This window comes from Podarcis muralis, chromosome 4, assembly GCF_964188315.1.
Source record: "Podarcis muralis chromosome 4, rPodMur119.hap1.1, whole genome shotgun sequence".
NCBI classification, from domain to species: Eukaryota; Metazoa; Chordata; class Lepidosauria; order Squamata; family Lacertidae; genus Podarcis; species Podarcis muralis.
In genome coordinates this window covers 49,669,492-49,957,849 of record NC_135658.1, presented here as the reverse complement: position 1 = coordinate 49,957,849, position 288,358 = coordinate 49,669,492, and the positions used below count along the sequence as shown (strand labels likewise).

At 39.5% G+C, this 288,358-nt stretch overlaps 1 protein-coding gene across 3 annotated transcripts; it reads right to left on the bottom strand.

Annotated features, from left to right (window-relative positions):
- Positions 1-49,911: 49,911 nt before the first annotated feature.
- Positions 49,912-247,287, bottom strand: NCAM2 (neural cell adhesion molecule 2). Of its 3 annotated transcripts, XM_028726953.2 has the most exons (18): positions 246,661-247,045; positions 153,264-153,338; positions 149,259-149,465; positions 148,498-148,641; positions 146,068-146,205; positions 143,695-143,812; positions 140,203-140,363; positions 138,090-138,235; positions 124,598-124,748; positions 110,737-110,924; positions 109,408-109,504; positions 105,270-105,443; positions 97,616-97,735; positions 95,076-95,197; positions 91,382-91,562; positions 58,845-59,049; positions 57,100-57,219; positions 49,912-55,211 (listed from the first exon to the last, which is right to left on the bottom strand). In XM_028726953.2, exons 1-18 carry the CDS (start codon positions 246,710-246,712, stop codon positions 55,100-55,102), a joined length of 2,511 nt encoding a protein of 836 aa, XP_028582786.2. In that variant the 5' UTR covers positions 246,713-247,045; the 3' UTR covers positions 49,912-55,099. The 3 variants fall into 3 exon arrangements, with proteins under 3 accessions (XP_028582786.2, XP_028582787.2, XP_028582788.2); XM_028726954.2 differs by lacking the exons at positions 49,912-55,211; positions 57,100-57,219; positions 58,845-59,049 and adding an exon at positions 67,402-74,770 and having other exon boundaries at positions 246,661-247,287; XM_028726955.2 differs by lacking the exons at positions 49,912-55,211; positions 57,100-57,219; positions 58,845-59,049 and adding an exon at positions 67,402-74,767 and having other exon boundaries at positions 246,661-247,286.
- Positions 247,288-288,358: the final 41,071 nt, after the last annotated feature.

Genomic DNA, 288,358 nt, shown 5'->3' with positions numbered 1-288,358 from the left:
TATTATTATTGGTCGTAGTTATGCTAGATTTTGTCTTCTGCAACTGCATTTAGATTTGTTATTGATGACCAAAAGGGTCACCAAATTAGGGTACATTGATCCAGTCATGTGACTCTTGAAGCTGTATTGGGGAAATGAAGGAAGAACAGGAGGCTACAGGATCCCAGTAAAAGAGGGCACTGAAACTGTGAAGAGGTGTCAAGGGAATAGGAAAGTATGAAAAACTGCAAGCTATTTTCCTTTGTTGTCTGAAAGGACAGTAAAGCCTTTTAAAAAAGAAAAAAAGCTTGCAGTATACATCAGAGCATGTCTACATTTTTATTTTTTTGGGGTTTGTATTTAATGAGCATATATTTGAGAGATCATATAATGGGAAGTAAACAAAATCAATCTCATAATAATTTATCATGCAGCTGACCACACCCATAACCAAACAAGTATTGCTTTAGGATTTTAAGAATGCTCTCTGCTGCTGAGACTTGTACAATATTTATAAGGCTCAAAACCCATTCAGATGTTCATCCATTCCTATGCAATGTTTGCTACAACCTTCATCAATAAAGAACATCCAGGTCAAATTAATATGCCGTAGTAAAAATTCCTGTTGATTAAAAATGTAGTTCCCTCTTTCCATTTTCTCTCAAAATGCCAAAGAATATAAAATATTTTGCATATTCATGTTATTCCAGTGACATTGTATACAGAATTCAGAGATAGTGTATTTCATCAACAAGTGAAAAATGTTGCCTTAACATGACATTTGTGAAGATTTTCACATTTGGTATTATTACAACTGTCATTTCTAAGCTCTGATAATGAGCCCTGATTATATGGTGTATAAAACAAAACAAAACATATTTTCCTAGCCTCAAGTAGTCTATTATCCTGAATGAGAAATGCACATTCAGAGCGGGAGGGGGAAATAATAATAATTTTTCACTAAATGTGCCCCTCAAGGAATTTGATCTTATCTTCCTTGCTAATAAAGAGCAGCTATGATATTAAAGCAGAAATTCATCTACATTTTCTCAAGGCTATTGCAATCACTGGTTGAAGAATTTTGCATTTGGAAATAACCGTTAGAGTTTGGGTGTTCATTCCTGATTAAAATTTATTGTCTATAATTTTCTATTTATTTTTATTGATGCTTCATTTGGTAGAAACAAATCATTTAAGGTCATGCTGCGACTTTTCTTTGATAGCATTTTGAGTATGCTTTTATGCAGAAGTGCTTGGTCTGATCTTATAAAGTCTCTTCAGCTCTCTCACTCTCTCTGTTTGCATTTGTTTCAGGCAAACAGGATGTAACTATCAGCTCCTGTTCTTGTTGTTAAGAATGACTGGTCTGGTATCTCAACAGTATTGAGGGGGTATTTTGGAAACTCACTGATGACCCATATGCTTATTCTGTTGAACAGTTACAGGTAGGTAGCCGTGTTGGTCTGCAGTGGTTGAAGCAAAACAAAAAAAAATTTCTTCCAGTAGCACCTTAGAGACCAACTAAGTTTGTCTCTAAACAAACTTAGTTGGTCTCTAAGGTGCTACTGGAAGGGTGTTTTTTTTATTCTGTTTAACAGAGCACAGAAATATTATATAATTCCTTGAACACATATATGTTTTCTACCCAGCAACAGGGTAGGAAACACTTGAACATATGCAGAGAAAAAAATAGATTTGTATTGGAGCAGATAGTAAGTTCATACCCAAATTCTTGTTTTTGAATTAGCATGGCACACTGATATTTTCAGTGCATTCCCAGTATCACCTACAGATTTGGAAAAGTTCTACTGAAATAGCAGTTTTGTGATGGGCTAGTTTAGGAACACACAAATGCAAAGACCCTCAGTGTTAGGGCATCTGCTTTTCATGCAGACCATCCAAGATTCAGTCCCTTCAATGGGATGCTACTCACCTCCTACTTATAGGCCAATACTGCAGCTGCATCCCTGGGGTCAAATGTCACTCTGCAAGACATGGGGGTAAATACATCAACACACATTCAATCCACTTCAACTGATTCAAAATACGTCCAGATTACTGGCTCAGGCTGCTTTTAGAACTCACATAGATGCTTTTCTAAAACAGCTGTGATGGCTCCCAGTTCATTTCCACACCCAGCTGAAGGTGCTGATGCTAGTGTTTAAAGTCCCAAATTACTTAGGCTCCCTGCAGACCCTCTCAAGTGTTAAGATCAGCAGAGGGAGCCCTCTTGGTAGAGCCACTGCCCTCAGAATTTCACTGTGGGGCTGGGGGATGGTTTTCTCTGTGACAGCACTTAAATTGTGGAATTCCTTCCCCCAATAAGTTCATCTGTCACCTTCACTATACAGCTTATAGCAAATTCTGAAGACTTATATTTACCCTAACCTTTAAGACTTGAGATGTGTGTTTTCAGAACCCATGCTATTTTTATGATGATGAGCTGGACAAGCATACTGGCAAAACAGCTACAGCAATGGCTCACCTCTCCAAAATGGTACTGGAGAATGTGATGCTAATGTCCAATCCCAAGACGAAGGTCTATCAGGCTTGTGTGTTGAGCATGCTGCTTTATGGGAGCGAGTAGTTGTGGGCAACTTACACCTGCCAGAAGCAACTCCTCAGTGCCTTCAGCATGCGCTGCATCAGGAAGATTTGGGGCATCAGATGATAGGACAGAGTCTCAAACAAAGATTTGCGTTCCCAGGCCCACATTCCCAGCATGTTCACACTCCTGCTCAGTGACATCTGCACTGGCTTGATCATGTCCACAGTTTAGAAGATGGCAGGATCCCCAAGGACCCTGTTAGCAGACCAGCTCTGCATGACAAAGATGCCTGCAAGCATAACATGAAGGCTGGCAACGTTAACCCCACTGTGTGGGAATCTCTTGCAGATGACCACAGTGCCTGGAGACAATCAGTCAGGTTGTGTATCCATAGCAGAGACCAGAGGAAGAATGACTGCTGGGAGCAGCATGGAAATAAAAAAATGCCATTGTACACCTGCATCAGCACAACCAGACACCTTCATCTGCCCTAGCTGCAACAAAACATGTCTTTCCCATATTGGTCTCCATAACCATAGCAGGCACTGTAACACTCAGACAGTTTGCCTGCACCTCTGAAGGCAAACTCTTCCACTGTTTCCCAAGACAGACAGTTGCCAAACAAACAAACAAACTGTTTTTAACTTCTGAATTTTAAATTGTAACCTATCTGGGGACCAGCTGGTGAAGAGCAGGGTAATCACCATAGCAACAACTTGTGAGCAAGCATTATGAACTAGTCCTTTGTTACATGTGCAAAGGGTAACAACAACAACTTGCTCCAGCAGCACATATACTTTTTGGTTTTGTAGTCATCCCCACAATCCATGGCCCCATATGTTTTTATATGAGAACATAATTCCATATGTTCATTTGGCTTTAATTCTAGAGAAGTAACACATTTGACTGGCAAACCACTTAATATAGAATATATCTGAAGATTGAAGAAGACAGGCATAGTATATATTAAATATGTACTGGCCAACATTCAGCATGCTACATTACTCAGTTTATTCACTCCAAGATTTAACTCACATGACTACCTCCACAGAATATTTCTAACCTTGGCACATTTCCCAGGACCTTATATTTTGGAAAGAGATTTAAGTTAAGTTGTTAATTCTGCGCTGAATAAATCCTCCTGTCTCAAGAGAAATGTATAAGATCGTTAAAATAATCCATCCTTTTCTACCAAAATTGAGGTTAATTGATCTATAGAGAGTCTTAAAGAATCTACCTTTCTACTCTCTTCTATAATCCACCAAGGGATAGTTCAGTTTTGGGAGGCCTTCAGTATTCTATCCTTTCAAGAACACCAAAGCTTCCACACACACACAGACACCCCTCAGAATAACAAAGATGTCTACTTTAAGGAAAGTTGTTTAAAATTAAAATATTTATAATGAAAGACTCAAGCAAGTGCATATTCATAGTTATATTAGAACAAAGTGCTATGACTTCCATATATGGCAGTCATGTGTCCTACTTTACAGGGCACAGCCCTCTATTTGGAGTCCTAAAAAACTATTCAGGCCAAGTCCAGTTTAAAAGAACAAGTGGGAAAGCAGCGGCCTTGAAATTGCCCATCAACAGACTGTGCAGGCACACAAGTCACCTGCCATCGTCTTCCTCACTATGTCTTGTATTTGTATTTAAATTAAATGTATTAGTTCTAAATATTCATGGATGCATATATAAATGTGCACATGCCATTTTATCATATCTGTGCCTCCTTTTCTGATTATACATTTCTCCTTCTGCTTTTTGGTATTGTGTAAGTGGCCACCTTACTTTCGGGTTGGGTTATGGTTCAGCAGAAGTCAAAGGGTTCAAGTTCCATTCAGTTCAATAGGAGACAAAAGTATCTCATAGAAATTAAAGGAATTTAAGATTTCTTAACATTTTTTGGATTGTGCTCTTATAGTGCAGGAACAAGCACTTGAGGTGTACATCCCAAAACTGAAGTGAAGATAAAAGCTTCCAGATCATTTCAGTTGATCAGCAGATCAAGATACAGATCCATGAAGATCTTATTCACCACATGTGTGATCAGTTGTAAGGTGAGCTGGCCGTTGCACAATTGAAAACAACCATAGGACAACCCTTATTTCCCAATGATGGCATAAACAAGCTTTCTGCCTACATAATGGCTTCACATTAGGACATAAATATTCCAAATACTTTCAGTTTCTTCTTGGCACTGTGCTTCCCAGAGAAGGGGGGGGGGGGGAGAGAAGGGAACAAACAACAAAAGATAATGAAACTTAGTGCATATAAATATGCGCTAAAATCTTAACAGACAAGGTTAACGCTTTGGGGCATCCAATCTATCTTTTAAATATGCATTGTCAGACAAGCCTGAGACAGTACCAAAATATGTTTCCTTCACAGTAAATCTCCATCAGGATTGCCATTATTGATCAGTACAGTCAGTAACTGAATCTATCCATGGGATTCAACACTATCTGTCTTCATATTATATAGCCCCTTCCTCCTGCCAGAGCCCATTAAACTGTCACCTCTGGACTTTACATCATTTTTATTTGAGGGCCCTAGTGAAAGTTTGCAGCCCTTACTTGTCTTTAAAAATATAGCATTGCTCTGAAGTATGGCATCCTAAAAATTCCATTTCACATCCCTTGCTTTGTCTCTTGTTATCTTTTGTGGGGAAAGAAGGGCAAATTTAATAGGTTTTAAACAGCATGATATCACAAAGACCAAGCAATAGAAATATTTAAATTAGACATTTGATATATAATTCCTCAGACCCCCATCAAATGTCGTTGAGCTTTTGTTGCACACTTCTGCTTAGAGAAGTATGTGAGTCACGTTTGTTTTGTTAAGGTGCTCGCTTTGATGTGCAAATAAATGACAAAGTTCAGATAAGAAAATTCAATATGTTTGCTGTGTATTTTAGGTCTTTGACGGAAACAGATGAGGTTCAGTCACACTGGGGAGGGGAGGTGGAGTTGGTCCCAGAAAATGTCGTCAGGAAAAATTTGAATTGTATTTAATAATTGCTGGAAAATATATTTTAGTGGGATATGAGTACAATCAAAGCCTGTACATGAAGGGGTGAAGAAGAAGAAATCTGTTTCCATAATTCTGAAGTGGAAACGTTTGTACATCTAGTGCCTTAATATGAAACAGTTTTGTTGATTTCAGATGAACACACTTCCACTTTTAATATATTAGAATGAAAGAAAAGCACATTGCAATCAATGACATTTACTTACAAGGAAATGGTTTCAAAGCAAGGTCTTATTACAAAAATAAAAGCTGACTATTGATGATCAACTGCTTGATGAGGAAAACTAGCTGCCTGACAGAAAAGAATCTGGATTAGGAATCATCATCTTCATACATCTGTGAGCAGATCGATCATTAAACAAGGGTTGGTGAACCTTTGAGCCTCCAGATGTTGAATTTCAGCTCTCAGCAGCCTCAGCCAGCACAACCACTATTTAAGTTATAGTGCAAGATATTTGGGGCTACAATTTCCACAATATTGGTAATCACTGTACTAAAAGCTGAAAATATACATATGCCTATAAGAACATAAAAGGAACTCTGCCGGGTAAGACCAAAGAGAGGCCAGCCAAATATAAAGATGCTTAGTACATACGTATCTGTTTGTATATGTTGGTAATGTTATGAGATAATGAACATCAACTATATGTCTCTCAGGGCACTCAGAGGCTTACCCCATTTCAGGATGCACCTGGGTACTTCCTACTCTTCTGTCCATGCCCCAAACAACTACAATTTCTGTTATACAAATATTATTGGTCCCATCAGAGCTGTGGAGAAAGCTTTGGAATTGCAATACCAGGACAAAATGCAAGATGAAGAACAACTAAAGTAAGGGGACAAAAGCATCCAGCTCAGAATGTTCTGATCCACATTTATTGTCCCATATATTAGATACCTATTTTCTTAATTTAAATGTTATCCCATAAATCAGGGTGCTAAACATTCTCCCCCAAACCAGCATGCGTCACAGGATCCAAGCCTGTGCTTCATTTGAGTAGCTAAAACCTGCTCGCCCTTGCCCTAAAACTAGAAGTAGAATATGTGTCCTTTTCTCACTCCACAGATGTGCTGGAGTGAAATAATTCAAAACAGCTTGAGCTGCGCACATTGCCAACTACTGAAAACCAACTGTGCATTTCCATTTCGTAGAACGATGCCTGCTCCTGGCTTGATCACGCTAAGCCTCCTTAGGCGACCTAGTGCAGCATCACTTTGAGCACAACAGTGGCATCAAACAATGGAAGTAATTCTCAATTCGATTTATTCTCATGCCTCCCAAAATGAAAACAAATGTGAAATTAGAGAGAAGCAGTAATCTTCAACCACATGTCGCTGTGTAATTCGCAAGGAGGCAACTGTCATCTCAGGAACACATCAGCTGTTGTTTGTAATACAGAGGCAAGGAAAAATATGTGAGGAAGGCAAAATGCCAGATACTATTACTACTTTGTGCCTATGGCTACTAAAATGCACTGGATATTTTGACCCAGTGCAACTGGGACAGATCTAGATATACCAGCTAAAATACTGCGCAGCATCAGAAAATAAGTATCATTTTAAAAGTTATATTGTTCCTATACATGAAGAAGGAGTAAGTTATCTGATTCCACATAGTCTAGCATTTTAGAACTGAAATTGCATACTTTGGGTTCAACTGAAGTCAAATACTGCCATCACAGTTGCACATGACAAGGAGCTGGAAAAATGGGCCCCTAATCAGCATATATTTCTCTATAGCTAATAAAAGTGCATATGGTGCTACAATGCAATCACATTTTTAAACAATAATTATCCAATCTGTTTTCCATTTGTTCAACTTTGTAAGACATCAAAACAAACTTCCTTGAATATTCACAGTCCAATTATAGAAAAGCCTGAAGAGATGTTGAGCAACACTGAAGCGCATGAAATGGCTGCCATAAAGAGAAGGGGGGAAGGATGAAGTAAGATAATGGCCATCATTGCAAACTTTAACTTGCAATGTAAATTAGGGGTGAAGCCAGACTGACATTGAATTGTGGGAAGGGGTGGCGGCTCGAACACACATTCTCTGTTCTGGAAATAAGCGCCTCAGATGCCTTTCAGATACTGAAATTAGCATATAGGGCCTGGGGGCTGGAAGACAAAATTACAATTGTAGGCTCTGCTTTCACATGATACACATGATCATCTGAAATGTCCTCTGCACATAAGCCTTTGTACATAGAGAGCTGCTTCTGTGAAATCAGTAATCCTAGAAAAACAAGATTCTAGATGGCAGACTCGGAGGGTTCTGCGCAGGGGCTTTCTTCAGACCTTCATATCAATGCATGTAGCTTAGGGTGGAATCTGTTTTTGCTGCAATTCCACTCCCCACTCCACATGTATTCAGTGGATGTTTTAAAAGGAAATTCCAGTGCAGAAGACAGGAAGGATTTCTGATATCTGATATCAACGTTCTGACTATCTATGTATCAATCAAACTAACTAACTAAGTAACTAACAAACAAATAAACTAAGAACAATTGAATATTTTTTGCCTCTGACAGTACTTTTAACATGTAATGTCTACCGTTTCCCTATGATACTATTAACTCTGATGCTAACCACAGCAATATTAATATTGTGAAATGATAGCAGCAAATACAGTAATTTTCCAATGACAATAATTTCCCTATTGTCGCTGAATCATTTTCCAAATGTTAGTAACTATGGGTAACTGTGAAACTTAAGTGAAACCAGATGCATGGAGACGGGTAGCATGGCAAAGTAGAACCTCTTGATAGTTGCCCCAAGATGAGAAATGCACATGTCTGGAGAGGTGCTTCCTGTATTAGAGGTCGTATGCTGCTGCATACTGTCAGGAGTGTGTGCAGAAGCCAGGCCCTGTGACGGGCCTGGAAGGGCAAGGCGTGGGCACACAGGTGAGGCTTGACAGAAGACCCGTAGTACCTGGTGGCAAGGACCAGGAGGGGTATATAAAACCAGCGTTCCCCTCTGGCTCTTTGCCACAGCAACACGGTCCAGTATAACCTGAAGGAGCGTCTCCACCCCCAACGTTTTGCCTGGACACTGAGGTCCAGCACCGAGGGCCTTCTGGCGGTTCCCTCGCTGTGAGAAGCCATGTTACAGAGAACCAGGCAGAGGGCCTTCTCGGTAGTGGCACCTGTCCTGTGGAATGCCCTCCCACCAGATGTCAAAGAGAAAAACAACTACCAGACTTTTAGAAGACATCTGAAGGCAGCCCTGTTTAGGGAAGCTTTTAATGTTTAATAGGTTATTGTATTTTAATATTCTGTTGGAAGCTGCCCAGAGTGGCTGGGGAAACCCAGCCAGATGGGCGGGGTATAAATAATAAATAAATAAATAAATAATAATAATAATAATAATAATAATAATAATAATAATAATTATTATTATTATTATTATTATTATTAACACACTACCCACCTAGCTGTGCTTCGGCTTCCTGACTCCTGGTTTCTTGACCTCAGACTCTTGGCTTCCTGACTCGTGGTTTCCTGATCCGTGGACTCTTGGCTTCCTAACCCCTGGACTGCTGATTCCTGCTTTCCGACCTCTACCCCCGTCCTGACGTACCAAGCCGGGAATCCGACTGCCTGTAACCCGTACCATGACACATACCAGTTGCTGGAAAACACTTGTAGGAGAGGGTGGTTGTGCTCACAACCCCCTTGCCGCATCTGTTTGCATCCTGTGGGAATCAGAATTCTAGACTCCACAGACCTTTGTTCTAAACCAGAGGATAAAACTGGAACCTGCCAGAGGTCCCTACAGACTGATGCCATATGATCCTAATGACTCATACCTATCATGAGATTATCTTCTGTGATTTGCACCAGTTGTGACTTGGAAATGTTTTTAAAGCATTCACACTGTTTAATGCCTAATAATATGCAGTTCACATATCTTTTTAGAAATACAGAAAATAACTGGAGGGTAAAAATAAGTCATCATTTGAATCCCACATTGTTATTGGTTTTCCCCCCCCAAAAAATTAAATCATATATTCCCCTCCCCCCAAAAAACCCCAAGTTCATCAAATCAATGTTCTTTTGGGCAAGGCCCAAGAGACATTTAGGACTATCTAATATAGGTCATAGCTGCTGACTCTATTTCAAGCTGACAGCAGCATATATCACTACAATGCTTGATGTAGTAATTTGCAGGACTGCATTGTTTGGGGAAAGCAGCAGCATTTGGGTACAATCCTGATAAATGGTTCAAGCACATACTGTAGTCCTATAGAGGCTACCTCATTTCTCAAAGGAAATGTGTGGATGAAAATTGAAGAAAGAACTTTCACATAATGGGATTTAGATTGATCCATTAGATTTATTTCTCTGGAAAGGTTTTATTTCAACTCATTATACATCTTGCAGTGGATTTCCCTGGCTTCAGTGTTAAATGTAAATTTCTGACATTTAACAATGGAGCAGTGAAAGAATTGAGGAACCTCAATTTACAAACAAGCATAAGGTCTTGGCCTGATTTATTTCGGGCCTATTAAAAATATGAAAAGTCAGCATCTGTCCTGCATACTCTCGGAACCTACCCAAGGTCTTAAAAACTTGGGTGGGGGGGTATTTTCTTAAAGAACTCATTGATTTGCTATGATTTTTCTATAGAATAAACAATGTTACTAAAATATCCCCCCTCTGCTTATATTTTCAGCAGTACTTATTTAGGCTTTGATGATGCCTCTTAGAAAAGCACACTGATAAAAATATTCATCAGTAAGATTGGGCTGCTGAAGTTACTTGCTCTGAAGTAGTGGAACAGAACTCATTAGGATTTTCAATTTTTCCTGGAAATGACATTGGAAGTTTGCATGATAAATTTTGGTGTTAAATCAATAAGGCTGCCAGAGGTTGTGCAATGCTGAATAGTATAAATTAGGAATTCATTTTATTTCCCAGGCTCGTTAAATGGCATGCTAACACTAATAAAACATTTGAGAGTTAATATTTTCTAGTACACATGGGTTCCTCCAATTTCCCTTTGCCATTTCACTTGCATACTAGTGCAAGATTTTCATTATGTCAGGCTCCCACTTGAATACTCCAGACCCCTATGCACAGCCATTTTGAATATCAGATTGTGTCTGGAAAAGATAGAAGGGCGGTAAAAGAAGAGATTCCTTGGAAGTACTGCCTCCCCCTGAAAAGGCTCTGAAGAGACATGTAATTAATTCACCAGAGGTAACAAGTTCATTTTTCCATTGCCATTCTTTTTGCTACAATACCCCATCATCGTGACATAGATATATATTGGTGAAGCATATGGCTCTGGAAAGCAGAGTTCAAGATTAAAAGCATTTAATCAGGTCATGTCTGCATGTATGTGTACACATGTGCACACAACCAGGAAAAAAATGCCAATACTAACATTCTTTGGGGATTCAGTTGCCTCATCCATCATTGCCACATGCCTAAAATATACAATGGTATGTCAGTTTTCAAACATAATCTGTTCTGGAAGTCCGTTCAGGTTCTAAAACATTCAAAAATCAAAAACTGAAAGCAGAAACCTCAAAACGGAAGCCACGTTTCCCGTTTGACTTCCAAGGCATGTTTGAAAACAGAGGCATTTACTTCTAGGTTTGGGGCGTTCAGGTTCTGAAATGTTCAACTACGGAGGCATTCGAAAACCGAGGTACCAGTGTATACATGTTCCATACCAAATTATCATCAGTAACTCTCATTTGTGGTCCTTCTGTATCAGTAAAGGCTAAGCAGCCTGCCCAATAGTTGTCAGTATCTGGATGTCTACTATACCTTCATTATCATTTGCTTCTGAGTAAAGTACTATATTTTGTTTGCCAGACTTTACTATGTTCATTGTGTTTTATGCATCCTACCCACTTCTAAAAGGCCACAGATAGTTGAAGGCCAAAGAACCGGTGATAGAGGAGTTTTTGCCTAGGGAAAGCATGCCAAAAGCAGGAAGCCACTGCAGAAATGACCCATTCTTGTGTTGCCACCTTCTGGACCTCTCATGGACAGGGAACATGAAGAAAGGCCTCAGATGATGAGCTCATGGTCTGGGTTGGATCATATGGGGAACACATGTCACACATTCACGTATTATAGTCTCCAAATGTTTTAAGTATAGAAACAAACACACCATGTGAAAAAAGCTTGTTGTCTTGCGGTTACAGTGGTTACAAAATGTTACATTGAAAGCTCGAAAGTTCAAAATACAAAGTTGCAGTCTATTCACAAGATGGAGACAACACACCCTAATGTGAAATTTGGTGAAAAGTGACATGTAGATGAAGTAAAATTGTAGCTAGATTTTTGTGTTCTTCCTGGGCAGCTGCAGAGAAGGTCAGAAAGATACAGGCATATCATCCAGTTTCATCATGCATATTTCTGCACATAAATAATAAGCATATGCAGTGAGATATTTTAGTTTTGTAGATACTTTCCCAACATTCCTTCAAAATGAAATGGAGAATTAAGCCAGGCATTATCTGAAGTAAATGATGCCAGGATTGTAAAGTTCTAAATTCTGAAGTAGCCTTCCAATATCAAATGCATGCTCAAGAAACTGCATATCTATATAATTTCACATTCCTCACACAACTATCTGAAAGATTTATTGTGGAGTCATCATTAAACACATCTCCAGAGAGCTATATAAAATAATCATAATATTAGCAGTGGCTCAGTGTGAAGTATCACACATGAAATCTGCCAAGAGTCTCACAGAAGCTGGCTCAAATTAATTTAGGGTTATCTTAAATATATTTCACAGCAGAAGTCACTTTCGAGCAGCTTGGCTAAAAAGCTGTTCTTACGTGTCAACTTATTATAATTATCTTGCCTATAAAATGAAAGCTATCTTCACAGTGATACAACTTGATGAATAGGTTTATTTGACCAAACCTTTGAAAACCATGTGTTTTTCAAGGAGTCTCTTCATGAATGTTAATAATCATGTTAGCATCATTAGCAGCATCAAGGTATTTTATATTTGACTGGTAGCCATTCATGATGTTATATAAGTAGACGAAAACTTGCTTAGCTCCCAACGTTTTGGTATCCAAAATTAAATTTTATAATAACCATTCACCTACCAACTAGTAACTTTCCATGATAGGCAAGTGGTAATCTACAATCTTCCTATGGAATCCTATGGGGGGAAATAGGAGTCTCCTAACAACTCTTAGTACCATTAACAATGATTCCCAGGATGATTTGGGGAAGCCATGACAGTTAAATTCTGCTTTAAATGTAAAGTGCAGATGGGGGCACATTTGGAAGCATTTCCATAATGGGGGAACCTGTGTTGTCAGAGTTGTGAATTGTGAGGAGCTTTCTAAATGCTTTGAGTAAAACACACTTGGAAACTTCCTTCAGACAAGCTCAAGACAGGAAGGTGTGAAATGGAACTAATAATAATAATAATAATAATAATTTATTATTTGTACCCCACCCATCTGGCTGGGTTTCCCCAGCCACTATGGGCGGCTTCCATAGAAACCAAAAATACAGTAAAATATCACAGATTAAAAACTTCCCTGAACAGGGCTGCCTTAAGATGTCTTCTGAATGTCAGGTAGTTATTTATTGCTTTGACATCTGATGGGAGGGCGTTCCACATGGTGGGCGCCACTACCGAGAAGGCCCTCTGCCTGGTTCCCTGTAGCTTTGCTTCTCGCAATGAGGGACCCGCCAGAAGGCCCTCGGCGCTGGACTTCAGCGTCCGGGCAGAATGATGGGGGTGGAGACGCTCCTTCAGGTATACTGGGCCGAGGCCGTTTAGGGCTTTAAAGGTCAACACCAGCACTTTGAATTGTGCTCGGAAATGTACTGGGAGCCAATGTAGGTCTTTCAAGACCGGTGTTATGTGGTCTCGGCGGCCGCCCCCAGTCACCAGTCTAGCTGCCGCATTCTGGATTAGTTGTAGTTTCTGAGTCACCTTCAAAGGTAGCCCCACGTAGAGCGCATTGCAGTAGTCCAAGCAGGAGATAACTAGAGCATGCACCACTCTGGTGAGACAGTCTGCGGGCAGGTAGGGTCTCAGCCTACGTACCAGGTGGAGTTGGTAGACAGCTGCCCTGGATACAGAATTGACCTGCGCCTCCATGGACAGCTGTGAGTCCTAAATGACTCCCAGGCTGCGCACCTGGTCCTTCAGGGGCACAGTTACCCTATTCAGGACCAGGGAGTCCTCCACACCAGCCCACCCCCTGTCCCCCAAAAACAGTACTTCTGTCTTGTCAGGATTCAACTTCAATCCATTAGCCGCCATCCATCCTCCAACCGCCTCCAGGCACTCACACAGGACCTTCACTGCCTTCACTGGTTCTGATTTGAAAGAGAGGTAGAGCTGGGTATCATCTGCATATTGATGGACACCCAGTCCAAACCCCCTAATGATCTCTCCCAGCGGCTTCATATAGATGAAGCAATGACCATTGACTTGCATTGACTTGCATGAGTGCTTCTATTCCCGCCTGACTTTTGGCTCTTGGGAATTCAGGCTGCCTGCCTGAAGGAGGCTACAGAAAGAGAAGACTCAACCAGTCAATGGTCAGTTTTTTGTTAAACAAATACTGAATTGACTTGAATGCAGATGAATAAATTGATTACCAATGCAGCCAAGCTAATATTTGGAAGAAGCAAACTCACTATTACAACAAAGGGAAAGGATGGGCAGGAAGGGGATAGCAGGGGTCAGAGACTAGGCTGACACATAAAAAACTGATGTGTCAGAGCAAATATTAGTAATCATAGATATATTGCAAACATAAATACAAATCATGCAAAAACATTACCATATTTTAATAATGAAATATCCTTTCAGGCCTGAACAATTATAAATAGTCAACAATTAACTTTGCATACATCATTGCCATTATGCTGAAAACAGAATCTAAATTATACATGGGGAAAAGAGATAGTTTCAATTAACCCATAGCCTTTTAACAAATTTCCCAGGGAAACTAGTTCAAAAGCCAGTGTCAACAGAGAAATGCATTAATGTACTAAACTGTTTACAGAAGAAACCATTTTCGTGCTCCTAAAAGGTTTATGAGATCGAATATCTCATTTGTAATAATTCTCCACAAGGTCTAAACCAATAAAAAAATCAATAATGAATGAAAGACTATCAACAGCCATTCCATTATCTATAATATATAAAATAAGGAAGAGAGCAGTTGTGTTTTAATTTTATTTTCATAAGATAGGAAAACATTGGATGGGATCCAAATATGTCTAACATAAAGCAGAAAAGTTTATGCATGCTCAAATTGTGTGAATTCCTCTCAGTGTGCAGGCCTCCACAACCTCATGCCATTCTGAAGCAGATTTTGGAGGGGCGGGGGGGGGGGCACTCACATTGCACAAGTGTTAGACCTAACCCATGACCAGTATGAGTGTCATTAAATATAAATTTTATCAAGATTCCTTACGTCAAAAAAATTATCTTATTCACAAAATTTACACACAGTCTCCCATTTGAGTTTGTTCCTTTAAAAATGGGTAATTTAACACTTGGAGACAACAGCAAAACTTGACCTCCCAGTGGGAAAGCTCATGGCAATTTACCTCCTTTCTTTCCTTCCTTAGGCTAATAGGATATTTAGACCAATAACAACATTCTTTAACATAAGAACTTCCCTATCCTCAAACATCTCCCTTAAGCGCTGACAATGCTTCTTGCTTGGAGGGTGGAGAGAAATGTGTGGCAGGGAAGAATCTAGCCTACAGCGCGAAGGTACAATTCACACTTTTTGTTCTGCTCACTTTTGCCTCTGGCCTTACACACCTCTGTCATGTGGCCCCCAGAAAATTGCCCTGAAGGAAATGTGACACTTGGAATGAAAAAGTATCCCTACTCCTGCCATAATCCCTACACGTCTGTACATGTACAGATTACTACACAAAGGCGGCCAACTGGTCTCCACTCCAATATTCTTTTCCTGACCCTGTCCTTGCTGCTCTGCCCTGCGCAAACTTAGAGAAGGGACCACATTAAACCCTTGTGCTGTGAATGTGTTGTGAATCCCTACTTCCAAGGTTGCTGCAGAATAATGCATTTGATCGGCTATAATTATAATTACAGCCTAAAAACTACCTATACTAGATATACCTCCTTAGATCATAGCATAGGAAGCCTTATGACAGATGGTTCTCATATTCCTTCTTTCCGTAGTTCTGTGTACGTTTTATATGAAACCTTGTGCCTATTAACTTTTTAATGATTCATTTTTTAAGAAAGGTCAACCCTAAGAACCCTAAGTAGATGACTGAGTAAAACTGGAGTACATTTAAAATTTTTGGGCATGTTTTATAAATCAATCAAAACTTCTAGGGGAAAAATAAAACCTATTCAATCTTCCTGTAAGGCATAATGCAAAACCACTGCTTGCAGCTGAATGAACCCATTAACTTGCTGCATTGGTAATTTTTGGAAGAAGTAGCCAGCCTAACCATTTCCCTTGAAGCAAAATAAAACCTACAACAGGCATAATATCCCTAGTGTCTCAGATACTCTTCTTTGCATTCCTCTTTCCACATAGTGTATCTGTCTGAGAGATAGCAAAGTAAAGGGCTTTCAAAGTTATGTAAAATGTGGTTTTATAATTCACCCTGAACTCATAGTGAATATTTGATGAAATGAGATCTTGCTTCATTTAACCTGTTTAATTACATTCTCCACTGTTAACACTCAATTCTCAGATCTTCCCCAAAAATGTCACTGTGAACTATAGTTAAACAGTGACCAGCAAACTTTGTTGCTGCTGCTTAAAGTCTAATCCTACCACAGGGGTCAACAATATGGTACCCTTCAGATATTGCTGGCCTGCAATTCCCATCAGCCCCAGCCAACATGGCCTATAGTCAGGGACAATGGGAGTTGTAGTCAGTGGCAAAGCTGCATGCTCCGCTACCAGGGGCAGAGAGCAGGCAGTGGCGTGGCTGGTGCCCCTGGGGGCATGGCATATATCCCGGGGGCATTGCACACTGCCCGCAGGGGTGTGACGCGCATCCCAGGTGTTATGTTGTGGGTGAACATATCAGATGACACAGTGATTCTTCAAACAGCTCTTGTTTATTCACAGGCCAGGACAGAACTGAACTGAAGGGTTCAGTCAGCCTGCTTATATAGAGCTCCAGTACAATGTGACTGTAACAATTTTCTAAAACTATCCAATCACTGAACGTCCCTTTCGATCCTTCATTTGCATAACTATCTACAGTATCCCCCTGCTGGCCCAGGGTGAGAACTTCAGTACATAACACCAGGGATGTGGTACACCACCCGCGAGGGCGTGGCGCACATTCTGGGGGCGTGGCGCGCAGTCTGTGGGGGTGTGGCGCCCAACGCATAGGAGGTGTGCGGCACATGTCCTGGGGGGCCACCACAATGACACCCTACCGGAATAGTGAAGCCAGGCTATATCTTGACTCCTGCCCATCTGCAGGGAGTTTATCTAAGGGTAAACCACCAGTAGAGGGAGCACTATGACTTAGGTACATCAAATGGGGCACCCTGAGGGGTCCCTGTTGGGGTCATGCCATGGCCTTAGCCCACATCCGGGCATCAGACAGAATCCACACTCCCGGATCCCATTAACAGGATACCCTTAATGAGGAGGTGCAGGCGGACGCTACAAACTCCTCTCGATCCAAACAAAGGCTTACCCAATGCATAACCTCACAAAGTGGTGATGATTGCTACAAGGCAGGTGAAAACCACAGCCACACCTATTGCTGGTGCTGATTGGTCAGCGGGGTCACCCTGTTCCCTGCCCAGCACCAGAGATGTGGCCCAGATGTCAACAAGGGGGGCGCCAATCTCCACTCCCGCTGGATCACTGCAGGAGCCCCAATGCCTGACTGTAACACTGCCCACCAGAAAAGGTGAGCGGACTTGCTTTGCTTCTAGTTCACATCACTGCTACCTTTGCTTCAAATGCTGGGTTTCTCTATTGAGAAAGGGACCCCCTACCTGTTTGCCATCTCGCACCAAGTCCCTTAATCCCCCTTAATGGCTCATCACCTCACCAGGAGGCTAGCCTAGCCATTCTACAAATTAGAAGTCTTGGTTAAATTCTAACATTTGCTGGATTCATGGATTGGAGGGGTCTGGAGCACATTTTAACAGTCCAAAGTCAGAACATTACTGAAGCATTGGCTCATTGAATGATCGTACGGTCCCAGCATGGCATACTTTTGCCATCAAGCGTGTTTTAAGAGCAAGTTCCAAAAATGGGCTGATCACAACCCATAACATTGTCTGGGATTTTATTAAGAAATCAGAATAATAAGAAGGATAATAAGAATACCTTAATTGTCATTGTACAACCTGTGTACAACAAAATTACACGAGCCTCCCCCCCCCAAACACTCAATCTCTTATTGAACAACACACCACCTCGCAAGTCAATTTTGCTATGTTATTTTCCATTCAACAGCCTAACAGCCCACAGATAGAAGCTATTTTTTAGCCTATTGGTACGGCTGATTATACTTCTGTATCTCCTGCCCTAGGGTAGAAGATTAAAGAGGTGATGGCCAGGGTGTGAGTCATCCTTGAGAATTTTTCTCGCTCTCCTAAGGCAACGATCCCTTGCGATGTCGCCTAGCAGACTCAAGAGACAGCCCATGATATTCTGTGCTGTATTCTCCACCCTCTGTAGAGACTTTCTGTCCATGGCTGTCAGGCCAGCATACCACACTCTAATACAATATGAAAGGGCACTTTCTATTGTGGACCGGTAAAAGGAGTTCATCAATTGTTGTTTAACATTATTCTTTCGCAAGACGCTGAGGAAATGGAGTCTCTGTTGGGCCTTTCTGATCACCTGTGTTGATTTTCCAAGTATATATATTAAAAGTATATATACAATTAATATATATTTTAAAAACACAATAAATGTGCATTGCCAACCACTTAATTTTTGTTCTGTGCTGTTATAAGTGGAGGAGCCCTGTCCCCTTTTTCATCTGTCATCTTACACTGCCCTCTCCCCTCAAACTTTCCAAGCTAATGTAAACCCATCACCTTTATATTTTTCCTTGCAAGGTTGTCAGAATGTTCCAAAGCACATGGTGTCTTGCCCACTCACTTGCTGGCTCCATGTGCCACTCAAGACACAGCAGAAGACAAAAAAAGAGGGTACTTTAAGGCAAAAGCATCATCTAGATTATGACTCACACAACCTTCTTGGTTTAGTACTGTCAAAATAGCTTAGTCTGCGATCAGGAATCAATCACAATTGCCCCTGACTTGGCAGTGTCTATGTGGCAGCACCTTGTTGTAAAACAGCTGAATTTCACTGAGGTTTTTGACCCCCTTTTCCTGGCAAGCATTCTTTGCTCTGCATCCTCTAGTTTTACACTAGAGTTTTCCTGCTCTGGGTAACACTCTCCATCAATGTTAATGAATATTTTTACAACATCACTTCCACAGAAGTGCTCCAATCCATTAAATTAGACAAGTGAGACTTTTACCATCATCTCGAAGAAGAGATGCTTCAGCTGTTTCTAAGGCTTATGCTCGCATGATGAAGCCTATGTTCACAATAAATCTGAAGTGAAAATATGTACGCAGAAAAATGTTTTGGAGTAAAAATTCAAACAGAAGAGATAGGGTGTGTAGGCAGTATGTTGTGAGTACACACATCAAAGTATCACATGATTTGTTTGATATTTTTCTACCAAAAATATAATAAGTCTTGCTGATGAAATTTATACACATTTTGTGGTTCTACCCAATGGCCAGAAGTGCTGATAATCTCAAACACTGCACCAATAAAATCAAGATTCTGCTACTTACCTAATTTACATTATGTGCATCTGTCTACATTTCTCACGACTATTCTTTTTTTACTGGAGGTGCAATTTGGAGGCAGGGGTGTCCTTTCATATATTATATCATATTAATATACTGTTCTTCCTCTCAGTGGAGCCCATAGTGGTGCACAACCTTATTAAATGTGCATAATGAAACAGGCACATTAAAACATTTTAAGAACCTTATGTCAAAACCAAATGAAAATAATACAGCAGCCATACCTCTCCATTGTCAGATCCCAGCAGGATCCCAGTGACTCATAATATGGTATAAGCAAAGAGCACAACTGTAGATTGCAATTAGGGAGAGTTTTTGATCAGTGTCATCTTGATATGGATTACCCTCTGAACAGTTTCAAGGTCTCAGGCATACCTGGGTAGCATCTCAGAAAAGAACTATTGAAATATTGCTGGGTTTAGGTGAACAGCTGTGGTAGGGACAGGTTTGCTTTAAAAGCAAAAAGAGTGTGTGTTTAGCGGGAGAAATTTGGTGCTGTTCATATTTTAATGTGAACGTACCTAATTCACATTTCCCAAACAGGATGTGAATCAAAACACAGCTATCCTTCAAATTTGCAGTCCTCTGAATTTCACAATGCAGCTCTCCAAAACTATATCCATGGAAGGTGTGCATAAAATAACATATACCAGACAAAATAGCATGCAAAAATGCATTATATCATATAATTGTTTGCAAAACTGTATATATTGGGCAAAACATCCACAAAATGTTCATTTAAAAGAAATGAAATGCTGCAAACTGATGTAGAAGATGTGGAGAACTAAACTTAAGATAGGAAAAATGCAAAATTGAGATAAACCAAAACTGACAGATTCATCTATCCCTAGTGTTTAATTTGAATGTTCTTCCATTTCAAAGTTATACGTGGAGATCCCAGTTTGAACCAACTCCCATTTACCTTTGAGAGGCCAGAGAATAATTTCCAACCTTGTTTCCATGGGCACAAAAATGATACAGCGTCTTTGACATCTTGAATTCATGCACGCTGATTTGCAGTCTGCTCATTAGTCCCATATGTGAAGCGTGCTGCTGCTGTTTTCATTGTTGTTACACAGGCATCCATTGCTTGCCTTTTCCAGCAAAAAATAATCTGAGACTAAAGCAGAAAAACAATGAAGACAACCAAGTACCTGTGGGAGGAAAAGACATGATAAGATTGCTCAGCAATTTGCCCTTTCATCATCTTCTCTCCTGGGTTTCCCCAGCATCATACTGAACTGAAAAGAGAATGTATGCGCTGAGAAGCGAGGTGTTTTCCATGTGCTATGTTTTTCCACTTTAAATTTCCATTAATTCATTCTGATTGTTAGAAAGAAATGGCAGAATAATTTAGTGAGCAAGCTGCGCTTGACCAATGTGTACAGGCTGGGTAGCAATTTCCTCACCTCTTCTAGCCCTTCAAGTCTTCATCATGCTTTATGGAAATTGCTGCTCAGTTGCAAAAGGATGTGTCTTAACAGCAACTCAGTGGGAGCTCTAGACCAGGTGGAATACCACCCTCTCTATGCTTGAATGACTCTCTGTGTGAGAAAGTCATTAATCAGGATGGTGATGGGAGTTAAGGGGGCACTTAATGTCTGACACCTGCTCAGATGAGTCTTGCGTTCAGAGTGTTTATATCCGGAGACCTTTTGAGGAGGTTAACAGAAGTAGCAAAAAGCAATTATGTTAATTTCAGCTTCAGCTGGGTGAAAAGTTTTGCTTGTCAAGTAGAAAGGCAAACATTTCTTTGCTATAAACTGTTTGTGAAAAAGAAAATTGGATACTCTAGCTGTAGTCCATGCCAACTCCTTACTGGCTCATTTAGAGCAAGGAGGGAAAGCTTAGTGTTAGGCTTTATATTATTCACAGTTGCATGAGTTTTAACACTGTATTTACCAGCATAATTGGACCAAAAATCACAGTATTGCAATGTAACACATCACCGTGGCAACTTTAAGGTCTGTTAACGCATATACAGAATTAACATTCATTAATGAAATTGACACCATGGAATTTGGCCTCAACTAATACTTGGAATGGCAGAAAGTAAATATCCCCTTTTAGATGAAATTTTACACTATTAATTTTGCTGCAGCCTAGGGTTAACCAACGGTGCCCTCCTGACATGGTTGGACTCCAAGTCCATTTAGCCCCAGCTAGAATAGCCAATCGAAGTGCATCATGGGAGCTGCAGTCCAGCAATATCTGGAGAGCATCATATTGGCTTCCATGCTATACACTAGGCACCCCAAACTCGGCCCTCCAGATGTTCTGGGACTACAATTCCCATCATCCCTGACCACTGTCTTTTAGCTAGGGATGATGGGAGTTGTAGTCCCAAAACATCTGGAGAGCCGAGTTTGGGGCTGCCTGCTATACACCATTCATCACCAGTTGGGAGAATTGATGAGAGTTGCTCATTGTACATTTCAGAGTTTTCTTGGATAATTATTGGTAAGGGGGAGGGGAAATCACCCATACAAGGAAATGCTCTTGAACATTAAGTCATAATCAACATATCTCAAGATGTTGTTGTTGTTGTTGTTAAAAGCAGACATGTGTGCAAGCACGCACGTGTAGAAGATTTGGACTGAGCTATGACATATTGGTTTGGTGCTTTACCACTTTCCCTGTGCCATTTCCTCAAGTTAACACACAAGCACATGCACACACCCACACCCAAATTCCTGTTGGATGTGGAGAAGAAAAACAAGAGATATGCAGTATGCTTAACGGCAAGTTTGGGAGGGATTGAAATAACTGAAGGGATTAAAAACCCCTCCATTAGTACCATAGCCAAATTGTCTGCTCCCAGTGGCTGATTTCAACAAAAGGAAGGTATGAAGCAGGGAGTCTGCTCTAAATATATGTCTCCATTGTTCTAAATCTCATGTGGAGCCTATGTGTACACAGCAGGCTCCCCAGGTCCCAACATCTTCTCCAGTGTGTAGACCTGGGTAATAGGAATATGTTGAAGACATGATGGGGACATGATTGGAGAAATGGGACCAGGCATTTGGGGTCTCCCTCTCTTTTGAGGGATCGAATGCTGAGCAGGACTTGATTTGAAACTGAATGTGTACCATAATGTAAGTTCTGAAGGCAACAAAATCATTAACATTCCTGACATTTCACTTATATTGTAGAGTTTAACTTTAGTGGTAAAATATATGTTTAACTTTCTCTGCAGCTCATAAGCAGCTTCTAGTGATGACTCATTTCCCCATATGGTTTTCAATGAAAGAATGGAATCAAGCAGATCCTTGAATAAAATTCCCTGAAGAAGCAGTCAGGTCAGCAAACACACAGGAAATAAAGCTTGCTGAAAACGGGAAGTTCTCTGGAAATGAAATCAATAAGTCTGAATAGAATGGTGACATTTTTCATACAGAAGCTAACATAAGGGGGGAACTCTGCTTTGAAGTGACAGACACAGATGTAGCATCTGTTGACATATATTGATATACTTTGGTTAGTTTTCATTATTTCCTGGGATTTATTTCAATGAGTTGTCAGAAGTAACATCTAGAATTTTAAAATCCAATTTAAAAAGGAACCTGTAAGAGTTTCACATTTCTTCTGTGATTGGGTACTTTTGCAAAGGGGGGAGCTGATGCTATACAATGTGTTGTTGTTGTTGTTGTTGTTGTTGTTGTCGTCGTCATCGTCGTCGTCATCATCATCTTAATATTTTTAAAATCTCTAAGCGGTCACACTATGTACAATATAAAAATAATATCCATTCAAAAAAAACCAACAACAACCCCTTAAAACCAATACAACAATATAGCAGACCATGCGGTCCTGAACTGTACCAGTACCGGCTTCAAGGGAAAGTAGGAAAGTTGGTATATTCTATATACACACTTTACACTATTATAAGCATTTTTGTACCTATTACTTTTCTTGATAACCGCACTGCAAAATTTGGAGAAGGGTGAATTTCAAAGGGTGGGTGTGTTCCTATATTGTTTCTAAAAATATGGATTAGGTAGATTTATCTGAAAGTGTGCACTGACTAGAGTTCTTCCCCCATCCCTAGTTGTGATTTGTTACTCTAACATGTTTCACGTCACTAATTCATTTTCACATGCTCATATGAAGGTGAAGTGTGCCCCTCATATTAAAGTGTTGTAGTATTCAGAATTCATAACTACCATTATTTGAGGATTTCTGATTTCATTTCCAGAGTACCATTAACAGGACTTTATTTTTCAGAACTTTTCTTCTTTTAATTGCTGGATAGTCTGCACTCTACAGCTTATAATGTACCTAAATTGTATTTTTGTAAAGCTACTTGGTGAGAGCAATGTATTTACACTTCCAACTGCACAGCTGTTTTTTCCTTCTGAATGTTCATGCCTGGATCTTTTAATAAAAAATCCCTGCAGAATAAAACACTCCTGCAACAATTCTTTTGTAATGGTTTTGTTTGTCTTAAAAATAGAATGGAAATGTTATTTTTGTCTGAAATGATTGTAAAGTAAAATGACACCTATAACTGTGACTGTTTTAGAGCTCCTTTCTGATTAGGGTAAGCTGAATTTGAACAATTTCTAGCATCTATACCAATACAAACAACGATCAGTGCAAGTATTCTCTGAGACTTCACCAAATATTACAATTCTGGCAATACAAAGGGTTTGACTTTCTTATATACTAACAGCAGACTCGGTTTTCCAGTGTGAAGCTTTATGTAATCAAAAGAGCTCCGTCTACTCACAAGAAGGAACTTGGCGTAAGTTGCAAAAGAAAATGAAAAATCCTTAGGGAGAAAACCCTAAATATGGTGGAGGATGAGAACAGCTCAATGCAGCCTGAGCATGTTTAGTGACCATGTAATGATGCCAGAGTGTGCATGGACAAATGGAAAACTTGAGGTGTAGGGAGAGAGGAAGAGGGAGAGGGAATGAAGAACAAAGAATATCCTAGAAAGGGACATGGTTTCCTGGAACCCAGAACAAGGACAATTCACATAACAACATTTTGTTGAAGATTGTACTTCTTCTAAGAAACACTTGGTCATTTATAGCATAATTCTCTAACACCTTTCCCTGAATCAGCTCTTCTTGCAGCAGCTTCTTGTGAATGCTGGGGTGGGGACAGAATGGAAAGTACTTATTGTCATTGTCCTATTTCCTTTCTCCTGTCCATAGTGCAGGAATGCCCCTTCAGATGCCAGTAATGCAATAACACTGTAAAGCATCACATATCTAATAAAGGGAAATGACTTATGGACATTACTATTACATTATTACTATTACATTACTATTGTGTCTGACATGTTGCAAAACAGATACACAGACAAGCACACAAACCACCACTCTGGAGTGGCCAAAAGTTGGCCTACCACCTGTCACCAAGCACACAGAAACTATTGGTTGACATACAGCTCACTGCTTCACAGACATTCCTGGATCAGTACCATTACATTTGTTCCTCAAAGTCTGCTATAACTGAAAACCCATTTGCAAGGAATATGAGAGAGATAATTGGCAATAAACAGCCTCTGCATCAAACAGAACAAACAGAGCAAATACTGGGGAGGACATAAATGTGGATGAAAAATAAGTAGACATCAAGAGTCAGATGGTGTGACCTTTCTAGAATCATGCAGAAGGCAAATGGCCAAGCTCAGGTCCACCCATTAGACAACTCAGGCTTTAGTTCAGATAGATATTTCAAGATGTTAATTCAATACAAATAAAATTCCTCAGAGTTATCCTATTAAAAAACACACACCTTCAGTTGGGAAGATTGAGTGCCAGCTGCGTCAATTTCTCTATAAGAAGGTGGGAGAGCTGCATTAGAATCCCATTAAAACTTTTTTTTTCCATCTTAAAACTGATCTTTCCATCAATCTGTTCATGGGTAAGTGGTAATTTTTAATTCCTCCCTAGTAGATGGTGAGTGTACAGGTGTTATTTTGTGTGCAAATCTCTGTTGCCTGCCAAAATGGGATCAGAAAAGCACAAATCATGTCTAATATCACCTAAAAGGCATATCTGAACTCATTTTTACATACCTTTGAAGTATATGTGCTGAGCTTTGATGTCACATAACAGCTGCTCGTTTACCCACATCCCAATTCTACCCCCACCTCAATTAAGTTTTGTATTGATTTTCAGGATATTTATAACACTTCAAAGAGCATTTTTTTTAAAAAAAAATGTCTTGAAGGAATACTATTTACTGGTATGAAATTAGAGAGGGACAGTTTTCCTAAAGCCTTTCTTCAACAAAATCTGACCCCTTCACATGCATAGCTAAATAAGACAGTGTGGTGTGGTGGAGTTGGCAGATAAAGCATTACATCCAAAATATTCCATTCAGAGATTTTGATTTAGCATGGCATCTGAAAACTAGCAAAACATTCTGGCTGCATATAAATGGACTAAAGTTACAGCTCTGTCAGCACCCAAGTGCTAAAATGTCACAGGTTATCAAAATGGTGAAGTTAACATCATACATGCAAATAAGGAGGGGGGGAGTATCTTCAATGGGTTAGTCTTTGTTCTTAAATTAAGATGCAGAAGTATGCAATGCCTCCCACTATTTAATAATTATGAATTACCCATTCATGAGAGTTCTGCTATCATCCTTTCCATTAGCAATGCATGGGGGTAGTTACTGATCCCTACACAGCACTATCTAGCAAGAAGAGGGAAATCTCAGCATGCCTGAAGGAGGAGGAGATTTAAGAATCAAATTTAAGAGTCAAATTTGGGAGTGGTTGTTGAGTCTTGCAGAACCAGAAGAGCACAGGGGCCCAGATACTCAGGTTCCCAAAAAAGGCTCCCCACACTACTAGGTTGATTAACGAATGACATGTTAAGCTATTTATAATGTGGACCACTAGAAAGCACACAAGTATAAAATATTCTCCAGTGATACTTAATGTTTTCATTATTCTTTTAAAAAGCAGCAGTGTTTGCTGACCCATCAGCATTTCCACCCAAAGCTCTTTAAGGAACACTGGAAGTTAATCATAGTCCTTGCTTATTAAGGTAGTCAGCAGCAATCACATTTAGCTTTCCTTTGGGCTACCAAATACAGCACCTAATTGTTGTTCCTGTGAAAATGACTGACACTAATTATATATCATCACTTCTGGGAGGACATATGCCCTTCAACTGCCTCCTATTTGATACACACAGAATTGTCCTTGTTCTGATGGCTGCAATTTAGGAAATAGAAAACATAGTCAGCCATTAAATATCAGGTGGGGATCCTCATTCCCTTTGATTTGAAAGGTGCCGACACACACATGGTTCATTTATGCTTTCCAGAGGCATACACCTTCCTAAACTGTTCTGCTATTTATGCCTGTCAGATAATAAACATACCAACAGGGACCTATGGAGTCAGGACCTATAGACCTGATTAGTCATTATCCTCAACAACCAAGAAGGACTGGAGGAACCAGAACCAGCTATCAGGCAGAAATCAAGCGGCAAACAAAGGCAGGAGAACCAAGAGAAAAGTACTTATCACGATCAGGCAGATGTTTAGAGTCTAGAGGTGGCAAAGCAGGAGAAAAGTTAGGAAGCACTGACATTTCTAGAAAAAGCTACTCTGTAGGATAAGTTGCTCAGACTGAGGGACCTTATCTGACCCATCTGCACCAGGCACCCACAGGGTCAAAGCAGGACCATGGATAGCTCCAAGTTAGCAACTTACTGTAACCAAGGACAAAACTCAACTGATACAGGTACCTCTCCATTTGTGTGCAATCAGCACATGTATTACTGCTAACACACACACAATTTTCAGCACTGCAAGGGGGTGAGGGCAGAACAGGGTGGGACGGGCTTACTGCTAACATGTACAGTGCCTCAGAATGTAAGCCCTGTGTAAATGGGGACTTGCCTGTACTTTAACAATTCTCTCATTAGCTCATTTCCCCCAAGTTCTATCCTCTTGGCCTCAATACAATGGCACTTAGTGGAGCAAACCCTAGCCTGCAGACATGAAATGATGTTGGAAGCTATTCTATGCTGCTGACCATGACTCTGAATACCATTTACTCACAAGAGGAGAGAGCAACAGCTTAATCATTATTTTATACCCTTCCCTCTGCCCAGATCCTTCAACAATTTGACAAACAATTGGACATCTGGTAAAATCATAGTATTGGATGAACTAAAGGTATAATAAATAATAATAATTATTATTACTGCTTGTTTGTTTGTTTGTATGCCACCCATCTGACTGGGTTGCCCCAGCCACTCTGATGTTTTAATTTGTTGGAAGTTGCCCAAACAATGTAAAACATCAAACCTTCCTAAATTAGAGCCAGTCGCCAATACTTGACATAATTGTGTCACACCTTACATGGAAATCAGACCCACAAGCTACAGTTTCATGGAAGGAAAATATATGTGATTGTACCAGTGTCGTGTTGGCCCTATGTCTAAAAATGCAATGCTATTATAAGATTAAATATATGAGAAAATATTTAATGCAAATAGATTGAATGACTTTTTAATGATTAGCTATTAAATATTTAAGCACAATCTTGCAGCATTTTGGTTTTTTATTATTCTCAGTGTGATCTTCAAAACATAATAGAAATTTCTAGGTAAGAAGGTGATTATGCATAATAACTAGTAAGTGTTTCTCCTCATAATGCTGGAAATAATTTTATTATTGCTAGGCACTTAAGTAAAATAGCAAGCTTAAGAAATGAATGTTTTCTTGGTACTCCAACTTGGAATGTAATTTGGATGTGCTATTTATTCTATTGTGTTTCACAGCAGCAATTACTACTGCCAAATTATATAATGGAAGATTGATCTACCCATAGGATGTGCTGCAGTCATCTTCATGGTGTTAAATAGGTTCACAGTGTCTTCCATTGCACCCGTATGTGGTTCTATGGCAGAAGGCACACCATATAAAAAAACCTACCCATTTCCAACTCCCCAGAAATATTGCTCTTCATATATAAACACTTTTAAAAATTCACTGAGTGTTTCAGTTAAAGTAGGGCATCCAAATTCTTTTCAAATTTTACTTTAGGTTGAATGCAGAGATATCTAGGACTGTCAATCCCACTCCTTGATAATTGTTCCAGTTGCTCTTCCCCTTAATAAGAACCCCCCATACTTTCTTAGGCACACTGTTGCTAGCAACATCAGAGGCTTACCAAGCAATCTTATAAATACTGACCTTTGAGTCCCATTCAATGGGGCTTACTTCTGAATGGACACCTATAGAATTGTCCTGCTAATTGGTGTGTTTAGAGTGTTAGTTACAAGTTAGCCTATATTTAAAATTCTCTTTCGACCCCCATCAAGGATCAAAGTTGTATAAAGTACTAGTAGTGTTTGTTATTTTAAGAACATGCTCTACATTTTCAGTTGGTCCCGTGCCCTTGATGGTTTGACAGCTATACTATAAATCAAGGAAATTCAGACTAAAAGCTTTGCTGTTTAGTCGTTTAGTCGTGTCCGACTCTTTGTGACCCCATGGACCAGAGCATGCCAGGCACTCCTGTCTTCCAGTTTGGTCAGACTCATGTTTGTGACTTAAAGCTAGCCTTGTTCTAATAAGTTTTCAGTGCCTGCCTGGTAAAGTTTAGAACAATTATAGACCCAAAAGTAGCACCACGAAAGTAAAATGGAACTGAATTAGTTTGCATATAAAACAGCATCTTGATAATAAGGGGAGGCGACTATAATTCTTTACATAAGGCAGTATCCAGCCAAATGTAAGCACTTTAAAGCCCCATGGAGTTAAACAAGAGAAATTTAGGAATGTTCTTAAACCTACAGGCCTATCCATGCTTATCTAGGAAAACCCACTGAACACAGTGAAACTTATATCTTGCTCTACATGCAATGGATTGTACTCTAATGCTCCTGTTGAAATCTAAGGCCTATAGATTGTTCTGTAGATACATGGGCATTAAATGCATTCCTGTGTTTTTTTAAGGCAATGAAGACAGATTAACATTTTTTTTCCTAAAATAACCCTAGAGATAGTTTAAGAGTAATGCTTGTTAGCAAATCCCGTCCTCCAGCAACAACTGACTGCAATGAAAGTCCACAAATGGAAAATCAGTTCAACTCATGGATCACACTTGCTGAATTATGTCAAAGGACATTAGAGGTCAAATGGGGCCTGCAATAAACTGTTACAGTTCTCAAGATTCTAAGCTATTCCGTATTATCTCTCTCTGCTTTTCCACATATGGTAGACTCAACAATTGGGGGAAAATTTTGTACTATGAGGGTCCATCAAACCTCCTGATTCCTCACTCTTGAGTGTGGGTGGAGACATTTTGGCTTACATCAGCAATGACATCCACAAAAACAGGGGGGGGGGCGGTTTAGTAGAGAATTCTATTGAATGTAATATCTCTGCTTAGGATTTGCTTGACTACAGAGATAACTAGAAACTTAAAAAACAAATAAAAAAAGTCACCACATCATTTTACCAAATACACATGCAGGCCAGGAACTGGCATGCTAAATTTTAATTAGATGATCCAGTTGCCTAAACCTACAGGAAACTAATTTTATAAAAGAAGCGTAGAATGTCTGCAAAGGCATGCCCTCCTTATAAGTGATCTGTGAACATGAATTTTTTTTTCTCTCGGCAGCCTTATTATAGAAAGTTCCAATTAATGTCTTACAATTTCCATAAACAATCATATTAAACCCTGCTTGCCATGCTAAAATCACAAGTGTTTTCCCCCTTTAGGCGATAGATGATCTTAGCACTTGAACCTGCCATATTTCTATTAGACAAGAAATAAACCTCATGCATAACATTGTTGAGTTTTTAATTGAATTTCTTTATTGAAGACAATATTGTACAGATGTTCTGTACCGTCCCTGAGCATGTCTTTTTGCCATTTTTTCTGCTTTTTAAAAGCCAAAACAATGTACATTGTTATAGATGCTTGAAGACAGGAAACATTCACTATACCCATACATATGGTAAAGATTTCTGTGGCAGTGGATTTTTAGCTTGAACATTTTTTATGGATCTAAAATGCTTCTTTGATTGATTGATTGATTGATTGACTGTTTGTCTCAAAGTGACTTACTGTAAAAAAAAACCAACAACAACCCAAAACATACAATGTATAAGATTGAAAACAAAGATTAAAGCATCAGGAAGAAGAAAAAATAGAACAACATTCATAGTGCAAAGGACTCCTGAAATACAACCATTTTAAATCTCTGGACCACAGAGAAAAGCTCATTGCATTGATAAATTAACATGTGGCACATTTACCTGCTTATCCTTCTGCTGTGTGGACTACTCTGCTTGGGCTCAAGATAAGACGAGCCTGTATCAGCTTCAGATGGGCCGAAGCTGGTCAAAATCTCACAACTAGATGGGTACGTGCTCTAACAAGTGCTTGATCAGCTTCAGAGTTAGTTTTATAGCACTTATGCTCTAGCCTTCTCTTGAATTACCCCACTGCATTGGAGTGATCATGCTGACATACCCTCCAACATTTCTCTGATGAAAATAGGGATGTCCCATTCCATAATGATCATTTTACTATTTATACCCCACACGTCTTACTGGGTTCCCCTAGCCACTCTGGGAAGCTTCCGACATATATAAAAACATAATGAAACATTAAACATTAAAAAACTTCCCTACACAGGATTGCCTCAGGAGTCAGATAACTCCATACCCTCCAACATTTCTTCAATGAAAATAGGGACATCCCAGGGAAAAGTGGGACATTATGGGATCAAATCAGAAACTGGGCCTGCTTTTCTAAATCAGGAATGTTCCTGGAAAATAGGGACACTTGGAGCGCCTGTGCTGATAATCCTCCTCATGTTGTCATTCCACAGTGAAATGAGTGCCTATGTTCACCAAAACCCTCCTTTCAGTAACCTTCTCAAGAGGCATACTAAAATTATAAATAAACACTAAAAACAAGTTACATTGAAAAAATATGTAGTTACATTAGTCCAAAAACAAGTTAAATGGAAAAATATGTAGTTACGTTAGTCCCACAAATAGCCCAAAGCAGGAGCTGAATGAGGCCTTCTTCTGTTAAATTTAAACGGTAATTATTTTTGTCACAGATTGCTATAATGCTCACCTCACAATGCCCAGTCCCCATATAACCCATGTTATTTCCTATTTAAACCTACAGACAAAACAAACCCAAAATCTTCCAGGATAAGCAAGTTTGAAATAGGCAGATCTCTGGCTGAGCTGGAAGAATCTGGGCTCAGCTGGGCCTATGCCAGCTGAAGTGCCTCAGCTGGAAATATACCAGTTTAGCTGGTGGTCAGTCACTTCAGTTGAAGCTAGCTGGAGTTGGACCAGCATAACTTCCGAGAAAGGGTGTGGTGGTGGACAGGCGAGGGCAGAGGCAGACTCACATATATCCCAAACTGCTTTCAGCATAAGAGGGTAACATACACTGTCTTAAATTAGGCTAGTGTAACTTCTACTGGTTTCCTTTAGTTAGGATTACTCTGCCAATGGATCTCTGGAAGCAGCAACCACTCAGCACAAAAGTATGTATTTTATCACAAAGCTTCTTATGGCTTCCTTCCTACCCACCCTCCTGCAATCAAATTAAGCAATAAAAACTGTGTTTTAAAGGTCACAAATTACTAGGAATTATATATCTGGCGTTTGGTCAAGTTTCAAAATGTGTTTACTTTACAGCACTTTCCCTACATTCCCTTCCTGAAATCTTTCCTCGTCATTTTAATTATTGGCTCTAACCACTGTCTGTACTAGACATCAGAATTTACATATAAAGTGCAGCCCCCAGAGCTCTCATAGAGCATGTCCTGATCAAAGCATTTATTTTGCTATTGATTCCAATGTGAAATGACTTGACAACTCTGCTCTCAGTAGGTAAGCATTTGATGCTGTTTCGAATCATATGTATTCAGTCCCCTCGAGCAATACTAGACTAGTCACAAATTTCATTTGCCCAAGTCCTGATCTTATTGAGTGTGGCAGGTATAGAATAAGTGACCCAAGGTGAAATGATTGAGAATGAGGGAGGAAATTGTTTTGGTGTTTTCCCCTGAAACACTTGCATACATTTTTTTTTTTAAGGTCGTCCCATCCATCACAGCAAAGTTCCCTATACTGTTCTGGAAGATTTTGTAGTGGAATGGGTAAATTTGTTTGATTTTAAAGGTAAGGTAAAGGTACCCCTGCCCGTACGGGCCAGTCTTGACAGACTCTAGGGTTGTGCGCCCATCTCACTTAAGAGGCCGGGGGCCAGCGCTGTCCGCAGACACTTCCGGGTCACATGGCCAGCGTGACAAGCTGCATCTGGCGAGCCAGCGCAGCACACAGAAACGCTGTTTACCTTCCCGCCAGTAAGCGGTCCCTATTTACTTGCACTCGGGGGTGCTTTCGAACTGATAGGTTGGCAGGCGCTGGGACCGAGCAACGGGAGCGCACCCCGCCGCGGGGATTCGAACCGCCGACCTTTCGATCAGCAAGCCCTAGGCGCTGAGGCTTTTACCCACAGCGCCACCCACGTCCCTGATTTTAAAGGTACTGTATAACAAAAAAAATTCAAAGTAGAATGATAAAGTATTTTTAATGTAAGGCCAAGAATGGAGGGTGCGAAGACATGTTCTGAGTCACACAAAATGGCACCTGCTTCTCCTAAAGTAGTGGTTTTGGTAGGCATGGAGATGAACTTAAAGGAGCAATTACACCTAGCTTACTTTTCTTAAAGCAGTATTAATTGAACTGTGGAATGTAAAAACTTGGCCTTTTGGTAACTCGGTATTTTTCATTGTTCTCATTCGTCAGCTCAATCTTGCATATGAAAATATATAATAGCAGTGTTCAGTAGAAGTACATTTCAGTCTCCTAGGGCAATCGCTGCTGGTCTGAAATTCAGTATTCTCTAACAGAGATTTCAAAGACAGAGTTCTGTTCTCTGAATTTTCTTTTGTTTAAAATTATAATTTTTTTCTTTCTTTCAAGATGTCATTCATTAGAGTTCTTTACAAGTCATTGTTACAAGAAGGAGGTAGGGCAGTTTACATGAGACCAGTGACCTCTCTGCATGCTCAAAAACCTGAATTTTACTAGTGGCAAGATAAGGCGAAGTGATAAGTGTGATGGAAAGAGCCTCATTCTGGACACATCCCATCACTAGTGTGGAAGGGAAAGAGCATCAAATACAGTCTCAACCACAGTTAAGTGACTGCAGAAGTGCATAAGCAACAGCACATTTTTGCACTAAAAATGTCACCCAAAAAACAGTGCAGTAGTGCTGTAAAAGGTATGTTTGGACAAGCCCTAGATCTGGGCAGTGGTAATTAAGGGTCTAAAATAGCCATACTTTTTCAAAGCAACAAAATAAAATTGAAGTAAAAATGTTCCTGACATGTGCTAATGGCAATGTTCATTTCATTCCATCTTTTTAAAGAGATTGTTGTCAGTCTGTTACAAAAAGTGAAACACTCCTTAAGAAAAAGTTTCAAGGGAGTGAATCAGACTTAATGATAGTTTGCTTTTCAAAAGTTTTGTCCACAGACTGATTGCACTTCCAAATGTGAACACTGTCAGATCATCAACTTTACTTTCAATCTCCATAAAACTCACCTTGCAGAGTGCTACTGGAGTCTTTACATCTGTGCCACCAGTTTTTGAGGGCTAAAAAACATACAAAAAGAACTGAGATTTTTCCACAGCTTATGGCAAGGCGCCATCACACAAAATCTGTTTTATGAAGATTAGAAAGTAAGGTAAGCAGCTTTTACAGGGGGGAAAGTGTGTTGATTGGTGCTTACTTATTTTTCTTTATGCAGGTACTTTATCATCAACATGATGAAGGTGCTGCTGGCATTTAAGGGGAAATGATGATGTACGCAGCATTGTGCATTCAGTATGATAAAACGAAAACAGCATTGGCTCTTTTAAAGTAATCTGAAGCTTGCTACATTAGTTTTAACAGCCATTTGGAGTCCCAGAGCAGTTCTTATCTTTCTTGTTATTCCTATCCCAAAGCCTTAGAAACTCTCACTAGTCCAGAACCCAAGCACTCCTGTCCCTTTCTGAGTAGTGGCTCCACTATATTATCCCTGTATATAAAGTACTACAGTCCCTTTGAAGAATCCAGTGTGGCAGAGACTTTATGCAGTAGGTTGCATATGACAGAGTTGTTCCCTGCATGAATTGCTCATTTGCAGATAGCTTCCTCTATAGTGGCCAGCTTTGATCTGGGGTTTGCATGGAGACCAGGCCTCCTGGATGGCCTTCCATGTTGATTGTCATTATGCAAGGCAATGTTTACAACAGGCTTGGGAAACCTGTGTTCCTCCAAGTGTTGATGCCCCGTGACCCCCAGCCAGCATGACCAGTGGTCCAAAATGATGGCAGCTGTAGTACAGTGATATGTGGAAGGTCACAAGTTTCCCATGCCTGGTTTACGAGATCAGGGGAATCTGAACTTTGAGTGATATCCATATTGAAACTTCACTGTACCTCAGTTCAGTTTCTGTCTTTAAAAGCAAAGACCATCCAAAATCTAACTGTGTCTTGAGTAAATACCATAATATGAGAATCAGGCCTAAGGCTACCTTTTACCATATACATCAATGTTCATTATATATTTATAGTCAGATCCAAATAATGGATCATCAATATATATTTAATGGTAACCACTGGCCTCCTGATTTATGTCTAATAGTCAATAGTATAAAAAATGCTCCAAAAATTGGTCTTAAAGCTGAAAATAAGTTGGTTTGTCCTTGTAAACTGCCTTGATGAGAAACCAAGTGGGAATGGCTTCAGCCACAGGAGACCAGTGGGTGAACTCAACCTTTCAGAGAAAGATCAATAATAAAAATAATATCCATTCCTACATATATTGCACATCCTCTAGCTTCTTTTAAACAGGATACTGCTTCAATAGAGTGCAATCCAATGCTGTAGGTGTGGGGTTTTTCAGAGGACATTTTCAAGCTATGTTCTGGGGTATCTGAGTGTTGCTTGGCAGCTTGTCAATGAAACTTCTCATCTGGCTCATGACAATGTGGTTCATGTGTACAAGCAAACAGAATAAGCTTACTTATTCAGCAGTTCAAACCATTTCTACCTAAGAAGTAAACCCTGTTGAATTTGATGTGGGGTTTGCAGCCTTGGCCAATCAGCCACTGGGCCCATCACCTCCTGGCAAATAGAAGGGGAAGAAATGAAGGCAGTGAGAGATTTTACTTTGTTGGGCTCCATGATCACTGCTGATGGTGACAGCAGCCACGGAATTAAAAGACGCCTGCTTCTTGGGAGAAAAGCAATGACAAACGTAGACAGCATCTTAAAAAGTAGAGACATCACCTTGCCAACAAAGGTCCGTATAGTTAAAGCTATGGTTTTCCCAGTAGTGATGTATGGAAGTGAGAGCTGGACCATAAAGAAGGCTGATCGCCGAAGAATTGATGCTTTTGAATTATGGTGCTGGAGGAGACTCTTGAGAGTCCCATGGACTGCAAGAAGATCAAACCTATCCATTTTGAAGGAAATCAGCCCTGAGTGCTCACTGGAAGGACAGATCCTGAAGCTGAGACTCCAATACTTTGGCCACCTCATGAGAAGAGAAGAATCCCTGGAAAAGACCCTGATGTTGGGAAAGAAGGGGACGACAGAGGACGAGATGGTTGGATAGTGTTCTTGAAGCTACCAGCATGAGTTTGACCAAACTGCAGGAGGCAGTGGAGGACAGGAGTGCCTGGTGTGCTCTGGTCCATGGGGTCATGAAGAGTCAGACACGACTAAACGACTAAACAACAACAACAACAATACTCTGCCAGAGATAGGGTCACCTATGACTGAGTAATTATGCACAGGATTGCTGTCTTAGAATATAACATATATTTAATATTTTAATAGAATTGACCTTATTATGCCTTCAATATTAGTGTCATGATGTGTGTTTTTTAACAGCAGGATTTTTATTTACAGTAGCAAGAGGCCAGTTTACAGATTTTTCATATATACACTTTTTTAATAATAAAAAGCCTTCTGCTTTTCGTTGCCTTTTTCAGTTTTTTTAAATGTTAAAAATGTTGTGGTTGAAAAAAAAGAATGATATGTGTGGCTGGGTCTACTGCTGCGCCTTTCTAATGAGAATTATTCAACATATAGTAGGGAAAGTTGTACACTGGTAGTATGTCAAGGGGGAGATGTGCTTTCTATATATGTTAGAGGACTTGAAATTTCATGCAGATAGATTTACGTTCTGTGTTAGACCCTTGGCATAAGAAAACACATACACACAAATGCTGAAACAAATGAGCCTTTTATATCACAAAAAGAGTGAGGTCTTTAATAAGAAAAGCAAATGGACTAACAAAATTGTAAACATCATTGAACAGCCCTAGGTAAAGGGGAAGGTGGTTGTGAAGTGGCATTTAGGTTTCATTGCAGAAAGGAGATATCTAACTGGCTGGAAAAGCTGCGTATGAATACATTTCAAACAAAACATTTCCACTGTTATGGTTTGTATTAATATTAAATAAATGTGCCAAGGAAGGAAGGAAGAAGGAGGGAGGGAAGAAAGGGGCAGGCTGCAGAAAAGAATAGCTGTGTATTTATCCCTGGCAGATATTTATCTGAATACAGGAGGGATACAAATATGTAGTAAACCTTGTGCCCAGGAGTCTCCATACCTGCAGAAGCCTCTCAGAGTTTTGTACATTGAATCTATGCATATTCAACTGTAAGCACTGAAAATCTTCTTCAAGACTAGGAATCCTGATAAGGTCAGATTCCCAATCAGATGCATGTAATTGCATCCAGTGAAAATGACAGGGAGCCCCTCTTCAACTTTCATGCTTAATATATAAAGGTTTGAGAGGAGACTGCAGCTAAGTAAACAACAGGGGAAGGCTTGAGTGCATGCTTCAATCTTCAGTATGATCCCTTGTGTGCTCAGGACAACACCAGCAAGTACTCTAGTGCCCTTTCCAATCGGAGATGATGGCACCAAAATATATGTTCAGTTATCCACAGCGAGAAATGTTGTTCTCAACTTAGAGTGCTATTTTTTCCAGAGCTCAGAACTAAAGGTGAGAGATGTGTTTGGATTGATCACAGCATGATGCCTTTATATTTTCCTGCTGCTGCAAAAAGTTTTATCTATCTTCACGAAAATATATTAACTGACATGCCACTAGGATCTAGCACGTAATGCATTAAAAAAGAGAGTTTTGTTGGACCACACTTGCCAACAATAATAGGCTTAAAATTAGGTTAATCAGCTCAATGTTTCATTTGAATTTAAAATTTTAATTACCTTGTGCAGTTTCATTACTGCAGGGTGAAAAGGGTGGAAGGGAGGGAGCTGTGTCATTTGCAAATGTTAAAAAGCCAAGATATTAGAATGCTTAGGTTGAAATGACTCCAAGTTTATCAGCAAGAGGAGTAATAATCTCTATCACATATGAGACCAAAAGAAGAATTTGTATTTTGTATGCGGTCATCCATATGTTCTCTACTACTATTCACGGTGAACCACATTCACTCTTGGCCAATTTTGAGGGCCAGTATGTCATTTGTACACTTCTGCATTCACAAATAGGCACATAGGCCCCTCAGCTAATCTGTGCAGGTCAGCCGAGGAAAAGGTTATAGCCCCTCTCTGCTCACCAGATTATCAAACTGATGCCCATGAAGGGGCACTGGGCACTACCAATCCCCACGCTCTATTTTTTTATTCTTCATTTAGCACCTGCTGCTATAATTTGGGTAGGGAAATATTGTTTTATCAGGTCCTTGAAAAGGAAGCTAGCTGCCCCTTCTTTAAAAGCTTCTTGACTTGCCTTTTCCCTACACTAAAATGCCCTAATGCTGAAAGCTTTCCTCATAGGGGGTTTTCTCCAATCCCTTCATGATTTTCTTTGCCCTTTTCTGAACCTTTCCCAACTCTACAATATACTTTTTAAGATGAGGTGAGCTGAACTATATGCAGCATTCCAAATGTTCACACCAAAGATTTATATAAATGGCACTATGATAACAGTAGTTTTTGGCTATAAGCTGCATTTGTTTGACTTTTTTTTTTTTTTAGGATGTTCGTAGCTTTGTTTTCAGTTCCTTTCTTAATGATCCCAAGTAGTGAATTCACCCTTTACACAGCTGCCACACACTGGGTCTAGCTATCCTCTATGACAGGCTTCCTCAACCTTGGCCCTCCAGATGTTTTTGGGCTACAACTCACATGATCCCTAGCTAGCAGGACCAGTGGTCAGGGATGCTGGGAATTGTAGTCTCAAAACATCTGGTGGGCCAAGGTTATGGAAGCCTGCTCTATGATGTCAAAGCCATGTTCTTGGTCAGTCACTGCCAGTTCAGACCCTATTAGCATATACAGTGTGTGAAATTAAGATTTAGCCCTAAGTCTTATTGTTTCAAGGACAGACATCTAAGAACTTCTTGGAATGCTCACCTTTACATGAATGTGTATTGTTTAAAAGTTACAACTACCTTGTCAAGAATGGGTGAGAGGAGGCATTGAGAATAATTTTATTGAATACAAACTAGTAATTGTAGGGATCAGTCCATTTTATATGAACCAATAATCTATTTTAGCTTCTCTTTTGCCCTTTTCAAACATGCCCATCTTAGATAAGGTCTAATTTATTTTCCCAGCCTTTTATAATTGCTTTATTTTTACTATCTTCTCTGGGGGTATATCGTTCTGGAAATTAGAAATGTCTTCTTCATCCTTTCTGTGATATCTTGAATGATTCAATTTCATATAATTAGGTTTTAAACACCATGTCTTTAGTGAAATTTCTTCGATTCGGCAGAAGCAGCCTCTTTTGTAAGTCAACCTGTGCTTCCAAGATGTATTAAAGATGCTTGATGTTCATTCATCGCCCTGAGTTAACAAAAAGACTTAGTGCAATATGCAAACTGTAAAATAATAAGGATGCTCTTAAAGCTGGATAACTTTATAGATTCCACCCGCCCCCTGCCAAAACCAGACATCTCCACACTTAGGGGATAATAGCTGATGGAGAAACAGACCTCATCCAAAAACCACAATCAAGCTTTGAGATCCATAAAACACATTTGTTTGTTCCTTAGTTATATATAACTCATTGAAAGTCAGGATCACTTACATTTCCTTCAGAGGAAAAAAAAAATCAATTCAAAGTCATTAATTCATTTACTCTGCTATATCAACACAATTTGCCAAACACCAGACACTATATTAAATGCTTTCTTAATCTTTATTGTTGTTGTTATTACAATGTGGCATTTTCCTCTCCAAAGAGGTTTGCTTATATAGTAGTACTGATACTGTTCCAACTCTGCTTATCATACGATTATTTATTAAATTTATAGCCCCCTCCCTCTCCGTCCTTTCTCCAGAAGGAGACCAGGGCAGAGAAGCATACAAAAGATAGAACAATGAAAATGTTTAAACCAGTTCCAGAACAGACAGACTAGGGAAGATGATATAGTGAACATTGGCATAATCTTGAGAATATAGATTCTGGCTAATTGTAAGTATTGGCACCAGGTAAACCAAATCAATCTCCACTCAAATTTTGCTTTCCAAAGGATCACCTGGGGCAATTAATGTAAAAAATTCCCAGCCATCAAGTGCCATAAGTCAAAATGCATGTTTCTGAAGCAGAAGCTGCCTCTGCATGCAGAGCCTTATCACACATTGTAGAACACTGTATAATCAGTACTTGACTGGCAATGCCTAGCTGTTATATTTATGTATTTCATGCAGTTGTGTTCATATGTGTGCTAAGAATTATGGCTACCTAATTATCTTAAGGCTTTGCAATGGAGCAAGCTGTATATTTAAACAAATGAAGAATACTGTGACTGTTATGAAAGGTAACTACAATCCCCTGAGATTATTTCACATGGAAAGCTCAAGGCAAGGAATGTATCAGTTTTAGACGAATCTATTCTATCTGAAAAGAATTAGCTTTGGGATAGATTTTTGAAGGCATTTACATTCACCGTTTTGACATTCCACTCCCTCAACCTTTTCACTAGAGAATGAATAACATGACACCCTAACTTTAATACCTTTTTTAAAAAGAAAAGAAAAAAGACGGTCCTGTGATTTAAATAGGGGTTATTTTCAGGTAAGAATGCATTGGATTGCAACCTTAGGCTGTAATGTAGCACATAGACTGCTTAAATCTTACTGTAGTCAATGTGATTTAAGTGGCTTAACAGGGTGCACAATTTTTCAGCTGGCAAGTTCCAAAGGACAGAAAAGCAAATTTGGAAACTCCAGGGATCAAAGCAGTCAATCCACACTATTACTACATGAACTAAGGAAATAAGGCAGGCAGGCAGTCTGCCTGCCTGCCTTATGGGAGAAGGAAGGCAGAATGAGAGAAGAACATCAGGAGAATTTTTGGCAAATCTCAAACAACAGATGTGTCTGGGATTCAGAGCTGTCTCAGGGACAATTGCTAACATACGGATGGACAGAGGGAAATGTGGATTAAAATATAAATAAATAATATGCTGAGTGGAGTGCAGTGACCCAGGAGAGAGAAAACAACAAGACATTCTATTTAGAAGGAGCAGATGATCAGGCTGGCTGATCAGGAAATTAAGCTGTTGGGAATGATGGCTAGATTCCGAGTGCTGCTAGCCATGTCAACACATTGTTCCTGGTGTGGATGGGCTCCGGTCCAGATCTTGATCATTCCTGCAGCATTTGCTCCTGTGGTAAGCAGTGAAAAGGGCTCAAATCAGCAACATCTGCTTGGATCATTGAACACCTTGTTTGCTAAAGGCTTGAAGGGGCAAAGCCTATGGTAGCTCATCTGTTCTTTCATTGTCATAATTGGGAAAGCAATATTGGATTTCACAGCACACAAAGAAAACAAGAACAGCAAGAGTTGTAAAAACATAGCCCTCTTCATAAGGGCCAGTGTTTGTGTCGTTTAGCTTCAGAAAGAAAATGAAGTAATGTAAAGATAGGATCCTGTAAAAGTTCATCTGAAAGTTTTAAATGACTGCTTCTACATTTGTACCTAGAATAAGCGTACATTTTCCTACAACATTCCTGTAAGCATTTAATGTAGAGGTGGATGAATCTCCCAATTTTAGTATCTCCCAATTTCTATTTTTTCTAATCTGAATTTTTTTGTGGGGGGAAAGTTCATATGGAAATCCATACATTTATTTTGTGTGTGTGTCTGCATTTCGCCTTATATCTTTATTTTGGCAGCCATTTTCTATAATATAATGCTTTTTTGTACATTTTGTGCTGTACTCTTATATTAAGATATGCTTCTTGGTATGCATATTTTGGCTGAAAAACTGAATCACAAAATTTGGATAATGATAGTTTCAAAAGACAGCCGTGCTCTGAAAGAGTGAATTGGGTGGGTTCAAATAAAAATGTGAATTTAACTAATATCTCCTCCATCCCTAATGTAATCAATTTTACTAAATGGGTCTGGGTGGCAGGATCTCATCTTGCATATACTATGGGAACTGCACGTGGTCTATTTCTGAAATTTGTACAAAGTCTCATGGGCTCACACCTCTGAAATGTTTTCCCAAGGGAGACTCATGCAATACCTATATTCATGTCACTTATTTTCCCAGGCTTTGTTGTTTTGTTGTTGTTTAGTCGTTTAGTCGTGTTCGACTCTTCGTGACCCCATGGACCAGAGCACGCCAGGCACTCTGTCTTCCACTGCCTCCCGCAGTTTGGTCAACCTCATGCTGGTAGCTTTGAGAACACTGTCCAACCATCTCATCCTCTGTTGTCCCCTTCTCCTTGTGCCCGCCATCTTTCCCAACATCAGGGTCTTTTCAAAGTATTGGAGCCTCAGCTTCAGGATCTGTCCTTCCAGTGAGCACTCAGGGCTAATTTCCTTAAGAATAGATAGGTTTGATCCCAGGCTTTAAAACATCTGAAACAGATGGGAGTACTGTGTTTAATTCTGTGCTTTCGGGCTTCCAGCAGATAGGTTTTTCTTCTGTTCTTGTTATAATAATAATAATTTATTATTTATACTCCACCCATCTGGCTGAGTTTCCCCAGCCACTCTGGGCTGCTCCCAATCAAGTATTAAAAACAATACAGCATTAAATATTAAAATTTTCCCTAAACAGGGCTGCCTTCAGATGTCTTTTAAAGATAGGATAGCTGCTTATTTCCTTCACATCTGAAGGGAGGGTGTTCCACAGGGTGGGCACCTCTACTGAGAAGGCCCTCTGTCTGGTTCCCCGTAACCTCACTTCTCACAATGAGGGAACCGTCAGAAGGCCCTTGGCGCTGGATCTCAGTGTCCGGGCTGAACGATGGGGGTGGAGATGCTCCTTCAGGTATACAGGACTGAGGCCGTTTAGGGCTTTAAAGGTCAGCACCAACACTTTGAATTGTGCTCGGAAACGTACTGGGAGCCAATGCAGATCTCTCAGGACTGGTGTTATGTGGGCCTGGCGGTCCCTCCCAGTCACCAGTCTAGCTGCCGCATTCTGGGTTAATTGCAGTTTCTGGGTCACCTTCAAAGGTAGCTGCACATAGAGCGCATTGCAGTAGTCCAAGCGAGAGATAACTAGAGCATGCACCACTCTGGCGAGACAGTCTGCGGGCAGGTAGGGTCTCAGCCTGTGTACCAGGTGGAGCTGGTAGACATCCGCCCTGGACACAGAATTAACCTGCACCTCCATGGACAGCTGTGAGTCCAAAATGACTCCCAGGCTGCGCACCTGGTCCTTCAGGGGCACATTTACCCCATTCAGGACCAGGGAATCCCCCACCCCCGCCCACCCCCTGTCCCCCCAAAACAGTACTTCTGTCTTGTTGTTGTTGTTACTGCTGACAATGATTTCAATGCATGGTTCCCTGAAGGAACCATTGTGCTGTGACAGTGCAGAATGCAAATTCTGAAAGTGAAAATAAATAAATAACTGCATTAACACACACAAAGAAGTTATTATTAGGTCTATTTTTATAGAAAAAGAGGTGCCATTACTCACCATGGACGCCTCCCTTGTTCCCTTATAATGGCAATGGTGCCCACCTGAGAGGAGCTGCAACAGAGTTTCCGTGAGTTCTGACTGTAAAAAACCCCTGGCTATTATTGAAAGACACTCTCTTCTTGGCAGTTAGAGACAGGTTGCAAACATTTACATAGGCCACATAAAGGGATGAATCTAACTAAGTCATTGTGAGAGCAATGGGACTTCTTATGCAACCCCCCCCCCCCGCACATTTTCTGTACCTTTCCCAAATCTGCTATGAAGCGTTGTGGGGAGTATATTTGGGGCGAAAGGGCTAGGAAGTTCCACTACACAAGCAGAAATTATACTGCTTATGCAATGACCTTGCTGGATACAACCAAGATGTTTGTTACCACTGAAGAAAGATGCTGTTGCCAGACAAATCTCTCTCCTGTTGGGAATTGGTCACCTATCCAAACATTCTATGTCAAGAGGCGAGCGATTTATTTCCCTATTTTGTGGAAGGTGGCAACAATTAATAATTTACCCTAAACTCTCAGGCAAGTTAGGAGAGGTAAATGGCATTATTATTATCTCCTGTTACATCATGAATTAGTTGGAAATCCTATATATAGCCTTCTTCCTTCTTCCAGGCTTTTCTCCACATTTGGACCAGCTTCCCACATACAGTGGTACCTCAGGTTACATACGCTTCAGGTTACAGACTCCGCTAACCCAGAAATAGTGCTTCAGGGTAAGAACTTTGCTTCAGGATGAGAACAGAAATCGTGCGGCGGTGGCACAGTGGCAGTGGGAGGCCCCATTAGCTAAAGTGGTGCTTCAGGTTAAGAACAGTTTCAGGTTAAGTACGGACCTCCAGAACGAATTAAGTACTTAACCCGAGGTGCCACTGTACTTCATTTGAGTAGACTCCCAAACTCAGATGTTCAACAGATACATGCAGATGATGTGAAATGTTAACCATATTAACTTCTTAAGCACTGATCTTGAATGTCCAATGCTTGCAATACTTGTCACATTATTTGTGAGCAAGCTACAAGCCAAGAATTATTTTCAGAAGCAATTTGCTATAGGTTTCCGTATTCTAAGCACTCAATCATAAAACAGGGAGAACATTCACCAGATGAATTATTCATTGCTGTTTAGTCACCCAGTCTCACTCTAAGAACAGATGGCATTTCACTTCTTTTTCATGTTTCGGCTTTGATATGTACATGCAACATTTTAAACACCTCAGAAGGCCTTTTTTCCGATTTCTATGAAAGTGCAAAATCCCATACCACTTCCATGTGTGGATTTTCTAAAAGCAACAGCCACCCAAGATGCAGAAAAACCAATTTATTATTATGTGTATAATTAAAATTGACTACTACACTTGTTTATTTTTAGAAAGAAATAGGAAATTATAAAATAACGGCAGCAGAGTTTAGATGCAGATCTTGATGCAGCTCCCATACACAACTGGCAGCCCTGGATAGGAATGTGCAACCTTCCAAAAACCAGGTCACTGAAGCCTGGATGAGATGGACACCAGAATCTTCATCTGGGTGTCCATCTCCATCTACACTGAACTGCTTTCATGCATACCAGGTCTGAATGGGCCAATGTATGCTACAGACTCAATGCACTCAGCTCTATCCAATTTACTCCAAATAATATTGGGGTTATATGTTATGTATGCACATATGCATATATTCATTCAATTTATCAACTCTCCTGAGAGTGATGTGCAAAACATTTCATTGTGGTCGTGCGCCTGTCATTAATGTTGGCTGTATATTTTAAAAGTATTTTTTGGCTTGTATTTGTGCTATAAACATGATGGTGGGGAAAAATGCTGTCTAAATGCAGCCTGACTTATGTTCATTAATTTTAATGGGGTTACTCTGAATAGTGCTAACATGAATACAAGTCAAGGTCTTTATCGTTATCTTGGTGGTTCCGCTGTGGTACATCACCAAGAGGTACAATGAAAACTTATGCCATATTCTGATGGTTTCTCAGAAAAAGCGAGATACATAATTCAAAACAATCAAGTACTTTCTTAACCTTTAGACAAGTAAGGCAGGGATACAAATTTACTTAGCTTAGTCATATGCCTCTAAGAACAATTCTCTATTGTTGGAAGAGATTTAAGCAACTTAAATCACATAACTCTGATTTTAATGGTAATTTGTACATGTTTTTAAGCCTGTTCTTTGCGTGCTGAGGTCCCCAAGACACCCTTCCCAATAACTCATACATCACACATTATTTTTGTTTAAGGTTTTTGGCATAATTTTGGCCACAACTTTATTATCATACAAAATGTGAGTGGTTGCTTAGGCATTGGTTATGACTAGCTGCCCCCCCCCCCCCCCGCCTTGGGGGACAGCACTGACTCCCGTGAGTCAGTGCGGAGGAACAAGATCAGGGTCAGCTGGAGCTGCGACACAGACCCTCAGCTACTCCCCGCATGCTCCTTGAAGCTTACGCGGCCCGCACCCTGCACCAAGGGTTTGGACGAAGGGGATGGTAAGCTTCAGAATTCCTTTAACGGAATACCCGTGCAGCAGCAGCATTGGAGGGGCAGGCACAGCCAATCCATACCCCTCCACCAACCAATTTAACCAATGCCTAACCGCCAACCTTACAAGTTGTGATGATTTGCTACGTAGTAGGCAAAACCCAATTGGCACACACTAATCAGCCAAAAGGAAAAATTCTTACTAGGCCCCCGCACCAATGCGGACGACCCCATGACAGGCAATAGCAAGGTCAGAGCGAAGCCCAATCAAGGGAGGGCGGGCGGGAGATCCGGTGTCCACAGCGAAAGAGAAAGGAACAAGCTGTGGCCCTAGCTTAAATAATCTCTGATCCCACCCCTAAAATTGGCAACATCAATTTTACCCCAGCAACTCCATCCACCAATCTGGTTTGAGCCCTTGAGCCTAACTTGCCTGACAACCCAGAGGGTGTCTTGCTCGGCCCCATCCGCAACCCGTACTCTCCTTTAGTGAGAACACGCTTTGTAAATCAACCTGAGACCACTCACTGAAGGGTGGACTATAACTACAAATCATAAATAACATTAAGAATAATAGAGGTGCCTCTATTAGGCCTGTAAAATAATACTCATTCCTTTGCATTTATGGGGGGTACACAAGCTGAATTATCATATAATCATTAGGTATTGGTTCTGTTCTCTTTGAATCCACAGAGATACATTTTAAGTTTGTTGGCAAAGATCTTCAAGTAGGCAAAATATTCTGATGAACAGCATTTGTTTCTAGCATATTATTATTTTCTAATTATGGCACATCTGTGTTTATTCATATGCAAGTATGGGTTTTCTGGCTGGATAAATGATGAAACAGAAGATGCATTTTTATGTCTTGCAACACATTAACCAGGAAAATACATTTCATGTAATTCAGTGACATGGTCGCTATTAAATTCTGTGTAATTGCAAACCACTATGCAACCTAAGCACATATTAACACTGAGCCCATACACATAAATACAAAAAATGTATTTATTGCCATTCCTATGAGGGGGAAAGCAGGTTTAAAATGAAAATTCACACAATATGACACACATTCACATAAGTAAAACTAAGGCGATATCAAGAGTGCTTTTACTAAATTGCTCCAATTTACTTTCAATTTTTCCAACACTGCAAATTCTGCCTAAATTATTTCCACTCCAGTGGATTTTTCCTTTTAAATACGATTGTGGCCTGGTTCCCACATCACATTAAACCACAGTTTAATGTGTAACCATGGTTTAATGTGAAATAGCAGCATGATTATGTATGAAAGCTAATAGCTTCATAATAACACATTATAGGCCTATTCAGATGTTATTCCCCCATGCATAGGGCTACTGTGTGGAAGGAAGTGGGGTTGCACTACCAATCTCACAATGCCTGCCATCCGCCACTGGTTCCACACCTTCTAATAAGGAAGTATTCTCCCTTGATGTGAACATGCATACACAGAGCCCAAGAATTCTTCAGGAGAACCCAGGACAAAATAGGAACTTGAGAATGGAACCTGAGATAAATTGCAATTTTGGTTATTAGGTGTGAAATACTTACAACGCAATCTCTTGATGTAGAGGAGAAGCAAGCTGTGAGGGATAACTATCAATGAAAGTCCTTTTGGCAAGCATAGATCAATAAATAATGAAACTTTATACTAAATTAGTTTTTACAGAAGCATATATGAAGGTGTGAGATGAGGCAACTTTCTGAATCTAAGCAGGTGAAGGTGCGACCAGTGCCTGAATTTGAGGTCACCAGGAATCCTGATATGTACAATACTGGAGAAAACATGGGGTATAAAGGCATTGGATACATTAAAAATAAAATGTGGGGAAATGAAATAAGGGTTCCAAATCTCTTCTCCAAAACTCCATATTTTGATATAAACGACAAATGTTAATGTTCCATTACTTACCAAATTGTCATAATGTGTCAAAGCATCAACACCAGCAATGTTCTGCATTATTATTATTTAAGAGTTGGTCATTTTTTTCTTCTCATCCTTTGTAATGCCTTTGTGTAGTTTTGTTCTTCCTTAGTTTTATTTAAACTGCCTTTAGTTCTCTCATCTTACGCATCATACTTATTGGATTTTCATTAATGTTTCTCTTTCCTTTGTTGACTCAAAGCTTTTGGTTCCTCAAGCTTCTCCTTGAGGCCCTTTGATCTGTGTTCTTTATCTTTGGCCACTGGGTTTTCTTATTAACAATCATGTGTGCTGAAGATATTGTCGTTCATAGATTCATTTAAATGTGTGAAATTGGAAGTGGGCCCAGAGAGTGTGATCTCTTTCATTGCTACGCCAGGTGTTCTTTCCCCAATATGAAGGTGTGAACAGTTCTTTTGACAAATGCTTATCTTTAATCTCTGATTTCTCTGTGTCCTCTTCTTCATGGCCTCCTTTCTTTTTTTGTCGCTTGTCAAATTGTATTTCTATCTCTGTTTTTTCCACCTTTCGGCTTTTTCTGTATTGGCTCCCTTTATGAAACACATTTACCATTCAAAATTCATTCATCTAATTCTGTTCCTCTTAAAAGAAAAACAAACAAACAAAAACCAACATGCATACTGAGACTCAGTTATTCCAGTTACTCATTATTTTGGCACTCTCCCTACCAGTACATAGAGTTTTTGTTTGTTTGTTTGCTCTAAATTAGTTTGTAAGTTAATTGGCCTGGCTAGGAATAGCAAGTGAGCCACATTATGTTCCTCAACACTGCTGATCTTTTCTCTTTTTCACCAAAAGTCCCAGACCAAGCTAGTGACGAAAGATAACTGCTGGAAATTAGGTCTCAGTTCTGCTTCACAATACTGCTGTGGCAGAATCTTAGGTGTCAGGAGCTCTGCAAAAGTAGTTTCCAAGACTTTAACATCCATAGATCAGAAAACAATATTGTTCAGGTTCCGGGAATTCTAGAGGAGTGGATTTGAAATTTTTCACCCTGCGGATCAACTTTTAAACTGCTGCAGACCACTGAAATACTCCCTCCCCCCGCCCCCTATCAGGCCTGCCATAATCATTATCATCACCAAAAAGGGGCTAGAAGGGTGCCAGGAGAAAACTGGAATGAAATGCCATCCTTTGGTATAAAATAATCAAATAGCGAAGAAAGTGTATCAGTGAAAATACACGCATGCAACTCCTTATTGTGCTAGAATATTAATCTAACATTAATACTTAAAATGTTATGTGAAACTTCATTTAGAGACTGTGACAGTTCACTGACAATCTATTTATCAGTCAAGGATATTGCATATGCCAAACACTGCAGAAGCTCAGAAACATATGGGAGAGTTTCTGAGACTTTCAAATGTTCATATATATGAAGCATACCATATTTTTATATTCTATGTATTAGAATGGCATCATTTTTTACAGATTGTATCAGCCAAGATAAATAATAACTGATTTAATGTCTATTTATGGTGCAACCTGATGCACGTCTACTCAGAACCCCATTAAGGAAGTGCTTATAATAGTAAAGGACCCAATGCACGCCATCGTGAATGTCCTTTAATTACATGCTATTCATTGAAATAGCTTTTTATATCTTTGTTTCCAAGAGATGATTCTGCAGTTCTTTATACACTTTTCTCAATCTATGCAAGAAATATTTTATTCTCTTGGAAACTATTCCAAACACCATTTTTTTTTTTAAAGCATAGGCACGTAGTTGACTATGCAAATTAACACAGGTTCTTCATCCTTACCTGCCAATGGAGCTCTGCTTGCAGTTATTAGGTGGAATTGTTTTTAATGCTAGCAACAGTGTATTTGTAGAACTAAAGACTGATTATTATTTTTGTGATCCAAACTATCTCACTGACAATAGCAGTGTACTTGAAGGCTTTCCCATAAGTGCTATACCAAAACATCATCATATGTTGTAGTGCAGAAGGAATATACTATTTTTCTCATTTTTGATAGCATGTCGTTTTTGTTTTAAAATGTCTTCTGGAAAACTTTCTCTGGAAACAAAATTTGGAATAGTGAAGGTTTTTAAGTAAATGCTCTCCCAAATCAACTTATTCCTGGCAGAGAGACAGAAATGGAAAGTGAAGCATTTCATTAAAGTAAAAGTCTCTTTACTATTAATATACAAATGGTGAAGAGTGACAAATAATTGATATAACTGTAATCCATACTTTCAATATCTTTCATAAATACAAAACTTCAGCATTGCAGTATCTTTTTTTTTTACAGTTTAGAATATATATATACAGCATTTCATAGGGACATAAAATTCTGAAACGATGAACAAACGCACCCCAGTTGTAGGTAACGCAACAGTACAGTAAGTGGATCAGATGGCAGATACCATATGGAATGTTGAAACAAAAGAAATGTTGATGAACAAAAACTGTTAAGTCTTAATTTTACTGTACACAGAATCCAAAATACCTACTAAATGTTCATTTTTTTGCAGGATAACTATCCTTGTCAAAGTAGGCTATATATCTGGAGGCTTAAAATGCTCTGTCTCTTTTTTATTATCCACTTATGTACATTCAGAGGCTGTTGTGATGATGGCAACTGAATTAAACTGCATGATTAAGAAAGTAACTCAAAGGCCCCAGGGGAGGGGAGCAGGTGGCTACAGAGTGCAGTGGTTCCCAATCTACAAGGGTTGGGTAAGTCCTGCCATTGAAGGCTCCTCATGGCAGTGGCAGAAAGCTCCACTGCTGTTGCTCCTCTGCATTCAGACTTCCAGTGGCAGTAGAGAGTGAAAAGGGGTACGCTGTGAACATGTCAGGAGGGACTGGGGGAAGTCTTAGATCAGCAAGATCCAAATCCCTCCTATGCCCCTGAAGAAGGAAATGAATATTCAAAACTGACTAAAGAAAAATAGAAAAAAACCATTCCCCTGACCTTCTGCCTTGTACACACAATATGGCAGGGCTTAGGCTTCCACAGACTACTCCCTGCCTCCACCTAGGATTGTTCTGCCTGAGATCTCTTTCTGAGAACAAGTCTCCTTACAGTTTCCATTCAAAACAAGCATAGGTTTTTATGTTATTGTCCATCTATTTGTTGCTCTCTGTTGGCTGCACCACCACTTCAGCATTGCCTTCATGGGGCCTGTGGCTGTCCTATCCTTTCCCCCATCTTTTCCTGTTTTGGTCACCTCTCTTTTTACTGCCCTACTGCGATCACGTGGAATCAGTGGGGCTTCACATTGATAAACTTCAATTGTTTTGTGCCCATCCACACCACACAACCCAGGACAGGTCTACAAGAAAATCTTAAATACAAGCAGAATGGAAATCACAATGCCTTTTTAAAGAGAATTTTTAACTAACAAACTGTAATTGGCCCAAAGACAGCTCTGAAGCTTCCCAGCTGCATCAGTAAATTGATCAGGTCTTCAAAATCTAAATGCAGGTTACACTTATACATGAATGGTGGAAATGTTGCAAATTCTGTGGCCAGAAGTCGCTCTATCTGGTGAGTGTAATATTACATAGCAATGAAGTTATCGTGTGTAAAAGAATCATCTCACGTGTGGCTACTGACCAGGGTTCTGAAAAAGAAGCATATCTAACTGAATTCCTAAACAGATTCAGGGGACCATTGCAGTAATTTTGTCAAAGATACTAAGTTTTCCTTATAAGACTAGCAGCCAGTGATTTTAACTGATGCTTGGACCTGATGTCCACTCCCTGCATAGAAATGATTGAACTGCATGCTGCAATAAGAGTTCTTGGTCAATAATTTATTGTGACAATGCAAGCAGAGGCAGTGAATTCAATATGAGCTTCGGCAACACTCCTAATAGTTTTATGATCCACTGAAAATTGAGGGATAGTATGTTGCAGATCCTCCCCCCCCACACCTTTTTAGGAAAAAAAGAGAACAGAATTAAATGTTAAGAGTTAAGAATATTAACACAGAAGGCTATTTATTGATAAGATTGCTCTAATAAGCCTTTGCTATGATGATTTAGTTAAAGAAGGCAATAATTGAAATGGGGCTTTTGTTTCTCTCATTGCTTTTGTGGGAGATAGCAGTGTCTGTTTTGTTTTAATCTTCTTCAAAAGAGCTCTCATTCTCTCTCCCTTAAAGGAAAGTTGAAGAGAGACGTCTGAAAACCCATAACTACATTTAGCAACATACTGAACAAATACAAACAAAATGGCTACTTTGCAAGTCTTAGGTGGGTTTGGGTTTTTCATGGTGCCACTGAATAACATGATGGCCCAGGTGTATTTCCATATGCAAGAATGTAAGCAAGTCTGAGGCTCTGTATTCAACAAAACTAGGGATCTATAGATGCATGACTGGAGGTGGGTGTTGTTTTTTGCTTGACTAAAACAGAGTGACATCCTACCCGCTCTGTTACTTACCGTGCTAAGCAACAGGGGAAAATGACTCACAGTTTGGCACTTAAATGAACTTATTTCACAATCATTAGACAAATAATTGATTTCTAATACACAGTTCAAGGCTTGGCAATATTTAGTGGGATTTGTCATATGATTACATATTGTCTGTCTCAGTAATTGTTTTATTGTGGACTATTGCTGTATATTTCTGTAGATAGAAACTAGACCTCACACACACACCTGTGAGCTGCTTATGAAGGACAGTTACAATCTTGCATCACCCTACAAGGTGGTATTGGTTTATTATTATTGATCTAGCACTCGAGTTACCAGATATTCCTATATACTAATAGAAAATTCATTCTCTGAGTGTCAGTCCAAGAAGGAGGTAGGTGGTGGGCAGGGCGGGATTAATGGAGGAAGGAGAAAGTTATATACTATCTCATTGATGACTGAGGAATGAATGGCCATTGGGGGAAGGATGGAAAACTTGGGGAGGGGGTGAGTATCCTAGAAAGGGGCACTCTCCACACCACAATATTTCAAATGTTTCAAAAGGAGAAGTTGGAACAATGGATTCTAGTTGATAGAAAGCTAAAGCACTGGTATGTGCTATAAAATAAAGCATTAAATATGAAATTAACTACAATCATTTTGTAGTTGATTTTCACATGTATTGCATTGTTCTGAAATTTAAGAGAATTCCCTATTTAACTCTTAATTGTGGAATTCTATCATGTTGATTTCATTATGCTATTTTTGTATTCGATGTTTGAAGATAGGTTGCAAAGATGTTGTCAATCACCTGGAGATTTTATTTTTTTGGTAAAACATGAACACTATATAAACTGTCTAAATAAAGCAAAAAGTATTCAAAGTAGTTTAGAAAAACTATATTTGTCTTCAAATAAAGAAAAAACTGGCTCTGACATATGGCACCACATTATCAGACTGTAGGACCATTAATATTTAGCAGTTCTAGCATGATGACACAGGAAGCCAGTAAACATGTTATGAAAATTTCTAATCAAATATATATATATTTATATCCATTCCATATATTTCAATAGTGTATGCCAGAGAAGGTGAATGCTTTATCAGGCCATTAGTGGATGGAAACCTTGAGCCCAGCAGTGCAGACCTATCCTACCATGAGCCCTTGCTGGGAGCTGCAAGAATCGTCAGGACATGGAGGTGGGGTAGCACTTCCATATCTCTGCCCAACATATCTCTGCACCCCTCCCATAACACCTTCAGCCTTTTGCTCCCTTGTTTGCCACTCAACAACAGCAGTTGCATAATGCATTCCTCCCATGCAGGACTACTGTTCCATATATTTATTAACAGCAACGATTTAAGGGGGACCTGGGAGCCAAATGAATATACTGCAGCTGATGGCAATTTTACCAAGGGTCAAAAAAAAAAAAGCACAGTTTTTATTTGTTATTTTATTTCAATAGCAAGTTACACATCTGTAGAGGCCAACCAAAATTTAACTGTTGAAGGGTATGATCCACAAATTGTTCTATTGCCATCACAGCTATCCAGTACAACAAGGCATGCCTAGGGTTTGGAGACTGCAGTTCAACATTCTATTTTTATTTGGATTTAAATGCATTTTAAGGTTGTCTGCTTAGTTCATTCCCAAGCAAGGGAAGATATTGCCGGGGGAAATTATGTATAGAATTCTATGAGAACAGAAACAGCATTTTAAAAGTCAACTGGTTTCTTGGATATATTTTCCTCTATTGTTTAAATGCAGCTCACACAACCTCAGTCTTAGCTTTCTAATCACCTGTCCTTTGACATTCCTCCTAAGACCCACCTAAGACCCCTCCTAAGGCATTCCTCCTAAGACCCCTTCCATTGCTTTTATTTTATTTTTGTGTAGTTGGTTTATTAAATTGGTGGTGGAAGTGAAAATTACACAGGGCGTGGCCAAGCCTAGAGAAGTTTTTTTGATCTTGGGTTTGAGTTTACGTGAATAACTTTTAAAATATATATTAGAACAAATATGATTATTGTTGTAGTAAACGAATGAAAGCAGAAATGTGCATATTATGTTTCTTTATAAATACATTGAGGCAACTCAGTTGAGCTTGTATTTATTGTTGTAAGACTTGCTTTGAAGCTGAGTGCTATGGTCATAAGTCAGGATTCTTATTTTCACAACAAAATAAGTTTCGACATTTTTAGCTTACACATGATCTTCCAAACATAAATACAAAGTATCTGAAGCACTGAAATTTCTGTGGACTTTTGATAGTTAGGATGTGATCGATGTCTTCATCAAAATAGTTCACAACTTTTGTTAAAATCTGTACATCAAACCTACAAACCCTTCATTGTCTGGTGTGAAGTGCAGGGTTAACAGCATAAGGAGGTTGTCTACTCTGTGTCAAAGATCAGCTGCAGTCAAGTCACTATTTAGCTTTGCCAGCCACATATATCTAATTTCTAATGGAGCCTAATATTATATCTATATATATATAATTTGTTTATATATATATTCTTTTAAAGGCAACCAAAATCTTTTAAAATTTCAAGTACAAACAAATATAAATGTATATGGCACTTTCTCTCAGGGTTTAATTTCCATTGTAAGTGGTACGGCTGTCAGGTGTGCAGTCTGTGGCTAAGGGGGTTTCTTGAATTTTTATAAATAGATTTCTTCAGTGATAAAATAAATTACAATATTTATATTGGCTGATTTGCCAAACTGAGACCACGGGACTGATGTCATCCAGGACTACAGACTAAAACTATTGAAATAAAGTGAAAACGGACAGTCAACAGAAGTCATTTGAACTACTTCTGAGAATTATTCCATCTTAAGTTGCCCAAGAAACTAAGGTCAGCTGTAAAGTTTTGGTCACAGATTTATTTGAATCCAAATGCCTTTTATTCCCCTCTAGACAGCTGTAGTTGTTGTATTATGCTTTGCTATCATCTTCTTTTGACTGGATGATGTCATTAGAAACTTTGATTTCTATAGTATCTGAATTTAAAACTTCTTTTCCATTTTCTTCCTTTAATGGCAGTTTCCTGTGAGAAAGTAAGGAAAAACCAAAATATTACATTGTAAATTCATGGGTGATTTTTTTTGGGGGGGACGGGGTTAGATCATTTTTCTCTTATTCAGATTTTGTTGAGAGCACTACACCGCTGCAGTGGCAAATCTTTAAGTTTCTCTATGCGTCTCTTCCTCCCCACACCACCTTCCACCACTGTTAACAATGTGCAACACTGCCAAAAAATAATTGTTCATACAATTGCATCAAGTTTCATTTTGTGAAGTATTTTACTGATGCCCATGTGTTGTTGTCTTTCATGCTCAATAGAAGCTTTTCTTCTGGTAGAAATACGTTTAGTTGTGTTTTTAACATTGTTGTAAATCACTTGGAGACTTTCCCATAAAAAAATGATTAACAAATCTAAGAAATACTACTACTAGCAGGCAGGGTCCCCCAATGCAAATTGGGAATGGGGGGGCCCAACAATTTAAAGCTTCTCCTTCTCTCTCCGGGGTCCCAAACCAGATCAGGCATTCCCACACCTGCCATTTGCATTTGATTGATTTCAAAGGGATGTCCATTTAACCAGCTACATTTGGATTGGGACAAATATCTTCAAGAACAAGCAGTTGCTAGAAAATATGTATTATATGATGGAAGGAGCATCGAGATGATATGTTGTAAGGTACACTAAGATTACTTTTCCCCATAGTTCTGGGAGGAAAGTTGTTGTTGTTAGTGCACAACCTACAGCCTATACACTATGGAGATGGTAGTGTGATCTGGACCTAGGTCACAGACCCACTTACATGGGTTCAGCGATGAGTCATCCCTTCTGCTCATTCAGTTCTTAGTAGCAGGCAACACAAGGCCTGACCTTTTTAGCTAGCAGCTATTGTTCTTAGGGGACGCGGGTGGCGCTGTGGGTAAAACCTCAGCGCCTAGGACTTGCTGATCGCATGGTCGGCGGTTCGAATCCCCGCAGCGGGGTGAGCTCCCATCTTTTGGTCCCAGCTCCTGCCCACCTAGCAGTTCGAAAGCACCCTTAAGTGCAAGTAGATAAATAGGTACCGCTTTCTAGCGGGAAGGTAAACGGTGTTTCCGTGTGCTGCACTGGTGCTGGCTCGCCAGAGCAGCTTCGTCACGCTGGCCACGTGACCCGGAAGTGTCTCCGGACAGTGCTGGCCCCCGGCCTCTTAAGTGAGATGGGCGCACAACCCTAGAGTCAGACACGACTGACCCGTATGGGCAGGGGTACCTTTACCTATTGTTCTTAGAGAATGCTAATTCTGTAACGCAGCAGACTACAGTTGAGACTTTCCTGTTGATGTCAAAAATTACAGTGCTCCAGAGGCAGGGGTCAAGGCAGCGAGCAACCACAGCACCTGCTTGAGCTAGTTTCTGATGCTCAACACTAAGCTGAGGGTCAACCACAGAGTTCCTGTTTGATAGCCCCAATTTATAAAAATTAGAACACCAGTCTGCTGCAACTAAAGTGTAAGTTGATTAATAGGAAGAAACACAAGGCTTGAGAGAAACACGTCCATAGAAGGACTGCACCAGGGTGCCAACTTGAGTAAACTAGGGTGGGGCAGGTAAACCCTGCTCCATATAATCGATCAAATGACATGGTGCATGCACATCATTTGAAGGGCAATACCCATCAACTTAGGGGGTGGTCCCCTCAAGTATTTTATTGGAGGGGGTGAAGACCCCCTTGACCCCTAGGAGTTGGTTCCTGTGCTACAGGCCAATCAGGGGAGTGCAATGGGGATGGGCAGGGTACAGTAGGAAATCACATATGTGTATATAATGTGCTTTAGAACTTATACCTCTCGTCCAGTCTTGGGAGATTAATCTGCTGGACATTCACTTTTGAATGTACAGGGTGTGAAGTTATTAAAATGTGGACTACATACTCTGGTTCTGTTAATGGTGTTGTTTCATTGGGTTCATTTACTGGACTTCCATCTTCGTGATTGGTAATTCTTTCATCCTCTGTTCTCATTTCAACTATCGGCTCTTTTGATCCGTCTTTCCTAAAGAACATTGAAAGATTCTTAGCCTCACTTCCTTTGTGATAAAAATATGTTGCATTTTATTAATTGTCAGTATTCTGCTTTCAGAATCATGGAAGAAAAGCAAAAGGCAACTATAATTAATACTGATAAAAATATTTCAACATTTATTACACCCATCATTGTTACCTCATACGTTATCATACATTGTAACCTCAAACTAATATGCAAAAATAAATGTTATATCTAAATAATAATTTGAGAGTACCAAATTGGATTTTTCAAAAACTAACATTGAGGCTAGCAAACTATCTGATCCATTCAGCATGACAAATGATAGTAGCCATATTATAGTTTCAACTTATATAGATTAATTAATACGCTTTTCTGAATAAAAGAAGAAAAACTAATGCCTTTCTCATGGAAACTGATGGTAAGATTTTCAGAGCTGTCACGATATGCTTGCATAGACTTGCCAATTTCATTAATGTGTTATGTTGGAAAACCCTTTTCCTTTTCATCAAAGTAGCATAGAATGTGTGGGGCAGGGAATGAAATCATTTTTGAGTGCTGCTTATATATAAGGACTTTTAACTCCCATTGCTTAAAAATATGGGAAACTGATCAGCATCTACCTAACTCTCTCACTGAAAGCCACCAACAAAACATGAATGTGCTTAATTTTGGCTGAATGGGATTTGTTATGTCTTCAGTCTCAATACTGACTGAAAGCAGGTTTCCAGGGTTTTTAGACAATGGTCCTTCCAAGCAGTTCCTGGAGATTCCAGGGATTAAAGCTTAGATATTTTGCATGTTCTCTACCACTGAACTACAGCCCCTTCCAACACTGAAACCTCAGCACAAATGTCTATTTTAAAAAACTATTTAAAAAAATGGTAAAGTGTAATGTGTAATTCTGCCTTTCCTTGGCAATATGGCCCATCAATAAAAATGCATAGGAGCAGGCTGTACAGCTGCGTTCCTAAGCACATGTATTAAGGAAGAAGCATTGGGTTTTCTTAATATTGATGTGGTCAATGGTGCTACTCAGAGGCGTATGTTTGTAATTATAACCTGCATGGCAGCACATCTGTGAGCTCTTGCCAATTCAACACACCTGCAGTCTCTTAACAATTTAACTAATTAGCGGGGGGGAGTTTACCTGCTGCACCGAATGCAGTGATGTGATAGGGTAATTGATTATTTTGAAAACTGCATTTAAGTTGATCAAATGCTTTGTATGATACTGGCTGGAGTGAAGTGGTGAGAAGGGTTGCTTTGCAGCTGTTTGATTACTATTTAAAAATAAAAGATAAGCAAAGATATTGCGGGCAAGTTATTATTCCATCGCCCCAGTCGCTGCTTTAACTCAGTTGGTGAAGAAAGTCCAACAGAAAGTCCAATTGGACTGACCTGCAAGGACTGGAGCAGCATGTCTGGAGTTAAAGAACACAATTTGTGCCAGTCACCTGTTGGCACACCATTGAAATAGTGCAGCGGGCCATAAAGAAGCTGTAGTTAAATGACACAGTGAATAAGCTTTCTCAGCCTTGGAGATCCAAGGTTGTTCTGTGAATGGCAGTTCGTGACAGATTCACAATTCACATATGCTTGTCCTTTGGCTAAATGTTGCGACTAATACTCACAGATATGCAGCCTTCCCCTCCTCTAGCTCTTTACTCTTCCCACTGGAGCCACTCTTCTTTCCACAGATCCTTCTGGTGATGCACATCAGCAATCCACATTGCCGTACAAAGAAGCAGCTGACATCAGTCACGACAAGGATTAATAAAAGGGCAGCTACACCCAGTCCAATGACTGCACCGAGTCCAAGTCCATTAAAAAGTGTGTCTTGAAAATAAACAAAATAGACAAAGGCAATCTGGTTAATCTACTGTGATGCATTCACAAAGGGGAGAGCTTATATGTCTTGATGGCAGGCCTACTTTTGCACATTAAAGGCCTTAAAGTACTTCAGACTTTTCTAGCAAAACAATTTTCTTCTACTGCAATGCAGTATGCATTGTGCCTGCTGGCTTTAAAGCGTGGTAGTTACATGCAAACTAGGAAGAGTGTTCTGACAGGTAATTTAGCTACAGAATTCAATGGCTGATCATGTACTTTGGAGATAATCAAACATTATAGCTCAAAAGGGGTGTTATTTTTAGAACATGCATTATTTGATTGATGGTTTGTCAGATCCCATCATTCCACTGTTGAACGAAACAGAAAGGTTATATGTAAATACTTTTTTAAAATGCTACGGTTAGTACAAATAGACACTTTTCAAAGTTAATTGTGCAGCTATTAGTTCACACTTGATGAACTCCAAATATATTTTTGTACTTATTCCAGTGTAAACACACAGAACTTCATTAAGTTTACTCTGGAGTTGAAGCAGAATAAAAATTGGTTGAAAACGTTTATCCAGGCTACACGTTCATACAATTGGCATTTGGCAGACAAAATCATTTGTGAGGGATAGGGGACCTTATCTGAAGGTAATAAAGAAATATACAAATGTAGTTTTAAAACTATTAATTTCAAAAATCAACACTGTCAATCTTTATTCAAGTAAATTATTTTACATAACTTTCCTATCCAATCCAAGTGCATTATAGTAGACAGAGATCATCTAAGCCTACAAAACAAAATATTGAATTGCATAATTGCATGTGACTGGCTGGTTGTGTCATGCCTTTGCAGCTCTACTAAGACCTGGCATTATTAGGAACATAGGAAGCTGTGTTGCCTTGAACCACACCATTGGTCCATCTAGCTCACAACTGTCTACACCTAGGATGGGGAACCTGTTGCTGGACTCCACCACCTATCACCCTTGAACACTGGCCATGCTGACACTGAAAGGGATCCAACTTCATGTGGAAGGCCACAGCTTTCCATCTCTGGTGTACACTGACCACCAGCAGCTGGAGATGTGGGATTTAACGGGAACCTTTTCACATGTGCTTTGCTATTGGTTACAGTCCTGACATCTCCTTAGCAACTGTAACAATGCCACCCTCTTTTCTGCAGTAGTAATAGCTCTGATATCTGTGCTCAAAGATATATCTGGGCCTTGAATGTCAAAAAATGCCAGGGTGGGCTGTTGTCATATGGCCTTTACTCAGCCTTTAGTAAGAATGGACATGGATAGTGGTGGTGAAGAATAGAGAATTGACAGATATACATTAATAAAATTTGTCTATTTGTTATATCTCATCTTTTTTGTTCTATTTGTTAAGCACTTGAAGCTGGAAAGTTGACTGCTATATTCTAGACATCAAATAGCAAGTATGATCTGAAAGCCTTATATAGACCAGAGCCCCAATACATGCAGCACTATTAAAACAAATTTCAAATAGTGCAAATCTGTTACTACCAAAAAGGATGCTGACACAACTAGAAAGGAAAAAAGTAGGACTAGTACCGTAATTAAGAGTGGGAGTGGAGCATGTGCTCTTGTACTTAGGAGAGGACTAAGCTTGAGGTCGGGCACTGCTATTGGGAAGTGGCTACAGATTATGAGTTTGCAGTTGCAGATATGCAGACATGAAATTCTGTGAGATTAGGGGGGGGGGGAGAGACCTCTGGATATGAGGGAAATATAAATTCCTGATTATAGAGAGGCTTCAGAGAGTGTTTAGTTTAACATATTTAAAAGGCCCCTTCAGATCTTCACACTGAGGTCTGAAATGAAGCCAGCATGCACAAAGGGATGCTTGGGGGGCCAGGGTTTCCATGCCCCCTCCCCAGTTGAAGCCCTCAGATGTTTACTCAAATACCTGAAACAGGGCTTACACTATTTTAAATTGTTCATCCACTGAAAGCTTTGGGCAGGCAAAAACAGTAACAATGTCATAAGTAGATCTTCTTACGTGTAGAACAATATTTGCAATGTATCATCTAACATTAGAGAGGCTGTTGTTTTTGTTTTTGCAGTGAGAAATCTAGCTTGATAAAAACAGTCTTCCCTTCTGAATCCATGCTGAAGCAAAGAGAGCACAAGCCTTTTCACCTTCACCCATTTCTTGTTTTCTTTTTAACCCCTACAGCTGAAAGGCCCTCTGCATACATCATGCTAGCATACTCAATGGTTACCCTGGGCTATAGGTTGCTGATGTGTTAATAGTGGATGTATCTATGCACCATGGACTACAAGAAGATCAAACCTATCCATTCTGAAGGAATCAACCCTGAGTGCTCACTGCAAGGACAGATCCTGAAGCTTAGGCTCTAATACTTTGGCCACCTCATGAGAAGAGAAGAATCCCTGGATAAACCCTGATGTTGGGAAAGATTGAGGGCACAAGGAGAAGGGGATGACAGAGGATGAGATGGTTGGACAGTGTTCTCGAAGCTACCAGCATGAGTTTGACAAAACTGCAGGAGGCAGTGGAAGACAGAAGTGCCTGGCGTGCTCTGGTCCATGGGGTCACAAAGAGTTGGACACAACTAAATGACTAAACAACATCTATGCACCAACTCTTCACAACTGTAGCTGGGCCATGTGAAGGTTTGCACGTTTAGTGCTTTGTCTTACATTGCATTTCACAAAACATGGGAAATGGAACTTAGTGATTAAAAGCTACTGGACACCCCAATTCTTTCAGCAGCAGCAATAATAAATAATCTCTTTAATATATGATTGCATAGGTTGTGTTTGGTGAATTGTACATCTTAACCCCATAGAATCTCCTTTGGTTGAAGGATGGTACAATTGTCCCACAATGCTGCACATAGAAAAATTCACAGTAGCTTTGGGAGGTCCTGCTTAGGCCAAATATCTGAAGAAATATTGAGGCAAGAAATGAAAATCGAGGGGAAATGATCAGGCCAGTAATGATGCACATTACTTATTTCTTATCCCTCCAGGCTCAGTCATTAATTATATGACTCATAAGACAGTTTAGAGGAGTTTAATGAAATTAGGACAATTTTCTTTCTTTCTTTATGTATAACATAGGAGCAGTGAGGCACCACAGCCAAGATAACAACTGGGAACTATTATAAACATATAGAATAATTTTGCAATACCAGGACACTGTTCACTGGCTTATATGCAATTTCAGAAGGTCTAAGGGCAATAGTCACAAATTTTGATTAATGATGCTGACTGTCTCACTAAAAAGACTGGCTACTTTTGCGTTCCATTTCAGATTACTGGGTAACCTAACCCCAGTTTGAACTGCTGTTCCTAATTCAAAAGAAAATAATTTGTCAATCTTATCTTTAGTTGGTGAAATTCGTCCAAGCTTTCTTACAAATTTATTTATTAGCTAATTATTTTTAATGCCCTTTATCAGCTATGATCCCAGGGTGATAATTTAAAACCAATACAAAATGCAACTAATACAATGCAGCAAGAGGACAACCTTTGGCTTAGTAAGCATGTTACAAAAAGCCAAACCATGGCTTAATGTAAACAAGCATGCACATGGCTGCCTCACTCCATGAATCCTGCTGCTGATGTGCAGCTCTGAGCTAAACCCTGTGGTGCTTGATCTGTAATGGTAGATTCACATATGCTATAGTCATATGTTGGTGAACATTAATGTGTCCAGCAGCTCTGGGTATAATAGATAAATTGTTCGTTGATGTAATTTACTGCTGCACAGCTTAAAGCAGATGTTTGAAATCTTCAGATATTTGTGCCAAATATTTGTCTTGAGGTAGCTTTGTGAAACTGAGACTCAGGCTTAATTTTAGTCAAACCTGGAATCTATTCCACTAGCTCAATGACCTTTTTAATGCCAGGGGAGGGAGCAAAACGAATACAGTTTGGAAAAGGGAGAAAAATGAAATTGAGAAATAGTATGGGAAGAGGCCCCTTAATTCCCCCATCCCATTTCCCTGGTCCAAGTGGCTGCATTGCCAAACAACTGGTGTTAATACTTTGGTTTTAACTTACAATCTGTCGAAGAGTGAATGGTCATTTATGATTAAGTTTTTGGAACCCAAATTCCATACAAGTGTGCTGAATTTATGTGGATTTCACTTCAAAATCTGAATGAAATGGCCTTTAGGTATGTTCTCGGCCCCCACTTTCTAGCCTGTCTCTCAGAATTGCCTTGGGTTAAAACGGAAATCATGCCAAATCCCAAGTTTCCCCCTACAAACACTACGTCACATCTCACACTATCAGCAAAAACAGCTTTGTCTCCTTCTCCCTGTGGGATAATTTTGTGGACAGAGCTCTGCCCACCAATAAATCTAAAGCCTACCATCTTTTCTTGCAATGCTGATGGATTTCAGGCAGTGAGCTTAACATTACTGTTAGGCTTTTCTTTCTGTGCAAATGATTATTGTTTGTACAGAACTGAGTCACAAGACTATCGTAGGATAAATCCTCTATAAGCAGAGAGCTGCAGAGACTGCAAGGCATTGATTGTATCCAACAGTCCATGAGTGGCATTCTACTTGCACAGTAGATCTTCCCCTTCTCCCATCCCTGCTTCAGAAGGTCCCCAAACCCTCTACAGAAGGTTCTGAGGGTGTATAAGAAGGGGGCTGCTGGAGATAGGGAAGGAGAAGAGGAGAAATTTCCATTTCATAAGTGGGAGCCTGCTACATGAGGGTGGCAGCGTTGGATAAAACCCTAAATTTGTGCATCCCTAGTGTGCAAGTCTGGCAGGTAGAATCCTCCCACTACATAAATGGGTGAACAAGACTTGATTAAGTAATGCCATCCATTACAACTATGGTCTGATCATGTGCTTTCAACTCGCTCTTTGGTGAGTTCCTAAAACTATAAAGCCCCATTTAATCATCTTGCTCCTGCTGAGAATAGCACATCCCTTTATTCTTTCACTTTAAGTTCTTGGTTGTTTTTTTTATTATGTGATGTTTTAATTTATTAATTAATTGAGTGGAGCAATTAATAGTTCTAATCCCATTAGCAACAGAACTGATTAGAATTTCATGGTTGAAGGAGACAAGAAGTGATCTGATTCACGAAGGGATATAAGCAAGAAAGGAGACAACCTCAACAGGTGCTAAACTTAATTAGCCTAAGAAGCAGCACAACAAACATTATCTTCAAGTTGCCCCTAATGAGCAGTTTATATCCAAAATGCATTGAGATGCATTTCTTCATGTTACATTGTTTCATGACACTTGCAGAGATTATTTTCTCTCTTGTTTCTTTGTTGTCCCCCCCAATCCACCAAAGAAACTCACATACAAGCTTCTGCATTGGGTCTGTTCTTTGGGATGCAACCCCTTAATTACGACAAATAGCTGGGGAAGGGAGAAGTCCTTACTTCCAGCCCTCTTGGAAATCCTGATCACATAATTGGAGACAGATTCTGAGACCCAACTCTCAACTAAAGATGTCCAGTGTGCAAAAAGCAAAATAAACCAAAGCAGACTTTCCCCCTCCCATAAAAAAGCTCAGATTTTTATTTTTCTCTCCCCCTAAGGGGGGATTAGCAACTTTGTAGAATTTTCTCCACCACTTTCTTGTGGTGATCACCATCATAGAACTAGAGCTACTGTTACATAAATTGCTACAGAAAAAATGAAAGCCTTTGCAGAAAGCAGAATAAGGAGAGATGGTTTTGCAAAGCAATGCAGTTACGAAGCAAACATACATCAAATTGTAAAGAAAGGAAATAAAATATTGAATTTTATGGGCAACACTCTGTGTAATGGAAATCTCAAATCTCAATTGATCATACTTAATTCTAGTGAATTGAGCGTCGGCAATTTGCAATTGAGAATTCAACATTTTGCAAGCTAGTCACAGATTTTAAAATAGTGGGCTGTATAAAATTTGCTAATTTGGATCCTGTGTTTAGTTTGATTGACATTTGTCAAAAATGTACTGGTTCCACAATTCTATCACTTTCAAATATGACTAGCTTTTCATAAATGAAAATAGCATGCCTTATCTATGGTCCTGTCAAGTTAACTATAATTTTTTTTTGCCATCACTACACCAGGTTCAATAAGAGTTTCTCAAAAACTTTTGAATGGGTTATCACTCCCAACCCTTTTAATTATAAATATGTTATCTATGACAGAGGGTTTTGTTCTGAAAATATTCCATCCAAGCAGAATCAGATAAATGAGATGACATGTGAAAATTAGTATCCGCAGGTAGTACCCATCAATATATAGCAGAGGTAGCCAACATGGCTTCTTCTATATGTAATTAGAATAAAACTTCCAACATCTCTGATCATTGGCCATGCTGGTGAGGTTGATGGGAGTTCTAATAACATCAGTAGGACGCCACAAAGCTGTATTTTAAAGTACAGCATTTTAAAAATGATTCTGATTACCTGTGGTTGCAGGAAACTAGCTGCATGTGACAACTTGGGGCTCAGGTGGGCAGTGCATCCAACCAGTTCAATACTTCAGGAAGCCATGTAAATTATGTGGAGCACTCATTACCTGCACTGGTCTATTCTGCTGTTTTAGCTTAGAAAAAGAGGGCCTTAATGTAATCTGTTGTAATATTTACCTGCATGGGAATAAAGGTTTGTATCCAATGCTAGTATTACTCAGAATAAGCTCATTGAAATGCATTTGTTAGTGGTGTTCATTAGTTTGAATGTGTCTACTCTGAGTCGAACTAGCATTGCCTACAGCCCATAATTACTAATTTTAAAAGATGCTGAAATCACCATGACATTCGTTTCAAAGGATGGTTCAGTAAATGGGAATGGAATACAAACAATATTTCTTACTGGTCCCAGTTTATTTCAATTTGAAATAGTAGATATCGAAGACCAAGCTTTGGAAGGTGAAAGTATTACCAACAAAATCTCAGGGTGGTGACTCTATATAGCTTGTCAGACACTGTGCCCTCCTTGGGTTACAAGTAGGATTTTCTTTTTTTAATATGATTAATAAATTATCAGAGTAAAAATTAATTAAACAGTGTTTAATTAAACATGTGTTATTTTCCTCTGCACATCTATATGTTGGAATCAGAATAGGAAAAGGGAATCTTCACCCTTGGGACTGAATCCAGCTCTCCTGGCATAATAGGGCCTTGGGATTGTTCCCAGGCCACACCCTCTCTCCCTAGACCATGTCCCTGCTCTGTGCCTTCCTTGGGTTGTTTTGCTTAAACTCTGAAAATGCATCTTGATTTCCTATATGCAGGATGGGAAAATGTCTATGTGAAGAGAGGGCCCCTGTCTTTCACGTGGCTGCTGCAGTCTACCAAGGGCAAGAGTCACCTCCATTGCTCCACCCACTTTTGTTTCTGGCCCTGCCCACAGCTGACATGCAGTCCACATAAGTTTCCTTGTGAAAAAATGTGATTCTTGGACTGAAAGGTATGGAATCTTACTGGAGGAGCACCATATGCTGTTCACCCCCACTCCCATGATGCTTCAAGGCAGGTCTCTGACTTAAGACGGAACAGGTATACACAAGTTTAATAAGGAAGCAGGCACTTGTGCAGCTCTTTTGAAAATGCTACCAAAATCACAGGCCTGAAATTCTTATGTTGTATGGCATAGCACCTTTCCTCCTAGCTGCTGCCATGTGTACAGCCAAGTTTGAACTGATGTATATATGTCACACTCCCACAATACTATTGTACTAGGGCTGTATCCCAGATTTGACCAAATCTCAAGCCAAGTCAACCTGATTCAGGTGGGTCTCAGCTTTGGTTGATTTGAAGTTGAGGCCTAAGGATAACTGATAGATTATTTTTATTGTTAATAGGAGCTGACAATTTTGCTTGGTTTTTTAAATGTTATACTCAGACACACACATACACATACATGCGCGCGCGCGCACACACACACACACACACACACACACACACAATCTGAACACTATTATGTTTTACTGAAAGATCTTCATGATAAGCTAGGTTCTATGTCCATTGTAAAGAAGCAGTATGCCTCTGAATAGCAGTTTCTAGGCATTACAAATGGATTAAGGTCATGCTTGTGGGTTTCCCATAGGCTTCTGGCTAGTCACTGTGAGAATCAGATGCTGAACTAGACTGTTCTTATAGCTGCATTACATTTGGTAGGGTTCAGAATAAGAAGCAATAACCACAATGCGATGATTGTGTTTTCTTCAATATTTTACTGATAAGACAATACTGTCCTTTGACTTTAAAAAAAAGGGGGGGGGGGAATCCTGAGAAGAATGTTATACAATTAACTGTGATGTGGAAACGTGTGAATTAGAACAACAGTATCTTTATATATAATTAAAGAAACTACTGCTAAATGAATGTTACATCACTTTTCTTTATTACAAAAATGGCGTAAAGATTACATAAAACAAAATGGACATTAAACAAGTAATGAAAGACGTGCATAAGGTTACAAATGTTTTTGACATTACACTTGGGAAGATTTTGTGGGACATTACACTTACAATGCACACACTTGTTTTAAGGAAAAGATATGATGCATGACAGTAACCATCAGTGTGTACTAAAAGCCATTGAGACAGAATGTCAATGAGACATGAATGAATGAATAAAGAGTTACACAGTGCTTCATAAACTACTTTAAAACTATATATTTCTACATTTGGAAAGAGTTTTGTTTTTAAATAGCATTCCAGAGAAGATATTTAGTATGGACAGTTTCTCTCTCACACCCACACCCCTACACCCCACACCCACACCTAAAATCATGGCTTATTGGGAATGAGAAGCAGTAACCCATGAACTTTAAAACCACAGTTCCCCATTACATCTGACCTTGGGGAACTGTGGTTTGTTCTAACCAAAGCTAGTTAAAGCAAACTAGGATCAAACTCTGGTTTGAACCAGGCTAGACTAGCTTAAGCCAGCTGTTGGGAACCTTTGGTGCTCCAACGTTGCTGAAATACAACTCCCATCATCCATTACCACTGACCATACTTGCTGGTGCTGTTGGGAGCTGTAGTACAGAAACATCTTGAAAGCCAGAGGTTCCTCACATCTGCTTTAAGTGAACTAGACATATGCTGGATATGCTTGATTTATCTTTCACGTGTTACAATTCAAATATGATTAGTAACCAAAAGAAAATAAGAAAATAACGTTAAGACCAACTTTATATCAAATAAAAACAATTATTTTACAACCGGCAAATATACATTCCTGTAATTTGATTACTGAAATAAAGAGTTTACATTAATGGACAGCAACATGTTTTTGTATCCAGAGCTTTAATGCTAAGTAGATGTCTTTTAAGGATTATGAAATACAAGAACAAATAAAATGCTAACCGATTCTAAGATCGATATACAATGCTCAATTTATTTCAATGTGTCTACTCTGGGCATGGCTGAAGCTGGATATCACACACAGTTTTGAACTTTGTGAATTAGTGGGTGCTTTAGTGAGGGTAGCTGTACTGCTGCCTAGAGATTCGGCTTTAGATGATGCCCTGCTTGTCACACCTTTAAATTCTTAGAGAATTGGTGTGGCCCTCTAATAAAAAACCCCATAAAAATATGTTGCAATAATTAGAGAAATATGTTATTACTCACTCACATAGTACTTACTATTTAGTTAAATGCCTGTAAAAGGATCAGATTGGCGTAATAGTCTCTGGACTCACACCATCTCTTTCCCCTTTCCCCAACCTATTTCTGCTTCCTTTGCTTCACAGCTCAGACTCTGTTTCATGGCTCTCCCTCCCTCATTCAGCAGCCCTGTGCTGAAGTTTCTGCCCTTCATCTGAGCACTCAGGTGTTTAACTTCCCATTCCACAGTCACAGCATCCCATCACCTTCTCCCTACTCACTCCTCACCAATATTTTTCAGTGTTGAGATAGGTCAGAGCTGGATCAGGAGCTGTGAATATGATCCTGCCCCTTATTTTGCCCACAGGGAAAGCCTCACTGAAAGATGACAAGAGAAGGTGTAGGGACTCTTCATCCCAGGGGTGCCCAATGGCACCTGCAACATAACATGACATTGCGGTGTCATGATGTCATGTTAATCAGTGCGCTGCAGCAGAGCTTCTGAGGCCTGGCAGGGCCTCGGACGCCTCAGAGATGATGCCCAAGGCCTCCCACGATCTCCAACGAGACTTCTGGTTTGTACTGAAAGTGCCGTCAGAAGGCCTGGTTGGGCCTCCAGCGCGACTTTGGGTAGAAACCAGAGGTCACATCGGAGCCCGCAGTGTGGGTACCAAGCACCCAGAAAAAAGTTGTGGATGCCGGGGCATCTAGGTCACCCAATGCTTGGCACCTACGCTTCACTTACATTCAGTCTGAATGCCTGAAAGTCATGAATGCCTTTGCCATGGTCAATGTAAAGGGCAGTACAGCTGATTCTACCCCAAACCCACCCACTGAAGTGTTCCAAATAAGATCGCTCGCATGTTTCCAGTGTTGTCTCTTTGGTAAGAAAGAGGTAGCCTGCTGCTGCCTTGCTTCCAGATATTTTTTGAGAGTCCACTTCCCTGATGTAACTGAGAAGCTATGTCATAGTAGCAAGACAGTAGGGAGATATATAGACCTAAACCATCTAGAACAACCAATTGTTGCTACTCATTAGTGCCCATATAGACTAATAGCTGTAATAAGGGGGGCGGGCAATGCAGATGACACACATTTGGTAGCAATCCCCTCTGTTTCTCTATACATCCTATAGTATGCTTTCTATATGTTCCATTTATATATGGTACTTCACTACTTCAGCAGGCATGGCTCTTTATTGCTTGTATGGAGACATGCAATTTCAAGCTCTTATTAGAATCAACAATGCTATGGGCAGCCTTATTGCTGACCGATTAGACAAATTATATGGGAAAATTTATTTATTCATTTATTAAAATATTTCTAGAGCATTATTCATACACAGCAGTAAGGCAGTATACAAAAAAGCAGAATTACAATAAAATTACAATAAAAAACAAATTGGCATTAGAAGCCAGCAGAACACTCAAAATAATAATAATGCATTTTCAGCTAGTGCCAACATTGCATTAATATATATGCTTCCTGCAACTCACAGGGAAGGTGGTTTCACAGGGAGGGTGACACTTGAACAGACCCTCTCTCTGTGAGTTGTGGAACAACCTAATATGTTTCTGAACATCGGTATAAGATATAGCCCAAGTGGTTCCTTCCAGATGTGACCATTGGCCACATGCTGGCTGGGGCTGGGGCTGATGAAAGTTGCAGGCAACATCTGGAAGGCACTACAATGGCCACCCCTCCTTAAAAAATCCCAGTCCTATTTTAAGTTCTATTGTTATATTTCTATAGGATCCATAGTAGGTTTACATTAACAAGACGTGCAGATCGTAGAAGGAAAGGATGCTAACTAACATCAACATCTAGTATCTAAATGATTATTTGCTTATTAATTTTGACAGGCCAGTCAAACTGACAGGCTTCAATTCATCAAGATGTTTAGGCTTATGCATATTTAAAGCATATACACTAGCAGAGAGGATATGCACATGGTTAAGTATTTTTAGGACATCTGCCTAATGCAGATTACCAACATATTACTAAAGGTTTTAGGAGTGAAGAAAGTTATATAAAACAACATATCAAGTGTAGCTCATTAAGGTTTTGAAGTTGCAAAACAGTTGCTAGGTATTATTTGCTAAATTATAAATTGGCTAGTGAAGTTCCCAATATGAATGATATGTTGAATGATACCCATAAAAATAATGTGAAATAGAACATTTACTTTCCTAAATACAATACATAAGTGGATATCACTGACCATTGAGAAGTTTCAATCTTATGTTCTGTATTTGAAACACAGATTGAATGATAAGTTTATTACTATCCTACAATTTTCATGTAATCTATTTTTGCCTTTAGAAAAAAATGTATTCCCTGGTATATTAAAAACATAACAAAATTATTAGACCTACCTACCTGTATAGTAGTTGCTTAATCATGAGACCTATTAGATGCCCAAAGGTAAGTAGTGTAAATTGTCTGGCTATATAAAATGTCTGACTATTTAATATGTAAAAATGATTAATTTGAAGAAATAACTAATTTTCTTTATAGAAATCTATGGTTGATGCAAGAAAGACTGAATAACTGAGCAAATCTCTCAGTGGGCAAAATTAAAATTTTATATAGGAAACCAGTCAGAGATGTCCTTTTTCCCTGTTCTTGAATACCAGCATGCTACGTTAAGTAAAAGATACATATGAAATAAAAATAAATAATCAGACTAGTAAGATATCACCATTGTCATAGGATATCATGTATCTCTTATAATATTATGTTTTTCAGAACTGAAAACATCACCCCAGTAGCTCTCTGGGGAACCTTTGGACCTGCAGATGTTGCTAAACAGCATATCCCATCAGCCCTAGCAAACATGGACAATGGCCAGGGATTATGAGAGCTGTAGTTGTAGAATCTAGAGAGCCAAAGATTTCCCAAACCTGCATTAGAGAAGCATTTTGATTTGCTATTAACCATGATAACTCAGAAAAGTATATTACTTTAACAACTAAGGGCAAGGGGAGAGTAAATCAAAGTTCCCATTTGTGTGGACTAAAAAATATCGGAGACACTTGGAGCTAATCCTACATCTGATCACTTGCTCATGTTCTGAGAGGAGAGAGCTATCGATGGCTACTAGTCATGATGGCTATGTTCTGCCTCCATAGTTGGAGGCAGCATTGCTTCTGGGTACCAGTTGCTGGAAACCACTGGAGGGGAGAGGGCTCTTGTTCTCAAACCCTGCTTGCTGGTTTCCCAGAGGCAAATGGTTTGCCACTGTGAGGCAGATGCTGGACTTGATGGACCATTGGCCTGATCCAGCAGGCTCTTCTCATGTTATATTTATGTGTAATTAAACTACTTTGTGTGGGGTGTGTGTGTGGGTGTGTGGGTGTTTGTATGTGTTAAGAAGTTATAATTGTGGATATAATGGAGCATACTCTATTCCTACCAAAGATGATTAAATGAACCAAGATTTCCACCTCCAATGTTCTGAAGAGGTTGCATTAAGTATGAATGTTGAATGTGTAAGTTTATGTCTAGAGTCAATGAATAGAACAAACACCATTAGATGTACAACTGGATAAGTGTTTAATGTTTCGTGTATCTGTTTAAAAACCAATAAAAATTGTGTGGGGGGGGGAGTTATAAATATGGATGGGGTGTGGTTTATCTTGGGCAGCACTTCCAAAAATTATCTGTTTCAAGCAATGTCAATTATTTAATTATCCCAATACATTAATGAAATGGCAAACTAAAATAAATACTTTAATGAGGCTAAACAAGAGCTACATCCTACATTGTTGCCTTAAGGGGGATAGACGGTCATATTGCTGATTATTTGTATGCTTGTCAGTTGAAGGATTTATCAGGAAGCATCATGGCAAGAAATGGAACAATTTGAGTCCTTCATGTATTAGAAGTTTGGAAATAATAACTGATATACAGTAAGGGTAAAATGGAAGGGGAGAATCATATCCTCAGAACAGTCCACTAGCTGCTTCCAGATGTAATCCAAATTTCATAAAGTAACATTTCAGAGGTGGAAAGCTCTAAGCAGGCATGAATTTACTGATACCTTTAAGAAGTGAAGATATGAAAGCTGACTAATGCAATTCTGTTCCCTGTTGATTTCCATATTTGAAAAATATTACACAGAGTCTGAAAATGTGTTTTTCACACTGTTTTAGAGAAAGAAATTCCTTTGGTGGAGAGGAGGTGCAAATCTTGCTTTATACCTTTTTTAGGTAAATGAGAGCATAGCATAGCATAGCATACCATAATTGCTACATAATAAAATGGGAAGTAATTTCCAGAGTGCTGAATCCACATGGGGAAAGTGCTGCTTTTCCAAGGGTAATAGAAAATTTCCTCCAGCAATAGGAACAGATGTGACACAGGTGAAATGAGGCATATTGATATCTCAGTTCTGATGCTGTCGAGTGACATAACTACAGAAACTATACAATAAGACCTGTGGCCTTGGGGTTATTATTTAAAGTTAGATTTTAAATTTCACATAGAGATACTGAATAGTATGAAACAGAATCCAATGATGAATTTTATTAGAGGATTGTTATATGGTAGTTTAAAATCATCAGGTATTATAATTATTTATCTGGGATCTTTACTTCAATATGTATTTCTAGATATATGTTTTAGTGGGTTATTCCTTTATATTAGCTGAACATTTATATGTATTTATATGAAAGAATGTGTTTTACCCTTAATACATAAAAATAAAGGCCTTTCCCTATAAATTAATCCCTGTCATTCCAATAATTTACATACCAATAAGGCCAGTGATATAAAATATTGTCTATTACTGTGTTAATGGAATTATCACCAATATCTAATCTGGTGGATGTATTGAAAAGTAACAACATTTAATGTAAAATTATTAACTGTCTCATATGGGAATGATTATTATTTTTTTGTAAAGAAGTATTAGTTAAGGCAGGAATGGCTGCATTTTACCTACAATAAATAGTATATTTTACTCTCAGTCTTGGGACGGTATTCTGAGAGAGGTTTTAGTTGTCTGAAGAATTGTGATAGGAAGGAAAAATAGAAAAGGATTGCCTGGGGAACTTACAAAGCCTATAGAGGTACGAAATGGCTGCTTGTTTGTTTTTGAATATATATATACATATAAATCTAAACTATGTTAAAATATATATTAGGCAAAAACGCTCCGGCCTGAAGTTCTGCATGCATTCCAATATGCTTCTGCAGGTTTCCCCATGGACTTTAATGTCAGAAATAACATTGTACAGGGATGTATAAACAGGCTCTCCCTAACAGCACAGTGAATGGAAAAACACAGGTAGGGACAGTAAAACTCTTTATGGGTATTTAAGAGGTCCCAACTATATTTAATAGTCCTTAGAAAGGGCTGAACTTCAACACTTTGCTTTAAAAACCAAAAACAAACAATGTCATAAGAAATAACAAAGAGCATATAAATACATCTTAATAAAGGCACAGCAATATGCATAGTGGCATATATGAAACCAAAGTATTCTAATAGACTATTCAAGTCATGTGATAAAATTGAACTACAGGTCAACCCATGGGCCAATGAATAACTATGCTTGTGGTTGTTGCTGTTGTTGTTTTGCAAAGAAACATAATTGAGACAGAATGGCAACATTTTACTCCAAACCATGCTACAAGTAGCTAATCATGTTGTGTGTTTGCCATAAGATTGAAACTGTTTCCACAAGTGATGCTGAGAATCTATCATTTTGAACTGATTCTACTTCTATACCATGAAGATTCTACATTCAAATTGCATATGCATGAAATACAAAAGATGATTTAAGCATCACTTCTGAAAACTTTCTTAGGGTTTCCCCAATGAAAAAAAGCCACTCGTAAGGAACATTCATTCATGCATAGTTTCTTCAGTTGCTTTCATGTTGATGTAATATAACAAATATTTTAAAGGAGCTCCAGAAAGTCCAATAGTATCCAGGTCTGTTATTTCCCCTTAAATAGGAAGTTCACAGAAAGAAAGAAAAACCTCGTACAATGTTCGCCACCATGGTTCACCACCAATATGAAAACGTGCACAATAGACTTATGACTATAAGGAAAACAAAGCCAGCAGCATTCAGCTGCCGTGACTGGCATCCATTTCCACCTTTACGGGCTTCGCAGCAGGTATCTGCTTTGATGAAGATTGATATAAAAATCAGAAGTGTAAGAAAAAAATTGACAAAAATGAAAAAAATATTATAAAATGTGAAAAAAGAAAATTAAAAGGAAACAGTGATAGTGAGAAAGAAAAAAGAGAAAAAATAATTAATGCAATATTTATACAATGTCAAAGACATTTACTTAAACCAATTACTTTAAAATGTTGAAAATGTAGGTAAATGAAGGGCCCTTTTTAAAAAACGTGAAACAAATATCATCTGAAGTAGGAGGAATTACTAGGTTAAGATACTGAATATACTTTCAGTAAAAGTGCACCATAGGAGCCCTAGGACAACAATATGAATTTCAGGTGGAACCACACCACTGCTAATCCCATTTTAGTTCTTCTACTGATATTATTAGACAAGCCAAGATGACATGTTACCACAATATTGCTGATCAGTGTACTACTCAGATGCATCAGAACCCAGTCAAAATCTGATTTTGCAAGATTGCAATGGAACAAAATGGCCTCCCATTCACCAACATTTAATACCTTGCCAAGGTGCAGGCAATAAATTATGAGTCATTATGTTGCCTTCAGCTGATCTGCAGTACATACTAGTTAGATACAGCTCTTTCTGTTCCATTACTTTGGAAGTACTGAGAGGCTATGCAATTTTCATCTTTTAAAGTGTTGGTAGAAATCCTATTGAAGTGGCTGAGCTATAAATCAGTTTGGCATATCTTGCTACACTGTGCAGGTTCTGCATGCAATGTATATGGATGGTGGTGGCATGTATGAAGCCCAAAGCTCTATCACATGAATGACCTTATCTGATTGGTAATAGCAAAATACCATTTATCCATTCATGTTATGTAAGAAATAAGTTGCACTGGGAAATAAAAAATGTTATTCAGGTTCAGCGCAGGGCCACAGAAATCTATGGGCATATGTAACTCAAGTCCATTAATTCCAGTGGGTCTATCCTGATTATGAATTAGATGGATGTAATCCATCTTCCTCCCAATGAAGTACCTCAGTTCTAGCCATGTCTACTCAGAAATAACTCTTATTGAATCAAATGAAGCTTATTCTCAAGTATGTAGGGTTATGATTGCAGCCTAAGTGTCTTTGAAACCTCCAGTCTTTGATCAAAGAGCAGAATTGGGGAAGAACAAATGGGGGGGGGTGAATCTTTCTCTTCCTGTGCCCTACAAATCACCAGCAGAGCAGAAATGGTGGGTGAGTGGGAGTATATATTAGTTCTGGATTTTTTTGTCTTTTAAACAGTTTCACAATGAGAGAGAAATAATTACATCAGATCCAGGACTGGGTTTGCTCCAGTTCTGGGAGTATGATGGGGACAGTTTCATGCGCAAACATAAATGTTCCCATCACAATTTTTGACATTAATGCTCCAGTGTTGGAGAGAAACTGGCTGTGAACTTTTCCACAACAACATACAGTAGAGGAAGCCTCTGATTTCATACCTCCTTCTCCAAGGGAGATCCAATAGATCCAACACTCCTATCATTATAAGCATATATAGCAAATGCAGCTAATAGACTTTTCTACGCCTCTATCCTACAGGACTTTAAATGTAAGATTTCTAAGCAATTCATGTTGGGTTTCTGACTTTCTGCTGCTCTTTCTGGCCAATAGCCATGACTCACCTTAGCCCTCTCACATTCCATTGGAAAATTACTCCAGATGCCTCTCGATCAGCACATAAGCTTCTGAGGCATCAGCCTATTTTTATGCTGGGGAGGGTGACATGCTGCTCAGAAGAGGTATGCATTTCCCAGCAGGCATGCTCCACTTAGCCTGACCTAGACTACTTTCCCCAACTAGTTTTTTTTTTCCCATTAGAAAGAAATATTGGAAGCTGTTGTGATACAGACAGGACATCTCTATAAGAAGGGCTTGGAGATAATAGCCTGCTAGATCAGGCCAATTGCCCATCTAGTCTAGCATCCTGTTATCACAGTGCCAACCAGATGCCTGTGGCAAACCAGTGAGCAGAACATGAGCACAAGAGCACTCTCTTGTGGTTTCCAGCAACTGGTATTTGGAAGCATTGCTGCCTCCAACTGTGGAGGCAGAGCATAGCCATTATAGCTGGAAGCCATGGATAGCCCTCTCCTCCATGACTTCACCTAATCATCTTTTAAAGACATCCAAGTTGCTCGCCGTCAATGCCTCCTGGGGGAAAGAGTTCCATAGCTTGACTAGCCAGCTACTATGACTCCCAGATTTCACCCCTGCTCTGTCACTTCCATTTCATTTTTTTTTTAAATATTTTATTAAATTTTCTTTCCAATAGTCAAAGATTTACAAAATAAAGAGTAAAGAATGAAGATAAGAAAAAGAAAAAATACATAGAAACCAACTTTCCATAATATTTTAACCGTTCCAACCGGACTTCCCCACATCTTCCGAATCCTGCGTTCTTTGCAATTAAAACATCAGCAATTTGTTACCTTATTTCATGTCTTACTGTATCTTTCAAGTACTATGTTTCTAAATTCAAAATACTGTATCTCAGATATTTATACCTTAAAAATAAACATAGTATGGTTACTTCATGTTGTCCACCTCATCTTTCTTATAACTTATTTTCCAATTCACCTATTCAAGTTGCTGAAGCAAAAGTTTCCTAATCGTACACATTCTTAACATTCATACAACTTATAATGTTTTTGCAAATAGTCCTTAATTTTTTTCGAGTCCTCCTCCATTATTTCCTCTCCCAAATCTCGGATTCTGCCAGTCATTTCAGCCAGTTCCATGTAGTCCATCTGTCACTTCCATTTCAGACCCCTCAAATTAAGATTTTTTGGGGGGTCCAACATGCACCACTTTACACTTGTTTATATTGCATAGCATTTGCAATTTTACTGCTCATTCACTCACTTTGGAGAGGTCCTTTATTCAAATTCTCTTTTTTGTTTTTGACAACCCTGAACAATTTAGTGTCAGCAGCAAACTTAGCCACCTCACTGCTGACTCCTAACTCTAGATCTCTAGGATCTCTCAGCTGGTTGAGCAAAGGCACTTTCTAGACATCTCTCAGACGACAGCAACTAGGAGCAACATTGCACAACCCAACAGCATTGATCAGGTCTCTGTTTCTGAGACAGTAGATGCCACATCTGAGAAATGGGAAGAAATGGCTACTGCACAGAGTTCTCTTGCTTTGAAATGTCCTCTACTTTTGAACCGAGGCGGTGCTTTCCAAATTATTTAAGAATGTGAGCAGCTTAATATGGAGGGTTTGAAATAAAGGAGCACAAAAAGGAAAGATAGCAGTGTTGGTCCATAAGGAAAATTACACACTCCACAGTAGGGCAATAATTTTATTAGGTCAAGAAAAATATCACAAAATCGTGTCAAATTTAATAATTGTGTGATTTTCTCCTAATAAACACATTTTTCTATGCAGTACATGTTTTTGCAGTGAATTTATCCTAATATAATCCATTTTGTATGTAAGCCTCACCAATATATTCGTTTTTATGCACAATTGTTCCTAACAAATTCATTTTTAATTAGTTGGAGAACTGAGGTGAAAAAGTCAGATAAGGGCGAATTTCAAAGAATAGTCGTGTCTCCATTCCCATAGCATTTCAGAAACATGTTTGTTTCTGAGTTTGATAAATTCACCTTTAAATGTGAACTGAATTCTCCAAACCCATTCCTAGAAAGAACCCTATAATTTACCCACTTATAGTTCTTACAGAGCATACTGGTGTGGCAATGTGACTACTGCACTGTAGATGCTGTAACATGTTGAGTGGTAATAGGACAGAGAGGAAGAAGCAGAGCTGAGTGTCAAGATTTCTTTCCCATAGAACCCTACAGGGTGGACTCAGAGACCCACAATGGTTTCTTACTCCAGGTTCTGCTTGGCAGGTTCTAATCACAGTATCCCTTTTTTGATAAACAACCCTTACAGTATAACCTGTTTTCTTTGGTGCACCACTGAAGTTTACACTCAGACTTCCTCCCTTGGGTATCTCTCTTTCACAGCTCTTCATCTCACAATTATCTCAATGTGCCTATGCTGGCAAAAGATGTCTAGAGTTTATCATTCATCTGTACTGGATCATGGAAGCCTCAATTGTTTCTACAATTCAGCTGGGCTGTGCAAAGAACAGTAACATGACTGAAGCTGTGTATATGTTACCATTGGTGTTTGAAGATGAGTATTACATGATGTTAGCCACAATTGATATGTAACTTGTATTTTCTTGAAAAATACTCTTTAAAAAAATAAAACTATTAAAGCTTTTTCATAATGCAACAAATTAAAAGAAACTAATCTGAATAAAAACAAAAACAGAGAGAGGAAGAAAAAGAGAAAACACCAAATGAAAACAAAAAAGAATGGAAGAAAATGAAAAAAGAAGAAAAATATAAAGGAATTTTGATTTTCTGTCAGTTACATAAAATAAATAATTCAAAATAGACATTCTAGAATGACATCCAACTGATCTACTTTCTGTGTGAAAAGGAAAATGAATTAATTTGAGACATTTGGGTCAGAAGATTGGGGGGGGGATGCCTATCTTCTGACCCAAATGTCTCAAATTAATTCATTTTCCTTTTCACACAAAAAGTTTAACAATGGTTCTCTAATTCTTGATATTAATAAAAGTCTGAAATGGTTTTTATCCAATCAAACGTATCAACTTCTTCTCCAATAACTTCAACTACCATTCTTCCATATTAAACAATAATAACTCTTTCCATATTTGTCCACATAAGACTCTTTCTGTTGTGATCATATATTAAACTAATATTCCATAGTTCTTTACTTATGATGTATTCATCAATTCACACCCAGTTCAGTTTCTTCCATTTCCTGTTGAATTTGCCATGGTTCTGCATCTTGATTTTTAAAAATTACCCTTCTGTTTACACTTCATTCTACTCCATCAGGACTCCAGCATTTGGCTGTTTCATTTCTCTAAACTCCTGTGTGAAGGGTTTCTTCTATTTCACCAACCACTGCCTCCAACTCTACAATTTCACCCTCCTTTTCTGGCAATCTTTTATCCATATTGTTCTCTGAAGTCTCTGTGTCATATTCAATTCTGCTTTCCATTTCATCCTTCTCTGGTCTGCTTTCATTCACCATTTCATCAATCTTAGCTCTAATCACTTTTATTTGCTCATCAAACATTTCCTGAAGGATGCCAACAGTCAATGGAATGTCCAACAATGTATTTGCAAAACTGAATGTTCTTGATCTTATTAACAACTCAGTCTCATTACATCTGCCATTTTCACCTTAAGTTCTTAAAGGCACTACCTCTTATCAAAACATATTCCTTTCCCATGGAGGAGGTATGAAGTGGCAAAATTACTATCGATTTCAAGGCAACACTTTCATCAATAAAACAGAGAATTAAAATAAGATTTATCAGCACTCAGGTCTCCCGTGTCCTTTTAAAACTTTATTGGTTCAAACAATTAGAGCATGTTTTTTTTCTTCCTGCCTTGAATGAACAACTCTTCTTAAGGCCACAAAGTAGATCACATGCCAGATTAAATTTCCACTGGCAAACAGAAATCTTTCTCAGTCATAAAATATAACTGCCTCGGAGATTGTTAGAAAAAGGGATGCTTTTCAGGCTCATACCCATCAGGCCTCTTACATGGCTTTTGGGCAAAATGTTGATTCCTCTACTCATAAGTTGCCCATCCTTGTTCAGGTGCCCAGGAGCTGACAGTTTCTCAGTCACCTTTTCAATGGCCTTTTCAGAGTATCAGACGTTAATCCCCTGTTCACTCTTATCTCTAGATTACTTCTGGAGCCACAGCTGTCTCTTGAGGCTCAGGTGGCCTTGCTAGCATGGTTTAGCTTCTGTTAGGTTTGGCCAGTAACCCAGCTGCACCTTTACCTGGACAAGGATAGCTTAGCTTCTGTTGGCCAAAAAACAAAACAAAAGCTCAAAAAAGCTCAAAAACTTTTCTGTTTTTGAAACATGGCAACCCTGGGACAGGACTTTTCTGTGGTAGCTCCCCATTTGTAGAACGTTCTCCCAGGGAGGCTCAACTGGCAGCTTCATAATATATCCTTTCATGCCAGGCAAAAACTTTTCAAACAGGCTTTTGGCTGATAATACTCTATGACTTTTTAAATGTGTTTGTGGGAAAGGCATTATTGGTCTGTTTTTATTATCAGTTTTGTTTTATTATGTATTCTTCTGTTCTCATTTCGTATGTTTGTGTTGTGGACCACTGTGTAATCTTCAGATGAAGGGCAGTATACAAATTTAATTATTATTAATAATATTTTTACTGAATCTATATTGAATCCTCATCGTATCACAAACATTCTGCCCCATGATGTAGAGAACATATCTGTGTCCTTGGGTACACTCTTTGGATCTTAGACTATGTACTTAAAACTAGGAGAATATCAATCTTAGAAGTTTCTACATGGTCAATGCTGAATTCCAGCCAAAAGAGTCTATACTGATATAATATGATATGATATGATATGATATGATATGATATGATATGATGATATGATATGATAGCCAACTTATATCTAAAGGGCAATCACATCAATGATGGAGGAAGCTTGTTTTCTGTTTCTCCAGAGGTAGGATCTGGACTCATAGATTCAAATTATATGAGATGAGTTTCTGTCTGAACATTAGGAAGAACTTTCTGGTAGTAAAAGCTGTTCAACACTGCAATGGACTCTATTGGGAAGTTGTGTACTCTCCTTCACTGGAGGTTTTTTAAATAAAGGTTAGATGACCAGCTGTCAGGGATTTTTAGATCTATGATTCCTGTATTGCAGGGGATTGGAATAGATAACTCTGTGTCACTACCAACTATAATTCTTTGATTCTATGCCAGGCAGGGCTGCCAAGAGGTGGATACAGAAGGTACTGATTTACAAGACCTGCAGTCAGCAGGGGTCCTGGACTCTGAGATTCCATTTAAAAAGGAGGTGCTAGACATCCCAGAAGGGAAGATATGAAGCAAACATGGAGGCAAATTTCTAAGCGATTTCTGTGAGATGACATGTCAGTCTGGCTGCTCACATCTTTCAGTGATTATAGTCAACGAGTGAAGTCAGAGCTGTGACTGATTAGTGAGTTGTTTGGACACCAAGCAATAGGAACACCTGTGTTCCTAAAGAACTGTTGCTTTCACCCCCTGCCTCCTTCTGTCTAATTTTCTAGTCCCTGAAGACTCACTCCACAGTTCTAAAGACCTCATTTCCCCATGCATTCTGGCATCCTTCCTTTCTTCTTAAGCAACTTTTCTGTGGTTGTTCATCTGAAAATAGGCACTGCCTTGAAGTTATTTTGTGCAAGTTATTTAAACAAATTTTCTTTTTTTAAAAAATGAAAGACATTAGAAGGAAAAGCAAAACAGGAGAGGAGAAATCACAGAGTCTAGGGGAAAGTTACTATGTAAGCACACTAGAAATATATTGATATATGGGGTTTAATGCAAAATACAGAAGAACAGTCTTATCATAATTTTACCATAACTTATGATAAATGGAATAGAACCAAGTATATAATATATGCATAATTTGTTTACAAACTAAAATTACACAAAATATTTGGGAAGATCATATTTACAAGCATTTTATGATGGTTCTAGATTGCAGAAAAGAAGTGCATAAAATGCAGGTCCACTTGTTGTTGGGCAAATTCATTCTTCAGTCTTATAGCTACTTCAGCCCACATTTGAGAACAATGCCATAATAGCTTTAATTATGTAAAGGTAAATTACTTAGGGCAGTAATACAAAGTGATGTGTTCTCTTACTTTTTTTTCCTGAAGAGCTAATTAATGTTCAAAAAGTGCTGAAGTTGCAAAAATATCATAATTTAATTGCAATTTGGGTAACACAGCTGACACTGATGTTGATGATGATGGTGGTGGTGGTGATGGTGACGAAACAGATTTACATTTTGCTTGGTGCAGAAAACTATCTGCCCCTGGGTATAACATTCCCAGCAGCTATTTTTACCAGTGCAGGAAATGCAAAAAAAATGGTTGCACTTACCCCAAATTGTTGTTCATTAATCAGGTCCTCTATGCAGTCACACACATAGAACCACACATATACAAGTCACAGATTCTAGAGCTCTAAGCAGCCCCAAAGGTGCCTGGGTCCCCTTTTGACTGATGGGTTTTGACCTAGTGGACATGTGCTGATAGGCAGGTTGAGCACCTCTCTCCTCACTACTCAGTTCCTTCCTGACAACCAAGACCCTTTACAGGGACAAAGGCAGAAATCACGTGTGCCATTTGATATTACCACCCCCCCAAAAAATAAAAGCTACAGATATGGGCATTCTTCTTTTCTACTTTTTATCCATGTTCATTCCCACATAGGGACAACTGATGACCTAGGCAAAGTCGTGAGTGTTTTCAGGAATAAAAAGCCTGAAAGGCTGTTTTTCACAAAACTGCAGTCAATCTTTGTTCAAACATCCTGGGAATAATGCTTGAGATATAGTTCACACAGTAGCTTTGCACAGATCTGGAATATGGTCCACTGGAATGTGCCAATATGAGTAGAATCCCATATCTTGATGAAAATAATAATAATAAAATTGAGATGTAGAGGATCATATCATCATGCTCCATTACACTTTGGAATTCTGACTGTTATATTTATTGGAATTTCTCTTCGTGAAAGTATCCACTTTAAATTGCCCTTCGGTTTACCGTAGTTGTACATCAGCTGTTCCACCAAAACATGGCAGATAGCATACAAAGGACTAACATAATTTGGTCCAGAATCTCCAGAATGGGCTCCATCTTTGTTATCTTGTGGTCTGCTAGGGCAAGGACTTGCCAAGATAAATCTAAAACAGAAAGGAGCATAGAACCCATTGTCATTTGTTCTAAAAGTTTAGAGCTAAAATGCCCAGCAGAGTTTGATTCCCCCTTTATTCCATCATAGTCTGGCTTTCTTTCCTTTGGACATGAATCTGCTGGGCAATCAACTGTTTTGTTCTGGAAGACAGTCAACTGAGTCATTTTGAGAGCATCTCTAAATCCTGAAGTCATTTCTGGGGTGCTCACACAAGACGTTGTGTGATTTTAACTGCCTCAGCTACTTTCAGTTTCCAGTGAAGATTCATTTTGTAATTCCTATTTACCTGGCACAAGGCCATGTAAACTTGAGAAATAATATAACTCTTTTAAGAAAGAATTCCTGTAACTACAGAGGAGATGTCAGTAGTACATCGCTATAGAGTGAGTCTTTACTACTCACTTCCCTAATTCCCATTTACTCTTGTTGGCCTATAAGCGTTTTATCTGTGAGTCATCAGAGTGTCAGTCCCTTCATGAAATGTGTGCAGCTCACTGCATTGTTAGCGCAGCTATTCTTTGTAATATGGAAAGACCAGCTGGCTCAGGAAATTCCAAATCAGCATCATCTGTTCAGCCACAGAAATGTTCTAGCAAATAACTGGAGATCTTGTTGATCCAGTCTGCAGATGCACCAAATGCTAGGGTGTTCATCTTTGGCCCTGTTTACTTTGAAGTTTTATCTCTGAAGCAGACAGTATCACTTGTTTTCAGCAAAAGACACTCCTGGGTCTATTTGTCAAATGAACATTTTTGCTTCTCTTTCTTTCACGTTCTTTAAGGCGACATTGCCATGAGTTTTCAGTAGGGTGTCATTAATTGTATGGCACCATCCTTCATCCCATTTGCTACTGTACTGAGAATAAGCCATACTCCAGGGGTGTACATAGGTCAGTAATGCTTTAAACAAATCTCCATACAACATATACTTCCTTCATCAATTATTTCACTGTGTGGCTCTTTCAATTACACACAGTTCTGGGTTATGCGGGCAACTTGTGCTGCAGTTAATCAGTTTAAATTCAGCACTGGGAAACTGAGGCCAATTATTACTGACTTTATTTGGTATGCTATATTTTGAGAATGTTAACTACAACACAGCCACCACTGAGGAGATGCATGTGGCATGTAGTGAATAGATATATTGGGGTACAGTAAATGTAATTATTAAGTGCATCTTGGAATTTCAAGTCAAGCCATCCCTTCCTTTGTGGCATTGGGTGAGAATTTAGTGCCTGCTCTTGTAATCAAGCACCTTCCAAAATTATCCCATCTGCAATTCCTGTAGTCTCTCACCCAGAGATCACAGCTACATTTATTTTCTAGCTTTCTCATATGACTGCTTCCTCTAGAATTCTCAATGAACAATCCTCTTTTCCATTTCCACTTTGATTTCCTGTTTATTGTTTTGTATGCTAGAGGGAGTGATTTGACAAGTAATCCTGCATGGGCCTGCAGCTCAGGTTCAGAGATCTTACCAGCTTTCAATATAGAGTTTAAATTTCCAGAAATAACATCTAAAATATGCATTTACCTGTCATGCAGGTGCAACATTTAACTCTACATTTGCATTTTTATCATTTGTTTTGTCCTAAAATGTGGTATAAGGAGTTTGTGATCTGCTTAATTCTGGGCAGTTTGCACAGATATAGTTATAAAATAAGATTCCCAGCAACTATTTGTTGATTTCTGTGTATCTTGTTTGTGCCGCAGTCAGATTTATTTAGAAGATTTGCACACCATCTCTTAATCAGGTTTCAAAAAGTGGCTTATAACAGGCTACATAAATTAAAACAAAAAACCAGGAACCCTTGTTCCTTAGGCTAACACAGAGGCCAGCACTCTTCTGATAGCTAGACACAAGATGATCTTTGACTTCCTGTGATGTTCTTCCTAGGAGAGTGAAGGAGCAGCATCTCATTGGTCTTTGTTTCTTTGGTTGATGAGAGGACATAATGGTATTCCCTTTGCTTCTGCATTCCCAGTTTCATATTCGTATGTCAGCCATTGTCAAAATAGATTTGTGTATCTGCAGACTGTGCTCCTTGCTCAGATGATAATACATCCAACTGATATTTTGACACACATCCCGGAATCATAGTGCTGCTTTTGTGGTAAATTATATGTGTATTTCACCCAATAATTTAACTTTCCCAGAAAATGCTGTACTTCTTTGTTTGACTAAAGCAATGGCATCAGTTCAGGACCCTGAACTTTCCTCTTGTTCATTTCAATCCCTTTGGTGGAGAGGAAATCTTCTACAAAAGTCAACTCAGTAATGGCAAGAACACTTTTTATCAATTCAGTTATATAGTTTCAGTTCAGGTAATTAGTAATTGAATTAATAGGGGTCTCATTGGCTCTTTCATCCTGAATAGTGAATTAATTACACTTTCAGGTGAATTTAGCATTTTGGCTTGTGCTTTTACTGTTTTTTGTTATCCTGCAGATTTTGAGAGTTTTTTACAGAATCAAGACTTGCTCATGAGAAAGCTTCTCTTGTGACATATTGGCTGCATTTACACATTAATGTTAAACAGTGGTTTAGCATTATGAGGATGAGCTACAGTAAGCAATGAACTCATGTACACTCAGGTCCAGGAGTACATCCCCAGGAAATTGTTTGTTAGGTGAATGTTTGCATAGCAAGCTGATGATTTCCATTATTTCTTATGGGAAGATTAATAAATCATGACTTGTCCGATCTCCCTCGTACCCTCCCTCCTTCCCTCCCTCCCTCCCTCCCTGGCAAAAGACAAAAAAAGTAAGGAAGTGGGCAAACTTCGACTGTTCAGATATCTGAATCAGCTGCTGGTGTAATGAGGTTTGGGTATCATTCTTTGTGTTCAGATAACTGAGATTTCAGATAATGAGCATTCTGATTTACTCCCTTCCCCTGGTGGGGTCTTGAGGGGTTTGGAAGCTTTTGCTTCTGTTTTACATTATCTTAGTGTTGCATCCCAAGCCTAAAATGTGGTAAACTAAATATGGTTTATTGAAACAAGCCTGCTCCGTAACAAATAATTTGAAGTTGGTTTGTTTCTATGATAGTTTGTTTTAAAAAAAGGTGCATTTATTTATTAAATTTGTACACTGCCTTTCATCCATAGATCTCAGGGTGGTTAATAGCATAAAAATACAAAATAAAAACACAAAATACATAATAAAAACAAGAACGAAACAATAACCCCGCTCTCCCCAACACCTCCCACAAACACATTTTAAAAGATATAGGGTGGTTGAAGAGAAATGTTTTTGCCTGGCCCTGGCTCCTAAAGGGGTGTGTGTGTGTGTGTGTGTGTGTGTGTGTGTGTGTGTGATGTTTTTATTAAAGGTTTCTTGGTTTACAAAAGTATGTGCAATGTCTCTTTTTTCAACTTACATTTTCTACAGATCAGTTTCATTTGTTGAGACATTAGTGTTACATTTAAAGGTGTATAATTAAGGAGCCCTTAATTATAGAGAACAGAGTCAAAAATTAAGCCAGCTCTTAATACAGTTGTCATGTATTGGATTATAATAAATAATTGATATTTAAATGGGTCTTTTCTTCAGCTTAAATTCTTCAAACTACTGTAAGCACTGAATATTGATATCATTCATGGGATCAAGTACCGTGCAAGAATTTGAACTTTTCCTCCACCAGTTACTGTTGTAAAAAGTTTGTTCCAGCCTTGATAAGGCACTATGTTCATGTGTGGCCCTAGGACAATCACCCTCTCATTCTAATCTATCTCAAAGGTGTGTTTTGAGGATAAAATAGGGAGGGTGTCATAGGAGCCAACTCCTAGGGGCTGAGGTCCCTTCAGCCTCCCCTAAAGTATTTGAGGGGGCTATCCCCCTCCCCCAAGCGGATGGGCACTACCATTCAAATGGTGTGTGCTGTGTATTTTTATCAATTATGTAGAGTGGGGCTTACCTGCCCCCCCATATTTTATTCACATTGGCCCCCTTGCAGGGCATGTACACCACCCTGCACTTGTTGGGTGAAAGGTGGGGTGAACATGTAATAAATAACAAGTACCATACATATTATATGTTTCCTCTCTTTCTGTGCCAACAAACAAAGATAGATTTTATTCATCTTATTTCCTACACAGTTTTCACTGATGCTATAGACATTTCTATACAGCAATCTCTCCCCTACCCATTCCCGCAGTGTTACAAAACACTTCAGGCCTTAAATTCTGCTAGGGGCCACCAGAGTGATATTTCAAACCTGTTTTTACTTTCATATTTTAGCCTTGGGAGAAGTGCATAATAGTTGAGTGTCCTTCTTAGCATATGCCAAGTGAATTTCCTGTTGCAGCGAGAATAATCAGACTACACACATCAAGGCTCAGGGTGCACTTTCGGGAGTACTTCAGATCTAACATGTTTCTTTCTATTTTAAATTTAATTTTATTCTGTAAGTAAATCTATATGAATAAACTGAAAGCTCTTTTCTATAGTGATGAGATTTGGAAGCAGGTAGCAGTATTGTAACAGGCTTGTACCCTAGAATATCTTGAAATTAGGTACTGAATCCACCTTACCATTACAGAAAACTATGAAGCAAGAAAGAAACTCTAGTTGCAAAAGTAAACAGAAGTGTTTCACACATTTCCTATGGGGGGTTGCAGAAAAGAATATATCAGTGTTGTGTTTATTCAAGCTTCAAAATATGAACATATTGTTATACTTAAAACAAAAATAAATGTTTTTAACCTCCAGGTGAACCTTTCAAGTTCATAAGGCTGTCGCTGTGAGTAATTAATGAAAATATAAAGGAATGGTTTAACTTGATGAACACTGACATTTTTTGCAAGTATATAGCACAACATGATCACATTAAATAGATTATCCATCATCTCTGCCTATGACAAAATGGGTTTGGTCAGGAAGAGTGAAGATGCTTCAGCACACATGATGGCACTTTGTTTGAAAGGGTATGCAAGACATTCCAGTCAGGGACATAAAAGGTCATAATATTTGTGGAATCTGAAAACAGTCCTAAATGCAATGACTGATGGGTGCGCTTCCATGAAATAATTGGCTTAAGTCCATAGTCAAGAAAATATTGCTATGTAAAGCTGAAGGGTTGTGACTGGAAACAGCAGCTATTCATCCCAAACATCAACAAATAAATTCTGCCTCGCTGATAAACACAGTCTTAATATGCTGAGAATTATTGTACATAAGTTAAACTCTAGGGAGAACTGAGATATGTCTAGAAGCTTTCAATTTTATCTAAAAATAATCAATGTGGATTCCTAAGATAGCAATTGTCTTGATGATGGTTGAATCAAGTAATCAACTTCTACATTCAAATCACCCGATAATATTAGTTTTAGTTTCCTACCAATTTGCTCTGGATACCAAACTGATATTGATATAATTGTGAGACCTAGAAAGTAATTGAGGATGGCAGAAATCCTTCTCAATGGAGTTATATTTGATACCAAATGTGTCATAATGGCCACGTTTGGATGCTTGATCAAGGCTTTATAAGCAATAATGATACCCAGCCTTATTTTCCTGGTTTGTTAGCTCAGGCATAGTTCCTTAGTTCAGGTGTAAAATGGAATGCTGGATTAACGCAAGCCAAAAAGTTCACACTGCTGGATAATGGGAACAGTGTAGGGATGAGAGCGTAGCCAGATCATTCATGCATGGCTTTATTAAAACATTGTTTACAAAGTCCTGGATGATTATGCAAACATGGCAAATGTCCATCTTCCCACCCATTGTCTTGCCCTTTCCCTTTCAACTTTTATTTTAATGAATTTTTTTAAAAAATGATTCTGTAGAAATAATCCATTAATCACAGAGACCTATCTCATTTAGGCTTGTAATTTATTTTCTGCAAGGTTTCAGATCTTGCACAATTTCTTTTGTGATTCTGAATAAAAATTATCTGCTTTTTATTATGCACTAGGCACAAGGGAGCAGGTGCACATGAAGAAATAACCAGACTGAAACCGTGTATGGGGTAAACAAATCCACAACAAGCCTACAGGAACATTGGGGTTTGGCAAGGCATGATCAGTGGGGGGAGACAACAGAGGTCACCACCACCCTTTTAAGATTCAAATGCAGATCAGGAAAGATACACTCTTCCATCAGGTCTGTTTCCAGGCCCTACCCAGCAAGATTTTGCAATCTGATTTTCACATCATTAATAGAATTCAATTTTTATAATTCCTTCCAAGTTTGAAAATTCATTTGAATAGTTCGTGAAAATGTGATTGCATTCTAACTAATAGCCACACAGGAATTACCTAGTGGCCTATAGCTAAAAGAAACTTTTGACAAAATTTCACAGGGAACCGAACACTCAAGTCAGAAGTCAGGCAAACAAGGCACCATTAATATTCTTCAGATTTCTAATTAAAGTACCTATTGGTAACTTTTGGATAACCTGATCCCAAACAGTCATGGAAAAGAACAGGGATAGGGAAGCTGTGGCTTCTTGGATTTTGTCAGACACCAAACTCTCATCAGCCCTGTGTTTAGACATGAAGTCCAACAACATCTGGATGGCCACAAGTCCACCTCTTCTGGTATGGAAACTTGTGCCATGGCAGCTGCAGAATGACCAGCATCATATGCTATACAAGTGGGGCAGATGTCACCTGACTAACGTGCTTTCAAAAATGCCTAGCATGCTCTATTCTACACTATGATCCCAGGGAGGCATTGCCACTCCACCAGACTTTAATATTCCAGGCAACAATTTGCTAGCAACTGCACCATCATCTCCTTTAATGTCACCCTTTAGGAGCCTGTTGTTTGATGCATGCAGTACCATGCAGAGACTTCTTCTAAGTGCTACTGCAACAAAACCAATTACTGCTAGGTGGATGCAACTACCAAACTGTAGACCGTAAAATTGCAGAGATATGGTAAGTGATTTCTTTTGAAATAGCGACCTGTTAGCATATGTCAGCGCATAAAATCAACAGAATATTGTAAACCTTGTAGCTGGTGATTTTGCTAGTAATAAGGAAATAGTCATACCAGTAATAAGCAACTGTGTGCCATTTGAGATATACCATTTGTAGTGCTATAACTGTTCTTTGTTCTGATGATTTTGGCAGCAAAATTGTAGCGGACCGCCCACACTAGCTGTCACATGTTGCTGCTTTTTGGGAGGCTGGTTGCTTCTTTCCCCACTGCCCATACCAATGGTGGGATGGGTTCAGACTGAGAAAAAAATCTGTGCCTGTAATCAGACCCCTTCCTTTACCTTGTGCCTGAAACCAGTGTAAGAGTTATGAGACAGACCTCTTGCATCCACACCTGATGTTCTGGAATTCTGTTTGTGAGGGAGATTAGGCAGTAGGAACTCTCTGAGTTTTTGGTCTTGGCTATGGACAACCTCCTGTCAAAAAAGGCCAAGGAGGTTAAAGAAGTACAAAGCTAAAGTGGCTTAAATCCCACACTATGAACAGTACCTAGAATGCATGGAACTGCACAAAACACCACACAATGGTGTTCCACACAATGAAAAGATTGCAGAAGAATTCCAGATCTTTCACAAATGTCAGAAATTTCGCTGCAGAAGAAAAAGTGGTTTGATGACTGCTGTGCTTTGGAATAGTGATGAAATATCGCTGCCATGTGGAAGCATGTAGAAAAATAAAGATAAAAGCCCCACCAGTTATAACGCTACAAACGGTATATCTGGCAGGGCCAGAAATGTTGAAGATGTTTAGAAAATATAGAAAACCAATTCTCCACTAATGTTAAAATAAGAGCAGAAGTAACTGTTAGTAGTATGTTAGAATTAACTTACCTGTAATTATATTGGGCTTTGGTGGCATGATGAATTCATATACAGCTGGTTCTGAATATCCCAGTCTGTTGGTTGCAGTAATTTGCACTTCATAGACCATTGTCCACTGCAACGGTTCTAGAATAATTTGGTCTTTATTACCTTGAAACTTTTTCACTTCCCATTGGTCTTCCTTATCTTTCTGTAAAAATGCAAAGAACAGTCTAAATTGTGATGAATTTAGTCCTTAAACTGAGTACAGTTGAAAGCAAGTCCCAAACTACAACATCAGTCATCTAATATATGACTGTACTTTCCTATTAAGCATATAAAAAGCAACTGACCAGGAGCTGCTGGTATGGAGAAGTGGTGTTGTGCTGTCCCCTTTCAGACACTAGTTACTGCTTCTTGCTGAGACAGTGTAGGAGTTACGTAGGGTTTGGCTAGGCTCTGTGGATGTACTTGTAGGGGTTTTGGATTGGCTGCACTGATGCACCCACACAGCCCGGACCTCAGTGCTACCCTGCACCTTCTATAAGTGGTAGCAACTCTGCAATGACTTTGCTGTTGGGAGGGCTCAGCACTGCCCCTCCATACTGCATGTTCCTGGTATAGCCCTGGAAAGCCTCCTTTTCTGGAAGCTACCTTACTTGGAAGTGAGGGTTGGAGGGAGAAGCAGCAGCCCTAGCCGGAGAAGGGATGGGGGGAGGATTTCACACTATATTGGGCAACCTTTTGGTCTGCATCCCCAAGCCTTTCAATCCATGCACAGAGGTTCATCTTTCTCCTTGTGCAAAACCAGTTCTCCTTCCCATTTTTAGGTTGTGTGTGGGTGGCTTTTGAGGTTGCCTACAAAACAGGAACCCTTTCTCATATCTGTCTGAAATCTGGCAAGTCTAATATCTTGTTTAATTCCAAATAGATGGAAAAAGCAGAAGATACAGATAGTATAATAGCAGCTGGTCTTCCAATGAAAACAGTTGGAAACAAATGAAATAATAATGAGAAGAACTAATGAATAACAAAACATATGAGGTTTTAGTAACAAAAATGAATGTAATAATTAAACAAACAAATTCTTGCCCATCCCTATAATCTAGAGTTCACTGGTACAACACTCTGAGGAAATATAAAGCAGAGAAAGGCTTGGGGAAAGTAGTAACAATTATTTCCTCTGTAGTAAACCACTACTATGGCACAGCATTACTCTCAACAAAGCATTTAAAGCAATAGCTTCTTTCTAAAGTAGCATTATATTGGATGAAATTATATTGTGTGTGTGTGTGTGTGTGTGTGTGTGAGAGAGAGAGAGAGAGAGAGAGAGAGAGAGAGAGAGAGAGAGAGAGATCTGGGAAACAGTTATAACTGTCAGAAAACAGAAGCAGACTGGAGCTCCTCAGGGCCTCTGCTACATAAAAGACAGTTAAGCCTTTTCTTGATCCAGTTGCCTATAGGTAGCAGCAGGTAGCAGTGAGAAGAAAAGTCTTATACTTCCCCCATTTACTTGTATCTATTAGGGATGAGAAATAAATTTGATTTTGCACCCGTATTAATGAGAAAATACCTTAATCACACTTACAAAAAGGTATGTGAACCAAAACACAGCTATCCTTCAAAACCAGGACTTCCCTGAATTTTGTGATGTTCTCCAACCAAATAAATAAAGGTAAAGGACCCCTGGACAGTTAAGTCCAGTCAAAGGCGACTATGGGGCGAAGTGCTCATCTCGCTTCAGGCCAAGGGAGCCTGCGTTTGTCCTAGGACAGGCATGGCCAAACTTGGCCCTCCAGCTGTTTTGGGACTACAACTCCCATCATTCCTAGCCAACAGGACCAGTGGTCAGGGATGAAGGGAACTGTAGTCCCAAAACAGCTGGAGGGTCAAGTTTGGCCATGCCTGTCTTAGGAAGTGGGTGGCACTGTGGTCTAAACCACTGAGCCTCTTGGGCTTGCTGATTGGAAGGTCAGCAATTTGAATCCGTGCAATGGGGTGAGCTCCTGTTGCTCTGTCCCAGCTTCTGCCAACCTAGCAGTTTTAAAGCAAATCGATGCAAGTAAATAGGTACTGCTGTGGCAGAAAGATGAATGGTGTTTCTGTGTGCTCTGGCTTCCATCCCGGTGTTCCATTGCACCAGAAGCGGTTTAGTCATGCTAGGCACATGACCTGGAAAGCTAACTGTGGACCAACACTGGCACTCTTGGCCTGAAGCGAGATAAGTGCTGAACCCCACAGTCACCTTTGAGTGGGGTCCTTTACCTTTACCTCCAACCAAATAATGTATACAAAGCACATGTATTGAATAAAGTGTGCATGAAGTGCATATATTAGAAAATGTAAGATACAAAAATGCATCATAGAAGGGAAAGCTGCACAAAAATGCGCATATCCATTGAAACTGCATACAAAAATGTGGATATTAAGAGAATTTCACAACTTTTCATGAAGGTTTTTAAATACATGAAGAAAGAAATTCAAATGAATTTATTAGAACAGAAAGAATGTCAATCAAGGTCAACTACAATTAAAACATACTTTTCACTGTAAAAAAGCCCATTTTTAATGAGAAACTAGCGTCACAATTTTCTTTCAAGAGCAATTAATGTAAGCTGGAAAATACATTATTAAATAAAATCATTTGAATACCACAGGAAAACACCATCAAGCAAGGGTTGAACTACATGGCCTACAAGATATCCTCCATCTTAGTTCATTTATTCATGTTTTATGGAAATGCTCCCATGTTTAAAACTTTTGGAATTGAGCATTTTCCATTATAGCTGCAATTACAAGCCAACCCGTTTTTCCAAATCCTGCCTTAACTCTATTATCTTTGGACATAGAGTTAGATTCCACCCTGCACCATAGAGAACTAGTAGGCTTCTTACTGCCCGCAGCACACTTAGTGATAGCTCAACAATGGAAGAACCAGACAGAAATACCCCTGAACATTTGGGGAAATAATGTATTGCATATAGCAATGTGGGAGTGTCTCACTAGACCAGGCATAGGCAAACTCGTCCCTCCAGATGTTTTGGGACTACAACTCCCATCATCCCTGACCACAGGTCCTGTTAGCTAGGGATGATGAGAGTTGTAGTCCCAAAACATCTGGAGTGCCGAGTTTGCCTATGGCTGCACTAGACACAGGACAGCAATTAAAGACATCAAGAAAAGAGACACCTTTCAAGAAACGTGGACCCATTACTTTAACTATTTTAATTACCAAAATCAAGACCTTGCTAGACCAACAACTCAATATTCTCAGTGGAGAGAGTATGCTAAGTGATATGTTTGAATGTTATATGTGTAAGTTTATGTCTAGAGTCAATGGATAAAACAAACACCATTAGATGTACTGCTGGATAAATGTTTAATGGTTGTTGTATTTGTATTTGTTTAACAACCAATAAAAAATGTGTGTGTGTGTTTTAAAGTGTGCATAGGATTGCAGCATACACATCCTTTCAACACACTAGTAACTGCCCCAATGTGAAATCTGCAATGGAAGTCTGAGGTTCTTGCTTGTAGATACTGTCGAAACATATTCCAGGGGGGAAGTTTTATAAATTTGCTGCAACAAGAATAAAAAAGAACCTTGTGGCAACTTTAGCAAAAACAGTCTGGGGAAAGACCTTGTGTGCTTGTAGCTTTATTTTAAAAGTTCAAAAGAAAAATCCTAACATAAGCATATTCTTGAGATTAATAAAATACTTACACTTCTGTATTTTACAATATATTCCAAAATAGGTGCTCCTCCATCATCTTGCTTTGTTATGCTAAGTTTAAAGCTTTTCCCACTGCCTGGTTGTCCATGAATAGCTGGAGGGCTTGGCTCACCTAAAATACAAGATGAAAAGAGATATGCAATAATTCTATGATGTAATTGTTGCATTTTATTTATATGTGTATTTTTAGGTTGCTCTCATGTTATTTTACAGATGTGAGATGATCTCAGTCAAATGAAGAAAATGCACAATTTTATTGGGAAGCTGGTCTTAAGCACCACTTACAGATATCACTGAAACAGTAATTTCACATAAGGGAGTATTTACAATTAATGAAAACATTGTATTATATTTTGTTTGAAAAATATAACTTTAACAACATATCTTTCCAAAGATTGACTGGGTTACAAAAAGACCACCCAGGGTACAATCCATTCCTGAATCTTACATGGGTAAAATTCCATGTGTAGGGGGGTAAACCAGTGCAAGATCTGTCTCGCCACTCCTGGCTGACTCATGGCTATGGCTGCATTAGCATTATCTACGCACCATACAGCAAATCACACAATGCTCTCCTTCTAAAATCTCTGGCCTGTGAGTTACCAAGCTCTGTTTATGCAATTTATTACAAAAACACAGACTAGAAAGCAACCATATATTTTCTGTTGCAGGACAGGTTGAGGAAATTGAAGCAGTGGAAAAAGGGACAGCTTGCTTGTACAAGCTGTTGCACAGCTAAGCCAATTGTACTTTTAATGCCTTGAGAGGAGAGAGATGTAAATTAGGAAACCGTGTTGCTTTTCCTTTTGTTCTCTCGTGTGTTTCCAACCAGAAGCATTTGTGCCCCACTCCCCATGGTCCCCTATCTGAACTATGTGAACAGATTAGAAATCTCCATATGTTCATAGGAAAAGGAAATGATTAATAAAAATTGCTCTCCTCACTGGTATGCTGCAATAGAAAAGGTAATTGAATTTCATTTTATTTATGGAATATTACTTTCCCACAGCTTGGAAAAGTCTTTAGAGAACTTAGGTTTCAGCAGATACCCATTAGTTACGTGAATGGTATGTACCTGTAATGGATATATTGTGTATATTTGGCAGAAGTGGTAAAGAGAGTTTTGTTTACTTTATGTGTATCCCAGAATGAAACTGTTTTCCTGCTATGTATCCCAGTGCACCAGATGGTAGGCACAGGATATAGCAAAACATAACTCACAGATGGTATGGGCTCATGGTCCACACACCATGGATTTAAAACACATTTAATATACTGTTACAGGGATGCGGGTGGCGCTGTGGGTAAAAGCCTCAGCGCCTAGGGCTTGCCGATCGAAAGGTTGGCGGTTCGAATCCCCACGGCGGGGTGCACTCCCGTTGTTCGGTCCCAGCGCCTGCCAACCTAGCAGTTCGAAAGCACCCCCGGGTGCAAGTAGATAAATAGGGACCGCTTACTGGCGGGAAGGTAAACGGCGTTTCCGTGTGCTGCGCTGGCTCGCCAGATGCAGCTTTGTCACGCTGGCCATGTGACCCGGAAAGTGTCTCCGGACAGCGCTGGCCCCCGGCCTCTTAAGTGAGATGGGCGCACAACCCTAGAGTCTGTCAAGACTGGCCCATACGGGCAGGGGTACCTTTACCTTTTAATATACTGTTACAGGTTTCTGGGTGCCCAATACCCTCTAGATTCCTGGGTGCTGGGGTTTAATCAGTGTGCTGAGAATTAAGGTGAGCTAACAGTGCAAAGGGACGTGGGTGGCACTGTGGTCTAAACCACTGAGCCTAGGGCTTGCCGATCGGAAGATTGGCGGTTCGAATCCCCATGACAGGGTGAGCTCCTGTTGCTAGGTCCCAGCTCCTGCCAACCTAGCAGTTCGAAAGCACGTCAAAGTGCAAGTAGATAAATAGGCACTGCTCCGGTGGGAAGGTCAATGGTGTTTCTGTGCACTGCTCTGGTTTTGCCAGAAGCGGCTTAGTCATGCTGGCCACATGACCTGGAAAAACTGTCTGCGGACAAACGTCGGCTCCCTCGGCCAGTAAAGTGAGATGAGCGCCGCAACCCCAGAGTCATTCACGACTGGACTTAACAGTGCAACTTAACAGTTACCTTTTTTAACAGTGCAAAATGACAAGCTAAGCTTCTTTTCCAGTCCAGGATATTGCCTGGGGGAATTAGTTAAGGAGTACAATGATGCTGATGACCGGTCATCAACACATCAAAAGAAGATCCTTGGTCTGGGGAAATGGAGGTTTCCAGGGATAGCAGTGGGTGTGATGACCCACTGGAAAGAAAAGTCCCCCTTTAAAAACCAATGTTTGGGGGAAGGGGAGGCATGGAACATCTTGGAGGGCTGGCCAACACAGAAGGGGGAAGTGTTGTTTTCTGCAAGTGCTGTAAATGCTGCTGGGAAACAGAATGAGGAAATGGGCAGAATGGGTGAAAGAATCAGCAGCAAATATGCATCCAAAGTATCACCTAAACTTGATTTTTCAACCAATATAATTCATTAAAGAGGAAGGAGATTACTTACGAACTGGCAATGTTTGAAATATCTCAATTTTGCTATATTCTCCTTGCCCTTTTCCATTTACAGCAGCAACCTTCATTTCATATGTTGTATTAGGTTCCAGGTTGCTGAGAATAACGGTTGCTAAAAAAGAAGAAGAAAAACTTTGCTTAGAAACACACACATGAAATAGGATATAGCATTTTGTAACATTGCTGCTTCAGTTACTTCAAAAGCATTTCACAAATTTTATACTGAGAAGTTAGACAAATATATTTTTATATTTAAGTGGGAATATTAAGTTCTTCGCCAATAGGCAAATATGTTTTCTGCTTTACACAAGAATGCTGCTATGATAGTGCAATCAGCTTTGGTGTTATTAGTGATCAAATGATAAAAATACATAACAATGAACATGTAACTATCTATGTTCCACTAGATTTGTGATCACAAGTATACTGCAGGATGAGGGAACTCAGCACATCTAAGTAAACATAAAAATTCCATGAGCACATGTTCAGACAATCACACCATGTCACTATCTCAATCAGTGTTGTATAGTGAAGGAGAGTGTGGTTGTCCTGGAAAACTGCAAGCCTGAATCCAATATAGAAATATATTTTAATCAACAGAATAAAAGTATAAGTTATAATGTTCAATAGATAGCATGGGGGAGGGGGAGATGATGACAATTTTCAGCACAAAACAAGAGTCAGGTAATTTCTACTATATGAGTTGTGACTTTTTACAGAATACTTTTGATAGGCTGAAAGCCTTATCAAGTGTTTCAGGGAAATAAAATAATGTTGTTGTCTGATTGTTGTCAGGTTTTTTTAAAAAAACAAAAACAAAAACACAAAAACACTTCAACTAAATTGTGTATGGATGTGTAGTTCTTCTAGCAAGCAAAAATAATTTTTGAAGCATGCCATCTTTTCTCCCCTTCCCTTTCTTTAAAGACACTATATTAATTTTCATGCAGGAACTGTCTCACTAACCCAATTACCTCAGTTTGCAATACTCAAATAACAACTCAATTCATAAATTGTGAGTCAAGAATCACATTATAAATGTCACAAAATAGCTGAAATGCCAAGTTGCACTTTCATAATAAACAATTTGTATGCTAAAGGTTAAGACATATATGATAATTAAGTATTGCATTATACTTTCTTTTAAATCAATTTGAAACCTTAGGAGGTTGCAGCAACAAATAATGGGAGCTTCACATTTTCCTATCAAAAAAATGTTTAGTTTCTCTGAAATGAAGCAGCAATGTTTTAAATTGGGATGAAGTGGTCTAAGTGGTGAGTCCTGGGAACAGCTGGCTTTATAGCCAGAGAGCAGACCTTAGAGCAAGTTGTCCCTCCAGTCTGCTCCCCAAGCAGCCAGCATGGCCAGTGAAGGAGGAAGTGATGTCCTCCCCTGGCCATGCAGGGACCAGAAGATCAGACTGCCCCAGCCAATGGCTGCCAGACCACAATTGCTGCTCCTCACCAGGCTGGCAGTAAGAGGTCCTTCTGTATGAAGGTGAAATTCTGATCTGTCCGGAATTTTAGAAGCAAAATTCCTTTAGGATTTTTGGTTGCCTTATCTACCTACCTTTCCGTGTCCCTACAGCTAAGCTCAGTAACTACTGAAGTGCATGCTGAACCATGGCCCTTCTTTATTGAATCTGGTTATGCAAGCCAGTTTTCACATTCAACTTCTACCCCTTTTAAAAGTCTAGCGAAGCAACATTTAACATCAGAAAAGAAGGATGTGGAAAATAGGGAAGAAGTGGAGAAGGAGGAGAAGAAATCTTTCTACCTTACATTAAGTAATGAGAATAGCCACCTTCCCCATGCAGAAACAGCAAGTGGAAAGATATCCCATGGTTCTACTACATACCCTACTGCAGTAACACCAAGTTCTGTACCATTCCTTGCCAGATCCACATACCCAATCAAGTTGCAAAATAGTCCCCATAATGTAGGGTTGCCATATTTTAAAGAGCAAAAAAGAGGACACATTTGCCGACTACTTTTAACTATGGATCTTATGAAGACTCTCATTGTAAATATCCCTACTTTATGTAGACTATAGAAGCTGTGAAATATTTCTACGTTCTGTAATTTTCAACAACAAAATAAGAATATTCAGTAATTTGCTTATTTAAATAATTACCCTCTATTTTTGCTGTATTTATTGTAACAATGAACTGCAACTGTTTGGCTGAAGAGAAAAGGGAAAAACAATTCTCCCCAACACTTCAGTTAAAATTGCTACAGTGGTTACAGAAAGAGGCTGCTTCCCTTACTTGTGGCTATTTGTGGCATGAAAACAAGGGATCTGAGGGGAAACAACTGTTATGGCCAGGGCTATAACAAAGGGGTTAAATTATATCCCAACAATCAGGCTGCCACACTTGCTCATATAATCAAGAAAAACAAACAAAACAACCTCCCACATAGCAGACACACTCACACTAACCGTGACTGAAAAAGGGACAATGAACTTAAAAGAGGGAGCCCCAGACAGACTGTACTTCACAGTGAAAACTATAACAACAACAACAACAACAACAACAACAACGCCCCTCCCATTTATACAATAATTCATAAGATATTAAAAGCTTCCATAAACAGGGCTGCCTTCAGATGTCTTCTAAAAGTCGGATAGTTGTTTATTTCTTTGACATCTGATGGGTGGGTGTTCCAAAGGGCAGGCGCCACTACCGAGAAGGCCCTCTGCCTGGTTCCCTGTAACTTTGCTTCTTGCAGTGAGGGAACCGCCAGAAGGCCCTCGTAGCTGGACCTCAGTATCTGGGCAGAACAATGGGAGTGGAGACGCTCCTTCAGGTATACAGGACAGAGGCCGTTTAGGGTTTTAAAGGTTGGCACCAATTGTGCTTGGAAACGTACTGGGAGCCAATGTAGGTCTTTCAAGACTGGTGTTATGAGGTCTCGGCGGCCACTACCTGTCACCAGTCTAGCTGCTGCATTCTGGATTAGTTGTAGTTTCCGGGTCACCTTCAAAGGTAGTCCCATATTGAGCGCATTGCGGTAGTCCAAGCGGGAGATAACTAGAGCATGCACCACTCTGATGAGACAGTCCTGCAGGAAGGTAGGGTCTCAGCCTGTGTACCAGATGGGGCTCGCTCATCCTCACACTCGTGCCCAGTTAGAAAAACTAATATTCACACCCACTTATCCCAAACACCTGCACACTGCTGGTAACAGCAAACAAGATTAAGTTGAAACCCAGGGCTGCCACTTGCAGCATACCAACACTGAATCATCCACGGGCAGTCACATACCCTTGAGCTCACCCCAGGAAGCCCTGCAGGATTCCTTAATAGCAACACCTGGTCCCCTTTAAAGGGGAAACACACACACACACACACACACACACACACACCCCAAGGAAAGTGTGCCTGCAGGAAGCCAAGCAGAATGTCTAACAGCAAAACTCCCTCTTCCCCAGCAGTTCCACATGTGCACACACACAAACACACTGGAGTCTCCCTCTCACAGGCAGGCAAGCAAGGATTATGGAAAAGACCCTTGAGCCTTGAGCCAAACACACACACTCACACAGGCAGGGTAAAGAGGACCAGTACTCTTCTAACACGTTCACTCACCACTACGGACTTCAACTCCCAAACTCTCCCCACTCCTGACGTTTTGCCTGATTTTAAAAACCTGCCCAGACAGACACTTTAAGCTACAAAAAGAGGGCAGGTCTGGGAAAGACAGACAGATGGCAACCATACCATAATGGACACACATCCCAGAGTTTGATTGTAATATACACAAGATACAATAGCAGAGCTATTTTGCTAGAGGAATATGAAAACCAAAATAAGTAAATAAAATGGATTCAATTTGGCATTTGCTCCTCCCCACTATAATATCTTCTGAGCAGAGTTCTTAGGCAGGAGCGTACCTATGGGTTGATTAAGCTGTCCTGCACCCTTGGTGCTGGTATAAAATCATACGTCTCCACCCTTGTTAGGAGTGGCTAGGACCCCATCTGGATTCACTCTGGGTTGCTGCTCTGCTGCTCAAGCCATGGGGGGGGGGATACAGCTGCTAGCCATGGGCACACCTTTGCCAGGTACACCTCTGTTCTCAGGGAATGCTTCTGCTGGCCAAATGTGACTGTGGCCAACTCCCCCTCTCCTATATCTATCTGCCAGTACTACTTCCAATACTATTCCAGAGGGTCTTCCAGAATAGTCTGGCCCTCCACTGAGTTGGTAGCCTTTCAAAGACAAAATAAGTCTTGGAGTCCACAGAATATAAAGGCTGGATCCAACCCACTCAAACCTCGAAATGTTGTCAACCACAGGCCATGGAATGAGGTGGCAGGATCCTTAATGAAACATTAAATTGTTCATTTTTGTTATATCTGCACATTTTCTCCCCATTGTTCAGTGGCATTTCTTCAGCCCAATTAAATGCACCAACCAATACTTTACACATTTAGTTCCGTAAGAGCCAGAAAATAGAACAAAACATTGTTCATTCTGAAGCTACTAAACACTATGTATGATGGACTTTGTATGAATGGGTTTTAATTAGTATGTTCTACGCCCTGTGTTATTTTATTCAGCAGCTTTGTTTGGTCCAGTAAAAGAAAAGAAAAGAAAGAATGTTATCATATGAAGGACCAGTTCCAAAACAGTCTGTGAAGTACTGCAGTTATAATTAAATGCATGCTATATAAATAGATGTGTAACAAGTAGAAAGCTTAAAATTTTACATCTGTTTTCAGAAGTTCAGCCTCTGGGTAGAGAAAGTGAGATTATTCATTACAATGAACGTTAATGCTGCCATCACATAACCATTAGAAATCACATTGTTAATTTCTTCATTTTACTAGTTCTTTTAGGATATGTGTATCATTTCTGACACCACTAATTCTCAGTCTTTCAGATTCCATTTAAAGTTCCTATGTTGTAATAAAATAAAGTCAAAATGTAGCACCACACAAATACAGCATATCATAAGAAAATAGTATGTCTGAGGGACACACTAAACTGAGATACAGTGGTACCTCGGGTTAAGTACTTAATTCATTCTGGAGGTCCGTTCTTAACCTGAAACTGTTCTTAACCTGAAGCACCACTTTAGCTAATGGGGCTTCTTGCTGCCGCCGAGCCAGCAGAGCACGATTTCTGTTCTCATCCTGAAGCAAAGTTCTTAACCTGAAGCACTATTTCTGCGTTAGTGGAGTCTGTAACCTGAAGCGTATGTAACCTGAAGCGTACGTAACTTGAGGTACCACTGAATTGATAAAACACACACATTGTGGCTTGGGTAATAAACAACTTATTATGCTGAACAACCTCAAATGCTATTCGAGTGAACTGTCTCCAAACTACTTGAATATATGGTGTGAGCCTATAGTCTGATTTAATCAAGAAACTGGGAGTGTAAAATTCTACGCAAGTATCCACTATGCATGTAGAGTTACCTTTATTTTTAGTATTAAAAATGTTTTCAATAACAAAAAGAAATTTGAAATGGATGTAACAGATATGCCACAGTTATCAAATAATGCATACTCTACAAATACAAATATTTGTGCAGTGTCATACTTCTAATATTGCCCATTTTTTACCCAGCAATTATAAAAGTTTTAAATTCTTGCATTAATTTATAGCATTAATTATGTTAATAAATGGCTTTCCCCAGTCATTTTTTTCTTTGCAGGTATAGATATTAATTTCCCATGCTTTGCCTAAATAATTTTCATGGCCACTAATAAAAACATTACAGGCATTATAATTCTTCCAATGTCTTTAGCTATCTCAAAACAGAGACAGGCTAATACAGGGAGATACAGTCCTTCAGACTGTCTGGACCTTGCCTAAATATGTATAGCCACTATATATTAAACACACAAACATACCCAAAACTACCACCAATTTTATTAATAATCTAATCATGTAATCCTGCACCCATTTAATCAGTAACAAACCCCATTAAACTCCCACATGTAGAATTATGCTGCTAGAGTACTTAATATAAAAACAAACAAACGCCATAGGAAAGCTGAGCCAATATTTCTCTTGGCTCATGAATTTTAAAGTGTGCTTGATATATTTCTTTATATAAAATTCCATAAAATGTATATCCACTTGGAGAGGACATTTGTATTTGTGTTCACTTGACTTCCCTCCCTCTGTCATTTTCTTGTCCAGGTAATGCAACTTCAGGTACGCAAGAGTTAAGTGTGGCACCCCCCCCCAAAAAAATTCACATATACTCTTATGGGGTGGGAATTGGCAATGACTAACCAGAAAATATATATTGGGGTCATAGCTGTCAACTTACAGATTTGAAAATAAGGGACCAGCAGCCTCGAAAATAAGGGATCAGCAGCCAAAATAAGGGATTTTAGTCAACCAGCTGAAATATTGAAGATAAAAGGGACCAGATAATTTTGGAGAGCAGCGCCGGTTTTTAACCCTTCGTTTGCAGAGGTTGCTGCTCAAGACACCAGCTGATGAAACACTGCAACTACAAGCAGCAACCACTTTTCGCACAAAACCAAGTCCAAGCTACAAAGATGCTGCTGCAGTTCTGTCTCTTTTCTCTCATGTTCCATCTGCAGCTCTCAGTTCCATCAGGCGGGGCGGGAGGAAGGGGGGGGGAATAGCGCCCAACGTAAACCCACAGATCAGACCATCTATGATAGTCTACCACTACAAATCTATGGGAGAAGTGCTTGCGGTCCTTCCTCCGCTTTCCCCCTCTATGGTTAGCCCTTGGAACACCTGCCCGCGCCTCCTCCTCCTCCTCCTTTCTCTGAACTGCTTTCTCTATGGTTGCCCTCACTCTCCTCTCATGGCTCCTCTGCAATTCATAGGCCGCACCAGGTTGTCCATCTCATCCAGGTCCTTCGGCGGCGCAGCCGCAGTACGGCCTAGTGGCAGCAGCAGCAGAGGGGAGGCCCCAGGCAGAGACGCCCAGTTCAGCGGCCGTGAGGAGGATGGTGGCGGAAGGGCCCGAGGCTCCCGCCAGTCCCGGCGGGGAGGGGCTCCTGGGGGCCAAGGCTGGTGAGAGGAGGCTGGAGGGGGGTGGGCCGGGCAGCCAAGCAACACAGTTGGAGCCTCCCTCCTCCCTGGCCAGGGATGGAGAGGAGCTGCTTCCTTTGAAACCTTTGAAATTTAAGGGACATCATCAATAAAGGACAGCAGTGGGACATGGCGCTGGGATAAGGGAGTTTCCCGCCACATAAGGGACGGTTGCCAGCTATGATTGGGTCATAATGAAACTGTCATCCTAGTGTGTTGTAGTTGTGAAAGGAAAATTCTGCTAGGAAAGAAATTGAAAGTAGTGTGGCTATATGTTGAATAATGTGTTTTAGTCACCATACCTTAGGATTTTGTAGATCTGAAAATGCTTGAGAAAAGTCAAGGGGCTGGAATAACTCTGCTATGAAGAACATCTTGCTTGATGACAGCATAGTAAATCTTAGTGGTTTAATTTTGAAACCTTATTACACACAAAAATTACCACAACTATTTAAAGATGACTATATGTGTTCATTATCCAAAACATGTTAGTTCCCCATTAGAGAATGTGCTCTCCCATGTAATACCATGGACAGAAATGAGCATTTAACAAGTATTTTCCTTTTATATTCATATTATGAATTATCCCCGTTTTTCCCATTGCAGACTCACTCTGAACTCCATGGGAAAGAACGACTTTCCATGTTTCCGAAGAGACTTCTTTGACATCCACTTGATAATGATGGATTGGGACTCCCCCATGTGAATCTGGTTTATTGAAAGAGACTTTTGCAACCGTCTGTGAGATCTCTATAATTTTTACTCCATGTGGACTGGATGGTACATCTAGGGAAGTGTAAGAGATAAGTAACTAGAAATTATATTCCTTATCAATAAAAACATAATACTGTGTTCAGCATCTTGAGAAGAACATATTATAAAATATGTACTGCTGTGTCTTAAAATGTCAAAACCACATTGCAGAAACATTAAATGATATTCTGTAGCTAATGTAACAGCAATAAAAGAGTTACATGGTTTCAGCTTGTTTATGGTAGCATGTTAAGTTTGTGCTCACGTGACTTTACCTCTGTCATTTTCCTGTCCATGTAATGCAATATAATAATAATAATAATAATAATAATAATAATAATAATAATAATAATAATATTATTTATACCCTGCTCATCTGGCTGGGTTTCCCCAGCCACTCTGGGCGGCTTCCAACCGAATATTAAAAACAATACTGCATCAGACATTAAAAACTTCCCTAAACAAGGCCGCCTTTAGTTGTCTTTTAAAAGTAAAATAGTTGTTTTTTGCCTTGATATCTGCTGGGAGGGTGTTCCACAGGGCAGGCACCACTACCGAGAAGGCCCTCTGCCTGGTTCCCTGTAACCTCACTTCTTGCAGTGAGGGAACCACCAGAAGGCCCTCAGCACTGGACCTCAGTGTCCGGGCTGGATGATGGGGGTGGAAACGCTCCTTCGGGTATACAGGACCGAGGCCGTTTAGGGCTTTAAAGCTCAGCACCAACACATTGAATTGTGCTCGGAAATGTACTGGGAGCACAATTCCCCATCTAATTCCATGCCAACTCTAACCATCCTAGATACGGATGGATGACGAATTCATTTAAAATGGATCTGTACATAGTTGGTGGTTCCAACCTGACGAATCTCTGCACACATCAGACTTCTCTTGCATCAAGTGCCAGCTTATATCTGAGCCAACGATGCCTTGTCAGTTTTGTTTTGTTTTTAAAGAAAAGGTTAATTGCAAAGGTTATATGCAAATCTGAATGAAAAAGGTATATTATATATATGCCACATATAGAAGAGTCAAATATTAGGGTGCAGTAAAGTTCACCACCTCATGTGACCAGATGCTACAGATGATTGCAATAGGTTATTCTTAAACTGCATTGTTAAAGAAACAAGTAATTCATCTCCTGACTCAGTTTTACTTGCTGTTAATTAACCTTTAGAGTCCTAAACAGCCTAAGACAAAGCCACTGTAATGACTTGCTTTGCCCACATGAAACAACCCAAGCTTCAAGATCAGAATCAGACGCCCTGCTGTCTGGACCATTATCAGCTAAGACCTGATTGAAGTGTGCCTGGGAAAGGACTTCTTCTCTTCTGTATTTAGATGGCTTATAAAAACATTTTTATTGCAAGATGAGCTTGATGACCAACAGAGCAATCCAAAGCCCTGCTGGGCTCATGCTACCAGGACAGGGGGGTGGCTTATCTTTCTCCTCCTTTTTGCATTCTCTTTATTCTCCTTCTTTTTCTTCTTCCTTCTGTAGTTCTCCACCCCGTGGATTTTCTTCCCATTGGGAGCACAAAATAATTAAGCCAGCTTGGGGAGGGAGGAGGAAGGTTGGATAAACAGGATTCAAAACATTCTTCAACACACACCCTGTTGTGTTTTCTCAGCCATTAGGTAACTGATGATGGAGAAGTAACAGCAGTTGGTTCTTTCCTTAGCCCAGTCACTGGAAGGACACTGAACTGCCTTTCCAGGGACCATAAAAGTGACCAGAGTCTATGTCGTTTATTTGTTTGATGCTGGTTTTTAACGTTGCTATTCAATTGAACTGGATAGGAATAATCTACCAAATATATATTTTCCCCTGCAACTTTTTTTCAGCATTCTGGTTCATTAAATCATAAACCTTAACAATATACATCAGGAAAGTGAAATAAGGTTGCTGATTTTTTTCTTCACTGGCCTTTATAGTGGCCTTAACAAAATGGGGGTTTTCATATACAGGGCTTAATATATTTTCAAAGAATTGCTGTAGTACAGAATAAACGTTAAACAAATCACATGCTATGGCTGAAAGATGCTAATGTATTCTTAAAACTGCCATCCTTCCCCTTAACACAAAACTGTTATATTAACAGGTATAAATATACATTTCTAGGGGGTGCAGTGCTTGTGAAATATTTGCTTGGCAAACAGTTTTTCTTTGCTTTGAGTAAATTTATTGAGCTGCATAACCCATTATTTCTTCAGACAAAAATGTTCTGCAGCAAAAATCCCCCAACTCTTTGTCTTGTAAACTTCTCTTTTAAAGAATGTATTAAGGGCTGTTCTCATAAAACTTATAAAAGAAATGTTAATTGCTTATGAAGGAGGCACAGTGACATTTAGCCAGCATAATCAACCTTTAAGAATTGCAGAACAATTAGAGCAAATGAAGTCAGAGAGAAAGCTACGTACATAATCACCACCTTGCAACTATCTGGCTTTGTAATGAGATTTGTGTCTTTGATCCACATTCTTCACTGGAGTAAATTACTATCATTCCAGTCATGCCTAGTCTGCACCAGAAGACACCTAGATTTATGTGCTGTGGTGTAAAATGTGGCTAAAATAAGTCACAGTATGTCAAAAGCGGGCTAGAATATTTCTTTATAGGCATGTAAACCCACTGCAATAGTGGGTTGTGCATCTCACTCATCCAGCACCATTTGCCCTGAATTACTGATGGTGAGTAAACATGCTTAGGATTGCAGCGTTAAGGGCCCTCACTGCTACAGTTTGAGAATTTCTGGTCTAACCATGTGTAACCATTATTGTACTAGGTATATAAAACTTTACTGTGAAATGCTGAGCTTGGGTTGGCAGGCTCTGATGCAGCAGCAGCAGGAGGAGAAACAGAGGGAGCCTGAATGCTGGGAACCTGTCAGAAGAAAAGGGAATCTTGCCTTTCCACCCCAACGTCTGTTGCTTGGAAACAGGGAACAGGGATGTCACCTAGAACCAGATGCCATGTCTGGAGACTGGAGCTGACCCACCCACCCTCTCGTAGCACACACTTGCAATCTGAACATTCCTGTGAGACGAGTGAACATGTCATACCTCATCTTGGTGGGCAGAGAGTAGAAACTTCTTGAGACATTTCTGTTGCTTCCACCTAGTTCTCAGCTTTTTGCCTTGCACTTGAACTCCTGAACTCTTGTGTCTGCTGCTGAGCCTTTACCATAATTTGCCTGAATAAACATATCTTTCTTGCTTAAAAGTAAGAGCCCTTATTTGCATATTTTGGGGTGGGAGCCTGGACAGTAGCAGTTATTGATGTTTTTGAGGGTGGGAACAGAAATTTTAATTATGCCTATTGTTGCTAACCATTTTGCTTTCTCATTGCCAAAAGAGCAGGGCATATATGTAGTAAAATAAACAAATAAGTATTTGAAATAAGTTATAAAGAAGAAGGCCTTCAGTGATATTCCCTCTTTTTCCTCTTCATATCCCACAGAGGCCTGTAAGGCTTGCTCTCATTCACTTCTCTCTGCCTATCTCTAAATCACACACACTGTTCAAAAAGCTTAATAATTTCATTTATTCAGGCAAGTGTCTCTAGCTTAATCATTGTATGCTCTCAAGAAACACTTCGCCAATCAGATTTTAGGGCCAATTATATGATCCAGTGTTGTTATGGTTTAAAAATTATATGTTTCCACTATTCATAAGCTATATTGAGATTTTCACTTCTACACATTAAGTAGGCTTATACATTCTTAAGTATATTATTTATCCATTTTTCATTAAAGTATTGCTTCTCATGAGCTACCCTGAAGCAGTTTACAATATGTAATATATATACAAAAAAATAGTTTAAACAAATGCATATATAATTTTTTTTAAAAAAACAAACCACAAATTTATGCATGCACACACACTTTCAAACAACAGCGCACGTAGCCTAAATTAAAGTCAGTACAAGCTGGGATAAGTATCTCCATTCAGAAAGTTTGTTGAAATAATATTTAAAAAAACAACAAATATTTTTACTTACCAGCTAAAGCTAATATATATTCTTGATATCGTGTTCCTATTCTATTGGTGGCTGTGCAGTTGTACCGTCCAAAATCATTGTCAGATGTAGGAGCAAACTTTAGGGTCACAACAGGGGAGGGGGGAAATAGATAAATACAAATGTGTATCAGTCTGCATGTAAAAACAAAACAATATAATATTTAAGCAATTTATTATTATCTAGTTTTTATCCCCCCCCCAAAATAATAATAATAAAAATAATAATAATTGTGAATCTAGTTACATATCCATCTAGCAACTGGAAATGGTTAAGCATAAATATCCACTGCCATTGGATGGTCATCTGTCATGGATGTTTAGTTGATATTCCTACACTGCTGGGAGTTGTACTAGATGTACCATGGGCTCCCTTTAAACTCTACAATACTAAGATTCTGTGATTAACATCAATACTGTACAAGGTTTGAGAAGGAGCTTCCATTCTGGGGGCTTGATCCTGCCAACAGCAAGCACAGAATCTAGCTGTAAATGATGTCACATAGCTTACTTGCTAAAATCTGATCTGTTGTCCTTCTGTCCACTGTACAAGTTACTTTTGATTTGAGGTAGCCAATGTTGTGCCCTATGGATGCTGTTGGACTGCAATTCCTATCATCCCTCACCATGGACCATGCTGGTTGGGGCTGATGGGAGTTGGAGGGTACCATGCTGGGCAATAATGTTGGAAAGAAACACTGCTCTAGAGCATAATTTCACCAAGTTTAGGGGCTCAGCTGCATAAACCTTGCTGGTATGCACAAGACAGGTGAGGAAGGAGGGCTGTAATGAATCTTGTCTGAGTCCTCTGCGACAATAACACTGGAACTGCACTTGGAGAGGCTCAATCCTATGCCTGTTTATTCTGAAGTCCTTTTGAGTTCATTGGTGCTTACTTGGGATAAGTGTATATAGGATTGCTTACATACACACACACACACACACACACACACACACACACACATAACACTAGGAAAAAATTGACAAATTCAAGTATAGAATAACAAACCATATCAAATTATTATTATTATTATTATTATTATTATTATTATTATTATTAATAATAATAATAATAATAATAATAATAATAAATAATAATAATAATAAAAGAAAGATGCCAAATCCCGCAGGGCCCTGATCTCTTGTGGGAGATTGTTCCGACAGGCCAGGGCCACAGCCGAAAAGGGAATGTAAAAGGGAAGGGTGAAGAATCCCTCATCAGAAAATAATCTTAGTCACAACTGTAGAAGCAAAGATATTATGATTTTTTTAAAACAGTATTTAAGTTACTAACACAGGTTCAAGGTCTTACCTCTAGTATCAGTTTGCTTCCAGCACTGTGTGTCTTTAGATGAGTTGAGTTTCTTACAGGTAAAAGTAGTTTTCCTTGTCTCCATTGAATAGATGCTGATGGATTAGATAGAACATCACAACTTATATTGATGGGATTTCCTTCCCAGGAATAATATGTTGTCTGATTTGAAACAAAGACTGGAGCATCTGCAAAAAGAGAGAGGACATATTGTAAAAGTGTGTTCTTGCTTTCTTTTCAGTCAACCCAACGCTATACAAGATCCTATAGAGATTTCAATGACCAGTTATATCAGTGTGTAATATATAAAGAACTACTCCGTAATAATTTCTGAAATATTATTAGCACACTTCCTATTCTATTTTGTTCTCATGAACAAAATACTTGGCTTTATACTGCACTTTTAAATACATTGTGTGAGTGGGGCACTGATTACAGAAATTAACTTTACATATTAGTCAAAATTAAACATAATTAAGCCTATCCCAAATGCTCAACACACTATATAGATGCACAATGCAAGATCAACTGGAAAACAAATCAAGCTACTTGGAGAAACAAGATATAGTTTGTTTGCTAATCTGTGAGAAGATTAGTTGTTTGTTGAACAAATCGTGGTTAAAGCAAATCATGACTTAGTGAACATGCTTGACTGCATTTTTAGCATTGCTTGTGTTAAAACTCAATGGCAAGTAGCTATTAAAATTATTTTTTAGAAATTATTTTCAAAAAAAAACCCCAACCTAAAATCTGATTTAAACTTAATTCTCACATAGCTACATGATGTGAGCTACACATGGCACATAGCAAACAGGATGAAATCCCCCCTTTTCCTCATTAAATACAGTTTCAGGGTGGAAAAATTGTCCCTAAGCTATTCTCATCAAAAACACTGAAAACAAAGAACTGGTTACTTCACCACTGCTAAAAATTGTCACCTGAAACATCTCACCATGTCATATCATGCCTTCACTTCACCTTCCCTTGATTACAGGAACATGATCAGATTTCTATGTGACTGCTGCATAATACCTCAAATGAAATCAGCCAGAGTGACCATATGTGGCATTCATAAACAGAGGCTACAGAATATGCACTGAAGAAGCTACAGAAGAAGGTCAATGCCAGGGGACAACATCATTAGGCACTCACTGACCCAGCTAATTACCTTTGCTGCTGCAGGCTGTTCATCCTTCTGATCACGCAAGAATCAATAAAGAACACGGAGAGAAACTGTGAGAATTGGGCCCAGAGGAAAACAGCACACTACTGGACCATAGTGTGGAGCTGGGCCAAATTAAGGAAGGGGGCTCTATGAGAATGCTCATGGCTCCCCATCTTCATTTGGATGGCCACCACAAATTGAAAGTTGAAAATACGACTTTAAAATAGTGGCTTTAAAGTTGAAGATGAATGGGTTTGCAAACGGTGTGACATGAGATAAGATCCATCCAAATCAGGTAGATTCATTTTAAAAGGATTAAAACAAAAAATAATGCCCAAGGAATCACTGAATCAACAGCTTATATGACAGAACACAGTTTACTGGAAGCACCAAGCTTGGCAGCAAATTGAATTACTTTGACTTTGACACATGAAGCACTAGTATGACAGTTAAATTGCAGTGCTGTCAATGGTATCTGATACGACCCATAATTCAAAATGAAGCCAATAAGTTCAAATGAGAAGAAGTGTGTGCTATACTACTGGTAAATTAGGCCCATATCAAGAACATATATAGTATTTGATAGAATCATAATAAATTATAACTTGAGTTATAATTCTCAAGGCACAGAACCACTAAGCACCTTTCATTTCTAAGAGTTTAGTATCTTCATAGTACTGTATCAGGAATAAATGTATCTGAAAGTCTATAAGGCTTTCCTGCCTATTTGTTTAATAATTTTATTATTATTCCACTTGGATGGAATCAGGCAGAGATACTAAGAAGTAAAAGGTGCAACGGGGAACAGTAAAACACAGCCACTTAATTCTTAGAAATGCAAAACAGAACTGTGTAAGCACAGTGTTTGTGCTATCTGGAGTGTTTGTGCTAAACTCGAGGAAGTAAAACTGCAGTGGAAACTTTTCGGCTGGAAACCAGATCATGTTCTGGCTAACTGGTAATCAAATATTGGAGCATTTCATCATTTAATTGGGATAGCACACCTACATAAAGTGGGTAGTTTCTGCAATAACAGTTCCTTGTATTTAGCAAACCTATGCAGCTCTCAGCAATCCGAGCCTGCAAAGTGGATCAGGATATTTTTTTACAGTATGTATTTTTCAACAAATTTTCTGCCCAGGTGTTTTGCTCTGCTGATGTTAAGCTGAAATAATGGCATAGACTGTTCAAACAATATGTAACACCTCTGTGAATCCTCAGAAATTTGTATGCATACTTGATGAAGGTCATATTGCAACATGAAACTTAGAGTGTTTAATATATATTAAAGAAAGCACCAAATCTATATTTAATAAATTTATACCACTGGATGTCTTATATAAGTCATATAGAACACAATATGAAAGCACATATATGCTGCTGTTGTCTTTGTCCATGGAGTTTTCTTGGCAGGGATACTGGAGTGGCTTGCCGGTTCCTCCTCCAGGTGGATCACGTTTGGTCAAAACTCTCCACTATGACCTGTTCATCTTGGGTGCCCTGCTTGGCATAGTTCATAGCTTCTCTGAGTTCTTCAAGCCCCTTCGCCACAGCAAGGCACCAACTACTGGTGCTGAAGAAACTGAAATTGACCAATTCTATGAAGACTTACAACACCTTATTGAAGTGACACCAAAGAAGGATGTTCTTCTCATTATAGGGGATTGGAATGCTAAAGTAGGGAATCAAGAGATAAAAGGAACAACTGGCAAGTTTGGCCTTGGAGTTCAAAACGAAGCAGGGCAAAGGCTAATAGAGTTCTGCCAAGAGAACAAGCTGGTCATCACAAACACGCTTTTCCAACAACACAAGAGACGACTCTACACATGGACATCACCAGATGGGCAGCATTGAAATCAGATTGATTATATTCTCTGCAGCCAAAGATGGAGAAGCTCTATACAGTCAGCAAAAACAAGACCTGGAGCTGACTGTGGCTCAGATCATCAGCTTCTTATAGCAAAATTCAAGCTTAAACTGAAGAAAGTAGGAAAAACCACTGGGCCGGTAAGATACAATCTAAATCAAATCCCTTATGAATACACAGTGGAAGTGAGGAACAGGTTTAAGGATTTAGATTTGGTGGACAGAGTGCCTGAAGATCTATGGATGGAGGCTCGCAACATTATACAGGAGGCAGCAACTAAAACCATCCCAATGAAAAGAAAATGCAAGAAAGCAAAGTGGCTGTCCAACGAGGCCTTACAAATAGCAGGGGAGAGAAGGCAAGCAAAATGCGAGGGAGATAGAGAAAGATACAGGAAATTGATTGCAGATTTCCAAAAAATAGCAAGGAGAGACAAGAAGGCCTTCTTAAACAAGCAATGCAAAGAATTAGAGGAAAACAACAGAATGGGAAGAACCAAAGATCTGTTCAAGAAAATTGGAGATATGAAAGGAACATTTTGTTCAAAGATTACCATAATAAAGGACAAAAGTGGTAAGGACCTAACAGAAGCAGAAGACATCAAGAAGAGGTGGCAAGAATACACAGAGGAATTATACCAGAAAGATATGGATGTCTCGTACACCCCAGGTAGTGTGGTTGCTGACCTTGAGCCAGATATCCTGGAGAGTGAAGTCAAATGGGCCTTAGAAAGCACTGCAAATAACAAGGCCAGTGGAAGTGATGGTATTCCAGCTGAACTATTTAAAATTCTTAAAGATGATGCTGTTAAGGTGCTACACTCAATATGCCAGCAAGTTTGGAAAACTCAGCAGTGGCCAGAGGATTGGAAATCAATCTACATCCCAATTCCAAAGAAGGGCAGTGCCAAAGAATGCTCCAACTACTGCACAATTGCACTCATTTCACACGCTAGCAAGGTTATGCTTAAAATTCTACAAGGAAGACTCAAGCAGTATGTGGACCGAGAACTCCCAGAAGTGCAAGCTGGATTTAGAAGAGGCAGAGGAACCAGAGATCAAATTGCAGGCATGCGCTGGATTATGGAGAAAGCTAGAGAGTTCCAGAAAGACATCTACTTCTGCTTCATTGACTATGCAAAAGCCTTTGACTGTGTCGACCACAGCAAACTATGGCAAGTTCTTAAAGAAATGGGAGTGCCTGATCATCTCATCTGTCTCCTGAGAAATCTCTATGTGGGTCAAGAAGCTACAGTTAGAACTGGATATGGAACAACTGATTGGTTCAAAATTGGGAAAGGAGTACGACAAGGCTGTATTTTGTCTCCCTGTTTATTTAACTTATATGGAGAATTCATCATGCGAAAGGCTGGGCTGGATGAATCCCAAGCCGGAATTAAGATTGCTGGAAGAAATATCAACAACCTCAGATATGCAGATGACACAACCTTGATGGCAGAAAATGAGGAGGAATTAAAGAACCTTTTATTGAGGGTGAAAGAGGAGAGCGCAAAATATGGTCTGAAGCTCAACATCAAAAAAACAAAGATCATGGCCACTGGTCCCATCACCTCCTGGCAAATAGAAGGGGAAGAAATGGAGGCAGTGAGAGATTTTACTTTCTTGGGCTCCATGATCACTGCAGATGGTGACAGCAGCCATGAAATTAAGAGACGCCTGCTTCTTGGGAGAAAAGCAATGACAAACCTAGACAGCATATTAAAAAGTAGAGACATCACCTTGCCAACAAAGGTCCGTATAGTAAAAGCTATGGTTTTCCCAGTAGTGATGTATGGAAGTGAGAGCTGGACCATAAAGAAGGCTGATTGCCGAAGAATTGATGCTTTTGAATTATGGTGCTGGAGGAGACTCTGGAGAGTCCCATGGACTGCAAGAAGATCAAACGTATCCATTCTTAAGGAAATCAGCCCTTAGTGCTCACTGGAAGGACAGATCGTGAAGCTGAGGCTCCAATACTTTGGCCACCTCATGAGAAGTGAAGACTCCCTGGAAAAGACCCTGATATTGGGAAAGATTGAGGGCACAAGGAGAAGGGGACTACAGAGGACGAGATGGTTGGACAGTGTTCTCGAAGCCACAAACATGAGCCTGACCAAACTGCGGGAGGCAGTGGAAGACAGGAGTGCCTGGCGTGCTCTGGTCCATGGGGTCACGAAGAGTCGGACACGACTAAACAACTAAACAACAACATATGCTGCTGTTTAAAAAAATACAACAAGAAACAAAATGCAGGATAAAAGCAGCAATTAAAACATTTCTGGAAAGAGAGAATAAAACACAGTAAAAATAGAAAGGTCTTTGTTCCAGAAAGACAACATAGTTCTTTGAAGAGGATCTCATAAATAAGGCTCATCAACTGACAAGACCCTATTCCCATTGCCACCTGCTTTACGTGAGACAGCAGGAACTCTGGACCTCAGGCTGTGTTAGAAGCATCTCTTCAGCTACCCAGGTCAGAAACCATTTGGGACTTTAAAAGTAAACAACAGCATTTTCTGACCAAAAATGAACCCGGAGCCAGTGCAACAGCACCAGTAAGGTATGACCCCACCATTCAGGTCTAGTTAGCAGATGAGTAGCTAACTAACTAGCTAACAGTTTCCTGACAAAGGTAGCTCCAAATGCAACACATTGCAATAGTCTAATTTGGGGGTTGCCACCCCATGGATGAGTGAGGCTCGCTATTTCTAGCCAAGCAGAGTCACAGCTAATGTGCCATCAAAAGATATTATGAGCTGTGGAAGCATGGTTCCAGTGACAAAGCTGGATCAAGAAGCACCCCCAAATTGTGAACTCCTTGAGAGGAATAGCAACATCATGTAGAACAGGTTAAACATTCATTGGACAACAAATTGCCCATCAACTGGAGATTCCCGATCTCCATCTACTTTATTACAGACTTAATATGTTCACGTCCACACCAGACTCAGGTGTAAAGCATACCGATGAAACCAAACATCAAACCTGTGGGTGATGTCACTCAGTGGCCTCAGGTAGATGTTGAGATGCATATGGAAAAAGATGGAACACTGTGGGACTACATAGCATACTGGGCTGAACAGCAGTCCCATAGCACCACCTTCTGGAAACAGCCTTCTAGATAGGAATGGAATGACAACAGAATTGCAATCCACCTGGGGCCCCTGTTCATTCCAGAATTTACACAGAACTAGACCTACAGCAGTCCTCCTAATTTATTACTATAAACAATGTCCCCAAATTCAGGCACATTTGACCCCAGTACTGGAATGGCCCAGTCAGGTTTTCTAATGAAGGAGGGTTAAAGAAGCTACAAGGAAAGTGTTCAATACTGCTGAATATAAAATAAGTCATTCTCCCCATTCCTTTCAGAGGAGGGAAAAACTCTCTTAGGCCATTATTACATCGATGAGAAGTGGCTTTGCATAAAATCAATACAGAAATTATGCAGAGCAGCAAACCCTTGGCTGGAAACTGTCTCCATACATTTGAATATTTCCATTATGTTTAATGCCTCAGAAACTGTTAGGAGAATACTGGGTAATATATCACTTGTCACATCCAGCAGGTAATTCAATTAATGATTTCTTAGATCCAACCCTAGTGTATGTTCAGAGTTGTATCCAAAATTAGATATGGAAATTTACCTGATTCAGCATGTGCACCTAGGGAGCTATGATGGCCAGGCATAAACCTGCTTGTTAAACAGATGGCCAAAGGTTTTCAAAATTTAGTGTATTTCCCTTCTCCAGAAGGGTGGGGGTGGGGTGGGAGTAAACTATGTGGCTTATTTATGCAATGTTCACCTTTTACTCCCAAGCAGCTAGCTTTTTGGCTCAATGTAAAATAACTTTTTTTGGGGGGGGGCGGGGGAATCTTTCACCTCTGACCTTCTAATTTGCTAATCCCTTTGAATAACTGGTTTTATTGGATTGTTTTACTTTGCAACTGAATATGTTTATCTGCCACTGATGCTTGTGTTTAGCATTTCAAACCTTTAAGGCAGACATTTCATCTGGTTTTTATATCTGGTTTTATAGCTGTGCTTTTGTATCTTATCACTGAACTGTCAGGAAAGATGAGATATAAATCTGGTAAGTAAATAAATAAATATAATCTAGGTGGTTCACAGGATAAAAACACAGGATGAAACACAAAATTCATAATCAATACAAGAACAAGAAGAAAACAAGCCAATAACCCTGCTTCCCCTTTTGATTCAACAGATGCCCATGCTAATGGAAGAAGAGGGGAAGTGATTTATTTTTTAAAACCATTCCTCCCCCTCTCCCAGTTTCCAGTTCTCCCTTGAAAACTGGTTACAGAGTTGTGACATCCCCCCACTCTCGGAACAATGGCATTGGGGGATGCAGGGAAGATAGGCAAAAATGTCTCTCTTCCTTTTCCTTTAGCAGACACATCCACTAGATCAAAAGTGCTTTCTTTAGGACAAAATTCAGTTCCTTTTGCATCCTCTAATCTATGAATGCTGGTCCTGCTCATGATCCTTATTCATATGCATAGCCCTCTCACAGAAGAATTATTATTTATTATTTATTTTAGTATTGTACCCTAGAACCAAGTTTTCTGGGCGGCTTACTACAATAATAAAAGGAAACTAAAAATAAAACAAGCTGCATGCACATAACAGCACTCAGGAACGCGCATGCTGAGTGAGGCTCCACAAGGAGCAAGCTCTATTTTCTCATAACTTGTGATTCAAGGACCCAATCGCCGCTTGGGGAATAAAGACAAATGGACACAGAATGTAAGGTTAAAGGGGAAGAAAAGGCCACAACTTTATTGATTACAGCATGTGAGAAGGTATTGGCTTAGGCACTGGACCACGAAAGATTTGACTCCACCCACTCGGAGAGGGGTGAGTCTGAAGAGGGGTTAACCACCAGTCGGGGGAGCCTGTTGATGCTAATATAAGCTCTCCCCTGATGTCACCACACAGGCATCGGACAGGATCCACGACCGCCGGATTCCTTTAATGGACTTGAGGCGAAAAGTAAGTGCAATGAGGCAGAATGGCTGGCACGGCTGCATTTTGAGCAGCAAACCACGCCCCCACCGAGCCTCCCGGTTGGGTGCCCAACCGGGGGCATGGCGCGCCAGCCATGAAGATAGGGCAGGGGGCAAAACGCCCCCTGCATGACGCCTGAATCATCTCCCGCTCACAACACCTCCCCTCCGGAAGGAGGAGAGGCCTTCTTACAAATTTAGAAACATAGGAAGCTGTCTTAAAACAAATACAACTTTTGATCCATCTAACTCAGTATATCTACAGTGACTGGCAGAGATTCTTCAGAATTACAACTGCTATACACATCCCAGTCTTGCTTGGAGACGTTAGGGATCGAACCTGGGACCTTCTGCATGCAAAGAAGGTGGTTTGTTTCTGAGCCTCAGCCATTCCCCTATGGAACCCTTGAAAACAACTCTTTCAAAAAACTATTAAAATAGCACTTTGCTCTGCAAACAGTCAGTTTATGCCTTTTGCAGGCTGTTAAACTTCTATGCGGTGGAAGAAGTCTTCAAAGAATTTGAATAAATTTTAAGATTACAGTGTGTATTCAAGAAACATCATGCATTTTTAGACCAGTTTCTTAAGATATATTTTTTATGTATGTATGTAAACATTTTCACAGTTGAATTGGGCAGAATCTATGCAATAATTACCTTAGGCAGACAAATTATAATGGGACAATTGTATTAGTTTGTTGCAGTAAAAACAACAGTCCTGTGGCACCTTAAAGACTAACAGATTTAGTGAAGCATAAGCATATGTCATAACAAATCTGCTTGTTTTTAAGGTGCCACAAGACTCTTTTTCATTTATACAGATGGTGAGATTTCTTAGAAAGTAAACACACCTCAGCAGATCCCAACTCTCTAAATCGATGAAAAAGAATTTCCTGTTGCTTCAGTGCTAATATATGTAGCAAATACATGTTTGTCATCTTCTGAAAGTGATGCTGCCTTGTTTCCTAAACATATTATGTGTTGGCTCCAAGCTTCACCTTCTGTAAGTCTCCTTCCAGCCACTGAATACATTTTTTATGGGTTCCTATGATCTTCAGAGACCTAAGTAGCCTTTTCACTTCAGAGAAATCTTTATTCTCTGTGGGATCTCTCATGGCAGTCTTTGAAGGCAGCAACTGCCCAGTACAGGAAAATACTGGTTTATTCTAGTGTGTTTGTAACTGTTCATTTCTGCTGAGACAGCAGCAGATGTCATGGGTTTCTGTTTTCCGTGTGTTCGATGTCAAGGCCACAGTGAGCCAGAAAGATATATCTGAGCTCAGTGAACTGCCTGCTCAGTCTTACTTTCACTTTTCTTTTCTTCTCTTCACATCCTCTGAGTTTCTATATATTTATTCTTGAAGTTGGTTTTTGTTTTGTTTTTGCAACTAAGCCAGAAATCATTAGTAAAAGTTCTATTTGCTAATGAGCTTTGACTGCTCATGATTTTTTTGGAATCAAACGCATCCAACAGGCTTCTGTAATTGTTCTATCCAACAAGACAAGAAGCACCTTCGGATTTAAGGCCAAATCTTGGCAGGAACCTTATTATGGGGCCTTGAATGTTATCATTAGATCTTCTCAATAAAGGTGTATATTTTACACCATCACTCTTCCTCAACCTCTTCTGCCCAATCCCTTACCAAAGGGATTAACAGCCTGATGCTTTCTTATTCTTAGCTTTTCTTCCAGTGTTGCTCCCATCTCCATGCAGCTCTGTGTGCCACCTTCTATACTGTTCTGGGGGGTTTCTAACCCTCTGGGAGAATGTGGGAAGTGGCAATTGGGTCTGCAGGAAGATGTGGAATCAGCAAACATCAACTTCCCCATCCGCCATTAGGAGGAAAGTCTGAATCCAGCCCCAATGCTTTTAAAATGGAATATTCTGTGGAAATTGTAAAGTTGCCCACAAGCAAATTCAAATAACTAATTTTGGAGCAGCTTCCCTGAATATTCAACAAGGTTTCTCTAAATCTACTCTAGAATATTATGTCTCTGTTTGGGGGATCTTACTGAGTGTATGAGGTTGCGTAACAACTGCAGTCATTCCTAATCTAACCAGTGTTTCTCAAGCTTTTTCAATATGGCCTCCAAACTGAATATCAGGCTGCATTCAGACATCATACAAACCAGAATTTATTGTGACATTGGTGCACCACCATGAAACTTGGGTATGCATGCTCCTCATGCCATCTCCTCTTACAGCATGATTACAAGCTGGAATTAATAAACTTTCACTTCCATTTTTTATTAACCACCTCTTGTGCTATCTGAACAGGCAAACTGATCAAGGTGGGTTGTTTCAAACATTAATCATAGTTTGTCACAGCAAGTTGTAGTGAGGAGGGGGGGCAGAAGCAAAAGCTTTCAAACTCCTCTTCACAGCTGCACAAGGACGAGCAAGTGGGGAGCATGTAAGTGCAAAGCTATCTGAAGTGCATTTACATCATAGTAATCTATGATTTAATATATGGATAAACACAGCAAGGATCGTCTTTTAAACCAACCACTGAGAAACTGTGTTAAGGTGGAGGAGGAGAAAAACACAGAACAAAATTTAGACAAAACAGAATGTTGTTAGCAAAGAATCCAGACACTGAGGGGGAAATGACTTTTCCTGCTCTTTCTTGCCCTGTCAGATCATGTGCACAAAAAGGGTAGGAATGCTCAATGACTTGGCATTGCTACTGGAAAAAGAAACACATGCCCACAGCCAGATGGACCTTTTATCAACTATATATTATAAGCTCCCTCTTCTATGATATGAATTTCACTTTATCATGCAAGGTTTTTTTTAATAGCTTCAGTAGCCGAATATATGAGAAATAAGCTAGGAAATAAGCTGGATGTCAACTGAGAAGGTTCACAGCTACACCTTCCAAAGATGGAAACAGATTCAAGCAGTTTTGCAAAAATTGTAGCAGCTGCTGGCAATTTTCCAGGCCCATTTTTAAAGGCTTCACAATCTTTGAATAACATAGCTTAGACAGCACTTCTACATATATGAGCAGAGATGTCAAATCAGAGGTAAGGTCCTACTTTTAGATATAACAGCTTTAAATATCATGACAGCAGAGCAAGATCTTCCCAACAGAAGCTCAGGATATAGAATAAGCTCCAGTATGACAATGGTTTTTGCTAATGTTAAGAAAACATTGGAAAGCACACACCTTCAGGCTAAAGCTTTGGAATCTGAATATATTAATAATACAAGGCATTGCCTGTGCCACCACAACTACAACACATTAATCGTTTAAAGTTGCAAGGATTTCCCTCTTCAATTGGCCATATCTTCAAGCATTCTTTATTTTTCACCATGTTCTTTGCTTTTCCATACAAGTTTAACTTCAATTTAGTTCATTGGATATATATTTTTTAAAAAATAAAAAAATCCCACAAGGTTTTATACAAGGCTCTTCATTTCCTTTCTTCAGATTCTTAAACTGCTTCATTACCACAATTTTATATAATTGTTCCTTCCTTTGATTAGTTTCAAGAATCAATTCGGTTTAAGAACTGATAGTTTTTGCCTTGCATGTGTTTTCCCATTACAAAGTTTTTGCAACAACCAGATGACCGTCTCATTTTCCTGCTATACTTGTGAACACTTAATGTAAATCACATGGTATGTGAAATAAATCATATGAATATTAATGCATTTGATTTCACTTGCCCCAGTTTTTTTTCTACCCAGGAATTATATTACTCACCATTGTCATATTCACTTGCAGTTTTCTGAAATTTCTCCTTTTTCTGAATTAACTTGAAAAAGCAGTTACCCTTTATTCATTAAATCATTGTATTTCAGAACCTTCATTTCTGCCTCAAAGGTCAATGTATGTCATAACTGCTTTTATATGCTTTTTGGTGACTCCTACTTAAGTAGTTTATTTGCTCAATGACATCATTAAGATATATCACTGCAATAAAGTTCACATGCTGACAGAAAAATCAGTTCCAAATGAGTAAATGCCAAATCCATTTTTCAGTTTAAACCCCAGCATGCCATCTTTAAATAGTACTATTTTGAAGTTGTTTATAAGTAATGCCAAACCAGTTTCAAGACAATCTAAAAAGTAGGTTTTAAAATGAGTTTAAAGTTATAAAATGAGTGGAGTTAAAGATGCTTACTATGAGATAAAGAAAAAGAAAAATAAGAAAAATTGCTGACAAATAGATCAGCTCATAAATGAGTTGCTTTTGTTTTTCTTTTGAAAAAGAAATTTTCTATGAAGAAAATTGCTGTATACAAAACCATTCAATACTTCTGTGAAGTTAAAGAAAGCAGTGTTCTGAACTCTCTGAGCACAATCTAGATAATTTACAGGAGTTTTTGGTCCCACTGAAATCTAGAGGACTTCGAAGTACTTAATCTTTGGCTATATCATGACAGATTTTGTACTATGTGGATTTGTCATAGTTAATATGGGTGTCACTAAAATAAGTTAGCATTATACCAAATTGCACAGTGATGAGTTCAGAAACAGAAGTGATTCCCTGAGTTCACTAAATAAAAAAGACCAAAGTCAAGAACTAAAACAAGTTATTTCATGCTTCAGGCCAGGAATATTGAACTGAACTCAGTTGGACAACACACACAAGCTCCCGAGTTACAGCACCCTCGTGCTCAAAGGCTTGCACAGCGCTTTAAAGGCCTAACACAAACATTCATTTGAAAATTCAAAAAGGGATTGAATGAAAAGCTTAAACACACTTATTCACAACACCAGCCCAATGGAATTTACGTAGCTTCCATCCTTTTGAAGACCCCACAAAACTCCAGCTTCCAGGGCAGCTTTTAAGGAGCTGAACCGTGAATGGCAAACTGCCAAAGGAGAAGCATGTCTGCTTTGCCTAGTACCTGTCAAGTGCCCAGCCTGCGATGGGCATCCTCAGCTCCAGGAATGTGGCCATGCCTCTCACCCTCAGAGCCTCTTTCTTCCCACCCTCACCCCCCAACAAGCCCCTGTGTATGTCTCTTCTCTGTAGCCAGTCTGGCTCTTCCCTGGCTATGAAAGCAAATTCCACTGACTTCAATGGGGCTTACTCCCAAGTAGACATGGGTGGGTTTGGGAGAGAGAAAGAGAGAGAAAGAAAATGAACCACTATCTAACTTTGCAAAGCCATTGGCTCTGAGGGGACTGTTTTGCTCTGGGGCCTTGCCCAATGCTCTTCTGCTGAGCCAAGGAGACCATGCCAGTGTGAATTAATGAGAGAGGGTGGACAGGCACTGTGGAAACTGAACTAAATAGGTAAGAGCATTTCTCTCAGTAGTTTATATAGGACAGCAAGGTGGGGAGTTCAGAAACCAAGATACTCTTAAAGGAGCTGCAAGCTAGTAGCAATTTTGCCCACAGCTCTTTTAAAATTGGGACAGCCTGTGGCACAGGAAGAAACCATAATGGCTTACTGGTTTTCATGGCAGCCCTGGCATAGTCGTGACATTTGGAGACGACGACAACACAACAACAACAACAACAACAACAACAACAACAACAACTTATTTATACCCCGCCCATCTGGCTGGGCTAATTACTGCTCTCTTTCCGTAAGCACAAGTGGAACTCTGATAAACTTGATTTTGGATCCAATATATTTGTCCAATTATCTGTTGGGCAATTTTATTTCACAAGAGAAAAACATTATACTGAATACAGTGATGCACTACATTGGAGTGTTATGAAAACTTTACTAACTCAAATAATTAAAGGCAAATTATAATTTTCAATCAGAATTATTTTAAAGAGTGCATTCCCATTTTCCTTTCACAATACAATTTAGGAAAGAGAAAGTAGAACTTACATTCAATATCAAGATACATGCTCTTTTGGTGCCCTCCAATTCTACTTGCTGCTTCACAGTCGTATCTTCCTGAATCTGGCAACTTCACATCTTTAATGTGCAGTGAGGATCTTCCATGTTGCCCTTTGACTTCTATCCGGCCATCTGGGCTCTGTAGATATTCAGGAAAGAAGTTTTTGTGTAACTTATTTTGTCTTCAATTTATTTTGTACTAAATGCTACTAACAATTGTATCTGAATGCATACCTCTTTTGAAAACAGAGCAATTTTAATAAAGTTTATATGACATATTCTGGATGTTTTAAAATAGTGTTTTAACCTTAATATATGCATTAGTGTTTATTGTGTACTTTGCCTTAAATAATTAGCTTCATGCTGTTAAAGGATTAAAGTTTCAGTCACCATCTCACACAGGCCTGGTTCTCCCAGAGTCCTTGTGATAATGATCTATGTCAGGTGAGGCAGATATTTGTGGATTTCTTTCCAAGATGACCTGATCTATGTGTCTCAAGGAATGGTGGCAACCAAATGATAGAGCAAAGGCTTTATTGCAAAAGTGCCAGGTATAGTTCCTGGAATCTACACATATAGTTGGAATAGGGCCTTATCTGAAACCTTAGAAAACTACTCCCCATCAACATAGACAATGCTAGATGGACAAATGATCTAGGCTCAGAATAAGGCACATTTCTGTGTTCCTATTACTAATGTGTGAAACTTGCATGTCTCTGAATGCTGAAATGCTATTCTTGGCAGTTTAAACATTATCAAAATACACATTTAAATAGCCTTTGGATTGTTATTTTTTTAAATACACATTTAAATATGTATTTTGAGAGGGTGTTTACATTTGCAATTAATGCAGTCATGGAACAAAACAGAAAGTGGCACGGACAGGAAGCAAACAGATTTCGGCATCTCTTGGCTGGGAAACCAATCTGCCTTGCACTCACTTCGCCATAGTGTAGTGTATCATACATAGTGCTTATGCACACATGTCTGTACCAATATAGGCTCATCTTAATTACCTCTTCACATTTTTGGTGGGTATAGATTGGGTGGGTCAGGCCTACATATGTAAAGACATGTAGACTGCATGCTCGACATCATAAATGCATGCACAATATACTTTATGCTCTATATATGGTGCTAGGGGACAGTGGAGAGGCTGAGGCTTGCTCCTGCACTTCAGTACACATGGGACACTGATGCTGAGACCATGAATAAAATGACACACACACACTCACTCAACCTTCTTAATTAAAGCACACTGTATATGTTACTTGATGGATATAATGGCTTAAAAAAAATATAGAATAAAGCAGTCCTCATTTGAAGTGTTCTGGTTTTGTACAAATGTAAAACCAGAATATTTAGAACCAGAATAAATTGGTTCCCCACTTTTTCATAACATAAAGTAACATATCACAAACAGATTTGAAAATAATAGTTACTTGCACTCTAATCAGATTGACATATTATATTGAAGATATCCATGAATAATGCAGATGTAAAACACTTAAAAGAGTAATGCTGACCTACATGTACCTAAAGGCTGTGCAAACCACAAAATGCAAGTAAACCGTCTAGCATAGTGCAAAGAAACAGAAGGGCTAAATGTTTCTTCTTATAATGACACAATTGCTAAAGACAGTCAATGTTTTTTTTTTTTTTTTTTTTAAAAACCAAACTTGTGAGGCATTTGCTGTGAAACTGCATGTAGCCTTTAGATGTTGTAGTTTTATTGAACTTGTTTCAAAACCTATGCAATAAAAAATAATAAAGGGCATACAATGTTGTAAAGGAAAATATAATTAATTCATCAGTAGCAAATACAGTCTAGAGAAAGGCACACCGAAGTCCCCCTGAAATGAATGGTATAATTAAGCACTTAAATCCTGCTGATTTCAGCTGTATTCAAACATGCCTAAGGTTTTGCAATTTGTAACCAATGGCAATTTTATGTATGCAGAAAAATGTGATACTGACACAAAGTTTGGATATAGAGCTCCTTCTTCACAGTGTCATTCTATACATCTGCTCAGATGTAAATCCCTCAGAGGTCAATGGGGCTGGCTGTCATCTAAGTAGGCACAGAACTGCAACCTCACAGTGCTAATGACAAAATGTAAAAACTGAATTCAGATATCGTCCAGTGCTGGGACCACTGTGGCCCTTCTGAAGGACTCTAGGTCCCATCAGCCTCACTATAATGGCCAATATAGAATACAGATCAAGAGGTCTGGGCCCCAGAACCCAGCAATATAGGGGTGAAGGCTGCTGCACCATAGAAATAAAGAAAGTGGTAAGGAGTGGAACCCAAAGTACCTAGAGATAGATACATCTGTAATATGCAGATCCCAGAGTGCCTATGCAGAGCTAGCTGTTAAGGGGTGGATCTGTTTATCTATGGAATACAGCTAGTTCTTGTCCTGTAAACAAGCAAGACCACCCACACATAGCTTTCACCTATGGCACAAGTACAAAACATGAACTAAATGTGCAGGCAGAACCATTTGCTGAACGACGAGCCAAACTACAGACTACATTCTAGTGTCATATATATTCAGGTCATATATAATCATATATATTCAGTGTCATATATAATCAAAAAATTAAAATAATCCTAGCAAGCATTTGCACTTTTTGTCAGATGGGCAATCTGAAATTAACGGTGTGTAGCTCAAACGATGAATCAGTGAATCCATGGCAGACATGCCAAAACTAACACAGAACAAATCCCTCAAGAACATGAGTGAAATTACTTAAAAAAATGCCAGTTGCATTCAAGTAACCATACCGACAAAACTCATCCCTCCCCCATCACACACCAACCCACTACTTGCCAGTTATATTGCCTGTGTACCACTGTAGTGCTGCCATTACAGTCTGTTTTTGCCATTAGAATGCCAGCTCACGCATTATGGGAAGGTTCTGAATCACACAATGAGCCAAAGAGCACAGTGCAGGCACCCTTCTTCAGACCTTTGCTGAATGCATGACAAGCAGGGTGAGCAGAATGAAAGAATACAGGATCACCCTGCTCCCGTGCTCCATGCAATGTTAATCATATGAAGGTGAATGCCTGACCAACAAACTGAAACTAACGGGGGGGGGGGGGGGGATAAAAGAGGATGCCTTAATCCCAGTGTGGCTCTCCTTTATTACACATAGCCAAACAAGAGAACAAGAACCCGCTGACAGCATACAAATAAATATGGCTATCTTGACCCAGCAATCCCTCCCCCTCTCACACACAAACAAATCCACTGCAGTCAACTGAAGGCAACCAACAATGCCTTGGACCCTCCAATCTCTCTCACTGCCAGTGAAAACTAATAAATGAACAGAAAGAGAACCTACCCACATGACACTGACACAAAAACCTTGCACATACACTATGTAAGAGAAAGACTCTCCTCCCTGGAAGAGAGGGGAGTGGTTGTGGGCGGGAGACCGAGCTCCGCCCCTGGTAGGGGGCCTTAGCCCTCTCCCCTCCTTACCTGGCTGGCGCCCACGCCCACCGGAGGCAGCCAACCAGGTGCCTCCGGGGGGCGTGTGTAGCAGCTTAATGCTGTGGTGCCAGCTCCGCCTCCTCCTCATTCGTCGTCGTCCCTCAGCGAGTCACCCACCCTCCACTCCCATTTAGCTCAGGGTCTAGGTTTTTGGCCTTGCTATGGACCTTAGGTTGGTCGCCCTGGTTGTCTGGGGGGCCTGGTAGGAATTTTTCCATTTGGCATTAGGCTTTTTGGTTTTTTCGCCTACCTCGTAGCAATCATCACAACTTTTGTGGTATTGGCGGGTAGGTTAGGCATTGGATTCATGTGTTGTGCTGTGTCAAGGGCTAGGTGTGGCCATCGCCTATGCTATCTACCGTGGGTTATTCCGTTAAAGGAATCTGGCGGTCGTGTATTCCGTCTGATGCCTGCTTGGCGGGAGGCCATGGCACGACCCTCGGTGACATCAGGGGGTGAGCCTATAGTTGGATTAGCATCAACAGGCTCCACCTACTGTTGAATAAACCCACCTCCTATAGTCATCCAATGCCTAAGCCAATACCTTTTCACTGCTGTAATCAATAAAGTTGTGGCCTTTCCTTGCCCATTAACCTTATATCACGTGTCCTTGTGTATTTATTTCACATAGCGGGGGTCGGGCCCTCGATCCACAATAGAAGTTTACTGACCTCCTCTCTCCCCCACTCCTTCCTCCCCACCTCTCTTCTCCCCCAACCTTATATTGACGACAACATGAATGTCTCATATCAAATATAACTGATCTGTAGAAAGGGTTTTATGATCTGAAAACACAGGCAATATACTTTTGTAACCCAAGAATTTTTAAAAAATAAAAACCATAAAAAAATAAGATCAGAAAGTGACTATAAATGAAAAACAAGTTAATACAAATAAAATATATGATATCTGAGGATGGTTATGTTAAACTCCTGGTAGTAATTTAACCTTGAAGCAAGGAGAAGAAGAAAAAGATTGACAGCAACTAGTATTATCACTAGCATCTATGGAAGGAACTATGTTTATATAGCCCTGAAAATGTTGCTTGACCACCTCTGGGGAGATTTTAAAAGTTAGGCTTGCAATTTGAGAGTGATTTTGGATTGTTCCTGGAGCTTGCTTTCTGCAGAAGGAAGAGCTGGATACAGCTATTTGTGGTCTAGTTAAGACCCAGGCTACTCTACTGCATTTAGGGCTGCCCCTGAAAACTGCCATGAAATTTTAGCTGTTTCAGGCATGTTAAGCCATGACATGTTAGAAGATTACCACTGATTTTGAGTCATTTCCAACAAGACCAGTTCAAATTGCCTATTTTTACCTTGAATAGTGGAGAGTCAGTGATGAGTTCAGAGTTGTGTGGATACGCTCCACTGGACATAAAACCCAAAAGCTTCTCAGTAAGGTGAGGTCTCCTGAGCAGTATGTACAGGGCTACAGTGGGAGGGATGGATAAGTATCCAGAAATCTTGTGGCCAAACTTTGTACAGTGGAGCTCCACTTGCACAAACTTCCTCTGACCACTTTCATTGTCTCCAGAGACTTTTTAGGGCATGCAAGGGCTGCAGAAGGCAAAGAGGAAGAAATAATTTTTGGATGTGTGATCTGCCTTATGCTTTTCCCTCCACTGAACACAACACACTGGTTTTAGCTGCTATTTTTTATCTTGCTACCCATTTGCCGTTTTATCTTATTACTTTTTATTTGATGCATTATCATATATAAATACGTTATAATAATAATAATAATAATAATAATAATAATAATAATAATAATAAACTATTATTTATACCCCACCCTCCCCAGCCAAGGCCAGGCTCAGGGCAGCTAACAACCAATAATAAAAATGAGTTGAATGAATACAACTTAAAAACAAAATTAAAATACAACATTAAAACATTAAAACAATTAAAATGCAGCCTCATCACAGGAGGAGAAAGGAAAAAGAAAGAATATGGATTTCTGGGCCCTTACTGATCATATAAATAAATAAAATGAATCGTCCCTGAACAAGAGTCCATGGAAATTTGATATACATGTTGAGTATGTGCTTCCTGTTTACATTATTTGGTGAGGACCACTACACGCTCAAGGGAAATCTAACAATGAATGGTAATGACCATTCAAGTTAAAAGGAAAGTTCTTACACCAAAAGCGCTGTGACTAGAACAAAAGCCATAAAAGGTTGAAAGAATGGTGGTGATTACACAGAAGGAAATTTTAGAAATTTCATTTCAACTTTTACCCCTATAATATGGATATCCACAGGCTACCTAGGACTTATTTTGCTTAACATTCATTGAGACTGGACATGGTTTTTAAAAAGACTTTCATTTGTTTTAATAATAAATGCTAAAGGTATATATAGACCTATCATTTGAGTTATGTCGTTAAATAAACTAATATTTGACTATAAAGCTGCAATACTTTTTGACACATTGTCATCACTTCCAATGCAAAAAGAATTACATTTCATGAATACGTTGCATAAAATCTAATATAAAATAACACAACAAATGTAGTTTTGTTACCAGTAGAAACAAACATTTTCTCCATCCACAATACTGAATTTAACTATACATATTGTATTTGTTTATTGCAAAAAAATACATATATATTTTTCTTTAAAAATAAAAAACCCTCAAGGCAGTTTACAAAATGAAAACATCATTAAAATACAGTTATGCAATACTGTGCATATTCATCCATAAGTAAGTCTAGGACTTACTTCTGAGCAGGCATGCATAGGATTGTACTGTAAGCAAAACAATAGCATCAAAATACGGCTAAGAATATAGATATAAATATGATAAACAGACATAGAAGAACACTTTTATTGTAAGAATAAGGATCAGACTCAATATAATAGGGTCAGATTAAAATATTGGTGAAAGCTGTCCAATTTACTTTCAGTGGGTTGTATCCAACAGTGGACTTGCTGTAGCCTAAGCAATCCTTTCTACCAATTGAAACCCTGTATATATTCCATACTGTTCAGAGGGTCCTCCAACTCTCAGGAGAAGCTCTTGGTAGGCATGAACGGCTGCACTGGATAAGGTGGATTTGACATTACACAGGGAAAAGGAAAATAAGAGCAGACATGAGAGGGGTGTAGCCTACTGGGCAAAGGTAACAGTCCCATCTGTAAGTCTGCCTCTGTCCCTGCCCACCACTGGTATGTGAGCTCTGGGAGACTGACTATGAGAGACTGTAGCTCTTTGGCAGAATTTCAATCCACTCCCAGAAATCTTACTCAGAATTATATTCAAGAAATTTGAATGTTAGTTTGAAGAGTTTTTGTTTTAGCTCTGTCTTTTTTTTATGCAAACATGTTCAGGATTTTTGGATGGGAATCAGTCTAGAAATGATTTTAATAAATAAATAATTAACTCACTTAAGTAAGTCAAAGAAAAGTAACCCAGGTGATTTGTATAACCAGCAATATATGCGTTGTAGCATTAAAATCTATGGTAGCAATGCAATGCTTTGCAGAGATCACTGACACTGATGAGAGAAGGGGTCTTGTTCCAATGCAGAAGAATGGCTTCTAATTTTAGTTCTTGCTGGCTGCCTGCAATGATGTCCTACATGGGAATTATTTGTTGATTCCCCAGTTACAAAACTATGCAAATTGCAGTGAACGATAACTCAGTTTAATTGATCAGTGTCTGGTGGATTTTTTTTCTCTTTTTTTGCAGTAAAAGGGATAACATCATAAAGTTCTCATATTGTCCATTTTTAATTAGATGGAGGATAATATACAACGTGAGAAGAGCTGTAAGCAGTAATGACTACTTGGATTACAATATAATAAGCTTGTCTTCTTTTGTAGAGGTCTCAGTGTCCATACGTAAATTTCCACAGGCAATTATATGACAGAGTTAAAGGACTAGAACAAAATTATTTATGAAGAAATAAAATTAAGAAAAGACGGTGGCGCTTTTATTTGTTCCTGAGTAAATGTTTGAATTACTGTTATTTTTAGAATTCTGTATAACAACTACAAAACTATTGCACTATAGGTTGATTTTACTTGTCACTGTTCGTAGCCATAATGCATTTTCAAATGCATTTCTGTTATCAACATGTTCACTTGGTTTAGATCTAAAGAATGCCATGTGTCACCAGCTATAATGACAGGAAATAGAGCCCCAGTATGTATAATACTGCCATTTCTCAAATGTATGATGCATATGACAATATTGGTTTCTTGATTGTACTACAATCTGTCCCCCTCAAAAAGGCAATATTTATTATTAGCAGTCATCAGAAATTGAGTACCTATAATTGCCACAAGTATAGATGGTAGGAGAGCCAAAGCAAGATGATGCCTCAATCGTATACTTAGTTCTTCACTGCTACTATTTAATTCAGCTGCTGTTTATTTCAGCAGGCAAAAGGTAGCTGGCTGAGAAAGTCAAATATATGGTTTGGTTTACTCATGTTGTCAGGACCAGATTTTACTGATTTTCAAAAAGATCCAGAATCCTGATTAAACAGCACTGTATTTGAAGTCCATGAAATATATCTGTTTGCCAAGAAATATATTGTATGTTGTATGGTTGATGAACTAGCATCCACAGGAGAGATAAATAAAACAGTACAGACACTTGCAAGTCAGGCTTCACTGTCGGACACAGGGTAGATCAACTCTAGCAGTAAGCTTGTTCCTCAAGTAGAAGAAAAGCAATGGAGACAAAAAGTGCTATCTGAATTGAAGGTGTTATGAAAATTCCAGAAGTTGAAACAGATGGCCAAGACTTCCTAGGCTGAAAGCTACCTTTGATGAGCAAGGGCTGTTATTCACAACAGCCACCAATGTGGAGAAGCTGATGGAAGCTCCCTTCTGGGTTATGGATGCAACATTCACAACATTCCCCACATTCTTCTGGTAAATGTATTCTATCCATGCACCTGTTGGAAACAGCAGAAAATTCCAGAGTATTGCCATGTGTATATTCCTTATTGCGCACTGATTCAGTCATGTTACACCTGAGTCTTGCATTTGATTGTGATTTTTTCCCCTAAATGAAAGACCTGGAATGGAGTCTATAAGTGCAGTTTATTTCTCAGTTTCACGCAGGTACTAATCATTGCAACATGCTACAATTTCCTTAATGGGTTTATATACTTTCGCTCTTCAAGGGAAGAAATAATTTGTAGTCACCCATTTAAGAGCTGATCAGTATTTAGGTCATTATATGAAATCTAATCCTGAAGGAAAGCTGTTTTGTTGCTTTGGCTTTCTGTCCATCTGTAGACATAGCAGCTAATTTTAATGATTTCAAAGTAGAAATATCACTTGGTATGTACTGAAAATTGCCTGATAATTATCATTACATACAGGTACAATAAGTAAATTCTAAAGGACATGAGACATAATTTAAGAAATGGTAGCAATATGAGACATGATTAATCACTGCTTTATGCTGGTGTTTTCATGCAACATTTTGGTTGGTTATAGAAAGAGGTGACACAGGGCATTGTACATACCAAACCCAATACTACTTCTTCTGTTCTTGAAAGAGCCGGCATTGGTGCGCCTGTAATTGTAGGAAGGTAAAAAAGGAAAATAATGAAGAAAAATGATACTTTAAATGTGTTTTTGTTGCTAAAAAAAAGTAAAGAAGCATCAGTAATCATACAGAACAGAAAAAATAAAGGGAACTACATAAGGATACTAAAAACTTCACTGAAATATGATGTCAGATACTGTCAAAAACTGCTCTGGAGATTCCAACCGTGCGGAACAGAAAGGGGTGTAGGAAGCTGCAGGGAGACAAAATTGCCCCCTTCCCTGTTCCATTGACTAAGGCCTCCATTAGAGGAACAACATCAGCTGGATTCTACCCTTTATGTTTATTATTAATAATAATTTATTAGATTTATATACCACCTTTCATTAAAAGATCTCAAGGCGGCTCACAAGATAAAAATGCAAGATGTTTCCACTGGTGTTTCCAAAGCAGCTCAGTATAATCTAATGCTCCAGTTTTCATTAATCTGTGCAATTAGACTATTTTGAACAAGCTGTAAATGTTTAAAATATAGAGGCTTGAGATTGGGAGGAAATTATAGGAAACTAAATTTCTGGAACAAAAGGGTGTGGAAATGAAGATGACAAAGCAGAATTCTGTAATAATTACTATAAGAGTTCTACAACCAATTAATAGTGCAAACACAATATTTCTACATATTCTTTATGGAGCTAAAAAATTGAAAACGCATCTACAGGTTTCTGTAAGGTGATCAGAAGACACATTTGTGATAAAACTAGAACCACGAATGTTCTGCATATTAGGCTCTTTTGGGAGGAAGTGCAAGATAAAATGTAATAAATAAATAAATAAATAATAGGATGATACCCTTCATTTTTCATACTCAGAGTCAAATAACTTAATTTTAAATGCTCTGGATATGACTTGGATATATCAGTCATAATAACAAACAATGTTTTAAAAAGGTCAGTTTCACTGATCATGTTATTGCACTTGCAAGAATCATAAGCACACATGGCCTTATCATCAGCTTTAACAAGCTATCAAGACATAAAATAAGTATATTTTTCATATTTCATGTATTATCAGTGCATTTGTATTGCCAACCATCCCAACTATATTTACAAATGCACAATTATTATTATGGGGGGGGAAGGGTGCAAAAAAGGGGTTCTTGGCGAATTACTGATATTGCAGTGTCATTTAGTCACGGATTAGTAAGTTCATGCTGTGGTAACACTTGCAGACATGAATAAAAACTGCCATTTTTAATAAACTAAAGCAGTATTTTCATATTTCATGTATTATCAGTGCATTTGTATTGCCAACCATCCCAACTATATTTACAAATGCACAATTATTATTATGGGGGGGAAGGGTGCAAAAAAGGGGTTCTTGGCGAATTACTGATATTGCAGTGTCATTTAGTCACGGATTAGTAAATTCATGCTGTGGTAGCACTTGCAGACATGAATAAAAACTGCCATTTTTAATAAACTAAAGCAGCATTTGCCATCACAATACAGTCCAAAATTCACTTAAGATGATGTACTAATACTGGTGCTGAATTTAAGGGAAAACAGCGCCTGCAGTTAAAAACGTATACCACCCCACTTCTTTTCAGTTATCCAGTGGATCACATTTCATATTCAAGCTTTCAGCATGTATGTGTATATGCTTTTTACCAGAATAACATGCATTATTGATTATGCCATCATTGTATTTAATGACTTGACTGGTAGCCATATGTGATAAAGAATTCCATGCAGTCAAATGTGTGGAATTGCATGACAGTGAGTATGTGGCTTGGCAGAGTGGAGAAACCAATTTCTCCACCAGCCTGATTGATATAAACCAATTTTCTTTTATTAGTCTGTTAAGAGAGTATTGTCTGCTGTTTCCATGCTTGCTGTGGAAGAAATGACTTCAAAGGACTATTAGCAGGCTAGTAATTTTGGGGGGCTTCTTTATAAAGTGAAATTATGCCCCCCATTTAGTTCTCATTCTCCCCTGTTTAATTCTATCCCTTCTACTGATGTTCCTGTATAGTAATTACAATAGTTTCACCAGCAGAAATAAACAGAACCTATAAAAATTGCAACAAACATACTTCACATTAAATTCCAAGAAAATAAGAGGATAGGACTTGCACCATAGTAATAGGTTAGCACATTACAGAATGACCGGATATTTTACAGCCTATCCTCTGTGAGGTTCAATGGGGTGGAGGGAAAGGAATATAGATTGCTTGTATAATACAATGCGGTACATTAGAGTCAAGTGTTATATATTAAGGTCTACTGTACACTGTTAATATTCCCATATTTGACAGGTTAGTCATAACCTTACAATTATTTACACAGTGCACAGAACTGGAAACCTATTGAAACTGACCATGAAATACCTTGCCAGGTCATTTAATTGAGGACCCTGATAATATATTAAAGTACTTATTGGTCCTCTCTCAATAAAAATGCCCTAGTTCCTTTAATCTCAACTGTAAAAAAACAAAAAAACAAAAAACAAAAAAAACTTAATTGGACATTATTTGAACTAATCTCTGTGGGTGATGGATTTTTTTAAAGGAAAAAGGAAAAAAGAAAGAGAGATCTCCCCACCCTATAAGCTGACCTGGTCAGCCCCTGCTACTCTGATGTCTTTTCAAAATAAGTTGAAAACAACTGCTTTGCAAATCTTTTTCTAGATCAAGAGTAGTCATTTCCTTCAGGATTTCTTTATATGATTCTACTTTGGATATTAATCTTTGCATCACCATCAGATAGTCTACAAGAAACAGGATGAGAACATGTATTGAAAAACTTATTACAGTAAAGTTCAAGGACAGAGTCAACAAAAGCCAGAAAGGCAGAAGCAAAGAAAGCCCAGTTCCAAATAACACCATTTTATACCCAGTAAAATACTCATGAGAGTAGGTTTAATAGGCATAACCAACTCAGCTGAGATTATCAGAAAGAACAGCTCCAAACAGAAAAAACAACAACTTCAAAATAAGCACCATCCTTGGAAGTGCATAGCTTCAACCATCTTCTCAAAGTATACTAGCACATACAAGATAAACTTTGCCAGTTTCTATTAAGAATAACAATTTATGAGAGGAGACATATCCACAGTGGTGTATGGGACATTCGACTTTGCAGATAATAGCAGTGAAATCTAACACCAAAGGACATTCCCCCAAAGGACATCTATCTTATTTGTGGAACATATTTATCTGCACACAAGGCAAGGGTGTCATATAAAATTTGCTATAATTCAAAGAGGTCACCATTAGAAGAATTCTAGTGGAAGATTCAAGACATTAAGAGAACTTAAAAAAAAAAGTATACTAGTACACACATATAATCATTTTCTTTAGTATTTACCTCTTGCTTTATTATCTTAATGCTCCCAAAGAGTGTTATGGTATAAAACAAGCAATGTTCAATAAGCTCATAAAACTACATTAAAAACACCAACAAACAGGTCCAACAAAATAATTAACAATAACTAAATCAGTGGTAAAAAGAATTCAGAGCTGCAAGGAATTGGTTGGTAGCAAGTAAGGGAATATGTGCTGGGACTAGGGTTAATGGAGAATTGTACAGAAATATGAAGACTGAAACTTGCCATGAGAAGTCATTCTCAAGACCACCTCTTACTCATTTCCAGCAGTTATATAATTTCATATTTCCAATATAATCTTTATAGATATATCTTTATAGTTAGGTACGTTATGACCCTTTCTTTCCATATTCTCTTGCATTCCCAACAAGTTGCATCAAAACAATATCATATTACAAATAGCCCCAAATCTGAATACAATGTATAATCACATAACTAGATAGTTCTTTCTCATAATAATATGTTCAAATTATCCACAAAATACTGAATGTGCACAAGTCCTACAGATTTTGAAGAGAGCACTTCACCCTGCAGTTTGTCTTCGGGATTATACCTAGATAAAGCAAATTAAGGGAGCATTTTTAAAGGGAAAATACTGACATTCTAAATTATAGGGGAAATGTAGAGAAATGTCCTATCACATTTCAGCAGGGAATTTTTAAGAGATCAACAAAGTATTCTTACCCATGCTTAATCAGAAGCAAATCTTACCGAATTCAATGACACTTACTCCCTGTAAGTGGATATAGGACAGCATTCTTCAAAAATGTTCCCTGATTTTGGATTGTCTCACCTCTGTGCAGAAAACAAGTTTCAAGGAAGACCATTTCCCTTGAAGTCTGTGGAATTGCTGTTGTTAAGTATTTTGTCTTTATTTTCCTCTCCGCTGGAAAATTGCAATTCCCACACTATCGTATAAATATATTGGAAACAAAAGTACCAAACTCAAAGTGACATTGGTATTTATACCTTTCCTCCATCTCCATTTTTTTCCAGTAATAAAGAGATATACGGTATTTAGCCTTTATTCAACATAATCCTGATTCTTAAAAAAAAAATAATCAAGGGAGACTGTTTTACCTTGTCACCTTCAGAGAATGTGATTCCATCGATTGCTCTTTTCCAAGTAATTTCAGGGACAGGTTCTCCTTCTGCCTCACATATGAGGGTAGCTTGGCCATTTTCAAAGGTAGTTTCATTTTTAAGTTGTATTATTTGAGGCTGTACTGTTAGAAATATAATTTATATTATTCATTCTTGATTTGAATAAATATGAACAATGCTATTTGTTTAGCTAGAAGATTTATAAGCTACCCTTCATTGGTACCAATACCAATGAAGATACAACACAAAATAAATTATTAAAAGACAATAATAAAAGAAAGCATCAGGAAACAAAACAGCAACTCAACAACTAAGCAGAGGAAAGGACTAAAACAGTAACTAAAAAGGATGAGTGGGTATGCCTTCATTTAGCACTATGTTAGTGTCGGGTGGGTGACATTCCACAAGAAGGCTGCAGCCATGGAGAAGGCTCTATCATGCATAACTTCAAGTCTCCCCTAGCAGTGGAATGAAAGGAAGAGTACTTGACAATTTGAAAACATTTTTTGGATCTGAACACACATAAATATTTAGCAGGGCACACAGAGAGAAAGGGCATTATTGGAAGTGCATCAGTGCCCCCAGGGAATGGGAGCAGGGCGTTCCTCTTATACATTGTGCTGAAATTTGCTATTAACTGGTTTTTGTAGATAATTATGCCAAACTTGTTATACTCAAATGTATTACCAACTGAGTGCCACTTCCCCTGGAACTTCGGTAACCTATGATAAATGAAATTCTGCACATGTGTGGTAAAGCTTTCGTCACAGCAGGCATCCAAAGCTAGCGGATTTTAGGTGTACATGCAGACATTGTTTAGTGTCCAACTCATACAGGTGATGAAAACATTAACTGCTGTGAAACCAAGTGAATTTCTGAAATAGGCTTGTAACTTACAAAAGGAAAGACTTTAACATAGTCAACTAAACTAATCAGATTTATTCATTTGGCAACCATTACAAATTTGAAAATACAAGGAATACATGTCATTGACAACAAAGAATCTTGTAGAATAGTAATACATTAAATCAGAAGTGGGGAAGCCTGGGTGTTTCTTATTTTCAAATCTAAAATTTAGCAATAATTCAAGTCCCCTTGTAGCACTAATCAGAACATACTTTTTGTAAGACTGTGAATAAATGTAAGCAACAAAAGAAAAGAAAAAATAGCAGCCATTGAGTAAATGAAACTGGAAATTGTTGGTTTTGGTGCATCAGTGAATCACTTCCATACTAAAAGAATGAAAGTTGTATTTCAAATTTAGAAAAAAGTTGCAGCGAACCCTTATCACTTTTAAAAAGTGGTCTTCTTCAATGCTTCAGTTAGCTGCCACAGGATTTTCATAGTGCTTACTAAGGAAAAGGGGGAGGGGTGTTTTCCAAGATAAAGATGGGGGTGGAAATTTCCTACTCCTTTGAAACGTTTCCCTCACTCTTTTAAATAGGCATTTGGAGCTATCTACTAGTTTCAAATCAGAGTGCTTGGCTATAATAAAGCAGGAAAAGGGGTAATGTCTGTGGGTGTTCCTGTATTTTTGCCAGCCTGACAGACACTAAGCTACTCAAATTCAGCATTAGAAATAATGGTAGGTTATAGCATCACTGTCCCTCCCCTAGGTTAACCTAATGAATCCTTGGGGATTAGCATTTGGGCTGGGGGAAGAATCACAATATGCAAGATACTATAATCCCTATTCCCTGAGATATGTTGCTTTATGGAAAATCTAAGTTTCCTTTAAAACTCCTCAGAGTTCAGAAGTTTGCTTATTCTTTTTTTACCTTAGGTGAAATTTCTGGCAACTTGGACGTATGCCATACACCAGGCATAGGCAAACTCAGCCCTCCAGATGTTTTGGGACTACAACTCTGACCATCCCTGACCACAGCTAGGGATGATGGGAGTTGTAGTCCCAAAACATATGGAGTGCCAAGTTAGCCTATGCATGTCATACACCCTTGCACAGCACCTCCAAATTTGTCTGAAATCTTTATGTGAAATTCAGTGGCAACTTTAACAATACAACAGGAATCAGAATATGTACTCTAATTTTGAACAGAGTTCAAAGGTAGATATAGCAAGCAATACTTACCAAAAACTTGAAGAAATGTCTGATTTGTCATCTTTCCTGCTTTATTTCTTGCTTCACAGATGTAAGGTCCAGCATCAATATTTTTGATATCTCTAATGGTCAGTTCTGTATTGCTTCCCCTTAGTACGTATTTTTCATTTTCCTCAATGCGTTTTCCTCTCCTGAGAGACGAAAATGATTTATAAGCACAAAGCATACTTTATGATCTGATCTGAAACAGGCAAGCATTTCAAAACAATATTACTGTTGTTATTTGGGTTGTCTTGGGCGAGATAAAGTGACTAACAGATTTAATAAATAAATAATGATAAATAAGTATAAGAATATTTTCACGATCATTTCTAGTACATAGCATACTAGGGTCAATGGTAGCACACAGTTTTTTGGTTCACTGGCAAATGTACAGTGCTATTTTTTAAAAAAAAATTGCAAGGCAATTCATTTTAATAGGGTTCACTGAATAATTGAGGACTATGCAAATTAATTACCTGAGGTCCAATTATTTATTAGTTTCAGGTAAATTCAATATAACCTCACACATTCCAACCTTCTCACTGGATGTACAGCTCCAGTCATGAGAGTTTAAATATATTCTCACTGTACTACTGAACTTACTACCCACAGTCACTTCATCATGATTGACTGACCTGTGGCCAATTTAATCACAAAGTTGAACAACTAACAGAAGAGATGTACAGTGGTACCTCGGGTTAAGAACTTTATTCGTTCTGGAGGTCTGTTCTTAACCTGAAACTGTTCTTAACCTGAAGCACCGCTTTAGCTCCTGCTGCCGCTGCACTGTCACTGCACGATTTCTGTTCTCATTCTGAAGCAAAGTTCTTAACCCAAGGTAATATTTCTGGGTTAGTGGAGTCTGTAACCTGAAACATATGTAACCTGAAGCGTATGTAACTCTAGGTACCACTGTACTCTCATAGGCTGTATTCAGACAGCACTTTATTTGGTCTTCCTGACCTTTCCATACCTGTTAATTTTCATGTTTTATGGTCACACAAGAACAAATGTCACTGGACATGTCTCCACAACCCGACCCGTTACATACGTTTCAAGTTACAGACTCCACTAACCCTGAAGTTTTATGGCATAAAAGCAACTTCTAGAAATCCACTGGAATCTAGCAGAAGTTTAGCATTCATTTACGTCTTAATTGTTTTGAGAAATATAAATGGGAGCACACAGGTGGGGTTGTGGTGACATGTCTAGCGACATTTGTTCTTGTGTTACACCATGGCCACTGGTGTGAATGAAATATGAATGCATTTTGAAAGCTTGGGTTAGCTGTTTCTCTCCTACTGGACTCAATATACCAAATACCAAAGAGGTTACAATTTAAGCAAAAGGGACGTTACTGTACGTTGCTGTAGTGTAGGAGAAAGAGAAAACCTGTAATATTAGCAAAAAACCTGCTTCATTGTTGCAAATTATAGCCTGCTCACACCATGCAGAATATGTCTTTTCTCAAGGATATGGGAAGAAAAAAGAAAACTGAAAAACCAAACCAAAAATAAACCCCCACAGCTAAACACTGGATATTTTCATCTTTAAAAGAAAGCTTTATCCCCAAAACATGCTATCCTCAAACAGGCAGAGAGGGAATTACCCCGAGGCAACAGGAAGTTCTGCTTATGTCAGGAAACAAGGATCTGAATACCAACAGTTGAGGTTGCAAATAAGTCTTCAAGAGATTAATAATTTAAGAAAATGAACAATACTAAAAGAAGGCATCCATTTACATTTTTGAAAGATAAGCCTCATATTTTTTTTTAAAGATGTTATCAGGGGGACTTCTTTTCAATCAATGATAATTGCCATTGAAAATGACGTTTTGATAAAAATCTGATGATTTAGTTGCTTCTACCTATGAAGGAACTTTTCTGTGGAAAGATCCGCAAGGTCAGATTTCAAACCCTCCAGTGAGCAGAAGAGATCTCATCCAGCAGCTTATATACAGGTGGGCACTATAAAAATAGCATGTACAAGTCTACTACTGTAATTCTCAACATTGAAAAAAATATTGCTATGAATAATTTCATGCTAGACTGAGTATAGTACTGGAATTGCACCCCTTTCCTTTTAAAATCTATGCATCTATGTGCAAACTGCATCAGTTTGCAAACTACAGCTTTTGTAATATTTATTTAAATAGATAAGCAGAAAGAAAAAAGTTGGTAAAATAACTTCTCCGAGAGATGACCCCTCATGCTTTTAACATAACGAAATGGTATTTTTATGCAATACCTGAGTCAGATTTTTCATGTTCAAAATTGCAGAAGCAGCTTTGAGAAGGAGTATGCTTCTGAACACACAACTGGAAATACTTGTTTAGACAGAAAAGCTCAGATTTTTGATTGACTTTTCTCTTAAGCACCTCTTTGCTCATTACAATTTACATATGAGAGAAATATGAGATTTGGGACAGAATCCCAACAAAATGTTTTCTGGAAAAGAAAGCATCTCTCAACAAGAGGTGTTTAGTAAATAGAAATAAAGTTTGATCATGGACTGTATTAGTTATAGTCTATGTAGCAATGTTTCTAAACAAATTACCTTATCCATATGTGGGAATACAACTGAACTTGTATTCTAAAAAGGTAAGGTAAAGGACCTCTGGACGGTTAAGTCCAGTCAAAGGCAACTATGGGATAAAGCGGTCATCTTGCTTCAGGCCGAGGGAGCCGGCGTTTGTCCACAGACAGCTTTCTGGGTAATGTGGCCAGCAGGACTAAACTGCTTCTGGTGCAACGGGACACCGTGATGGAAACCAGAGCACATGGAAATGCCATATATCTTCCCACCGCAGCGGTACCTATTTATCTACTTGCACTGCTGTGCTTTCGAACTGCTAGGATGGCAAAAGCTTGCATTCTCCATCTAATTGGCACTGAAGATTTGCATGCAAAATGATGGAGGCCCAAACCACCTCAGTCAAAAAGGGTAAGAGAAACAACCCAGCCACACTTTCAGTGGGTAGAATAGAGAGTTGCACGTGGGGAAAGGCCTGCAGAACTGCTCTAGGCTCCATCCACAGTGCAACAGATTGAGGTGTGTGTATTGCACCCCGAAGTCCCTGGAGACTCATCTGGATGTACTGCTGGTGGATCATCTGGATGACAAGCTGATGACTGCACTGAATATGAAAGTCTGAACTTTTGCCTCTCCCCAGCTTGGCTGAAGCACTATCCACTTTGGCAGTGTAACTCAGATATAAACAAAGTGAATAATATTTCAGGATCCATGTCTTTCTTGTATTTACAGCATTCAGACAATGTTTCATGTTAATTTTGATGGTTTCAGATAGCACAAAGTCCAATTACATGACATTTCCAACAGCAATAAAGTAAAAACAAGAACAAAATACCTGCTCAATTAGTGACCCTTTAAAAAGAAATCCCTATGAGCTCAAAGGTTTATTTTCACCTCACTATTCAAATGTATATTTGAAATATCTCTGCAGCATATATTTGAGCTTACCTATACCAATTGATTTCAGGTTCAGGAGAACCCATGGCTCTGCAGAATAATGTAATTGACTCTCCTCGATCTGCTGTGGCATTAAAGGACTTCTGTAGCAATGTGATAGCTGGAGGAACTGAAGAAAATATGGAAAATGGATGTAAGGTTAGACAAGGTTAGAAAGCACACAGATTCCTCTTGTTTCTTAAAGTAACTTTGCTATAACCATTTCATTTTTGAACCACAAATAAGGCCGATGGATAAGTTTTAGTCAAGTAAAATTCAGTTACTTATTTACTATCATAAAGAACAGGCATAGGCAAACACAGCCCTCCAGATATTTTGGGACTATAACTCCCACCATCTGGTCCTGTTAGCTAGGGATGATGGGAACTGTAGTCCCAAAACATCTGGAGGGCTGAGTTTGCCTATGTCTGATCAAGAATATTAGCAGTTTATAGTTTCAGTTTTAGTCAGTTCAGAGTTAACCACAGTACTTTTATCAGAAGAAACCATGGATATGGTTAAGAAACGCCTTAACAATAGCACCTTAGATTTAAATATGTAATTACTTCAAATGAATTGCAACTAATTGCTAACTACATATTCCACACAAATTTGTAAACATCAAAACATATGAAACATAATCCCTTTTAATTTTTTGTTTGGTGCACTATATTTATTAAAATAACATTCCTCTTACTTTGGGTAGTGTTCTTTAAGATGACTACAGCCTGCCATCAACCCTGTTGGCTGAGTTTGCCTAACCTGAGATCAGCAAATAGCTGACCCCTACTCCCCAAAGCCAAACCTTTCAAGGAATGGAGGGAACTACAGGCAGCAGAAAAACCATACTATACAACCGTTGAGAATAATGAAGGCATTCATGCTCTAGGGAAGTTTCTTTCCTGGTCTGCTCAGGCTAATGAGCTCAAAGGTTGGTTTTGTAGCCACAACAATATCTCAGGATGGTCACCAATAGCTTTTTACTACTTCATTTTTTATTATACTATGTCTGCATGTATCTTCATTGTGGAAGGAGGGAATATAAATGTTTGGTTTGGCTGGACTTTGCCCATTCTATTCACTATAAAGGTAAAGATAAAGGTACCCCCGACCGTTAGGTCCAGTCGTGGATGACTCTGGGGTTGCACGCTCATCTCGCTCTATAGGCCGAGGGAGCCGACATTTGTCTGCAGACAGCTTCCGGGTCATGTGGCCAGCATGACTAAGCCGCTTCTGGCAAACCAGAGCAGCACACAGAAATGCCGTTTACCTTCCCGCCAGGGAAGTACCTATTTATCTACTTGCACTTTGACGTTGTTTCGAACTGTTAGGTTGATAGGAGCTGGGACTGAGCAATGGGAACTCACCCCGTCACGGGGTTTCGAACCACGACCTTCTGATAGGCAAGCTCTAGGCTCTGTGGTTTAGACCACAGCGCCACCCACGTCCCTTCTATGCACTAATCACACACTTAATAAAAGGTGCCATTTTGAAAAATAATAATATAGAGTTGTATCTAATGAAATCATAGAAGATGATTAACTGAAATTCAGAGGTCTGCTCTAAGTCATACACAACCCATAATTAAGGTAGTGTTTAAAAATAATACACCAAACATTATGCCTTGGATGAAAAGAAATGTTAAGTGAGACTCCACTTGCCCCATTGGAGCACTGCCACCTTCCCAGTATGGAACTGCCTTTCAGCTTATGCAGGGCACCTTTGGACCCAGGCCTATCTTTTTAATCAAGATACTTCTGTTGAACTGAAGATCATTTAAAATAAAAGGTTTGCATGGATACATATATGTAATAAAAGACTACAACCCTGGTCACATGTAAACGTTAGGTGCACAACAATAGTCACAAACATTAGATTGTGTGTGTGTGTGTGTGTGTGTTTGGCTGCAGCATCATTAAATGAAAGTCTCAAGGTGTAATTTAACAAGCTGATAAAGTTGCTACAGTAATGAGCATAATATTGAATCCTTGATTATTCTGAATTATATATGTGGAGGTTCTCCCAATGTAACATCTAGCCCAATTTCTATTATAAACTGGAATGTGAACTCAATGGTAGACTATTACCTTGATATTATAGTATTAGAAAAATTGATTTTGTTCATGACTTTTGCCAGACCTCAGCTATTTACACACTTAGAGTAAGCTACAGCATATTTTGTGGCAATAACAAGGCAAGAGAAAGCGCTGAGGGCCACACATAAAGGGTGATAATTTAGATTTACGTAATATTTTGTTTGGTGCTAAGCATAATTATTTTAACACAAAAAACAGGCATCTCTCTCTCTCTCTCTCTCTCTCTCTCTCTCTCTGTGTGTGTGTGTGTGTGTGTGTGTGTGTAGAGCTGTTCAGTTTTGCTTCTTACCATTTACAAGTACAATGATATCCCGAAAGTCAATTTCCCCTCTGGCTTCTACTCTTCCTTCACATCTGTAAACACCTTCATCACTTTTATTGATTTTAAGAATTTGAAGATTATTGTTTGGCAGCATGGCAAACCTATCTGGAAAGGCATGTAAGATATAAAATAGTATCAGTAAGTGAAGGCACTGCTGGGAACATGGTTATGAATTGATAAAATTTAAACTATTCTGCTATACTATCAGAGAGCTCATCAACAAAACATACTTCAATTTACAAGTAAAATGTAATTCTAGAAGCTCAGTTATCCTATATCAAATGCTTCATGTTGTCTTTTTTTAAAAAAATTAACAAATGTATCTCTTATAAACAACAGCTCATCTGACCCATCATACCTCACAAACTTTCCTAACAAGAAATGAATATCAGAACAAGAAAAAGGGAGGCAGGAAAGAAAAAAAAAGAACAGAGGCAGGAAGAGAGATAAAGAAGTAAGTTAGGGAAAGCCAACATGGTTCCCTCCAGACATTGTTACACTGCAGTTCCTATCATTCTGACCTCTGGCTATACTAGCTGGCTTGGGCGTGTGCAAGTGGTTGCCCAACAAGCACAGGAAATGAACCACATTGGCTATTGGAAGGTTATATATGAATTTATCTACGGATTCTCAATCATTTTTATAAGTCTCTCTCCTGTTATATGACTTTTCCACACACTCAACTCTTGCATGTCTCTACCATGTAACTGATAACAGGAGAGTGAGATAGCCAGTGGCGTAGCGTGGGTTGTCAGCACCCGGGGCAAGGCAAGTAATTTGCACCCCCTAACCTGTGGATTTGCCCTAACCCCAGATGTTGCGCCCGGTGCGGCCGGCCCCCCCTGCACCCCCCACGCTACGCCACTGGAGATAGCTCATGGTTTTGAAGTTTTAACTTTTTGCCACCAATGAAGGTTGTTGAACTCATAATACAGGGGTCAGTCCAAGCTGGTCCACAAGACCGTTCTCACCCAAACCATGCCTATATGCCCCAAACCTCCTCTCAGGTGTGAGGTAGGTAAGGGTGCAGCTCCAAAGGAATAATGCAAGCTCAAAAGCACTGGCAGAGAACCCCACTAGGGTATGTATGCTGCTGAGGGGGATCAATGTTGAGTGAGACCCCCTATTGTTTGCAGGTGAAGTTTCATAGCACATCTGCAAACAGACATTTTTGCTTTCCAGATACCACCTGCAGATGGAAAATGTAACTGCTGTAACTCAATGTAACTGCTAATCATCCGTAACAGCAAGCCTCTTTGCAGGCACACTCCCAGTGCCAATCAACTTCAAATGGTTGCAACCTGATATAAAGTCAGGTGACTGACCAGTGGAGGCCCTGCCCACCTGTCAAAGATGGTCTGCAGGGGGGTTAGGAAGGAGAGGTTCTGGCCACCTGCTGAAACCATTGCCCTACCTCTCTCCCAATGTAGCACTTAGAAAGCTCCCACAATGATTTAAATAATCCAGAATCAACTGACTGATTGAAAATAGGATAGCAGAAGACAAAGAAAGAATAATTCAATGCTCCAAATCATGGCAAAATCCAACAACCACAGAGCAGATATTTATATCTTTTGTTAAAATTCAGTCATTTTCCTGATGTTTAATTCAGCATATTTTAGCTAGTTCTCAGAGTTTACTAAGGTAGTATAGAATTTAAAGTAGAATTGAAGTCATGTATGAGAAAAAATATCGTCTTGAGGGTCTAATCCAAAAACCAAACAAATGAAGATTAACATGACAATTCTTGAATTCATTGGTCTCCATGACTAACCTAATTTACAACCAAGTTTTAAAGCTAAAAATCTACAAATGTCTTCCCACAGCTGTTGACTAGAATTATTTATTTTTGTACTTGGCAAGAGTCTACCTAACTGTGGGGTTACTTAACAAGAAGGTACCAAACATAGTCAGTTTGTAAATTCAAGAGGGATCCTAAGCAGAGAAGTCTCAAACAACACAGAGTCTAAAATAACCTGGTAGATAGTCCTGTGGCCACAACCACCACTTCTTTGGGAAATTTCTTTCATCACTGAGTTTGTACATAGGACCCAAGTAGTCACCAGGGTTTTTGTTTTGTTTTGTTTTGTTTTGTTTTTGGCCAGTTTTATCTTGTGGCTTTCATTTGCCAATCCCTAAGCTATTTACCTTTATTTGCAATGGAAAATTAAATTTCAGAGGGATATATCAGGAAAAGGACTGAATCACGATTTAATAGTAACATTAATTGCATTCCCCATCTCCAGCAATATAACATCTCAATGACCACATTTTACTCATTATTTTGCTAACACAATAGGTGTTTCATTACTATATCAGAACATTAACGTAAGTGCCTTTAAACTGGTTGAATGTAGAATGAAAACAGATAATTTAAAGAGTTACCAAAATACTAACTGTCAGCAATATTTGAGACTTCCTCATTTTGATACAACCAGCTGACAATAGGTGCAGGTGAACTAGTAACACGGCAAATGACTTGTACATCTTCTCCCTGTACAAATTCTTGTGGGGATGAGATATCTTGGAATGTGAGCTTTTCTAAGAAAGAAGGAAAGACAGTTTAGTTAGCAGCTTCTACCATTTGCTGAGAATTCCAAAGTACATTACTTAGGTAACAAAGAGAATTTACTTAGCACTCTAAAGTGTTAAAGTATTTCACATGCAAGTTGGGTAAGTACGATTATCGTATTGTTCTGTTGCAGCAAAAAGACAAGGTTGATGGCAAAAATATACAGCAGGGAATCAGTGCTATATTCATTTATTTCATAAAAGTCATACACTGCTTGATTGTTGTTGTTTTTTAAATCACATCAAATTTGTTTTCAAAAATACCAGAATACTTTAAGTTTCTATTAACAAAGACAAAACTATTTCAAGTTAAAAGTAAACCATTGTTGTTGTTGTTTAGTCATTTAGTCATGACCAATTACTATAAATAAGTCTTCTGCTGCCATCTATTACAAATATATATATGAAAATTTGCTTACTTCAAAGTAATCGTTGAGTACATACAATACTTAGCACTGAGTAGCCCCAATATACTGAATACTTTTGATATAAAGTTTACAGAGCACTTATATTCATCATTTTCGGTACAACATGAAGGAAGAGAAGCCTCACTACTGAATTTATTTTCACCTTTGGATTTTACTTACGGTAAATTTCCAAAACAACAGTAGCCTCTTGAGTCTGTCCTCTAGAATCTGTTGCTTGACACCTGTATATTCCAGCATCTTCCACATTGGCATTGTAGATTGTTAACCGTGATCTGACACCTTCTTTCTGTACTACCACTCTTTGATTAGATACAATCTTCTCTCCTTGTGGGTTGTACCAATCTATACTCTCAGCCTCACCAATTACTAAAGGAAAGAAGAAAGAAAGACAACAATGTACATAATGAATAATGGACAAGGTATCAGGTACATTTCTTTAAAATATGCTATGCTCATGTGCATCAGTTTGGTTCTATATTTTGGGACAATATCAAGCAGTCTCACAATATTATGTCCAGTAGGGGTCTTCCAGAAGTTTGATTTTGTTAGGGGTGTGCATCTGATTTTACTGAATCCTAAATTAGAAACAAGCAACACAAAATGGCAGGTTTCAGGCTTGTCTAGGATTCCCATATTTCAAGAAGTAAAAATTCAGGCGATCCTGCAAAAAATAAAAGCTAAACAACTTTTTTTGCAATTTCACCAAAATAAAGCCCTCTAAAACCCAGGCAGTTCCTATAAAATGCAAAAAAACAAAAAAAAAAAAACCCCAAACAAACCCAGATGGGGATGTAGGCCCCCCAAAAGAGGACATGTCTGGGATTTTCCGGATGTATGGCAAGCCTAGGGTTGTCCAAGCCAAAGAGGAATCTGTATGAAGTGCCTTGAACTGAAGCAAGAACAACTAAAGTGATTTGGAGATACTTTCTTTTTTATATCTGTGGACAGTGTGCCTGCAAAAATCAAACCATTTCTCCCAAGATTCCAATGTAATGAAATTCCACTGTAAAAGTGGGAAAGCAGAAATAATTTAATTGGGTCTCTGCAATCACAATGCTTCAGGGAAAGGATGCTAAAAGGATGTTTTTACCAGTTCTGCTTGTTTTGCTAGTTCTGCTAATGATATTTGTTTCCAAAATGATAGACAATCGAGTCTTTCTGCCTTTGTGTCATTGCCCAAGCGTCCATTCCTGCACTGATATAATTTTTAAGCTGCTTGTAAAAACAAACTCTAAAAACAACAAAATAAAAAAACCAACCATTCTATCTTTTATTTGAATAAAACAACTGAAATGTAGAGTATTTTCAGGAACAAATTATTCATTAGTGGTTGACATTTGATTAGCTAGGTTTTGTTTGTATTACTTCTTTTTGTAATAATCTTTAATTATCTGCCATTAACTCAAAATTCAATTGGTCGGAATGAGTAGCCATAAAAATAATTACATGGAATGAACTTTGTACTTTCTCCTGTCCTAATATCATTTCAAAGTTAGATGGTAGTGACCCCATGGTTTATAGATCTAATAATGTATACTTAAATTCTAATGGGATATTTCATTGTCTCCTGGCTATGATATGACAATAAAATCAACTCCTTTCAAATCTCACTTGGAAGCACATTGCAGAGATTCTGAAGTATAAATGCAGTGGAAATGTGATTTTCAGAATTAAGACTTAGAAGGAATTTCCACCAAAACCTATACTCATTAAATGAAACCCCACATTGTTCAGATAGTTTAATTTATTCAGTAGCCACTGAATAATTAGTGCCAGAACATTTCTCAACGTTTCAGTTCATTATACATTTTTAATGCTTTGTAATGCATTTGCAGAACAGGTAGAGTTTTCTACTCAGTGATCTAAGTACCAGGAAAAGATTCCCCTCTAAATTTCCATACAAAGGGTTACTATGAAAAGCTCAGGAGCACATCCAGTAAAATAGAGAGCAACTCTATTCTTGCTATCTTTTCAGAAGTGAAAAGAGGTCATGCCCAGTGCTATTAATGTTTCCGACCAGCTCAGTTCTTCTCTCACTTAATTGCCTTAGTTTGTACCCTCTGCAAACTGGCTGCTTCAATATGAAAAACTCAATTCCTACCCAGGGCTGGCTCTACCATTAGAGGTGGTGCCTGCATTATTTTGGGGGCCATGAAAGAGAAGCAAATTATTAGTTTTTTAATGTATCATCATCATCATTGTCATCATCATAAAATTTACATACCGCTTAATTATATATATATAAAGGTAAAGGTACCCCTGCCCGTACGGGCCAGTCTTGCCAGACTCTGGGGTTGTGCGCCCATCTCACTCAAGAGGCCGGGGGCCAGCGCTGTCCAGAGACACTTCTGGGTCACGTGGCCAGCGTGACATCGCTGCTCTGGCGAGCCAGAGCCGTACACGGAAACGCCGTTTACCTTCCCGCTAGCGGTCCCTATTCATCTACTTGCACCCGGGGGTGCTTTCGAACTGCTAGGTTGGCAGGCGCTGGGACCGAGCAATGGGAGCGCACCCCGCTGCGGGGATTCGAACCGCCAACCTTTTGATCGGCAAGCCCTAGGCGCTGAGGCTTTTACCCACAGCGCCACCTGCGTCCCATATATATATATATATATATATATATATATATATATATTTATATTTATATATATATATTGTCAGGGAACTGCCATCAGCTCAGAGGCGAGGGGTGGAAGGGCAGTTGGGTTACAGGTTACAGGGAGCCTCCAAAGATTGTGAGAATCAGCACTTCCTCCGCGGAGGAGGAAAGCCACGCCTCCAGTGGAGAAGGGGTGCAGGGCTTGGAGGATGCAAGGGAGAGCCACAGCACCGAGCATGAACAAAGCGGAGGGGAGGCAGGTCCCCCACGCCCTCTTTGCACAATCGGTTTACGCACAGAGACGGGAGGCGTAGGATGGGGGTCAAAAGACTACTCTGCTGGGGAAAGTTTAAGGACCGCCCACTCCCAGATTCTGCTAGCGACTGAGCAGACATGGAATTGAGTCGATCTGCATTGTGAACGTTTTGGACAGATAATAGTCTTGAAAAGACCAACGGGGAGTCTTGCCTGTTTGCTCTCGAGCAGCCACGCCGGCACACATAACATATATCAATATATATCAATATCTCTCTCTCTATATATAACCAGTTTACAAAAAAATAAAACAATAAAACTGAGAAAAATTCACAATACATACAAAATTTCTATTTTATTTTACTGCCAAGAAGGGAAGGAACTGCTTGTGCGATTTTTTCCCCCCTTCAAGTATACCATCAGACTTGAAGGGAGCGCTATATGCTGTTCTACCTGAGGTAGCCAAGTTCTCATCCTCCCCTTAGACAAGTGACTCCAGACCCATAGAGAGGAATCTTCACTTCTGAAAGTTTGCATATAAGGAACCGTTTCACCAGGTGCCTGTGATCACCACATGGCACTGAATGATAAGAAAACCCAATTCAAGCAAAGCACATTCCACACGGTTCAATGCTATTGAGGGGGTGGGGGATAGAGTTGGAGAATACGTAATTTATTCAGTTCGTGCAAAGATCGGAAACATTTTCCAATCACAATAATGTCAGACATTATTCTCAAGTGCGGTAGCTGCTTTCTAATGCCTACAAATAATTATTTTTGCTTCCTTAAAAGCTCTGCAGGACCAGGCTTCCTGTAGACCAGAGAGTACCTATATTAGTATGTAACTATATATAATCTAAAATAATACAATGAAATATAAAGTGCACACAACATTAAGAATCCAGGTTGAGGCATCAAAAAATATTAGAAAATATTAGGTTGAAACTGCACTCTTCCTCATAAAAATCCAGCACACATCTGGTTCCAGGAAGTGTCTTATGACCAGGCAGGAGGGCCATAAATATTTCCTTGCTCAACCACTTCCTTCCTTCCATCAGCTTATAGCTTCTTCTTTCGCTGATATCTATGTAAGATATTGCCTTGCCCCATATTCTCCAGTCTTAGATTCCAAGCCTCAAATTCTCACATTCCCATTGGGCCAATCACTAGTCAGTGATTGTTGCAATGAACAACTTTGCTACACTTCCTTAACCATCCCGACGCTTAGCTGCTTGCCTCCAATTGGTGTACACACTAGTCACACGTGAAAAGGGATAGAAGTCAAGTTGAAATTAAGCAAATATACATACCTGTGCATGTGAAGAATTTGGATACACCCACACTGACTTCTACCTTGCTGAGGGAAATTGACACTTGTAAAAGTGCTGCAAAATAAAATAAAATAAAATAATTATTTTTATTGAAGCAGAATTTTCCATATGTCCACAAAGAGAAAAACTTCCACATATTAAAACCATAAATAGAATCATGTCCCTACAAATTAGATTCCTCTCTGAAAGAGCCTTACACCCTACCTCTTGGAATACTTCTAAGTAACAAGCACCACAGACCAATATTTAGAAGCAGAATCCAAATATTAGGGGCAGACATACTCATATATAAAAAAGGGGGGAAAACCGTTAAAGAGATTTTTTAAAAGAGACAATCACGTTATTCTAAACACATCACACCATCTATTAATTTTTAAATACATTTAGCTAAATCCAGACTACACTAGATGAACTCAATGGTGTCTAAATAATTCACACATAAGTAGACCTACATGGTAGTCCTTGAGTGACATTGTCACAGATTGTTACCTGCACAATGTCCCCAAATAACAGCCACTTGCCACTTGCTATTTTCCTTCTGGAAACAAAACAACAACAACAAAACCACCTGTGGGCAAAAAAAAAAACAAACAAAAAAACAAACAAACCCTGAAATGCATTGAATTTTGCCATTGGGATGTGTTTACTACAAGCAGACAAGGGTGAATAAAAAATCAAGAAAGGTCAAGAAACGGTGGGGCATATCCATATTTCTCTAACCAAAAGCAGTTCTCTTGAAGGTTTCTTAATGGAATCAGAAAAATACCGCATTTATCATTAATGTTAGTTAACATTGGTTCTCAGCTGCAATGTAGGTCCCGGCCCGCAACAAGTTACAAAATTTTCATAACACTTTAAAATATTTGTCATTTGTAAAAGGGGTCATATTCTGTTTAAAGAAATCCATCTTGCTCACTACTCAGCCTTCCCATCAGCAGAACTATCATAAGAGTTGCTTACAAAATGATTCTGTGCCCAGTCTGTTTGCAGTCAACAAGCTACAGCTTTCCTCTCAGCTATCAAACGGACTAAATATTAATGTTTAGTGTGCAGCTACATCTATATTTTTTTCTTTACTTGATTGCATGTGTGAGGAACCCTGAAAGTTACTAGGACCATGACAGAGAGACAGAGCTTCCAAAGGTTAGTGAAAAATAAAAATAAAAATCCCATTTGTGCCCTGCTATCTACCATAAAAGCTTAAAACTCATCAGAATATGTTAAATCACTCATTGCCAATGAAACAGAATATCATGTTTACTGAAAGGGGACAGAAGACCATGGTTCTGAGCGACATACAATTAAAACAGGAAAACAGAATTCTGACTAAATTAGTGGTGCTGGCTTCTAAAAAGTTCCAAACTGCATGCAGAAAGTAGAAATTGTCCTCTTTTGGGGGTCTTCTGGTGGTTCCCCTACTTCAAGAAGTAAAGTTACAGGGAACCAGGCAGAGGGCCTTCTCAGCAGTGGCACCCTCCGTGTGGAACACCCTCCCATCAGATGTTAAGGAAATAAAGAACTACACAATTTATAGAAGACACCTGAAGGCAGCCCTGAATCGGGAAGTTTTTAATGTTTGACATTTACTATGTTTTTATGTAAGCCACCCAGAGTGGTTGGGGAAACCGAGCCTGATGGTGGGATATAATAATAATAATAATAATAATAATAATAATAATAATAATAATAATAATAATAATTAGATCAATAGCAATGGGCCTAGCTGCAATGTTTAGCTGATTAATAGGCTAGATTAATGAGTGCATTTTTGTAGTGGTTATAAAGTTATCTCTGATTAATTATGCTTCACATTGAAATCATTCATTGTTTTTAATGGGATGCAGTCAAGCAAGAAGGGCACCCTAGTGTTGTTGATGTCCCCCTTCCCTACCCAGAGGAACCCCCTGTGCTACCAAAAATATATTTATGAGGGTTGGGGACACTTCAGAGCAGTATGGGACATGGCACAAGAGACTGCAATATTTGCTTGCATTGGATGCAACCTGTAGTATTGTGATGCTACACGGACAGACAGCACAGCACAGCAGAAAACCTATTCAGGCATTATGGAAATGGAGTAAGTTCTTCCATAAGGAGGAAAACGTTGAGATGAATATGTTAGCTTCAGCCCATCTCTCTTCCTTTTCATCACCTTCCATGAGTTGGCTGAAGAACCACACTGCAAAATTTGAAGAAGACTGAATTTTCAAGGATTGCTGAATACACTAATATTCAGTTGGCACAGATTGCTCCTCAACTTAAACAACATGAGGAGGAATAGAATTTGAAGGCACTGGTATTAAAAATTCTAAACTACACTTATAAATGTAGGCACAACTCTAGTAGTAACAGAATAAAGGAAAGAATATAAACACATGTTCTACATATGGTTATTTAATAATTATAAAATAGAAAACAAAAAAAATACCATATGCCCTCTTTCCCCAGCCCAGCCAGAAGCATCATTTCTGGCAAGGCTTTATGTAAATACGGTTTGAGAGAATTAAAAATAAATAAATCCCTGGTGCAGATTAGAATCGAAAAGTATTTCCTTAGTGATTAGTTGAGCAATCTGTGCTTATGAGGTAGTTAAGCAAACTCTATTACCGGTTCATGGAATGTTCTCTCATCAGTTATTTGAAGTATGACATTTAATTAAAATGAAAACATTCTGAAGGGATATCAGTGTCCAAAAAAGTTTAATGTCATGACCAGATGTAAAGCTGTAAAGACACGGCAGGAAGTACTAAGATGATGTGATGAAGCTACTGCATAAAAGGCAGGAGAAGATCAGTTCTAACTCGCATTTATGCTTGTGCAGCCCATGGTTATTCACTTGTAGAGCATCTATCACATCCATCCCCCTGCTGGTTTACTGTGGTCAGAGTGGGGAGGTGAACGGCCCTTCCTACCTCTTGACAACAATGAAGGAACATATTACACCGCACATGTTTCTCCTCTCTGCTGGTGGAACAATAACTGCAGTGGATCTGTAAAGAGGTGTGTTAGGGAACTTCTAGCTGGTTTAGACATCCCACCAGTGTGCATTCATATCTGCTTCTTGAGTAACACTTACGCCACTTCTTTAAGCCACTCAAACAGTCAGCTTGAGTGACATGTAAACTTGAGTGACATACAACAGCACTTCCTCCTCCTCTACCCTGCAGTCCCCTATGCACCCTCAAGATCTGCTGAAGCATTGGGGGATCCTAGAGTAGATTTTTTAGAGGTGTGGGGAGAGGAGAGAAAAGGAAAGAATTGTTATACAGTACCCTTAGTATGGGTCGCGGGTGGCGCTGTGGGTAAAAGCCTCAGCGCCTAGGGCTTGCCGATCGAAAGGTCGGCGGTTCGAATCCCCGCGGCAGGGTGTGCTCCCGTTGTTCGGTCCCAGCGCCTGCCAACCTAGCAGTTCGAAAGCACTCCCGGGTGCAAGTAGTTAAATAGGGACCGCTTACTAGCGGGAAGGTAAACGGCGTTTCCGTGTGCGGCTCTGGCTCGCCAGAGCAGCGATGTCACGCTGGCCACGTGACCCGGAAGTGTCTCCGGACAGCGCTGGCCCCGGCCTCTTGAGTGAGATGGGCGCACAACCCCAGAGTCTGTCAAGACTGGCCCGTACGGGCAGGGGTACCTTACCCTTAGTATCTCAATTTACACATTATATTTCTCAAGTTGCTTGTGCACTATATCAGAAGTTAATTATCCTTTTGCTATTTTCTATTTCTCCATATTTCTTTAATTACTGTGGTACCTTAGCTGTCAAACTTACTCCATTCCGGGAGTCCATTTGACTCCCGGAACCATTCGAAAACCAAGGCACTCAATCGGAAGCCACAGAAGCCGTGTCAGACGTTTGCCTTCCAAAAAATGTTTGCAAACCAGAACACTCACATCCGGGTTTGCGGCATTTGGGAGCCAAGCCATTTGACAACCCAGCTACCACTGCAAGGTACCACTGGTATCCTACAGACACATTCTACAATAATTATTTTCTTATTTTTCGGTGAACAACCTTAAGCCATTAAAAACAAAATGTAAGATAGTAAATTCCATTTCCATAATATGCTATTGATTGTTACTAAGTGATATCCAACAACAGTCAATTCAAATATTATCTGAAATGTGCAGATGTGTAATAATATGTTTCTCTATTTCTAAAAGCTAGAAATATGAATCGTTCCTACTCCTAGAACCCATTCTCAAAATTCCCCTTCCCACTGGAAATGTTTCTCCATTGAAGTAACTCTATACCCATGCTATACCATGTGCTTACCATATAAACAGGCTCCATATATGACCTGCTGTCAAGATAGAAGTGTTTCTTCTCTATATTATTATTATTATTATTATTATTATTATTATTATTATTATTATTATTATTATTATTACAATAGAACTGACTTTTAGACAGGTATGTGACAGTAGTGTATATAATGATTAAACTAAGGTTACCAGATTCCCCCCCCCCCCAATGAATAGAGGGACACATTTCAACTTCAATGGATTTTGTATGGGAACTGATTTGTAAATCTGGGGATTGTCCTTGGGAAACGGGGATTGGGAGGCACCATATTGTGGAAGCTTCCCAAGTGATTTTGACCCACTGTAATAATTGTGTACTCTATTTTAAAGATGAGCTCAAGTGTTTTGCTTTGCTTTTGAGTTCAAAAACACAAAATTTGCATCCCTGAATGCTCAGCCTTGCTTATTTACGTACATTGAAATCAACAAATCTGTTTCCTCAAAAAATGCAATTGTGTGATGAATCAATAAATATTCTTAGACAGAACCTTAAACAGAACCTATGCACATTTAAATAGGTCAACAAGAAAATGCATGATCTAGTTTAAGATGCCTGCATTGCAGGGGATCACTTCCAACTCTACAATTCTATGATTCTGTGATCATTAATTATTGCAGTGGGAGGAGAAAGATTCGGCTGATTAATGTCCTCTGCATGGCAACCTCTGCCATCCTCCCAAGTAGCTTTATGGCATCAGCTTTTGGCAGTTTACGTTGTGCAAACTTCCACAGGTCCTGTAAGCTGCACCTGCCAGTTTTGACAAAACAAAACTTTAAACTCTACTGAGGTCATTTAGAGTTTATTTTTCCTCCTCCCATATTTGGCAAACAACAGTCTCCAGAGTCCCAAAGGTAATGAAGGATGTTTGTTGTATTTTTTAAGTGTTTGCCATTAAGTTTCAAATGGGAATTTTTTTCATCTATTGTTAAATCAGTCATCATATGTATTTAAGAATTTAGGATGTATTCACAAAATCACTGAGATTTATCAACCTGAACTGAAAACAAGTTGACTAATTCTGAAGAGTGATTCTAACTTGTTTACCAATGACTACTCTTCATTATACTGGTATTATTATGTTCCTAGCCTGACTGTGTGTAATATTCTTCGTTGTATCATCAGGCAAAGTGATCTTAGTTTCTCTACTTATGGGACTGAACTAGAAGTCACACAAAGTTCATTCAGCCCATGGGATTTTCAAGATGTTTCCAGTGTAAGAAGAGTGATGCAAGTGTTTCATCCTTTGGTACAGAAAATAAATATATGGATGCAACAAGCCAGAACAAATTAGGTGCATTTAAATCCCATTGTAATCAACAAACTTTTAAAATTTATGGCACTACCTAGTCAAAGGTAAATATTTTAAAGTCTAATTTATCTAAAAGGAAGCCTAACTACAAGTTTAACTCTCTTCTGTTGAAATCAGTGGCACTTAAATATAATGAACTTTGGCTTGATAAATTATGTTAAGAAGTAAGTTCCAGTTTCAATGACACAACCTTGTTGCTATCCTTAGCCCCAGCCTGAGCAGTTGCTATGGTAATACTGTGCTGAACATTGTTATATGCAACCTTTAGTAAGCTGGTATTCTTTCAGTACCTATGCCATTTTTTAAAAAGCATTATTTATGCTAAATTGTGTGTTCTATTTTTCAAGGCCTATATGGACCTTGAAAAACTATGTTCATAGGGCACATTCTTAATTCCTGACTAAACACAGCTACACACCTAGGATTTGGTAGCTACCCTCTAAATTGAGAAATGCTTTGAGTCAAGTCTTGAAACCCAAAATTTTAATGAACGATCCTAGGTGTATAACTGGTTAGTCAATGATTAAGAATGGGACCTATAAACATTTTCAGAAGGCCCCTGGTGTCCTGGCTCAGTTTAATACAGAAATTTGTATTAATATGTGATTAGCTTCACATACATTATTAATATTAGTTGTAACCTAACTTTCAGAGGTACAAAATGCCCTTCTTTGCCCATTCATTTTAATTGGAACCGGTGAATCAGCTCTCTTGAAAATACACCCTGGGGTATAAGAAGCCCAAACTTATTTTGAATTACACTATACTGCTGAGAACTTTTTGTAGAATCAGTGCAATTACTTAAAGTTAAGGTAATTTGGGGTCAGAATTCTATTACATATCTTGAACTTAATTTGGACTATCTTAAAAGATTTTTTTTTAAAAATGAAGCGCTTAGGATTCTTGCTAGGAAGAAAAGTCTAATAGCACTAATATCCTTTTTGCAGGAGTTGTAACATTGTTTGTAGTAGCTTGGATTCAGAGGTCTGGAAAACTGTAAATGGCGGGCAGTAAAAACCCCTAAAACTCTAAGTAGAAGGCTTCTATTTAACATTTTTGGAATACTGTATCCTCTTTTCCAAGCTATGTCAAAGCTGTTTTGCAAATTAATAAAAGCCATTGTCCACACTGCAGCACCATATTCCCTGTGGGATGTTCTGATGAAATGACTGCTTTCCCCTACAGTAAATGCCTGAATATTCTTGCACAGGGACTTCTTTATGTTCCTAGCCTGACTGTGTGTAATAACAATAAAAACAATAAACAACAATAAAAAGACAATATTGCAGGGTCTTACTCTTTTACATATCAAAATAGATTCATTTGAGATCTTTAACAGAATAATGTAAATGTAATGTTCACTATGGAATTATGTTCAGTTGTTTGCATGCAGTAAATTATAATTTATCTTAAACATTGTTGAACTAAAACTTTTCAGCCATTAAAGCAATTGCTAGGCAAAGCAGCGGGATGCGGGTGGCACTGTGGTCTAAACCACAAAACCTAGGGCTTGCTGCTCAGAAAATCGGCAGTTCGAATCCCCATGACGGGGTGAGCTCCCATTGCTCAGTCCCAGCTCCTGCCAACCTAGCAGTTCGAAAGCACGTCAAAGTGCAAGTAGATAAATAGGTACTGTTCCAGCGGGAAGGTAAACAGCATTTTCATGCACTGCTCTGGTTCACCAGAAGCAGCTTAGGCTGGCCACATGACCTGGAAGCTGTCTGTGGACAAACGCCAGCTCCCTCGGCCAGTAAAGCAAGATGAGCCCTGCAACCTCAGAGTTGTCTGCAATTGGAGTTAATAGTCAGGGGTCCCTTTACCTTTAGGCAAAGCAGCAGCATGCTGCGCTGGAAAGGCAGAAGTTGCCTAAAATCTAAAAGTGTTTTGGCTCAACTCAAGAGCGAAAGGCTTGTAATTGGTGATCTGCTATGCATGGCACTACTGTACATGGTATTTTAATGCCCCAACATTTACACTTTAACTATGATTGTTTCCAAATTAGCATTGAGCCATTTGTTTCAAGAGACAGTATTGAAATGGAGTAACACTTCCATTGAAATTATTTCAAATAAAATGGGATGACATTAAAAGAGGATTAAAGAAATATAAAGCATCTAGCCATGTTTTTGTTCTCCCTGCACTGTTGGAGCAGGTAGAACAAACCTGGGAACTGCAGATTTGGGGAAACTGGTGCACTCAACTGCTGTTTATGGGATTCTCAAAGACATCTCTGTGTGGTCACTGTGAGAACAGGAAACTAAACTAACTGCTTGGGCCTTTGACCTAGTCCAGCAGGGTCCTTCTTATGCTTTTAATGTCTTTGAACAAGTATCTACATTTAGATGGGCTATGTTCTCTTCCTGCTCCTTTCCCCTCCCCTTTCTTCTGCATGACTGCACAGAGCATGGTATGGCACAGTCTATTGTGGGTCCTCCCCACCCCAGGTTTCTTTTGTTGTGCTCTTTTTTCTCATTTTCTTATAATAGCATCTACTTCTGCAATGTCTGTAGTCAAAAGTCTATTGCCTGTTTGGGATTGCTTTTTCTTTTTTTAAGAAAGCAAGCGCTTAATGAAAAGTACATAACTTTTTTCCAATAAGTGCATGGATTTTGGCTACGCAAGTATCAGCACTAATCCCTGAAGACAGAAAATATAATAAATGATTCATCCCTTCTCTAAACACAACCTTCCAGCAATCTTTCTACTATCCAACACAGAATGTCTTTTTAAAAATCATCATTTAACAAGTTAATGAGTTACTGGGGTATATAGATCTGTTATACAAAATATGGAAGAGAATCAAATACGGGGAAAGGTAATGAGTAACTAAATAAAGATGATTTTGAAAGGGCAAGATACACCTCTCACATAGTGTTTGCCATTCCAGAAAGCTGAATATGATCCATATTCATATATCAATACATTTCCAGAAGCAATTTGTTTTGCACATACACAAAATCAATGAACACCACCATAAATTAGAGCCTAGAAGCAAGAGACTTCAGTGCCCAGACATTATAAAAATCCTTAGATTGGCATAAAAAGTCAAATTACATGAAAATCTGCTCTCAACTAACCCTGTCCCTCCAAAAATAGCTAAGAAAATTGCTTAATATTTTCTGAAGAAATAGAGAATAATAAAATAAAAAATGCTTCTATTGTAACTAAAGATTGAGGATAGTTATGAAAAAGGAGGTGGCAGTATAGAATGCACCACTTCTAACAGCAGGTAGGAAAACCATAGTTTTTATAATTCCCTTCTGAAAGAAAATCATTTCTCCTTGATCGACTGGTTTGTATTTGTGGGGAAGTTATATTATTTTTTTTATGGACAAGAACTAAGAAAACCTGGAGCCCTGCACCAATAGTATGCAGCAGTACAATTCTATATACCATGACAGCAGCCCATCACATCATTTCCACATCATTCATTTGCATTTGTAGACCCAGGGTTAGCTCACAGTGCTTACTCTGAATCTAAACTGTAGCATGTGTGAGTTTGCTACTTCTTTCTCAAGAAAGGTTAACTAAAACCTTTTAAATGAGTTTGGTGCCCTCTTGTCTGGACACTTTCTGTACAGTAAGTGCATACTGGCAAAAGTTCTTATTAATACACACCTTGTCCTTTCCTGCTAGAGCCAGGTTGAAAAGATATTCAGTATGGCTAACTTAACTCAACAACCCCCTCCCCCCACGCACAAACTTCACTTCTGCCAACCAAAGACAATCAACCACACCCTAGGCCACCCCAACCTCTCTCACCACAAGGAAACATAACAAGTAAATAGAAAGAGAACCTACCCAAGTGACGCTTGCACAAACCCCACACACATACACTAAGTAAAAGAACATAAGCTTTACCATCCCTTCTCTCCCTCCCCCTCTTTTCTTCCCAACCCTGTACTGCATATAACACCAATGCTTCACAACAGATGTAACTGATCTGTAGAAAACACAACCTGAAGACAGAGACAATGTGTGTGCTTTTGTAAACCAGGAAAATCTTTAATAAGAAATATTTTAAGAAAGAAAGAAAGAAAGAAAGAAAGAAAGAAAGAAAGAAAGAAAGAAAGAAAGGCAAAGATATGCCCCACAGGGATACCATGGAGGTAAAATTAGCTAATTCTTCTAACAGATATCACAGAGAGAAGGAAATAGCAATTTTGCTTGTGAGCCCTGATATGAGATGCCACCTTTTTGAAAGTTTCCAGGTCCCCCAACTGACCTTTCACAGGTAGAAGGGGCAGCCCACCTGTTGATCACCTGACATCATGTGATTCGACTTCAAAGGAACAATCAGAAGTCCACTTGCAGTGCTCTCCAAATTCTTTCCCTCCAACTGCAACTCAACACTTTTTTTCTCTTGGGTGCCTTTTCTGTGACAGAACCATTTTAAGTGTTTTAAATTATGTCAGTGGGTGCAAAGGAAGAATAATGAAAGCACTTAGAAGTTTCATTTAGGCCCCACACTTTTACCGATTCCCCACATAACATCAGGTGACATCAAGTGCTGAACAAGTAATTGTGGTCTATGCAAAACCGTATCATGGGCAAACTGGGGAGGTTTGGTGGGCCCGCCTTTTGTTCTAAAATTACGCACACAAATGCACACACTGTATTTTGTATCCTGCATGCAAACAAGAAGAGGATACATTCCCACAATTTTAATCCAATGTTTTTTGAAGGTTTAGAAATCATTTTCAGTCTCTCAACTAGTAATTTTCCCAGGAGAAACCATGAAAATCCATGGGGACTCACTATGCTTCAAAATTATAATGTGTAAGAAATTTGACTAATGAAGAGGATTAAAGAGTTAGGTGGTCATGCTTAGTAGGAATTATATTATTGTAGTATATTTCTCCTTGGAATAAAGCACACATGCCTGAATAAAAATTGGATTACATATCAAGCATGAACTAATAAAAGAAATAAATGCACAATGGATAGTGGTATTCTACATTTGGCAAAATGTTGTTGGCTTTTGTGACTTTTACCACAAAAATGACCAACATGCAGAACTCATTTCCAGTTTTTCTAGCTGAAATGCTGTTGGACTATCACTGAGCTAATGGCCCTTCCACTAACTTGACATTCATTGTTCAATTAAAAAAAAAAAAGAAAGATAAGGAAGATATAATAAAGAACACAACAGGGCTGTAAACTTCAGAATTAAAATGCATTGTCAGAATTTTGTGGACACCCTCTTGTGGGGGGGGGGGGAGTGTATTTCAACTAATCTCAAATACACGCTACACGCAGATCCTTGGGGAAATGTCTTGAAAAGCAACCGTTTTAAAAATGAAATCATATTCAACAGGGAAGAATAAAAATACCAATTCTCATCTTTAAAACTATACCAATTCATAGGTTAAAAAATGCACATTTCTAGCAAGTGTAATTTAAATTGAAAATAAGTGTTTCCTATAATGTAACAACACAAAAGAAGCATAGCTATAGAAGCTATAAAACAGCATAGATTTCTAAGATTGTAAATTCTACATACACTTTACTTTATAGAAAGCCCCACTAATGTTTGAGTAAGGATACACAGGATTGCCCACTTTTGAATGCCTGAAAAGTGCTCTGGTATATTTTTGTATAATATATGTAGTGCAGATGGTTTTGAATTGATTAAAAAAATGCTTTCCACATACCTGCTATCCAGACTGAAGAGCAAAGGTATATGGTGCATTTAAATAAGGTAGTGTATTATAGCAGTATTAGATAAAACAGAAACTGCAACTAATTCTTTCTAGACTATGACAAAATTGTTTGAGGTAATTTGCTCAAACAATGATTAAAAAAGCACTTGGTGTCAATAAAATTGAGAGGTTTTTGTTTTATCCACAATACCTAGATATCATTCACCACAATCCAAAACACTTTACAACTACTTCCATGAACCCCAGAGGCACTTGTGCTTCTTGAGGAGTACCATTTTTTTAATCCCTCCAAAAGTTTCAGCGGCATTTACCATAGGCAGCTGGGGAATGCCTGCAATTTCTCCTTTTCTTGCGGTAGCTCCTTGCCTGAAAAACAACACTACATTGAGATGTAGCATAATTCCAAGACAAGCCTTAGGGTGTGGGGAATGGTGACTATCAATGGAGGACATTGTTCATGTAGTGTCATTCCAAGGGCATCCTGGGGGATAAATAAGACAGGCACTGCTGCCACAAGCACAAAATGGAAAATATAATTAAAGTGATAAAATAGAAGAACAGCTGTCAGTGATAAGTGTAAGTTAAGGGGAAAAAAGAATTTTTTTAAAAGTCTCATTGAAATACCCATTCACCCCAATTTAATCGGCTATGCCCTAGAAATCCCAGGTTCTCATTCTTTGTCCTATTTCAGGTGTTTGTTACATCTAGTGTTTCTTGGTTCCAGTCACAATTTTTATATAAAAGGATTAGCCTTTTCCCCAGCAGAACAGGCATTTTCAGATTGCCGTTCTTGCATACTCAAGACACCAGTGAGAATCAATAAACACCCTGCAGGGCAGTATTATATACAGTAGTGCAACACTAATGTCCTAAAATTATGCCCTAGGTTGAAACTTCAGGGAACCTCCATTAGTATAGGCACCACTAATCAATTAGTTTAAGTTACAAAATAATAATAATAATAATAATAATGAATTACATATAAATAAGGACATTGCTTCAAAAATAAACAGAATGAGCAAGGAAAGCAGGCAAGGAAAATAACAGTACTATGTTAACTGGTACATTTTAGGAGTTTGCTTGTATGATTAAGTGCTGAAACTCTGCTTCATCAGCTGCAGCTTTAACGACATACCAGATGGAAAGAGGGTGCCATTAAGAGATAAGTACCGTACTTTTCAGACTTTTGCACAACTCCAATCTGCATTACCCCTTTTCTGATCTTGACTAGGCAGAGCTCCAGATTATTTGGGATAGGGATAGGGATAGGGCCAGCCTAATACATTTTGGCACCTGAGGTGGATCTCAAAATGGTGTCTCCATATCAGGAAAGAAGGTGCTACAGAATAGCTATGTTAGTAACAAGGAAGGAACTAAAATCAACATTGGGGCCTGCTTCCCCTGTGGATTCTGCCACCTGAAGTAGTCGCGCCTCACTTTGTATCACGGATGAGCCAGCCCTGAATAAAGATTGGCATCAGACTGTGTTTCCCTTAGTGATCTTGCCACCTGAAGAGATGGCTTCACCTTGCCCCATGGGTGGGCTGACCCTGGATGGGGGTATGGAAGGTATCCTATCACAGATATTAACTGCAGTCTTCAACTGATCTCAAGCATTATGCAATGTTTATTTTAAAGTTTGGAAGTCAGAAACAAAGCAGTACTGAACCTAACAGTAAAGGTAAAAAAAGAGGAAACCTGCGGTGAATATCCTGTTTCACATTACAACTGCAGTACTCTTAAGTGACCTCAAATTTCAAGAGGACTATCTTAAGAGTAGTGTTTCTCAGATTTCTGATAGCCAACACAAACTTTTTTTCTTAACTGAAACGGGAACTATATTATGCCTTCCAAATGTTTACTCTAGAGTAGGAAAGAGGAAACATTGCACACTTTGGAAAGGGATGATACAAAGAGAGAGCAGACAATCACGTGGAGATGCAATAGCGGAGAACTTTTCTGAGATGTGGTGCAAGAAAGGAAGAAACCAAATGATCTTATCATGGTACCCCGTTCCTGCTTTAGTCAAAGCAACACAACCTGCCTGCTTCTTCCACAGCTATCTACTCACTCTTCAAAATGGTGTGTTGGCTCCTCGGAAATGAACTGAAGCAACAACAAAAATGTGATTGGTTGAAACTGTCCAGAATAAATTCAGATTGATCCCATGACAACAATCAGAGTAAAATTGGGGAAAATATTTTGAAGTGCTTGTAATGGATTTGTTGTGGGTGTCAGTCTGCAGTGAACCACTTTATGCAAATTAAAGCGAATAACTATTTCCTGATTGACTGGCCTGAAAGAAGGCTATATGGTTGGTCTTGTTGCCCTGCTTCAACATTATTTTTCCACGAGGGATTATCTGTGGGGTGGGGCATGGACTGGGGCTTGCCTTCATGATGATGGTTACAAAAATGTTCATTTCTCATAATTCACAATAAGAATGCAGGAACAACTAGAAAAGCCTTGGCTCCCCTCATCTCCAATAAAATCACAGCATGCTAAGTAGTAGTAGTAGTAGTAGTAATAATAATAATAATAATAATAATAATAATGCCTTTATTGTCAATGTATAACATGTGTACAATGAAATTAACCAAGCCTCCCCCCCCCCAAACACTCAATCTCGTTGCATTTTGTGTGCTTGTCACACAACACACCATCCCCAAAAGTCAGTTGCACTATATTATTTTCCGTTCAGCAGCCTAACAGCCCACGGATAGAAAGTGTTTTTTAGCCTGTTGATACGACTGATTATGGGACGTGGGTTGGGCTGTGGGTTAAACCACAGAGCCTAGGGCTTGCCGATCAGAAGGTCAGCAGTTTGAATCCCTGTGACAGGGTAAGCTTCTGTTGCTCGGTCCCTGCTCCTGCCAACTTAGCAGTTCAAAAGCACGAAGTGCAAGTAGATAAATAGGTACAGCTCCGGCAGGAAGGTAAACGGTATTTCTGTGTGCTGCTCTGGTTCACCAGAAGCGGCTTAGTCATGCTGGCCACATGACCCGGAAGCTGTATGCCAGCTCCCTTGGCCAGTAAAGCGAGATGAGCGCCGCAACCCCAGAGTCGTCCACGACTGGACCTAATGGTTAGGGGTCCTTTACCTTTACGGATAATTATACTTCTATATCTCCTGCCCGAGGGTAGAAGATTAAAGAGGTGCTGGCCGGGATGTGAATCGTCCCTGAGAATTTTTCTCGCTCTCCTAAGGCAACGAACCCTTGTAATGTCACCTAGTGGACTCAGGGGACAGCCTATGATAACATGTGCTGTGTTCACCACCCTCTGTAAAGACTCTCTGTCCTTGGCTGTCAAGCCAACGTACCACACTGTGATACAATATGAGAGGACACTTTCTATTGTGGACCGGTAGAAGGAGGTCATCAATTGTTGTTTAACATTGTTCTTTTGCAAGACCCTGAGGAAATGGAGTCTCTGTTGGGCCTTCCTAACCACCTGAGTTATATTGTTTTTCCAAGTGAGGTCTTCACTAAGGTAAACTCCCAGGAATTTTAAGGAAGAGACTCTCTCCCCACAGCCCCTTCCCCCCTGATACACAACAGGGCTAGTTTCCCTCTCTTCCTCCAAAAGTACAAGACCATAGTGGTAAAGGGGCAAGAAGCAAAACTGAGACCGATGACAAGCCCTTTTGAGTTGGGGGTGGGATGAAATCTGAAAGTTCTCCCATCAGTGTGCACTCAATGCTTGACCACCTCTCCATTTTTTCTCCTGGATATTTCCAATTCCTGAGTATGACATTGTACTTCCCCAGTCTCTCTAAGAGATCAACATCATCATGATACGCTTTCAGAAGAAGAATGAAAAGGCAAGTGAAAGTGCATGTAAGACTGGTGAGGTTGATGGAGAAGAGAATCATTTGCATGTTTCTTTTCTAAAATCTTTCCTTCCAGCAGCCTAGAGTGCAGTCATTAAAGCTTCACTAGGACAATGCCTTCAAATCAACAAGCCTCTTCAGTCTTCCTCTTTCCATGATGTTATTGTAATGATAATTAAAAATGGTCCTATTAACCTTTGCTGGTTCTGGCAAATGTACAGGATGCTTAGTTGTATAACAGCCACTTGTTCCCAATTAAGGTATAATGGACTATCTTAAAATACGATAAACATTGATTTGTTGGTATAGTTTTCCGAAACATACAGTTTTTGATATGTACATCCAGACCTTTTGTGTTCTTTAAAATGTCAGAACTCTACAGGTGCCAGAAAATAAGGGGCAAGGCACGCACACACATACGCATACACATTACATAAAATATGAGTCAAAGAAACAGAATGTGCTTCCATTGTACTGGCTGTTAAGATTGGGCAAACAAAAGGAGGGGGAAGCAGCAGCAACAATTATGTCTTGTTTTGAAAACGAGCTCTGAAAATTAACTCAAGAACTATGCACTTTCCTTTTTGAGATGAATATTATATTGCTTTAAAATAATGTGTTCATTTCTTCAAGATTTAATCTCTAAATAACTGCAAAAAATATGATAATGTAGTGATGCAAGCTTAACGTAAGAAAATTTGCATAATTCAAAAACATATCGTATTTCTTAAAACAACTAATGTCTCTTTTATAACCAAAAGTATTAAGTATTTAATATCTTATACTAACAATAATTTTACTGAAATACTAATGCCAATCTTTTCCTTTCTGGCTTTGGAATATTGTACCTTAACCAAATTCAAATCTTATATGAAATCAACACTTCATATAAGGTACTTCACTAAACATTTGAACTGTTCACTCAAAATTATATTCTTCTGCACAGTGAACACTATCAAAAACTACCACAAAATTACAGATGGACAAATTTGTCCAGACTAGTGTCATTTTCACATGCGCATTTTAAATTTTTGTTCTCTTTTAGCATTGTATGCATTTTTTTTTTTTAAAAAAAATCATATCAAAATAACATTTAAATAGAGAGAGAGTGTGTGTGTATTACAGATTCTTGACTCAAAATGTATACAGGTAACTTGCAGCTTACATGAAGGTTCAGTTCCTGGGCTCCATGTATAAATGCAAAATTGCGTAAAACCAGGAACCCCTGTAACCTATGCCAATGTTGGGTTTTTCAGTGTCCCTCTCCACTTGAAGAAAGAGATGAGTGGTGAAATCTGAACAATGGCAGTACCAGGTTCACCTGGGGGGGGGAGCATACCATTGTATATCTTATATTCAGAAAGAACAAACAAAAACTGCTTGGCTGCCATCAAGGCTTGAAATACACACTGCACACCAATGCATATAACTTAATCATAACACCAGCACTCTGCCACTGCCCCCACAAGTCACTTGAGTACAGGGTGATTTGAAGTGAGGAAATGATGGAAGGGTGTTAAACCTTTCCCCCAGCCCACATTACATGATTCCCCAGCTTGTTTTCCATTCTGAACACCAGCTGAAGTTGCTTTACTTGGGGAGGGGGGGAGGGGTGTCACCGGGATTCAGTTACATGCATTTGAATGTAATGAGTAGCTATTTCTTACATGTTCTAAGCTACTCTAAATACTTTTGGTAGAAGATCATGATAGAAATAAGAAATGAAACTGAGCAAGGTTCTCAAATTGCTGGAGAAATGAATATCTACATGACTAAGTAAAACCAATTAACATATCTAAACTAAACTCATTCTCACTTGCTATGAGGAATTATTATTCTTAAGTTCTCTAGGGATACTGTTGACTACTGAAGAGTAATGCAGATTTATAATAAGACTTAGGGATGATTCAGACATACTTGTACATTATGGAACATAAAATCAATTACTCACAGCTGAATGTGAAAATTGAAAAGCAGTATGTTCAAGATTATGTTAGGTAATATGGAAACTCTGTTTTTGAACTGCAAAGGCTGTTTAAATTCATATATTAATTCCTGTGATGTGCATAGAAGGGGAATAAGAATCTACAGGAGGGGACATATCTCAAGAAAATCAAAGCAGGAAAGGAAGCAAGCCGAGGCGTGAGGACACGCAGTGTAAAGATAATGACTTAAATTGTTGATTGTAAAAGATTGCTTAATTTTCTTGTTGTGTGTGAAAAATAAATAAACAGTGACCCACACAAAAAAATAATAAAAAAATCATATATTAATCCAGTGAATTCAATATGCACTCCTCACTAGATTTTGAATACAGATTTGTTGGTACACTACCAGGTTCAATTTTGTCATGAAGGTACTGCAGTTCCATTTGAGCAGACAAGAATTCCATATCCTTATGTCCAGTACAATCTCATCTGACTTTCTTTGGAGAAATGGGATATTGGGGGCTGAATATAGTGTCAGACTAGAACAGGGGAGACCCAGGATCAAATCCCCAACTTGTCATGAAGCCCTCTAGCCAAGCTCAGCCTGACATGGTAGCTCAGTTGATTAGAGTGTGGTGCTGATAATACCAATGTTGCATGTTCAATCCCCATATGGAACAGCTGCATATTCCTGCATTGCAAGGTGTTGGGACTAAATGATCCTCAAGGTCCCTTCCAACTCTACAATTCTATGATTCTATTAAAAAAAAAAGTGGGGCAAGTACTCTTCCTTCAGCTCTGGAGATGAAAGGTGAACATGACTGTAATAAATAGATAAAATAGAACTTGCACAATCTTGGAAATGTGTGTTGAAAAAAGAACAGAAAAAAACCATTATCACTTCACCCTGGTTCTTAGTAGGCATGAGTCCCAGAAGTTCTGTCAGCACAGTGGTGTAATTGACAAGGAATTTTAAAATAGATCCTTCTACAGTGAAGGGTCTTCTCCAGGCTAACTGGAGAAGTGGGTAAAAGACTGTCTTTCATTCTTACTTTTACAGATACTTTCTCAAGCTTAAGCAAGATGTTGTGTGTTGTGGTCACTTCTTAGGTGAAAAGGAAAATGGTTATAAATGGTATCCACAAAGCCCAGCCCCCGAATTTTAGCTATATCATCCCATAGCTTTGTTAAAACAAGCTGGATTCCCTACAATTGGGACTTCTAGATTCCCTATAATTCAAGCATTGATCTAGTCCCCACCATAAGTTTTCAACAAGAAGAAGACACACTGTCAAGCTTGAGTTCAAATAAGTCTGTCATTCAAAAATGAAACTGATAAGAACTCCCCCTGCACAACTATGACCATCCATTTTATTTCTCTACTGAATGAACTTATCTGACTTGCCACATGTTTTACAGCTGCAGGGGATGGGTTAACACATAACAATAAAGATGCAAATGAAACTCATAGTTATGGGGCTTGGACCAAACTAGACAGAAATGCGTGTTCTTTGTTCTGACCTTAAAGAACTGACCTATATCTTCCTTCCACTTCTATTCCTTTTGTGGTCTTTTTAAAAAAACGTTTTTAAGGCTAAGAGCAGGGCATCCCTCCCTCCCCCCTGCTTTTTAATGAAGAAAACTGAGACAATACTTGTCTGAAGAGCAAGATAAACAAACTGGGTGGTTATTTCCCCAGGTATTCCTAGCTAACTCATCTGACCTAGCCAGCCAGCCCAACAATGTCTCATCATCCTGCCACTCTTTAGGCCCTATCATTATTATTTTCTAAGGGCCTGGCAGGTGCAGCAATGGTGCCACTTTAGTCATTTGGAAAGTGAAAGTGCAGATATAGCATGCTATAAGAACATCATTACAGTCCTGCTGGTTTAGACTGAAAGTCTATCTAGTACAGTGGTACCTCGGGTTACAGATGCTTCAGGTTACAGACTCCACTAACCCAGAAATAGTACCTCAGGTTAAGAACTTTGCTTCAGGATGAGAACAGAAATCAGGCTACGGTGGCACGGTGGCAGCAGGAGGCCCCATTAGCTAAAGTGGTACTTCAGGTTAAGAACAGTTTCAGGTTAAGAACAGACCTCCAGAACGAATTAAGTTCTTAACCCGAGGTACCACTGTAGTGGCAAACCACATGCTTGCTGTGTAGCAGCATACCAAGAAAAAAAACATTGTGTCATGCTTTGGAAAAAGTCCCCACTCTCCAGAGCAAATGAGCAAAACTTTTTTTAAAGTAGTAAGCTAAGATTGCTGAGTTTAATCATTTATGTTTTGTATGGTTGCCATATGTCCAGAATTTCCTGGACATATATGGGATACTGCTGTCTATAGCAGGGGATTTTCACTGTTTGAAATATGGCAACCCTAACATTTTGCCTACCCTGGTCTTTTCAATAGCAGAACACAAAGCCTTTCTGCTTATCCAGAACACCACTGGTATTGATGAGATTATATAGCTGGAGTGAAATCTGTTCGTACATTAGAAAATATAATGTCATCAATGAGTCATATTCAATGCGCTCTGAATTTATCAGGGCCCATTTGGCACTATTGCAATATAAATAAAAACCCTACATGCTCTCTTAGAAATGAGCTTTTTCTTCTCATAGGCCATAAAGCTTTCTCCTTCTTGGTACATTTATTATTATTATTATTTTCTGGACTACTATAAGGTTGCACTTTGTATTCTTAGATTCCTACACATATTTTCAGATTTAAACCTGGCACTTGCTTGCTATATAAAGGGACCAACACATCGACTCAAAACTTGATTTCACACCATTACTGCAAATAAGTATGCCAATGCAAATGCTTCAGATGATGCCAAGCACAAACACAGCACGCACGAAATGTATACTGCCATTTCAGATATAAACATAAATTACTTTCAGAACATATCAACTTCCTTCCTGGATCAGAAGTAAGGTCTCAGTAGCCCTGCTGGCAGAGAGAGCCAGTCAGAGACCTCTAGACAGCTCAACAGCAGAACAGGAAGCCTCTTCCCCCTCATGTTTTCCCCAGCTGCCAATTAGTAATCTAATTAATCTATAATGGCTTACAGTACAGCAAGGAATAGATCTGTCCTCCTTGAAGTTGTCTAGTACTTTTGGGCAGGGGGGAAAGTCATTTATCCTATATCCTGAATACAATGCCATTGCTACATAAGCAGTGGGGGTAGGGTAGGGATAGCCATCATAAACAAGAAGGATAGGATCAGAGCTCAGCAAAGACATAGAAATGTATTTGCTTCCCAGTTTGCTGTCTTCTACACATTCAGATGGCTGTGTGTGTTCTATTATAAGATTCCCCACCACACACAGAGAGGATCTGTTTGACATGTAGCTAGGCTATTTGTAGATTAATAGTTCTATTTCTTCAAAACACATGCAAAGCAAATGAAGTGGCATTGGTCTATAATAGGGGATGCGGGTGGTGAATCAAAACCCATGGTTGGGCAATGCCCTTATTAGGACAACCAAAATGTCACAGAATAGTGTGCAAGCTTCATCATTATTTTGTAATATTTTGGTTGGTCCCAATAAAAGTGTGGGGTTTGGGGACTTAATGTTGGTTTAATTATTTATCTGCAAAAAAAAATCAAAATATTAAGAACAACAACAACAAATAGACATAGCATGTGATGCAGACATGTGTTGCGTGTCGAGGTCCCCCAAGCCACCCCTAAATAATTCACAATTCACACATAATTTTTGTTTAAGGTTTTTGACATCATTTTGGCCACAACTTTATTAAAATACATAAATGTGAGTGGTTGCTTAGGCATTGGTTATGACTATCTGTCCCCACACCCAGGGACAGAACTGGTTTCCGGATTCCGGCAAAAGACAGTAAGGGAAAACAATATTGGGGAGAGCATGGAGCTGGGCACCAGACCCTCATCCCCCCCACTCATGCTCCCGGGGGCTTGCACGGCCCTAAGCCCCATTCAGGGGTACGGACGAAAGAATGGCAAGCCCCTGGATTCTTTTAATGAAATTCCCTTTCCACAGCAGCATTGGAGGGGCAGGCACCGCCAATCCTTACCCCTCTACCAACCAATTTTTTAACAAATGCCTAACCGCAATCCTACAAGTTGTGACGATTTGCTACGCAGTAGGCAAAAACCAAATGGCACCAGCCAATCAGCCAAATGGACAAAATTCCTACCAGGCCCCTGCCCCAAAAGCAGATGACCCCATGACAGGCATAGCAAGGTCAACACAATAGCCCTAGATTAGGGAGGGTGGACGGGTGATCCGATGCATGCAGCAAAAGAGCCCAGTCAGTGCTGTGTGACTTGATTTTATAACCTTTGATCTGTCCCCCTAAATGGCAACACCAAAATTTTCCCAGTAACCCAACTGCCCATCACTGCAAATGGTCATCCATACTAACCCGCCCAGCAACAGAGGGGTGGTCTGTCAGACCCCATCGCAACACGTGCTCTCTATGAAAGCAAACACGCTATGCATAAACTAAACAGGAAATCGGAAACAAATGTTCATCTTGTTAAGATACTTTCATACAATCTATTCCTGTATTGCACTTTATAAAGAGACTGGCCTGATTTTCACCTCACTTTAAAACAGAAATCAGCTGAACTATGGGACTGTGGTTTGCTTTTCTACAAACAAATCACAAGCGGCAACCAAGCTTTGCTTTTGGCTTACTAGTCATGGTTTATTTGAGCCCAGGTTCAGACACGCTAAGCCAAACCATAGTTTAGGTTCTGATAGGACAGCATGCTTCTTAGGCATGGGGAAGGAGTGAATCATTCGTCAGTTCAGCCTTATTCACCACCATGCTGCATGTCCACCTCTAAAACTTAGTTAAACATAACTGTGATTTAAAAAGTTTTGTGAACCAAACAATTGCAGCTGTACATGGGTTATTTACACAGTAACAATATTTTAGAAAATTACACAGGAATATATTTTGTCAGTTTGATATGCTGAAATTTGTCAAATAAACCTAACCAAAATGTGTCCTCATAGTTTTGGGGAGTATTTTGTAACATACTAAACATGGAAAATACATTTTTTTCAACTTCTCCTTGTGGTGTTGTTCTCAGCAATCTTTATATCATCATCATTTTATTTGTATGCTGCCTTTCCACAGTTAAAAACAATGCTCAAGGCAGCTTGACAAGATTTACATAATTATAAAAGTCACATTCAATAAATAAACCACATAAAAAACAACAACCACCACAGCCAAATGGAAAACAATTTCCACATAAATAAAAACCTAAAACTAAGAATACAGCATTAATATTACAGTTTAAAATGACATAGGTAAAAAATAAGAGCAATTTTTTAAAAAGACAAAACACAAACAAAACAGAGCGTTCCCTGCCCTAGGCCAGGTGGTGAGTTGCAGGACTGGGGCCAAGGGGAAAGATTATATGCTAGTAAACCCAGGTTGCAGTTAAGCATGAATGTTACATAGCTATAACTACCAAATTTGAGCTATCTAGTCACACTTCAGTTCTTTTCCAGCTTCTTAGCAGCTCTTTACCTGGCATACAAAGGAGTGCATGAAATCCTCTGTAGTAGTTGAATTCAAAAGGCAGTTGTTCTTGAATTCTTTGGCTGCTGTATGCTATGGGTATGGGATTCATATTGGGTTTCAAGTGCAATGTTCCCCAGAGATAATAAAATGCCTTTCGGAAGCTGTGTCAGTTTCCTCCTATGTTATCACAGTAGTCTATGCAGATAAAACTAACATTTCAATATATGATGCAAGGAAGTAGGAGTAAATAACATCCATGTCCTATCAACAGTTATACAACAGGAGTACCTCATACTGAACTTAGTAGGCCTTAATCTACTGCACCACTTGGACTTGCTAATCAGAGGTCGGTGGTTCGAATCCCCGCGACGGATTTAGCTCCCGTTGCTCGGTCCCTGCTTCTGCTAACCTAGCAGTTCGAAAACACACTGTGCAAGTAGATAAATAGGTACCGCTCCGGCGGGAAGGTCAACGGCGTTTTCATGCGCTGCTCTGGTTTCGCCAGAAGCGGCTTAGTCATGCTGGCCACATGACCCGGAAGCTGTACGCCGGCTCCCTCGGCCTGTAAAGTGAGATGAGCGCTGCAACCCCAGTGTCGTTCGCAACAGGACTTAACTGTCAGGGGTACCTTTACCTAACCCAAAGTAATCATGCAGACTCCTAGGGGTTGAGGGTCCTCACACGTGTGCCCCATGTGTTTGAAGGAGCCCCCCTCCCAAAAAGTTGTTAAGCATTGTCCCTGGCCATAAAAATGGAATGACTGGGAAAATATCAAAGAACTGCCAAAGAACTAAGCATCTTTAAGAGACTCTCTTGCAATTCTTTTATATCTAGTAAGACCTTGTGGATAAAAATGAGAATTGTGTAAAGAAAAGCAACCATAATAAACAAGTTGAAATGAGTGAGTTTAGAAGTTGGTTGTTTTATTTTGTTTTATGTTGTAAGTTGTTTCAGGTGCATTCCAGATGATGTAACATTTGTAAATAAATGCATAAAAACTCAAAATCCTTATGTTTTCAAAATTATCAATAGTTTCCTTTTTCAGCTTTACAAAAATAGTTCAGGATGGAATAATTTGGGTTTAATTTAACATTGAAAGCGTTAACATGATCTTATTCAAAAGTTTATTTTTACATTCTATGAGCATTAGGAACAGCTTATTTTCACAAAGGTCTTTTCAGAATCCAATGATTTGCTACATTCCATTCTCAAGAAAAAGCTATTCAAAATTAGATGAAGCCAATGTGTTCCCTTGACTGAATTTAGATTTATTAATCTGAGCTCTGGTTCAGACCACTGAAATTTGTTTGAAGTGCAAATTAAAATGTCCTGCAGTTTTTCCTCTATTTTATACATTATTAAACTGATTCAAGGTTATAATTCTTGTCCAGTACTATGTACAATGCTTTCCATTTTTTATACATTTGAGAGGCACACCTTAGAAAACACTGTACAGCAGCTATGCTTAATTAACTTCAAAGGGACCCATTATGATACACTGTGCTATTGTTAACAACTTGGTAAAGCAAGTTAATAGTAGAAACACCCAATAAATTGTTCAGATGGAATCATTTCATAATTCCTAAGCATATGGATTTTTCATTAATAGATGGAAGTCTCTTTTTGGAGGAATTGGTTGATTATTACTGAAAATATTATTTGTCATCAATGTTTCTTGGAAACAGTGTAGGGGAGAACTACAAATGGATAGTTCCAATATCAAAATTAGTGCTTAAGTATGCAAATTACATCCCAGCAGGAGTCTGCTGAACATTACATTAACAGGATGTTTTTCATTCATTTTCACCTGGATCTTTTTCAAGCCAGAAGGAAGATATATGGCTGATCGCTAATATAAGCTTTGTAGCAGATTAGGGCTATAAAGTAGCTCCACATTGTGAGTGGGACTCTACTAAAGACACACACACACACACACACACACACACACACAATGATTCCATAAAAAATATTAAGGGAAATGATGCTCAGCTGGCTGGAGTCCTGTCAACCACCATTATGCCTTCAGCCAGTTCTGCCAAGGCTGTAGAGCTTCAAAGGCAGATAAAGACTATTGGTCTACCTGCTACAACTGTGTTTCCTACTGATAACCAAGGCTGTAGAGATGGGGAACCACCAGCTCATGGGCTTAGTTAGACCCAGAACAGGTCCCATTTTGGCCCACAGGGCCATTTTCCACGAAGCATGTATTTAGAGATGAACAAAGCTATTTCCAGTCTCTGTTGAAGACAGAAACCTAAGTTTCAGCCTGCACATGAGTGATAGATATGGACCAGAATACTTCATACAGTAATTAGCAAAGATCAAATTCCTCAAGCATCACTTTATACATTGGAGAAACGCAAGACCTCCTTTGGTCATGCAGATTTAGATTCCCCAGGATGATTCCCTTAAGAGACCTTGGTTTGTCACATCAAGGCCTTATCTAAGCTCAGCAGCCAATACACCAGTCACACACCTGGTCACAGTAAAGGCCTACATCATGCTGATGTGGGCCTGTGATTGCTGCCTAGTCCCACTAACATTCTCCCAATACGCAGGGTGGTTGGTGATACTGATCAGCAACTAGGCTCTCCGGTGCATAGATCCATCCCCTATGCCATTCCAAACTCTTTCCCCATCATAGTTATTTTTAATTCACCTTTGTCTGCATGTAGGTGTTGTACCCCATCCTGTTTCACGTTGGAAGCACAAAGAACTTCATTACTGAACAATGAGGCTTTATCTCAGGAAAAATAACACAGACTTCCACAGCATTCTTCTTGTCCCAACACAAGTCTTTACAGGCCAGCCTCTAGAAAGGTTATCTGGAAATGGCTTAAACATTGCCAAGCTTTCTACCAAGTCTCTATGGGACTTGGAAATCTCATTACAGCCTGCTTAGTTTTCCATGTTACTAGCCAGTTGCCCTTTAGGAATTTCAAATTTCAAATCCTACTGCAAAGATAGATTGCTGATTCTGACCACATATTTCCTTCCCAGCACATGATGGACTATAAATTTAATTACTGCCCAAATTCCTTTGTGACTATTGCAATATTTCCTTTTTGCTGTATGACAAAGTGTTTTAATGTAATAATGCAATACCCTTTCAACAATACAATGGTATGATCCTTGTACATTTTTTTTAAAAAAACCTTAATACCTGCCCTTTTGTTTTATCATGGCTAAAAAGTGTATTAGAATCTTTAACTGCCAGAAAATCTGATCCGAATCAATGGAGCATTTGGGGCTGTACCATACCATTTCCTACTATATCAAACAACACATATTAGCTTTAGCCTTTTATATACCATGTCCTTCAACACAGTTGTTTTTTTTAAGAAAGAGTAGTTTAAGAAGAGTAGTTTTTTTTAAGAAAGAGTAGTTTAAGAAAGAGTAGTTAATTTTGGAAAAGTTTCACTATACTCAATTTTTCACCAGTTCTCCCCGTTGCCTATAGGACTGCTGAGCTAATGAGCATGACTACCAAAGTTTCTAAGCACCTGCCTTTAAAGTAGTTATGTATTTTAATATCAAAGACAGATAATATGACCTAATGTAACTTCTCTCATTACCATAATTCTAAAATGAATTTAACAACAACTAGAAAACACAGTGGGTAACCATGTTCACATAGTTACTCAATATGTATCAGTCTAGATACAGAGGGGAAACGTATATTCAATTCTATTGCATGCAACAGCATTGCTCACCAACTTGTGGACAAAATCAGTCTGACATGCATAGGGCTAGTTTGGATATAACCATAACCATAATTTAGTGCTATGGGAACAAGCCTCCTTGAGCCTTGTGTGCAATCTCACCCTCTTCATCATGGTGATGAGGAACAGAATGATGTCTGTTTTCTGGTTTAAATTAACAACAGTTACATGCAATCTCTGGTCAGTGTGAACTACATGATTTATTAAAGCAAGCCAAAGACAAATTATGGTTTCTGATCTGGGCTTGGTTCAATAAGCGATAGTATAAGCCAACTGTTGTTTCTATTTTGGTGTCCACATCAGGACACAGTGTGCCTCCCCACAGTAGTGCACATATTTTGCTGAAGACGCAGCAATTTTGTTTGCTGTATGAAGTGTTGACCTGTCTTTTACATACAACATTAGAGTCTAGAGTCAAAAAATGTATCAGAATTCTAAAGCATATTTATTTTTTTGACAAGATTCTCATGCATTTTCAGTGGATTGATTTATAGAATATTTGATTTATGGCTGACATAAGAAGAAGAAGATATATATTTCACAATGCCCATTTTTCATTTTAATGATGACCTTGTAGAAGAGAAAGTTATGTTTGTATTTTGTTTCAAATCCAGAAGTTGTTTTTTGTAAACTCACCAGTGGTTTGACTCTACCCCAGTTGTCTCTGTTGGTTTGCAAGCCCCCTCCACAGAGGCTGGCCCCTCTCACTGTCCTCGGAGCTTGCTTACCGGTAACCTCCTCTGGCTGACATCCAGACAGACCAGGGAGATTTTGATAGGCGACATTTCCCCAAGCGTGGGGAAATGCACACCCCCTCCTCCTGCTTCCGCAGGGGAAAGAAAAGTAGTCAGAAATCTATTTAAAAGGTAAAGGTACCCCTGCCCGTACGGGCCAGTCTTGACAGACTCTGGGGTTGTGCGCCCATCTCACTCAAGAGGCCGGGGGCCAGCGCTGTCCGGAGACACTTCTGGGTCACGTGGCGAGCGTGACAAAGCTGCATCTGGTGAGCCAGCGCAGCACACGGAAACGCCGTTTACCTTCCCACCAGTAAGCGGTCCCTATTTATCTACTTGCACCCGGGGGTGGTTTCGAACTGCTAGGTTGGCAGGCGCTGGGACCAAGCAGCGGGAGTGCACCCCGCCGTGGGGATTCGAACCGCCGACCTTTTGATCAGCAAGCCCTAGGCGCTGAGGCTTTTACCCACAGTGCCACCTGCGTCCCCTAGAAATCTATTTACATGATGTTTATTTAAATATAATGTAAATAGAAATCTATTTACATGATGTTTATTTCTGACATTACAGCACTACAGAAAAACATGTCCTTTCAGTTCAGTTCTTCCAGCACGTCTGACAAACCTCCTGTACATGCGCACACGGAAAGTTTCAAATTACACTCTTCACAGAGACTTTTCCAGCCTGTGAACTTCCTGGGAAATTCTTCTTTCCCACAGATAGGCGCATCATGTGATGTCAACAATCTGGCTGTCTGCAGCTGCGATGTTTCCATATACTGACAGTCTCTTCCATTGTCTCTCAAGACAGACAGATGCCAACAATTTTTGTTTTTTGAAGAAACCTTTGTTTATCATTTATTCGGAACTATAAGCCTCATACCCAGCACTGCTTGGTAATTCTAAGAAACCAAAAAATCAGTGCAGTTTTGAAAAAATCAACCTGCCATCTTGATTTAAAAGACAGACAAAATCCTGCTTCTTGATTTGGTTATAATTTTAAGGTGTCCAAATGCATAGTGAACAGATCATACACTTTCCAAAATGTATAGTAGATAACATGAAAAGGTACAGGTCACTATAATAAGTAGAGCAATTATTTCTCTTCTCAGTGCCACAAGTGCTACTAAACTAATATGACACTGCTATACCTTTGGGCTTCATTGAAACAAAATTCAGTACTTAAATCATATCAATTTCAATAGGACAGAGCTAATTGCATGTTCAGCTCTGTCTGAAATCAGCAGCAAAGGGAGAGGATGTAAATTAGAGTCACTATCTGCTCTGCTGAGAAGTCCGGTCCACTTCCCTGTGGGGTGGGGTTGCAGACAGACCACGTGGCCTCTCACACACAGCGGGGAGATCCCTTGGCTGTGCCATGGACTCCAGCCAGCAAATCCAGGTGGCCGGGGGGGGGGGCGTGGCTTGGCTGATTTAAGCTGCTGCACAGCCGAGGGATCTCCCTTGTTTGTCCGAACCTTGACACGCAAGACCACTCCATCAGGCTTCTCTTCCTCAGTGGCAGCAACCATTCCACTAGGCTGCAGCAGACAAAATTATGAGAAGCAAGTCCACATTCAGAATTGCTGAGAAGCCTACGGAACCTCCTTTCATCAAAGCCCTTTGTTGTGTCTTTAGCTTGTAAACCTGAGTGCAGGGAATGCATTTTTACTGATCTCGGGTAAGCTCTTCCCTGTTAGTGGACCAGAAAGGAAATAATGCAAGCTGCAGTGGTTAAGAAATGTTTGATTTACCAGGCTTGGATTTCCAAATAAAGCATCCATTTTGTCAGTCTCTTCCCCTACTTCCCTATTTTGTCCTTGCCTGCCTGCCCAGCCTCCCACTTGTCTGTCCATTCCCAACAGCAAAGGCTGGCGGACTGTCTGGCTGGGTTCCCTCATGCACTTGCTTGCTTACTCTGACACCGCCTAAGTTCCTGGCAACCAGCACCATTTGCCTGGAGAGTTGTAGCCAGGACTGCTGCAACAAAAGACACACAAGCCTTTGGGGGGCAGAGATGCAAAAGGGCATCAGAGGAGCGAGGGAAGGAAAGAGGGACAGAGGCCAGATTTGCCTGCAGCACCCCTGACCATCCTTCAATGCAACCCTAGGTGTCACAGCACACTGGTTGAAAACCCCTGGCTTAACCCATTGAATAGCACACAGAAAACGATTTTGATGGGTCAGATGAAAGGTATTCTTGCAAAATAATAATAATTAAAAAAAGACAGCAAGCCAAGCAGATGATAGTATATGGACCTACATGATATAAGAAAGAGAAAAGCAGAAAGATAAAGGGGTAGAGGGACTCTTTCCCCCTCTCACTTTTTTATACATTTGGAGAGGGAGGGGGAAATGCATCCTGCTATGAAGAAAATAGAACACATTTGAGAGCAGAGGTAGTTGGTTCTGACAAATCACAGATTGGATGAAGCTGCTATGTTGCAAAGACAAGAGAAGCCCACTGTTTCAAGAAGTAACTTGGGAACAATGACTAGCACAAATCTTTTTAACTATGAAGAACTGCTGGGAATATTGTATATAATATTAAGCAATGCAGTGTGTGAAACAACAGTACAAGCATAAGTCATTTGCTTTTTAGGACCATTAGAACATAGTTTTATAGAATCGTAGAATTGTAGTGTTGGGAGAAAACCCACGGGTGATCTAGTTCAATCACTTGCAATGCAGGAATCACAGCTAAAGAATCCCATACAGATAGCCATCCAGCCTCTGTATAGAAACCTCAAATGGAGAATTTATCTAAAGGCATTGACATAAACTAGTCATTCAAGAGGTCACTGATATATATACTAGTTAGTTTGCTATTACATAAACCATGAAGCCCTATCCATGGGTACTTGGGTACTGGACCCACATAGACTATACACTACTAGCAGGATCTGGATTTTGGTTACAATGTATATTGGTCTTCAAAACATGACTTTGTTTTAATACGCTGCAAGCATGAGCGTAATGGCTTTGAGTTCTTTAAGACTTTCTCTTTGCACATTTGTGGTTGATGAAACTTGGACAATACTGTTATTAACTCTTTTTATCAATAAATACAGATATAAGAATGAAAACATTTACTGAATGCATAACATGCACATAAGGTGAAATTATTCCAAATATTGTCATTAACAAAAGTGGAACTAGGGAAGTACCTAAAATATATCAGTTGAGCCTACTCCTTCAAACTTGGATGCTTCTCATCTCCTTTCGCAAGTAAAAATGTTTCATTCAGAAGCAGGTGCCAACAGACAATTAAAAGTTCAATGCATTGCTACCATGGAAATAAAATTAGAAATATTTGCAAACAGAAGCAGCTTTACCACATTCAACTCCAGTTGTAAGATTTGAACCACATTGTAGGGATATCGCGGAGTGGACAGTGAGGTCCGGAGGGAGCACACTCTCCACCAGCAGGCAGCCACAGTCTGCCTGCACACGTGACCCTGGGGTGCAGGGCAAACTCCCCCTCAGACAAGCCACAAGCTGTCTGGAACATCATCCCCTCGGTCTGACCTTTTGCAGTCTCAGCAGTCAGCGGTGTCCTGTCTGTAACCTTTTTCCCTGAGACCTTTTGTCTCCATCGTCATACACTGTGCAAGGGGAAAATGACGCTGTGGAAACAGGTGCCAAAATAGCTTTGTACCACCCCACGATCTTGGGACGGAAGATGTGTAAAGGTCACAGCCCAAAAATGTATCTGCCTGGCTTGCATATTTGTCTCAATAAAAGGAGGCTCCACAGGAATGGCAGCATCTCGCTTCAGCCCACCTGTGCGCAGCTCACATGATGATCAACACCTGTCTTGGGCCTTCACTTCACCACATTATTTCATACAAATAATCTATTAATGAACCGAACATTTAAAAATAAGAAAGCTCCGGAAGAAATCTGATAAAAGGCTTTAACATGTGACACAATGGAAAACATCAATTGTGTCCATAGTTATCAATCTGACCTTTACTGATACAGAAGATCCTTCATATTTCATGGCATTTCTCTGAGCTAATTATTTCATAAATTGAAATATCAATCATAGAGACTCTCCAGAAGATAGATGAATATAAAGAGACATGTGGCATAATCATCTGTAACAGTATTAAAATGGCAATAATCTGTCTAGTGGTGAAATAAATAAAAAACATTTCATACCTTCTGTAATTCTTGTTTTGTTTGCTAATTTTTGAAATGTAAATACCCAACATAAAATAGCAGGCTACATCTGTCACGAGAACAAACAGCAGGAATGAGAAGAACAGCTTGATAGGAATATGTTCCACAGTAAAATGTCAATTAAATACCTTAAATGTATTGATGTATGTGCACTACAGCCTCATTTTAAACACATATTAAAGAAAATGGCACCTACATGTTTCAGAGAAAAAGAGGTGCCTATACTAACAGAGATATATGCATAGAATAATAGAATTTGTTGCGTTTGAAGTGACCATGAGGGTCATCTAGTCCAACCCCTTGCAATGCAGGAAGACTTTCCCCAACATGGGGCTTGAACCCATGACCCTGATCTTAATGAGCTCATGCATATGCACACAGTAAAGGTAAAGGTAAAGGGAACCCTGACCATTAAGTCCAGTCACAGAGGACTCTGGGGTTGCGGCACTCATCTTGCTTTACTGGCCGAGGGAGCTGGCGTACAGCTTCCGGGTCATGTGGCCAGCATGACTAAGCCGCTTCTGGCGAACCAGAGCAGCGCACGGAAACGCAGTTTACCTTCCCGCTGGAGCGGTAACTATTTATCTACTTGCACTTTGACATGCTTTCGAACTGCTAGGTTGGCAGGAGCTGGGACTGAGCAACAGGAGCTCATCCCATCACGGGGATTCGAACCGCCGACCTTCTGATCAGCAAGCCCTAGGCTCTGTGGTTTAGACCACAGTGCCACCCGCATCTCAATAAACCACCACAATTTAGAAGGGGTTGGGTTTTATTATTCTCAATTCTCCTTATTTTTACAATTATTTTTGAGCTGTTTCTGAATCTGGTTTGCCACCTGATAAATATACTCTGTCCTTTATATCAGAGTTCGGGAAGCTTTGGCCTTCCAGATATCACTGGACTTCAACTTCCATCATTCCTGCCCTTTAGCCATGCTGGATGGAGCTGATGGGTGTTGGAGTTCAGTATCTACATATCCACAAGTTCCCCATTCTTGTTTTAGACTGTCATCAAAACACTGTATCAATAATTATTGTTAGGGGCATTAAAATTATGTGTTGTATCATGTTGAATAGGTAATTTGGAGAAACTTGTTATTTGTTTACTGCAGAAAATAGGAGGAGGAAAAATGCTAGAGCTGACCTCACTGAATTAATTTTTCATAGGATGGCAGCAATTTTAGATCCGTTTACTGATGTTTCATTGTTCATTCTAGATGGTAGAAGGTCTCCGGTTTAAAAATGCTTATTTTCAAATATCTTCATAACTGGATCAGGGTACAATTTTTGGATGTTGCTTCTTCTGCTAGGGAGGATGTTAGGCAAAAAGCAAAGTACTTGTGGGTTGCAGGAATCCACACATTGAGACTGAGTGTGAATCTATTTGTTTAAATCTACATATGCACTCCTAAATTCATACGCTTACATAAGACGCTAACAGATCGGTGTACCAAGCATGTGCATGTGTGCACACAAGTGCATGCACACACAGACAAACAAACAAACAAACAAACACAATGTAACATTATTTTTTAATGGTTTACAACACAAAACTTCCAAAGGGACTTATTTCACATATTTTGCACTGAAAATACATTTGAAAACCAATGTTTCAGCTTCTGTATAGTATGATACTTGTATCAAATAAATTTTACTATTAAAAAATCAAAACCATAATAGAAGATGCTTAGAATGTTTGGCTATGAAAGGTGATTGAGATCCTCTTTAAAGAAGATATGTGTGGTTTTAGTATTGGATAAATATAGTGTAATGTGCCCCAGATGGTTTTTAAAAAACCACAGTAACCTTTTATAGCATTATTCAGGCCTTGTTTATTTATTCACAATATCCTGCCTTTCTCCCTGACAACAAGTGTCCAAGACATGTTCAGAATAAGTGAAGATAATACATAATAACACAGTAATAAAATCCTTTTGAGGGGGAAATTATGGCAAAACTCTCTCCTTGACCTTAGATGTTGCAGATGCTGTTGGCAGTGTTCTTCTTTCAACTTACGTCCTATATATTCCCTTACGGTATACACAAATCTTCATGCACACAAACATTTTAGTCTATACATGCCTATTGCAGACTGCAACATGGTAAGCTTAGTGCATCCAATTAAAAGGAGCTGCCTGCATGTATAAAATAGCTATCATAGCCAGAGCAAATATTTGATAGAAATCTGAAAGCTACATTTGTAGCCATCATGTGAAAAATAGGATTGTGCAGAACCACCACAACACAGGCAAAAATCCAGTTTTATTTCAAAACCATGTTTCTCCCCCAGAGGAATGACATTTACTTAATACTATTTTTTCCACATACTTTCTTGGCAAAATAAGCACCCATTAGAAACCCATTCCAGAATAATTGCATTTTCTAGCTTGATAATGATGCACTTTCACAATGTCATGCATCACTTAAGCTGAATACAAAATAAAAGTGACTTAATGCAATGAATAGTGTTGCATACAAAGAAATCTGTGCCATTTGATTTCCCAGAAAAAGTAAAACACAAAGCACAATCGGGCTTAGATTTGATGCTCTTGAATCTTAAATGAACTTAAGGTGGAAATACAGATATTTGATGGATCCTTAATTATGTCTGTGTTGAATAGTGCTTACTGAAAGTAAGGCTTAACTGATTTCCCTCTTAGTTGTCCATGACATTACTTAAAACAAGACTGGGAAGAGCAGTAGAATACACTTACCTCATAAATTCAACATTGCATGTCAAACATTGAGCATATAGGCAAGTAAAGTATTCCTTGTTATGAATAGGTTTCAATGACAATAAAGCTCAGAAATACTAAAGAAGCTAGCCATAGTTAGGCATGGTCACCCACCTAATTGTAATCATATGTCCACAATATGTACCTGACAGACAGAGGGAGGGAGGGAGGGAGGGAGTTGTGAGAAGAGGAGAAATAATTAAATAGTAACCAGAAATCTCTCTTCCCTTACTCTGCCCCACAGAAGAGCCTAGAAATTAGCATGCACATCTAGCTAGGAAGGGCTCTGCAACCCAGACATCATGGCAAGGAGGATTGGCCCCATGGTGTGGAATAGACAAATCTTATATTCTGTTTGTCTGTCTCTCCAGTGCAGCATATTGGTTTGTTAATGGAAGAAGAAATTGTCTCATTCACTTACTTGTTCCTGTGTGCTGTTCCTCTGGAAAAGGAACTGCTGCGGACTGGACCCAATCCACCCAATCAAACCACCAAGTAAGAGAGAGTGAGTTGAAAGAGGTGAAAGCTGCCCTTTCATTCAGGTCTTAAACCTATTTGCCCATGTTCAGGGAATAAGTCATTCTAGATCACATATAACAGTATGGGGGACCTAACTCTTTGGTGGAATCTTCTTTCTTCCTAGTCTACCAGGGATTAGGCTGGTGCTGGTCTGGTGGATCTACTTCAGAAAGAAGGATGTTAAAACCATACACAGAAACATATTGTTGTTTTACATTGTTTTTAATGCTGAATTTAAATTGTTGTAACCTTCCTTAGGACCTTAGTTAATTAATTATAGACATAGAGGAATCTATGCCTGCATTCTAAGTGAGAAAATGTAGGAAGAGGGGGAACTGTGCATGAGTGTGCCAGTTCTTCCACCTACCTTGCCACACTTAATGTGTTTCACAGTGACTGTCTGCAGGGTTTCAAACTTCAAATTGTAAACATATTTATCAGCTACAAAATATTTTTATTCTCAGGTTAATGTGAAAGCCAAAGGACATGCTAAACTTTTAGGCTTCTTTCTATTGGTGGTGCAGTCTACAGACCTGCCGGAGAGATATTAGTAGGTCATTGTAAACTTGTGGGGGTGGTTGGCATAGGTCTGGTTTTGAACATTGTTTATCATATGTCAGGTAGGCTAGAGTCACTGAGTGACTCTTTATGATGATCAAGAAGGTGAACCCAGGTTTCCCCAGCCAAAGGAAACTGTTTCCCCAGCTAACATAACAACCATTACAGCACCTTTTGTCAGTTCACAATTCTGTCAGATGATCCTAATAAAATGGTATTCTAATAAAATGGTATTATGCTATGCATTATGCTCTTTCGGATAGGTAAGGTAGGGTAGGGGGAGAGGGAGATAGAGGTGGATTCTCACTGAGAGTGTAATATGATTTCTCTTTGGCGATATGACTATGGGGCTGTCATGGTGAGCTCCTTAACTTCAGAATTTACCACTGCACCCAGTACCCTCCGTACAAAAATGTAGTCCATCTTGGACATGTATATCTAAAGGAAATTAATATCAACTGGGATGTTCTGGTGCTAAATGCATAATTGCTGAAGGGCGTTATGTTTATAATTTGTTGAAAATCAATACAAAAATTGTGTTTAGAAAAACCAACTAACTTAGGTCTGCACAATTTCTGACCATCATACTCAAATGCAGTTCACCACTCACATACCCTGACAACCACTAGATAGACCAGGCAGGAAGGAAGAGAAAAAGAGGTCTTTCAAGCCCCTGGTGGGATTGGCCACACATGTCTTCTCAAATGAGTTTGATTTGGTTGATCAATGCTGAGCAAAGGAGAATGCGTATGTGTGTGTAGCATAAGAATAGGGCAAGGTTGTTTATTGAATCAGCTTTGATTTAGAATGTGTTTCAGGGTTTCGAACTGCATAGTAACTATTCAGGAGCCACAGTTGTTAAAAAGCAACAAGAATAAAATGGATTCCCTGCTATCATTTAATATTTGTGATGCTTCATAAGACTATGATATTATGTATTAATAATCAATCATAATTAATCTTCTACATCCCCCTCTCCCTCCACAAAAACATACAAATATATTTTCAGTAGCAGTATTAATTAAGCAATATTTCTTTCCCTATCACCAGCTTTCAAATCAATTAATTCAGAACTGCTTCATTCATTCTTCTATCAGTAGTTCATCCTGCTAAAATTATTAATAGAGTGCATATTCATTCTTCTCCTCCCCACATTAAAGAGACCCCCCCCCCCCCGGCAATATTATTACAATCTCAAGTGTTAAGAAAGCAAACAGATGATCTGCTATAATATGAATGTCTAGCAAACAGATAAGAAACCATGGAAAAGGATGACAACATATTAAATAAGGCCAGACTTCACTTTACCTAAGACACATGTGCCAATGAAGTCAAACAGTATGTAGTACCAGAAATGAAGTTCTTCAGTTTTGAGAACTGTGTGGAAGAGCAGCAGGTGGCTACAAAGTTGAGGCAGTGCAAATTAGACTCCTTGCTCACTGGGGGGGGGGGGACTTTCACTATGCCACAGATGCTGTTGGAAAATTGCGTACATCATCGCTGACCATTGTCCATGCTGGCTGGACCTGATGACAGTTACAATCAAACAGCATCTGGAGGGCAACAGGTTCCTGATCTCTGGATTATGCTGATGATTTTCACACTCCCTAGAGCTTCAGTGGCAAGTTTGGGGAATATTTTGGATAGTGGAGGAAATATAATCATTTAATGTGGTAGCCAAAATCCTTGCAAGTGAAAGAACTGAGAAACCCCAACTAAATCCACAGCTTCGGGATATGGGTCTGGGAACCAAGCTAATCATTAACATTTTTGTAGGTTACCCAAAAAATGGCATAGGAGTTTCATCATGAGGGGTTGGTTGTAGTATTAATTTAAAGCTGTCCCAGGGACTCTATTTCAAATCATAGCAGTAATACTGGCGAAGGGAGTGTTTAACCTTTTCTCAGGGTGCCATATTCCAGATCTGAAACACACCCTACTTGCAATAATATACAAGTGTGGTACAGGCACCTATATTATCCCCACAAATATGCTAATAGCAACATTTAGGAGGGGGTGACCTCACATAGGGCACAATTGGTGAACCAGTGATGTTGTTGGACTCCTCCTCCTATCAGCCCCAGACATGAAAGCCAATGATTAGGGAGGGATGCAAATTGTACTGCTGCAACAAATGGTGGACCACAAACAGAGGCAAATGTGCTTCAAAGGTTGGGAAATTGTATGCCACAGAATACAAAGAAGGGATGTGTTCATGGTGAGTTGAATTTCACATATCAACTTTAGCTAACTAACTGTGGCTGCAGATATCTAGGTTTAAACACAATTAGGGTTAATGAAACCTTAAAGTGCTGTTGGCATCAGTTCTGATCATATATCTAGCTTGTCTCTTTCTTGTAATGAGTTGGAAGAAAAGTTATGTCTATGTCCCATTAAGAACAGACAGGGGGATATGTCTTTCTTAGGATTTGGCTGACTTCCAAGTAGTTTCTATTCTCTTAAAAGTGAAGAATGAAAAGGATGCAGATTTGGTATGAAGAAGTGTGAGATTTTAGGACCAAAAGGCTGTGTACACATTACTGGCTTAAAATGCAGCTAGGCCATTCCTTTTTTGTCAGTTTGGATGGAATCTGGTTTTAGGGAAAACACATTAAAATGCAGCATTTCATAAGGAACAATGGGTAGCTAGATATAGGATAGACACAAGAGAGGTATGCATTATGGATAATGTCCTGTGTACAGTGCTCCCAAAATCTGCAGTGGGAGCACTCTGAGTAAATGGGAGTGTGAAAAATGCTAAATGGCTCAGTGGTTCATTTAGTTCACAGGGTGAGAGGAGTTATGTGTAGCCTGAAGAAAATAGGATATTTTAACATTTAAAGATGATAAAGGTAAAGGTAAAGGTACCCCTGCCCGTACGGGCCAGTCTTGACAGACTCTAGGGTTGTGCTCCGGGGGCCAGCGCTGTCCGGAGACACTTCCGGGTCACGTGGCAAGCGTGACATCGCTGCTCTGGCGAGCCAGAGCCGCACACGGAAACGCCGTTTACCTTCCCGCTGGTAAGCGGTCCCTATTTATCTACTTGCACCCGGGGGTGCTTTTGAACTGCTAGGTTGGCAGGCGCTGGGACCGAACAACGGGAGCGCACCCCGCCGCGGGGATTCGAACCGCCGACCTTTCGATCAGCAAGCCCTAGGCGCTGAGGCTTTTACCCACAGCGCCACCCGCGTCCTTTAAAGATGATAGAACACATTTATTTTCTGTCACTCCAGATGCTATGACTCAATCCAACAGGTTCAAAGTACAAGAAAGGGAATTTTGACCCAACATTACAAAGAATTTCTATTTCATTGTTCTGCATGGGACAATGACAATAAAGATATCGTATATCATATATTGTATATCGTATAGAATTTCATGGTGGTGTGAAGTGTCTGGCCACAAAACAGACTCCCTCAGAATGTGGTGAACTCTCCCTTGGCATAGGTTTTTAAGCAGAGACTGGATGGCTACCTAGAATGGGTGCTGTAACAGCAGATTTCCTGCACTGGTAGAGGAAATGGACAAGGTGCCCTTTGAGGTACAATTCAACTGTCGTTATACGTACACCCCCAGCTAAGGCATGTATCTCCCAGATGCCTACCAAATCTTCATATGAAAGCCTCAGAAGAGAGGGGGGTGGACTGCTTAGCCACTGTTCAGCTATTCTTACTCTTAGAAGTGCTCTCCTAAGAGAAGGTTGCTAATGTTTAGCTAAATATTCCATATAGCTTTAAACAATCATTTCTTATGCTAGCAGGCTGTCATCAAACTATAAGAACCCATGGTCAAAGCTCATTAAAGTAAACAAGCCCCTGGTGACATTGCTATCTACCAGAGGAAGTATTTTCAACAGTACACCTATTCCCAAACAGGAACAAAGGGAGCTGCCACATTGACATGATCATTACTTACATGCTAGAGGGTTATTCCGCTTTTGTTTTGTTTTCAATAGCCAAATCAGCTTTCCTAGATTCCTATAGCCAGCTCTGGCTTATTCAGTGCTTTCTTTTACAATATGCACAATACTTAAAACATAACGAGTGACTGGGGAAGCATAGTAGTGTGCAGATGTTGGGAGAAGTTGGCGTTCCCATCTTAGTCAGAGTGTCTTTATATATTCACTTTTAAGAACAAGCAACATGAATATGGTGACTAGCAATGAAGGCAAGGGCTTACAGAGAGTACAGAGAGGGATTCTGACAAAGCTGTAATTTAATTGGCTCTGAGAGCCAGTGTGGTGTAGTGGTTAAGAGCGGTAGTCACGTAATCTGGGGAACCGGGTTCGCGTCTCCGCTCCTCCACATGCAGCTGCTGGGTGACCTTGGGCCAGTCACACTTCTCTGAAGTCTCTCAGCCCCACTCACCTCACAGAGTGTTTGTTGTGGGGGAGGAAGGGAAAGGAGATTGTTAGCCGCTTTGAGACTCCTGAAGGGGAGTGAAAGGCGGGATATCAAATCCAAACTCTTCTTCTTCTTCTCTGGGAGCTTCCCAGAGGTGAATTAGACAAAGGCAAAACTGTTTTGATACCAACTCCAGAAGGCCTCCTGAGTTGTGTCCCGTGGGATGGATATGAGATTGTATGGTGCTAGGCAAGGTGGGGCAGAGCGTTTGGAAGCTTTTGCATACTTATAGGTGTCCAGAACTTGAACAAAACAACAGATAAAATCCAAAGGCTTGTGTGAGAGTCTAAAGTACTGTACATCGAAACACAAGGTGCTTTTCTAAAATAAGGAAAGTCAAAACAAACAATAGTGTTTCAACTCAGCTGAAATTAGTTGTCAGTCAGAAGCATGCTACATGAGAAGGACAGAATAATTCTTAAGGACAAGAAGCTACTAATATTTGAAAGAGTAAGAAACATAGGCAAAACTAATAAACTCAAGGGAACATATTAATTCAAGAATAGATTTACAGTATAGGGTCATTTTCCTATAGATGTAGGTGTGAGAACACTGCAAGGTTCTATATGTAATGTTTTCTTACATATAGATATACAGACTGAGAAAGTTGCAAGCAAGCAGGCACAGGGATAGTGCCAGTTTCAAAACAGCATTTGACACAAGACAACTGCAACAACCATGAAGCAAATACATTGCAAAAAAAATTAAATGTTTCCTTTCTTTTTATATTTTTTATATCCTTGTACGCACATCATGTTATGCCGTTTTAGGCAGCAGGTTGTGATGAATTCCAAGAGATTCAAATAGACCAAGTCTTACCAGGACCCTACACTTCACTATCTTGTTTATTTAAACAATTTATATGCCACTTAAACTACAATTGCCTTTAAGTGGTGCAAAAGTAACAAAACATAAAAAACAGTTATAACTATAAAATCAAGCTTTCATTAAAATGTCAGCTGGAATAAAAGTCTTTAGTAGTACCAGAAGTTCAACAAGAAGCAGGTTAGTTTGAAACTAATTTACTCAAAGCCACCCAAAACACTTCTTAACTGAACATGAATTTCAACCAAGTCCAACAGACATCACTGCATCCAAAGGAATCAAATGTTGTTTTAGAGTATAGCAGTATATTGAGAAGAGATTGCATGCCTTATCCTGCCTACTTTATCAAACACTCTTCTGTCAGATGAATTACACAATACAGCACTTCTAAAATTGTGTTTCTCATCTAAAGTGCAATATAGATTCTTATGTCATTAAATGAGACAGGCAACCAGAGATGGGAAGGTACTGCAAAGTCAAAGTATCTTTTTTTTAAAAAAAGAAAAGAACATTTCTCCAAGAGATTTGATGAAGAAAATGTGTGACAGACTCATAGATCTTTCTTATTTTTCAGCGAGCTTCAGAAGTGTTGGGATTTACATTGCAAAATTTAACTTTGACTAGATAAATTCAATATCGGTACTTTCAAAATACTCCCTGACTCCAAAACAACAACCCTGTGACACGTTGAAGACAAAGAGGTTTAATGTATTGTTTAGTTGTTTAGTTGTGTCCGACTCTTCATGACCCCATGGACCAGAGCATGCCAGGCACTCCTGTCTTCCACTGCCTCCCACAGTTTGGTCAAACTCATGTTGGTAGATTCGAGAACACTGTCCAACCATCTTGTCCTCTGTCATCCCCTTCTCCTTGTGCCCTCCATCTTTCCCAACATCAGGGTCTTTCCCAGGGAGTCTTCTCTTCTCATGAGGTGGCCAAAGTATTAGAGCCTCAGCTTCAGGATCTGTCCTTCCAGTGAGCACTCAGGGCTCATTTCCTTTAGAATGGATAGGTTTGATCTTCTTGCAGTCCATGGGACTCTCAAGAGTCTCCTCCAGCACCATAATTCAAAAGCATCAATTCTTCGGCGATCAGCCTTCTTTATGGTCCAGCTCTCACTTCCATACATCACTACTGGGAAAACCATATAGCTTTAACTATATGGACCTTTGTCGGCAAGGTGATGTCTCTGCTTTTTAAGATGCTGTCTAGGTTTGTCACTGCTTTTCTCCCAAGAAGCATGTGTCTTTTAATTTCGTGACTGCTGTCACCATCTGCAGTGATCATGGAACCCAAGAAAGTAAAATCTCTCACTGCCTCCATTTCTTCCCCTTCTATTTGCCAGGAGGTGATGGGACCAGTGACCATGATCTTAGTTTTTTTTATGTTGAGCATACACTTATTTAATTGCCAACTTATTTGCCTTCAATACCATTAATACCGAAATAACAATTTAAGAATAAAAGAAATCTCCAAACAAGTTCCATTTAGGCCTCATTAACTTGGCTCAGGAGGCAAAACAAGAATGCCAAGCTTTGGCTTTAGCTGTTCCAGGGAAAACAAACTAGTGTATTTGTACTGGCTTAATCCTGGAAGCATATTTGTTTGCTTCATTGGGTGCTAAATAATCAAGAATTAAAGGTTTAAATCCTAAAAAGGGATTTTAAGAAATTGCCTTCCTTTTCAAATTTACCCATAGGAAGCTAGTCTTATGGGAGATTTATTTAATGATTTCTGTTGGCTACAGAAAACTAAGCTTTTAGTTCATACCACGTACTCTGAATATTGTATTACAGTCCACTTGTGTTACAGAGTCAACTGCTACAAAAGTAAGAGAATCAGGTATAAGATTCTTTGTCTACAAGGTTCAAAAGAAATGCCCAAAACAAAATTATATATAAAAATTAATGTGAGAAAGGTCTGCAAAATCACATAGTTGAATGTAGAGGGACCAATACTAATTCAGACCAGTTCTGTGTGCTGCTGTTAGGACAGTTCTCCCACAGCCCAGCCCATGAGATCCATGAATGCATAGGTGTTGGGTTCTTGTATTAATCCCTGAATACTTTCAGTAGTGACAAAATTTTATTTAAAGATATCTCACAAAATAAAAGTAAACCATTGAAAAGGCAGTTAATATACAACCTTTATCTATTGCAATCATCTTCTTTACCAGAATGCTCAAGAAGGAAAAGACAGAGAAAGGGCATTGTGAAGTGGGGAAACTGACAAATACTCTTAAAAATAAACAATCCCACTTTTTGTTTTTAGATAAAAGAAAAGCAAACTTGTACCTCCCCCCCAAAAAGCTTAACAGAAACGGTTCACTATCAGAAAAAGAAGAAGTTAGAACCAAAAATTGGACCTGAGACATGTCTCATTTGGCCACTGGTTTCTTAGGCTGCAATCCTAATGGGGCAGGTATAAAAAACTGAAGGTAGCTTCACCACCATATCCTATGCCCTGCTGGGCTTATGCCAGCAGAATAGAAGCAAAGATGGAACAGTGCTATTTTGTTGTTCTGTCCTTTTTCCTTTGTCTGCTTTCTTGCTTTTCATGACAACCATTATGAGGAAAATTCACTCTGCCCTCTGAAGGTCTGGTGTAGTTTCATCCCTGCTTTGGGCACATCAGAGAACTGGGAATGTGATGGCTCCCAATCTGCTTATAGAGCTGCTGTTCAAACGTTCCAGCCCAATGTTCCAGATGTAGCTTTGCTATAAGTAGGGAAAGGGCAGCAAAGGTTTTCTGTAGCAGAGTGAAAGCATTCAATGTTAAATCCCTAAGGTCAAACCTCCCAATGCTTATGCTCTTTCTGGTACACTTTCCCAGGAACCAAAGGATTGCAGAGTCTATCTGGATTCATCCCATTAAGTGAAGGGAATAAATCTTTTTATAACATTATGATTTTTTATATATAAAAACCACACCATTGCAATGACAGGGTAATAACAACAAGAGCATAAACACTCTGTTGGCTTACCTATTTTAAGCATATCAGAATATATCCCAATGCAAAAGGTATGTTTTGTTCATCAGGGAGAGTAAATCCAGGTGATGTGGTTGTATTCAAAAGGGGAAGGAGAAAGAGAAAGACAGAAGAAATTCAGTTAGTTTAGATTTTTATGCAGGTTGTTTGAATTTAATACATGCAACATATTTTGTAGCACAATTATGCTTCATTTATACTAATAGTTTAGCTTTGTCTTACTATTCCTTGGAAAATAATAAAAGTAACATTATCAGTAACAATACTGAATCTAATTACTTAACCGTGCTCAGTCTTCTGAAGAAGGATTACTCAAGAAAAACAAAGCCTTTTAATACCAGGTACATACATAAGCAGAGAGTGGAATAGGAGATTGCATCATTGACACAGACGCTCATGAATGAACACACAATATAACATATTGTGTGGTGGTACAAAATATTCAGACTTGCACATACACAAACACTATGTTATAGGGCATGCCAAGACTGTGAGGCACAATCATGACCCCCATTCACACTAATACAATTAGACCAGTCTTCACCAATCTGATGTACTAGTTGGGGATGTAGTACAAACCATGTGAAGGCACCAGGTTGGCCAAGACTGAATTAGAACATCAGCATGGGGTTTAAAGTACTGTGCACAGCCACTCTTAGAATAAATATTAGCTCCTTCTCATTCCATTCCATTCCTTCCTTCTCTTTGGGTATCAGCTGTCTTTTATATAAAGAGCTTCCTTGGTTACAATGGGGCAACCTACATAAACAAGGCTTTGTCAGTAGATTCCTTGTTTCCTTTTTTGTCTAAAAAGTGTTATACAGCAAAATCAAACACAACATAGGGAGCACAATAAAACTGCAGCTTGTGTTTGGCTTTCATCCAAATATCTAATCTGCTGACACCAAATGCTCTATCTTCATGAATACGCAAAGGTGCATTGTTCTATTGGTAATCAATATTCCATCCTTGTTTGTAAATGTTCATTTAGTGGCAGTAAAACACTAAACAATGCAATAAAACAGTATACATATTTTAGCATATTTTCAATGAAAGATTCTCAAAGTATAAAAACCAACTTCTGTTTAGAAATACAGTGCACTACAAACATCAGAGCCACCAATTAAGAGACAGGAAAGGATGCAATTGGGCCATGGCAGCCTAGACATTTAACAAGGGTGCTGAGTAATTAAGGAGGCAAAATGTGAGAAATTGAACAAATGGCAAGCTGCCTATGCCTACTTCACTTTGCACATGTTTCAGGTTATGGAGTTGCACTGCTCTACAGCAGACTTCCCATGATAAGAATAAGGTTGTTGGAGGCAGTTGTCTCTTTCTATTTTGTGTTATGCCACACCCATTCCATGGCAGCCAATATGTGACTGGCAATTCAGAAAGCTCTCAAAATTTGAAATGTGCCCATTAGTCCAAAAAGTTTGGCAAGTCCTGCCATAAGCCAATGGTCTAGTAATCAAAGAAGAGCTCAGGAAACAAGTAGAGTGTGAGGGGAGTGTTTGCTGCCCAGGTGCATGCTGACCACAACCCAGTGAAGGGGAATGGTGAACCATAGAAAAAAACCACAGGATATTTGTATTAGGTTGAAATAGGCCACAACTTTTTATTGACTGCATATCTAAGTAGGTCTTCACCAAGACATTGGGTGTGTGTCAAGCAGCCCATCTGCTGCTGGATAATTTGGGTGGGGTCAACCCTGAGTTGAGAGTCACCCCTGACATGTACCAGGTGCTTTCATCCTGAAGGTCACCATTGGGAGAGATGCTATGGCCCATAACCCCCCTTGTGGGCTCCCAAACAGCGATACCCCTCCTGGATTCCTTTAATGGGGCACCCATTAAACTAAGGATCCAAATCATTGCCTTATTCACCAAAGTTGTGCAACTTATTTGCAGGAAAAAAATCCTCCCCTTCCCCCAACCCAGCAACTATATAAACCAGGCTTCCTCAACCTCGGCCCTCCAGATGTTTTTGGCCTACAACTCCCATGATCCCTAGCTAGCAGGACCAGTGGTCAGGGATTATGGGAATTGTAGTCTCAAAACATCTGGAGGGCTGAGGCTGAGGAAGTCTGGTATAAACCATAACAAGGTCATATGTGGGCATGCCCACTTACATTTGAACAAGCCACTTAGAGTCTAGTAAACGGGTGGTAAATCCCATGTCGGTCTCCCAAAAAGGCGACTTTCCAAGGGTCACCCTCTTAAATACTGTGGAGGCAGACCTGGTCTAGCCCCCTCCACCACTCTCCTGATTGGCCTTCCCACCAGACCAGCGCAACCAAAAGGAGAGTCACTGGGCACCCCCCCTTCAGCTATGATGGAAGAAGATGGCCTAACCCAGTACTTGCAGCTGCTCCAGGCAGCAAACACTGCCCACAAGGTGACCCAAGTGAACAGGAAATCTTGGATTAGAATTGGCCAAAAATAAGACAAGCCATTTTTCAAAAACATTGGAACTGGCACATATAATTTCCAAGCTAACCTGAAATCACACTCTATCCCACCCCTCCTACACAAATGACAGTTTCACTCAGATAGAAGAAGGGACTTTCTTGGTTTTATGAAGTGTTGGCAGGCATTATGGAATATATCAGTCTTCATGGTGGTGGTTGGTGGTGGAGAGTTGCACTGCACAAAATGGATGCTTTAGGGCAAAGGCTCGCCAGCTGCCAGGTACCCTTGTGGCAAATTGGCCCTTGGTCAGAGAGTGGGCACAAACCTTGATATTAACTCTGACAAACATGAATGTCTTCTCAATGCTCCCACACTTTAAGCTAGGCTCATTTGTTGAGTTTAGGATACAGGATTTAGATAGAATGGTGGAGGATTCAAATGGCTACATCATTTGCATGCAAGTATGGTGAGTTCATCATCTATGTTAAACTCTACTTGCCCTTCCCATATGTATTAACTAGTAAAGAAAGGAAAGTTCACACAATACCGTACAGGCATGATCACCTCCTAAATGAACTACTAATTTATCATCTATACTCAGCCATTGAGCTAGAATATGAGATACAATGTAATGAGAGTCTCTGACACACTGCCTCCCTCCTACAGGGTCTCAAAGCCAATACCCTGACTACTGGTTCCCTGCCATGGTGCCAAGGTTATGAAATGTGCTTTTGATCTATTTGTTTCTTTTTTCACGAGTTGTATTGTGTGATTTTTTCTTAGCTGCTTTGAGTGTTCTTTAAAAAGAAAATCTGAACAAAAGAAATGGTTAGAAAAAGAGAGCCCACAGACCTAGCGATTTAGTTTGAAATTGAACATGATCTATTTTTCCTAGGAAAAGAAAAGAATCCAAGTTTGAAATCCCCCTCCCCCACTTTTTTCAAGCATCTTGGCAGGTCTCTTTACATTTCCTGTGGAAGATATATTTCTCTAGCAGTTAATCGATTTTTTCAATAAGATAAAATAAAATAAAACCTCCTCTTAATCCTGTTACCATTGGCTCACTTGGGTTTTTTTGTGTTTTTTTATTGTTTTGCTAAGTTAAAAGCACATGAAGACGTCAGTACGAGGACCCTAACTCCAGAGCTACCTTAGACATCGCCAGCATCTCCACAGAACTGACACCAGGCCCATCACCAGGCAAAAGACCTGATGGGACATGTGGATAAGGTACATGATCCATCCGCAAAAGTTCCCTCTCCTATGGAATCAGAGGGGAATATGTGGTTTGCTGACTGCTCTTAATTCTTACTGGTAAGCTGCCATTTTAGGGGGCAGAGTAGGTGGGTTAAAAACCTAAAGGTAGTATATGAAAGAAACTTCTCTTATTTATTATGTGATTTGAATTATTTGGGTAGAGAGAGAAAAAGATGCTGTTGGTCCCTCCAATCATACCCAGCCTTCTTTTAGGCAACATATTCCAAACAAATGGTAGTTTCCTGTTGATTTCTGTCACATCCTGCTGGAGCAAATAATCTATAATGAGGTGTCAGGCTACATTATGTTATATTTGTAATTCTTTGTAATTTAATACCACAGGCAGTAATTAGTATTTAACAGCTGTCATACATGTGAGACATATAAAAGGAAAGGAAAGGAAAAACATCTGATTTTAAGTTGACACTGCAGTTACAGATCAGGCTAGCAGAATAATCTGTCCTATTATCATTCATTCAGGAAGGGGGCACTATCTGAAAACTCATCAGATTCACAAGAAGGAAACTATATATTGATCCTATGAAGTTTTTGCTTTTTACCTGTCAGTCTCTCATCATCTCAGCTGACTGCTGATATGGCAAATATAAATGATAAAGATTTATTTTGAAAAAGGTACTTCTCAATGGGCAGCTGTCAAGGACTGCCATGAAATTAAGGCAGCTATCAACCTACCAAGAAAATTTAAGTGGCTGGAATGTGTTCATGCTCAAATAGTTTTAAAACTTTTAACGTACATCAGTAGTTTTTACACCTTGAATTTCTGCTCCTCAGCGAGGGATACTAATTCGCATTCTAGAAACACTTTAAACTGCCTAAAACTTTCTGTGAAGAGTAACATTCATACATTTACAGATGGTGCTTCCTTGTAGAAGAAGAGTTTGGATTTGATATCCCGCTTTATCACTACCCGAAGGACTCTCAAAGCGGCTAACATTCTCCTTTCCCTTCCTCCCCCACAACAAACACTCTGTGAGGTGAGTGAGGCTGAGAGACTTCAAAGAAGTGTGACTAGCCCAAGATCACCATGCAGCTGCATGTGGAGGAGCAGAGATGCGAACCCGGTTCACCAGATTACAAGACTACCGCTCTTAACCACTACACCACACTGGCTCTCAAGTACCCATGAATCTTATAAATTAATATATTTAATAATCAGCCACAAGTGGGGAGCAGCTTCTTTGACAAGAGCTAAGAACAACTGAATCAACTGTGCAAGTATATAAGCTTTACTTGAGTATCTCAGAAGGAACTGTATTGTCACTAAGAAGCAGTTGTGGAAATTCAGTCAGCTCACAGGCAATTTAAGCTCAGCATCACTCTACCACCACTGTACTTAAGACCAAACAAGAAAGTACAAGTGTGTTTCCCACCAAATAAAACCAACTACATCTAGTTTCTCTCTCCTGTAATATCTAGTCTCAGCTCATGTTAAGATCTAATGATGTCCTGTATTTTTCCACCCCACTCCACTGCATTGTTTTCTGACAGTGTGAAAGGGAAAACATAGATCATGACATTATATGAGGCAAATTCCATTAGCAGGGGAAGGGGAAGAGGAATTAGACATGTGGTTGCTTGGTGGCATATATATGTTTAACAAAACTTCTATCTTGGTCCTTGTGTTGTTTAGTCGTTTAGTCGTGTCCGACTCTTCGTGACCCCATGGACCAGAGCACACCAGGCACTCCTGTCTTCCACTGCCTCCTGCAGTTTGGTCAATTATTTTCTTCCACATCAATAATAGAATGCCCAGGATCTTGACAAGATCAATGGGATGATTCCAGGATTAGTCATGCTTAGGATAGAATCGCTCAAAGCAATACCATTGATTTCAATTTGCCTCTCACCTGGATCCAACCCATATTTAATTTTGGGGTGGGGGCAGAGACTTAAAACTAGTGGGATCTGGTCAATAGCTAGCTTCTGCATTTTGTACCAGTTACAGTTTCTGGACATTTTTCACAGGCAGCCCTACTCAGAGCTCTAGACTGGAAGTAACCAGAGTATGTAAGACCAGCCTTTCCTCAGGAGTGAGAAGGGACATACTAGCTGAAGCTGAGAAAAAGTGCTGCTAGTTATGACTTCTACCTGCCTATTCAGGAACAAAACTGAGTTCAGAAACACTCCAAACTACTTATTTGCTATTGTGAGAGGAATATAATCCCATTCAGGGCAGGTCACACACATGTCCTGGGTCAGGAATCCTTTCTACTAACAGGATTTCCATCTTGTCTGGGTAAAGCTTCAGCTTGTTAGCCTACATCTCAGACACTGGTTCAGGGTTTCCACTACACTTCACAAAGCAGTTTTATGTAACAGCTGAACAACACAGTGACAAGATGGATTCCTACTGAATTCCAGAATTCAAAGGCCATGGGCTGCAGATTAGTTTTTCAATATCACCTTCTTAGACCTGCCTGCCAGGCATGATCAGAACCAACATAAAATGCTACATCCATTAACAAACTCATCCAGGTAGCTCAGAAATATTGTTGATGGCATCAAGAACCACTTTAAGCTCTGTAAGATTCAACAGTGATGCACTCCACCCGACTGTTGCAAGCAAAGATGAAATTGTCTGCCAAGGTGATAAAAGCTGTTTCCATTCCTGAAGCAGATCAGAAATCAAACTGAAAAGGATACAAATCCTCCAAATGATTCTGCTAGCAGCACAGTAGTGGCTATCATAGTGGTTATAGCTGCTGGTGTAGAGGCAGATTTGCAACATTGGGAGCTACGACACACTTGTTGATACTGAGTCAGTGGCTCTTCTGGGCAACTCTTTGGTGCTGCCTCTGCTGTTTGCTAGAGTTAAGCCTGCTTGCCAGATTTTGCTGCAGCTCTAGTTACCTCTGGTTGGATGTAATGACTGCAGCATCTCACATCCAGGTTTCTATCACCACAGTATCTACAAATTAATAGAATTAGAAAAAATGCAGACAACATGGATGTTAATTTAACTGGGATTAGTGTTCATGAGCTGATTACCTGAAGTGTGTTTAACAGCATCTAAATTGTATTATGCCCAGACATTCAGTGGGATTACAGAAACAGTTGGATGCTGAGTTGGTACCTATTTAACACTCGTTTAATGGCAGATTATAAGATATTGCTAAAAAGCAAGCATTGTTTTGACAAAGCAGAAACTTCTGTCAAGCAGAAACTTTGACAAAGCAGAAACTTCTGCTATTGAACCAGCCAAAATAATGTTTAAAAGACAGTGGAATTGTATATCATTTAAAATATTGAACATTTTGGGGACCTCTACAGGGGAGGGATGTTTAGCAATATATATACTGAATATATATTGTGATACATTCTGTATCACAATAAAGCTGGACCATAAAGAAGGCTGATCGCCGAATAATTGATGCTTTCGAATTATGGTGCTGGAGGAGACTCTTGAGAGTCCCATGGACTGCAAGAAGATCAAACACATCCATTCTTAAGGAAATCAGACCTGAGTGCTCACTGGAAGGACAGATTGTGAAGTTGAGGCTCCAATACTTTGGCCACCTCATGAGAAGAGAAGACTCCCTGGAAAAGACCCTGATGTTGGGAAAGATGGAGGGCACAAGGAGAAGGGGACGACAGAGGATGAGATGGTTGGATAGTGTTCTCGAGGCTACAAACATGAGCCTGACCAAGCTGCGGGAGGCGGTGGAGGACAGGGGTGCCTGGCGTGCTCTGGTCCATGGGGTCACGAAGAGTCGGACACGACTAAACGACTAAACAACAACAACATTCTGTTTACTATTCATAACTACAACCACATCTGCACTGAGCAACTGTGCTACATAATCCAGTTGACAGTGTATGTGTCTAAAGCCTGTCTTGACAGTGCCACTTCCTATGAAGTTTCATTCCTTCCCAAAGGCAGCTCAAATAAAAATTACCCAATATGTAGTTTGCATGAATCTCAGGCAGATTGTCCATGGTGCCAGTAGATTTTCAAATCTCTTCCCACCTGAAAGGTTGTCATGTAAGGTATAGTTGACATGTTAGTATGAGCAGTCCCAGAACAAAGTGAGTTATACCATACTCTAGAAGGCTTTGAGCCATAAATGGGTTCTAAATGTATTTTTCTTTGGGATGTTTAAAATCGATGTGAGTTCGTACTTCTTTAACCAATATGCTGATCCTAAACACATATCTAGTGCAGTGTTTCCCAACCTTGTGCCTCCAGATGTTTTTGGCCTACAACTCCCATCATCCCTGACTAGCAAGACCAGTGGCAAGGGATGATGGGAATTGTAGGCCAAAAACAGCTGGAGGCACAAGGTTGGGAAACACTGATCTAGTGTATCCACTGTGACAACAGGCCAGAACCTGATGGGGCAACATAAATGTGACTTCTAAAGTTGGACTTCTGTACCACTGATGTTGCATTGTGATTTTTTTCCATGCCATGTTTTATGTTATGTTTTATTTTGTGCTATGTTGAACTGTATACTGCTTAGATATTTTAATGTTTAGTAGCCTGGGTTTTAACATTAATAATAACCATAATATAAATCAGAAAGGGTGACCCAGTTTTAAATACCAGTTGAAAAAAGGCAGATACTTCATATTGAGCCACTTTCCCACTCTATTCTATGAGATTCCAAAATGTACAATCTCTTCAGGTCTACATTGGGGTGTGTGTGATGTGATGTGAGGACTATCACCTTCCACTGTTCAATTTCTATACCAGCTTGGTATTGGGATTTCTCAGCAATGTCAAGCCCACATAATGATGTATAATTGCTTTCTTGGTTTTGTTACACAGAATTTTGCCTACAGGGACACAGCTTATTTCATTTTGCTCACCAGACCAAATGCTTCAAATTACAATATGAGTTAGGGTGAAATGGAGTGATTTATCCAAGTCATAATTCCATTAAGCTCCTTTTGTATAAACCCAAACACCTATATTTAACTTGCATTAGTAATGTAAATTTTCTTGTTGCAAAATTAGACACTGAAACATGAGAAAACTTCCCACAATAATATTTATTATCTGTAGAAAGCAGAAGAGATATTGTTTAATGATAATTAAACAATATCTCTTCTGCTTTCTACAGATAAGAAATGACACATTACTGGTAGCACAAAATATTTTTAAAGGGGTAGAGTGAATAATAGAAATAAGACATAGAGGCCATCAAACATGCACAGAGGTCAACTCTACACACACTAGAAAATTGAACAGTGGGACTTGTGTCTGACTCAGAACATGCTCAGAATTGTTCCTTTAGTGTAATTTCTGGATGGCCGAATCCTATACAGGGGTATTGTAACTGCCCACCTTCAATTTTTCTATTCTCTCCTTTCACACTTTCTTTCTCCCTCTTTTTCTTTCATGCCCTGATTTAAATTCTTAGATTAGACAAGAAATGTTGAAGGTCTTCACACCAAATATAATGGCAAAATTAACCTGTTTATATATCTGGACAATTTATAATCCCAACTTCAATCCAATTCAATTACTAACAACAGCTAGAATGCATACTTGGAAATCAATTCCATATGCTACTTTCCTTAGAGCAATCTGAATTTCACAATTTAATGTAATCCAAGATGATACTTGAAAATCAATAAAAGTCTAAGGAGCTGAATTTTACTGAAGCGTCCTTATACTGGAATTTATGCTGGAAAAGGGATTTAGTCCAACAAGGATATTAAATTTCATAAACCGCGCTATATCATCAAGTATTATCTTTGTCTTTGCGATGATTTATTCTCTGAAGAAACAACCTGAAGCAAAATAACACAGATTATGCTGACAAGATGTGTGTACAGTATAGTGAAAAAAAGCTTGAGATGCATCTTAGGAAATTAATATAAAGTTTATAGTTTATGTTTTCCAAATACATGTTAATTACCATTTCACTATCATTAAAGTTTTTTTATTAATCCCCAGCTGAATAAAGAAACTAAATAAAGGAAGGAAAAACACCATAAAATACTGGTTTGTATGCAAAGATGTCCTGCTGATGGAAGGATCTTTGATTTAGTAGAGGCTACCATTAGTCGACGCAGGTGGCGCTGTGGGTAAAAGCCTCAGCGCCTAGAGCTTGCCGATCGAAAGGTCGGCGGTTCGAATCCCCGCGGCGGGGTGCGCTCCCGCTGCTCGGTCCCAGCGCCTGCCAACCTAGCAGTTCGAAAGCACCCTCAGGTGCAAGTAGATAAATAGGGACCGCTTACTAGCGGGAAGGTAAACGGCATTTCCGTGTGCGGCTCTGGCTTGCCAGATGCAGCTTGTCACGCTGGCCACTTGACCCGGAAGTGTCTCCGGACAGCGCTGGCCCCTGGCCTCTTGAGTGAGATGGGCGCACAACCCCAGAGTCTGTCAAGACTGGCCCGTACGGGCAGGGGTACCTTTACCTTTACCATTAGTCGAACAGGAAAAGAGGTGATTTTATTTGGTTCTCCATACTGTCTGCAGCCCCCGCACCTCACACTGCCACCTTCAATACTGGGTGGCAGAGGCAGCTGCTGGTAACACATTCATGGCTTCCCTTTATGGAAAGATGCCTTTTTCTTTCTAGTAATGCCAGGGAATTTATCTGTGGAGGTTTGTCCCTAAATGCAGACAGGGAGATTTGCCAATGTCTAGGTTTTACCTGCCTGCATTTGTTTCGCAACTGGTGAGAGTTTTCTTTCTACCAAAACATTTACTATCAATTCTTCATTCCATGTGTGGGGCAAACAAATATCAATAAATCAATAGATTAGAAAATGAGTTCATAATGATCAATGTCAATGTGAAGCTTTCATACGATACTATGGGCACCAGGCATACTGTAATATTTTTAACTCAGGAATACAGAGTCTTTTTCAGTAGCAGAAAAAAAAATTAATTTAGGGCAATCTCATCAACCGTATTCTACTGAACCTCCAGAATTCTAGAAGGGAAAAATGGAAAAAAACAAACAAGCAGAAACTCCCCCTTGCGGCTGCTGGCACACATTACAGCACTTGCAGTGTTACGTTTGAGTGTTTTGAACTCCAAAAAGAATACAAAATAATGTCTGACCTGGAATGCAAACACAATTTCCCTATGACAATTTGTATAAGTGCTACCACTTATTTCAACCACTTCCTTCATGCAAATTGCTGCTGAGAAATAGCACCAGGATTCAGAGAGGCTTAAGGTCATACACTGCTTCTTGAACACAGCAGCGTGTGCAAGGCTGCTTGGCATGGCTGAACAGAAAAACAGATGCTTAATGTTGATTTTGTCTGAGTTTTAGGCCCATTAGGAAACGATAACTTCTACTAAGACATTGACTAACTTTTTCCCCCCTGTGACGATAGACTGCTCTGCCTCCTTTCTTTTAGCAAATGTTTTGTGCCACTGGGGAAGTGGTAATTCTGTATTGATTTGTTTTGGATGTTTGTACGTGATGCCAATAAAAGGTTTGATGATGATGATAACTAACATTTTTGTAACCTCCCATTTTCATACATTATATCGCAGAGCACAGATTTCCCCAATGTCACAAACAATGCTGTGAGAATGTATTGACGTGCTATCGGAAGGCTCAGAACCATTGATTATGGGCTGGAGAGAGACTAATAGTCATGCACAGCTCCATGTTCCTTCCTAACAATTACTATTCCTTGCAGCCCTGCTTCTACAACCCTTTTATGTAACCTTATCTCCAAATGCCCTGCCATCCATTTCCCCTGCTCTTTTTATCTTCTGTCATTCTAATCCTTGAACACATACAAATATGAAGCTCAGCTGTTCTAAATTTCTGAACTTGTAATGGAGAAAGAATATATTTGCAAAGTGAGTAACACCATGCAAATGTACTTGATATGCATAATTCATTCTAAAACACAATACTTTGAGCTTTCTTGGAATAAATTTGGATTCCTTTGGTACATAGTGCAGCCAGCCCTCATTATGACACAAGCATATCTGAATAGCCGTATTGTTTTTGTCATGCTGATCAGCTTGTTTCCATTTTGCATGCAGTGAAACCTAGTGTCTAATAATTGTGCTGCATTATAAATGATAGCAGATAGTCACAAACATCAAACTTGCTCTTCAAGGGGATTTATCAATATGTGATTTAAATGTAAATTGGTAAGCATCTTTAGTCAATTTTGACAAGAAAAATAAAGCCTCTGGAAAAAAAATATTTTCTAGCAGAGCATGCTACAATAAAAGCAACAGTATAAAATGCTTTTTTTTTTTTTGAAAAAAATGTATAAATTATATCACACTCAAGATTTTTGAAATTCAGTCTACCATGATTTATCAGATCCAAACAAAAGAAAGGAGGGTTGCTATTCATGTGAAAAGTGATAAGCGAGAAAACATGGATGTGAATGTTTTGATCAATTGGTTATGGTGAAAGTTGTGAATGAGGTAAGAAATATTCATCACATTTCAACTGCTTCACATTACCAAAATTGTATGTGTGTGTGTGTAAATATTTTATAGCATCTCCTTTATTTCAAGAACAGTAATGAAAATCACCCTAAGAAGCTGTGTAACAAAATAATGGTTGGCAATGGCAGAGTGTGGTGGAATAATAATAATAATAATAATAATAATAATAATAATAATAATAATAATAATTTGTTGTTTATACCCCACATGGAGTTAGAGATAGCAACAGGTGACAATTAGAAGAGGTTTGGAGAGAAAGAGAGAGATAGAGTAAAGCTGCCAAATCCCAAACCCAGACAGTCTTGCCTAGACCAGGACAGGGAAGAATCATAGAACTGCCACAAGGCTCATCTACTCCAACTGCAGCTGTCCCATATGGGGATCAAAGCTGCAACCTTGGTGTTATCATCACCATGCTCTAACCAACTTAGCTATCCAGAAGGTGATGGAATGGCTGGAAAGAAAAATTATGCTAGCCTCAGAGCATACTTTCCCCCTGTCCACAGGGCTGTAGTGGGGGATGGGGATAGGAGTGTTAAGGGAATGGCCAGACTTCGCATTTACTAGATCCAAAACCTCTTCCAATCTGTCACTGACACTCCTTCCTTTTGCTCTCCCCCCCCCCATTAGAATAGTTCAAAAGCTTTGGGGTGAAGGGCAGCTATAAACCCCCCAAATAACAAAGAAGTAAATCAATCATATACTGAAGCAAGACTAATTGTAATATAAACTTAACAAGACGTGTGGGTTTCCCCACCTATAATTATTTTTTAAAAAGAAAGAGTTAATCTAGCAAAGGAGACTTCTTTCTGAATAAACTTCATGGATTCTTCCAAAATGAAGACCCGTCTCCCCACCTTTCCCCAAACATAGTGAATCAATCATCTGTTAGCTGAAGGATGTATGCAGGTATCACACAATAATGTGAAACCCGGTAGGTCCTGGGAACAAATAAGCAATTGGGCTCTAGAGAAAAGAGAGGTTTTTTAAAAGAAAGAAAGAAAAAGAAACAAAACACAATTTTCTCATATCTGCTGTATAGTGAGAAGTTATTATTACCACTCTGGTTTAACCTATAAAGTGACACAATCCAATTTAGAAAGGAAAACAAACAAATCCTTTATGAAAATGCCAAATCACATCAGAGTGACACCTGATTTCATTCTGCTCACTGAAGTATTTGATGATGGAGAACAGCTAATGTGCCACCAAATCCCATGGGGACTGAAGCTACAGAAATGTAATCTTCTCATGTCTGCACTGTAATGCCTTTTACATGAATAAATAGAGTATGAGATTGCCTTTGCAAACTTTTCTTTCGAAGTCATTACTGGGAAAAGCACTACAATATTATGACTCTTAAGTGTACTGAGATAAATAACAGCTTCCATTCAAAGTAGGCATAGGAATGCTTTTGTTGGACCCATTGTCTGAAAAATATGCAATTTCAGTTACACAGAAATCTTTTCTTTCTTTTAGGCAAAGTGAGAAATTAGACAATTTTCAGCTATTTTCCTAGTGCAGTTACTTATGCCTGTAAATATATTTGTTCTTTTCTGGTAGACCACCCAATGCTGTCTTAGTAAACTTTTGATGAAGCTAAAGAAATAGCTGTACTTTAAACCGTATCACATTGCTAGAATTTGAGAATGAAAGAAGGCTGCAATTCTATACCTGCTTACATAGGAACAAGCTCTGCTGTACTCAGTAGAACTTGTTCCTGAGCACAGGACTGCATAGTAAGGATTTTTCTTGGTGTGGTTTGTTTTGCACTCAGATTAGTAGGACATTTATGGGTAGCTGACAATAAATTGAGAAGGGGGAAATCTGAGAAGGCAGAAGCAGGCTAGGAAATTAATGTTAAACTGTGAGACTGACAGATCATCAATGCAATAAGGTATAATTGTGGAGAGTATACAGCAATGGATCTTGGATGGTAGGCAAAGGTGAGAAAAAGCTGGAACGCATTTGCCTACAATCATCATTCAGTACTGATTGGAAACTGAAGCTTATTTTCTGAAGCAAAATCCAATTAACTGCAAGCTTGTGGTAGAAGGTCTTCTGTTGTATCAGTTGTGTATCACTTAGTGGTTGATGGACACAGAAATAAACATTCATCTTTGCATGGAGTAAAAAATGTCAAAAATGCCTTCAAAAGCTAATGTATGGAGCCTGCAAGACTGGAAACTTTACTAATTCAATTCAATTGATGCAATAAATTTAATTTCCTAGGTAATGACTTATTATATTTGCACTAAACATTCAGTGCTCTCCCTTATATTTCCTGTTTTTATTTCCAGTTAAAGGCAGTTGGTGTATTTTAAGGAATATTAATAAATCTGAATAAGAAACAATGCTCGTTTACAATCCAAACCATAATCGGTATAGAAACATACAGAATTTTAACCTAATGGACATTTCATTCTAAGTACTACAACTTAATTCAACAGCACAATTTAGCTTATTTATGGGCATGCACTGGTGAGGTCTCATTAAGTTCAACAACAATTGTCTTATGTAACCAATATTTAACCAATTCAAATTTAACCAATTTTGTCAAAATAGAGTTATATTGTTACACTGGATATAAAGATTTCAGTTTCATTTATTTATTTGAACACCAAAAAGGCTCCCAAAGGCTTAAAAAATGTCAATAATAAGACATTTCCTTTCCTTACAGTTAAAATCTAAAAGTTGTAACACAAAAGGAATAGGCACTACAACAGAGAAAGAAAAAGGCAAACAGGGAAGCTAATCTTTGGTCACAAAGTGCTTGCAGCAAAGAACAGTTTGGAAAACATTTCAGGAAGATCCGCAGAGATGAGTCAGGCATTCTGCTGCTAATTTCAGATGTGTGTTAAATACCATTTTATATTGACAGGTCTATATAATTGCCTACATTTCCCCCCCTTCAAAATATGCAAGTCATGTTTATGATTATTTTGATTTTATTTTTTTTACATATATTATTATTTTGCTGTATTTGTACTGTACATGTTGCTATATACCTCCTTGTTATGTTATATGAGTGGGCACTTTATAAATATTCTTATAAACAAATAAATAAATGTTGCTGACTTTTAGCTGAGCTGATAGAGTGGTCCTGCTTCTGTTCACTCTGCTACACTTTGTTGTAATGGCAACTGTCTGATGACAGTTATTTGAGTTGGTGGAGGAACGGCCATATATAGTACAATAGAGTGGAGCCAGACTTCCTATGCATGGGTTTTGCACTTTCCTACCCGCTCCTGTGTTCCATGAAAAGCTGCTCCAAAGTTGGGGGTCCCTCTGGAACAGTATGGGAGGAGAGTTTGTGGGCTAGCAGTGAAGAGGAACTGGCAAAACATATCTCCCCTTCCTCCTCCATCACGACCCGTTCAACCCTGGTGCTAGCCAGCAGGGCACATTTGCAGCCTGCCACCTGATGAGGCACACTCCCCTGGGATGCTCTGCATCCTCACACATGCATTGTGTGGCACAGGAGGCTAGGTGATGTCAACGCCCTATTTAATGGCTAGTCAGCCTTCCCCTGCCCTGTTCTTCCCAGTACCTGCTCTTCCTCCCTGTCTCAGTGTGACTTCCTGGTTACTTTCAGTGGTTTTCAACCAGGGTGCTGTGGCACCCTGGGGTGCCTTGAATGATGATCAGAGGTTCCACAGGCAACAATGGCCTCTGTTCCTCTTTCCTTCCTTCCCTCCCTTCCTCTGATACCCTCTTGCGGCTCTGCCTCCCAAAGGCTTGCACAGCTGTTTGATGCATTAGCCTCGGACACGACTAAACGACTAAACAACAACAACAACAACAACAACAAGCTTCCCAGGTGAATGGTGCCTCTGGATCTGGCCAGGGGGTGCTTCCCAGGCCCCTGTGGGGCAGTGTGAGGAGGCATCTCTCTTTGGGGCATGGGGGCAGCTCAGAGACCAGGGGCAGCAGCTGCGGCGACCCAGATGACTCCCAAGGAGAGGGGAGAGCAGAGGAAGCTGAGGGAACACTCCACAAGGGACCATGTTCGAAAAGAGGTGAGAGGGTGCTAGCTCTGCAGGCAAGGGGTGACAGAGCTGGGTTCCTGAGTCCTCCAGGGGTGCCGTAGAAAGAATGTAGTTGGTCAAGGGAGCCGTGAACCTACAAAGGTTGAAAACCTCTGGCTTAGGGGACAAGCAGGCATTTTGGGGTAATCTACCTTGTTTGGGGGTTTTCTCCATCTACTCTGTACTGAATAGATGGGTGCTGTCACTGGATGGTCTGCTGTGTTGTTAACTATGTCAGTCTGGTCTTTAATTCATACACTTTTCATGGATGTACAGGAAGGGGAATAGTTGTGTTTCAGCCTTGTGATCCTAGTTCAGTTCAACCTCTGCATCTTCCTCGTTATTTAGCCATCAAATCATGAGGTTCTCCACTGGATAGAAGTCTGTTCCACAAATGGAAGAAGCTCTTACTATTTATGGAAGAGCATGCCTGGATTCAGCCCAATAATTTTAGCAAATGCAAGATGGAGTCAGGTTATCTAGAGCCAATCATTACTGTTAAAAGGCTGGCAAGAATTCAGTCTTGGTTATTTGCTTCAATACTTCATACTGAATCTATACTAGTAATGAACTTATTAAAAGATTTACACATTCATAGTATGTTTAAAATAACAATTCTAAATTTCTTTATTGATTAAGTGTGTACTTCAAAACACATTCTAGCAAAGCACCAATGAGTGTTGTTTTTCTGTCTGGGATTCTTGCAAAGTTATCTTGTGAATCACACAAGAGACACTCTCTTTAACAGACAAGCACAATTTCAGGCATGCTAATTTTACTTTAGATTTCACAGCTAGAATATTTCAAGATAGGAAAAGGAAGCATTGCAATGTCATAATGAAACATAAAACAGCAGGGAGAAAACTACTTTTTTACTTATTCAGTAATTCCCTCTTCATGAAGAAATGAAAAATTCATGAAAAATGACTATTTTGCAGGCTCACATTCTTTCCTAAACTAGTCTGACTGGTTCACCGAAAGGATAGCTTTGGGTAGGGAGAAGGGAAAAATAAAATGTTGCATTATTCTTATGTAATATCCAAAAGTAGGAAACTGATGCATATACAACTTCATATGATACACATCACACCAAACAGGAGGCAGGTTAGTTCTTATTAATTATATATTATAATGTGACAAGAAGCATGAGAACAGGAATGACAAGTAATTGATTTCTCTTCCTCCTATACAAAAAAAATATGTAAAAACGCAAGCTACAGTTGGACCTAGAGAAATCTACTCTTGGACTAGGAGAAACCACAAGTATTATCAATGCCTGATTTGGATGTTTGCCAAGCAGAACAGAATTAACAGCCCAAATATAAGGAAACCAAAGTAGAAGTCTGGATAACCCAGCCTTCCTAAAACTCGCACTCTCAATGTTTTTGACTACATCTCCGATCACCCTGACCATGCTGGCTAGGACTGTTGGGAGTTGGGGTCCAACAACATCTGGAAAACCAAAGGTTCCTTATCCCTACTTTTGAATGTGTGGCTTCAGCACAAAGTTCTCTGACCTTGGATATTCTTTGTAAGTCTAGATAGGTTTGTTTTGCGGCATTGATGACCACACACTTGAGGTTTTAGACAATTTTGTCTACCTGGGCTCCACCACATACAGTGACCTCTCTACTGATACTGAGCTGGACAAACATATCAGCATGACAGCTATAGCAGTGTCTCAATTCTCCAAAAAGGTACGGGAGAATGTGATGCTAACATCAACCACTTGCAGATGACAGTCAGGTCATGCATCCATAGCAGTGACCAGAGGAGGAATGACCGCTGGGAGGAGTGCAGAGAGAAGAAACGGCATTGTGCAACTGCAGTAGCACAACTAAATGCCTTCATCTATCCCAGTTGCAATAAAACATCTATCTCCTATATTGGTCTCTACAGCGACAGCAGACACTGTAACCTTTCAACCCATCAATTAACTGCTCAAATTCCTACTAATTTCTAAAATTTTCCTCAGGTCTCCAGCCTTATATTTGATGTAGTGGAAACGTAATTTTAAAATAATCTAATACAAATATTTTACATAACCTTCTGATGATTATGTCATAAAAATATATTTGCTCATCTCAGGTATGTTCTCATGCGGGTAAGAAGCAAGAAGCAATAATACTAAAAAATAACAGTTTTAAAAGTTTGGATGGCATTATTTTTGTGTAATGGTACTGTATTTTAATGATAAATTATTTAAAAGAAATCATTCCCAATTTGTTACATTTTTCTCCTATGTCGTACATCAGAGTGTAGAACAATATAAAAGGTCAAAGGTCAAACCTTATGGAGCCAAGCATGGAGATAATGGTCTTGTTTGCTCCTTCCTGATATTTTTGCTCCCACACTTAAAAAAAAAATGTAGGTCAGTGGGTTCAGGTGGCAAACTATTGTACAGTAACATCTTGTTATGTACAGTAGCAGCTTCAGAAGCAATTTAACTTTACTAATATGTGCCACTGGTTCATGTTGATTTGCCCCTTTAGGGAGAGCTACTGAAACGTCAAATGAGTAATCATAAATACCTGTATGAAGGATCATTTTTGAAATTAGATTTAGATATATGATGAATACATACACACACACACACACACACACACACACAATTGTGGTTTGATTGATGACAGACTCATAGATTCAGGCAGAAGAGGTCATGCTTAAACAACCTCTTATAAAAATTACTCCCATGATTTTTTTTAAAAAAGGAAAATTCAGTAACTATAGTATATTTCAGTTTTCAGAGAAATATTGACACCAAAGATTAATGGCCAAATTAAGCAGCCACAGTACAGAAAGCAAAGCAAGGTTCTGAATATAAAAGCATAGTAAATGCTTTTGAAAGCAGTAGTTGCAAATACACAACTGAAGAGGGTGATATAAAGTGAATTTCTGATGTTGAGAAGCAGTAATACCCTTTGTCTACAGTACTTCCATTAGGGCACAGGTGGCAAAGAGAAAATGGTGAAGAAGTAGTAGTAGAAGAAAGGGCAGCAACCTTTGGCTCTGATTTCACCCCTTTTGCATTCTGTCCCTTTGCCTCTGCCCCCATTGCCCATTGGTATGCAGCATCTGACAGATTACCCATGAGAGAATAAAAAGGTTTCCTGCCCCTGTCCTAGGAACTGGACCAGGCAACACTTATCAGACATAAAGATGTCCCATGTGTGCTAGACTGTTTCTGTGCACACCATTATGAGGTTAACAGACTAAAGTTTTGAGGCTTACTTTCTCTCAGTACGATGGAGAGAAACAGGGTTGTTGCTTTTTCTTGCTGGATGTGTGAAGGCCTGTTGCTAAAAACTGATACAGTAGTCATCTACCATCATATGTACTGTTCCTGAATGGTGGGAAGCACAACATTTGGAGTACATGAAACTGAAACGTGTAAAATCTAATCTATGACCCGTTTCAATGAAACAGAATTTTAATAACAATTTAGTACTCATGCCATGCAGACCTTTCATGCACAGCCTTAAATCACATCACAATACTTAAGTGTTCTCAGCTTTGTAGCCTGTTATTTTTTTAAAAAGGTGATGTGTTTAGCTTTCAAGGGAAAAGCATGAGTAAATGTTTATAGCTTATACTAAATAATCTACTTCTATTTATAAGTTTACAAGAATTCAAGTGCTTATTCTGTTTTTTAGACACTGAAGAAGTGAGACATACTTATCCCTACTTTATATTCCAAAGCAATAATACCTAAATTCAGAGACATTTCCTCAAGCAAATGAATGTTCAAAATCAAATAGAATCGGATAACTGAGACTTGAACTTGGCACTCGGCATAGTACGTACAACCTAGTGCATGGCTAAAGTTCTCCCTCCTTAAAGCATACCCTCTTTTATTTATTAAGCTTAAGACACTAAGGAGTGCACAGTTACATCTGAGAGCAGTGCAGGTACAAATACAAAAAGGATTCGTAAGTCATGGCTTTGCCTTGATGAATGGCAATTGGCAACCTGGAGAAAGCACACAAGAAACACTAAAGTTGAGGGGCTGTAGATGTTAATCACTTGACTTATGAGCCCTCTTCAACTTTCAAGTCAGGATCAGAGCCACAGCAACAAGTGAATGGGGCTGACTGCCCTGGGGATAAGATGCAAGATCCTCTGCAGCCCCTACTCACCCAGGGAAGTTTTAGGACACACATGCTCCGTCTGCTTGCAATTTCACATTCCATTTTGCATTTCTTCCAAGGGTCTGCAATATATTCTACTCTGTGGCATTTCCTCTTCCCGCACCATTTAACATTTACTTATCAGCTTTGTGGCACTACACCATCCATTTTTAATAGTTTTACTGTGGTTGCATTCTTGTTGACTAAGGCATTTTCTGGTGAATGGCAGGATTTAAAAATGTTTTAAAGAAAACAAAATAGAAGTATTTAATGGACGCAACACATATTGCTCTTCCCCACATCCAGTATTCTGTGTGCTGCATATCTAATGTTAGCTCCTGTTAAAGAAGACACTGCCTCTTATCTTAACTTGCCATTTCCCCAGTGATCTTAAGTAAGAGTTTTACTTCAATTTGTGTGATATTGTGTGATACAGCTTCTCCTCTGGAAACATTGAACATATATTAGTTTTTCCACTACAGAGCTTTCAGTAGTTCATGGTGCCATGGAATATAAATTCACTTATTCCTTCAGTTAAACTGGCCTCAATAAGGCCATAAATTGGTTAAGACTTTTTCATTATAAGCTTACTTTTATTACATCAATCAAATGGATTTCAGGAACTGTTAATTTTATACAACCATGTCTTACATTTTCCCAACAAAGACACCCTTGGAACTTCAAATCATGTTTGTGGCCCCACTCCAATCAATCAATCAATCAATCAATCAATCAAATCACTTGTATATTTCTGTGAAGACATCTGCCAGTGAAGAAGCTGGTCAGCTTTTTGCATAAATCATCCCAGGGGTGTTGTTAGAATAGGTCCTGGATAATTTTCCAAGTGCCCCAAAATGTTTCTGAGTGGGTTATAAATTGAGGAGAAATGGAATTGGGTAGCAATCTGACTTGTTAAGAAGTATATTTGGAGAAATAAAATTATTTAAGATTGTTTTATCTAGAGATGACTGCAGGCAATTCAGGGATAATTCAATTTTTGTTTGAAAGCCCAAACAAAATCCTTACTTCCAAGCTCCCTTAAAATGTTACTTGTGTTTAAGATAGGTCTTTTCACATTATCACTAATTTACTATTCTAAAGATGTGTGAGAAAAATAATGTGCACTATGAATTAGGACTCAGAAATGGGTTTTTTATTCATCTGCTGTATAAATCTATATTCCAAGAAGTTACACCTGTACCTCATTTTTTTAGAGAATGAAGGTGGTCACTAATCTCTACACCATCATAACTGAAAATGAAACTAGGCTAACAGAAGTCATTTCCTTGTGTTACTCATGAGTAGGCAATTACAGATGATCCAACCTATGAGCAATGCTATTAAAATATGCAGACCATGAACTATCTGTATTATTTTACTCTATTACTGAGACCTGAGGCTACACCATAGATACAAGGGATGAGATGTCATACAAGTTTTGTCTTCTCTCTCAGTCCCTTTCCCTTCCACTGCATACATGTATACAGGAAAAAATCTACCTGGCCAGAGGCTGAACACAGGGAAAATATGACAAAACCATGTCAGTGGATTCACACTATTATTAAAAAAAAGCTTTTTCTTGGAAGATAATTTTTTATATTTCAGTTTCACTTGAATGAATGCATTCAAGAGGTGAGCTGGGAGGTAGGAAAATTGTATGTTTGTATGACATTGTCCCAATAGTGGAAGAAATGATTTGCTCTTCTTCCTATTAGATTGAATTGTGTTTATAAGGTGTAGTGAAGCTGCAGTTTTGTGAGGCTGTTTCTTGATTTAAAATGGTGGAGTGAAGGAAAAGCATCCTCTGTAATGACACTCCTGTCTACGATACAGATTTCCCCACACAAAGGGAATATGTACTATTAACAACGCCCATAGTGATTGGTACATCTGAGTACTATTATTTGTATATCAAATGAAAGCACTCTGTAATGCATCTGCCATTATGTTACATTACTTCAGAGATTAATTCAGCCTAGGAACTCTCAGATAATATGAACACTTCTTGTCTTTGTCAGCCATTTATAGGATGAAAAATCCATGCCTCAAGAAAGGAAAAGCTTCATCAAGATATCTTGGTAGGCTGGTTATACTGATTTATCTTTATCTTTTGTTTTCCTTCTGTTGCTCCAGCAGATATGTAAGTGGAGGGGGAGTGTGGATAATGACAAGCAATTTCATTCTGGAACATGTGCATTGTTCAAAAAGATCTTATCAACTGAAATTGATTACTAGTCTCTTCCAGTGCTTCAGGTTAGCTCTCACAGTCCCTTTTTATGAACCAATTCACTTAAAGTATTAAATACTTTAAAAATAACTACTAAGAATGGCTTTTGATAAGAAAGAGTTGCTGCCAGTACAATATGCATCTATTCTCAGGAAACTATTTTCCCTGTGATGATAGCCCAACTTGGAAGCATGTGGGTTAGAAAGAGTGAGGCCATTGAGTGGTCCTGCCTCCTCTATTCCATTGCCATGACTAGCCACACTCTTCGCCTCATGCAATTCAGTCTTGTGATTCAGTATCTAGAATAAAGCTTATGGGTAAGAGGAATGCCCTGCAGTATATGGAAAAGTTTTGAACATGCAGGTGGGTTCAAATGCTGAGTGAATCCCACCGTAGGCATACATTGCTTTAAAAAAGAAGTCAGACTCCTAGTTTTTTATCATTTATACTCCATTGCTATTCTGATAGCTAATTCATATCACACAAATATGATCACATACATTTTTTGCTGTTTACTTCCTTTTCAGAAATGAGAATGGTCACAAATTGACATATGCTAACATAGAAAACAATACTAAGCACTCTATTCACAATGGTAAGCTGGCCTGCTGAAATAAAAATTTAAAAAGATGTGATGAAAGCTTTTGAAAGTGGCTCAATAAAAGTAGGGGTTATTCATTGCCTAGGACCTATAGTGTCCATAAAATAATAGGAATTCAGCAAAGTGTATTATACAAATATCATTAGAGTTCACTCTTCCTGGCGAAGACCACTATTCCACTGTAATTTAGCACACATTTCAATTTCAAAAGGCATTTTCAATGTTATGATATGGTATATGTCTAAACATCAAATTTATTCTTATTATAAACCACTCAACCAAAGAGAGTTTAGTACATTTGTAGAGAAATTGCACACATGTTCTGCCATTCATACACTTTTCTTTCAATCATTTCAGCAATAAACTGTTAGAAAAGGAAATCAAGTAATTCCATTTCACATACAGGTTGGCAAAATTATAGGGGTATATAATTTATAAGTACAAACCACAGTCTAATTTCCAAAAAATAAACTTGTAATAAAACTTTTAAGTTTAATGTAAAATAAACTTTTGCCTGCTGAAGCAGAAATGTGAACTATAATGTAGTTATGCCAGTTGATTTATAAAAGGCATATTACTTGCATCTAAGTAAATAAGAACCTAAGAATTGTCATGCACATCTAAGTACCAGTGGGCTGACTCAGCACCAAAACTCTTATGACTTTACATTCTTATTTATTTAAATATTTCAGGTGTTTCATTCCGAAGGCTAAGAATGAAGTGAAAATCAGTATAAGAATGGGGGAAAGAAAATAGGGGTGGTAAATAAACTATATATTCAAATTACAAACAACATTCCTTTCTTTGTAATGTGAAAATATAATAGCCCTGGCACCAATGTCATCTGTCTAAGCTGGTCCAATGTTTTGTTGGAGGAACGAGACATGGAAGAAGGGGTAAAAGTCTTTACAGGTGCAAGGTCAGCCAAGCCAGTTGCTATGGCAATGGCCCAGTGCTGTCTATATAAGTCATTAAGGAACATCAGCTCAGTGGTCCGGGTGCTTGTGATGAATGACAGTCAATAAGTCTGTCTGTGAATTGGAATATGTGTTACATCTTGAATTGCTGGAGCAACAGATATCCTTTGTGCTTGTATATATCTGTATCTGTATCTAAAAGCCTACAAGCTGTATGTATATATCAATGTATGTAACTGTATTACTGAAGCATAATCTTCTGCGGCAGTAAAACTGTTTGGACCTAAGCTGCCTGTGTGTGGTGATTGTAACTGTGGACAACTTTCGCTATGTGGATATCTTAGCTCAGATTCCCAGCACCCTTGACATTCATATATTAAGTGTGAGTGTCTATGAAGGAATCACACATGTCATGCAACAATAGAGCTCTAATTGGTACTAAAAGCCTGCTATCTCTATTAAGATCTTCTAATATGGCTCATAAATATTTCTACTTACTGAATCAAAAGTGGAAAGGGGATCAATAAAACCAACAAAAGTCTCTGGTTATTGTTGTTTTTAATGTGAAGATATTTATGAATCAAATGATTCAGTATAAAATATTGATCTATAGCTGGCTCCAAACCCAGCCTGCTTGTCTGCCAATAAGTAATTCGTAAAATAAAGCAACCAGTTTCTGAATGGTTATTGCCATGAAAATAATACGTATATATGTTATTATTAATATACATAGGTAAGTGACTTATTATATATCAATCTGGACTCGTTTCAGTCTAGGTCCAGGTTGAATGGATCAAAGTGGCTTTAGTTGTCCAGGAGAGAAGGGTGAAGTATTACCCTGCTGGTTTAATTTCTCAGCAGCTTTTTATACCATCATCCATAGCAGGGCTTCTTTCAGAGGGAGCTTACAGGAACTCAGTTCCAGAACCTCTCAGGTGGGTGCCATTGCCATTCTAAAAGAATGAGGAAGGTATTCCTGGTAGGTTCTGGCACCTCTTTTTTCTGATCTTCTGCACGTATATGTTTTACTGAGCTGGCTCGATGGGTTGGGAGTGGTTTTGCTCAAACCTTCAAGGCTGGTTTCAGAGGGAAGCATTGAGGGCTGATACTTCAACTTCCTGGCAGTTGTGCTGTAGGGCAGTGTTTCCCAACCGGTGTTCCGTGGCACACTAGTGTGCCGCGAGACGTTGCCTGGTGTGCCGTGGGAGGGAGGCGGGCAAGTCGGGCGGCGAGAGGCGGGGCGGCGGCGGCGAGGATCCGCGTCGAGCCGGGGGCGGCTCCGCGGTGGTGGTGCCGAGGTTTCTCTCTCCATTCTCCCCTCACACACACACACAGGAAATAACACAGGATCAGCTGACAGGACCCGGCCAATGGGGCGGCGGCGGGGCAGCGCGCGCAAAAGGGAGGAGCGCGAGACAGCGGACGAGGAGGAGGCCAGCATGTCCGGGCAGCAGCAGCAACAACAGCAGCAGCAACTCCCAGCGACGGCTCCTCAAGCCCCGGGCAACCCTACTCCCTCACCGGCCTCGGCCGCCCTCCTGCTCCACCCGCCGCCGCCTCCCCCGCCGCCGCCGGCCACCTCGGCCCCGCCGCCGCCCCCTCCTCCGCCCGCTATCGCCGCCACCACCACAACAGCCGCCGCCGCCTCAGCTGGGCCCATGCCTGCCGGGAGCGGCGGCGGCAGCAGCAGCAGCAGCGCCCCGGCGCCCTTCCCTCCCGGCGTGACGCTGCGCGCTGACGTCACGGGGCTGTAATGGTGGTGTGCCTCAAGATTTTTTTCATCAAACAAGTGTGCCTTTGCCCAAAAAAGGTTGGGAAACACTGCTGTAGGGTGCTGCAGGATATCATATTGTTCCCAGTGAAAGGTGCAACTTTTCAGGAACAGAATTCATAAGGTTCAAGATAAAGGAACAAGTCATAGGGCACTGAGGAATTTAAGCAACATACCCACTCCAGAGTAGAAGCAGCATTGTTGAGGTAAAAGGGCCTAGAAGAGGATAAAAAAATAAGCATGCTTTGCAGACCTGAGCAGGGGTAGTGGTGTTGAACCTTTATTCAAAATCACATCCTTTTACTCTCAGCTTGGACAGAGTAACCAACTTTGTAGAGAAGCACACTGCTCAAATGTTCTGTAATCAATATGTGGAAGATCCTGGAATGTTAGGAACTCCAGAAAATACATGTCTAAAAGAGAAATTATAAGAGTTAAGGACAAGAGGAAGTATTGAATTGCTGCTACACTAAGAAGAAATCTCATTTGTAATGTTATTTTAGAAGCAGCTGAGACTCTTCCACTCGTACTTGTTGCTTCAAATACACTCACATCCTTTATCACCATTTATTCTCAGGCAGACTTCCAAGAACATGCACAGTAGTGCATTGGTCCCACTTTAGACCACTTAGTTCAGGGGTGGGGGACGGGATCCTGAGCTCCGCCCCCAAATGCAGCAGTCAGTCACCTGATTTCATCATGACTCTTTTTTTAACTCCACAAAGCAGCAGGCTTGAAGTCACTGCTAATCAACAAAGTTTCAAGATCTCCTGATCAGGAGCTTGAAAATGCAGCAGATTCCAAGGGGGATGCATTTGGTGCCAAATTGGAAGCACAGTCCCAACCTAAACTGAAACTCTTTTTTATAAATTATATAAATCAATGCCAAAACTCATTTAACAACATTCCTTTTTTTCTTTTAGACTGCTTTCACCATCCCAAATGAATGCAATATGTATAAAATCATTTATGAGGACCAAATGTATTGTTATTACCTAGGTGCTCTTCTGAAGCCTCTCAAATAGAAAATCTTTAAATGTAATGATACAGAAAAATGATACCATCTTAAAACAGAATGAGAGCTCCAAAGACTTTGGAGTTTATGATTAAGAAATAACAGCCCTGGCATATTAATATATAGTGGATTAATTCTGTGGAACAGTTTTCAATTTTAGCTAATCCTGTTTGCAAAATCTTCATCAACCAAACAGATGGATAGTATTATTAGAAGCAGAGTATTAAAGATGGATTATTGGAATGTCCAATATTTGACAAATGATAATGAGTTAAAACAGCTGAGAAGGAAAATCCTTTTGTCCTTTTATGAAAATCCTGATGGAGATGAACAAAAAAAAAAAAACAGATGACACTCTTGAGGGAAGTGAGGAGTGAAAGACAGAATTAGATATGATAATTTCAGTGAATTCCCAATATTCTCTTCAAAATGTCATGTGCTCTTAAAGAAAATCTTGAAAATCTGCTGCAGCCAAGGATGAGGGTAGTAATTTTCATAAAGCTTTGAAAAAACTATTGTCCCCAAATGGAAACAAATAAATACCCATCGCATCATGGCTACCACTCTTTAGTAAGATGATACTTAGAATGAATGCATCCTGTTGTCATCCCCGTTAAGCAATTCCACCCTGGTTCTTATCCTGGGATCAACCAGTATCTGACCATTGCTCATCGCACGCAGTCCATTCAAGGAGGGAACTATAGGCAGCATAATCCATCTCACACTATCTAATCTATGAGGTCAATGAAGCTACCAATGCTCTGTGGAAGACAAATCCCTGTTCTCTCGTGCCAATTAGGTACAGCAGCCTTCACTGCTGTGGTGTCTCTTGGTGGTCACCAATATAATCTAGGTGATTTCATTTTGTACCAGCTTCTGTACTTCCTTCAAATGAAGACACACGGGAATATTCTAGTCAGTAGATGAGCAGTGGATGAGTAGTAGAGACTAGGTCGCCTTTCTCTAGGTATGGTCTCTGCTGGTGTACTACCCTATGATGTACCTAGCACTTCCACGTCCAGGAAAACCTCAAAGCTGCAAACTTGTCCTCCCAAATCAATAGTCAGCAGCAAAGCTCCATTTAGAGCAGTTGGTTTTCCTACCAAGAACATTAATCTTATTTGGTTTAAGTCTCAGCTAGTTCAGCAAAAATCCAATTAAAAAAAACAGCTCCTGGCCCCTATTTATGAGCATGGCAGCCTCCCTGGGGTTGGTAGATGAAGATGAAAGTTAAAGCCGTATACTGGTGACATTGTAGCCTGTATCGCTGGATTTTCAGGCAAACGTTTGGGGAAAAGATGGAGTTCCGGGGCACCCTCTATATCAAAAGCCATGTGATGGAGCAGAAATCTGTGCACACTTCCTTTTGGGAATATTGCTCCAAAAGGATTGGAATCACCATTATGCTGTGCCTAAGCTCAGCCCAGGAAGATGGGCCAGGAGGATACCATGGTCAGTCTTACTGAAAACTACTGAGAGGTCCATTCCCTGGCATGATTATTCTGGTGCATCCATCCTGCCATCCAGCACTTGTCTCTTGAAAAAGTCTTCCCATTCTGCATGGTAGCAGAAGCAAATGCATTAAACCCAATTCAGTCAAACTTCACACACCTTGTGAGCAATGATAAAGTGTTCTTCCTCAAATTGGCATTCAAGACGGAAGTGGTATTATCTGAAAGCTTCATGCATTTCCACATACACATGTGACATGTACATGTCACCTTTGCAGTTCCCTCCCCTAAGTGGCGTATGAGATGCTGCAGGAAGTCAAGTAAACAAACATGACAATAAGCTTTTATAAATTAATACTTCCATGTGCAGTGCCCTATTTTGGATACTGTACCAGATGGACTTTTAGTTGGATGAAGCAGGGTACTTCTTAGTTAATAGGTAAAGACAGCTTTGCCATTGACTTTAATAGGACCACCCTAATGTTTCAGACATCACAAACAAACCCAAAGGACATATTGAAATGTGAATGTGACTTTAGTAATAGAGAATCTTTCATGGAAGCTACTTAAATACCAGGCCTTTGGCCTTTCAAATGTGTTTGTGGGAGATAGGTTATTGGTTTGTTTTTGTTTTATTATGTAATTTGTGTTCTCATTGTGTGTGTTTTTTATTGTTAACCACCCTGTGATTTTCGGATGAACAGCAGTAAACTAAAAAAATAAATACAATATTTGAACAGCATGTAATCAGATGTAAAGGACATGACCAACTCTTCATAGGGTTAAGCTATCCAGGTAGTGATTAAAAGACTGTGCTATATTCTTTCAAAAAGAAAGAAAATGTCCAGGATATTCAGAAACAGCTTGAGATTATGTATGTTTTTTCGGAAGTATGTCCAAAGGAGTTCAATGGCATTTACTCCCACATGAGTGTGCAATGGATGGTGGCCTTATTGCTTAGCTAAAAATATTATTTTAAAAATCTGCAGTGCAGTTTGGAGAATGTTCACACAGCAGTGGTTGTGCAAATATGAAAATCAACCATTAAAACTCTAAGTGTAAAATGTTAAAACAGTCTACCTTGAGAGGGAGAAAACAGCCGAGACAAATTTAGGTATCACACTTGTTTATTTCTAAATCAGTTTGATATATGTCTTAAAAAATACAGTGACCTAAATGCTGAATTACTAGCTTCATCTTTTTGCACTTAACAGTTTGTAAATCCTGCAAAGTTGTTTTCATCAAAAGATGTTGGGGTTTCTGAAAACCTTAGGTTTTATTGCCAAGTCTGCAAAAGCCATATTTTCCATGGATATCAACTAAAATGGCATATTTAACCCCCCTGCACCCCCATTTCCCACATCCAGAGGAAATGCCACTGAATAAAGAATTGTAGTCTCTGTTTTTTTTCATAGTCCGTCACCCACAAAAGAAAAGAAAGCACATTGGAAACAGCAAACTAGGCTATTAAGCCCAGTATGTTAAAGGCACAGTACACCTTATGCAAATAATTCCTGGTAGTTTGTTTTAAGACTAAGATCAAGCCAGCTGTAGCACACATACAGATAGCCTTGTGAAAGAATATATTTAAATGCAGAGATTTTACAAGGACACACACACAGATCGGCTTTAGCAATGTGACTAGAAAATTCCTAATACCTCTAGTTTTGAAAAGGAGTGCATGCTTGATCTCAAAAATGTTGCATTTTTTAAAAAAAACCCTGTTTTGTCATTTGTATAGAATCATAGAATTGTAGAGTTGGAAGGGATCATGACAGGCATCTAGTTCTATCCCTAGCAATGTGTGAATATTTCGTCCAATGTGGGGCTCAAACTCACAATCTTGAGATTGGGATTCTCATGCTCTACTGACTCAGACTTCACATTTCACTGTTTTCAAAGATATTTCATGTACTATTTAACTAGAATTATAAGCATGTCTCCAATTTTATCCTCCTTTACCAAGACATTATTTGTCATTTCCCATACAGCCACAGAGTTCAGAGTTTAACTCAAGATTCACATTTACTAATAGTACTATGGGCAATCACTCATGCATTTGTTTTGTTTGTTTGTTTGTTAAGTTTGTGTACCAGCCTTCATCTGAACAACACAGGGCAGTTCACAACAAAATAAAAAACGAGAACACAAAATACATAACAAAAAACAAACAGACCTATAACTCCTCCCACAGACACATATTTATTTACTAAATTTGAACATCATTACCCAGTTTGGCTTTTTATCACCAAGTCCTCCTGCAACAAGGAATCATAGAATTGTGGAGTTGGAATGAAACTGAAGGATGTGAGAAAATACAGAATAAAATGTAGAGTAGGAATTTCATGAGGAATCTTAACATTATCTAAGGACTGTTCATGTGTCAGTTGATTGAACATCAAGTGGTGACTTACTCTTCCATATCAAGCACTATGTAGCAAGTATTAATGTTACTTCATGCTGCCCTAAGCTCTGGAGTGTACCAGGAAGCCAAGTGGGCTCCACAAAGCAGGAAAGCATCCAGATGTTCCAGAGTATGGCCAAGGCATGGACAGGAGCATCAGTCATAACAGCTGGAAAATCCCTCAGAGCCATTTGAAGACCCACTGGATCCATCAGCCTCCAAGGGTGGATCATCTTCATTGGTCCTCACCTCTTTTGAAGGGAAAAGGTGATGAAAACCTTGATCCGAGCAGAACATATCAAGGTCCAGAGTGTGGCCTGCCATATGCATTGTACTGGTGCCTTTTAAGGGCAGCACCATGGTCATCATGGTAGCTATGAAGTCCTGAGCCACTCCAGAACCAGTCACCTTGGCACTGATATTAAAGTCCCTCCAAAGTCCTCAATATTGCCTCCCAGACCAGTTCTGCCAGCTCATGCAGGGAAACTAGTCCTTTTAGATCTAATGAATGAAAATTTGCACAAAGATCAAGAAACAATGGTTCACTACCTAGGATAAGATCTCCAAAACGAGCTTATACAGCTTCTAACAGGTGCTATAAAACAGAGTTTTAGCACATGCAAACTCAGCCGAATACTACTTAATTATTCTGGATGGCATACCTGATGTTAGTCATATTGAACAAATGATAATGAATGTGCATTATGTTGATGTAATCAGACTATCAGATAGTGAGGTGTCTGAGCCTGAGGCTATCATAAAAAAATTCTTGGGATTTGTTCCAATAAATTTGCAGGTGCCTTTATATAACAGAAACTCTTCCTGGATAGCTTGAGAAAATTTGATTATCAGTTTTGAATCTATGTGGTCAAGGTTATAATCATGAAAGGTTATGATCATGGGAGTAACATGAAAAGCAAAGAAAATGGCAGACAAAAGAGACTCCTGGACATAAACTGTTTTTTGTCCTCTTCAATGCACACTCATTAAACTTAGTAGCCAATGGTGCTAAGTGTTGTCTGGGAGCGACTAGTTTCTTCAATTTCGTTCTGCTGATATATAATTATTCCTCTGCATCGACTCAACATTGGAAAATTATAACTAGCCATGTATCAAATTTAGGGATAACTGTTAAGCCATTGAGCAAGACAAGCTGGAAGAGTCAGACGGATGCTTTAAAACCACTAAGATATCATATTGGTAGTATAAATAATGCTTTAATGGAGATTTTTGATGGCACACACCTAAAAGTTTCTCTGGAAATATTTTCTAAATTTAAGCTATGGCCCTTGCCAATGCAATTTGTAAGTTCAAGTTGCGGTATCCCTTGTTACATAGCGCAACATCCTTTTTGAAGTCAATCTTACAAGCAAGCTATTGCAAAATAAGAAAACTGATTTAAATTCAGCTACAAGCCAGTTGCAAGTGCCCAAGAATTACCTTGTGAGACGCAGGTACAATGAGCATTTTCAATAAGTTTTGATAGATGCTACTGAGATTGCAAAGGATCTAGAAATACTATCAACGTTTGAGACAGAAATAGCAGTTTGAGTATGAGCCCCCAAAATAGGCACCACAAGAACCAAACCAGAAGTTCAAAATAGGTTTCTACTGTGCTGTCTTAGGCATTGCCAAACAACAATATAATTTCGAAAGCTACAACAATCTGGCTTCCTGTGTGATATATACAGGATCAACATAAAATCCATTGAAGATGCACTTAAGGCCTGCACGAATTTGATACAGAATGGAAAAAATATAATGATGCTGAAGATCAGTGCTGTGATCTCGAAGACTTCCAAAGTCTATGCTGCCGCAAGGAATCCGCAAGTCTCTTTATACTACAACAAAAACTCCTGTATAATGTGCTTCATGTTTTCATTGCTTTAAGGATCCTTCTCATACTTCTAGTTTAGTGGCAAGTGACGAGCAGAGTTTCTAAAAACACAAAATTACAAAAACTAGCTTATGCTCAACTATGTTGCAATGATAACTATCTAAACTTAACATGCCCAATCATCAGCACTTGACCTGAAGGAATTGGTGGCAATTGGTGAGATTTTGATGTGCCTGAAAATGTGCTTCTTTAATGACTGAGCCAAAAGATTCCTGATCCTGTGCAAGGTGTAAGATTCACAACCCTTTTACACTATTTTGAAATGGAGATGAACCAGAATTTTTGGCCCAGCTTTTTATTTGGGTTTGTGTGTGTGTGCAGAATATAGGCAATAAAATAGCTGGGGGGAAAGTAGTCACAAAAACTGCAGCAGGGGAGCAAAAAACCTTGCAAACGTTTTGAGAGAGGAGCAAATATTTTGGATTAATTTACTTAATAACAAGGTGGCAAGTCCCCACCCCACGCCTTCTATTTCACTATTTTAAAAGCATGTAGCTGCCCACAGCAAGCATGCCATAATGTTCTGCTTCCTGCTGCAGGAGGGATAAAATTGCCCATGGGAACACTACCATAGGAATCACACCATGCAACTGCTAGCAATGGGGTGGAGGAGGTCTGTATGTTGCCAAAGGGACACTTTTTCTAAAACTAAATATAGTCTGGTGGTGGTTTCCATTAGCACTGTAGCTCAAGAAGAAAACGTTAGATCTCCCCCGCCTAAATGCAATAGTGGGGATTGCCTAGGATTAAAATTCACAAATGTTAGTGCAACAAACCATACAAATAACCTATCTTGTAGGTAGGTCCTGTATCCACACACAAAGCAAAACACTGACATAATGGTAATGCTATTGGGGGGGGGGTCTGAAAAGTCACCACCACTTTTTCCCTGGGGCAGTCATGGAAGTGCATATATTTTGCTCAACAGTTTATTGTTAGTCTGCTCATGTGCTTCCGAGTGTGAGATGATACTTTACCAGGCCCATTATAATTTTAATATGTCCATTACACAGTACTTTCCTCCTATTCATGCTCTCAGATAACATTATTGTAATCACTCTAGCTAAGGGCTTTATCCTTCATACAGGAGGGAAAGGGAAAGGTTTAAATCAAAAAGCTTGGAATAATCATGCACTGCACTTTCTGTAAAGAGCACCTGAAAATTACCACGATTTTATAGTTTATCTTTAGCACTCAATGATCCAACAGCTATAATTTCAAGAACTAATAAAAGAATCTCCTTAAATTAGGCTAGGTAGACCCCAAAATGGGGTTGTCATTTCTTAACCCCCATTTGATCATTCCTGGGAATCTAAAAATATAGAACAGTAGTGTTTTAGGGCAAGAGTTCCTTTTCTTAGGTGGCTATCAGGTAGTTGTATTTTCATAACAAAAACCTTCTAAAGTTAATGGCTGGCATACATTTGGCAGCTACCCTGCACAGATAAAAGGGATATATGGATTAAAGCTACTTAGCATTCTGGTCAGCACTGCAGAGCAGCAACATTACAAACAAAGATTTTACTAATTAGAAAGGCCTTTTTTCAGTGTATTTCATGGACTGTTAGGAAAGGCCCCCTTCCCAATAAAAAAAATATTTCAGAATCAGATATAAAATACAGAGTATGGATGCCAAAATTTCAGTGTTTGGCTCATCCTGTAATTTTTCAGTGAACTTTTGCAGTTATATTTTGAAAGAAGCAAGAACTCAGAGCGACTATTTGATACAAGGGATGAGAAGTTCAGTTTTTCAACATTCCATTTTGCACTCTTGTGTTTTCATACATAAGTCTGCTTCTATGAACTAAAAGCAATGATGAATATCCACATTTAAAGACATATTTTAACAAATATTTCATCTGAAAATACACATTTCTAAATATATTCCGGGATGTTTTTTGAGCTGAGAACTGCATTCAAATTTTTGGGAAGTGTGAAAACTGGTGAATAACTAAGTTCTGACCCACACGTCAGTCCAGTATGAGCAGATCAGATCAGTTTATACTTCAATTAAAACAAATCAGAATGAACGCTCAGTAAATAGCTGACATCGTCACATACAGGAGTACTCTCTAAACAAGTCATCTGGAAAACAACTTCAGTCTCTTTCGTAATGATGAAAGATGTCATCTCTTTGCAAATAATACAGCTGGAATGTTCTATGTCACCATTGCACATATCTCATCTTCCATAAGAACATTAAAAGAACTGGATTGTACCAAATGCCTAGCTAGTCCTCTTTGCTAGAGCTGCCAACCAGACTCCTGTGGGAAGCCCCAAAGTTGGACATGAGAGAAATAGCCATTGTTTGCTTTTGTTCCCTGATGATTGGCACTCTACATCTAATACTGGAGGTAATATGAATTTTTCCAAGTTGGGAACCATAATTAGGCATGGAGAAGGAATCCACCAAGTTCAGACAGGCTGACATGATTTGATCTATGTTATGTACTGAAGTTCTCACCCTGGGCCAGCAGGGGGATACTGTAGATAGTTATGCAAATGAAGGATCAAAAGTGACGTTCAGTGATTGGATAGTTTTAGAAAGTTGCTACAGTTACGTTGTTCTGGAGCTCTATATAAGCAGGCTGACTGAGCTCTTCAGTTCTGTTCTGTTCTGGCCTCTGAATAAACAAGAGCTGTTTGAAGAATTGCTGTGTCATCTGATATGTTCGCCCACAACTTAACAATCTAGGCATAAATTGACCTGGATCAGTCCGTGAATCCACAGCGAATTCACAGTTCTGTGGATCCAGTTACAAGGTAGTATGAGGATTGCAGCACAGCCTCTAAAAGCTATTTCTTTCCTTTAAATGTTTGAAAGCAGATAATCCAGCCATCTGGAGCCACAACAGCGGTTCCCTCAGGGAGTGATGATGTCCCATTGCTCTTCAGGAGAATTGTACAGGGGAAAACATGGCTGGCTCCATGTAAATAGTAAATGCATTTACCTGCCTCATGTTTTTGCATGAATTTTTAAAGAGATTTTCCCCTTACAAATATGCATAGAACCAGGACAGCGTAGAATTAGTCCCATACTCATGCAGAGTTGGAATGAACTGGATTTTGACAGATCTAGCCCTCAGGATATTAAGACATACAGCTTGGTAAAATAGCACCTGTCGTGCAAGCAGAAGGTCCTAGGGTGAATCCCCAGCTTCTCCAGGTGCAGCTGGCTGTAAAACTGCCCAGGTTCTAGTATTAAAAGAGGGGGAGATTTATCAATCTATCAATGCCCTGCCTTAATCACCTAAACTGTAACACTCCAGATTATGAAATGTTTCCTCATTTGGGACTTGCTTCAACTCCTTCATCATTTTGGTTGCCCCTTTCTTCCCCTTTTCCAGTTCTGTGATATCCTTTCTGATATACTACAAGGAACCCACAGTTCCACATGTGGTCTTATGAACAACTCCTCTTGTGTTTAAAAGGAGGGAAGTTTCTATGTTGTAATAGGTACGAACGGAAAAGTATTTCATGAAGCATTGCGCAAGGGCCACATTCCCTTGTTGGTATCCATGGGGGGAGGGGAGACACATGCCAATTGTGGGAATGGTCAGAGGCAATGGATGTGCCTCTTAGCTTTGTACAGTAGGCTACATTATACAAGTCACATGAAAGTATGAGGTTCTACAAAGTAACACTCATGCACAACTCTCCATGCAGAAAAGCAAGAGGCATAATCACAGAAGAGCATATTCCTGATGAAGAAAAGCACTCAGTGAGGTTATGGAGGGCATGGTTATAGGCGGTTATAGGTTACTGCTGTAATAGACAAAGATAGCTCTCCATATTTTGTTGCTGCTGCTGTTACAATTAGCGTATAAATAAAAGATATACAAGCAAGAATGATATAAAAAGTTTAAAGTCACTTCTAAGGGAACTACACCTACAGTACATTAGAAATTTCTATAGTACCAATCCAACTTGTTGTTTTCAGTAAACCTTCATCTTTCAGATCCAGACATTTACAATACAATTCTTATTCTCTTTGAAGCTTGGGGTCAATTGCATTGCCTTGAACTCCCCTTATATTTCTTTCTTTCACGTGCCACTGATTTTCATATCAAAGATTTACACGTTAAGCTTCAAACTTTATTATGCAGCATCAGCTTCTCCAGCTTCTAATTCTATTAGTAAGAGACATACTGTAGCTGCATGAATCAGCATGTTTGCATAGGAGTATGTAGCCAGTGGCGTAGCGTGGGGGGTGCAGGGGGGGCCGGCCGCACCGGGCGCAACATCTGGGGTTAGGGCAAATCCACAGGTTAGGGGGCGCAAATCCACGGGTTAGGGGGCGCAAATTACTGGCCTTGCCCCGGGGGCTGACAACCCACGCTACGCCACTGTATGTAGCACAGATGTTCCAGTGCTATGACCAATGGGTCCCGAAAGAGTAATTAACTCTTAGAATTCTTATTTGTGTCACTCTAGACAATGCTGATTTTAAATAAAGGCCAACTGATACTGGCCCACATGTTTAGTAATAGGTAGGCATATATTATATTAATGCCTTTCTACGTACAAATTCTTAAAAACCACCGTGTTCATTAATTGAATTCAGAATTCAGCTCAGATTTATTTATCAAACCCATGCCTCTTTCTCATAGTCACATACAATTATTAATGTAAAGGCATGGTTCAAGCAACACTGGAACACGATAATATGTGATTAAAATAAAAAAATGTGCATATATGCCAAAAAGCAGGAGTAAAAAAACTAATTCTACAATTAAATTCAATCATATCAAATAAAATATTTGATATATTCAGGAAGATTCCATTTTTTATAGCAGTAACATAGTCAGGATAGAGCTAGATGTGTTAAAATTGGGCTGTACCGACACATCTTAAAATAAATACTCCTGTAAAAGTACCAGTCTTTTTTAAAAAGGAAAAGCATTACATCATAACCCTGTAAGTACACAGAATTTATGAGCAAAAATAGCTACAGAAATCAAATGCAAATCTATGGGAAGACCCATCCAAGCGCTTAGCAGTTGTTGGAATCAGAGCCCAGAACTGCCATAAATGGCACAAAGCCATTTAATATCCAATCACTCAGCCCCAATGCTTCAATGACTAGCAACATGATTTGAATATTGAACATTCTGAAACAGTTTGAAGTTGTAATATAAAACCAGAAACTAAGCCACCAAACTCACATGATATGTATAAGTTCCCTGTTATCTAAAATGCTATATCCTTGGAATCAATACATTCAGAGCGTGAATCACAGATTGTGAATAACAGTTATTTCCATAAATAAGAACAGCACACCTGTTTTTAGTACTTACAGACCTGTTCTGGTCTTATCTCACATATACAGAGATTAGGACCACTATTATTATAATTTAATACAAACAGCAATAACTAGAAGCCTGTAGCCAAAGAGTTGAATGTTTCATTCAAATCAAAATGAGGCATTCAGCTGCAGAAGCAGTGGTACTGTCAGGGCAGGACTTTGGGGGCAGAGGTTCAGAATGCAAAGTCTCTCTAAACACTGCAAAATAGTAAAGTAATACCCACTTCTCATGGGACATTCAGGAGAACAAATGGCTAAGGAGTAAATCCTACACAAATCTGGAATGAAGCTCCTAAGGTAGTTAGATGGCACCTTGTACATCTCCGTCTGGCAACTCCTGCAGCCAAGCTGGTGCCAAATACATTCCTCTGCTTTCCTTTGGACCACATCAGTGAGGTCAAGAGGAAGTATTGTTATCTGAGCAGCCCACAACTTCCAAACACATTGCCCAGGCTTGCATCCCGGAGTGATTACTTCCCTGAGGCCAACTCAGCAAAAACAACACAGGAAGCAGCAGTTATGAGTTACTGGTCTCTACAGCCACAGGAGGCACTGTGATACTCTGGTAGTTGGACTTCAGCTCTGGAAGTACACACTTGAGGCAGACAGATGCCACAATAGTAAAGTAACACACATTGCCATTTAAAGAGAGGGCCCCATAGGATGAGTGAAACCACAGTCTAAAATGATGCAACTACCACTGCCCACCAACATTAGCTACTGCTTCTTGTCACAGGTTGCTTCCTGAGGGTTGTCTGGTCACAATATATTAGTGACAGTAGAAGCTCTTTTAGACTCCTGACTTGGGGTGGGGAACCTTTGGCCCTCCAGCTGTTGCTGGACGCCAGCTCTCATCAACCCCTGTCAGCACGGCCAATGATCAGGGACGATGAGAGTTGTAATCAAACAACATCTGCAGAGATGCTGCTAACCAATCACTGCTATTCACATGATCTCTTGTTTTGAGTAAGTTCCTTCTGTTGGTTTCTGTTTTATTCAACTATGTGCCTGCTCCAGTGTCTGATGTTGCCTTGGTTTCTGCTTTTAACCCACAAGCTACTTTGTCCCACTTTGTTTGGTCACTATGGCTTGAATCCTGAGATAAGGAAATTCAAGGAAGGAAAGCTTACCATCTCCTGTAGCTTCTCTGATGATCATGAGGCTCTTCTGAAACCCATTTTTCCATAAACATCCTGATATTATTCTAGGATCAAGGCAATTCTCCCCTTCCTTAGGAGTCCCTGTATTTTATCCCACAATGTTCAGCAGATGCTCTGGCTGTCCAAAAAGTATTACCAAGGTACATGGGTGGCTTGAGGAGGGGGGAGGCAGAGAACATTTTTTCTGATCATTTCCTTATGTTTTTCTTTATCCAAGGATGCAGTCCCAGGCCTCTTAGCAAGCTTCCTGATCACTCCTCTCTCCTGCAAAATTTATTCAAAGCCAACCCATGACTGCCCCTACTTGCATTCTCTATCTACTCTTTCTTCAAATTCATATTTCTCCGTTTGTTGCCTTTGGCTTCATTGAATTTACTAGGTTCCCTGTCCTGAAGCTTCAGTGAATACCAGGACCACTTCCTAGTGTACCCTGTGAAGTTTTCATCCCAAGCAAACTAATAAGTTACCCTTTCTTCACTCAATATGTACTTCAAATTGTTTAGCTTCTTGAACTGAACATTCCAGAGCAACAGAGTAACATGGCCAAACAATGCCAGAAGTTTCACAACCACAATACAGCTGCTGCAGGAGTAGTGGTAAAAAAAAAAGTGTCTGCATTTTTCAGTGTTCCATCATTATAATGCCATAAAGATAATTTATACTCTCATTCTAAAAGTTGCTGTGGAATTTGACCATACCCAAGTGCCTACTCGTCTACCAGAAAAAGTGTGAATATTCATGCCTCTCTTCCTTTTCTCCAGCAGCAACAACAAGATAAGCAGGATGGAACATCCAAGAAGGGTATTCAGGTGTGGGGAGATCATGGTGTGTGGTATTTAGTTAGGAAATAAATTCAAATTGGCATGGAAATAAACTTAGGTATTGCCTGAAGTGGGTGAAATCAATGCAATTTTAGATGGCAATCCCATTTATGCTGCAAAGAGTTTTATTTTAGTCTCTTGACTCCCTTAGATCTTAATCATTCATGATTATCATAGTTGTCAAACTGTTATCAGTATCTACATAACATCAACCAAAGAGAAAATAAAACTCCCTAGACTTCAAATGTAATGGAAAGTGTATGGGTACACATTCATAGCTGGTCTGATAATATGGTTGTTGTTAAAGATTTCTTAGAAAAATGAGAACTTCACATGTCAAAAAAGTGTAGGTTTATGATTATGCGCTTACTTGTCATTATTCTTCTGCAGTATGCAAAAAGGCCATTGAATCCTGCTCTGATTATTTAAAAAGGATACTTATCTAGTTTTTATTGGTCTTATACTACTTTAACTAACATGGCTCCCCTGAAAAAATATGGGAAAGGTAAATTTTGTGAAGTACTAGAATTCTGTTAGATGTCCATACTTCCCCCTGCTTCACTACAGCATTCCCCAATAAAAAAGATTTTAATCTATAGTGCAGATATGAGCAGGAAGGTTCTAGGTTAATGAACGTAATACCCAAGCACCTTATTGTAAAAAAAACTATATCCAGTAATTAAATGTAATATGAGCATGCTAGAGCTCCAGTGAGATTTCCTAGCAGAGAGCATCATATATTTGAAGCAGCTACTGCTTGCCATTGATTTTAAATTTGGTACACAAATGGTAACATAAGAATGGTGCTCTTGTTCATTATTAAAGCCCAGATTCTATGCAGCTGCACTCAGGAATAGGCATGAGGATCCTAGTGTAGCTGCAAAGGCACAACTTGCTTCTTCATGCTAGAACAAGGGCCTGATGTCAGCACCAGAGCCCTGCACAGCACACAGCTTAGTATCAGCATTAGTGCCATGCTAAAATGTCTCTTGAATTCCCCCCTCCCAGTCAATCTCCATCAATTAAAGAGAAAAGAATCTGCATAATAAAATTATCAAAATGGAGATGTTCTCACAGGTGAAGTGCAGAGTTTTGCTGTGCTTATTTTCCAAGTGGCCAAGGGCTTTTGTGAGCATCCTGAAAACCCCATGACCTCTTCAGCTGAACTCTTCTAAAAGCATAGGAAGTTGGGGTTGGGGTTCTTCCAGTGCATACAACAGCTGTTCATTTTTAAGTGGTCGGATTTAAAAAAGAAAAAAACCCTGCAAGATTTCCCATTAAAAATAATGTCAACAATTGAACGAGTCTCATGCGCTCTGTAACATCTCCTGGCTTTCTATTCTTCAGTTAAAGCTCCTTTCCATGGACCTTACCAGATCAGGAATCACAAGCAGAGAATCTGCAGAGGGCTAAAGAAATATTTAATGGAAATTAAAATGCACACACATTACCCATGGTCATCTCAGAGTAATAAAGCAAGCTTTCAGATCTGAAAGCACCTCAAGAATGAGGGAGAAAAATTGAAAACCTTTGAGAAACTGGAGGACGGATTTCAGCATAACTTGAATCAGCATGCAAAGGACTTCCTCCAGGTTCCTGTTTTGCACCCACAAAAAGGCATGAAGCATAGTATCAAGCTGTGTGAGTGGCAATCGTCATTATTTGGGGTAAACAGGCTGTCATTGCAAAAGTGAACAGAGCTATCCGTATTTCCCTAGGACTATGTCCATAATTATGTTACAGAATGGCATGTCTCTACGTACATCATCTGTTCAAGAAAAACAGCCACAAGAACAAGTTGTAGGGTACAGTGGGATTGAGAAATGAAGATGAGCTCTGACATAAGCACGTACAGCCCAAGTCATATTTGCCTTTACTGATAATGATCAATCAGTGCCCTGAAGTGTGTTTTGCAAGGTTGTTTTAAAAAGTTTATATTGCTACAGAGGTTGCGCGCCACCCCCAATCGCTGCAGAACAGTAGCATGAATCCAGGAGTTCCAGGAGCTAACCTGGGATGTGTTTCCATTGGCAACACAGAGGAAACTAGTATCCTTAATAAACATGGCTTATTCTACACATACTGTATTTACACCTGGGTCTACTTTGGAGACAGTTCAGAGCATTACATCTCACGAAGGGCTTGTTTCCCACAACAGCATTGTGTGCAGCATTGAAATCCAAGGCATCCTGAACACCATCTCTGTGCCTCTGTCCCAGCCTGCCAAGATGGTTCTGGCCTTCACAGCAGCTCATTAAGTCCTCTCCCTTCTTTCCTAACCTCTAAATTTCAAAAGAACACTACATACCCTTATTACCCAGGCAACTTCCCCATCTCAACTCTGCTATTGTCTTCAGCTAACTAACACACAGCTGGTGGGGAAGACAGCATCTGCATGGTCAATTGTTCTTCCGGTACTTAGTTTTCATTCTCTTCTAAATAGTGTCACTATCAGCGATCTCCTGAACAGGAAAACTGGTTCAGCCTGTATTTTTTATTGGCCTGGCATCTTCCCTTCATAACTCCAAATATTATCTAAATTCTACCATATAATATTTTCTAACATTCACTAACTCTAGAAATTATGAGTGCTACTGCACCCCTAAACTCTGTTACCTCATATCTGTAACAATATATTCATTTATGTTGGTAACCTGGTCCATATCCCATAGCACATGGGGATGGGAATTCAGAAATCTTTTGTATTTAAAACAAGAGGCTATAGGTATGTGCATCTGTCTTGTTTTTACAAATGTAAAAATAACCAACAGTGAAAGTTTTCAAAATCAAAGCATTTTTCCCCCATTGCAAAATTGATTACTTTTCCTTGCTACAGAATCATTAATTGAATGGGAGAATGTTTGCATTAAGATGTGCAGAATTATTTATAAGAAATATTTGTTTTTACTAGTTATGCAAACTTGTTTAAAGCGATTTCCCTTGAGATAAGATACATATTACTCTGATTGAATTGTGTAACATTTTGTTTAGAGCTCTTCAAAGAGATTTGTCTTCAGACAACAGCAATGAAGAGGTATATGGAATTAAAGCTGGAGGAACACTGAGAGAAAGGGACACTACGTGGTACAGTCTGAATGTAGCAAGACTAAATACACTGTTAGTATTTCACAGAAGTTGATTCCATGCTCTTGAATAAAGGAGTAAAAGTTTTTCAAACACTAGCATGATCAACAGTGGAGAAGATATAATGAGGATTGTGACAAACAATATACTATTTAGAACAAAGGAAGCACTGTACAAACTTAATTTGTAGTTGTGCCTGGCAAGGGACTAATTGGGAAAAACGTTACAACATATAAGTATCACGTCCCAAGCAGTTACACTACATAGCCCAAGTTCAATAAAGGAACAACAAAACACATACCTACACAGTTCATTGTCATAATAAATTGAATAGAAACTTTCCCTTGCAAAATCAGGACAGAATGCATTAACACACAGTCTCCAGAGCCTATCAATGGTTTTTGCATCTTCATGGCCTCTTTAACAAATTTGGTAGTTCTGTATGGCATTAAGTAATTGTATGGCCAATAAAAAAATGTGTACCATTAGAGCTCCTCAGATCTGAATACAGACAACATTTCCTTATAAAGTGTACCATATCCCTTTTCTTGTGGCAACCATGTGGAAAGTATCTATTCTCACCGTTGAACCCCATAGCACTCCTTCACCTCCATCAACTGCAAAGGAATTCAGGCTACATTTAGTCAACCACCACCTCAGCTCATGTGAACAAGAAAGGATAGATATGGGGTACTTTCTTGGAAGAATATTATTATTTTTATATAGCTTATTGGAATGCCATTCTATTACAAGTGCCCCTATAGTGTGAATTTCAACATCATATAGTTGTTCTTATATGTTATATAATCCTGAGTTGTTTGGGGGAAAGAGTTTTTCCTCATCTGATAATTAACTAAAAAACCTCCAGGAGCAATGGAGATCATTGTACTTACAAAACTATGGTGACAATAATGAAGGCAGTTTTCAGAATCCCAGCACTTGTTATGGGAGACTCCTTCAGTTGCACTCCAGATGCAGAGAGCTCTGATGTCATCTCCCATGCTGATATAGCAACCATGATAGATTAGAGCAAAACCTAAAATGCATGAAGCCTTGAAGTACAAAAACTATGAAAATGCTTGAGCACACCTTAGAATCACAGAATAAAGTATTGGGGTGGTGATAGCATTTAAAAACATAAACCCTACATTAAAAAAGCAAATAAATAAATACAAGCAAGCTGCCGAGCCTAGATAAACACAACTCTGGCTGCCATCTTGACAATTGAAAGTGGAGTACATATGCAATGTACAAGAAGTGAATAATCCATCTGCTTCCTCCAGTTTATCACATATATAACTCCCCAACATACTGTAGGATGCTGACAAAAGTGCAGATGTCATTTCTGTAAATTCTGGGACCTTTTGAAGGCCTTATCAGTTGCCGCTGTATTATTATTATTATTATTATTATTATTATTATTATTATTATTATTATTTACCAGTTATTGGCTTTGATCCAAAGTCATGCTTTAGAGTAGACCAGTTAAAATAATAGGACATTATTTCAATGGGTCTACTCTAAGCACAACAAAGTCTGGATTTAACCACTTACGTGGCACTTTTCTGAGAGGAAAATATATTATTTGAATAAGTTACACATGTCAAAAATGATGCACAGCTGTGGGTATCGAGTGGGTGATCTTAACACTGCTTAGCTGAGGTCATATTAAAGTGCTTTTCTTTTTTTATAATTTATTTATAGAATGGAAGGAATGAATTGGTTTGTATGTGATGTGATCTAACAAACCCCCCACCCATTAAGGTAAAGGACCTGGTTATTATAGCACATGATGCATTGCACATATAATTCAGAATTTACAGCCCTCATGTTCAGGCCCAGAGACTCTGCCACAAACATCTGAATTCCAAGTAAGATTTATTTCCAAACATCAGAGGATGGTAGAAAGCAATTATTAAACTTCCAGAAATATACTTTTGCTGAAGTCATCCTGTTCAGACAAATACTCCCATTGATTTCATTGTGTGTGTGTCACAGAAAGGAAGAGATAAATAGATAAAATGAGAAGAACAGTTATTTAAAGCTATTGAGCAAATACCACCAAATTTAGACTCCGAATCTGATTTGCTGAAAAGCATGAAAAGTTGAAATCTAAAAAAAAACAGCCACAGTGTATTTTCTTGTAAATCTGTAGATAAACTGCATTCTACTGCCATTTAAAAGCCTACAAATTCAATACCTAGTTTATGTCGAAAGCATATTGCATTTGGTTGTCACCACATTATTATATCTAAAATAGCTGACACTGACAGGCCAACACGAGAGGTAGATAGGCCTAAATTTGGATCTTTCAAATCTCCCTTTTTCACTGCAATATCTAAATCCTTGCAATTTGCTGTGGCAGCAGTGGTTGATAGTTAATGGAAGTGAGTGTGTTTGCAAAATGGTAGTAAGAATATTCCTGTTCCCAGATCTGCCATGTACACATATCTAAGGATTCAGATGTAACAACTGAGCTGGTCCAGAGCAGGCCTACTTTAGAGAGAGGGAAATACTACTAAATAGAATATTTCACACAAGAAATTCTGACCAATCAGAGAGGCAGAGGCATTTGGCCAAGTGTGCACTATACTGTAAATGTAGCCAACAACAATTCTCACGCAAATGCTTTCTACATGCAAGTACATATACAAGAAAATGGAGCGCTGCATCAAGTGTACCATCTGTGAGATTTATCTAAAGCTGAACACTGACTAAGGTATACTACTGATTCTTTTTGGTTTTTATTTATCACTGAGGATTTGTGTTGAGACCAACTCAGAGAACATGATACGTAATGAATAAAAGTAATAAATAAATGAAATGAAATATGAAAATATGGCTTTAAAATGATGCGAGAGTTGTTTTCATACACAGTGTCCTTACCCATTCACTAAGAGAGGCCTATGAACTGCACGCAGATTACCATCAGAAGAATCCCAAACAGAATTAATACACTACCATCTCTTTTAGTCTTACAAATAATCCTTTTAAGTAGATGTATATAGATTAAAGCCAATTGAATCCCATTCAACATCCAGTATGATATTGTTTAAGTTAGTAAAAAAAAGTCCTTTCTGACTTTTTTGGGGGGAGGGAGAGCAAAATGCCAGCAAAATGGTTCAGTTTTTAAAATGCAACTTTATCCAACCAATTTTAAAGCTTCTCTCTCACAAAGTAAACAAACTTTCTTGGTTTTCTTTTGTTTTAAGGTCATGATGTTCTTATTTTCAGCCAACAGAGCACTCTTGGCACATTAACATCCTCTATAATTACCTTTCAGCATCAGCCCAATTCTCTTTTCAGGAAGGATTGTAGGAGATCACTCGCCTGTGCTATGCTGTTTATTTTGAAGAATGTAGTGAGGAAGAATAAAAGCCCTGACATGTCATCAGAATGTAACTCTATGTTTTGCCAATCAGTTGCTCATCAGGGCAAAAGTAGCAGGAATAGCTACCCTTGTTTGAGTGCCAGGGGTGCTTTAGGTAACTGCTAATGTTAGCAACACTGCTCTTTCCAGGCAAGACTTTTTTGTAGTTCAATCAAAGAGGAGGGAAAATCAAAGTGATTTTCTGAAGTAGTCTAATATTACCTTAATATTACAAGCTGACACTTGCCCAGTCCCTTTTTAAGTGATAGTGAACTTCCTACAGACATTTCAGAAGGAGAGATGGGAGTGTCAGGTAAGAGCCATATTATTTATTCATATGTACATTTACATCCAGGCCTTCAGCAAAATCTTTCTCAGATCATATTGAGCATAACAAAAAGATCTGAATGTACTGTACTTTACTTGTTTCAATTCACCATTGTACAGAAACAATGTCCTATTCCATCATAAAGCTAAGCAGTTTTTGAGATCCCAAATAAGCATTAATATTAACCTCTATGAAATCTTAACCTGGCATCCCATCATCCTCTATAAATCAGAATTCCTTATAGTAACAAAATGGGCTTAATCTATTTTCTGTGAATCGACCTTTTACACATATTTTATAGAGACAACTTAAATGTTGCAAGCCAACATTTTTTGCATCTTATAGTTAAATGTGGGCCTACAAGGATTTAAATTATCAAGACCAATATTTCCCAACCTTGGGTCTCCAGCTGTTTTTGGACTACAATTCCCATCATGATCTGACCATTTGTCTTGCTAGCTAGGGATGTTGGGAGTTGTAGTGCAAAAACAGCTGGAGACCCAAGGTTGGGAAATACTGATCTAGACACTTTTCAGATATTGCTTTTTTAAAAAGACAACATACTCTTCAAAACGTGTTTTTGGAGTGCATATCGCATTATCAGTACAATTAAATGTGTTGATTTGGGCCTTCTTATTTAATTATGACATTGATTAGCACTCAGGCTTGGCAGTTTTTTACTTCTGCTATTCTGAGCAAGCAGTTGCTTCAGCTCAAACATATTGCGATTGCTTAAAAAGAATTGCATTCTTCCTTCACCAACCTAACAACACAATGCTTTCCAAAGAAACAAGCTTCAACCATGCTTCATAAAATCCACATCAACTATATTACCAACATAAAACCTGAACCTTGGGGGTTTGTATATCTAAAACAAATGACCCCAGTGATTACTGTCTATTTTATTTGTGCCTCCCATATGCTCTCCCACTTCTTTTAGTTATTGAGAGATAACATGCATTCTAAGATTCTAGATGAGTACACAGTTAAGAAGTTAATAGGATGCCCAAATAATTCTGACATTTTAACCAACAGAATTGTTCCAAATTGCGTCCTCCCAATTTTTTTCCAAGGTCCCCACCCAACAAGATGTATGTGTTTCTTGTTAATGAACGAAGTTTCTCTTCTTAATTCTTGCCATTTGTTTAGGCAATTTTATTTAGCCTTTTATTTAGTTCCATCCACAGCAATTGTAGCAATCCGCATATGGGTTTCAGTGAGATAGATTACTCTGACAAAGATGCACATACACATACAAACATACAAGGGATGTGGTGGATGAAAATAACATGTTGTATTTGTACCTTAAAAAACCATGAAACATGGTTTGTAATTGACTATGAAACCCAGTGGTTCTGGACAAGCCACTATTTCACAGAATGGATGACCAACTATAAAGCACACTGCATGCTGAAAAGACCTTCAGAAATGATTAAAATACAATCTCTCTCCAATGCAAATTTTATCAAAAGCAATCTGACCCAAAGAACTGTTCTTGAAGGCATATGGTCTAGTTCTACTGATGAATCAATAAGGTCTAGCCTTGGATGTGGTATTCTTCAGAGTTATAGCAGAGTGCGAAATTGATCAATAAATATGTTGTTTGCAGTTAAGTCATTTTTAGGACATGGAATCTTCCCAGCTGAAGAACAATATGAATTTGCAAATTTGCACCCATCTATTTCTTGAACCTTAGCAACACCTTGCTCCACAAACTACCCCGCTAAGCAGATGTGAATGCTTAGGCTACTGTCTTCCATTGCCTCTTCTCTTAGCTCTAACTGTTGTTCTGCTGAATATCCTCAGGGCAGTACTAAATTACTAAATACAATTGATCTGAAGTCTACCCAGAGATAGCAAAAAAAGAAAAGAAAACAGCATTTTCACTTAAGATAATAGCATCCAGTGACTTACATTCCTAAGGACATGAGATACAAAATAATTATGTGAGATACTGTCCTCAGTATCCCTAATTATCATTGGTTTGAAAATGTGCAACAGTTTGCTCTTAGGCATTTTATAAACCTGCATTGTTGATGTTGCTTTAAAAAAAAGATGCTGCAGGTCTTAATTCTAAACATGTTTGATGGAAGGGAAGCAGGGCAGGAAAATGGCTTGTGCAGCTAATTTGCATATCACTGCCTGTGCTCAGCTGAGGGGGGGGGGGGGAGATGAGAACAGAGAATTGAAGAAGTCACATCCAAAATGTCAAGCTGTGCTTGAAGAATGATAGAAGACAGACTCACTCTCTTTCTGCCTGTGTAAAAGCCTTGCTTTGACATAGAGTGAAATTAACAAACTTAGCCATTTCAGTAGAACTCTATCACCCCCTGCTGGACAGAATAATTCAGTAAAAAGAGCAACCTAGAAAATGCAAGTCCAGAAGTAATCCCAGTTGGTGAAATTCCACCCCCCCCCCCTTTCTTAGATATGCTTTATAAATAAAGTGTATGGCATGCATCTGTCCAGCTTTTCCCCAGCATGCATACACACACACAAATATATATATGAACTTCCATGTAGCTAGTTGCCATAATACCTATAAATCCTTTCCCAGGAAGGGCAAAACAAGCTCCTCCAGCAATTTAACTGACTCTTTAAGTCATGCCAAAAACTTGTCTAAACAGTTTGAAACGCTGCAATTAATTTGCACAAAGGGGTTCTGTTAGTGCGTCCCATTCATACAGCGCAATGTTCCTTCTGCCTGTCCAAAAGTAGTGGAATCCTGAAGTAACCTAGGAGTAAGAAGCACACAACAGGCACAGACCAGCCTCTGTTTCAAGCAAAGCACTGCTAAAATGTACGTTTAAACACACAAACATATATCCGAAAACCAAAAGCGCGGAGGTGCAGCTTCTGCCTTTGCCTTCTTATTGCAATGCAACTGCCATTCAGTTCTAAGGATGTACACATGCCATGCACCACCTTGTATCAGAACGGCTGTGTGCATACCTACACAGATGTGCCATACACAACACAGCACCCAGTGTCTGCTGTTGGCAAATTTAATCCAGGAAAGCTCTCCTTACAGAACCACAAGGAGACAATTTTTTCCCCTCTTGTGGGGGTGGGGGGGACCTCCAGATTTCCTCACTGGCAAGGACTCCCAACCCCATTCAAATTCATTCAAATTGGGTAAATCCAGTTTAATTAGTATGTGAAGGAAGGCTTTACATTCAATCCCATTCCTTTTACTGCAGTACCAGGAGAGGGGAGGGAGAGGGAAAAAAATCAAAATCAGCTGTGAAGAAACAAGGACAATCATTGTTCCGAATGATCAGAGAAAGATTAGCCCCCAAGAAAACTGCAGTTAGCATGCTCGTTTTCCATCGTATATCACAGACGTATATATCAGGAGATCTTCCTCGATTTAAGAAGGTGACCAATGCAAAAGGCAAAATGATACTTCAAGTGTCAGGTTGCTGCTGCTACTGGCGATAGGAGTGTGAGGGTGGGGGGGGGGCGTTATTTTAATTGCATTATAAGCATCACGAAGAGATGGAGGAAGATTGAGGGGCTCATGGAAGGGAAGGAAGGGAAGCGAGGGGGAATCGTTCTCCTACCTTGCCCGCTACTGAGGAACAATCCGAGCAGGTAAAGAGTCAGGCGGTTCATTTTCAGGAGCTCCCGTTGGTGGACAGTTCCCAAGTTAAGAGGCGCCGAGCGGAGGCGAAGCCAGCAGTCTCGCTCCTACTTTGCCGCCGCCTCTGCTGCTACTGCGTCGCTCTCCTCGCGCTCAAGTCTCCTCACCCCTTCAGTCAAAGGCGCGCGCCCGCCGCGCGCCCGCTCGCACATAGACGCGCGCCGCGAGAGCAAACTCCAGCCCCGAAGCCTCCTCGCGAGCGCCGTTCGCCGAGTGACTGCAAGCGCCTCTTTGCGCCTCGCTATATCAAGGAGGCGGCGGCGGTAGCAGCAGAGGAGGAGCCGTTACACACACACACACACGAAGGAAGGAATGGGAAGTATCCCTCCGCCGGCACACATGCACGGCTTGATTTGAAACGCACACACATACACACACACACAAACGGGAGCCGGTCCAGCTCGACGAGCGGTAAAGAGCGAGGAAAGGGGAAGAGAGAGAGAGATTCTTCCGCGCCTTTTTGGCGCTCAGGCGCTGCTTCTTACAACATTCCGCGCCTTTCCCGCCTGGGCGGAATGCCGCCCAAGGGGAAGCGGCTCTGCTGGCTGGCTGCGAGCAGGTTTTCGAGGAGAAGAGGAAAGGGAGCTGCCCCCGAAGCTGTGGGGAAGCGCGAAAGGGCAAAAGGCATGTGGAGAGGCGAGGCAGAACAGGAAAGAGAGAGGGGGAAAAAAAAGTTTGCAGGAGCTGAAAGGCGACGGATATGCAGATGTGGAGGGGCTGCGTGGGCTCACATGCCTGTGCAGTGCGACAGGTTGCACCGAGGTGCGGGGAAGGAGGGAGACGAGTCGCGAAGGGAAGGCTGCTGCTGCTGGAGGAGTCTGTGGTCAGAAAGGTTTCTACAGTGACAAAAATCTGCCTGCTAGGTGCTGCAAGCGGGGTGGGCTGCGGTGGGTGAGGCTCCAGAACAACGCGGGGAGTGGCTGCCTGTAAAGACATGTCTGGATCTGCGAGGGGAGGCGGCTTTCTTTTCTTTTTCCCTTGCTTTTTTAATGAGGAGGAAAACAAAATGGCTGTAAGGAGAAAAGAGAAAACAAATCGGGCATCTGGAAAGGCCACCTGAGACCGACGTGGGGGTGAATGGCTTGAGGCTATGCCGTCCAAAACGGGAATGCCCAAAGTTGAGGTGAAATTTCCATGGGGAATATAGGACATAACGGGAGAGCAGGTGAAAGGGGGAAAGAGAGAGAGAACCACACCATCTTTGGGCGATGAGGATTTAAAAGGCGCTGAAATAATATGCATGGTTGAAAAGGCAAGGAATGGCTAAGTGTGGGTTGACACTCCAGAAACAAAGATTCTCTCTCCAAACCAGCAAGTCTGCATGGAGAAGGAGCTATGCAACCAGTGCAGGTGCAGATTGGCATCTGGATTGTTACTTACTGCATTTATACCCCTGTCATTTCTCCAATGCACTCAAGGCAGCATACCTAGTTCTCTCCCCAAATGCATCTTCCCAAGAACCCTGCAAATTCCGTGCTAGATTAAGAGATAATGATTGCTCCAAATCTCTCCCCTTCATGCCGAGTTGGGATTGAACCTGAATCTTTCCAGTCTCCAACACTGTAATAATGATGCACACCTGGCTTCTAATGTTCACCTGCATTGTGCTTCTTAGGGCACCCCAATGTAGCAGTTTGACCAATTTAAAGCGGATGAATATGTTCATATCCTTATGAGGCCATTGACTGGGTGCAGCTAGAGCTGAATTGACTCCATATCTTTGGGCCAGTGCTGGTTTATACAGTGGTACCTCTGGTTACGTACTTAATTCGTTCCGGAAGTCCGTTCTTTAACCTGAAACTGTTCTTAACCTGAAGCACCACGTTAGCTAATGGGGCCTCCCACTGCCTGCCGCACCGCCACTGCATGATTTCTGTTCTCATCCTGAAGCAAAGTTCTTAACCTGAGGTACTATTTCTGGGTTAGTGGAGTCTGTAACCTGAAGCGTATGTAACCTGAAGCATATGTAACTCGAGGTACCACTGTATCTAAAATTAAAAATCAGGAACATGAAGTTTGTAATCAATCTCACGAAAAACCATCTGAAAGTGTTCAAAATTTTGTGTAAGCCAAGTGCTTGCTTCTCTATTCATATTATCTAGAAAGCTGTCCTTTGGGATGCACACTGGGTTTGATCCAGGAACTGTCATTCTTAAAGTAGACTCATTGAAATCAGTGGTTACTAAGTCAATCATGGGCCTACTCTGGCTATATTCACACATCTGAATTGCTAGAAATTTCTGAGAACAGCATGATTAAAAGAGGGGTATGAAATGCACCTCTCCACTCTAGCTACTAAGATTGAATTTGGTATATATGGAGTTCTTTTTAGACTAGGGAAATCTGAAAATCATACATCAAATTGTCAGATCTCATGAAATATGCCGTCAAATTCCAACATGAAACAGTGAAACAGTGAAACAAAGGCTGTGTTAGGCTATTGGACTTCCAGTGCCACTTTGGAACATAGAAATATGCCTTATACTGAGTCAGACTCATTGATCCTTCTACATCAATACTGCTTACACTGGCTGTCAGTGGCAGCAGCTCTTTGGGGTTTCAGACAGGTGTCTCTCCCAGCCCTAAAGGGGGTTGAACCTGGGGTTCTCTGCATGAGAAACATGTCTCCTATTACTCAGACAAGGCTCTCCCACAGTTAAATCAAGTAATCTTTAATTCAAGTAAAAGTGATATGAATTAACTTTCAAAGATTTTCAGTAGCAGCTCAACACATATATCTATGCTTTCAAAATGCAGTCTGAATTTACTAGCATATTGTGTATGCGTGTGGGGGGGAGATTGAGTGTTCATCCGTCTACACACTTGTCAGCGTGCCATCTGTATTCTCTAAGAACAAAAAAAATCATGTTTATATGATGACAGTTAAGGCTTGAAGGGAGGAAGATTAAAATAATAATATATCCAAGAAAATATAATAACTTTTGTGCTAGGCATTGCTCTCGATTTCCAGCTTGGACCTGTTATTTCCTAGGTACCAGGCAGAATGGAAAGAAACATGTGGATTTGCAATTATATCAAACGGAGAGGAAGACACAATGCCAATCTCATGAAGGCATATGGAATAGCACAAGCACTAGGATGGGAGTTTAATTACATGGGGAGTCTATAGGGACAAGGGGATGAAAAGGATGAGGAGAAGGAGAAAGGGGGGGAATTATGTAGGAAGTATAAAAGGAAGTACTAATTAAAAGAAGGTTTATGATAAAGGGGCAAATATAGAGATAGTGGTGCAGTGATTATGCAGACCTGGCAGAAGATGAGTAAAATCTTCTGTGTGTTGTTATTATAAGAAGGCTTTAGAGACTGTGGCATGGACTATTTGCTACATAACCAAACAATGGCTTAACATGGTGGCAGCAGGACCAAGGAAGGAACAGAGGAGCTACAATTTTCACTATATGTAAAAATGTACATGACTTGTCCATGGTTAGCTATGTGTGGGTGAGAGCACTGGATAACTACTTTAAGGCTCAAGATAGCATAACAAGGAGAGCCATGATGTTATTTCATATGATGCAAAATATTGTTTTTGTCTTTTTTTAAAACTGTAAAGCTTTATCATTGAAACCATATTTCATCTTGATCTACAAAAAATTATGTACATCCTCATACGCCAAGGTGATGTGAAATTCTCATATTCCAAATTAACCTTGTTTGGGCATTCCGTTGCATGTAATTAATATTGTGTGAACCAGGAGAGGAGGACTGTGGTCTCCCCCCCCCCCCATCTTCCCCACCATATGCCACTTGCTTAGATAGCTTAATAAGATGTGAGTAGACAGAAACCTGTAGGATAGTTCCATCAGTAGTAGTTAGCTATGGTAGCTAATAGAACATCCACTACATCCTTAATGCCAAGCTTGTGGACTTCCCAGAAGTATTTGGTCAGCCATGGTGGGAAACACGTTGCTGAGCTAACAGGTCTATGATCTGATCTAACAGAGCTCTACTTATTTTCACCGTTGGTTAAATATTTAGGGTGAAATGTATACAGACTTATTGAAAAAGACTTACCATGCTCCCTAATTCCACCATTGTCTGATGTCTTCAGCCTAGCATACTGTAGCTCAGTGTCATGTTTCTCATACAGAACGTCTTCATTGTATCTTCATTTACAAGAAACAAGTAGCTGTGTACATGCAAGAAGTCTGCCTGAGACTCTGGGAAACTGTTGCCATTCAGAGTCCTTGATACATATGCTAACTTGGAATAACACAGCTTCCTGTGTACCTCTGCTTTGTCATTTTACATTCATCCCATGGTCTTCAACCTACCCTTCTGTTGTTCTGTATAGTTCCTGAAAGCTATGCTCCACTGAGACAGGCAAACTTCTCAGTGACCCCCAGGGCAAGTGGCCAGCATTTCACATTTATTGTTGTAAGACACTGTGCTTTTTATACAGGCCTACTGACACCTATTATTTGGTTTTGTCCCCATAGGTTATAGCTGTGTTGGCATTGTATTCCAGATTTTACAGTGAGCATTTCATTGTCATTTACAGCCCCTGAGTTAGAAATATGTTCAGAGTGCTTGTGCTCCCTGCTTTCTTGAACTGGTGCTTGGTATTCACTTTGTTGGTTGCTACCAGTCTCAGGAGAGCTCACATCCACCAATTAGATCTAAACTGCAGGATTCTGGCCAGATTCTTTCCTAGCTGGACAGTAAAGTATTTGGTGAAGAAGTGATAATTATTTGAATGCAGTTTCAGGGCTCAACTCCCTTCCCCCCTCAATGTCACCTTCTTTCCTTACTATTGAGTTTATTCACTTGCCAGTCTTTTCATGTTAAAATATTTAAATAATATTAGGAAAGTGGATATATGGGAGCCTTCCATGTGTTTTGAAAGTGTCACAAATTCTCACACCTATTCATTTACTCGTCTATAAAATTGCTGGTTTGGGCTTCTTTATTAATGCAAATAAAAAAACCCTATTCCTTTTATATGAATGTGGTAGACTGTTTGTGTGATATGCAGTCAATTCAATGCTATGGAGGACCTTTTCTCAGAAAAACAGCACCTAAAAATACATGTATATATTTTATAACCAGTGAAGCAAATGACGTTTGCATTCTCTTTTCACATTATAATGTAGCAAGAAAGTTTTACTCAGAAGCTATATTGCATTGCTATTTGCCAGTAATGAGACTGTTATCTCCCTAGTCAGGAGAACCCCATGCAAAAGCAGGTGAATGCAAGTCTACCGTTTCCATTGATATGACCTGAGCACACGTACTGATAGTAACAAAGCATCATATGGCTTTAAGTCATTTTAAAAATACGGGACATAGAAAGAGTGGGAACAACTTCTAAAGTACATTGAAGATGTGATGTTCCATCCTCTACCACCTTTTTGGCTCCAACTCCTATTCAGACAGGCCTCTTTTTTATTATTGTGGGTGGATGCTTGGCTAGAACTCCTTGGTTCACAGCAACCTTTTCTCTCTTTGAGATCCACCTCTCCATGACTACCTTAGGGGAGGGAGGTGATGTCCACTAATCACTCTTCAAACTCTTCTGCTTTTCTCCACTCTCTTTATATACTTACATAATTTCAGACTTCATAGCTAGCTTTTCATTGCTCTGCAACACAACTTTAAAGCTAGAATCCAGTCCATGGCTACTGTATCTCAATGTACCTCAACCCCTCCCCCCCTTTCCTGCATTCCTGCACTCTTCCCTGTAATGGGGTGCACACATCACAATATCTTACAGCAGTAGTTGATATGGCCTGTAGAATACTTTTATATGGTTTTTTTTTTTAAAAAAAGCCTTTATTTATAATTTTTCTATGATATAATAACAACAAAATAGAACATCATATAACTAATAAGTTGCCCTCTCCCAGATTTATTGGTGATTTATTTGTATTTTTGCAATAATTCCTATAGACTTAGGGCTGTTTCAATGGCTGATGCTTCTGCTGTGTGCTGTTCAACAGAGTTATCGGTCACACCTACGAGATCAGAATCAGTAGCTGTAATTGATGTCTCTATTCTTCATCAGCGAGGAGCTGAAAATGTAGCAACCCCCAACATTGTCCATGCTGCCAATTGTGTAGACATGTTGTCTGCAGTCCGTTCGGAATATTGTGGGTAAGCATGGAGTTTACTATTATTGCAGTATGCTCATTATATGGCACTATAAATTGCTTGGGCCCTGGAAATTCTGTCTCTCCCGTGAATGATATCAGTGACCAGATGCAGACATCCTTTTCAGGTACAAAGAAACCTGGTGCAGGTTCTGGGAGTACTGTGTTGAAAATCATCAAAATATAGGGAATTCCAGATGAATCTTGTGAATGTCCAACAATACAATGACAACTTCTGACAGTCATCAAAATGAAATTGTCAGTCTTTACCAGCACATTTCTCTAACAAGTTTGGGGAAATACATTTATTATGGAGTAGTCCTAAAACTAAGACAATATGCCTAAAATAGCCATATTTTGAACAAGCCCTGTTTCGGGCATATAATAACAGAATGAAAACCAAAACCAAAAAGACAAGGGGTGATGGCCAATACCACACCAGTGGACATGACAGGACTTTCTCCTTCATCTTCTCCCACCACATCCTCTGATCCTCTGAGGCATATTTTGGGAGCTTGTGGGTGGTGGCGGGGGGGGGGGGGGGAGAAAGAGAAGAAGATTCTCAGGTGTATTTCCTGATATGTGGATGCCCTTCCTGTGAGGTGTGTCAGTGTCCATCATAACAGACTTTCATATAACTTACACACACACACACACGACATAACAACCTTTAAATTACTAATTGTAAGATATACAATTGCTTTAATAGTAGATGAGGGTGCAGACTTGGCATGTATAACTGAGACTTGGGCAGATGGACCGGATAGCTCTACATTTGCCCAGCTGTGCACACCTGGATACATGGTGCAGCATATTCCAATCAGAAGGGTAGGGGATTTGCAGTTTCCTTCACCAGGAGACCAATCCACATGGTGTCTGGGTTTGATAAATAGTTTGTGGTTTTGAGACAGAAAGGCAGAATAAGGATGTTGCTGGTATGCCATCCACCCCGCTCTTTGCAACCTGCCTGACCAAGCTGGCGGAAGTTGTCTTAGATGTGGTTGGAGAACTCCCACACAGTGGTGCTGGTGGACTTCAGTATCCAGCTGAGGCTGCCTCAGATGGGGCTGCCTCAGTAAATCAGTGACCCAACACATGTAGCTGAGCATCTCTTAGCCTGGTCTTTGTCTCACAACAGTTTAGCACTATTCCATTGATTGGTGGGCTCACTGTGAGTACATTGTTGCAGATGGACAGTTTCCTGGTGAGATTTGGGCTAAATGTTGCTGCTCTACTCTGCAAGGGTGTGGGACCAATGTAGATCAGATGTAAAAGCAATCTTTGGGAAGGAATCAGAGCACATGGGGGTGGGGGTAGGATATAGATGGAATGAGAGCAGGTAGCATATGAACCTTGTTTCTTCAAGGTCAAACCATGCCTTAACCTTACATCTGAACCTAACCAGAGACTGTTACCACTTTCATTTTAGATAATAAATTCATGTTAACAGTTGACTCTATAGTTTTAAATGTTCATGAAATAGTTGCCAGGTCAGTTTGGTAGCTACAGGGGCCTTTTAAGAATTCAATATTTGAATCTTTGTAATGATGACTAAAAGACTCATGACACATGACACATACAGGGCCAGACTCGTGTCCTTGGAAATTCTAGATAAAAAGAGCAAAGCTTCCTGCCTGATGCCACAGAAAATTAGGAGTTATTTTCATACAACAAGCAAACACAACTAAGCTGTCATCTTCAAACATTTTGAATGAATGTTGATGAGCCAAAGTGAGTAATCATCGAAAATGCAATGCTTTCTCACAATTAAAAATACAATTGAGTAAGCACCAACATTGATTAGAACAGTGAGCAAGACCATTACAATGATGTACCATGGTGTAGCAAAGATGCAAAATATCAACAAAAGACTAGTGTTAGCATGGCCTTTTCTGTTTTAAAAGCATCTCAGAGTACACATTTTAAAGAGTTAAATCTTTTCCATTTACTTTAAATCTTGTAGGGGCATTCTTGGAAAATTCATTTCCCTATACCATACAGAAAGTTTCTTGAAATAGCTTTGTTCCAGTGTAACTTATATTGTTAGGGAGTTAACTAGGAAAGATTTGCTTTTGAAACTGAAGTTTGTGAAGATTATTTGTCCACAGATATCAATACCAACAAGCAGTTACTGGGATAGCAAAGGGTGAAACTTTCCTAGAATTTAATATTTTGCCCAATGTAGCTCAAACAACATCTAAATTGTGTTAATCATTATAATTGAGGCTAGTAGCAATAACAACAATAATAATTTCTATATTTCTTAGATACTGTGGTGTAGCTTCCAGGCTTCTATTGGTGATGGTGATGATAACAGTCTAAATTCTAATCAGAATACAATTGTAAGCTATACTCCAAAGCCTCAAGGCCTTCTTCTCACTAGGATATATACCGCAAAACTCTCTTTCTTTGTGTGTGTGCACGTGTGTGCGTGCTTAGAAAACAATCAGGGAAGTTATTATCTAATTAGAATAAGACCCAATAAGTGGATTAATAAAACAACTCCGGACAGGAGCACTCTAAATTAGCGTGAGCAGAATCAGCCTCAGGAGAGATATGGCAGTGTGATGAACAATGTGTCTGTTTTGCACTTCCATTGTCAACTGGCTTTCTAAAGCAGAATCATCAGTATAGTTCCATAACCACAGATTCTGTGTGCAGCTAACAGTGTTATTCAAATTCAAGTTTCTTAACATTTTTATTCTGTTCTTGTTTAATGATACACCTTTTAATTTAGGAACAAAAAATGACCAACATTACGATGAAGTTCAAAGATGTTCAGAAAAGCATAACTACTGATTAGCAATCATTAGTAAACTCCAAATATTGTTGCTTTCATCCATGCTGCACTTAAAAACACAAAAACAGTTTTGTATATGTAAATGTGACTAATGTTTCATTGATTTCAGTAGAATCAGCATGACTTAGGCTGCAATCCTAGCCCTACTTAGCTCAGATTATACCCCACTGATTCAAAAGAACTTTCTTCTGAGTATACATGGCTAGTGTGCATGCAACTCAAAGTTACCAGCTGAAGGAAAAGGACACTTTCAAGACCCTTTACTTTAATGATGAGCTACAGTGTTATCATGAGCACATTTCAAAGAGTTTTCCCACTGATTACAGCAACAGTGGCAACAAACTCCAGCTTAAATGCAGCTGGGAGACCAGAGTGCAGCATTCACCCTGAGCCTGTGTTAGTGTCACTGTTTCTGGCTATACTCTTATCAGAAAATGCCAGCTTTCAGCCTGGAGTCTGTATAATTTATCAGTGCTGCAAGAAGACCATACTTTATAACTTTGGACTGACTCACATTGCCAACAGCAATCATGTGCATAGGGTGTGTGAACCACATCCTTGTGTCCGCCACACACCTGCTGATTGCATGGAGGCAATCTGGTATGGATCAAACACATTGGATTCTCATATGTATATATCAAAGGTCACAGTTAAATTGCAAGTCCAACCTGACATTAGTCAGGTTGTAAACAGAAAAAAGTCATTATATTAGCTTATAGCATCATCATCCATACACCCACAACAAAGTCACCACTTTGATAATATATGCCCTGATCCCTGCACCCACCCTCAAATACCAGTCAGCAATCTATTTTGTCTCAAGTAATCCTGGCTAGCTTCTGTGTTTTGTTTTAGGTTGGCTTTGTTTTATTTTTGTCTTTCCCTACATCATGACAGCTTGGCCACTTAGTCAAGCCATCTGGATTCTTATACTAAATCATTACTGGAATCATGCAGAAACTCAGCTTGGGGATCCTTGTTTGCTTTTTGCTTTTTGTGGCAGACAATGTTGTGTATTACACAGAAGGGAGAACAATAATATGTGATGAGGATGTGAGTCAGAGCATGGAGCAGGCTTCCTCAACCTTGGCCCTCCAGATGTTTTGAGACTACAGTTCCCATCATCCCTGACCACTGGTCCCTGTTAGCTAGGGATCATGGGAGTTGTAGGCCCAAAACATCTGGAGGGCCGAGGTTGAGGAACCCTGGCATGGAGGATCAAGACAGAAATAATAACTTATTAACTTCAGGTTCCTTTAGGCCATTCTCTTAAATGTTCATAATTCATGTCACAATGCATTTTATCACTCATATGGCTGCATGGCCCTCCAGGTCCTCTTGGTAGTGTCCCCATAAAGAACAAGGACCTGAGAGATAGGAGCACCAGTGGCCATCTGAGGATTCTTCTGTTTCGTATACTTGATTGATTCCTGCAGTTGAGGTTAGAAGTGATTTCCACTGATTATTCAACTTTCAACTGTCTCTAATACCTGAGGCATATCACCACTTGGAACATCTAGGCATGGCTCTTCCTGCCCTCAGTTGCTGATGTCACTCCTCTGGTTGCAATAAGCATGTCACTTAATATTGTCATATAAATAGCATAATAAAGAAAAATCCTAACACCTGTTACGTGAACATTTCAAGTAGCATAAATTACAATACACATATCCAATTAAAGCCCAGGAAAACAGTCAGGAAAACAAAAAAGTTCTACAATGACAAGCATCAAGCAACCAACCAAGTCCACAGTGAACAAAGAATTTTTCAGTATATGCTAAAATTGTATCAAAATCTGCACATGCATTACTTGGAACTCCAATGTGACAAACTTGGCATTTTGGCTTGCTCAACTTTCTCCAGTCTCTATAGTCCAGGGATTCTGTTCCTCATCTCATTAGTCACTGAACCACAGTTCTAGTTGTACACACACTGAGGCTCCATCTCTTCTTATGACTGCAACTGTACTGTACTTTTGTTAAGTTACTCACTGCCAGTTATTGCATAATATTACTTGTCTTTGGCTTGTCCCATCCTTCCATGACTCAAAGCTATTTCTCTCCATTTTCTCAATCGCTGGTGAGATTCTGGATGAAAAGAGAGCTTTTCTCACTTTAATTGAAAACTTTGACACAAATTAACCTTGAATTTTCTCCAATATGTGTTTTTTCCCCCTTGAAAAGAGAACATGGTTGAAGTAACTTACAATTTCTTTCTTTCTTTTCACACTTCCAATGATACTATCTTGTTTTGCAATTGTCACGATACCTTTTAGGATTATCATGATTTACGGTACTTACTGTTTGTGGGTCAGTCTACATAGTTTCTTTTTATGATGATTTTTAAAGACTAGGTTGTTTTTTGTATTCTACAAAAAGCATTTTTTAAAAAACTCAGACGTTTGTGTGGCATATTTTAAAGAACATGTACTGGAACTATTGATACTGCAATCCTATACATAGTGGGTAATGGTGCCTTCCAGATGTTTTGTGCTCTAGCTCCCATTACCCCCCCCCCCCCAGTCAGCATGGTCGAAGGGATGATGAGAAGTAGTAGTTCACAATATCCAGAGAGTACCACATTGGCTGCCTCTACTATGCATACTAACCTGAAAGGAAACTCCACTGGAATCAATGGGACAATACTGAATAGGCATCTAGAGGATTTCTGAGAGAAGGTTGCTTTAAATTGTGTTGCATGGAAATGAATTTGGATGTGGCTGTATGCATACAGGAAAGCTGTATACTTTCCTGTAAATCGTATTTATAAATGGAATGTTCTTCTGTGTTAACATGCATATGATTTGGATGCACACCATGCACCTGATCCTATTCATATTTACTAAAATAAATCCCACTGTGTTCAGCAAGGTTTACAGAAAAAAAGAGCTTCCTGGCTGATCACTATGATGCTGCTCTTTAAAGTTTAATGTTGAAAGCAAACAACTTGCAAAGCATAATGAGTTTGGCATTCTTAAGCCTCTTATGAAACGTTGTTGTTGCTGCTGGTGCAGCAACTGGAACCACGATAAGTAACAAGGCATGTAAAATGGGTTGAACTCAGGCCATATTTTATTTAAGCAAACATCTGCAAAAGGAATTAATTGTGTGGGCAACTCTGGACAAGTCTACTCTGCCAACTGGGTCATGACCACTTTACCTGGACCACACAACTAAGGTACACAGGGAAGCCCTTGGTCTGAGCCTCACACCTCCAGTCAGATGAGGCTCATTAGCCTCAAGGATGTTCCATATCCAGGAAAGAGCTCCATGGCTCCTACCAGCAGGCCTCTGGAGATGCCTATCACTTTTAAAGGTGCCGAAGAAGAAGAAGAAGAGGAGGAGGAGGAGGAGGAGTTTGGCTTTATCACTACCCGGAGGAGTCTCAAAGCGGCTAACATTCTCCTTTCCCTTCCTCCCCCACAACAAACATTCTGTGAGTTGAGTGGGGCTGAGAGACTTCAAAGAAGTATGACTGGCCCAAGGTCACCCAGCAGCTGCATGTGGAGGAGTGGAGACGCAAACCCGGTTCCCCAGATTACGAGTCTCCCGCTCTTAACCACTACACCACACTGGTTCTCCTACACGACACTGGCTGTTCATCAGTATACCTAATATCCCTTTCATTCACATACCTTCCTGTCAAATGTGACCAACTAGAATATTTAAAGATGCTGGCCCATAGACCAGTGTGGTCCAACTTTTCATACCAAGTTGGCTGCAAGAGTACTTCAACAGAGAATCTGCAGGCCACACAATGGCTTGTTGCTTGGGGATGGGGGGAGTGAGGCCAAAATTTGTCTCACACCCCCCAACCCTTCGTTGGACTGGTCATGTTGTTTGGATGCATGATTATCATCTTCCAAAGCAACTACTCTATTCCGAACTTAAAACTGGAAAGCTTAATGCTAGTGGTCAACAAAAGAGGTTTAAAGACTGTCTCAAGACAAATCTAAAAATATATAGTATAAACACCGACAATTGGGAAACAATGGCCTGTGAGCGCCCCAACTGGAGAAAAGCCTTTACTAAAGATGCTCCAACTCAGGATAAAAGGGAGAAACGTGTTAAGAGGAAAGCATGCTTGGCAAACCCTCACCATGATCAACTCCCTCCCAGAAACCAATGTTCCTACTGTGGAAGGGCGTGTGGATCCAGAATTGGCCTCCACATTCACTTATGGACTCACTGTTAAGACCGTGTTCATGGAAGACCATCTTCCTCAGCTACGAGTGATCACCAAAGAAGAAGAAACAGAACAATGCATAAATATATTTGTTAAGAAGATGCAGGAAAAACACTGAATTATGACCTTATGCACAAATGGTTAAGAACATCTAGTACATAAATCTAACGCAATTCAGTTTTATTGAAATGGACTTACAGCACAATCCTTATCAAGTTTACTAAGAAGTAACTCACTGCAGATGGTGGCAGCAGTCACGAAATTAAAAAACGCCTGCTTCTTGGAAGAAAGGTGATGACAAACCTAGACAGCATCTTAAAAAGCAGAGACATAACCTTGCCAACAAAGGTCCATATAGTTAAAGCTATGGTTTTCCCAGTAGTGATGTATGGAAGTGAAAGCTGGACCATAAAGAAGGCTGATCGCTGAAGAATTGATGCTTTTGAATTATGGTGCTGGAGTTGACTCTGGAGAGTCCCATGGACTGCAAGAAGATCAAACCTATCCATTCTTAAAGAAATCAGCCCTGAGTGCTCACTGGAAGGACGGATTGTGAAGCTGAGGCTCCAGTACTTTGGCCACCTCATGAGGAGAGAAGACTCCCTGGAAAAGACCCTGTTGTTGGGAAAGATTGAGGGCACAAGGAGAAGGGGATGACAGAGGACAAGATGGTTGGACAGTGTTCTTGAAGCTATAAACATGAGTCTGACCACACTGTGGGAGGCAGTGGAAGACAGAAGGGCCTGGCGTGCTCTGGTCCATGGGGTCACGAAGAGCCGGACACGACTAAATGACTAAACGACTAAACAACAATAAACTCCTATTGAAAGGTTAGGATTGCAGCATAAGTTTCACCTTCATTCCCAAATTAATTGTGGATACAATTCACACATGAGTTTGAGAAAGAAGGTTTTTTATTTTCATTTGCAAGCCATAGAGAACAGCAGGAGGCGTATTTCAGTATTCAGCCAGTCTGCACTCCAAGTAAAATCAGGATGTAGTGGGAACAGAGTTTGGCCCCTTCAGAATTATTCACTGAACCTTGATTAGCATAGGTCTATTTGAAATTCATAAAAGCCCAACAACTGTTTAACTGCAGTACTCCATGTTATGGTAAGATGTTAAAAAGGTTGGCCATCTGGGTTTAAAATGTGCCATTTATTGCTACATCTGCTTTAATTTCTAAAATTCCCTCTAAATATTGAATTAGAAGTAATGATATGATGCTGTCCATCAAAATAGTGGCTAGAAAAGAAACATGACTTGACTTTCTTTACTTGTACAAAAATATAGCATGGAAAAATATATAACAATATATATGTACTGCAACAAAATGTTGCAGTGCATCTCCAGCCCCCAACAGAAGGAATGCTGCAGAAGAATTCAGGGCTGCAGTTAGGGGAAGTTTTTAGGAAGAGGAAAAAGGATTCCTTTAAAAGAAGAAGTGTTGTTGAATACATTGTTATTCTGCATTTTAGATAATTTCTCAGGTAGAGAAAAAAATACAAAATAAAACAAACATATAATAAAATTTATAGCTAAAATAATATATACTGGTGTATATATATTTAAAAACCTCCTTTTCTACCAAAGTTGTTCCATGTAACACTATATATATAGCCCTAAGGAGGCTTGAGTTCTGGACTGGTATAGCTTTTATTGGTATATATTGAAGGAGACAGCTTACTGGAGAGAGGGAAAGGGAAAGTGTGTCCTTTACAATTCTGAAACCCATGTAACGGGTATGGAAAGGAAATGTTTAGCCTCATGTCCTGACCCTAATTCCCACCTCCTGGAGAGTATAAATTGCTAGGAGCTTAGGGTGCAATCCTAACCCCACATACCCGTGCCACATTTATTTCAGTAGTTCCTATGGTTAAGAGGAGTCAGGCAGTCAAATTCCTTTCCTCTCCCTTTCCCTGCCAAATGAGATTCTCAACATTCATTAACTCCTGTAGACCATGGAACATGCTCCCCATCAGATTACACCCCCCCCCCTATAATTTAGAATGTATTATGTATCAGATTACACCCCCCTGTAATTTAGAATGTATGGGACCATCTAGGGTCAATAAGTGCATCTATATTAGTGAGCCATAGTCCTTTTGTTATTTTTATAAGACGTGTTCTATGGTATAGATGATGTCTAATTACTTATCTGTTTGTAATTGTATTTTATCTTGGAAAACCAGAAGTAAGTAGACAATTTGGTAGATTAAATTAGCATCAGCCCAGGAAACTAAGTCAGGACAATCTTCCATTTTCTCCTTGCACAACTCAATTCATCAGAAAGAACCAACTGCATAGCTACAGACCTAGAAGCATGTCTTGTGCGGTGTCACTATACTAAAATAATAATTGGCCTTGGTAATGGCAAGCATATAATAACAGGCATAATAAGAAGTGCATGGTTTTTTTTATTTTTAAAGAAAAGGTCCTGCGACTAAGGCAGCTGTTGTTTCTTTGTCAGTGGTATTGATTTTAGATTTTCTGCTGCTTGAGTCTTTTTATTTCCTTCTTTCTGCTATTGGAAAAAAAAATCCTCTGTGGGTATGGCAAATGTGCTAGCATTAATGTTCACATCAAGGACCTTTCCAGTGGTGGAAAGAGAGAAAAAACCACCTACACACTTCTCTAGGCTCTATACTTGTGTAACTGTGATTCAACAGGTTGATACTGCTAAGAGTCTTGTGGACCTTATAAACTAACACACTTATTATGGCACAAGCTTTCATGGACTAGAGGTTACTTCAGCAGATGCAACACACTGCCTTTTTGAAGAAGAGGACTTTAGTTCTAAAAAGCTTGTGACACAATAAATGTGTTAGTCTATAAGGTACCACTAGACTTTTAGCTCTTTTTGTTGCAACAGAAAAAAAAACATGGGTACCCCTTTGGAAGTAGCGTGATATACTGTTCTTGTGATATTGAAAAGGGATAGAACAATGTTGCTTTAAGGGAGGGGAAGAATAAGAGCTGAGCTGATATTTAACAGAAGAGTTATTTCTGAGAAAATTGCTGAGCTTTCTTTTCATCACCCCTTTGGAAAAAAGGACACTTCTTTTGTAGAATTTTCTCCAAATGTTCTTCACCATTCTTTGTGGCAACCACTGTATTTAACAGTGAAACAAGCCAGTGGTCAACGAGGACATATTTTCCCCTGTTTCATCTAACTATGTCCATATTTTCCCGAGTTGTTCACTCTTAAATATAATTATTTCCCATCTGTGTTTCACAAAGCACAGTATGTTTTTAACTCCCTGCCAACAAATGTAAAGATACCGTGCCCAACATTTACAGTTCAACAGCATAGAGGAAAGTCCAGACAGATGGCACTCCTGACTCAGAAAGACATTTTTCTTCTAGGCAACTGACAGGATATGTTGATTTTCAGTTCTGACCTCACTTTCTTGTAATAATCCTGAACAAGATTTATTACTTTGGATGGCTGTAAAAGAAGCTTTGGCAGGAGGAAAAATTCCAGATCCTCAATAGAGGCATCTCTCCAAAATTTTCTTTTAAAGAGTTGTTCTTTCTAGAGCTTGAGATCTTTGTTCAGAAATACTAGTTTTTGTTTTTTTAAAGTATTGATGTTCCTGTCACATTATTTACTTAGGTGTTGCTCCCTAAATTTAGCCATAGTTTTAGGTTTTGTATTTAATTTACATCTGTATTTTATTCTCTCTCAATCTATCCTATCCATTTAACTTTCAGTTCAAAACCAGCCTACTTGTTTGCTTTTCAGTCCATTCTATCCTTTCCAATCCAACACAGTCCCTTCTTTAATTTGTATGTTGCCCCTTGTCTACATAGAGATTACTTATTAGTCTTCAGTTCTTAGTTACGTAACCAGTGTCACATCCTTATCATGGCTGTTTTGAAAAATAAATTAATTTATTTTTGGGAAAATGGGGGTGGGGGGACACCTGGAACTACCACTCTGAAATATGGCAGGGTTAATTTCCTCTTGGCTGTCTACACTTCAGATTTCACACACCTGCATTAAAAAGTGGCCGTTTGGGTTCCCCGATGAAAGTAAATGGGAGGACTAAAGCTTTGGTTTTCTGAATTTTGCTTCAGATTTTGGGTTTTAAGTACCCCCCGCATGTAATTTAAAGCATATGGGGGCCTATTTCAAAACACTGAAATGGGGGGGGGGGTCCCTCACACAGCCCTAATTTATATTTCCTACAATGCCTCAGAACAATGTCATGTTGGATTTTCTCTAGAACTTTGTAGGAATCTTAAATGGCGGTTTCAAGCTGTCCCTTTTACCCATAAAAGTACCACTTCCCACAAGCATCTTCTGACCTGAAGGCAACCCTGCTTTCTAGATGCCACCCATACAAGAGGTAAGAGTAGCTACTGCATTGGGTGGAGCCTTCTCTGTTGCAGCTTCCACTGGTGCAACAGCTCCACCAAGGACACCAAGCTTCCAGAAGCCATACGTGCCTTTCACCTATTTACTAAAAATAATTTTGCTAATTATATATTCAGTAGCTGTTCTCTGCTGCTTAAGATTTATAATTTTATTGTTTTCTGTCACCTTTTTTAACCCATTCATGCCCAAAAACAAATATTTGGGAGAATTTGCAGTATTTTATGTGTCACCTATATCTGGGAAGGTGGCTATTATTGACAGTTTGTTGTCTCTTTTATAATGAGGCTTTTTCAGAGTAAAGCCTTTGCATACAACCAACCTTCTTTGGGCTTGCTACCAAAAAATACCATCCCAAAACTCTTTATTAATATTTGAAAAGGGCTGAGGCTCTTAGATAGAAAGTACCAATGAAATGCAGGGCACTATTATAATATGAAACACTTCAAGCATAGAAAAGAATGTAGAAGCATGGCAAGAAGCTCAAGTAATGCAGAGACAATTTCAAGGGAAGATAAAGCAGAGAATAGGATGTATATTAAAAGCCAGGTGTGTGCATGGAAAAAAAATGCCACCAGGAAAGTGGCTAAAACCTTTTAAGAGATAGGATGGTAAATTATTGTTGGAAGCAACAGACATTGAGCTATACTTCAGCTCTCTCAACAAAATAGGCAATGGGAGAGTTGAGAGCATATTTCTTCCAGCCAGAGAAAAAAAGGAAGTAGCATCACTTCAAAAGGAGCAGAGAACTCTCCTAGTCTTTCGAGTATATAAGAAGTCACAATGCCAGGCATTGCCAGGAGACTAAAGTTATGACACCACTTCACGTGTTCCTCAGCCTCTTGGCGCCAAAAGCTTTTGCACAGTAAGGAAAACTAAGCAGAGGTTTGGCTGGATAGGCAAATTAAGATGTCTTTCTCACCAAATGAAGAATGTTTCTCATCAGAATTTTCTACCTCTGTGGACCTTCTATTCAGCTAGCAGGGGAACTCCCTGAGTGCACAAATGCCATGCCTGCCTCCGAGTCCAGCCCTCACTGTACTGTGCTATTGGTTGATTATGAGAGCCCCCAAAAGTAAAGGATACTGTGCAAGGAAGTACTATAAATCTCACTCTAAAAGCCAACAGAAAGTTCACCAGCTACTCTGTTGTTATTGTTAATCAAGCCAAGGACAACCATGTCTCTTTGTATTCAAGAGTCACCCATCCAGAGCAATCTTTTGGTATCTTAAGCCCTTTACCAAAGTCTATTTTACTAAAGTCTATTTTAACCTTTGTGTACCTGGTTTTTGTAAATCACCTATAAGCCTATTTTGGTTTTAAGTGATAAATAAAATGATGATTATAAATATGACTGTTCTAGATTCTCTGAACTCAATGAGTCTCCCTAAATCTGTCCAAGTGTCTAATGTCCTTATTTTTACTGTCAGACCAGTTGCCTACCAAAGTTTAGGAGTGTCACCTGGTGTCCACCCCTTTTCCAGTCTGCTGCCACAATAATATGGATAGGCATGATATGTTTTTCATCCTCTTTCAACCTCTTTTGCCAATTCCAAAAGCAACTTCTCTTTTTTATGCATGCAGAAAGCCCACAATACATTCCACGCAATTGATTCTAGCCCACCTCTTCCTTTCCCTATCTCTTTCTGGGAAAGCTCAGAGTTAATAATTTGGCTACTAATTTACTCTTTCTATTGACCTCATTTTCTGGAAAAGTGCTGACTTTTCTTCATTGCACCCCAACCGTATGGGGTACTCTGCTTGCCCAACTAAACTACCAAAATGATATCCATGCTTGGGCTCCATGTATTTGGTCAAAGGATTAGATTGGGCTAGCTCTACCAGATTGACAGCAGCTGGTCTTTCACTAGAATAAGATCCACAGTTGCATTGGGAAACAGTTGCCCTAGCAGAACATTTGAACAGCATTCCGCCAATCAGTTTTGTTGCAGGAGAGCTCACTCCCTGAACACAAAGAAATATTCTGTACATGTGTCCTGAGCAAGAGTGGCAACTCTGAAGCTTCCATTCACAGAGTAAAGCTGTATTCCACCTCACATTACTAAAGTTAGAAGCAACATTGTCAGGCTTGTTATCTTCCCTTCATTCCCCTTCTGTGCACAGTTCCATGTATCAGAGCATCCTGCTATCTAGTTCCTTCCATGTTGGCTGCCATTATGGTGTTCTGGATAAGCAGTAAATACAAAATACCAAACGGTTCTCATAGATGATTGACTGAACTGACCCAGTTTTTAATTTATTATGGTTGTAGCTCAGATGGACAATTAACAACAATGCCTACTTAGCTTTATTAGCTCTAATTCGATTTTAAAACAAACAACTCTACATCCCCAAAACCAGGGATAAGGAACCTCAGGATAAGAGGCCAAATGTGGCCCTCCAATCCTCTCTATAAGGTCTTCAGAACTCTCCCCAGGCCACATATATCATTGGACCTGCTTTGCATCCCATGGCTAGGATGTAATAATTGCTTTCACTTATCCTGATTCACTTATTCTTGAGCTCTGTTAATGTTTCTGCCTTGTATATTTCAGTGACGGAGAGAGAGCAGTGTGTGTAGAAACTAGCCTACAAATTGCATTTGTTGCTTCACCCTCTTTTGCCTCTGGCCCTGCCCACCACAGCCATGTGGGCTTCAGAAGGATATCCAAAAGGAGTCAATCCTTCAAACTGAAATGGTTCCCAATACCTACTCAATGCCTTGGAAATGATACTGGATGCAATGGACCTGCCCCAACTTCTTTTTTTTTAAGTCAAGATTTTAAATAATTGTCAGGTGGAAGTTGTAGGCAGGATTTACCTACTCCAGAAAAAAAAAAATATCTATGACCACACAGCAAGTGACATTCTACAAGGTCAGCAAGCATCGTAGGAGCTACGAGGTGCTTATCTGGATAAAGAACTGTCTTGAAGAATGAAGACAAATGATATCTGGGAGAGAAAACACTCCAAGATGGATAGAAGTGACAACTACAATGCTGCAAGCCTTCGTATTAGCCTCCTTTGTGTTAACTCTATATATCAGTTACCGGAAAGAAGGAACATCTAGGCTAGCAGGATACAAAAGATACCTGTGTAATAGAACATAGCTAAAGGCAGGAGCAGAAAGCTTTGTCTTGCTGCATTGGCCTTCTCATCTCTTGCATTGTTGTATGCCCTAGGAATATGATGTAAAAGAAACTAACAATTCTCTGAAAGATGGTTGTATGTGGATCACCTCAAGTCCACTTGGTTATTCTTCCACCGGTCACATGTCCCTCAGATGCTGCCACTTTCCAGTAGGAAATTCAGATTTCAGAAGACTGTGCTTGCATAAGGTTAAGCAAAAGGAAATTAAAACAAAATCTCTGGTACTACATTTTAATATTGGACTCGGAAAAGGGTAGTTTATAATATACACCTATGCATGTCTATTTGGAAACAAGCTCCACGGAGTTCAGTAGGACTTACTATCGTGCAGAGAATTTTTTTTTAATACACTAAATGAAAACAATGATGTACACCACCTTGAGCTCATTGAAGGGCAGATGGAGATCCCAGATTCTTTTAGTTTGAGGAATATTGTAGAAACTCAAAGAACCAGTCACAACCTGCCAATATCAGAAGATAAACAAATACATCAGTTTCTAAATGCCAGAAATAGCCTCCCTAAAAACCATAATGGATAGAGCACAATATATTGACAATCTATCAGATGGCAAGGCTTCTGTCTTGTCAGTTTTAAAAGCCCTATAGAGTTGGGTGTTCTTTGGGTGTTCTTCTGTGCATTGTATTTTAATCACCTCCTCACATTATTTGCAAACACTTGATACCAACATTCTTGGTGTCAAAAATCCATAAAACAATCATTTTATAAATAGCATGAAACATCTCCTGTAGTGTTTTATTGGTGCACAAGAGCCACAAGAAGTTTCCAAAGCAATGGAAAGGATGGATCATGGTGTCATGGACTGGCCAGATGCAGAGGAGTTTTTGCATTTTATCAGACTGATTTGAGCATTGAAGTTTTAGGAAAGCATCATCATCTGAGTCCATATTCACCAGCAACTGGGAGCCAGAACACTAGTATTAACCTTTGCTCCCAGAAGCCTGTAAGGTACTGTCGGGTTAACTCTGGCCACAGCTTTATTAACAAACTACATGAACCCTTATTAAATGATTAACTCCAGCTTTTACAAAAGTTAAGTGGAATGGGAGGAAATAGCTAAGATATTGCTGGAGGCACATCAATCTTTTGTTAACAGGCCCTTTAGGCAGCTTTAGGTAAAACAGGCTCACTTTGTGCCTCAGCTATTGAGGAACCAGAACCTTGTGAGTGAAGCAATCATTCTCAGGTTTACTCAGGCTTCTCAGAAAATCCTGTAAGAATGTGTATGATATACTTGAAATGCATTAGGCAAATAAACTGAAGTGCTTCTCTAAATGAAATATTTCCTTTAGCAGCTTTTGAGAATTGGCAGCTGAACTAGTTTAAATTCCTAAAATCCATTCCAGCTTGCCCACCACAACCAATGGCCTCTGGTTCCCACTTTTGCTTCAAGTACTTGCCGCTATCATTCAAGGAGATACTGGTGCTTCCAATTTTATTATGTTGTGGTTTTTTGTGTGTGTGTTTTTAAATACATTTGGCAAAAATGAACAGTGCCACATTTTCTTGCCAGTTTCATTTATTATTATTACTGTTATACCATCTGCATACCAAAGAAAGGGATTAGCACATTCCAACCTCGATAGCTTGAAATCTGAAAATAGACACAAAGGAAACACCAGGGTAGTAGATGGAAATGGAGATGGGGAGAACATGCTGCTTTGGAGGGATATAGATTTGATAATGAGTATGTGATTCTTTGGTGTCATTTACATGCCATTTGGTTTTCAGGAAGGTACTGGAGTGAGGGGGCTGTTTTCTTCCAAAGGCTTCACAGAAAAGTGGGGGAAGGGGTTGAGGAGAGATCTGAAGGAAGGCAAGGAGGTAGTCTGGAAAGCAGTTTGACAAATAAGGGGGAAGAACAGTGGCATAGCGTGGGTTGTCAGCACCCGGGGCAAGGCAAGTAATTTGCGCCCCCAACCCATGGATTTGCGCCCCCTAACCCGTGGATTTGCGCCCCCTAACCTGTGGATTTGCCCTAACCCCAGATGTTGCGCCCGGTGCGGCCGGCACCCCCTGCACCCCCCACGCTACGCCACTGGGGAAGAATTGTTCTGGGCAGTAGGAGAGCTTTGGATGTATGGGTAGCTGGATGAGCAAAGGTCACTATTAGGGATCTGTTAGGCTAGAGGAGCAGAGAGATAAGGCTTCAGAACAATGAACATAGGCATGAAAGTAGCTCCTACTGAACATGGTGGGAGTTGCTTCTGGGGGCTGCTCCTCCAAAGGACCTGTTTATTGACCATTCCTTCTGATTTGCTTGCACAAAGTGATTGTTAGACTATGAATAGTCTTTATTAAGCATTTATTCCATTTTGTCGTGAGGTTATACCGCAATGACCATTCATCCTGCATTGATTCTGATTTCCTTGTGTGCTGTTTATATGTCTTCCCATCATTCATTCATTCCACTTTTCAATGTTTTCCCCGTCACTTTCCTAATTGCATGAACTTGGTTTCTAAGGTGTCAGAGCGCTTTAATCCACTTTAACTGTGTAAACCCAAATTTCCCGTGGGTGCTTGAATCATTCAAAGCACTGCCTGTCTAGAGGTGCACTGAATTAATGCACCCAGGGTTACACAGGAAGTGGTTTGAACAAATGTATTGCTGTCAGTTATGATGAAAATTTAAAACTGCATGCCTGAGCTTTTCGCCTTTCTATAAAATCATATATGCCTAAAAGCAAACCTTAGTTGAAAAGGTTTCTCTGTATAGACACATTCTCTTCATGCACCATAAGCTGAAATGCCTGGACTCCTCATACTGTAATGTGCCACATTCATTTTTGATATTCATTTTGAATCTCTTCTATCCTAATGCAGCTTCCCATTCCTTATACCCTTTTGTTGCAAGGATAATTGACCCTCGTTGACCTTATCAGGATTTAAAAGCTGACAAAAATGCCCCACTGCTCAAAACCTGAGATTTACATATAAGAATTATATAGTTGTGACTTTTGCTAAGCAAAAAATTGCTCAATGGTTGAACAAAAGCTATGAAGATAGATTTCACTTAAGTAATTGGCTCTCTTTCTATTACTTCTGGTCCATTAAATTTGTCAGTAAAATACATGAGCACATAAGGTCAATGATCAAAGAATGTTTACAGGTGTAATCAGTTTAAAATGAGATAATTAGGCACATTATCACAGTTAAGTGAATTGCAGAAATTAGAAATGGGAAAGTCCTGTTAGGTCACTTTGTCAATCTCACAAATGAAGCTGGTTTGTTTTCTAGATTGGCAAACAGGAGGGGTTTTTTTTAAATACACTATTCTAGACGGGAAATGTTGTGAATAGCATTACTCAAAGATTTTAAGGATGAAAGGGATCCAGATTTTTAAGGATGAATGTAACCAGCAATTCTTGCAGAAGCTTACTTGGTCCTACTGGATATGTCACTAAAAAGATAGTATGAGTAAAGTATTCAATGAAATGTCATTGAGGATTGTGCCTAAATAAATTGAAATTAATATAGCAATGGTGCAAAGCTGAGCTGGTCTACGGAAAATACATGTTGTTCTTCCATGTGGACCATTTTAAACATCACCTATATTTTCTTGTTGCCTTTTTTCCTATGTCATCATAAGCACTATGCCTGATCCTGAAGGGACTTGCACTGTACATATCTAAGGCAGTCTTAGGGATGTTTCTGATACTGTTGAGACGTATGACCATATGAAACAATGTAAGAAATGCTTGAATAAATAAATGGCACAATAAATGGTTAAAAATAATGTCTCAAACCCTCAGTGAGTTAGGGACTTCCCCTACATGCAAAGATGGGCTCAAGTGGATTGAGTAGATAAGACCAACAGTGGGTCCAATGGTGAAAAAGGCGGTTTCTGCATGTGCTGTAGAGGGAAATGAGGGGCAGATGGGTCAAGCTGGAAGGGTAGCCCATCTAGGAGAAGAGAAACTCTGATCCTAAAGCTCCCCAGTCTTGCGCTTATACTCATTCATGAGAAAGGCTTCAGGAATAAACCCCAAGGAAAATTCCTACCCGCTGCCTTGCAGGACATCTTTGGGGAAAGAAAAGGATAAGGAGTAAACCCTACACAAATCCAGAGTGGAATCCCTAAGATGGTTGGATAGCGTCTTCTATGTCTCCTTCCAGCAACTCCTACAGCCAAGCTGCTGCCAAATGTATTGCTTTCCTTTCCTTGGACCCAGTGGCAGAGGAAGGGGGGCAGTGGGGGCGGTTCGCCCTGGGTCTCACCACTGAGGGGGGTGACAAAATGCTGGGCAGCACTCACTGTGGGGCCTGCAGCGTGCCTGAGCCACGCATCTCTCCTGGAAGTGATGTGGTGGTTGGTTTGGGTGCCCACAGGCTTCACTCTGCCCAAACGGTCCACCTGCTGCCTCCCCCCCCCCACTGTAGGGTGGCTGAGTGGGAGGCAGGCAGACTCCGGAGGCCCCACAGTGCACCCCGCCCCACCCCTGGGCATGCCACCCCAGGTGCCTGAGTGGCTTCCTCCACCGCTGCTTGGACCACATTAGTGAGACCAAGAGTGGGGTCTTGTCAAATGGGCAGCCCAGGACCTTCATATACACTGCCCACTTCTAATGCAGCAAAAATGATGAGAGAGGCAGCTGTTACAAGCTACTGATTACTGCAGCCACAGTAGGTGCTGTGATTCTCCAACGGTTTGACTTTGCCCCCAGAGGCTCATTCTGTTGTCTGTTGAGAAAAACTACCTACTTATCTATTGAGACAGACAGATGCCAACAATACATGTCTACTCAAAAATAAGTCCCACTGAATTAAAATGGGCTTACTGCCAAATAAGTGGATATTGGATTACAGCCTATGCAACCTGGGAGTAAGCCCTTTCGATGTCCATGGGGATCATCTCAGAACTTAATGTATAGGATTGCACTGCTGGCATTTTATTATAAGGTTGACGTTAGTTATATACATACAAAATAATTGTAATGAATCCAGTTACATATCCTTGCAATTATTTCACTATTCCCCTTCATCTAAGAATCAATATAAGCAGTGAGATGCTACATTATATCAGACCTCTATTGCTTTAAGTTGGACTTTCTCTCTCCCCCCCCCCCCAGTACCTGTATAGTTTGCAGTGAAGCTATAACAGACATTCCAACATTTTTAAAGAAAAATCTTTCACATTCTACTCATAACTAAGTTTAAGTCAAGACTGAGCTCTCTATATAATAGACCTCTTTAAGAGAGAACTGTTGGTCGATAATGGGATATGGTATTAGAAGTTCAGATCTGAACATGAATGGGAACAGAGCTGAAGTTATTATTAGCTGAAAGTAGCTTGGGTAGACTCTGTGAAAATGAGTTGATCACTCCCAATCAGAAAGAGGAGAGAAGAATGAGAAGACAAGCACCTCCCAAACTGGCAGACGTTAGGGAGCTATTTTGCCCTTGCACCAACAGGCTTCTATTCCATTTTTTTTCTTTCAAGAAGATGAGGAGTCCAAGAGCACTCTGTTCTTTTTCCCCCTATAAACATTTCTTCCTTGAAAGATAAGAAATGTATTTGCACATGAAACTGGAATCTTCTGCTTTTTCCAATGTTTTTAAATGGAAGAGGTCTCTCTAAGCACTGTCAATCTGCCATTTCTCATGAGAGTCCTTTGCACTCCTTTCCCCCTGCTCACCTCCCCCTCAAGTCTGTTCCCCCTGCTGAATTAAATCAACTTCTACTGGAGCCTGGAGTATTTGGAAGGCTTTTAACAACAGACTCTGCAGGGAGAGAAATGCCGTAGATCAGCCTTGAAGGTTGAAACAGAGGATTTCAGCACACTTATCCACTCTAATCATAGTTATCTTGATCATGCAGTTTATATCCCCAGTGGCCAGCCAGAGCTGTGCAAGTTGGGACCATGCCTAGAAGGTAGGCACACTGCCTCTTAAGTATTTCTCTGCAGCTGTAGTTCACACTGTCATGTTTTGTTTAAGCAAAAGGTCTACAAGTTCATTTCTGGTATAACCGTTTGCAGAAAGAGCACAAAAAACTACCCACCTTCACCTGCAGCCTTTGCATTCACCTCTGCAGCACAGATGTCACAGTCTTTGTGTCTGAAGGATGTGAACATATTCCAAGCTAAATCCACCTGTGCCTTAAGTTGAACTTAGGAGTTATGATATGTACATGAGCACAATGCAGACTTTTTGAAGAATAGCAAGGTAAGTGATGACAAGGAAGGCTCATGCCTTCTGCTGACATGCATTGGGTGACAACATTGTTCCTTTGATTTATGATACAGAAGTATTTCTATGCTGTTGCATCATAGGATATCATGGTGGTGTACAACAAAGCATGAAACACCATTTAAAACAATACAATAGTAATTAATGTGACTGGTTAATCAATTTAAACAGCTACAAAGACCTGCCTGCATAAAAAGCACAAAGATGCCTGGAAGTCAAAGGATTACTACTGAATGTCTGCAGGCCAAATTCCACAGGATAGGACCAGAAGCACTAAATGTTTGGCTTTGAGTGAAGGTGTCAGGCCTCTGCAACATGGGGGCCAGCTAACAGCACCTCCGTGGATCAGCTAAGTGATCAAGTTGGGATATAAGGGCTGAGTTATTCCCGAAGGTATTCTGGATCCAAGTTGTTCAGGGCTTTGTATGTCAACATAGCAAATGTGAACCTGTCCCCATAGCATTTAAAAACTGTTTTTTGCCCCCAAAGCCCCCAAATTTGTGAACACTATTAATACATATTATAGAAGAAATATATGATAAAAATGCAATACATATAATAGTGCAATCAAAACACTCATTTTTTAAAAAACAAAAATATGCAAATTCACTCAAAGATGCTAGTTACATAATAGCATCTAGTTACCAACATGTGCAGCACACACAGGGTGGCAGAAATCTGCAGTCCTCACTGCCATCTATGTAAAAGCAAGGACATATTCACTGGCATCTTTCTTATCACATAGCATGTTACATCCTGGACTCTTCCAAAACATCTGGCACACTCTTCATGTATTCTAAAGTACAGATTTTTGCAACACTAAGGCATGCACAGAGGCTACTGCCTCTAACTGCCATCTCCAGGCCTAAATATCTGTGTGGATCAAGAAAAAATGGCAGCAGGCTGAGGAATCAATAGCATAAATGCTGATGCTCTACACAGTTTCTGCCCAGTCCCAGTTATTGGTTTGGCTGCCCATCCTAAATACTTGTAGGGAACTGGAAGAGATGGTATCAGGCCAGCCTGATTAGTAGGCAGACCAATAACAGGTAAGTGCACTTCTTTACAGAATTCCCCACATCCCTGCTCTAAAACTAGATCATGGTCCTTAATTGAAGTTTAAAAATTCCAGTCATTATGTAATAACAGCCAATTCTAGTAACTGAATTTGAAGGCTTCAAAACATATGAGGCAAGACACTGGCTACTTTTGCCTCATCTGTTTTTCCCCTTCCTGCTTTGGAAATAAAATCTCCCCCCCCCCCCCCCGCCTGTACTTTGAACAACACAAAGTATTGCTAAATGATATTGACAATCATAAATAGGGAACAAAATTACAATAAAAATGTATCTGACTGCCCCACATTACAGAACTGAGGGTCAGATAGATACAAGATACTCTTACAAATCTAGTCATGTTCAAACAACTTTGCTATTCTAAGATATGGAGATATTACACACTCTACTTGGTAATAAGCCTGCTATTTTAAACCTATACATTTTAGCTGGATGGAAGAAAAGATAGTCCTTCCAGCATTACAATTTCCTAAGTAATGGATTGGGGGGGGGGAGAGAAAAAATCTTATTCTAAGTCCCTAAATAGCTTTATGTTGTATGTAAAGTGGTCTTTTTTGCACTTGCAACTGGTATGAAAGGGAAATGAGTTTTCATGGTAATGAAGGAGCAAAATTAGGCTCTAATGTTCAGAGGAGGTAAGTACCAGGGATAAATGTGTGGGATAATGCACTGATGCCTTGAATTGCCAAATCCAATGCATGTCCAATGACACTAGTCCATTCAGGTGATGGTGGTGGTGGCTATAGGTGTCCTTCTCTGAACAAGCTGCCCCTTCATGGTTGTAACCCCTGAAGGAGGTCACTCTAACAATTAGGATTGGTAACACATCAAGTTTCCTTTAACAGTGCTGTGAATTGAACCTGATCACCTCACCTTGGGCTCAAGTAAGTATATTCCTCTTGTCTATTTCACCTCTTCTGCAGCATCTTTCTTGCTGGATTCATGATTGCATAGATCCTTTAGCAGAGTCAAGTGAAGGGATGTACATTGATGATGATTTTTGGTACAGGGAGAGACAGAAGAAGAGAGACTCCCTTAGAGTACAAACTGAGGAATTTCCACCACCAAAAAGATGGACAGCACTGGTCTTGAGCCCCTAACTGGTAGAGGTCCTTAGTCCTAGCTAGGCCTCAACAAAATCAAGAGCTGTGTTTGGGCTTTCTGGGGCTGGGCTGAATACAAGCTTCTTCAGCATTGCCATTCACAATGGGGCTTGAATAAGTCGGTGTTGTGTTCTTTCCTGACGACAAGGTAAACTTCCTCATATGGAGGAGCTCTGCAAGGCAGAATCAGTTCCCTTTTCTGCCTAGGAAAGATAAAACATTACCTGTGTTAGGCTCATCTGGTTTAACTTCCCTTCAGAGATCTTAACCTTATTAAATAATTTGGAGCCTGGTCACACTCCACTTGCTTTCTTCTGTTTTTCTTCATGAGCATAGGGTGCATATTTTTGAATTCTGTGCTTAAATAATATTATCATCTGGATATTGCCTGCCTAAGGTCCTTCTTAATCAAGAATATACCATGCAAAATTGCAACATGACTCTTTGTTTTTCTACTTGCTTATTTCCTGGCAGTTTCCACAACCTCTGTTACATTGCAAGGATAGAGCCAAGCTCCCTGTCATACAGAGTGATACCAGAGGGTAACCCTCTATCTCATCAGCTGTTAAAATATATTGCTGCTCAGAAAGAACATGCATAAAGAAAGCCCCTCTCCTAGTCCAAGCAAAGCACAAAAGGCTAGTCAGCATAACTATTGCAGGCAAACAGCACACAGATCTTAAAACATATTGATGCCACATGCTGGTATTTTATTTAAAGGCTTGTTCAGAAAGAGTTTTCCAACAGGAACAGGAGAAATGCAGAGTGTTCCAGATACTGGAACCTATCAAGGAACCTATTTCCCAGTATTGACTGTCTTTTGCATGTGGTTGATAGTAAATGGAATAGCTACATCATTCTTTCTCAACTGTGCTGACTGGGGCCCTTGGGGATCTGTCAATCTGTGTTTCCCATTTTTCCAGTCTTAAGTTTGATTTTCCACAAGAAGGCCTTGTTCACATTCATCAGCATTTCAGTGCACTCCCCTCCCCTGATGTAGACCTTTTTTGCATGCAAATTCCCCTAATAAGCAGTGCCCAATTTGGAGAAGTACAAATCTGAAAGCATGTGTTTCAGTCTGTGTACTTTTTCAGAAAGTACAATTCAGGTAAGCCCACATTTAACTGAAAAGTGAATTGAAGTTCTCCCCCATCCCAAACTGTATTCCAAAACTTCTGTAGGGCACACACTACAGAAGGCTGACCTATGGGATCCCAAGGCCATGTCAGTTCTCATGGGGTGGAGAATGAGCAGGAGTGCAAAACAGAGTAAGGGAAAACCCAAAATGGTTTCTCACTGATGTACTAAGCAAATTAGAACTGCAGTTAGATATATGATTTGTTATTATTATGGGGTGAGTATTTGAAGTTCTTACTTAGAAAACTCAGTCCTATGTATAAAAAAGTCAACAGTGATGCAAGCGGAAGGTAAATTTATATTCCTAACCTTAGGTTAAGGAATGGCAAATGATACGTGGAGAACTTCATAGCTGAAATAGGATTGGAAGGTGCGCCTCTCTGACCCAAGTCCTACAGGCATCCCTTTTTAGAAGGAAATATGTTTTATCTCTCCCACTTCAACATGATCTGCTCTATTTAAGGACCCTCCTGCCCAGTCTGTTAAGTGAAGCCCTTGTAGTCCTGCCTAGACCACCAAGTGAAAGCAAGTCCACAGTCTGCATTGCTTACTGTCTCTGAAATTGATGTTGCCAACATTCGGTTATTTAGCTAGTAGAGGAAGAGCTGAATGTTTTCCCTTCTTTTGCCATGTCTTGCCAATAGGAAGGACATGGGCAAGGAATCAGTTACTACCTGCATGCGCCATACATTTCATACTGTACACTATCCCCATAGAAACGGAGGAGAGACTAAGTTGCACTCCAGAGCACATAAATTTCACACAAAAGCCTATGTGCCTGTGACAGGAAACTACAGGAACAGTCATGCCTGCTGAGTTTGTTCATTACATTTGTAATCCACCCTTCTACCAAGGCGCTTGGGGCATTGCATAAGCCCACCCTCTACATACTGTATAATCTACTCTGGAGTGCTGAGAGAGCTATTTGGCTAAGTAATTCTGACTTGCCCATGGTGAACATCATAGCTGGATGAGGATTGGAAATTGGGTCTCCCTGCCCCAAGTGCCACACTCTATCCTCTGCAACACGAAGGCTCTGAATGGAGTTCAGTGCTATACCTCTCTGTTAGAATTTTGCAAACTCATTTATACCATCTCTTCCCATAAAAATCAATTTCAATGCATAAGCGAATTTGAGACCTGGGCAGTAGAGTGTTTATGACTCCCTGTTCCTCCACACCACCACCCAAAGACCTCTCGAAGGGAAAGACTATAGCACAGTGGTAGAATTGCTTTGCATGCAGAAAGTTCCAGGTTCAATGCTTCTCATGTACAGGTAGAGCTGGGAATGTCTCCTATCTGCAGTCCTGGAAAGCCAGTCAATATAGACAGTACTGAGTTAAATGGAACAACGTTATGTGTACATGCACACATGTGCACATGAGACACATAAAAGCAGGTACTGAAGATTGTATCACATGTGGCATCCCCCCCCCAATCTTATTTCTCCCTTTTCTTCTGCACTGTCATTTGTGAAGAAAGAATGGGTTTCTATTTTCCTTCAGGTGCACTACAGTGGTACCTCGGGTTAAGTACTTAATTCGTTCCGGAGGCCTGTTCTTAACCTGAAACTGTTCTTAACCTGAAGCACCACTTTAGCTAATGGGGCCTCCTGCTGCTGCTGCGCCGCCAGAGCATGATTTCTGTTCTCATCCTGAAGCAAAGTTCTTAACCTGAAGCACTATTTCTGGGTTAGCGGAGTCTGTAACATGAAGCGTATGTAACCTGACGTGTATGTAACCCGAGGTACCACTGTACTTGCATTGAGCTTCCAGCATACATGCTTAAAGTAAAATAGGTGCTTACACATTTTTTTAATTAACATATTCCTATGTTCCCTCTACATTGAGATGACCTCCAAGAAGACAACCTCCCATGTAAAAAATGGAGGGCGGGGGAGATGGAGGTAGTCCCAAGGAGATGCTGACTGGGAGTATACCCCACCATCATTGCGCTGCCACATGCTTTTCTGAAGCCATGACTGTGACAATTGCTCTACAGGAATGTTTTTTGTTTTTTTTTTAAAAGCAAGATCTGGAAAGTGTTATAAGCAAAGTAGCATTTGGATTTTCTTCTGTCATACATGAGACCAGGCCTTGGAAGGCTCTTTTGGCTGTTTCTACCTCATGGACTATTTCCATATGCCAGCAGTGCATATGATAAAAACCAAAAGTTAGTAGGATCAGTCACATGTGATTTGGTCAAAAGCAACATCCATTTACACAGATCCATTGACACACCCCCAGGCATTCACACAAATCCAGCCAGCCACATATTCCACCAATATCTCTCTCACTCCATTTCCCATCCATGCTTCCCCTCCTCTCCATTACCACCCATTCTTCCTTCCTTCCTCACACATCTCTGTCTTTCTTTCTTTTGCACCCACACCAACAGCCATTCATTCTCTCCTTTCCTCTATCCATCTATCTCTGTCATTGCCTTTTTAAGAAATACCAAATGCATTGCTCTTGCAAGGAGCATGGATGCTACAGTCTTAATTGTTCACTACTGCTTTCAGGCAAGGAACATGAGTTGCCTGCTTGCTCTGTCAAAATTGCTTCTTTGCTCAGAATCGATTGCTTTCCTCCCCCAAAGGTAGGCTCCTTTCCTTCCATGCTCTCCCACATGTTGTTTTAGTGGCAGCATGGTGGAGCAGAGGCCATGGACACAATGTTATTGTTGGCACCCTTCTGTCTCAGGAGACAATGGAAGAGTACAGCCTCAGATCAAACCATTGGAGAGTTACAGCGCCGGCTTTGGCTGTAGAGGGGGGACATGTCTTATTGCAGGTGGGGCAGATGAAGGCATCCGGTTTTGCTGCTACAGGAGCACCATTGTGTGTCTTCTCTCTGCACTCCTCGCAGAGCTCACTGCTGCGGATACAAGACCTGACTGTCCAAGAAAAAATGCAAAAGACCTTGTCATGGATGTTTTCAGCATGAATTATAAGTCGCAGGCCAGGAATTTTAACCACAGACCATTTAACCTGCCTTCAATTCACATTCACACTGTACTTTTTGAATACTCCTATTCCACTTTAACACTCATGGAGAATCCTTGGAGTTATAGTTTGTTAAGAATTGCCAGGATTGTAGATGTGGAAGGTCAGGACCTTTAGCAAACTACAATTCCTGGGGTTCCCATGGGAAACCATGACTGTTAGAGTAGAGCAGGAATGTTTTAAATGCATGGTGTGGATGTGACTGATCTGTCCGTAGGGATGATACTTCCTTTGTGTATCATCTCAAGGTAGCCTTGGGTTCTAGGACTACCTCATTTTGTAACAAATGAAGAGTTTCTGAATCTTGGCAAACTAAATAGCACAAAAGGTTATTTAATATGACATTAAAATTCTGACAAAGAACACTTCTCTGAGGAAATGAAATGCTAACACACTGACACAATATCCTCTACTTATGCAAATAACTGGTTATGGATTTCTTGGTGACAATCCCTCTGTCATGTTTACATTTACATAAAGAGTTGTCTCTTGGAAAATATTGCACAATCAATAGGAGGAAAAGAACAAAGTTAATGTTAGACCATTCATAATTGCAAGCATTTAATACTACATTTTTAATTATAACGTTAACTTTACAAATAGTCTGGGGTTGGAAGAAGTGGGTACACAGCTTGGCAGTACTTCTAGATCCTTTGCTGTCACTTGAGGGGGTATTCTTTTTGTTTGTTACTATGCTATTTTTTGTGTTTTTATATTGTAAACCATTCTGTGAGCCTCAGATGAAACGTGGTCTAGAAAATACATTCATTCATACATACATACATATATTTGATGGAAATTGCATTGATAAATGTATATGACAGTCTGTTGGAAACATGTTAGCTTAAACAGGACTATGTTATTGTCAAATCCAATATAACAGGGCTTGGAACAGATAGACCAGGCATAGGCAAACTCGGCCCTCCAGATGTTTTGGGACTACAACTCCCACCACCCCTAGCTAACAGGACCAGTCGTCAAGGATGATGGGAGTTGTAGTCCCAAAACATCTGCAGGGTCGAGTTTGCCTATGTCTGAGATAGACTGACTGTGTAATGGACAGTCAAGGATATTTCCACCTAAAGTGCACCTTAATTGCTTAAAGAAGAAGAAAAAAAAGTGTATTTAGGTCTTTCTTATGAAAGGCAGGAGGATCTTTTGTGGAAAGACAGTTTCAGATGGAAACAAATTAGTTAATGATAAATTGCATAACATATGTAGTTCAAAGCACAGATAGACATCAGGCATGATTTGAACAATGCCTATTTGAATCTGATATATTTCTTTCAGTCTGGGGTTAAGTTCACTTTCCAGACAGTCTGAACATGGTGACTGGGAGGCAGGACAGTGAGTTATCAGGCCCATGCCTGATAATGTTTCTGCACTGAGCAACAAGTTAGACTGGGGAGTCAGGTCACCTGATCCTGCTGGACTTCAAAGCTACAGGAGACCTTCTGGCCATCTGCGGTGGTGGCATGTCAGAACAACAGAAGCCCGGCTAGCAGTTCCCTTCCCTTGCTTTTTATCCTCTCTCCTGCCATACAATGTTTATTCTGCCTCTGCAGAATATGAGCGAGCTAGCAGCTAGATAGAAACATGATTAAGAATCCATTACACTTAAAAAAAAGTTCCTTGCAACCATAGGGTAAGTGTTGCTGTGCAATCAAACACTTTGGATAGGAAGGACATGCAGGCTGCTATGTCAGCACAATGTCTCAGATCATGGTTATGCTGGCACTGCAAGGATACTAACTCCTGCATCACAGGAAGATTTGCCAGTGCAAATATTTAGCATCTAAGTTGCCAAGAGCCAGTGATTAAATCTTGATATATCTGCAGCAATTAAAACTTGACATCTTGTTTCCAGCCTCTAATACCCAATCTCTATCTTTTGTACTGTCCCCTCCTATGAATTAGTTGGATAGCTTCCACCTGTCTGGAAACTTGGGTGCTTTAATCTTTCATCCCTTGTATTGATAATCAGTACATTGTGCATCACTGCAGCACTTTATAATTATAACCTGATTCAGCATACAGTTAACCAAAGCTAATGCGACTTGTAGTCTACAACAGATCTGCAGTCTCTTCCTCTCTACTGTTGTGGAATGAGCTTGCAAAGGATAAGGTATTGGACATCATAAATATGTATCCCATACACAGAAGCCACAGTATCCTGATTTTATTTGATAGGGCTTTTTTTGGTGAAGTTGTTGTTGTTGTTGTTGTTGTTGTTGTTGTTGTTGTTGTTGTTGTTGTTGTTATACACACAATTAAAAGATGAAAAACCAAACTATAACATAGGCATGTAGATACAGATAGGTAGCCGTGTTGGTCTGCCATAGTCAAAAAAAAAAAAAAAAATTCCTTCCAGTAGCACCTTAAAGACCAACTAAGTTAGTTCTTGGTATGAGCTTTCGTGTGCATGCACACTTCTTCAGATACACTTCAGATACATACCAAGAACTAACATAGTTGGTCTTTAAGGTGCTACTGGAAGGAATTTTTTTTGTTTTGACATAGGCATGTAGAGTTGCACATGAGTTAAAATAACAAAGTCCAGATAAAGACTATCAACTTTATCAGATCATCAAGCGGAGTTCTAGATTTGCCAGGCTTGTGACAAGCATTGTCTTGAAAATGATGGTTCCACTGTATATGTCATAAATGAATGTCAAATCATATGAAATGTTACTGGAGGTTTTTGTCCCTGTCAAAATATCAAATTATGTATGATGTTCTCCACTATAGCTATGTTCCAGAGTGGGTGGCTCTAAACATCCAGTGTAGGATTTTCGCCTGTTTTCCATTGTGATGCACATACTATTGTGCTACCAAAATCACATACAAGACCAATTCTTTTGAAGATATATTTACAATAGTATCATCAAAAATATTCAGTAACATTAATTTTGGACAATAAACAATAGTTTCTTTAGTAATATTTATCATTTGTCAAAATTAAATCCCAAAAATCTTGCACCAACTGCCATTTCCCACCATAAATAATATGTAACAAGTTTATTGCAACCCCTCCAGCAATTTGGTGATACAGCAGAAAATATGGTTGACATTTGCAAAGAAGTGAGATATCATACGTGTGATCAATTTTAGGACTTTTCTACTACACTGGAGAAGTTACAAACTCTCTCTATGGCTGCCAAGAAAGTTTTTTTAATCTTTTTGCTCTGCACCCTCTAAAACTGATCTAAATTCCAAAGTCTGTCATGATTTTACTTAACACCCACATGGTCATACAGCTCTTTGTTATATTGTAGAAAGGTTTGGATTTTTTTTCCAGAGTTTTCCACACACAATTCCATAGCTTCATTTGCACTTATTTCTATTACTTGTATCTTCCGAGTTAATTTTTCTCATGGATCTTTAATAGTGTTGATGCCTCTTTGCCACTTTGCAAGTAAGGAGGCATGCAGATTTTGTATTTTGACAGTAATTGCCTTCATCAAGGCTGTTGTTGAAGCAATATCTGCTAGTCCAAGCTTTTCTCCCTTGGTGGTCATTTTGTGTACTTTGTGTCCACTCTGTTTTTCTTGATAAGATTATAGCAAGCCAGAAAGAGAAGACTCACAGTTCTGGAAGATAGTGTTTGCTGCTTTCATTTGCAAGATCAAATATATCTTTAGAAAGATTCAAAGTTCAGTTTAATCCATTGAAATCAGTTGTAAAGACTTGTTAGAATCAGAACTGTTCCCAAGAAACTGCTGTTTGACTCTTTGCTGCTCCTCCCCCTCCAATTTTAATTGATGTTGATGCCAGTTCAGTTAAACCTCAAGAAAGGTAGAGCTTGGTCTAGTTCAACTAAAGGGCATGAAAGACCAGGGGAATTAAATAATTTATTGTTTAATTTTTGTTTTGACTGCAGGTTTTTTTTAAAAAAAAATACGATCTCCAAATATTTCTATCTTCAGCTACAAAATAGCCATGCTAATTATCTGAAAAACCTTTTCAGTAATGAGTTACCAGGAAACAGGATACCTTTCCATAGTTTCTAGGTTCAATTATGAGTCAAACGTATTGTTAAAAATAAAACCCAATTATATATACATAATTGACAAACACTGTAGCATATTGTTTTCTTAGAAGTCCCCCTTCCCACTCATATCAATGAATTTCTTAGAAAAATGGTTTGTGAAGCTCCACTTCAGCCATATTTTTATATCTTCTAAAATAATTCTTAGTGTCACTGGCAACAAGCTATCTCTATTGGAAGGAGCTGACCTCCTATCTAAGGTTAATCCCTGATAAACTAACAGATAAATGGATGAAGGATATATACAAGCTCTAACAAAACCTATAGCTCAGACTTCAAGAAGTTGTCTCCTAAACAACATTCTAAGCACACTTACTAGGGAATGTGGGTTTTACTCCTGGTGTTTAGAATGGTATTGCAGATATGGGAAAGAACCTTAGTTCAGTGACAGAATGCATGTCCTGTATACAGTATAATCAAAATCCACCCCAACATTTTCTGTTGTTAAATTTATCCATGGAGTCCAGGGTGGCAACCACACAAGCTATAAAAAAAATCTAAATACAATTCCAATACAGATGCAGACTTTATTGTACAATTAAAAGACCTGTAGGAAGAGGAAGGCCTTCACTAGGCACTGAAGAGCTAACAGAGATGGTACCCTCAGGAGGCAGAATGTGATGGGCAGACCTCTGCCTAAGAACCAGGTGATGTTCTGTGAGTCAGTATACAACAGTGGCCTAGGCTGACAACTTCATCTGACCTGGAATAAGATGGCTTCCTACATGCCCAGAACAAAACTGTTGAACACAGAGAGAACCCAAACTCTGTGCTTACAAAGAAATAAAAATCCACTCCCCCATGTTCTACTCAATTTTCCAGCCTGTAACTGTTGCCAGTGGCATTAACTTGTTATTTATTTATTTCATAAAAAATTATACGCCTCTTGACTGTAAAAAAAACCCTCAAAGCAGTTTTACTAGAAGATAAAACAATAAAGCCTCAGTGCCTAGGACTTGCCGATCGAAAGGTCGGCGGTTCGAATCCCTGCGGCGGGGTGCGCTCCCGTCTTTCGGTCCCAGTGCCTGCCAACCTAGCAGTTCGAAAGCACCTTCGGGTGCAAGTAGATAAATAGGGACCGCTTACCAGCGGGAAGGTAAACGGCGTTCCGTGTGCTGCGCTGGCTCGCCAGATGCAGCTTGTCACGCTGGCCACGTGACCCGGAAGTGTCTGCGGACAGCGCTGGCTCCCGGCCTATAGAGTGAGATGAGCGCACAACCCTAGAGTCTGGCAAGACTGGCCCGTACGGGCAGGGGTACCTTTACCTTTACCTTAAAACAATAAAATCAATAAAAAATCAGAACCGTACTTTAAAACATGGAAAAGTTAAAATACTAAAACAGATTGAAATTACCTCATGGCACATTACTGTACGTCACTTGACCAATACCTGCATATCACTGAATTCAAAGAGAGCCAAGTGTACAGTATAATCCTTGTTAATTTTAGTAGCACTAGCTTCTATGCAATTATGTTTAGGGCTATGTCTGGAAGAATTTATAACTGGTGCCAGGGGAAATCTGCCACCCATGACTATTTCTGCAATGGGACAGGCTGATCTCGGTCCACAAGAGATGACCCAGAAAGCAGGATGTTTTATTAAATTTAGAGGAGTACAGCATGGTTAATCTAGGATACATTAATGATCATTGGCCATACTGGCTGGGGCAGGTGAATTGTAATCCAAAGGATCTGGAGGGCACCAAGTTGGGGAAGAATAATGGGTCATCCCTCTAAGATTCTGGAGTTAAGACAGGGTTGAGATTTAACCCAGAACAGCATTATTGAAAGGAAGTAATGGAAAATATGGCATCAAAGTTCCTGAAGAGTTTGCCAGAAGGATGGGAGTAAGAGCCCTTTAAAAAGCAGTAGTTTGGCAGATAAGCAAAAGACAGCCAAACCAGCAACAAACCTTTAGAAGAATTACTATTGCTTCTCTTACTTGGCTCACCTCTTCCATTGCTAGGGCTGCCTGTAAATTAAACCCAGTCTGGGTGGGGCGTGATAAAAATCTGTCAATATATTTGCAGACGAATTTGCCTAGAAACAGACTGTGTTATCTGTAGTAGTATTATTTGTGTGGAAAAGCTAATAGTCTGAATTATGGCTGGAATTCTATATGTGCCAAAAAAGAAAAGGGAAAGGGAAAGAAAGAGATAGAAAGAGGCTGTAAAGGGAAACAAAAGCATATGGCCAGGAAAGAAAGAGCTACAAAAAGCCATGGTGGTGCCTTCATTCTGGCAGAAGATTAAATGAGTGTAAGTCCTGACTGAGCTCACATGAGGACCATTGCATGGCAGAACGCTTATGTGTCAGGTCTGCCTATTTTTCACAGTTGTTTAGAAATAATAAAAATCACTCCGTTCAAGACAGACTAATTCCAATCTGCAAGGATGCAGCTTTGTGCCATATTTCTACACAAATATTTGGTTGATGGGAGCCCAAACATGACAGATTTTCAATCAACATGTTTTTAATTTGGATTATTTTACTTGTGGCTTACGTTTCCAACTCATCCAGCTAGATTGTGATCATAGGGACAATTCCTACATTCAAATTGTGAAATTACCCAAATCAGTGAAATGTATTTTAACATCCACGGTGAGACCACTGATGGGTACAAGAACTAATTAAAAATAAACTACTGAAAACTATATAATACACTGACCACACATCCCAAAATATATTTTATTTGACAAATCTGTCATTCACAACTCCCAATTATCCTTTATCTTACATAGAATACCACGTGTTCAATTTCCTTGAAAGAAGATATATAGGATTTTGATAATGCATCACATTTTCCCCACAAGAACAAAAAATAGCTCAGCTAAGAATCAAACTATTGCTAACTCAGACACTGTTCCCCTGCTCATTACTTACTTTCCAGCACCAAAAAAATATGTTGCAATACAGTCTGCAAAAAATGTGATTGCAAAATGTCTCTCCTTCCTGCTACCTGGCCATTTGGCCATTATATCTTAAAAATTCACACACAGAGAGAAATCCAAAAGAGCAGCACCAAACCACTAGCAAGGGTAAACCAGATTAAGTTAAACAATTTTAAAGCCTGGATAACTAATGTTTAAATCGGCTCTGAAAAGACATCAAGTTAGTCACCAGGTGAGCATCCTGAATAGGGAAGGTCCACAATCAAGGGACCACTACTTCAAAGATCCTTTTTCCAACAGTCTCCCAATGCACCCCAGATGGTATCTGGAGCCTGCTCCATATACTAAAATGGGCAGGTGCATGTGTGGAGACAGGCAGTGTTTTGATACTAAGCTGCAAATAGCTTCAAAAGACTAGCACATTAAAATGAACCTGGAAACAGACTAGAGATGAGTGCATGAGAGAAATCACCAATGCTAGTTAGCAATTTAGCAGTGGTATTTTGAACAAACTGCAGTTTCTGAATTGTCTACAGAGGGCACCTCTTGTCTTGCACATTAGAGTTTAATCTGGAGGTTGCAAAAGCATGAATAACAGGAGTAATTGATTAGAGAGGTAATAGGTGAATGGGTACTTAAATGTACATTTTCTGAGTCTAGACATGGTAACATGTCGGACATTAATGAAAGGGAAGTGAACTTTATGCTTCTAGAATTGTCCTTCTTCTGAAGCACAGAACACTTGTCTGATCAAATTCAGTTACAGAACAAACAATTCAGTTTCAATTTCTGAACTGGGAAGTCAGATAGTGATCTGTTTTGTATGGTGTGTTCTTCCATTGCTGTAACTGAATAGATTTTCTGCCCATGGCTTTTACTTAACATTACAGTTCAGTATAATATCCCTCTGGATGTTCTGATAAAAGAATGTGAGATGAACCATCAATTATTGCAGATCAACAAAGCAAGTCACATTGATATGATTGATCTGAAGATGGCTTGGACGACTCACTTGTCAGGCACCTGGATGATCGTTGTTCCAAAGACATGTTGTGCATTTTCCTGCTGGCAAAACTATGCAGAAAACCTGTTTTTGACTTGCAAATATTATATCTGGGATTAATTTTGAAAATACACCCAATACCATAGGAAGGCAGTTCTTTGGAACTGGGCACATATATTCTAAGGTACGGATGATTGGGCTGAAAAGCATTAGATTTATAAATATGGTGGCAGTCCAAAAATGAAGATCTGAAAGGTAAAATGAATCAAACCCTTTGGCACTGACCTTTAGGAATGTTCCCCACATCAAATCCAAGAATACTTTGGAATAGCTGCTGGTGTAAAGTGTGAGCCTTAGATCAAATTTCCCAGAACAGTGTGAGATCCAGCCTGGCATGTCTGCTTCTCATGCCATTGGAGTGATGGGTAAATGGGCCAGGTGACATAGTTAATCTGCCCCAGCATTGCCCTTGAAGTTCTCACTTCAGATGATTCAACCACATTTTCTTCTTTTCAAATATTACAG

Coding starts and splice junctions, on each gene's coding strand:
- NCAM2 (XM_028726953.2), bottom strand. CDS start 246,712: ATGAACCGCCTGACTCTTTACCTGCTCGGATTGTTCCTCAGTAGCGGG. Junction 143,813..146,067: donor TATCATTGTACTTGTAAATG/GTAAGAAGCAAA, acceptor TATTTTCTTCAG/TTCCTCCAGCTATCACATTG. Junction 59,050..91,381: donor AAAGCCCAATATAATTACAG/GTAAGTTAATTC, acceptor TTTATTTTCAAG/ACACACTTTTTAATGGACTT.